A 271,715-nucleotide genomic window follows, 5' to 3' on the forward strand; every position below is an offset into this window, starting at 1 on the left:
TGTTTTTGTGCAAATGCATATACAATAGAATAACACAATCAAGGATTAAACAGCATGTAAATGAAATGTTACAGAGTGAAATGTCAACCCAGGAAGTGGTTTAGGAATTCTGTACTTGATCATCACTCTAAACTCTGCTTTTTGTTCAAAAAAGAACAAATATTTTTAATTATATTTTTAATTAAACAAAATGGGGGGGTGGTGAGTTAGCTATTAAACTGAACCTTTTGTCAAAACAATCATAAACCATATGCAAAGTGTGAAATAAGCCATAACAATGCCTCATTTATCACAATTTAGACTGTAATTGACGTAACAACAACAACAAACAGCCCAAAACAATCCCAGCATATGTTCAGTTCAGTCTTAGTCAGACGGCGTGTCCACAGGTCATGTGTGCTCCGGCCTGAAACTACTGCACTTGTAGGACTGCAGAACCTTATCAGCGCTGGCTGTCTCGTTGCCCGGGGTGACAGGTGGGCCCTGGTTCTGGGTCAGAAGCCCATTAGCAAATGAAAGCTGTTGTAAGCAGTGCAGACACTCTTCGCTGCTCTGATTTGTGTGTTTGCATTAGGGTTAACTGACATCAAAGCACATTTGTGTGAATGCAGTAAAACTGCAAGGGTAGTGAAATCAAACAAGTTCTTAATACAAAGTTTTTATTTGTAATCTTTCATCAAAGTAATTTATTACAAATATTTACAATTTTATCTTTATTTTCATCCACTATTTAATTTAGATATTTTGGGATATTTGGCTTTTCATAACGTAGTTTTAGACTGTTTAGAAGTGTTTATTTTATTTTACTTTTTATTAAAAAAAGTTAGTTCCATTCCTGGATTCTGATTGGTCAGCAGCTGTGTTTCATTTATTATATAGCACGTCCATGACCGCTTCACTCATTTATTTGATTTTACTGCTAAAACATGGCAGAAATGTATTTATTTCAGCATGCATTTATTTTTTTATGCTATGTATAAAAAGAGAGATCCAAATTTCCCTCTTTAAAACCATTTCACTATAATAGGTCAATAAAACAACAGTTTAAATACTTGGAAATGCATGCAAATCAGAGCATGTTTAATTAAATTCATAATTTACATATACAAACATAACTTTTCAAACAATTTTATCAACTGTGAAAGCATGGTGATGTCTATAAATTTACCCCATTCACCTGGGATGTCATGCTTTGAGCAATTTTCCTCCACAAGAAGCGTAAAGCAACCTAATCGCGCTTCACTGTAAACTGAAACGTAGAATGCTACGATAAAGACGTGATCGCAGATAAATATCGACAGCACTTGAAACTAGTGCAAAAATAACTCTAGCATGATGACTCTCTCCATCACACAACGTTTGTGTTGTTAAGGAGCGGTGTGAGGGTAAAAGGAGCCGTGTGTGAGTATCGACGGGTGAGTGCTGGTGACCCCTGTCTAAATCACCGGGTTAAGCAGGCGGAGGGGAAATGGGCCCGTCCAGTCATTTAATGTAATTATAGACATAAAACCAAACACACACACACACACTACAGCCACAGGCACATCGCATGGTTTTTCCCACTCTATCTTGGTATATCTTATACCTCATTGGCTTGCTTTTATCATGGCGTGTCATAGTTTGTCATACTGTGCTCGTGCTGGTCTAAACCGGTAGTGTTTCCTGCATGTCCTTATATTCCCTTGAGGTTTGATTAAGTACGTCTCGTTATCTGCTGCATCTACTACACCAGCACAAAGCCAATCTTGTGTGAGCTAAACTGTAGTATGATATGCAGCTATATGGGCTGATAAAATAAACAGATTGACTTGCTTGTGTGATAACTGGTCTCTTGGTATAATACTCAAATAAGGCTGGGAATAAACTTGGATCTGTGCTAAAAAAAGTGGGAAACCGATTCACGCCAGATCATGCGTGTTTGGAAACAGGAAATTGCACCCCATCATCTCCTTTCTTTTTTCCACTACAGTCTTATTGTAAGTGCTTTATCTGCAAACACAAAAGAAAAACACGAGTACAGACTGTGTGGGAACTTTTAAATCCGCCGCTGTCTTTGTAAGCACAGATTGCTCCTGATTTAGTGGCCATCTTCAACCCATCCCTCTCGGTCTCTTTTTCTGTTTGTCTCCCTTTCTCTGTGTCTCTTTTTCTGCTTGTTTGTCTTTTCCTCCCCAGCGTTTGACCTTCGCCATCCTCTCCATCCGTTCCGGCCTTGACCTTTTCTCCCCCACAAAGCTCCTGCATCCCCCCTCCATGGCGTCAGACTCCACTGACCTGCAGTTAATGTACGGCACTTAAAAAGTTCATTAACTTTAGACACCCTCATCACTCTTATTTCCCCTCTCTTTCTCTCACGTTCTATCTATCTTACTTGAGGTCATCTCTATGGAAACTCTACGGTGAATCTGCAAACATGCCATATTTCACCTTAAAAATCAAAGCAAAAAGCAAAGAATGTATGAAAATCTTGCATATGTTCTTGCATTATGACTTTTTTTTCTTTTTCTTAAGCGGTTCATAAGAATAATAAAGAGCCAATGTTCTAGGGATATGCATGATAATTAATACCCAACTAGTTAATAGTGAGAATTGGTGCTTAAAGCAAAGTGTTTACATTTTTAGTCTAATATAATTATATTTTATAGGATGTGAAACAGGTTATTATGTTTTATGCATAATTTCTCATAGAAAATCTAGAGTCATCTGTATCTGTGTCAATGTGACACAATCCAATGCAAAAAAGAGAGAGAGTATTGGTCAGTAATTAGAGGGGAGATAGCGTATAAAATTGATTTATACTTCTTTTATGACTTCTTTTTACTTGAGAACAGAAATCCACCATCATCAGCAACTCTTTCTCTCTTGCCAAGTCATTTGTTTTCCTGTCCATTCCTCCCTTTCTTTTTCCTTTTTGTCATTCTTTTTTTGTCTTTCTGCCCTTCCTTTTTCCTTGGTTTCTCAAATATAGCTCAGACTGGTTTCTTTACTTGTTTGCGCAAGTTTTAAATATAAAGAGTCAAATAGGCAAAAAACGACAAAGGTACAAAACAACATACCGGACAAGACCAGTCATTGCAGATTGTATTTTAGGGTTCAAAATTAAATAATGGCGATAGAAAAAAAGAGAAGCAGTGCACAGCCTGTGTTTGTTCTCCTAAACAGACAGCAGAAATGTCACAGGTTCATTCACTAGACTGAGACTGCACTATAATTACCACTAACACTCGTTAATCAATCATTGAAGTGCTCAAGGGAAAACCACAGCAGTAAAGCTAAAATAAAAAGACACGTATAGACACTTGGCGCTTTCAAGTTCAACAATGTAACCAGTTTTGGATGCATATATCTTTCAGTCAACAGCAACACCACAACATTTAGTCAACTTTAACATTTAGTAGTTGCATTTATTAATACCCAATAAAACATAATATTGAACATGAATATTAGTTTTTTTATCTTTCATTGTACTTTGTGCATTAATCTCAGTAATGGACACTCAACCTGAGTCTGAAAGAAGCATGTAACATGATCAGCATAACAGGCACAAAGCAGGCCCAAAGATAAACATAAACGTGCAGAAACATGCAATAATAGTGAATAAAACACTGTAATTACTATTTTTATCAATTACCTTCAGTATTTATCAAATTCAATACATTTATTTTTCGCAGAGCTCATGGTAAGTAATGTTCGTTTATTATGGATTATGATGACATTTGACATTAGCCTGCATTGCAATGATTAACCAAAATAGCTCATTCTGTACATTGAACCATATTACCATATCCATACTGTATAGTTACAAAAACAAACTTCAACTCTTCTCCATCCAATTTAACATCCCATGCAGCGCTGGGGCGATAAAGAGTCAGTCAGAGGTGACCACCCATCCCAGCTACACGTCCGTCACAACCCAAACATTCATTTCCTCCATAGCAGGGGGCTTATGGGACACTTTCTCTCTGATCTTCTGAGATTCTGACCTCTCTTATTTCACGTCCTCTGTCCACTTTCACATCTCCATCTCTTTTTAAGACTAGCTGCTGAGTTTTAGGGAATATATTCACCCACAGAGCATATTAAGAGATTTGCATCCCAGCAACCGTGAAGAGCTGTAAATACTGAGCGGGTCACGACCTCCCTTTTCTTTCTTCCCTCTCCAAACATTTACTTTTCCAGTCTATATGTTTGTAAAGACCCTTTTTTTGTGCTGGTATTCCTTTTTCGTTTCTGCTTATTTTTTGTTGTCTAATCGTCAGTGCAATGCTCTGTCTGTGGTCCGTGTACACAGCGGCCAACGGATTTTCATTTTAAAATTAGAAAACCAAAATCAGGAATCGAGCGTTCACTTTATAATTACAGGTTTTTCTTACCAAAACCACAGAATACATTAGGAATAGCAATGCCAAAAGATTAATACAATTATTGTAAGACAAATTTGCACCCGCTTAAAAAAAGTGTGAAATTCGCCATCTTTGCCATTCTCTACCAAGTGAGAGCGGGAAATTGTGTAATTAGTAATAAGTTTTTAATTAATATTAAGTAGGTCTCTTAATTGATGTTCACTTGGACTTTTTTCCTAAGCAAGGGAAATAATAGGCTACTGTCAATTATATGATGGAACCAAAAGTATGGTTAAAAATGTATATTTTTAATTTTATAAATTTATAAATTGTATAAATTTTATAATAACAACAAAATGTCATGCCATCGCTTTGAAAGATGTGCTGCTTTAGCGTGTCTCAGTCACCTTGAGCATCTTTCTGGTGCACACACAGCAAATAAAAATGCAATGAGAGGCATGGGTAAAGTGATTCATGAATTATGATGGGAGATGGTGTTTATAGAGGTTCAGTCAAGACACTGATGTCTAAGCTATATGATTATCTTATTCATGGCTCCGCTCTGTGGCGATGTTGTGTGAAAGTCCTGGAAATGTATTTTACCACTATTCAACTAATTCAATCCCAATCGATAGATGATCATGTGACAGCAAGGATTGTTGTACAAATGGTAAAACAGCTGGACTGCAGCAAATCTGTCAGCACCGGCACTAAAATAATACAAAAATACCTCGACAAGAAAAAAAGTAGATATATGGTTTCCTTTCCTTTCCTTTCTTAAGCTAAATAAAACATACATGACAAATTACTAGGAAAGTCGATAAATATATAGTATAATCACACTTAAAGCAATTTCCAACTCAAATCAAAGCTGACTAATTAGTTGACTATCTAATTAAGGCCAGACTGTGTTGTATCAGCTCCTGGATCGCTGAGATCGCTGGAAAGGAGCCAATTTAGGTTGATTTGTGGTCATAATGAGTTTGGAATAATTACTTTAATCTGTTGTGACTGATGATTTTATGCTGGTAAATGAAAAAGGTCTCCCTTTACTCACACACTATTCATTAAACCACAACTCTGAAATATTATTGCTAAAAGAGTCAAATGAAAAACAACTGTAGCCAAACCATGCTTCACAAGTTCAGCAGAAGTTACGATAAGACCTCTGATAAAGGAACTCTAAATCAAGAAGTTGTCATGCAGAGATTCCCTCCATCTGCAGCGATGATGCAGATTTCACACTTACAACATTAGCTCTTCTCCTAAATGACGAAACACTGTGTCATCCCACTGACAAAGTACGTGCAGAATATCAGTCAAGCAAACATGTCTCATAGGAAAGCTAGTAGTACTGGGGTGAAGAGTTTTATCTAAAATTTTGGAAGTCTATTATGCAACCTGGAAATCAGATTAAAATATCTGCAGATACAGTATTGACACTTTTTTGGCTTTTTAAAGTATTTTCAAAGACAAAGCAAAAAAAAAAACTGTTTAGTGGTTCAGAGAGTGACGAGACTGCAAGTGATGAGCCAATATACACACATGTTAAAATCAGGTGCAGCTGCCAGGGATAATATACAAGATCGATATGAAATACACCTCAGACAGAGAAAGCAAGAGGCGCAGTTCAGTAGTTGGGAAAGAAATAGGGATGGAAGAAGGAAGGGAAGGAAAGTGGCTGTGCTTTCAGTCCCTCTCTGGGTTAATTACTATGCTGAAAGATAAATTACCCAGTAAGCTGCTTCCAGCTGTACTCCTTAACCTCTACAAGGCGTGTATTTGGGTGTTCTCTTTTCAAGCAAGAGTGTATACAACAATTCAATCAATGCCTTGTTCAAATCTCTTCTTGAGTTCAGAAAGACAACAGTTTTTACTGTATATACCAGCCTTAAGCCTGTCATGTATAACTTAACAGATACAGTATTCTCAGTCAGCTCAAAAACCAAATGTAGCATTATGAAAGTTTTCAATTAGGATGTCATTGTACAATTACTCTATTCATAGATATATGTCACTAATGATTAATATTGCACAACTGACAGAAAGTACCAATTGCTTAGGGGTCAGGACACACCAAATCCACTTTAAAGAACTAGTGACAAGAAAAAACTGTTCTTGAACACACTGCACAGACTACAGCCAAGTGTGTTCTTGTCAATGTTTAAAGATCATCTAAATCTAAAGGTATTAATAGTCTATATTTGTCATTCAAAGGAGAGACCAAAACAAGGATATATGAGATATACGCATACATATGAAACTTAAACAAATGCAGTGCTTGCTTACTATTCTGAACATCAGTTATGTTTATTAATAACTTCATTTTAAGAGGTCTATGTTTTTATTTATTAAAAAAAAATCGGTTTAGCAAATTCAGTTTAGCAAATAAAAAATGAACTGATGAAAGCAAACCAACCAAGGCACAAAGAGGAAATGCAAAGACACTTGTTGTCACTCTATACATTTATTTAATCATTTATAAATTCTTAGATAAAGAGCTGATAATGCCAGTGCCATTTGCAAATTAACACTGCTTGCTTTGTATATCCCCAGTTCCAGCTTTTCTGCTTGGCCTGTTTAAATGCTGAATACAGACTATTGCCACCTGCTGGTGTGGAAGTTATTTTTTCTCATGCAAGTGCTAGCTGGCCATCAGCTGTAGTCTGTCCAGTGTGGTCTAATCTTTTTTATTTGCCTTGATGCAGGCAATGCAGCAAAACACAATTAAGTGTCGATTTCGTGTGTCCATACCTTCAAGTGTTCATGACATCAAAATGTATTCAATGGGCCAAACACCAACAAGTGACAACTGAGTTCATAGTGCAGTCAGACATGTGCTTATGATTTTGTAGATTTTTTAACTAAGAAACCTGCTAGTGGTAAACAGTTGGCTCTTACATTGATGGTGCAATCAAATTGCAGTTGAACTGCATAAAAAAACAATAATGCTTTGAGAAACAAGACCTGTGTGGGCAGCGGAAGGTGGGTGGAAACAAACTTGGGTTTGGACCATGCAATTTAAAGTAGTATGAAAATAGTTTTAAATCTCTCGCAAGTGGACATTATTTTGGACATATTAGTCTGAAGTATTTTCTATTTCTTCAGCAGTAAAACTTTGAGGTCAGTGCGCCTAAAATGTTGTGTCCCTCTCCTACATATTTGGACCAAACCAAACAACAATTGGCACAAAGCAGGATGAGTTTCTAATAATGCAAACGTATAAATGTTTATATCAGTGACATCTATCTTTGTACTCAAAGCCGTCCGGTCTCTCTTCTCTCAAGATGTGACAAATGAGTAAAAGGACAGAGGACACATCAAAAAAAGCGGGAAAACCAATGTAAAAGCAGTTGCCTGGCTTAAAAGCTTTCATCTCTCTGGGTGTGGATCAAAGCGGACTGCTGCTTAAAGGAGGATTAGCGACCGACAATTTGCGTCTCTCTGATTGCGGACAGCATGTTGAGCGTGGTGGTCTGGAAACTACCCTACACTGCACCTTAAACCACCATTAAGTGTGATAAGAAGATTCTAGACGGACTTCTACGCTTGTCAGATGAATGAGTAAAAGCATAGGAGATGAAAAGGCCTTTGCTCAACCTGTGTGTGTGAGAGCTCGGATCGTTACACATGCAAAGCCCGTCTGGTCTAGCAATCCAATTGTGCACAAATGAGGTCGCCTGTTTGGATTTCAGTCTGTTTATGTTTGCAAGTTTGTTTAAACCTCTCTAAGGTCACTATTTGAGTGTGGAATTGTGTATTCGGCTGAGAGGTTTGGCGTATGTCTGTATTGTTGCTATTTCTGCTGTCTGACTAACACCAGTGGGCTCTGGCACCACTGCATTATTCTTTACTGCTGGCCCAACTGTCACGTTTGTGTAAATGACAGAAAAAGCGAGACAGAATGATGAGTTTTCTGTGTGTTATCCTGTTGGAAGAGCAGTATTACCTAAGTATGTTTGTGTGTATGTGCGTGTGTGTTTGTGTTGGGCCAGGTGGCTCTAGAGGGAGACAGCTGTTTCTATTTCAGACCTCAACCCTAAGGCCTATTATGGAAATAAGGGGACGAAAGAGAGCAAGAGACAAAGACACAGTGAAAGAGAGAATGAAAAAATAGCAGTAGCAAACAAAGCTGTCTCAAACATATGCCCAAACATTCACAGTAACACAAGTGAACTGAATAAGATAGACTCATCCTCAGCTGTAATGTCTGAGAACTGAAAATGTTAAATGGTAACTATCATTTTATTTCGGGAATAAGATTATCATGCTACCTTTTGAAATTATGTTTATTCTTTTCCATTTATTTACTGACCAATACAACTGGCAAGCCTTTTTTCTCCCATATGGTAGTTATATGTACTCTGCCAGTCATAAAAAGCATAAAAATTGGTGGGACAAACACTACTTGCTTGGTAAAACTTGCTAGCTAAGCATAACATTACCATTCTGGAAGACAAAGATTCTCAGCAAATGTGTTATACTTCGTAAAATGTCCTAATGCAGCAATTTGATACATTTTAGCATTATTTCAAATTAAATGTCTTATTTGTTAACTTGTAAAGTTCAACAACAATGCCACCCAAAAATGAGAATATAGATGTTTGCCTCTCTGTGCATTGAAACAGGAACCTGACAGCAGACTTTAAACTCGTGGTATGAATTGTGGTAAATCAGTCAGGAAAAACTCTTTCATCTATTCAGTATTTAATGACCTGTTTCCGGAAAAAAGGTACTTTTCTCATATTTTATTACCAGTAACCATCTAGTCGTCCCAATACATTAAGCTATGTCTTTCTCAGAGGATTTATTTTAGCAGCACCCTACCTCAACAGTAACAAGATGTGCGTAAAGACCTGAGGTCACAAAGGGAACACTGGACGGACAGAAACATCAGATAACATCTTTCTCTTGACATCATACCTAACTTGTGGCCAGAGTCACCTTCTGGAAACCTGAGGAGTCGGCAGGTAACACAGGCTCCATTCATATTAGCAGATCACCAAGACATGAACTCTGTGGCCTGTTTATCACCATAGAGTGCTTTGCTAGATGATAATGGGGGTGTTAGGCCTCTGCAGACGGAGAAATGAGCTGATAAGTGAGGTATAAGGGTCTCAGTGGAGCTGTAAACCAAGAATAAATCCTAAGATGCAGATAGATGCGTCATATTTCAGAGCTGCACCATGTAGAGAGTAAAATCCTACGACACTCTGAGAGGCGAGAGGTGAAAAGAAGCTGAACGGCCCAGAGGAAACACCTCCACACCTAACCAAACCCAGATGTGTGAGTCAAGCTAAAAAAAGCAATAGTGTAAGCTTTCCAGTTTTTGGATAAAAAAAAGTATAATGATTTATACAGATTTAACAACACCGATAATAACATACAAATATTTTGACATGGCAACTGAACATGTTGAGCATTCCTGTGCAGTTCCATGTTTAGCTGAATGCTTTTAATGCTAAATTGCTTTAGCGTTTATCTTAAGGGTTTTTTTGTTTGTTTGTTTCATCGGGTTACAGGTAAGATGATGATAGACTGAAGGGAAAATGGTCTCTGTCAACCCTCCTCCACATTATCATGTTCAGAATAAACTCTTTTTTTCTGCAGGGAGTAGCAAGCAACAAGGGAGAAAAGCAACAATGAATAGACTGGGTGACCTTACTTTTTACGCTTTGTAAGTCTCTCACAGACACTCCTTCCAAAATAAACCACCAGTCCCAAAGCGACGCAAGTCAAAAGCCGAGACAAGCTGATAAAATGGTCTGGTCCCATCCTGGCTTCATCAAAATAATGGAACGTTGTTCTTCTTCCTTCTGCTTTAAAACATGAAGCATGAAAGCATGAAACATTATCGTCAAGGAACCACTAATATTAATGTTGTCATTAGCAAGGCAGCTAAATATTGACAAATATATTTGTAAAAAAATAAGAAGTATTAGAGAAATGTTAAGGCTCAGTATAGTATAATTCATAAATTTGATGTATATATTTTGAATTTACTAGTATTAGGTTGAGCTGCATGTTTTTATTTACTGTGTTGTGAAATTTTAAGTAGGTAGTAGGTAGAGTCATCACTAGAACATTAGATACATAAAAGTCAGTTTTGAGATTTAAACGAACTCTGTTCTATTTTCCAATAGTTGCAGTACAGATGTAATGTAATTCAGAAACTCTGTTCAACAGTATTTCAGTCATGTAGGATTCCAATTGCCTTCCGTCTGTTTTGTGTTCAAGCAAGCCTGGGGGATCAAGTAAGAAATTTCTTAAAACAAACCATGACATTACATGTTGACATGCAGACATCTATCAGGACAAGCAGGCCCATGTTTATTATACACAAATATTGAATTTGATTAGATAATGAGTTTTTACATTTAGAATGGCTTAATGGGTATTGCATGGAACAGTGATATGGAAGAATATTCGTGAAAAACAGCCTTTCACTCTCTTAAGGCAATGCATCCCATACAGTCCATACGGAGGCTACATGCTGTAATTGGATGTAGGGGAGAAGGAAACTCCAAGGGCACTTGGGGAAGCCATCCCAGGAGAGGCTGTTATTCACAATGATGGAAGAGAATAAGATATTACTCGGAGTGACTTCTTTTCACGTGACCACCATAGTGCTCTGATGGAAAGGGTAATTGAATTTCCAGCCTGAGTTTTTTTAAGCTTCTTAGCAATATCTGGAGCAGTTCCACTGCGTTCCACTGCCAGGATACTAGGATTACAGGCCTTCACAGAGCCTCTAGCCAGACATTCCTAAAGGGAAGACCTGAGAGAACAGAGGCCTCGTTCTCCAGACCCAGCGGTGCACACAATCCAACAAAAAACCAAGTCCACTTCCTAAACAAGACATTACAAGCATGTTGAAACTTACTGTACGAAATGAACTAGACTAGGGGTCACTCCAGACATGGAAAGGCTCAGCTTTTTTCTTATGCACAGGGTAAGCTGAGAATGGCAACACAGTCCATGGATAAAATGTCCCCTAGTGGGTTCAGAACATTCGGCTTCTAATGATATACAATGGAGACAGGGTCATAACCTTGAAAGTTGAGAAATCACAGAAGAATATGGTCACTGTTAAAAAAACTTCTGGTTAATTAAAGCAAATATACAGTACTGAAAAAAATACTTTGTGATAAAGACCCAGCTGGGTTGACAGTGAATGGCAAGTCATTTGAAACCATTCTGGCCCAGTTCCCAGTAATTTTTAGGTCTGCAACTTAAAGCCAAGCGGGCTTCTTTTATATCAGAGGTTGTGGTATCACAAAGCTTCAACTTGTCTTCTCAAATTAATGCTTAAATGCTTCTCTTCAGTGCTAAATCAAAGATACACCAATGGGGATTGACAGAGGTTTACTCTGGCTATGTCTCATTAGGAGACATTATGCTTCAATTACGATGGCAAGAAAAGCCATATAGTCTTGAAAACAGGTGGTTGCAACTTAGACTGCCAAAAGTTAAACCTGCAAAACCGAGAAACTGTATCCAATGCAAGTGTAAAAGTAATCCATATCTGGGGTTCAGACGTGCTGAGGTTATTTAGTGATAACATGATTGCATGGCCACTGATAACCTCATCCATATCTGGACATGCTTTCCACTTTCTTTAGAGACATCTAGTATCTTTATCAATATTTAAAAATGAAAACTGTATTTTAGGGTCACCACAATAAAGATAAGTATGGTTTAGCCCACATATAAACTTAATAAAGACTTCAACTCCTCAAAAGATTCATCTGTATTACGGCCAAATATCTATGTTCCTCTAAGATAACTTATGGACTTAGAGCAGTCTCTGGACTGTGTCTGGTGGCTTCCAACAAGCACCTAAGTGGTTTTATATTGGACATATTAAAAATGTTAAAAGTTCCAAAAGAACTCTCAAACAGCAGTTCCCAAAGACATCTCCAGGGATGGCCATAACTGTGGTAACAAACCCTAAAGCACACATGACTTGTCCTAGTTCACACACTCCCTATTATTGGCATCTAAAGCCTTCTCTAACTGCATAGAGTGCATAGCCTTAGGTAATGTAGATATTACTTCAGGTGGTGGAAAAAAAGGAGGAATCTTTAGCAATAGTGCAGGTTAAGTTGACTCAGTGTGGCTTTCTGAGGAAGAGATGTTTGTCCAGTATCATAGAGACAAAGACAGGTCTCTTCATGATTTGTTGGTGTTGTAGAGAGGTCTGTTTTATATTAGCCACCTCTCATGAGGCTTCTGGTTATTCAGCGCACTTACCCCTAATCAGATCCATACTCACCCCGGTAGGGGAGCCAGTTAACATATGAGCCCTATATAGTAATCAACAGCCTGTCAGGCTTATGGGAGGAAAGGAGACTTCATGTGAACGGAGGAAGTCCCTCCTGGACTTTTGGACAGCTGTGGAAACTGATGGTTTGTCTTTTATGGGTTACTGAGAACACTGAATCAAACTGTCTCTCACAGTAGCAATATAGTTCTGTACGACCAACAAACTGTAATAGGCTACAGTTAGTAGCAAGCAGCCTTGTACTCAGCTTCATTCTTTTTTTGTATATAACCTTAAACCACATCTATTACATTACATAATCCAGAAAAGAAATTCAGCTTTCTTTCATAATATAATCTGAAATCTCTAGATAGGTCTAGACCATATGCAGTGTTAACGATGAACATTAAATAAGAGTTTATATTGATTTAGAGCAAACTGGTTCCTATAAAGATAGATCTAGCACCATGCCTTGCGATTCCCGAAAAATTCCCGTCTCTTTTTGTGTGCTAAGCTCTTCCTGTCAGGCTAACATGCCATGGAAAAAAACACAGATCAGAAACAGATGCAACAATAAGAGGCATCCCTTCTAAACACAATTTCATCTTGGTGTTGTGTCAAGCATCCGCTCTTCCATCTGCTCTTTTGGTTGTGGGTTGTGTATTGGGGTGTGTTTTAGTGCTTGTTATGGAAAGATAAATCTTAAGGTCAGTGTTTTCATTTGGTCCACTGGCAAAGTCAAAACAACTGCTCACGTATAGATGCATGATGAAACTTAGACTTAAGTTCTTTCAGACCCATCAAAATGTTCCTATCTACTGTGGGATTCGCTCCCATGTTGCTCAAGCAGATGTTAGTGCATAAGTTTTAGGTCATGCTCATCACTTTGATGTGCAATGTTCTCCTACGCCACCCACCAAATACATTGATGTTTGGAGAAAATAGACAGAAAGGCATGTGAATGAGAATCTGCACACGATTACAAATACAACTTATTTATTCATTAACTTCAAGTTAAATGGGTCATATGATGCCATTTAAAATGTTCCTTTCTCTTTGGAGTGTTACAAGCTGTTAGTGCATAGATAAGATCCTTGAAGTTGCTAAGATTAAAGTTTCAAAACCAGAGATATTCTTTATAAAAGTTATGACTTGTCCACACGACCCTAAAATGGCTTGTTTGAACATGCTCCAACTTTTCTACATCACAGAGTGGGGTTTTTTGAAACATCAACAAAATGTTTATGCAAAGAAAGAAGGTGACGTTATTATTCTCGCTGTAGTGTTGCTGCGGGTGCCATGTGCTGGATGCACTGTGTGTGTCATTGTAAAAGTGAAACTACTGCTTTTGACTCACAACCTTTATGTAATAAGTAATATTAAGTCATGATATTAAGTAAGTATGCCTCTACTGGATGCAACAAATGCCTCGTTTGTAATGTGCTTTATTGTTTTGGTGTCACAGCGCGGGACGTGGCATCATGTTATGGTAAGGGTGTAACATTTCCAACACATGCTTGCGGTATTCAGCCAATCACAGTGCACTGAATAGCTGGGGCTGAAAGGAGAAACAAACAAAAATGTACAGTATGTGAGATATATATATATATATATATATATATATATATATATATATATATATATATATATATATATATGTGTGTGTGTGTGTGTTTTTTGCACCATTACACCAAATAGACAAAATAATGTTTTTTTTAGCAACATCATATGACCCCTTTAATTCTAAACAATTGCAGGTGCTCTAACCACAAATCAGTATCAATATGGCTAGAATCCTTTTCAGGACAGTGGAGTCTAGTCCAACGCTATTATGCCAGTTGGCTACATCACAAACTAATTAATTAGGTATGTACCCCCTCAAAACATCTGCCCTCTCACTAACCACTGGCAAGGAGTCTCAACTTCTGCTATCCATCACCTTAATTCATGAGGAAACTCCAGGAGGTTTAATTAATAACAATATTGACATATTTTCTACAAGAATTTCGGTAAAGGTCTGGCTTTTCTGCTCAAGTGAGAATCAAAATTCTCTTAAAAACAAATGCTTGCCATTGATCTTTGTCCAAAACAAACAGAATTACATTATTACTTCCAGCTGACTTGACAATAAGTGCAGAATAGCATAAAATAAAGGATAGTCCTTCTCCAGGGAGTGATGCAAGACCAGGAGTGTTAGTTTCCACTTGCCAAAGCGAAAAAGAAAACATAATGGAGATTCTTCAAGCAGCATGATACCAACCCGCTTGGCAGCATCCAGGTCTTTTTGAAAATGTTCTGCTTCAGCTGGACTTTGCTTGGATGGATAGAAATCCTTAGGAGGCAGTACGCAAGAAGGGAAAAATAAAACACTTGCGCCTTTTCCTCAAAAGCAGCTAAACAAACCCCACAGTCCGAACACAGTAGGGTTCACTTCAGTGTCAGTGTTCCCTCGGTGCTTCAAACTAAATATTAGCAAAAACATCTTCAAACAAAGCAAAAAATGAGAAGGTTTAAAACATGAGGTTAACTCTGAAAATACACAATATGTGGTGAGTACCTTCCCACAGAATCCACAGAAGCCTGGCAAAAATCTAAAGTTACATAGATGATGCATGAACAAAAATCCCATTCTGATCCAAAGGAGAGGTAAAAAAAGAAGAATTGCACAATGACCGAAAGAAAAACACTGAACAGGTGGCATACTAAAACTCTGGCCCAGGGAACCTCGAAAGCTACTCTTCAATCTACCATTCTATCAGATATAAACAAAGGAACATGTTCTTGTTGGACAATTATCTTTGGTCTGCTGCAGTTAGTCTTAATAGCTACATTATGCTGTATGTAACGCAATATCAGGATCGATATTTAGGGCAGTTTGCCCATAACTGAACATTCTTGACAAATGAAGATATCAGCCATATCAGGATGCGTCCAATTGAAATTTATCATACGATGCTCATAAGAAACCCGAGAATTCACTCACTGTTATTCCAAAGTGCATGTTCTTGGCCTAGGTTTATGACCTTTGTTGCCTATTTCCTTGTTTTTCGCTTTTTCGTAAGAGTACGTCTTCTAATTAGGCATATACTTCAGACTAAAGAAGCTCTTGACTACCTGCTTTTCCTCTCTACACTTACAGGGAGGCTGGAGGAGACCATCTCAAGTCTTTGGCAGTGAATGACCCCCAACTGAGAGGTGAACAGAGCACGGGGTTTTTCACAGAATTCCACCTTAGACACACACAATGCGCTGGAAGTATGTGAATGGAGTGTCCTTCAAACTGTAGACTGTTTCTAGACATTTTTTTTTTCATTGTGTTGACTCAAGAATGATAAATTGGGGGCTAATGAAGGTCATTTTGATAACAAAAACAATGATGCATTAATAAAGTATTGCATTTCGTCTTTTAACCTGTCAACAGGAACATTTCTTATCTAGGCACATACTTTCCAGACTAGCATCACTAACTCCCCTAGCGCTGAAGACATTCATGGTTACTTGAACGTTTTACTGGTCTAGTTCGTCTATGAGGTCAATTAGAATAAAGCCATTTTGAATTCATTCAAAAATATTATACAGTGGCAGATCCCTATTTATTTATATTCAGTTTTTTGCTCTAATGTCTCCTATCTGGCTCATCTCCCAGTCCACGTGGATCTGCAGACTTTTAAAAGATGATCTCAATGCAATGTATCGCGCAAGCTTTATCTCTAACAATTATACTACCACCTATTGGACAATTTAAGCACAGCAGTAACAGGTAAACAGACTCAAGGTTTCCACAGCAAGTCAGTTAAGTAATGCAGGCTATAAACTTGAAAATTATTTAGACACATAAGCCATAGTCTAATTCTGTAAAAATGTCTGGCATCATTTGTTTGCAGATATTTTGTCATCTAATGCAATATGTGTAGAGTTGCTGCTTAAATGTACTCAGGGCTTATATATTACTGACAGCTTCCCAGCCTCAGTGGGTGAATCATAATGAGCAAATGGTCATGTAAATAATTAAACGGGAGAACAAGACTGATAGTGATAGTGAGCGGAAGACAGTGATGTCATCTTATGGCAGGTGGTCATTTCCTCTGAAAGGCACATTTGTCATGAGGGGGGTGTCACGTGGATCGCAGCTCAAACAAACACCTACTGTATTTATATTTCAAAGCCTGAGTTTAGTAGATTTTTTGCAAAAGAGAGAAAGTAAATGAGACGTGACAATACGCTACACCTCCTTTTTCAGCGTCAGGTTTTAATTATGATGAAATATGGCTGACTTATTTTAGAGAGAACTGGCGTGTGTTACAGAACCAGCGTGGTCATGTGGGACAAGCTTCACTTTATTTTCTTTTGTAAAATCGTCTTTATGTTTACAACATTACATTACATACATTGTGGTTAATGTGAGTACAACTGCAAAAACGTGTTATGTGTGTATATTAAATACTACATGTGAACTCTTTCCTTCTTCAGAATAAGCTTAAGCTATCTCATTTGATTATGAGAGCCTGTAAAGAGCCATGAGAGCCCATGGTATCCACCTGAGAGGAAGCAAGAAAAGGTCTTACTACAATGAGAAAAAAACTAGTCACAGGGGGACACAAGTCACAAAATCGTATTAATTTTTAAAAGTTATTCAGCAACAATCGCATTTCTGTTTTATCGACCGACCACCCAGAGGTCACTTACCATCTGGTGCATATTGCACACAAAAATGGCAAGCTCTTTCTTTAATGATCAAGCTCTGGTCTGACTAGCTGTCTGCTGCTGTTTCAAAGAGTCGGCGTGCAAATGCTTTATTGGTCTGCTGGGAAAACAAAAAGTTCTTTTTGCAAAATACCAAGCTACTACAAAGAGCACTTCTGTGGAAGAACTACCTAGATGCTGGATTTGGCAGTTTGACATGAGTTATCTGGAATAAATTCAGCATTGTTTGAGCTTAGTCTTAGTCCGAGTAAATGGGATATATTCCTGTGCATAACTGAGCGACTGATTAATTGGCAACTTACTTTTGGATAGCCAAAAATTTGGATTACTGTCTGCACATACTTACATTTAGTCATTTAGCAGACGCTATTATCCAAAGCAGCTTACAAATGAGGACAATATAAGTAATCATAACCAAGTGCTATGACAAGTCTCACTTAGACTGAAGCAGTACACTTATTTTCTTCCATATTTAATATTCATTTCTTGTGCTGGCATTGTCTTGGCGAGAGCCATTTTCATTATTTGAAAATGCAACCCATTTTATTGTTCAGTGCTCTATTTATGAGATATCAATGTCAGATAAACCCACCCCTATGTAAAAACCAAAACTGCAGTTGGTCATTTTATATGCCTCCTCTTGTCTTCAGTGGGTGGTTCTAAACCAGAAAACACTGCAAATGGACAAGGCACAATCAGATAACTGAAAAAACACAAAGGTGAGGTCATAAACTGTACACTAGAAAATAAAACAAACATTGTGACTAAACAAAGTGGAAAATACAAAAAAAAGCTTCCTCTCTTAGAGTCTATCGGTCATTGTGTTGACTGGGATGCGTCTTGCATGACATTAGCGCTAATGGGGACGAAGTGTACGCATATATTTCGCCTGAACCAGAGAATGGTGGAGAGAGAGATAGCCTGAGAGGAAGTGAGAGAATGAAAAGGGCACATGAGGATAGAAGCTGGCGGATGTGAAGAGTCTGGGCCTGAAGAGAAAGAACGGGGACATGGAGAGGCCTGAATCTCCTGAGGCTTTTCCAAAAGCGCATTGATTCTTTGAGTAGAGCCTCTGCCACTCTGCACGTACACCCAGAAACTCTCCAGCCGCCTGGCTTCAGTGTGGGAGCAGAGAAGAAAGGGAACGAGGAAAAGAGAGAGAGCTAGAAGGAAAGCAAGGCCAGGGAGGGAGGGTGTGAGGAAGGGAGGCAGAGAAAGGATGAAAGAGAGACATTTGTTGCAGTGCGGATGGGTGAAATTTCACGTCGCTGGCAGTGTGATATATCCCAGATTTCTGATCGGACAGGGGCCGTGAATACACATTGTGGATATTATGAATGCCATCATTCATGTATCACTCCATCTGGATTCAGACAAGCAGGGAAGTGTCTGAAGAGGCTTTTTTCTGATGAATGAGGTCTGTGATGAGTTTGTGTAGTAATGCTGAATGTAAAAAGGGATCGTTTACATGTTCATATAAGCATGCTAGTGTAGTCAAAGTATGCTCACTTAGGTCTGGTTACAGACTAATACAAGAAAAATGGAACTAATGATAGTCTGTTTTCAAATTTCGCACTTGACTCGGTCTACAGCAGATTTACAGTGAAATTATTCAGGCAGCAAAGCTTCTCTGTGCTGATTGAATTAGAGAGGCTTTTCAACTCAGGAACAATTGTGCAATCTGCGCTGAGTTTTACTAGCTTGCATTCAAACAATCCACAAACAGTGAGACCAATCTGATATTTAGTCTTTCAGGCAGTGTTACTGTCTGCATCAGCACTCCTATACTGGCAGTGACCTCTACATGGCTCTTCCTGAAGTCATGACCCCCTACGTGTTTCAGTAGCGCTAATCTCCTGCATGCACACAAAACTTCACACCGTGACACTGAATCAACATGGAGCCATTGTCCTCCATCTTTGTCTGTGGGGATGTCTTTTCATCTTCTGAAAGCGATCTGATTTACTCTACACTCAGCTTAGCTGCTTTTTAAGGAGCCCCACGTTGCATTTGAATACCAAAGCCCATGAGAAGGTGTCCAGACACTTTAAATTCCATTTGTGCATAGCACTTTTGTCAAGGAATGTGACCACTGAGGTGTTGATGGCCGAAGAAATGAGTTTGGAGAAACAAAGCATGCTTTGTGTGGCACGACAAACACATGCACACACACGAAATACAAGAAACCCATCACTTTCTGAATCCAAAAATAGGCTACATTTTAGACTTCTGCCTGCATGCACTTGAATTCTGGGTCAAGCCCAAGATTAGCAGATGTGCCGATATGGATTACATTACTGTTACAGACACAATAATATCCTCAGGACTCGAGTGCCAAAAGTATTATTAAACAACAAACAAATGGTTCCTCTCACTGAGGTTCATGGAAAGTGTTTCCCACCATTTCCCTCAAATTCAGCTCCCAATATATGATGTCATATGTGAAGCTGAAACTCTCTGCCTGAGGTCTTTTTTTTAAGACACTGTGCCCTCTTTCAGGGATAAACTACATAACTTATATCTGTAAATCAAGAGGGACAGACACAATAACAATCAGAGGCCTTCAACTACGCCATAAGAACTCTCTGATCGACTGGTTTTGTGTGAAAGTACAAGAGGAGCCTGTTATTCAACACACCAATAATTTTCACAAAGCTGCCAGAAATTCTAAGGACCCACCAGATCCAAGGGGCGCCAGTGTAAAGGCCAATAACTATCCGTGTGAATTTATGTGCTTGTTCACTAAAGAAACGACCTTGTTAACATCTATTTCCATCAGTACCACTGAGATATTTGCCAAGGACCATGAATAAGGTGGTCGGGCATTCTCGTTTCCCTTAAAATTGAGGAGAGATGAATGGGAAGGCTTTTTATGTAACTTTACCAACTTTTAGAAAGGCCTTTCTTTGTGAGGGCACACAGAGTCAGCCATCTGCTAGCCTTTTTTGTCAACTACCATCGGCAATACATGTAACATGCACAGGCACAAATACATAATGATAGGCTTTTTGTGTTTATCTAATCTGCATGTTTTCTGAAAGTCTGTTTACACGAGGAACATAGAAAGCCAGCAAATAATCCACTATTGCAAAAAAAGAAAGAAAAGTAAAACACCTGCATCTCAAACAATGTAAGAGAAAGTCAGGACAGTGTGGCGATATACTATGTGATTTTTTTTTTCTGAACTTGGCAAAGGCAGCTGGCAATTTTCACAGCTTGTATACATTGTTCTTTTACTACCTAATGTCTAAAAAATGTCTCGTATCAACACAAATTATACATTTATTTACTATGTCATTTTCCATCAAGACAGTGTAGATAAATTCAGGGTTATTTCCCACTCTTAAGTGCACATATCAATGAATTTTACACACTGTGAAAATCTGGAAACATCTGGAAGAAAAGCATTTCCAGACCACAAGTCATCATAAATTTAGAGTCAAGTCTTGGCTCATAACTAAAACTGTAACCTGAGTCCTACCTTTCTGCTCCGGCAGATTCAAGTGAATGTGATTTATGAAAAGGATTCTTATTAAAAAACAATTCAATAAACGTTCAGTGACACAATTGTTTCCAGTATATCAATCCAACTTTTTTTTTTACTTCACAGCAATGAAAGCTATACCGCAGATCAATTTCAAAGTGTCTCGAGCAAGTTTTCTATAAAATAAAGTGAATTTACATCTTTCATTTAGATGCTGATATGTATATTAAACTCTAGTTATACAGTTTCATTTATATGGCAAGTTGGTAACAGTGACATGAGAGAGTTTTAAGATCAGGGACTGATGCAAACAAATCCCTGCATCAACGAAGTGAACATTGTGAAGTCTCTATAAATCACAGTACAATGGAAGATGCCTCGTACATTTAGATAAAGCGACTGCATTCTTCCTCTTCTGTTGTTCGTTTCTTTGAATTAACTTGCTTCTTGTGAAGCTAGTGAAGATAGCAGATAAGACTTGAAACTAAGGCAAATATCTCTACTGCAGTCACGATAAGCATGACGTCATAAACTGTTGTAAAATTCAAAAAACAGGCTGCACAAGGTTAGTTCAAAGGGTTTAGATCTAATTTTCATCTTCGGAAAAAAAAATTAAGCCTTGCATTGCAAGAGTGCTGTTATGTTCCACTTATTCATATGCACACCTGTTGATTAACACAATAGTTGCAAAATATATATTACGCATCTCTACTAACATATGTAGACTTTTGCATAGTCATAGACTTATAGTCATAGTCATAGACTTTTTAATGACATGTTAGATGCACTTTCTCAACTAAAGCGAGGGGGGGCACAAAGAGTTTATGTAGGCTATATTAATTCATGGCACATTATATAAAATTAAAAAGCAGTTTTTGTTATTACTTTCAGTAACTATTGAGCTCGTATGCAGTCTCTTTATTGCTAATATGTCGATCACACCTACAAAACTCACCTTTTTATCTGACTAACCCGTCATTGACATCAGCTCGGGTCTAGATTGTTCTTCCAGAAATTTCACAGAATGGCCTACATAAATAAATAAATGTATCTCAAGAAACAGTAATTATTTACAAATGTTTGGAGCTAATTTAACCATTACCTCGGGAATGAGTAACTGACTGTAGCTTTCACCTGGGGACAAATAGCCTATAATTGAAGTGTGCTTACATTAACACTCTACCTGTAAATTGAGATATAGAGTAAGTGAAAAACAAAAGCGAGCAGAGTTTAAGGTCAACATTAATCTTTGTCAACCATAAGGAGTGTAACTGAAATATTTACTCGTTCGAATAGACCGCCAAAATAACAGGGGTCCTCGCGCGTCTCTCGGTAGGAGGCGGAAACACGTCATCAACCAGGAAGTGAGTGTCATACGGGGAGGAATCATGGCGGTGCGCTGCGTCCTGCGGTCCGTAAGGACAGCTCTGAGCGATCTCAGCAGCAAGGGTTTATTTCAGAGGACACCGGGTTTCTCGCAGCCCTCCTTTCTTGGGATCGCGCCTTGTCGCGGACTTAGACGAGGTGAGTTTACTGCAGTCTGTTTTCAGGACATTTGTACAGCTCACTGCTGCGTGTCCTCTTCATGTCATAGCTGTTATTGAGCACTTAAATGATATTGCTTTACAGACTGAGTACATATTGAACATCTGGGACGTAACAGAGCGTTTAATTCGCTTACTCTTGTTACAGTATAATTATGCTTTTAAGCTCGGAGCAATATTAATTGAGTGCAGTGCGTACTGTTAGCGAAGAGTTTGGCTGAGGGTTATTTTCATGTAATAATGCATCATTTATTGTTATTGTGGTAACGTGTAACAAGGGCACCGTAAAATAAAGTGTTATCGTTACTTTTGTGTTTTCAAAATGTTCAAAAGTGTTATGAAAGATTACTGATTTGTGTTTTCAAAATGTTCATGCAAGTGCATGTTGCATTGCAATACAACGACTAATAGTAATGAAAGATATATATAACGTATTTTTTTTTTTCAATTTAACATTTTTACATTTTACCATATTCACAATATTTTATTATTTTGTTCACTTCTCTGCATTAGAGTGTGTTAAATCATTGAGCATGCTGTGTGTTTTACAGTGGTGGAGAAGAAAGATGGCAAAACAACCGTTGTAAGTAACACCTTCTCTTTCGCATGTAGATTTAAAAAGGAATTAGTCATATAATCAAACAATATTTCATGTTCTGCAAGGATAATTCATCCTGGAGCATCCAGTATTGAACAATAACTCACCAGTATTGTTTGTCTCATCTCTTCTTTGCAATTTGCCAGCAATTGCTTAAGCTTGATACTGTTTACAATACCATAATAATGCTGCTTTTTCCACATTTTTATCAGATAGAGGGTGTTATAGAGCCTATGGCTGAGCAACCACAGCCTCCCAACCCCACAGCTTCCTGTCCCATCTACAGATGGAACCTACAAAACAAGTACAACTACACCGTGAGTGCTCACACGTATTAACTGTGCTACATTCATTTTAATTTCATTATCTTTAAGTCTTCTCGCTCTCTTTTTTGATACAGGACGTGCTGTTACTCAGTCAGTTCATTCGCTTAGACGGCGGGATGCTTCCTCGGCGCATTACAGGCCTCTGTGCTCAGGAACATACCAAGATAGCAATTTGTGTACAGATGGCCCATCGTGCTGGTGAGCTGCAGCTTTATGGTGTTTGTTGTATGAAGATCAGTGTTGCTCAGCTTCAGTTAAATCAATGTAATATCTACAACTTCTTTAAACCGCTTTCTGTCAATTCTCTCTGATTACTTTTCCTTATAATTCTATATACATACATTCTGAATGCAACATTATATGCATCAACTACTCTTCAGCCCATCAGTTAAGCTCATTTAACCAGTTCCTCCTCCTTTCTTTCCAGGTCTCCTACCAGATCATAAACCCCCTTTACCCGAAGGCCGTGTACCAAAGCCTAAATCCAACCCACCTCTCAACCGGTACGGTCACATATTTGATACATCATATTTTCATTTTATTATTATTATTATTTTATTTATATACCTCTTACGGTGTTACAGGTATCTGACGCGTTACTCTGTGACATCTGTGAAGCCCATCTACAGGACTGGGCTAAAGTGGTGCAAGAAGAGAATGAGTGTAGGACATCCTGCCCTGAGAAACAACGTCAGATACAGTCCCAAACCACTGTACATAAAGCACTGATGGACAATCAAAACAGTGACTTTCATGGGACTGAGAGGATTGATGACAAAGGATTTGCACCTTTTTAATGGTTTTCGCTTCCTCTGGCACAAAGAAACCAAGAGAGAACCAGTGTGCATGAAACATCAAGACGCTTCAAAAATGTCACATCTAGAGCTGTGTGTTCAATCCTCCTTCCACCATGTGATTTAGACGAACGTTAAATTACGTTATCGCAAATGCAGATTTGCAAATAAAACGTTTAACTCACTTGCAGACGTTTCTATGCGTGCACGTGTCTGAATCAAAGAAAATCCCAGTTGCCTTAAAGGTTAAAACACTGATGCAACTTCAACTTTCCAAACACACTGACATGTTTATGTTTTCCTGAAATTAAATAACAGAAAGAAAATTATAGTGCAAGTAAATCACAGAGTTGATTGGACATTAACTTTGAGTAAGATTAAAGCATTTGCTGTCTTTTAAAGTCCTTTTGGCTGCTATAACATGAAGGGCAGGTCAAGGTTCATAAGTCCGTCTCCCATGTAGATGTGCCCATGCTGCGGGGTCTGGGGAACATGGAAGAAGGTGAGACCCAGCCAGAGCAAACTGCGTAAAACACACACAGTGCCGCCCCGCTCAAGCTGGAGGCACCATGACCCTGCATGAAGAACACACATAGTAAGCAAAAATGACAAGAAAAAGACTAGTATTATCCTACTGTGCGAGATCAAAGAGAAAGAGTGGGCAAAAAGCATTTTGTATAAACTGAACCTGAATTTTCAACCATTACGCATAACAACCGCTGACAGAATCCAGACTCTGATGGTGTGACAGACGCAGAGTAAAATCTGGAGAAGAAAGTCGTGTGACAGAGACTTGGCTCTGTTACGGGTGACTATTATCACAGCGGTGTATAAAGAAGAGGCGTTCTGGGGTCTTTCTGACTGGGTGGGCCCTGTATCCAGCTGCCGGTCTTGGCTTGGGCCCAGTACCACAAAGCTCAATGCTAGTGAAGTCTGTTTGAATTGCAGCACTGAAAATTAACTGCTAACGATGTTTAACCTAAAACACTCATTGTGATTTTATTATGAGTTCAAATATTTATAGGCAGCGGTTCTATAGAGCGCTCACTAATTAGAAAAGTTTTTGAGGATAATATGCACTAATTAGATTTTCTCGTCTGATATTTGGCTTGAAAGTCATGCAGTTATACAACATTTTATGCCTTTCCAAGTTCTTGGGAAATCTCCCTACTTTATCCTTGTCCAGGCCACATTCAAGGAAACCTGAGTGAAGCCGAACGGGGGGTGGCGTTTAATATCACTGCCCATTCCCAGTATCCTCTACACACTATTTGAGGAGTCCAGATGAACCTGTTCACCTCTGGCAATCCTTGAGAGGGGATTGGGTTTTTTTCCACCTGATTGGTCAAGGGGAAAAGGAAGAAACTGTAACGCAGGGTGGGTGAATGCCCTCTGTCTGAGACCTGCTCTACTTTTTCAGGCAAAACAAATCAACTTAGCCTAGTGTTGCCTGAGGTGAGGGGCCATCCCTTAGAGAGAGAAATAAGGACAGATCACCTCTTTTAATGAAACAGCTGAGATGTTTCTACCACACTTAAAGTCTGGGCATGTGTCCAGTAAGTTGACTGTGCCTTCAGACTCTACTGAGAAACAACAAAGAGGCATTTGCCTTTTAAGTCAGTGTCTGATAGCAATATTCCCAGTGAGGAAATGCTATAATTTACATAGTCTTTGATGAGTGATCATTGACTTTGCCTTGATCGTTCCCCTTTCAAGGTTACATTCGACAAGAAGGTCACTATTCATTCTGCAATAAATGCTCGTATGCCAGAGACACAAACCACATTTTCAGTAAATGTCGAGGCTTAAAATTATGCTCTATTGCTTCTCTTGGTATGTTAAACAAGTCAGATTCCATCTGGTTAAGATTCGGGATCAGCAGAACCAGATATTCCTTAAGGAACTCGATGTAAACAATCAGTAGTGGTCTGTAGCCTGTAGGCAAGCGATGGGTAATGCTTCATGAAGCGTGCTTGATGAATACCTTTCAGCAAGCTTATGTCTGACTTGAATTTGTGGGGAACGACAACAGACAAATAGTTTTCTGAATAACTGTTTTGTTAGTTCACTCCCAGCTGACAAACATGGCAGAAAGACACACCAGAATATACGAGTGGGAGATTTATCGCTGATGAAGAAACGCGTCTTCCCAGAAAGAAAAGAGAACAATGGGATCATAGTTTGCAAAACAACACCCCAGATGTCTCCTTGGCTTTCGCTCGGCCTTAGGCAGCTGCCAAATCATATCTGTCATTAACCCAGGGAAATCCAGCTACAGGGATCATGGGATGCCTCGCAGAAGGATTTTTACACTCTCCTCATATTTCCCACCACTATTAAGACTTCCTAAATGCAATTTGCATGTCAGCATCAGTTTTTGGAAAGTATAGCGGTGTTAACAGGTGTTGTTCACCTTTGAATTGTAATCTAAAGCAAAAAAGGGCTCAGACTTCATTGCAAACGTTTCATTACAGGACTAGAGGGCGGGATCTGGAGACTCCCATAATACCTCCACAAACAGTATTGTGACTGGAAATAAAACCGCATCAAGAATAAATCATCATGGAGAAGGTAATGACAGATCATTCCTTTTAATTACCTTTGGGAACATCCTCGCTCAAAGGATCTAGAAAGTCAATAGCAGGGTTCAGGTGAGACATTTCCAAGATGGACTTCTTTTTCAGGTTAACCGGTTCATGGAAGTGCAGATAGCTGTGCAGTTTCGCAGCCTCAACAGGATCTAGACCTGCAATCACGTGTAGGGTGAGCATAAGTCTTCTTTTTCCCAGACATGTCCTAACCAGGGTTCCAAATTGCCTAAAATGTTCAGTTTTTGGTTTTGTTTTCCTAATGTCCTATTGTACATAAACAATGTGGAGCGGTGTGCAAAATGTTGAAATCTACAGACAACGGTCAAAGCACTGCAATTGTATGAGGACTGTGGAGAGCAAGCCAGTTGAGAAACAAAGACAAAACCTGGACATTTTTGCCAATTTAGAAATAGAGGACGTATGGTCAGCCTAATCGAGTATGCAAAATTTAAACAGATCTGACAATTCGGATAAAGGACAACATAAAAAGATAAAGATTGATTACAAGAAAGCGTCTTCAGAGAACTGAAATGAATTACATTTTTCTAGGAAATGCAAACATGCAGACTTCAGTTTTATACTCACACAGCTGCACTTGATTGCTGGGGGAAAACATATACAAACACTTGTATATTTGCTGCTGAGAGTTTGACTGTAAGCATACTGTACCTCCAAAGCTTCGGTTTGCCTGCACTTTGCCGCAGGGGCTCTTGGTAAATGCACCACGTGGCACTACAGACGCATCTTTACTGATGTTTGACACAGTTGTTGCCAATCTACTCGCCTCATTCACTTTCACCTGCAGAAACGGAGGCACGTTAACCGCTCTATAAACACACGACAAGCCTCCTGCCATTCATCATGTCCACCCCGTTATAAACCACGAGTAAACAGAAAACCGAATAAATAATAACAGTTGTTTTACATCCAAACATTACCACGGCCACACAAACACAACATTCGTTTTTGTGTGTGTTCCCAATTTTCCTTGAAATGTTTAGACTCTTTGATTGCTAAAAAATAAAGTTTGGTCAGCAAAGCAAGATCTGCATTTTATCATGATTATTAAGTGCAGATATACCAGATTAACCAAGGAACATGGCTTTTGTTCGTTTTCCTGTTTCCAGAATGCCGCATGCTCATTTTAGCCCCATCTGTGTCCCGTAACCCAGATGCCCCTCGCCTCACCGTGACCTCTTCCTCTGCGGCGTCGTCCCCCTCTCCCTTAATGCGCATCTCTGTGTGCTCGTACTCATGGGACGGGTCGCCTGTGAATCTCCCCTGTGCTGCTAGTGCCACATCTGCAATCATGGACTCGGTGGCTGGGGGGAGCAGGTGCCAATCCATGCAGTTCAAGCTGTTGAATGATGATGCTAAATGATTAATCCTTCTCTAACAAGATTAAACAGTTTTTCCAAATGATACTGACACAATGGGTGCGGTACAGTAAAATACATTTATGTGCCTACTAATAAACTATTTTCAATTACACCATTTTTGGGACTTTCACTTCGGCGACCAAATACATTTCCAACAGAAAAGAGTAATTAAACCAATATCGCAAAACCAATGCCTTATTTGACTAATTTAGCCTCGCGGTGAGTATACAAGCGCTTGTCTGAACAACAGACGTGATTTGCTACCTGTACAAAGTCTTTCTGTTCTTCATTTCGTCCTCTTCAACTCCTTGCGCAATAAAGTAGTCGCATTTTAGCCCCAAAATCTTTCCCCAAAACAAAACCCGGCTGAATTTGTAGTTTCTCTTGAGAATGACGAGCGAGGTCTGAAGAGCGGCTCTCTGCTCGCTGCTCAGAGTCAAACCATTAGCCGCGGCTAAATCCAGCGAGTAATGCAAAGACTCAAAGTCCATTGTCCGACACCGTTTACAAACACGTTTTTATTTATAAAAGAATACTTCGTTTGTATCTATTGCGCTTATTACAGAACTGACGCTAGCGAGCTAATCAGTCTCACTCTTCGGCTACTCTACAGTTGCTAAGGTAAACAAAAACCCAAGCAGTCTGTTGTTATAGCAACACACTCTCTCTCTCTCTCTCACACACACACACACACACACACACACACCGCACTACAGCTGAATATAAATGTAATGTATTGTTCATATATATATATATATATATATATATATAATGCATATACGTCTGTGTGTGTGTGTTTATACAAACACGCATAGTTTTGGGGGGGATTTTTGGGTCATGATGATAATAAGAGATTTCATTTAGTGTAACTGTCTGCACAGATGACAGTTGCTCACAGGAGGTTCCTCATCTACTGCGAGAGACAAACAAGAAGCATGCGACACAGCTGGCAGGATGTATGTTCAGTCTGACCTCGTGCCCCCTGCGTGACACCAGCAGCTTCGCACGCTGTATGTGTGAACCAGCGCTGTTAACAGCATCCGCGGCGGCCCACAGCAGAAGTCAGCTGCCCGTTGAGAGCACATTAGTGTGTGAAGACAGAGATGTGCCGCAGTTTGTTTAAGATGATGATGATGATGATGACAAGCAGAAGTAGAGAGGAAAGTGCAGGCATTAGGAAACACATATTTCACCCCAAAAAGAAAAAAAAAACTATCTATAATTTTTGCACTGTGATTTAATTATTTGGACAGTTTTTAATATATGCTGAATACAAATATACATAATAAATAAAATATAACTGTTGTATCTAGACAGGATTATACACAATAATGGATTCTAGTGTGTGTGTGTAATGGATAATGTATAATGTATTAGACAAACACACACACAATAAGTCCTTTACTCAATCTGACACGGCTGGTTCGTCCGGCCCTCAACTGAGCCTGGTTTCTCCCAAGTTTTTTTTTTCCTCCATTCTGTTCACGGATGGGGTTTTGGTTTGTTTGCACCTAGCTGTGTTTTTTCACTTTTTAATGGTTTCATGAAATCAAATTAATAACATTGTGTCATGCATGGTGGTTTCTATTTTGGTTTATGCTAATAAATAAAGATTCTTTGTTGGCACTGATGGTTCACTGAACTGCCTTCTTTAACATCCTCGAAACCTTTCCATTGCACAAAAGGTTCTTTATAGATTTGAAATGTTCTTCATACTAAGAAACAAGGTCTTGGGTTTTGAAAACCCTCCGTGTAACCTTTATTTTTAAGAGCGTATGTCTGCTCTGCAGCATAAGCTTTTTCCTGCATGGTCAGACGTTAACAAGCAACATCCGTTACAGGTGTCAAGTGCTCAGCACTCCAGCGCTCTTGAAGCAGGTCCCTGTGCGAGCGCTAGCAGGCTCATGTGTCTGCATTGCTGTGATTAGGGACGGTACTTCAGTGCTGTCAAGGAACGGTTAGCCACAAAGACCCCGTTGAGTTAGCGGCACACAGGATCAACACGCACACAGACGGACGCTCTTATTCACAGGAGATTAGTGGCCACAACATCACACCCGCCTCTGGCTATAACTCACAAAGACTCTGAAAGAGCACCACCAGAGGGGCAAGACTCCAGACAGGAAGGGGAGGATGAGGAGGAGAGGAAGAGGGCGGGAAGGAAGTGAAGATGTCTGTATTTCACATCCTTGGACAGATTTGTCTCATGCTTGTCTCAGCTGCTGGAGCTCAACATGACTTATTGAGAAAACACATAAGGTCTTATAGGCGCACTAACTTTAATGTTCAATGTGTAAGTTTTCACTACTTGACCCAGCTTTGACATATACAGTGATAGGTGTAATGCATTATTAATTAATAATGAGCATTACATTTTTCCATTAAAAAAATAGGAATGAATATAATATAAAGTAGTAGTATGTATTTATAATGTTAACATTTTTGTTTAGTTTTTGTAATTTTATTAAATGTATTTTTGTCATTAAAACATTTTTTTCACCTAGATTTAATTTATAATTTTTTTTTATTTTAGTACTTAAAGTAATTTTGTTTATGCATTTTAAATTGAAGTAAAAAAATGTATTTGCAATTTTATTTTATTTATAATACGCACATAGACATCTTTTATAAATAAAATGTGTACATAATTTTAGACTAGTTTTCATAAGTACACTTTTTGATCCCTGCAGATTTTTTCCACAGATTTTTACAGTTTTTTGATAAGAAACTACTAACTAAGTTAAAGGTAATGTCTAAAATGTTTTACATTTTTTACAATGGAAAAATGATAGTTCTGTCAAAAATTCAAATTCTGTTATCGTTTATTCTCCTTCATATTACTTCAGTATGAATTTTTTCCATCTGTGGGACAAAACTAGATGAAATCAAATTAGGTTGCCAAGAAAAAAGCACTTGCATGAATTACATGTGCATCGCATGTCTTCTGATAATATACGATACCACCACTGACATATTTCAATATAAGTCACCACAAATATTCAAGCTCAAATAGAAATGTTTAAACATGCTCCTCGAATTTTGCTCACTCAGTTTCTTCCACACGAGAAAGAAAGACGCACGAAGGACATGAGTCTGAGCAAACGACGACAGAATTTCCCCTTAAGCTAAAGAGAGTTGTAGTTTCAGAAGCAGATTTCCTGCTCCGTTAGATTCTGCTGACGATCAGATAACAGAGCAGAAGGGAATTCTCCCTCTAATTCTTCAGTTTCTTTACTCATTTCTCTCTGTCTCAAGTTCGTCCCTGTGTAAACTCCGCAAACCTTAAGAGACGTCTGGCAAGGAAACAAAACTTTGCTATTAGTTTCCCCCTAAAAGTTGTGTCTGGGTGAAGTGGAATAAGTTTACCCCCAGGGCTTGGCAAGGGTCTATTACTCTCAGTACCTTACAGACCACCGGCGTTGCCATGGGAATAATCCCCGCAGACAAAAGGGAGGGATCAGCAGGGGAAATCAATGCCGTTGGGCTTTGTGGTTGGCTGGCACAGAGATCAGTCATACGTACTTGGGGTCACCGGGTCAGAGGCATCAATCACAGCTTCAGAACAGAGCGCGGAGCTTTTGAAAAGAGGAGAGAAAAAGGGAGGAGAGGAGGAAACATCTTCCATTCTGGTAATGGAGGGAAGAATTATCTTTGGAGCATTTCGAGGCACCATATACAAGTACAACAATAATTGGTTCCTGTAGTTTGAAAGACCAGACGCAGCTGGAGATGAGCCATTCAGAGTGTGTGTGTGTGTGTGTGTGTGTGTGTGTGTGTGTGTGTGAGAGAGAGCGTTCAATCGTGGGATGAGAGTTACATGACAAAATTAACATCTTGTCCAGTGCACGTAACTGATAAATTGCACTCTTTAAAGTGCTCCTATTATGGACTTTTGGAAGTGAATGAAAACATCCTGTAAAGTTTTAAATCTGAAAGCGCAAAAGTATAAAGTTATTGACTCTGAATCACTGAAACGAGTCCCAAGCCGTTTCATGTTGGCCTGAAAATGAAACATCAGCGTACCGCCCGCCCACTTGTTGGTCTTTTTGAATTGGTCTGAATGAAAATGCAAACTCATTCTTTGCCACTAGGTGCTTCTGGAGAATTGAAAGCTCACACTGAATGTATTTAAATGAAAACAAATCATTGGGAGTCGTAGAACAAACAAGGTAAAAATAAATGCGCATTATAAGACAACGAAAGTCTTTTTAGACCTTGCATGCATGTCACCTTCTTGTTTGGGATTCCCAAAACCAAAATACTAACCTTTCATTATGCATGATATAAACAAAGAATCTGTTTCTCTGGTGAACTTGCTCACCTCTGTAGTGAACGGGTGCCATCAGAATGAGAGCCCAAGCAGCTGATAACAACATCACAATAATGCACAAGTAGTCCACAACACTCCGGTTTAGGAATTAATATATCTTACTTCACAAGTAAAAATTGTTGTACTAGAGTGGTGTGGATTACTTGTAGATTATTAAGATGTTTTTATCAGCTGTTTCAACTCTCATTTTGACGGCACCCATTCACTGCAGAGGATCCATTGAGGAGCAAGTGATGTAATGCTAAATTGCTCCAAATCTGTTCCAATGAAAAACAGCAAACTCATGTACATCTTGGATGGCCTGAGGTTAAGCAGATTTTAAGGTATCCTTTAAGGTATCATTCATGCCTGCAGCACAAACAGCAAGGAGAGACGTTTATATTTTTGTGTAAGGAATTTGTTGAAATCCATATGCAAACAGCATAATAAATAGTGATGGATGGAACTGTTGTCTAAAGCAAAACCATATGCGTGGTTAGCAAAACTATTAAAAGAAACTGTTTCTTTACAATCCTAATTGTTGTTTTTACATCCTATCGCCCAGCCGCTGTTTCTAGAGGTTGTACCTCCAGAAGGTTTTTCTGGATTTGCTACAGCTGCCAACATTTGACGCACATTATAGCCAGAATGCTTCATTAGTTTGGGAGTTTTGCCACCCTGAGGCTCCCTGCAAACACCATTCAGTGAAACCTGATCTAGGGCTTGATTTCAGCCCCCTTAAAAGAAATACCAAAAAGCTTTATTTGACTCGTATGCATCTTTTGTCTCTCAAGTTGCATGTGGGCGTTTGTGTCATTAGGGCCCTAAAGCCTTCCGAGGGTTTATTGTGGTGTCAAAAACTGTAAATGCTGGTATTTCTGGCTCTCACAGAATGAAATGAAACTGTAAAAATACATGCAATCTTCATTTATATGACTGTGCATATGGTTTACACCAAACATGTGACCCCTTACACTGCATTGCGCATAAAGTACAAGATCCATCCTATTAAAAATACACACATACCCAAGAAAAATCTTTGCGAAGCTTAAAAGTTACAAAGTTTAAAAGTTTTGTGCAATAAAATATTTGGCAACCGAAACATGAACCTCCTGGAACCAATAAAAAGTACAAAAAAATACTATAGTATTACCATGTTTTTTTATTCCCCATGGTACCTGTTATATATATAACATTTCATAATGTGAATAAAGCTTGACACGCTCTCACTCTCTCTCTCTCATTGGATCAGTTTCTGTTCTTATGCCGTTTTGAACGCTGATCCTGGTGTTTAGAGCCGGTCACTCAAGTTTGTGGCCTTCTTATGGTGTTACAGTAAGACGATTTGGCTCTATCCCGCCTAATGAGCTGAAGACCGCAGTCAGGAGAAATGTGTCAAATGTGTGTGTGTTTGGAGGACGTTCATTCATCCATTTCCAGGAAACTCTGAGGCTTAAGAATATGAGACTCAACGCTCGGAGGTTGAGCCCTTTAAATTCAGTTTCTGCTCCACTCATATAATGAACATACAGAACAAAAACAAACGCAGGCGTTATCTGCAGTATCTTCCCCCTGCATTACAGCTAAAGGAATCAATAAGATTCTTGCGTTTGTTAAAGCTCTTACATGAATTCTTTAGTAAATCCTTGCTTCTTATCTGCTCTGCGAAGTTTGTTTCAACAAAGTAGTTTCTAGTTAATAGTGTTATTAGAATTGCTCCACGTAAACACTCTTTTCTTGGTGCTGTGATCAGGATATAGAAGTTGAGCAGACATGATAAGCAAGTTATTTTATCATGCTAATCAAAAAAAATGCCTTATTGTAAATACAATCTTTGCGTACTTTTCATAAAAATTGTTTTCTCTAACAATTGACATCATGACAAAACATTTAGTTTAGCTTGTATTGAAAGCGAAACATCTCTCTGCTTCAGTCTGAACTGCTCTAAGAAGAACCAGATCGAGCAGAAAGCAACAGTGCCACCTAGTGACGAGTCATTCTCACATGCAAACACTGAGCTATCTGTCAGCATCGATATATTAGCATTTGTATAAAACCTTGCTTTAAAAAAGAAAATGAGAAACAATACAGAAGCTCACTTTCTCACTCTCACACACATACGATTGCGGTTACAAAAAGTGTGTTGTTTCCAACAAGGCACGAACGTGTCAGTTCAAGTGTTTCGATGCACTCGTGCTGTATTCGTATTCCTTGGCAAGCGCTCATTGGTAAAGCTGATTTTGTAGAAATGTTTGGACAGCGATTAAATGGCAATTTAGAAAAGCTTTTAAAGTCTTCGGCGAGTAGAACTGATTCCAAAAAGCTACTTTAGGTTGATCTCCGAAAAGATCCTGTTTTTAAAAGTAAATCCCCTCCATTTCCACACTGACCTCCAACGCAGTAAGAAGCAGTTGTGATCGCTTGATATGGTAACTGATTATTGTTGTTAGATATCCGAGTCTGGACAGTCTTCCTCAGTGCTGAGGAAGGGCGGACTCGTGTCTGTGGTGCCGTATGAATGGTGAACGCTGCACTCATCAGATTCAGATGATGCATCTGGGTTCAAAACTTTGGGAAGATAAACCTAAAAAGGAGAGAGAGAGGGATTTTAGTCATTTTGAAATCAATTAGAACAAAAAGATGTAATATAAAAGTGTAAAACTTGCCGATGCAGATGAGCTCTGTGAACCTCTATCTGCGTCTTCTTCCTCCTCCTTAACCTGAATCATAGACGCAATTACATTTATACAATAACTGACACTTTTATCCGAAGTTACTTAAAATATAGCCAACAATATTTATAGTATATACAATGACAGGTTTATCAGAAAGTGAAGAGAATACAAAGAAAAAAAGTGTATTTCTTTCATTTACGTTAAAGCAGCTTACATTGTAGTTGTGCGGACTGAGGTATTTGAAATGTCCGAAGCAGGTGTAACTTAAACAGATAAAGATGGTCACACACAGAACCACTAAAGTGAACATTGACGTAGCCGCGCTGAAGCCTGCGGAGATTCAAAATCAACATAAATGCACTATATGACATTACACATATGAATACAACTGTATAAGAAACGCTGATTTAATTAGCCGGTTAGTGGACATTACCTGTTCTGAGCACAGAGAAGAAATAAAGCCAAATCAGGCATATGATTGGTGCAGCCAGAGCTTGATTGACAGCTCCCAGGTGAACCTGCCGATCAAGGCGGGCGGGCAGGTAAGCAAAATACAGGTTGTGCTTGTCCACCAGGTGTTTCAGCAGCAGGTACAGCAATCCTGTACGCATGGCCTGTGTTAATGAGATGTTACATACACTAATACTGTGTGTGTAAGGCTTTGACGAAAGAAATCAGACCGAAGGGAACGATGACAGGGCAGGTGATGCTGTACGCCATGATGACCGTGAACACACACAGAGTCCATCCGTACATCGCTCCGTACTCGAACTCATACGCCTGATTCTACAGAGTGTCGAGAGGTGGATCAGTAACACATTTCTGTTAACTCTATTCCAAATCAATCGATTCAAGGGATATTTTGACTTGCTTTCAATAGAAAGCATGATACAGGGTAACACTTTATTTTGATTATATACATATCAAAAGCCGCAGACAGACCTGTTTAACATATTTCCTCTCAGCAGCTGAATGCGCGAGTGCCAGACGCACGATGTAGAGCAGCAACCCTGGCAACCGCAGCAGCTCCATGCCCGAGCCCACCAGAGCCGCCGCAATCACGTAATTTACAAAGAACGCCCCCTGATCAGGTAAAAACACACACCTGAGAGAAGAGAAAACGGAAAGTCATCTATATATTTAGGTGCAGGCTGAACAAACCGATTTGATTTGAGCAAATAAAACAAGAATAAATACGCAAGATACCCACTCGAACTTCAGCTTCCCGTCAGACTGCTTATCAAACACCCAGCGGAAAAACACGGCTAGACTGAGAGGAAAGAGAACACATCTGTATTTGTCTACAGGCTCGCTTTGAGAACATTTGAAATCCACTGCTCTTTAAGCAAAAATACATTCATTTATGGTTTTAAAATTAAAAATCGGTTTCCTAGGGCAATATGGGGATTTTGTTGTTGTTGTTGATAAATTATAAAAATAAACATACATGCAAATAAATAAATAATAAGCTCCATGTTTGTGATTGTTTGTAGGGTTAAGGCTGAACATTTTTGCCAAAAATCTATATAATAATAATAATAATTATAATTATAATTATTATTATAACAACAACAAGAAGAAGATATTGAAACAAAACAATAAATACTACTTTTGTAATGTTTTGTGATATACAAAAATATATAAATTAATTATAATAATTAACAAAAAAATACTATAACAATAAAAAAAGAAAATCCAAACATTAAAACTAAAATAATAAATACTACTACTGTAATATTTAATAGTGTAAACAAATTGTACCTATTAATCATAATAATAACATAAAAATACAAAATACTACTATTGTAATATTTCACTGTCAGGTTAAAAAAAATTGCATCTAATGACAATAACAACATTCATTATCATCATCATCATCATCAACAGCTGGTACCTGGTGAGGCCCAGTGAGGGCAAAATCAAAACCATGAAGATCAGGAAGATGTAGAGCTTGTACATCATGCTCATATTTTCGCTGGACCTTTACATACACAGACAGATGAGCATCATTAAGCAAGCAAGTTGTGCGTGAGTGTGTGTGTATTTGAGCTTTACGGGTTACCTGGTCCAGTGGGCCTCTCCGAGTGTAGAGTAATAGACTATGGTGGGCAACAGGGCCGAGAAGGTCCACAGCAGAATAGTGGGGAAGAACTGGCTGATAACGGCGCTCTGCAAACACAACACACTCTCTTCACACCACTGCGCTTCATTTGTTCACATCATTACACGGTCGGTCACATACGTTCAGATAGTGAATGGGCTTGGTGACATTAAACTTGTCCATGGTGGTGATGATGATGGAGGGCGTTGTGAGGAAGAAGAGAAGGACAAAGAGTGCTACATTAAGCACCACAAAGCGTAGCCACCATCGCCACCCGCGTATTGACAAATTCTCCCTTAAAGAGAAGAGAAGAAGGTGAAAGGGTTAATATTGTGAGGTGAACTGTTATAATCTTCTCTATAAACTAAACAAGGTTGTAATATAATACGATTTTCTTCCAAAAAGGAATAACACTACATACCAGTAGATATTATACGGGTGAGGAGCGTAATTCACTTTCCATTTGTTCACCCTCAGTTCTGCGCTCTTAGAGGAAGGTTGAGGCTCCCGGCCACACCCACACCTGATTACCCGGCCCATTTCTTCTCCGGCCACACCCCTAACCCCGCCTCCACATTGCAGTGCATTGAAATCTTTCAGAATACTATGAGAGAAAAAAAAAAAACAGTGGGCAGGTTCCAAAAGTAAAACCTCCGTTAATTTTCTCCATAAGTAAACACACTTTTTTAGAAGTAACATATAAACCTAAAGACATATCGCAATAGATTTCACCTTAAATTCTATTCCAAAATGTGGCTTTTAAGGCAGAATAATTTAGCATTATTTTTATACATTCTGAGAGTGAATCACTTACTAAGTGGCCATATACTCATTTTGCAGAGAGACAAATGCCATTCCCAGAGGACGCAGTTCTTCCCTCTCCTTCAGTTTGTCTTCTTCCTCACGCAAAGCAGCTTCCTGTGAGCTGTAGAACTCTATAGCATCAACCTATAAATAAACACATACTTTACTTAGATGCCCAATGCTTGAAAAGTCAAATGGTGGTAATCCTCACCTCTTCACAGCCCTTACAGTGGCAGCAGCACAGGTGGCTGCACGAGCGCGGGTTGATGACCTCACGGTGTCCCTGCCGCTGCAGTATCTTATTGTAATGTTGCAGGTTTTTTTCGGCATGTTTTCTGTTACCAAAAATGACAATAAAAAGTATGACATCTTTTTTTTTTTTTTTTTTTATTGTTTCAAAAATGGTTAAAAATGTTTAAAATTCTACTTGAAATAATTTTAAAAAATTTACTGAAATAAAATACTTAAACTTATTTTATTTCAGCTAGTTTAGTTTAACCTGAAGTACTGTCCTAAAATAGCTAACTTGAAATCTTTTTTTTTTTTTAAGTATAATAAAAAGTATATTAATTTAAAGCATTAATAAAAACATACATAGTATATGTATAATAATACTGGATGATATTGGTCTGTGACAGCATGTTTATAAGATCTATGATCTAAGATCTATCTAAGATCTTTCTTACCTGTTTCTGTTGAGGGCAATCAGTTTGGCAACATCATAACACAAGTTAACATCAGTCACTTGACAGGTAGGGTACGCCTCCCTGAAGGCAAATATATGGTCAAGACACATTAAAAGTAAAATATGTCATTTCTGTAATAGACATATAATCATTTGTTTCTGAATACATGTCCTAAAAATAAAAGTGAACAGAATGAAGTCTTGGAAAATCACTTTCACTTACATGAAGTGAGTTTTTATACACTCTTTACTGGCTGCAGTGGGTACAGGCCTCACAAACAGGGTATTTCTAGCCTATGGAAAAATAAACCAGGGTCAGACTATGTGTATGTGTGTGTGTGTGCATGTGTGAGACAGTGTGAGAAAAAGAGAGAAAGAAGCGGCTTACTATCTCTCTCTTGGTTCCCTTCATTTTAGAGGTATGCCGTCTCAGCAGGGCCACGGTAATCATGAGATACAGAACTGCAAATACTGTGTGCAGCCAAAGCAGCATATCACTGCAAAGACATCATGTAAAATACAGCTTAAACACACGCTGATACACACAGATATACGAGATAGATACATACTGTACATACCCCTGCTTAAGATTCCCTATGGTAGTTCTCCCAAAACTGTAGGGATCATTGCCTGGAAAAGAGAAATGAGTCAGACTTTTTCCCCATCAGCAGAGACTGAAGTCTAAGTAAAGAAACTTCACAATATTTCATATGGTGACATCATGCAAGATTATAAACCACTACCGCCCTTCCTAAAACTAGGCATCACAGGCCTAAGCACATTTTAGCTATATAAAAAACAGTGGAAACAGTGTCCAAAATCAAATATAAATAAATATAAAAAAAGAAAAAGTATGTTATTGCATTATATTATTCTAACTACTAATATATATATATATATATATATATATATATATATATATATATATATATATATATATATATATATATAAACTAATTACCCCATCTTAAATAAAGAAAGATCTCCAAAACTATTTCAAATCATCAAGAAAATCTGACAACAGTATCACAAATTAAATAGTGCTTAAAAATATTTTGTGAAATGAATGTCTTCATATCAAAGTCATAAACAAAGATTTCATACATTAATTATGTTATACTTAATAACATTATATTATTACAAATTATATATGTAATACATTTTCAAAAAATATGTATTATTATTATTATTACAATATTATTGGAATTTAATGTAAAGCTTTTGTGGTTTAATAAACATTTATTCTTGTGATGCAAAGCTGAATTTTCATCAGCCATTACTACAGCCTTCAGTGTCACATGATCACATGATTTCAAACGTCTCTGCACACTTTTATTCTTTCATTTTCCCATGTCAGTGTCTCTGGTATTAGTCAAGAGATATTAAACAGAGAAGCAGCTCACTAGTTTATAACTGAGCTACTGTATGAAGGATTCTTGAGACCCCATTGAATTTTAAAGTGTGTGTGTGTGTGTGTGTGTGTGTGTGTGTGTGTGTGTGTGTGTGTGTTAAATACCCAGCAGGTTGCCAGATAGATTGACTGGTAGGATGATGGTGACAGAAAGCACAGAGATGATCAAGAGCAGGATGACCAGGTGTTTCTGAAACGACAGATAATGTACTGCATCCACCCCACATTTCTCCTGGACTGAAGTCTCACTGTACACACACACACATACACACACACACACACCAGTTTCACATCTTAGTTTATAATAGGACTTTCCCATGCAAACTTCCCTATTTGAGCTTTGAAAAAAGTAGCAATATCAAGAGATAAATGCTGTCCAGTAGTGAACATGTAAAATAAATAAGCGCTTACTCCATATTGACGATGAAGTTGATCCAGGAGCAGCAACCCTACAGGAAATGAGGAAGATGTCGATGATGTCATGAATGATGTAATAATGAGGATGACGAGGAGGTCGAAACTCACCTTTTCATATTCGGGCTCTTCGCCGGACATGGATGATGTCATTCTACTGTAACGCCGTTTAGTAGCATGTCTGAACCTGCAGCAGCCAAAAACATCTCACCATCCTCACCGTGCAAAATCAGTTTTCTTCACTCAAAGCATGATACAAAAAAGATTATAAAATGATATATTTAAATTAAAATTATTATATTATTGAAAAAAACAATAAAATACGTAATAAAATCCAATATAATATAATATATGTTAGAATATAAACTAAATATAAAAAGAAATATAAATATATAATTGTGTTTTTGCTAGTTTAACACTGCACTATTTCTGCAATGTTTGACAATTTAAAATAACTTCTAACACTGTATGCATTCATAGTGACTACGACGGCTTTCATCTCACACACCTTTCAGTCTCTGCGACAAGAGCGAGTCTCCCATGATCCCACAGTCTCCTTCTGATCAGAGTGAAGACCATTAGCAGTATCTGCAGGAGGACACACAGCACCATCTATTTACATCTGTACCAACCAATCAGAGCACACGGCTCAAGCAGTTCAAGCCAATCGGATGCCGAACTTACCACGAAGAGTGAGAAGTCGATGAGCAGAACGATGGGCACTCCTCCAAAGTTCACCCCCTTGAGGACGGTGCTCTGAGTAGCACTGAAACAGCTCGTGTTGTCCCTATCTACAGTTCTGTTACTCACCGACACAGAAAAGTGCTCCCACCACGAGGAGGCCATCTGGAAGACAAACAGGTACAAATTACACAATTTTACTTTTGCTGCGGCTGAAAACATTTGTTTCGGTGACACGTATGTCATCAGCATTCCCCAGATTACTATCGTTTGTTCATCTTTATTTATCCATTTAATATTTAGTCGATTAAGCATTGTTTTTTCCATTACAGACTTGCAAGAGAAGAACATGATCCTGAACGTGCATACGCACACATTAGATTCACGGAAAATACAATCTAATAAATAAAATAAATAACTAATATTAAAATAGAACAAAATAATAAAAACAAATTAAATAACAACATGTATTACAATTAAAATATAATAACAAATAAAATAATATAAAAATCAATTGAGCAAATACAGCTATTATTAAAATTATAAATTATAAATTATAAAAAGATAAAAGATGAAACATCAATATCAATATAATGATTATATCAATCTACCTGAAAATTAAAAGCATAACATTTAAGGTATTTTTTTCTTATAGAAACGTCGAAGAAAACTTTATTGTGCGATATACGTCACAGGTTGGTATTGAAAATGTGTTTAAGATTAGCTGGTGTTAGCCATGTTTGACTCGAAGCATGAATCTCCAGCGTTGTGTCACACGCGCTTCAACTTTAGAGGAAGTCCTTCATAACTTTATTGCAAACAAAACTAAATTACACAACAGTATACCTGTAGATCACATGAATATATTGCATCAGCACGGAAAAAAAGTTTGGGGGATTTACGAACACGATAGTGCCTTAAATGCTTTATTACTAAAGGTCCTCGATGGAGGATTATTGGTGACTGAATTGATGTTAGATGTTTGAGCATTATGCATGCATTACACATAAACCATGGTACATTAGATGCTATAAGAATTTGTTGTTAAAGTAAAAATTAAAATTTAGCCACTAGCTCACTAAATCATCCATTATCCCACTCTGGGGTCTCCTATAGATCCTCTATTACTTTCAGATGATGGTTTTTTTTGGTCAGGTGACATTTTTCTTACTTCGTCTTTTGACGAGTTTCAAAATATACATCAATATATACATCATAAGTTTTAACAGGCTACGTTTATCAGCAAATGACACACGCATCACGAAAATGTGCTTCTTTCTCAGTTAAACGAACACCGATTTAAGAACTAAAAAACAAGCTAAAATTAAGTACAGATGTGAACTCCCACAGTATGTCAGATGAAAAACATCAAGGCACTCATCAGTGAGCAAGCCTTAGTTTGCGATGTGTCTGAGCAGTGTGAAATCACACACATTTGCAAAACATCTTTTCCTAAGAAAGGTCTCAGCAATCGCAAGGATGGTCTCATGATGCATGATAACAATAAAAAAATTCTACTTCACATTCACGATATTGTGCTCACTGCTAACATGATAGTCACCTGCCCGTGCTGTCATATAAGTAACATTCTGTATGACTGAACTTCTTCTTTATAATGTGGAAACTTATTGTTGCCCAACCGACCGCTGACCAGAACCGCCACAACGGTCAGCGGCTGAGAATAAATCCGAAAACAGCTAGCTTGACTAGCGACTAAACTAAATGTCGTTAGACCCATGACTGTATGTAAACAGAGCTTATCAAGAACACACCACTAAACAAATACAACTAAACAAACACTAATCGGACACATTCATCGACATAATGACGCTACTGTGTAACGGCTGGACACACTCACCCCGTCCGGTTCAACTTCCGTTATGAACCGAGGCATGCAGCGGCGCTTTCTCGAGGCTTAAAAACAAAACAAAACCATAGCTCGGTGGATTTTTTTCTCTCTCTCCTTTGGATCGTGCAGAGCCGGTCGAGCTGTCAGCTGAGAGTAAACTAAACTTTGCACTGACTCACATCCGCACATGCGCAGAGACACCGATCTCCGCCCAACCTGACAGTTGCATACAAACGCGCGAAATGACTTGGGAAATGCAGGAAAATAATAAGAATGAAATATTTTAAATCAAGTCTAATTAAGAAAGAAAGAAAAAAATCGAACATAAGTCACTATTAAAAAGTATGTCACGTGATCCTTTAAAAGAACAGGCTAATCATTTCTCGAAGTAAACTAGGCTAGGCCTAAATAAAAACGATTTTAATGTGATTATATTATATATATATATATATATATATATATATATATATATATATATATATATATATATATATATATATATATATATATATATTAGGCTATTGAGTATTTTATGCATTTGTATGTTTTATACTTGTATTTGATATGCATCAAAGTACGCCTTTCTTTGAAGCCTAATAATTTCTGAAGATCACGTTCTAAGCCTTGTAAAATTTAGCCTATCTATTTACTTGTAAAGAAAAAAAAACGTTATTAAAATATGTTCTACAGAAAAGCACTAGGCCTATTTCAGACAAATCTACAATTTCACATCTCATGCCTATCTGTGTAATTATTATATATAGTTTTTTAATTCACTAGCAATTACAGTGCATAAAGGTGGTATGTATTTTACGCAAAACAACACGCAATAAACGATGTACAATGCAAGCTAAATGTATTTTTTTTAAAAATCCAACCACGTTATTAGATTGCTTTCATGTGTCGTAAATGTCCAAACAGCGTCTGATTTAATTGGTGCATCCTCACATTTGGCTTAAATAGATTACCCCGGCGCCGGAGGGAGGGGGTGCGAGATGAAGAGAGTCTCTGAGACTTTACAGTGAATCCCGTGTGATTGACAGGGCGGCTATATCCGCGCAATATCATCCCGCTCACGTTCTCATTGGCCTCTCCGTGGCCCTCCGCGGCTCCATCTGACGCGCGAATTAACCCCCGCCGCGGCTGGAGAAGGGCGACAGGTTCCCTAATCAGCGGCTGATTGCGGCGCGGCGCTCGGGGAGAGAGCCGCGGTGATTGGGGGTATGGAGGCTTTGATTGTTTTCAGTCAGCCTGACAGCTGAGGAACACTGCCTTTAATCAGCGTAGTCAAGATACTGGCATGAGTGGCAAATGAACAGTCGAGCGCGCGCGGCCTCGTTTAGATGGAGCTACTGTAAACACGACAAATAGAGCGTGGAGCATTAATCTTACTTCTGTCTGTGCTGTGTGCATGCGTTACAATTACAGCTCAGGCTGGGGATTATTCTATAGAAACTTAAGCATTGGCTAGTAACTTGTTTTTCTTTCTTATTTATTCATTTATTTTATCTTTGTGTGTGTGTGTGTGTGTGTGTGTGTGTGTGTGTGTGTGTGTGACTGCTTGAACACAAAGTATGATTTTTGCCTAAATAACAAAGAACAATAAAAAAATTCTAAACCAAATAACATGCATATTTTTGTAAAAACCTTTAATAATTAAATAAAAATATAAATAAATATATATATATATATATATATATATATATATATATATATATATATATATATACTTTATACTTTAATATATATATATATTACTTTATTGTATCATTCATTATTAAAACATATTTTATATGTTTTTATTATAGATTCACATTTTTTGACACAGTGCTAAATAATATCAATACAGTTACATTCTCTTATAATAAGAATGTTAAACACATTAATGGAAAGCATTTCTTTTCAACTGAATAACCTGTATTTCACTGACAAGATAATTTAGCATAATGGAAAACAAATTAAAAAAAACGAGATGATAAAACTGAAAGCTTCATGCAAAACTGATAAGTGTGGGATTAAAATCATGTTTATTGCTTTATTGCAATTTTGCTTCTCTTGAACTCTGGACGGTTGTTCTTAATTCATATGATTTTGGGATTTCATGATTATTCATATGATTGCTGAATCATGATTTTGGGAATTTACAGTATGTTTTTGCTCCACTGGTGAACTCCCGAATGTCTCTTTTGAAAAGCTCTCTGGTGTTGAGCTCACTTTAAAATAAGATTATAGATCTGATAATACAGATCAGCATGCTAACGTTGGTGCACTGTTCTGCATTATAACACTCGGGAAAGCTTCTGTGCCAGGATTGGGAATCCAAAGAGCCAGAAGGCCAATGAGCACGAATATCACAAAACACCAGAATAATGATACCATATTTATCTTTCCAGTCTTTCCATGACTTACTTAACTGTTACTCTTAATGATTGAGTTAATAAAATGGTTTGAGTCTACTCTAAAATGAAACTTCTGTCATCATTTACTCACCCTCATGTCACTTTCGGTTCCCATTGACGTTCTTCTCTCTTTTGAGAAAAGAATCTAAATCCAGGCAGACAACCTGCAGAGCATCGCAAAATCGCATGACTCTACAACAAAATAAAAATGTTTTAAAAAATAAAAATGTAAAAATAAACCAGCAAAATAAATATTTCTTTTAAACAAAAACAAATGTCCATATTAAACAACATATTTATAAAATGTATCGGCCCTAAAGGGATAATTCACCCAAAAACACTCTTTGAAATATCATCTTTTGTTTTCCGCAGAAGAAAGCATGTTATTCAGGTTTGGAACAGCATGAGGGTGAATAAATAACGAGAGACGTGAACTACAATAAATAAATAAATAAATAAATATAATAAATAACGTGAACTACATCTTTAATAAGATTTCACACTTTCTTTCATCACAGCGCTTCATTCTCATGTGCGTCAGACGGCACATTTCTGTATGTCATTCAGGAAAAACATGCTGTTATTCTTGATCACGCAGCGTGCCACAGTCATCAGTGTCACATTCTTATACTTTACACTTCACGAACGTTGATCATAGCTGGTATCTACAGCTCTTCAGACCTGCTCGGTGAATAAATCTCATTATCCGTACTAAACGTGGTTCTTGCCAAAGCATCATTTAGCTGCAGAAGATGACAGTATACTTCAAATGTTGAATTTTTTTTATTTGGTTTAACACAGCAAATGACTTGCTTATCTCAGAGCACGGGACACCGAAGCCTCCGCGGCAGGTTTTTCGAGAACACATGGTCCAGTTATGGGACCTCAAAATATTGCCTGAACCTGGTGGTCATCTTCCGGCACGGTCCTTTTGAATGTCAGAAAAAGTGTTTTATCAGCAGTTGAACCGTAACAAGTACAAGAATAACATACTACCGAACAACGTTGGTATAAAGTTTTAAATCTGAAAGTGCACCCTGTACAAAGTTATTGAGAAAGAGTCAGCTCTGAATCACTGAAACAAGTTTAAAACGATTGCCAAGCCGTTTCAAGCCGATGTCAAAATGAAACATTAGCATATTGCCTGTCCACTTGTTGGTGTTTTAGTTTTGGTCTGAATAAAAATGCCAACTAGGTGCTGCTTTTGGAGCATTACAAGCTCATAAACACTGTTGAAAATAACACTGACCAATCACCCAAAGGGTTAGAAATGATTTCATTGATATTATTGATATTAAAAGTTCATTGTTTAGATGATCTTGAAACTCTGAACTAGAAAGAGTCCTCCAACCTAACTGTTCAGTTCCAGCGAGCCTCTCGAACCCCACACTTCACAAGATAACAAAAACCTCAACCAAATCCTACTGTTACGCATCTTTGCATGTTGTCAGTGTGACTCAGACTTTTCTACTTTTCTGTTCACCTTCTTCCACAGTCCTCACCTCTCTCTCTCTCTCTCTCTCTCTCTGAGCTAGAAGATGTTACTAAAACAGTCTGATTGTGCTTCCTCCTCTGGTGCTCTAAAAACAGAAGTCTTGTCTCCTTCCTGCTCACACCTCTAGACTTTAAAAGAGATCAAGAGGCAAGCGTACCTGACGCAAGAAACACCACAAAAAAACTCCCAGTAGAAAAACAGATTTTAAAACTAATTTCTGCATAATCTAATAATTATGCATAGGTTTTGCATGCGATAATATACAGTATAAGTTGTCTACCTGTAGAGCTGCTTACTCATTATGCTGTAGTGTTACATTTTTGAAAAAACTAAATTGATTTGATGAATAAAATAACATTTTTTTAAAAACTCTGACTCTGTGACCTCAAACGGTGATCTTATCAATTGTCTGTCGGCGTTGAGCTGCTGAGTCACTCCAACCAAAGACACAAAGTCACAAAACCAGGATCAGAACAAACACTGCCTGTCTTCAAAACCTGCTATTTGCATTTTATTTAAGCAGCCTACTTAGTTTTATTCCAAACGCATATTTAATAATAGAACAGGTCGGTCAGGATTGCTAAATGGAAGGAAGAAGGTCAGATCTGAACGTTTTCTATTTAACTATTTATAAAAGGAAATATTTTACATAACTATAAAGGCACACCAGTGCTGCACAAAAGTTAGTGCAATGATCTGAGTGCACAGCGTTTAGGATGAACGCAAACGATTTAATCAGGAAAGTCAAGGTCAATGTATATGTTATAAATCGTTTTGTATAAAAGCGTCTGCCAGTAGCATAAATAGTAAAGGTTTTTATTGCATAATGCAACCTTATTAAGGTCAATTGGGATACTTCAAAATAGGGGAAAAGTATATTATAACTTTAAAAAAACTTTACTGGGATAGCAATGGTTTAAAGTAATAAGGAAATCCCAACGAATTGATTTCTATGGTTTAGGAGTCTTTGTTTGTTGTGGCGGAAATGACGCAGTTACTATCCCTCACCACTAGAGAGCGCTGCACTTCTATTTTTCAGCCCACATCACATAAAAGTACCAAGCGCTCGTTGTTTACAATATCTCGATAGATAATACCGCTGGAAGTCTTCACATGTCATGTATATGTGGTATTTTTGCTATTTAACTCTTATAATCATCACCCAGAATATTCAGGTTAGCATTTTCTGAGCTGGTTTGAGCCGGTTTAAGCTGTTCCATAGCTGGTAATGAGCTGGTTTAATCTGGTCGTGTGCTGGTACTAAGCTGGTCATAAGCTAGTTGCTTAAGACCAGCATACGACCAGCTAAGAACCAGCTCATAACCAGCAGCCATGCTTCAAAACACACCAAACCAGCATACGCTGTTTTATTTTTGATCGGGGTAGGCCTGCCAACCACAGATACCGTATTAATGATCGCAACAAAAATCTATGCATTCAGTTTATTACTTCCATTATGTTAGAAATTACCAGTTATAGAAGCCATCTTATTTCTTCAAATACGTGTATTTCAGACGGTGTTTTTAATGTTTATAACGCGTGACATTTTGACAGTTGCTCCGTCAGAAACCTCCCCTCCCCTTGTGAATAACCTTGCCAGATTACCATACAATTATCATATCATTACCATCTCATTATCACGCTGGAGCCAATGCAATTGCGCTTTAAATTCTTTACGTTTGTTATTTCATTCTGCACTATTCGATTTTCTAGCGCGCGTGAAACGTAACTGGGCTGTTTAGTGTATTTATATTATAAAAAGCATCGATTTGCAACGGAGGTCCGGCCTGCTTAGTGCCGCTGGTTACCGAGTGGAGTAGTTTAATCATATCGAGGTCTGTGTGTCGTGTAAGGGCCATCCAAGTGTATTAAACACCTGCAGGTGGTCTGATATCTCTCCAGCAGTATAATTACTTCTCGGCGTCCACAGAAATCACCCGAAATCCCACTGTGCCTGACCTAATCTGCAACTCTTTCCTCAGAGGTCCGGATAAAGTGCATCTACCTGTCTCTATTCAGCAAACATGAGCGTCAACCGTCCGTATCTTTCTCTCAAAGTGACCCGGGCTTCATCTCATATACATTAGATCATCCAAAGGGGTTCATTTTTCTCCATGCCTCTCTGTTCTCCATTACAATATTAAAGAGAGTCTTACTTAAGCTTCTACTCAAGGGTGGCCGTGAACTGAAATTTTCCCCAAAGTGCTCCAATCCATCACGAGGACAAGACTGGGCAGAGCGTCCATGCATCATTTTGGAGAAGACGAGGGAGGGCTGTGGGTGTAACGGAGAGAGCGAGGCAGCGCCGGTGGGCTTTTCTTGCCAGTAGGGGGGTAGCCGAGCTGTGAGCTTTAGAATATCATAATCTAAAGGCTGGTTTTAATTTGTCATAATAAATGAGAAAGCTCTCTCCCCTGCAGAGACCAGAGGCTTTCTTTGGCTCGTCCACATGCTGAGCGCGTTTGGGCCACAAATGCAAAACAATAGTATACATATGTGTTTATTGTATCAATATGATTATTGCAAACATCACTGATGCTATTGCTATATTAGCTGTTAGGGTTTTGAACAAGTTTAAAATATCAAAGATGCAGAGGAGAGGCATGCTATCACTCTTCTAGGCAATATGAGTTTTAAAAATATGAAAAAGTGACTCTATAAATTGATGTCATGGCAGAATACCACAGAGACTCCTTGTGAAAAAGAAGTGGACTTGCTGGCCGTACACTTGTAGCGTACTTCAAATCTTAAAAGTGCTTGCGGATAATAACAGTAATAAAATGTGGCCACTTACGTGATTAATTATTTTTTCTGTGTTTCTTTTAAAATGCAAAAATGTTAATAAAGTCAAATTAGTTTTACTTTAAAGTCAAGTTGAAATCACGTTTTAATAATGTTTTGTAATGTAGTACAATTATGTGCTGACTAAATACTAAAGCTACACTATTAATTACACAGTTATATCTTATTTTTAGAATTGTAGAATTTCAAGAACACTTTCATATGTAATTTTGACATTTCTTACAAAACCCTCCTAAGTTAAACTAATTGCATTAATACAAATTCATACTAATATATATACACACACACACACACACACACACATATTTTAAACATACAGTGTGTGTGTGCATATACATATATTATATACATATATATGTGTTCATATATGTATATAAAAAAAATGTATTCATTGCTGATAATACGCAATTACATTTCTAAGACCATCACCATGCCCTAAGTGTAGCTACTTAAGCTACCCAAATTATAAACCGCTAGCATTCACCCTGAACCCTTTTGCATCACTGTATTTTGTACAGGCTTACATTTTCCTTTCGTCGTTTAGGAAATAAGAGACATGAGACGTCACCGCTGTGAATTAAGACTTTAACGGCAGTGTGATTGACAGGTGTCATATAACAGTCAGCGGGCCTCGGCAATTTCTCGCTCTCTGTTTGCAAAACATTAGCGTTAGCGTAAGGGAGAGAAAGACGTGCGAGATCAGGTCGCCGCGGTACAGATGTTTTAATTGCGTTTGTGTCAGTGTGAAACACGATTAGCGTTTCTGCTCATTAACGAGCTGATGGGCCCCTCGTTCCGACACCTCGCTAATGCGCTAACACACTAACACCTCACACATCACATTCGGATGCAAAGACTGAAACAGAATCTAATCAACAAGGACAGCAACACATACACTTAACCGCTCCGCAGCAATTAGATGATCATTTGCTCAAGTCTTTGTTTCCGTGTGTATGCGCGAGTGTAATTACATAATGGACGGTTGAATACGGCTGAATTTGGTACGGAGAAGTTCTCCGGCCCCTGCTGAGGTGAGGCCGACAGAATGATGCCTTGTGTTTTTGGGTTACAGCCATGTTTGAACGCGATGCTGTTGGTGCGCTGAACGTGACCTCGTGAATGTTCAGCCTGTTTATTTCCAGCTGTTCAGATGCGGACGATGGCAGCTGTTGTGTTTCCAACTGATCGGTTATTCAGCAAGACGCCAAGTACAGGTGTCAACGGTGAATGCTCACGGAACGTTCCGCCAAGGTTCTCTGACAGTTACAAATCAGCATTCTAATGGCATTAATAGAACGTTCATCTGAAATGATACGGCCTTCCTAAAACGCTACATTTGTAAAAAATGCTAAAAAGAAACATCGCCTTAACATTTTCAAATGTTACTATTCAAATGTTCTGCGAACCCTTAGGAGTAATGTTTTTGTAATTTAATGGGAGAATTAAAAAAACATTCCTAGAACATGTTTTTGTTAGCTGCGGCGTAAAGCAAGGACACTAAAGGCCGTACGGCTCACACCAGCTGGCCTCTAACATTAACGGATTTGATCGTTTTTTCGCTATTATCATTTTTTAAATATTACAATAATGCGAATTTGATTGCTTTCGAATCCGCTTTCTTCTGACAAGCCATTTCTTGGGAACAATATTCACTGTAGTCAAAATGTTTTATGCTTTTGGTGAAATGTGGCTGATGTTTAGAGCAGAGAGCATTCAGGGAATTATGGTTCTCAAACAGTGTCCCAAACGGTCCCCCATCTGCCAACGCTTGCTTTAGTTCAAGCTGAAGCGTTTTGATAAAGCCACTGTAAATTTACAGCACTATCATTTTATAAGAAATGCATTACTATTTAAAATTCTAAACATTTAATTGAAATACAACATATTATATTTTAATAAATACGTTCAAACGAAATGTATTTACAAAATAAGGACACCATATCAAATTTTTAAATGTATTTAATTAGATTTATATTGTTTAATGGATTTTAAAGCATATTTAAAGTCACAATAGAGCGCACTGAGGCTGTAGTTTTAGTATCACCCTGGTTTTTAATAGAATTTTTCCATTCGTTTTTGGATATAGAGCATAAGCTCTTCTTATTCATGAACAACAAATATATGCTTCTTAAATGTTTTTTTTGCATTATCAGATTTTAACAAATTGTATACATTTTGAAGCCTTCATAAAAGGCTAAATGTAGGCTCTAAACAAACTACACCATGGTTATATTGACTTCAACATCATTAAACTTCAAAAAGCTAGGCCTACTTTATTAATATTAAAAAAAAGTAACCGCCTTTTTCTATAAAAGCTATTAAAAACACAAGTGGTTATACTGATGTATTTTATGTCATAGAATAAAACATAAAAATATTTAGAGCTTGTGTTAACCCGCAGACATTTTTTCAGGCATTTAGAAAAAATAGAAAAAAACAAACAGAAAGATGGAACCAGAAGTCCAAAAGAAGCTATCTACAAAAATATGTAATTTCTATAACATTCTATAGGAGAGAAAACAATACTTACCAAAATGGATCCCAGTAGATTACCAAATAAATAAATAATTTTAATAAAGAAAAAAAAATTGTGAGCCTCTAAACGAAAGTCATTTTAATGGCCGTGTTGGGTGGAAGTGTTTTAAAGCTGTTGCAACGCTTTAAAGTGTGTGCTATACGTCCCAAAACGTATACATGACAAATAGTATATGTAAATAGTTTTAAATGCACCGTGCCCATCATATTATTATATCACACCCTGATATATTCTGCTGAATATCATGAATGGCATTTTGCTGAATCTGGCTTTTGTTTGGCTCGCTATCGCATCGCTTGCACCAGATTACTCACTTTCTGTGTGTCAAGCACGGCAAGAAATAACACAAAGGAGCTCACAATAAGTAGATTTGCTTTGGTCTCCGGTCGCAGTATGTGTGTGCGGAGGCTGCGGCGGTGTGATACGGGTTGAACACACGCTCTGAAGTGGACAGATATGAAGAATGACATTTAAAACGCTGCACTGTTTGTCAGTTTCTCAGACCCTCGCACTGACTCAACGCACCTTAGCGCGGCTGTCAATCATCCGCGCGTCAAACCTGCGAGGACGAGGAAGGTATGTTTATACTGGCAGGCGAGACTAAACAAAAACCAAAAGACGCAAACAAGAAACGGAGGGGAGATGAAGGGGGCGAGAGGCATAAAACGGGGAGAAAGTGTATCATAGAGACGCTGAGGAATCAAGAGAAACCTTAGCAGCCCTTTCCTCCTCCTCCTCTCCCTCTCTGGCTGTCTGTCTCTCACCTGCGTATCAGTCGTCTGCGCCGTGTTTGATTGACAGCTTGGCAGAGATCAGTGTCTAGCTGATGTGAGGGTGGCAGACCTGGAAACGCAGTGAGAGGGTTTATCAGCTGCACAGAGAGAAAGAGAGAGAGAGAGAGAGGGGGGGGGGAGGTAGAGAGGGGTGCACAGAGAAAAGAGTGTGAAAGAGCTACAGGGAAGGAGAAAACGATGAAGGGAGGAGAGAGAGAGAGAGAGAGAGAGAGAGAGAGAGAGAGAGAGAGAGAGGAGGGGGAGAGGGCTCTTTTACTGCCGGTCTAGAATGTGACCGGATTCTTAAACAGCTTTACAGAGAGTAAGAAACAGCAGCCAGCAATTCATCAAACACATACCTGCACACACACACGGGTGAATGTAATGAAACCACAATCACGAGGTAAAAAATAAGATATTATACTACGTTTGTGTTGATTAACTAACTAACTTGTTAACTAACTACTTTTTGATTTCTTATCTGTTTATTGCACTGTGATATCATATTACTGACAATTAAGCATAGTATGCCTTCACATTCTCATTAAAGTAATGAGGATTTTTATTTGTTAGTCCCATTATTCTCAACCGCGACTGTCATTAGATTTTCATAAATTTAATGTAATAATAGTCATTGAAGTTTTTAAAAAATTATGAATGCAAAAAAAAAACAAAAAACAATAGTTATGAATATAAATGCAGTACAACAAATGCTGCCGTGTTTATTTTTTTGCTTTACATGAATTTGGAAGAACACAGAAGCTGGCAGGAAAATCTACTTAATTATCATGAAAAATAAAAAAACTCAAAAGGACAGACCTAATTATTTTCACTTTTTTTTTATAATGTTTGGAGAAAAATTATTTTGAAAAAGTATATATCGTTTCAATACATACTGCCGTGATGTACACATACACACGCAAACAAATGCACATAGTGCTGTCAAATTATTAATTGCTGATTAATCGCATAACATGAGAATAGGCTTTATATCCTAAAAATAAATTTTGAATTAATGCCCATCTAATCATTACTTATAGATGAACATACAGTGCTTCCCTTGAGAACAGCCACACACCTGTTTAACACCTTTGACAGCGGAGGGTCCTTCCCTGACAATCCCTGCGAGTCTGTTTTATGAACAATAAAAGCTTTAAACAGCAACACTATGTCTTTGCTTTAAATGGCGATGTCTTTCCTTTAAACGGCTGCTTTATAGCGTGAGTCGTAAAGGCTGTATAATTCAGCAGCATTTTACTGATGCTGCTCCTGGCACTCTGCCTGCCAGTCAACAAATGACGCTTGTGCCGCGGAGGGCGGAAGAGAGAGAGAGAGAGAGAGAGAGAGAGAGAGAGAGAGAGAGACCCAGATGCCCTGCTGCACTGAATCACTAGCTGTGCTTAAACTCTGTGCAGTGAGACAAATTCCATTACAGAGACACACAAACCTCGAGTCGGGCCTGACATACTGCCAGAATTTTGATAAGATTAGATCTCAGATAAAATTAGTGAAGAATCATTTCTGTGCTCTGAAACCACGTGATGTCGTGAATATTTCATGGGATTCTAATCATTTGATTATGAATATTCAATATTATATCAGCACATAAATAGATTATGTTTGTTTTTAAATGTAACGCGTCTTAAACAAGCTTTAGAGGCTGTCGATTTTACAGAATGTGATTTCAACTTGTCCATAAATTGAACAAAGATCAGTTTCAAAAGTGTGATCGTCACTTCCCATCTTGTCCACGCAGATCTTTTCGGCTCTTAAAATCATGAAAGGAAAGTAAACATGTTAACTTATGCAAACTTTACATAACACATAACTAGAAGTTTCTCTGCCTAGAAAGGTCTGACAACCTCGCAGCTTGGATATATTTTAACATTTATACATTTATTACAAGCAAAGCAAAGCAGATTTCTAAAAAATATATTTCAAAGTAAAGCAGCTTATATTGCATTATATATATATATATATATATATATATATATATATATATATATATATATATATATATATATATATATATATATGTATGATATATAGTAGAGAATATATATATATACATATATATATATATATATATATATATATACATATATAGTATATATATATATATATATATATATATATATATATATATATATATATATATATATATATATATATATATATATATATATTCTCTACTATTAGAGCTATCAGAACACCTGTAAAAAAATCCCAAAAATCCCAAAAATTATAAATCGAGTTTATCGAAGTATAAAAAAATCTTTCAGTCTTTGAAAATTTATTTAATGTTTAATGCAAATTGTTATTAACCATTTCTTTGTAATCTTCCTTTCTTGTGAAGATTTCACGGTTTACGTTTTTGTCAGTTGCAATTTGTCCCTTTTTACCTCAAAGCACCCTGTAAGTGCAAGCGGTAATTAGAAACTGAAGGTTAAAAAAAAGAGAAAAAATTCCGATGGTTATTCATCTGCATTTACAGATGCTGCCAATTTAGTTTGTTTTTAGAGAGACTGGGAACCAATTAATTTAGGTGCTAAAATGGGTAAATAAGGTACAAATGTGCACATTTCGAAAGGGTACCACTTCAGTGACTCCTTATGTAGCTTGAAAGTGAGATGTTTATATGTCAGTAAAGCCTGGACAACACCTCACATGTATATTATCGTACACAATTACAGAAAGCACCCTCTTCAAGCCTCTTTCCCTTTTATTTTCCCCACACTCTGTCTCTCTTTCTGCTTCTCCCTTCATCTATCCGCCATTCCTTCCATCAATCGCTCGTCTGTCACGCTGCAGGAGCACCCAATCTATCACGGGTTAGAGTTCGGGGGCACTGCGACTCTGAGCATTGGAGCGTTTCCTCCATCACACTCTCTCCCTCTCCTTTTCTCCTCCTCACTCCCTAACAGGCAGGAGGAGAGAGGAGAGTGGGAGGCTGATGGAAATTTTCGGCGAGTATTTAACATATAGTGTTCCTGAAGAACAGCCAGGGTTGTTTTGCGAGCTTTACGATGAAAAAAGGTGCTCGCTGTCTTCCCAGGGGCAGCGGCAGACATTAAAACTCAAGCCAAGTCATTACCCGGCAGGCGTGGAGAGTAGGGCATGGGGGGATTTACTTTGGGCAAGTGGTCTTCAATAAGTCCCGCTCTTGAGATCTGAGGTTTTATGTGGGGTGGCGGTGGTGGGGGGGGGGTCTATTCCTGGGGTATTTGTGATGTGTGTGTTTGTGTGTCGCTGAAATGAATGAGATATTGAGTCGCTCACCTCTCCTCTGCCCTCTGATTCCAAATTGAATTTGAGGGATCTTGTGGGTGGAACAGCCTCCTACCTCTCAAAGCCACATCAATTACTATTGCAATTGATTTCGAATCACATCGCATGCAGTCAGGCGACATCTATTATTCAGAAACATATACAATCCCGTGTACTCGTGTCTGTGACCTCACAGGAAATTCATATACTGAGCGTGTACAGTATTTGAGATTGCTCCTGCGGCGGTTTTGACTGGCAATCAATCAGGTTTTCTGGATACATCGAGCGCAAACAGGTGAGAGCAGGCCAAAGGCCAGCAGAGGGTCAGGACCCAGGACGGTGACCTCTGATAAAAAGCACAACCTCTGATTTACACCACGCCCCAGACAGGCATAACGGTGACCTTAGCCATGACCGTAACCATGACAATCAGGCCACTGTTGCTGTGGGAGGATAATGAGAGAGACGCTGGATTGTGCATCAGTGCACTATGTACACACACACACACACACACACACACACACCTGATGTGCAGAGTTATGGGTGAATAGTTCTGCCCTGATCGACCCTTTTCACTCTCTCTCATTACAGAGTGGATCATCGTCTACAGCTCTGGTACTGAAAACGTGAACCGCAACTGGCATTATAGTTTCAAAAAAGATCAGGAACAGAATTAGAAAAAACATCAAATCAGAGTGTTGATCAGAATCTGAATCTGAAGCCGGGTCAGAATCAAAACAGGACTTCATATGAACACCAAGTGTAATCGCGCTTAGGATCGGGATTGAAATCAGTTTTAGAAACTGGATCTAATTTAAAATACAGTTTTAGAATCAGATTTAAAATACTACTTAAAATCGGATTCTGAATATGAAGCACACAGTAAGAGTCAAAATTAGAATTAGGAAAAAAAAATGGATCCAAATTTGAGTCAAAATTTAAATAACACTCAAAATCTGAATCTGAAGTATAATAAAAGCCAGTATCACATTAGAACCAGAAAGACAATCACAATAGGAAATAAGAGCCAGGATCAGAACCACAATCAAAATCGATGTCAGAAAGAATAATATGAATCAAAATATGACTTAAATCAGGATTAGAATCAGGTACAAAATAAAAAAAAAATCGAGATTTTTATTTTAAATGAGAATTAGAAACAGAAAAAAATAAGACGTAGAACTATCTGAATATTAATTAGCCTACATCAAAGCCAGGAACGGAAAATAAACTCAGGATAAAAATCTAAAAATGAAAATCACTTAAAAATCACAATAATAAATCAAAATCAAATTTTGAATCAAATTAGATCTCAAATTTAAAATATGAATACAAATCATAATCAAACTTAAGGACAAGGGTTATTAAAATCAGTATCAGAATGTAGATCAGAATCAAAATACTATTTACATCTGAATATGAATCAAATAGTCAAAATCAAGATTACAATCAGGAACAAAGACAGAATCTGGTACAGAATAAGAATCTGAATCTAAATGTAACAATAAAAATCAGAACAGAATCAAAATGAGATTTATTATAGTTATGAGTCATAATCAAAGGATCAGGATTGGAATCAGGTACAGAACAAAAACTGTCTAAATCAGGATTAAAATCTGTAGCGGACTTCAGGACCCAAAATAATCTCGACAAAATCTAATCAAAACAAAATAAAAATGACATTAATCAGGACGCACATAGAGAACTAAATGTAAAGAAGGTGGTGAAAAACCCCTGCATCGACCAGTCCATCCCTAAATTCATCTCTGCTAAGATAATAAAACAAGAGAGCTAATCTGGAGCAAACTCAGCAGTTTTAAACACGATTTACAACAGATCAAAGAGCTTTTCTTGTGTGTAAATGAACCTCGGTACAGAGCGTTCTCTTCTGAGTAATGAAAATACACAGACTCAGCAAAGGAGAAATACACATTTTTTTCAATTCACTTTCTATACCCCCTCAAGATCCTGCCTTTAACTAAAGTGTCTTGCTTCTCTCTCTCTCTCTCTCTCTCTCTCTCTCTCTCTCCCTCGCTCTTTCTCCAGGGTAATAAGTCGGCTCTCTCATTCTGTCACACGCTGTGCTACATTGATCAGGCCTGCAGGTCAAGTTCAATAGGAGCAGTGAGTGCCTCTTTTTTTCCCCTTCCTGAGATCAACACGCACACATACACGTTCTGAAATGCACATAATTACACACAAAAATACACACGCACGCACTCACATTCCTCATTCACACATACAAAGTGTTGCGTGTCCCTCTAAGGAGGTCAGACTCCTGGAACGACTGTTCCAGCCTGTAAACAGCGGCTGGGCTCCCACTTCATTAACATTCAAGCACACAAACAAACAGTCAGAAACAAGAGCAGAACGTTCCAGAAAAACAGTGTGTGATGTTTGCGGGTTGACGGTGACAGGAGATTTCGCTCACACACACACAAACGCACGCACGCATCTTCAGTGAAGTCTCAAGCGTCACGTTTCTGTTTTCGTTCGTTCGCGTTTTAGAAGGACATCGACCTCCGTGGTTGCTAATTTATCCCAAAGAGGGTAGTAGATAGTTCGTTTAATAACATTTACGTTAAAGCACAATTGGGGCTGCACCGCTGCAGTGTTTTATGGGGTGCATTTTATAAATAAAAAGAGTTAGCATTTATTGCTAACGCTGAGGGTCGTTATGAGACGCGCTGACCTCCAAAGACACGCAAATGAATTTATGAAGTATTCTCACCGCCATCGTAGACACACACATTAGCACACACACAATCTCATGAAACAGCCCTCGGTCCGTTTGCACTGGACCATGGCAAACAGAGCACATCTGTTAATATACACAAAGTAATTACACTTTCATTTAACACACACACACACACACACCACTTTTCATTAAACACACTCTGACTGTTTTGAGCAGAAGAAACATCTCATTAGCCACTGCTGGGAAATGCTAGCACGTGTGTGTGTGTGTGTGTGTGTTTGTGTGTGTTCATGAATTGCTTTGTATAGTCAAATGGCACTAGCATGTGTCATGGCACTTTGTTCCCCTTCTGTTAAAGCTATTTTGTCAATTTATCTTTATTTCTTTCCGATTGATGAAGACAAACTGTCGTCGCAGAGGCATTTTTCACTTCTGCTGTCCTCCCCTTAAAAATTACCATAAACGTTATAGCTCTGCCAAAATACTGCAAAGATATTGTTACTAAAAATCAGTCGTCACTGTCATCAAATTTTGTAGAAGAACAGTGTTTTAAGAAGTTGAATGTATTTTAATGTAAGAGTTCAGGAGCAGAATCAGAGACAAAGTTACAATCAGAATATGAGTCATAAACAAACGATCAGGATTAACATCAGAAACAGAATCTGAATCAAAATCAAAGTCAGAATTAGAATTAGAATCAGAATGTGTGTCATTTAAACTATGAGGATTACAGTCACCAACAAAATATAAATCAAAAATCAGAATCATGATTTGAGCCATAACCAAAGAAAGATATTCATGACAAAAAAAAATTGAGTTCAGATGATCTGTAATGGTTTTTAAGATGTCAGGATCAGAATCTTAAGCAAAATCACAGCACAAAATTTGAATCATAAATCAGAATATAACTCATCATAATCAAAGAATCATGGTCAAAATCATGGTCAAAATTAGAATATGAATCATAATCAAACGATGAGAATGTGAATCTGAATCTGATTCGAAATTAGAATCACAACAAGTCATGGATGTTTATGACAAATAAAAATATTGAGTTCCATAGTCATTGTTTTAAGTGGTCAGGATCAGAATCTGGATCGAAATCAGTCGAAGTTAGAATCATAATATCAGTCACAATGGAAGTATCACGATCAGATTCTGAATCAAAATTAGAATCAAAACAAGAAGTCGTAAGCAACACATTACCAAAGGTATTTTGAAGAGTTCCCATATGAATCTGTTGTAGATGATCTAGCATAACTTGTTATTTTAATAAAAACTATATCGTGGTCAGTGGCAAAGATGACAAATTGCATCATTTTGAAGTTCCTTGATTGTCTCTGCACATGTTATGAGCTGGAAAAGGCAGCAGGTCTCTTCAAACACGACTGTACACACAGAAGAGCAGCTGAACGCTCACTTTAAACATTGACTTTAAGACACAATTCTACAAAGATTAGCAAACGGGTTTAATACGACTCCGTATCCTTTGTCAGGACAGGGACTGTGTCGAGTAATATTCAATCTATCAACTGCCACAAAGTGTATGCAGCCCACAGGAAATGACTAGTACCTTTTAGCATGGAATATTTGGGGGATCTTTTCTGATGAATGTGGATATGTTTACTTAAATCTAATAAAAACAGACTACAACTTCCTAAAATGAGGCCTTTTTAGCATGACACTGGACAGTAAGGGGAGCTTTGGGAGAGGATGAAGGTCTAAACGGTTGCCATGGTGCCACAGGGTCGTGGGGGTCACAGCTGCAAGAGGCAGCTTTAGGAGATCGCTAACAATTGGGGGTCCGCTAATCACACACACGCACGCACACACGTACACACACACACACACACTCACAGAGGCAGCTTTAAATGGAGCACCAGCGCCAGTGCAGAGCGCTTCACTCTTAGCAGGAATTCTGTGAGCAGCCACTCAGCCTTTCTCTGTTTCACCCCTTCATTCTGCAAATCTCTCACCTCTCACCCTCTGTTGGGCCAGCAAACCACTTCACAATCCCACCCTCCCACTCGCACACACACAAACACTGCAAGATGTCCTTGGTCCTTTATGGCGGAGGACAGATGGTGTCCTGCCTTAAACCACTCAATTCTTTTTTCCCTTCTTTCTCTATTTTTTATCTGTTCGGGAAGGGGGAGACAGGCTCTTGGGAAAGTGACCTAAACGTGATGAAGGCTTTAGTGAGGCTTGAGAGGAGAAAGAGAGAAAATGTGCATTAAAGAAGCTGAATTTGATGTTTGTCTCAAACTTTTTTAAGCATGCATTTAATCATATACTCGCAGATGTACATTTAACCCCTACTTACCCACACACACAACAAAGTCCAAAACAAATGGGTATCATTTCTTACTAATGTGTAGTTGGACCATTTAGTGCTCACTAAAAGCTAAACACACACACACACATATCTTCCTTTCCATCTCCGCTGTGTGACCGGAGTTTCACTGTTAACCTGTGCTTGATGCATGGATTCAGCTCTTCTTCAGCTGTTAGTGTGGCCATCAGTGTTCAACTGGAGAGATTAACAGTCATTTTAACCCCTAGTTCAGACAGCTGTATTGATCTGGACTGATATACTTCTGTATAAATCCCCAGTGAGACAAACCGGGCTTGAAATCTGGGTTTAATCTGAGGTTAGTCCATCTCTATCGATCCACGAGGGCTTTCGAGAATCTCCTGTTCTAGAAGAGTGTTCTGCGGTTCACGAGGGTATTAATGTTCTTGAATCATGGGAATGTTCTGATGCTGGAGTTCACATATAAAAGAGAGCTAACTAATGGGTCTTGAACAAAATTGTATTCATCTAGACCACTGCAATGTTCTAATTTTGCAAACACTAGTAGATTTGTAATGTTCTAGAATGCTGCAGAATGTTATAGGTATCTAATAGTCTAGAACTTTGGTATGTTTTAATGCTGGTATTTATACAATTATGCTGAATTTAATTTGAACAGAATTATGCTGTCGTACATCACTGGAATATTCAGAATGCTACAGAATTTTATATATCAAACGATCTAGAATGCTAAAGATGTTTTGATGCTAATATTTACACATTTTACTAAATGTTATGTGAATGGAATATTGTTCTAAATAGCTAGAATTTTAAGATGCGGAGGACACATTAGGAGAGTTCCAATGTTCTAGACATGTATTAAATGGTCTACTCTAGAACACTAAGGTATTTTGATGCTGATATTCATGTTTTTACTTGATTGTTGGATATATATCTTTAAAATGTTCTGTTTCTGAGATTTTGATGGATAATCACACGTTTTACTAAAACATAATTTTACTGTGCTAAAATTATATTCTACACATTCTAATGTTCTAGAATGCTATAGAACATTATAGATAATTAAATGTTCTAGAACGCTGAAGGTGTTTGATGCTGATATTCCCACAGAATTTCTTTTAAACAAAATTTTGTTGTTTAAGTCTACTGATATTAGATTATATAATCTAATGTTCTAATATTAATCATTTACAAACCTTATCAATCTAGAAAACTGGTGGTGTTTGACGCTAATATTCAGAAGAGAATTTTACTGTTCTAGATCACTGGAATGTTCTATAAGCTATAAAATGTAGAAGAATTTTCAGATGTTCTAAAACATTTTTATGCTGAGATGCATATATTGCAAATACAAAAATGATTCTATACATTTTACAAGTACATTATATTAATAATTATATAGTGATTAAAATACACTACAGTCCCTAACTGAGACAAAAGATGGAGCTAGATGTGATTGTATTATCTGTTTCAGAAGCACCAATTTCTGATATATAGAGTCGGCACGGGTGACAATGAATATTATGAAAAATCAGACCATTAAATTGAGCTGCGGACCAATCAGAAGCAGCATATCCTCAAGTTTAACGCGCGAGCTACAATCATGAGGTTGTTGTGACACTGAGGTTTAGGCATACATAACAAAAAGGTCATGTGCTTTCATTTGGGAGAAAATTTAAAGCCACAGCGACCCTGAAAACATGACATATTTATACTCTCACATCCTCGGAGAGAAGATCAGGATGCAAAACGAGCAAAACACCCATGTGGATTTTTAATGGTCTGTTGCAACGACGGTAAAATCCAATCAGCCATTAAACCACCAAACTCTTGCATCTGAGTCCAGCAGAAAGAGAGACTTAAGTTTTATTTCCGTCAAGTCATAAAAGTTCAGGGAACAGGGGAATCAATCAGCGCTTATCAGGCTGCGAGTTAGCTGCCTTCCAAAGATCTTGGAAAATCAACTAAATATCTTAATGACTTTGGATTTGCACATTACAGTTTTATCATAACTGCCTAAGCTTCTCAGACAAAGATTTACACCCATTATCTAAATAATACCCCTAATTAGTGTGTTCATTATATCCTCCCACACAAAGCCAGAGACACAGACACCTCTGGATTACCTACTTAATCTGATGATGCAATGTCATTTTCCCACTCACTCCAACCAGCGCCAAATGTTTGTCACAATCAGGCGGAAAATACATAATCCTCACAAATGCTCTAAATTAGAGGAACATCGTAGCAGACATGGAGCTGAAATCTGAATGCTCAGACCATAGAAGGGATAGAAGCACGCAGGAGCTCAAATCATAACCCCATTAAAATCCAAAACCCTTGTGAAAAATACATGTAATTCTGCATTTGTTGTAATAACGTATGTACCCGCCGGGCTTCCAAAGTATTCATATTTAAACAACTACCCAGTAAAAATGAGAGAGCTATTGGGTGTAATACTATTATCACTATTATTAATATCATTTTAAACATTAATATATGCATTGAGCATACAGTATACAGAACTTATTTTAGCTGCGATGTTTGATTTAAAATTATAGCTGACCGTTGGGTTTTCAAAGAAGTGGTTTTAAAATGTATTTGTTGCAAGCGCAAGAATTGCTTTTTTTTTTAAACAGCACTCTTCAGATTCACTTTCACGCCATGTTTTGGAAACAGGTGGTTTCTGAAGGGTTTGATCTAATGACATGCGATGAGCTGGCGTTTCTGCTGCATGTATGTGTGAGAGAGAGTGTGTTTGGGGTGCTATTGACCCCAGTTTTGCTGTGCGCAGTGGGGGCCTTAATACAGAGAACTGAACTGCCCCTCTTTTATAAGGAGCATAATAGCCATTCGCTCACAGCTGACCAACACTATCAAAGGGAGAGGAGGCATGTGGGATTACAGATTTAACGAGCCCTTTGTGCAGACTAATTACATGTGAATGAGGGTCTGTAGAAGCTCATCCACCCCTTATATCTACCACAGGTGAACCCAAAACAAACCCCACACACGCATTAAAACTGACAGAAAACACAACAGTGTAAAATGAGATGTATACGTACTGTATTACGTGAATTGCAGTTGATTTGTTTTCAGTGCATTTTATTCAAAACTCGAGCAATGAAAATTGCTAAAAAGGTTTTTCGGTAGTACACAGAGAAGAATGTTTTACAAAATAAGGTACTATTTCGTTTTTTCTACTTCAAGCATGTAATCCAGTGTGATGCTGTCTATTTCTTTGTGACTACATGTACTATATAAAAATTGAACGCCAAACTAAAACTAAATAATTTTGTTCAAATATTGCCAATGTACTTTTGCATGTTTTATAAATTTGTATACATTGTATTGTTTTGTATATTTTGAAAATCTTAGTTTTTCCACTATATTCTACTTTTCTATTCACTTCATACTAAATAGTCTATTAACATTATTGAACTAGTTTATATATTATTATTGCACTACAATTTAAATGCTCTACCTCTGTTATACATCACACACAACCCCGTATGCTCTACAGACATTTGAAGCATATTAAAATATTTCTAATAATCATATATTTTCATATATATATATATATATATATATATATATATATATATATATATATATATATATATATATATATATATATATATATATATATATATATATTTATTTATTTTATTTATTTATTTTTTTTTTTCATAAAATCTGTGGACTTATTAAATGTTATTGCTTAGTGTTACCAGACTGTTCTGTTCCTGCTGTGAAGAAAGAAAAGTATAAAAAGAAAAATCCCCATGATGATCATGTTTTGAATTGGAACATTTAGTTACTCAACAGTCCTATCTAATTAAGGCACGAGAAATTAAATAACTCCAGCACAGGGTCGATATAATTACTGCTAATTTATTGCTCAGATTATTCACCATTAATTCTTATTCTCTCAAACACAGATTGGAGGAACTAAACCAGAGAGATAACTGTTTAATAATAATAAACGCTAGGCCTTTTCGTCCCTTTAACGGGTCTAGCATCGTTTATGCATTATTAGGATGTGTAATTGAACAGCCCATAGTTTGCATATTACTTTATTAAGCTAATGTGTTTTCTGCTTGGCCATGCACGACTGTGTTAAAGCTTCTGAATCTTAAAATTACAACTCAATTAACACGGCCGCTCCTCGCATTTCGCCAAAACTCATGAGCATTCGGCAATCTGCACTCACAATAAGTACCATGGGACGATCATGCTTTTTAGACATGCTTCCTTGTATTTTATGCAACACAGAGATGCATTATAAACAAGTGCAACAAAATGTGTGGAGAGCAGTGCATGTTTACAAAAGGCCGTGGCTGGGGTGGAGGTAGAGCCTGCCATTCACCTCTCTCTGGCCCTGCGGCCCTGCGATGCCCTGCGAGCGCTTTTCAGGCTTTGAAATGGGCTTTATGTGCACGAGGAGAGAGAGAGAAAAGGCTCGAGCAGCTGTGACGTGGGCGGCGTTGTTTCATTCACCTCTCGCCATGGCAACGGACAGGGGCCCAAGAAATATGCCCCCTCCTCGAGCCATGAGAGACACAGAGAGGCTCTGAAATCACATCAGAAAACAGAGTGCTGTTTCAACCATATAATAATATAAACAAACACAATTATTATAATGTCATCTGAGTCTAAAAGAATTGCTCAGATACCCATTTAATTGTCATATACCCCGAAAGGATGGCTAAGAGTATGTTTCATGAAAGTGTATTATTGTGAATTTTTGTTTTCTGCCTTTATTTTTTTAAAGTTAAAAAAGAGTGTCAAAAACAGCTGTGAGCTCACTGCACGTTTTCAAACATTTCGAATTTACCTTAAATGAAGAAAATTTTAATTTTAATGAAGTAAATGAAATTAACAACTGAGTAGAAATGACAAGCTATTGTAAACAGATAGAAGTTGAAAGGATGGAATGATGTGATTTTTAAAGTGCAGTTCTGAATTTATAATTCTTTTTTTTTTAATGAAATATATTATACACCCATTAATTAAAAACATTCTTATACTACATATAAGAAATAATTACAAGAACTATATATATATATTTATTTGCACATTACACACACACACACACACACATACACATATATACATATATATATATATATATATATATATATATATATATATATATATATATATATATATATATATATATATATATATATATATATATATATATATATGTGTGTGTAGTAGAGAGTGTGTGTGTATTTGAAATATAATATACTACAAACACGGTTATTAAAATATATTTATATTTTCATGTGCTAGATTTTACGGATAATATTCAAAACAATTGTATTCCTCTGAACAATAACCAATAATAAGAATTAAATTAATTATTCAATTCCATTTAAATGACTATTATATAAGTAAAGCCAAGCAAAACAGCATATCACTACATAACTGTGAAGCATTTAAACTTAAAGAAAAAGTTAACGAAAGCCAGGCTGGATACCTTTGGAGCCCATTGCGCCCTGTCACTGCTGATCCCTCTGTGCTTGTTTTCAGTGGAGCGCAATGGGATGGGGCTTCGGTGTCGACTCTACTGTGACCAATGAACGCGCCGCTGCCGCATCTGTCAAGCGCTTCCGACCAATCGACAGCGGCGCGAGGCGGATCTCAGGTGCGCGCCTCTGCGTCCTCGCGGCTCTGGCGCGCTGGGGAGCCGCCTGTGGCACAGAGTAGCTGTGGAAACTATGGCGACCGCGGCGTCCAACCACTACAGCATCCTCACGTCCAGCTCGGAGCCCGGCAGCATGCAGCAGACGCCGCCGCCGCCGCAGGCCTACAGAGACGCGCACAGCCTTCTGCAGAGCGAGTACACCACCCTGCAGAGCAGCGGCAGCACGCTTGGCCATGCGCACCAGTGGCTGACGGCGGCGCTGTCTCACGGGGGAGAGGGGTCGCCGTGGCCCGCCAGCCCGCTGAGCGAGCAGGACATTAAGCCGGTGGAGGAGCTGCAACATTCGCCGAGGCAAGCGCATCTGGTGCAGCAGAGCCAGCCGCATCACGAGGCGAGCGCTTGGCGCGCTACCACCATGCCGAGCATGAGCACCTCCAACGGGCAGAGCCTGATCTACTCTCAGTCCGGGTACGGCGAGCCGGGGATGCACCACGAGGAGCACCACAGCCCTCATCTGAGCGAACACGGCCATCCGCAGAGCCTGCACTCGGACGAGGATACGCCGACCTCAGACGACCTGGAGCAGTTCGCCAAGCAGTTCAAGCAGCGCCGGATCAAGCTGGGTTTTACGCAGGCGGACGTGGGGCTCGCGCTGGGCACCCTCTACGGCAACGTCTTCTCCCAGACCACCATCTGCAGGTTCGAGGCGCTCCAGCTGAGCTTCAAGAACATGTGCAAACTCAAGCCCCTGCTGAACAAATGGCTGGAGGAGGCGGATTCCACCTCGGGAAGCCCGACCAGCCTGGATAAGATCGCGGCGCAGGGGAGGAAGAGGAAAAAGCGGACCTCCATCGAGGTGAGTGTCAAAGGGGCCCTGGAGAGCCATTTCCTCAAGTGTCCCAAACCCGGGGCGTCGGAGATCAACTCGCTGGCGGACAGCCTGCAGCTGGAGAAGGAGGTCGTGCGGGTTTGGTTTTGCAACCGGCGGCAGAAGGAGAAGCGAATGACGCCCCAGAACGGACCGATGGCCGGGAACGAGGATGTGTACGGGGACGCCTCGCCTCACCACGGCGCGCAGACACCTGTTCCGTGAGAAAGGGGCGGCCTGAAACATAATCGACTGTCTCTTTGTCCCGGTCACAAGCCCGCTCGGGGCGGACCGACGGTGATGAAGTGTCTCTGTGTGTGGCACCTCCGAGGGCGCGGAGAGAGCGCGCGTGGTTGCGCGAACAATATACGGGCGCGGGCGCCAGAAAACACGCTCTAAGGCGTTACGCGCCGCGGCTGAACCTAAAGAGGGAACGTAAATATTATTTTATTTAAGAGATTTCTTTTCTTAAGTCCGGGGATCTGTGAAAGCATCATATCACTTCCAACCGAAAGCTGTGAAAAAAAAGGCGACAGGGGCGCGCCATCTTCCCCTCATGACCACAAAAGGTTTCTTACTGATTTAAATTAATCCGGTGCAGTCTACTGTGCATTCTCTTCCATGTATTAATGGAAAATGCTTCGTTATCATCATTATTATTATTATTATTATTATTATTATTATTATTATTATTAGTGTTTGCGTCACGATCACAAAAGGTTTTAATGCTGATTAAATTATGTGTATGCATTTATTTTGCCTTTATATATTAATAACAATAAATAACCTAATAACAATAGTAATCAAAATCATAATAATAAACCGTATATCTATTTAAATAAAAAGATAAAAAATCCTAATATGAAAAAATAACAACAAAAACAATCACATGTATTATTATTTTATCGTTATTATTAACATCGTGCACATCGAAAAGTATCACTGTTGAATTCAAACGTGATCAATTCTTTAAAAGTCTAATTTCGGTCACAACAAAGGCTGCCAAGTGCTGCTGTGTGTGTCTTTCACAGGCAAAGCAGCCCGATTTCATGCAGATCACGGATTCACGCTGCTGCTGCAAAACAGAGGCCTGAGGAAACAGTACAACAGAGTGCTGTGGATCATATCGAAATTTCTATTCACAAAATAAAATTGACGGATGCCAGCTCTTTATAATTAACCACCCCGTTTGGGTTTTCTTAACATTTTGAGTGAATTTCTATAAGCGTGCACCAAAAGCGTTTGTGCTTCGAGACGGTGGTTTGTTTATTAAGATCCTTCCTCCTCTCGGTTTAAAACGTGTTTATGGGGTTATTTAGCGTTTTCTAATTTAGGAAATTTAAAAGAAAACAAAACCGACTCGTATAATTCATGCTATTTTATATTTAAGATAACAACCAAGCTTTTTTTAATTTCAGTAATTAATGACGAGATGCAAAACCGACACTGATGACAATATAATAATAATTATTATTATTATTAAAAGGCAAATTGCTCTTGTTTGTAATTATTACAGCAACACCGTTCGATGATGATGATGATAATAATAATAATAGACTGATAGAGGCCAGTTATTCTTGCCCATATTATAGTAACATTGTGTGATTTTGTGCGTCAACTAAATGTATAAGCCTCAACATGTTTGTATCTGTTTGCTCTTTTGTGTTTTTTGTTTCTCCCAAATTTGTCTCTTTTTTTCTTTAACGGGAAATATTACACCAGCTGTGTTACGCTGATTTGATGGCCTGCATCGAAAAACAAGGACATTGTGCGTCGATTTTTCAGTTGACTTTTCTATGGCTCTGTGAATACTTGTATATTTGTGCACTTAACCTGGCACTGCCAAAGCACAAGCTGTCAGTGTGCCCTATTGAGACCAGTAACGTCTTTGGTTTTGACAGAAAAATTGCACAGTTTTTAAACGCCTTTTGTCATTAAATGAATACGTTTTTTATATAAAGAAGTGCCTCTCATCAATGCGCGCGCCCCGCGCGTGAAGATCCTAAAGAGAAATGGATTGACGATTTCACACGTTATTCGAGCGTCGAGGCTGTTCAATATAATGTAGCCTCGGGATGAGATGATGCTGTAGATCCGTCGCAATGCCTTCGCTAAGATTTCTGTGTGACCGTGGAGGCAAATATTTGTCAATTCTCCGCTCCTGAAAACGGATTTGACCGAACGAGATCGGAGACGTGCGTGAATGTTTTGGGTTATTCTGCATCCAATAGGAAAATAAATTTAAAATACACCCATGGAAACTAAATAATAAAACATATTGTAATAATAGCTTTTTTAAAATGACTAATAGAGACAAATTCTAGCGTACTGCATTATAATGCAGGCCCTTTTACGGACGGCTTTTTTTATAAATAGACTATCATCGGCCATTTCTTTTTAATCAGTTTATCCTATTGCTCCATCAATGCACACGTTCGGGATGCCAGACGTCCGTTTTATTTACTGTGTGTTTATAATAATTAGTGAATCATGGGACCTTGGAAATTTTCACTGCCTTGAAAAACTGCGTAAAAAAAAACGTAAAGCCGCATTGTGTGTGTGTGTGTGTGTGTGTGTGTGTGTGTGAGAGAGAGAGAGAGAGTCGAGCAGCCAGGCTATATGCTGTGAGCGCCATCTATTGACTATAATGTGTTGGAGACAAGCAATTCTTAGTGAAATTGAGATATTACCGTTGTCTGTCTGTTTGCATGCATGTTCTGTTTAGTCAAATATCACAGCCATAAAGTCATGCAATATGAGCTCGGGGTGTATTTTATAAGTACAGCCTATCGTTTGTAGTCACTCATCTTGTTTAGTCTGGTGTCAGTGCAGGTGGTAGGCTATCTGAATAGATTTGTGTAGGTTATTTGGTAAGTAAAAAGTCCTATTAAGTCATTGCATATTGGTTGCGGATCATATTAATTTTGACTCCTGTAGCGTGAGTGTCAGTTGCGTTTGAGAAAAACGTGCTCATCGTTGGAAAGTTATTGTTTTGAAGCAGGTGGCGCATAAAAATATGGATTGCTTAGAATTGAATAACAACTTTAAATCTGGATTAATTTAAAAAAAATAAATAAATAAAACGTTGCGTGCTCTAAATCTTACGTTGAATTTCTAACAGTCTGGGACAGCAAAGTGTTCACCTTTTACTTTCCCAAAGCGGAAGCTCGTTATGTTGAATGTGTAAGACTTCCGTTTCATTAGCCGCTATCAAGTAAAATAATAGCAGAGTGCTGTAAAGTTTGCGTTGCGTCAGCGTGTTTGTGATAATGATGATAGTAAATAATAATTACAAATAGCAGTATCCCATTTTAAGCAGGATAACACGGATTGTTTTGGTAAGGGTGAAATAGCTGGACCCTGATAACACCGGAAGCCATGCACATTCACAAACCTCCGCTTCCGCTTTTACGTGAGAAAAAAAATGGATATTGAATATTAAATTAAGACATTAATAGCTACTTTAGATTATCTGAATTAATAATTACAATTCTACTAATTACATAACAAGCGCAATAAATTATTATATAGGAATAATTTAGCAATTTTTCTCAAAGCAAACATTTGTGACAGACTACTAAATCGGGCTATCTATTAGTAAAGAATATTAAGAGTTAAAGAAAGAACCCAGAAACCACACAACCAGAAACGGTTCATTTAATACAGCTATATTTCATGAAATATTTTGAATATCTTCAACACATTCTCCAGACGATTTTGTTTCCTTTATGTTACAGGGATCATTAGTTCAGGAACACAATCCCTCCCTCCCCAATATTATGTGTAGCCCATAATAAATCCATAAATCCAACAGGGTCATGATAAACACATAACACAGACTCTGTAATATGGCTCTAAAATCAGCACACACTTGAGAAAACAAAGAGATTTTGAACTTCTACCATTGCCCTTTCAACGTTATTCCATCTTTGGGTTGCCATATTTCCATCACTTTCGGCATATGAGTGGGGCTGTATGTCTTATGAGGAAAATAACTACAAGATTGTCATGTATGGATGATAAAACTAGCTAGAAACTAAAGCTCAACAAGGAACCATTAAAAATTCATTTGAAATAGTGTGTAACACTTGTGGGTTTTTGAAGACAAGCCTTGAGTTCTGGCCTGGTGAGCATCATCTGAAATTCATTCAATATAATCAAACAAACATACGGCTCTCAGAGTAACTAAAACGCAACTACAGATATCATGAAAAAATATAAAAGTCATTAAAAGTGAATCTTTTGCAATACTTTCAAAATATAAATTAAATCACAAGCCATAAATTAAAAAAAAGGTCAAGTGGTCCAGGAATAACACATAGTACTTACAGGAAAAAAAAAATATTTTTAAAAATATATAAATAATTGTCTTTTTTTTAATCAGGCACATCTTAAACCAAGAACAGAACAAACAAGCAAAAAAACATCTCAAGAAAGAATATGATGGTTTTACTCAGACTGGCTGCCAAGTTTACGACTTTGCACTTTAAAAGAATAGTTTACCCAAAAATGAGCGTTTGCATAAAATGTACACATCCTCAGTCCACCCAAGATGTAGATGAGTGCATTTCTTCATCAAAACAGATTTTGCAACAAATTTAGCATTACACCATTTGCTCCTCTAAAGTGAATGGGTGCCGTCGGAGTCCAAATAGGTGTTAATTCATAATTAACCATAATTCACACCACTCCAGTCCATCAATTAACATCTCATAAAGTGAAAAGCTGCATGTTTGTAAGAAACATATGAGTCCTCTATCCATAATATTGTCTTCTCACAAGATGTTAACTGATGGACTGGAGTGGTGTGGATTATTTTGATGTTTTTAATCAGCTGTTTGGTCTCTCATTATGATACAGGCAAATTTTCATTTTTGGGTGGACCATTCCTTTAAGTCTTTGGCACGTATAATTAATTACTGGCATGCAAACTTTTTTCTAGTAAAGCACCAGTTAATTAACCTGATGTCTATGTAAAACCGTTTTTCCTACACATTTCGTAATAGCGCTGCATTTGAACAAACATCAGATAAGTACATTTGCATTAGAAGGGCTTGAAAATGGCGAGACACTTGCCATTCTTTCTAATAAGTGCCCTATATAGAAGGCGTCTTATTCAGGATTATGTTCAAAATATTAAAAGGGCATTTGTGGAAACAGGAAGGAAGTTTGTACGGCACAGCAAGATACACAATATATCTCACTACAGAACAGAAAAAAAAACATAAGTTTCCTTTCCTGCATGTATCATTCGTTGTGCATTGGCCCCTGGGAGATCATTCCTGCGAGTGTGTTCATGTGTGACGATGACTCAGTGACTCAGTCGTGCAGCAGATGGCACACACACACACACACACACACACACACACATCAGCTGTCTGACTCCATCTGTACTGTGCTATGCGTCTCCTTCCGTAATGGTTGCATTTGAGAAACACTGCTGCATTAGCAGGGTAGTCTGTTCTATTCTGGTCCAGTGTTTTCTGTCATGATGCAGCCAACGGGAGGCGCTCTTGCTCAATCACAGATCCCTATCTGAAGTGTTTGCTGTTCGACAAACACAAGTGATGTTTTTAGCTACGAATTCAGCACATATAACATCTGCACACACGCGCGTCTCGCTTTGTATAGATTTAAATAGTGCTGCTGCACTCGACCGATTCAGCTGCATCTGGTTACTTGTTTTGAAACACAAACAAATAAATTACTATATTTGTTATTTTCTATTTATATATTCTCTGTATTTGCTCCTATATGAATAATTCACCCAAAATCAAAAAATAATCTGTCAGTATTAAAATATGCAGGGAGAAGTGATGAGACATGAGTTTATGTGTTTAGATTATGAACATGATCAATTAAAAAAAGTAAAAGGCCTTTTAGTATAAGAATAAATAATAATTATTTTTTTACCTTTAATGATGTGAGTATCAAATATAATACATCTAGCTAGAGTGACATCTGAAAATTGCATGCCTTTTATATAAATATTGTGTATATATATATATATATATATATATATATATATATATATATATATATATATATATATATATATATATATATACACTATATTTCATATAGTGCATAAGTTATGTATTTTTTTTTTATTTTGATAGCCATTATGTTCTACAAAATAAAGTAAGTCATATAGACTAGGAATGATATAAGGAAGATTAAATTACAGAAGTTTCATTTTTGGGTGAATTATTCATTAATGCATTGCATAATTGGCCATAAAAAATTTAAATGGCAAGATCATCAATTTGGGAATTCCGCTATGCTAAAATGAAGACTAACATTTTCACAATAACTATACATCAGCTTTCTTGCTCTGCGTGTTCCAGTCTTAGCTTTGTAGATTTGACCAAATAAAACGGGACGTGAAGTTCAGATGGAGAATGAGATGATCTAAACCTGTCAACTATCTACACATTTCAGTCATAACCCAAAATCTTTCTTTCTGTCTGTCTACCCGTATAATAACAAACCCTAAGTAAAGTATGTAAGAAGTGCTGTTCAGCTACAAACAAACACTCGGTGAATGGGGGAGTGGTCACAGGTGGTGATGTCATTTTGCTGATGATGTCACACCGCAGGAGGAGTGATTCAGCTGAAGCGTCATTCACTCCTTTCCATTCTCACTCTTTTTTATAGTTTTCTTCCCGGATTTTCTATGGCCTGGCATTCCCCCGTTTAATAAAATCCTCGTTTAATTAATTAAAATGTGTCAGAATACCTTTCCCGTCAGCTTTATTCGCATCCCTCGCTCAAACTCTGGGAAACCCGCTGCCACGTCACCACATCTTTATCTGACCAGCCCTTCTCCTGCTAAAGGGCTTGTGGGAGAACAAAGGGGGCGGGGCCCGTGCAGATGCATCATCAAGGGGGTGTGGTTTTCACTTCAACTGCTCCATTTCTGAGCATTCTGTGTCCATGTCCGAGTCGAACAGGGAGCGTCCGGTGACGTCGCTGTCCGGTGACGGCGTGTCGTGGTGCGACAGAGTGCTTTCTTGCTCCTGGAAGCTGCCGCTGCGTGAGTGCAGACCCAGATCCGGAAGCTGGGAAGGAGAATCCGGCTCCTCGCTCAGTCCGTCGTAGTACAGGTCGTCGACGTCCACAAACCACTCTGGCCAGAATTTTCGTCGGATTCGCTCACAGTACATGGCCAGGTTGATGAACTCACCTGCACCGATGAAGCAGCTTCAGTCAGTTAGTGCTCTTATAATCTTCATATCACAGTATTCTCATACATTCATACGCTCACCTTTGATTAACTGCTCCGGACGCGTTCCTGGGAGAGTCCACATGGCCTGAGCGAGATGACCGAATACAGCAGCGTCTACTGTGGACAGCTTCGGACCCATTAGATACTTTTTATTGCCTGTGGGAGAAATTATATTAATAAATTGAATTACGCAAGAGGATATAAAACATATTTTTATGGTTTTAAATGTGCTTTTTGGTTTGTTGCCATGATGTTCTCGCCTCTAAATATCGATCAGGTACCTATGGAAGCTCTTGTCTACCACAGATTTAAAAATGATGACATGATTGTGATATTCCATCTGACGATTATGATTGTTATTCATATAATTGCATATTTTATATGGCTTTTTTCTCAGAATTGCAAGTTTATACCTTGTCATTTAGATTTGTTTTCTCAGAATCTGACTTTACATCTCACAGTTCTGACTTCTTGAATTTACATCTCAATTTTTTCTACCATGGAATTAAACTCAGATTTGAGAGATGCATCAAGACACATTTATTTGAATAGTAATATTATATTATTAAAGCTTGTTGTCTGACAAATGAATCAAAATGAATGAATAAATTGTGTAAAATTGCATGAAATTAACTTTATGCTTAGAGTAAGAAAAAAAAAGATTTTGCCTCAGAATTAAGTTTATTTTCTAAGTCATGTGAAGTGTATCTTGATATGTCTTGCAGAATAGGAAAAATACTAAGAAAATGATATTTTAGTATGAAAGGAGGATTTATGTTTACTGGACACTAGAGGGCAGTAGAGATCCATTGCTGCATTATTTTGTAACCCGTTTCAAAAGCTCTGAACTTTTAGGATGACCTGTACTATACATGAAAAACAGTAATCCTGTCAGTGAAGCTCACAGACTGCTCCTCAGACGTTCAAACATACCGAGGAACGTGGCAAGGGTGCGCATGTCTTTCTCCATCAGAGAATAGACCTCGTCTTTGGAGAAGCGCCCGATGCCGTGGCCGTACATCTCTCTCTTCACGATGCTGCCGGTCACCTGACTCAAGATCCACCTGAGCAGGTCACTCAGCGGCCCGTTAGTGGCTAACATCTTCTGCGTCTCCTCCACGTTGTCCACCCACTGACAGTATGCTATCGTCCTGCAGCAAAACACACTGCATTTAGATCATCAAGTCATTTTAGTCTCTCGGTAGGTCATGTTCAGATTGGAATCCGTTTATGAAAGCTATCCAATCTCCGTCTTTTAAAGTGCCCTTGGAACAATTAATTTTTAAAGTCGTTTCATGTCGACATCAAAACGAAACATTAACATATTGTCTGCCCGTTTGATGATCTTTTTCGCCTTGGTCTGAATAAAAAAAATACATCTCACCAGTAGAAGTGTTCCTCCACCATTTTGGTGATGGCTCGTGAGATGGCTTTCTCCTGAGGACTCAGGCTGGAGTTGAGGTTCATGCCGAGTTTCTCCTCCAGGAAGTCGATGATGAACTCTGTCCCACAAACCTGCTCTTTATTATACGCGATCCACGGCATCTTCCCTTGAGGAGACAACTTCCCATCGAAATAGTTCTGAGGAGAAAATAGTTAGTTTGCTTAAAAACCTCCATCTTTTTTTCACAGCATATCTTCATCATCGTATATTCATATATTGTATATTTATGCACCTGGTAGGGCAGGTCCGCCATCCTCAGGTACGTTTCTATCTTCAGGCAGAAGGGGGACAGGCTAGGGACTCCAGTTTTGGGCCGGGCGAACTGATGCAGAATGATGGCGTCTTCGGAGTCCAACTCCTGTTCCTTCCTGCAGGGGGTCAAATATGGAAGTGTATTAGAAATCAATGGAGATCAAACAGTTTACGAATACACTGAAACATCCTAAAAAGATCAAATGTGTTTTAAAATGCACCAAAAACAAACAAGTTACAGCAGCATCTGTGAAAAGCTTTGGGCCAATTAGATACTAATGGCAGAAAACATTATTGCTTTGGGAGAAATTGTATTATCAAATTGAATTATGCAGAAAAAATAGATTTTGATGGTGCTTTAATATTCTGTTCTCTGGAGGTTACCACCTTAAGTGTGTGGGTTCTTCTTCTTTTTTCCTTTTAATTGTTTTTAAACCAACTTCATCATATTTAAAATTTGAGAAGGATGGCCATATACAGCATCATCTACTGTACAAGGCCTTGGGCCCATCAAAAAATGTTTATTGCCTGTTATATATTTTTATTATTTAATGTTATTAATTATAAAAAATATTGTTATGCGTTTTAATGGTTGGCAGCTATAAAATTATGGTCTCCAGATTTTGCTCAGGTACTTCCTTTTGTGTCTACAGGATTATTTTATTTTTTCTATATTTTATTTTATTTTATCAAATTTAAGTTCTATTCTATGATTCTATGATTTAATAGATTAAATCATCTATTTTGTGTTTCATAATGCACCAAAAATGCAGACAAGATGGACAAATACAGCACAAACAAATACACTTTTTATTGCAGATGGGAATGTAATTATATTATTTAATTTATAATTTTGTCATTTGTCGATAAAGCTCACAAACTGTGCCTCAGACTTTGAAAACAAACCAAGAAATATGCGCGCGTCTTTTTCTATCAGAGAGTAAACCTTACTCTGCCTATGGGAAAAATTATACTGTTACATTTCTATATATAACAGAATTAGTATTTTAGGTTTAATTTTTATGTTGTTTATACATCTTCTGCATTATTATTTTCTCAAAATTCGTCAGAAATATTACAGAGTATCTTTTAGGTCAACTTGAGAGTTCAGTCTTTAATGTTCTCTATGAGCAGGACCCAGTCGCTGTCCACTTCGCTGGTGCTGAAATTCATTAAAAGCATCATAATCATTCGCTTTCTCTGTAGTTGCATACTTATGATTACGTGCCCGATCTTAAGTCAATTAATAATATGTAATCTTATTTGTGTAATGCGCGTCTGAATCAATAGCTCACGTGAATGATTGTCGAATAACAGCAAGTCCATCAGCCTTTACCAGGGCCTCGTGTAACCTGAGATGTTTTGCTGAGGACTAACAGCGCTGCCATTTCTGCAAAGGTCAGAGACGAAGCGAAAAGCACAGAACTAAACCCAACTGGCTCTGATCACTATATTGACGGGTCACTATTTACACCGCTTCACGAGGAGCCGATAAAGGTCACTCCGTCACATCACAATAACACAAGCAGACATTATCCTCAAGGCCTACACACAGAGAACGCTCCGGCAACCGTGCCCTTGACACAGCACACAGCACACATCAACACGTCAACATGCAGGCTTTAGATGAGCTAATAAATAGCATCCTGCTCAAAATCCATTCAGTTAGCAGGTATTCATTTATTATTCATTATCATGAATGGACTCCATTGCATTGTGCTGACAGGATTTTCCAGGATATTAATTTAGTATATAATGATGATTAAATGTTATTTATAATATAATATAGACGTACATATTACATTAAATTACAACACATTACATTAAATCTATATAAAAGCACAAGCACTCCATATATATATATATATAGTAACGTTAATAATATTAGTATACTTGTGCTTTTATATACATTTAATCATCTATATTATTCTTATTCAATGTTTGTATTAAAGTAGCACTTATATGTATATTTTATTTATCTAAGCTCTGCATAAATGGCAATTATTATTATTAGCACTACTGCCACCTATTAATATTTCTACCTATGCTGTGTTTATATATTTAAAAATATATAATTTTAGTACTTATAATTATAGCACTTTTAATAAAAAAACATATCTATATTAGTTCTTATATATATTTACACACACAATTATAATACTTACATATTATAATTGTACTCATACTCAATGTGTCATACTTACGATAATAATAATAATTATAATAATAATAATTATTATTATTATTACTATTATTTACTACTACTACTAGTAGTAGGCATTGCTTATATATGCAATTTTATTATAAAAACGCTGCATAGATGGCAACAATAACAGAACAGCATAGATAGCAATACTAGATACCTAATGACAAGCAGCTCGTGTAGTAAATAGGCAGCGGCGGCGAGCAGCGCGCCCCCGGTGATGTAGAGGGTTTTTCTCCACCAGGAGTCAAATCCTAACGCAGACATGATCCCTCCGTACTCCTGCAGCGGGTAGGCGATGATGTACCCATACAGCGAGAGATGCTCCTCGGAGCCGCTCAGGCCGAGCGAGAAGCTCTTGTTCTGGCCCAGCTCAAGCGCGCAGGAGCGGCTCCAGGCGAAGCCGACGCGCCAGTACATCTCTCTCCTCTATCCGCCCTTCGGCCCGCTGTGGCTCCGGCAGAGGAGGCTTCATCAGTGCCGCGGGGTGGAGGTGGAGGTCAGAGGGTCCGAGGACGCATGTCGCCTCCTGACACGCGCTGGAGTCGGCATCAATCCGCAGCAGCTCGCGCCGCTCGCGCCGCTGTTTACCGCACAGCTGAGCGCTGCACTTCACCAGGGGCGGGGCAGCTGATGCTGCGGGGAGGGCGGGGCGAGCGCGCTGATTCTCCACTCTCATTGGTCAGATCCACTGCTGTCATAACGGTTTAGGTGTGTTCGACTTGAAGCGGCGCTGCATCCACCGATCGATGTATGACATCAAAGTACCGCGAGAGCGTATATACGTATATACGAGCTCTCGCGACACTTTGATGTCACACAACTTTTGATAACAATATCATAATATGAAATGATGTCTCAATAATTTCTAAAAGCCTGATTCTTTTGCTGCAAAAATAACGGAAAAGGTTTGCAAAAAAGGGTTACTATGTAGTTTCTACATATTAATATCATTGATATTTTATTGTCGTTTTCAATTTAAAAATCTTTTATATTTTTCATTTTAATTTTCATGTCAGTGTTATTAAATTTCTTAAAAGTTTTCATATAGATTTTTTATTTATTTTATAAATGATTGTATTTGTTATTTTAGTTTTAGTATTTAAATAGAAGCGCCTTATAAATTTTTTTTAATGATTTTAACAAGCAAAAGACTTTTTTTTCAACAGCAGCTTTATTCAATAAGGCTTCTGAGCTCCATTATAGACAAACAAATAAAGGACACTGCAAGTCCTCTCACTCCAACTCTCACACCATCAAATATATTTACAGGCAAATAATACATACTGTAAAACAGAGAGGGGCCACATTTATGCAAGTTCACTCAAAGATGAGGCAACACTCCTGAAGTACAGCTAAACAAAAAGGAGACACGATGCAAAAAACAAAAATGCCATTCAAAACACAGCAAAATCTTGTAAGTTCTTTCCACAATTAATTTCGTGTTCCTCAAACTAATGACGTCAGTGGAAAATGCTGATGATGGAAAGTGAGGGACTTGATAACCAGGATGCAGAGCTCCATTATTCAAAATTATTTCCAAAATCTCTCAAGATATTGACTTGTTCTCCATTAAATGTTATGGACGCTTTAATGTGCTGCAGATTACAAAGACATCAGTTCAACGTAAAACAGAATGAAAGCAAAAAAACAGCATTTGGGTTATGGCAAGTACACATATACCATAATCAGTAAATTTATAAGAGAAAAACGATAAAAACAAAGTCAAGGGCTATATATGGAAAGCATATTTACAACACCGTTTGAGTCATCAACTCAACTATCTGTGTCACTTGTGCATTCTAACTCACATCCACACGCACGTCAAATATCCACTCAGGATTTGATTACACAGTACGAGGGTTCAAAAGATCGCCGTCACATAGCCCTGTGGCCAATCAGTTTACAGACAGCCACTTTGTAGAGAGGACTGATCCGTTTCCCTGAGGAATACAAACTGTGATATGGTCAACGAGAGGCACGCATACAAATACATTTGCAATTAAACAAACATAAGCTCTCTCTTCGTCGCTCTCAGACAGGAAAAAAAAAAATCAAGTTTTCTTAGTTCCCAAAGAGCGTCCGCTGAAAGAATGCTTCATGGGACTTTTCAAGGACGTCAGGACCATCGACTAACAAGATTTGGGAAAACAGCACCCCTCTTAATCAAGCAGATACCCAATGAAGGGGCGTTTGTGTGTGTGTCCATAACATTCAAGACTACAGCCTTACGCTTGGCAGATATCCTATTGGTGAGCAGTTCTGACACGAGCTGCTCTGATTGGTGGGAGGAAGGAAGGAAGAAAGGAAGGAAGGAAGGAAGGAAGGAAGGAAGAAAGGAAGGAAGTGGCAACATTCTATCTGCTCTGATTGCTGGAAACGCCCAGAGGAAAGGAGAGAGGATGTGTGCCAGAAATCGGTTTCCCCACGGTCATAAAACGATGTGCTTGTGTAAAGCAGCGTTCAGGTGTGCCAGAATGTGCTGTGTTTGTCTCTCCGAATCACTCCGCCTCGGGTCCTCCAGCTGGGGCCGCTCTAGGACTGACTGTACGAGCTGTTTTGACTCCCGTTTGAGCTCTGGTCAGTCTCACTGTCTCACGAAAAGCAAAGAAAAATACATTTTTTTGATGAAAAACTTGAACATTAATTTAAACCATTTTTTTCTTAATTTTTTTAATTACTTAAAAAAACCTTTAAAATAAATAAATAGTAATAATAAAAGGTCCTTTTTCAACTTTTCTAAATTAAAAAAAATAAATTCAAACATAGCTAAAACTTAAATTTAAAATGAAGCATTTTGCCTTGCCTTTTAAAGCTATATGGACAGTAAGAAATACTGAAATGAATAAAAATAATAGTACATAACATTTTTAAAATGTAAACTAAAATTGACCGTATAAACATTAAAGCTAATTCAAAATATTAATAAGGATTATAAAAGGTTATAAATAATACTAAAACATAGTTCACCACATTAGCTGTTAAAAAACTCTTTAATTCTGCATTGATTTGGACTGAAGGAGCTCATTTAAATAAAGAGTAATAAAAGTAGCCTCTTTTAATTGTTTCTCTTTGCAGTGGTGAAAGAATTAAGCACCCCGGGATATTTCCGTATGAATAAATGTTGTGTGGTTTTGATTACTGAGGTCTGCAGTCTGTCGTACCTGTTTGGAGGGGGTTTGGGTTTGGGCACCTTGTTGAGCACAGTGGCCATTTCCTTCCTATCATCAAAGTTCTTCCACTGGTCATAGAGTTTCAGAATCACCCTGATGATCTCCAGGATCTGTGCCAGCAAAGTCACAATGTTAATGTACACGGCACATATTCATTTATTTTACAGCTGAATGTGTCTTACCTTGTCCATGTCCACAGAGAGCTCAGCGAACCACTGCCTGGCATCTTTCTGCTGCACCACACAGGCCACGTGCAGGCAGGCTGGAGGAGGAAGGAAACTCAATCTGTAACTCTGGTATACAGCTATGCGGATCCAAAACCTTAAATGATCTGATTGTTTGCGATCATAGGACCTGCTGGATTAAGTGTAGGAAGTTTGTGCTTACCCAGTGCAATCATGAATGGTGGATAAAGCAGACACAGGTCTGTCCTGTAGGTGTCGTTCACTATCCTCCTGAACAAATTCACAAGACATTCATGTTCAATCACTTATTTTGCAACACGGAAGCAAGCTATTTTCTGTAAATGCGCAAGACGTCTGATTCATTATCTGCTATAGGTAAATAACTAGAAGGAAAAAAAACATTTTATTTTACGATTGTTGATATGTGTTATGCAATTGTCAGTTTCTGTAGTTTTTGTTTGTGTTTTATTGCATTTTAGTAACTTTAAGTTAACCTGAATTAAAAATAAAAACTAACTGAAATTATCAAATAATTTATTTCAGTTTAATTCTACAACTATTTATTTTACTATATCAACTACAATAATTTGTGCTACAAACCAATGCGTTTATATTTAAAATAGTAAATTTAAATAATATGATAAGAAATACCAGTTTGCAATATCAAGAAATATAGACTGTTTTGTAAAATAACTGAATGCCAGGAGTTTTGTTAACTACAATTCAAACTATTAAAACATTTTTGCAAATTAAAATGAGGCTAAAATAAAATATAATTATTAGATGAAAAACGTAGCTAAATGAAAATTAGATACATTGCCTTGGCAACTAATTAAAATAAGTTTAAGCAATAAAATGACTTACTATATAAAACTGGAAACCAAAAATAAAACAATAAAATGACAAAAAAATAAAATGACAGCAGTATCTAATTAATACTAAAATAACACTGCTGGAGGCCCACAACACTGGATGCCTCACACATTCATGTTACAAATGGCCACGCCTGCTCTTGCGTTAAAAACTGAAGAGCTTTTGGAAGATGCATAGATTAAAACGCAAATATAGGCAAACCTGTCCACATTAAAACCTTTTGTTTACCGCCTACTAACTGACAGCTCTAACCGACAAAATGAACAGTGGATGTGCATTTTTTAATGCCGTCTGAAGCCATACGCTCCTCACCAAGCCAGCGGCAGCAGCATGTCCTCTTGACCCATGTCCTGCACATACTGCAGTAACGGTCTGTATGGGTGGTACACGATCAGACAGCAGTCCTGGAGCAAAACCAAAGCAAACATCCATAAACAGAGGCTGAAAGCACACGTCTAAACATCATAAAGAAGAACAACCTATACCTACCATGAGCTCCAGTAAATAGAACTCGCACTCCAAGATCTGGACAAAGAGAGAGAAGCATGAGTTCACTGCGAAATCGTCACACTAATGTGCTAACTAACACGTTATGTGCACTAATTATCATCTTTCCCATTGCATCCATAAATGTTGCACTATGTTTCCCTTGGCGTGGTGTACCAAGCAAATAACGCTGTTTGTAATCAAAGCGCACTTATCACCACCCTGAGACATGAGAGGCCAAAACCAACAGTCATTTATCACCATAATGAGACTTTCCAACGAAGATGTCGTGGGTGTGAGGAATCTTGCTCCTGAAACTTTGTGATACTTAAGACGTGACAGAAGGCTGCATTGTCACCTCCCACACACACACACACACACACAGACACACACAGACACACACACACACACACACACACACACACACACACACACACACACACACACACACACACACACACACAGACACGCGCGCGCACACACACAGACACCATCTCGCCCAGCATTTCCATCATATGAATCAGACAGTTACAAGAACTTATTATCTAGATCTCTAGTGACGCTGTCAGATTTCCAAAACCCTGATATGGAGCCAAAGTCATTCTTTGCGCAGAAACTCTTCTCAGTGAGAGACCAACAACTTGGACTGCAGTATCAAGGCCATCTGGTACAACTAACACTCGCCTACATGCCAGATCAGTGTCTCATAAGTTTTCTGCTGTAGTAAAGCGCAGATGTTTGACTCACATGATTCATTCTGAAGGGAAACTCCTTTGGAAAGGCATAAGAGAACCTTGTTTTCACTGTTGCAAAAAGAAAAAGATATATTTATTCCATTTTAGTATGGAAGAGTATGTAGAGTGAGTAAGAGAATGTAATATGTCAAAATATACTTTAAATGTAAATAAACATTATGTATGTATGTATGTATAAATATGTGTGTGTGTGTGTGTGTGTGTGTGTGTGTGTGTATGTATCATAACCACATACTATTCAAAAATGCATTACTGCAGTAATATCTGAAATGATTTGTTTGCAAAATATAAATCACTTACACACAGATGTTGCTGCTGAAATAAGGCGCGTGTTCGAAACAACACCAAATTCCTGTGAAGGACAGAATTTCATTTCAGTAAAATGTAAGTTTATGCATCTTTTAGCAGACATTGCCATATTAAGACTGTTTACCTCTACTTTAGAGGCTAGAAACACACACGTGGGGGCCATTAGCACAGGGTCTATGCTCTTCAGAGAGTATCTGGAAATAAGCCAAGAGCTTTCTTTTACTTTCATGCAAGTGTACTTGAAAAGGGCCCTCAATCTAGAAGACAAGTATACATTTTTACAGAGGAAATGAAGACCGTAAACGAGGCAAGGGCCCGCTCACCTGGCATAGAAACGTTTAAAGTAGACAGTTGCCGTGGCGATGACCTGCTGCCTGAGTTTCAAGTGTTCCCCCAAGGCTTGAATCACTGCCACAAGACGACAAATTAAACTATTTCAAGTGTTTAAAGAATAGGTTTATTACTTAAGACTTTGGATTAACATATCATTAAAAAAATCCATCGTAAAAAACAAAGCAGGTGAATTACACCTAAATATTTGCATTAATGTAGTAATTCAAAATAAGGGTGTATTTATATGCAAAAATTATTTATCTCCAAACCATTGGCAAAAAATATCTGTAGCTTCCAATATTCCTCCTCTGTGAGGAACTTGAGATCTTTCTGTCTCTCCTTCATCAGATCCTGTTTGTCCAGAACCCACTGCAGACTGATGATAACAAATATCAGATACTTCAAATTCAGAAATCATAAAAGAATAACATACAAAACAACACAGTAGCATTATAATGTATATTTAATATCCTTCATATCCAAACTTCATACAAGCATCAGAACATCACGACATTATACTAATTGGAAATCTTAAAATCGTTCAAAAGATGGAAATTAACTGCCGTGAATAACACTTTTATGCTCATAATTCGTAAATTCACTTTCTCTGTGGTTTCTTCAGTACAGAGTCACTAGCCAGCCGGCTAAAGCTAATGATCCAAATATTTACACTGTTCCGAAAATAAAAGACATTTATTCTGGTATCTAGTCTTTATCACGGCATCAACCGATATTTGGTAAATCGTTCGCTTTAATCAGGCAAATTCGTTAATTTTAAGGTTTTCATTTCTCGTACAGCTTCGCAGCAACAGCAAAATCTCTAGAAACTGCTTTAATGTTCCCGTTTTTTGCCGTCAAATACGTCTCTACTTACTAATGTGAGCTCTGCCAGAAATTCCCTGCCATCTTGGGGGGATTGAGGTAGAAAATATGCCTTAATGTGATGTTTTAAGTGTATTAAAAATAAAACGGTACTCTGATCTAATCAGACGAGGAGCGCGACACAAAAAACACTCCGTAGAATTACAACGTGCACATGAAAACGGTCCGGGAGGAAACACATTACGCCTCAGTTCCGGATCGAGTCCTGTATTATAAAAATAAGCGTATGTCTGATAGTAAAAGGCATAATATAATATAATATAATATAATATAATATAATATAATATAATATAATATAATATAATATAATATAATATAATATAATATAAAGAACTAATTTGATATAATTATTATATATATTTTAATTTTATCTTGTTTTTGTTGTTGTGGTTATTATTATATAAAACTATATATCTCATAATATTAAATACATCATTATATAAAATAAATGTAGATAATGTAAACCACGTTGATATGAAAATGTAACATCAACTTTAAAATTCTAATATAAATAACTCATATACATAATTATTGTACTATTAATAGAACTGAACAGAATAATTTAAGTAATAATTTCATTTGAATTTAAATAATAATTGAAATAATAAATCGAATATAATTTTATATTACATAACAAATAATTACATTACATATATATATGTGTGTGTGTGTGTGTGTGTGCATGTATATATATATATATATATATATATATATATATATATATATATATATATATATATATATATATATATATAATAACATAGCTCTTTTTAATGTAATTATTTGTTATGTAATATAAAATTATATTCGATTTATTATTTTAATATTATTATTATTATTAAACTATTTAAATGTAATTAATAATATCTCATAAGATGCCATGCAGACCATGTAATATTTATAGTTCTATTTATCCGTCTGTTTGCTTGTTTGTTTCCTGAATGTATACCAGCATACTCTTCTTTGATGACACGGTACAGGCTACTTTCAGTCTCCAAGTTTTCGGACAGTTTTAGTGCAGAGAATTTCATTAATGAGGCTTGCCATGCTCATCGGGAAAGCTATTTTTACCGCGGTGCATCTCTTCGCGGTGTCCCGTCAGACAGCTGACTCTGTGTCAGACGGAGGTTTGACATTCCTCCTCCGGACAGGACAGCAGGTATAAAGCCCCGTCACCAGGGAACGGGACACAACGCTCCTGCAGAGGAACCAGCAGCTTCACCATGAGTCACAGCCCAGAGAGGATGTCTTCTTACCGCCGTCACTTCGAGGGTGGCCTGACCTCGTCCTCCACGCTTCAGGTGCGGGTCTCCAGCCCTTCGCCCACCCGAGGAGCCGCCCGCCACCGCTCCGCCAGCTACTCCCGCAGGGCGCTCTCCGGGTCCCGCAAATCACGCATGACCAGGTACGACTCAGAATAAAGCAGCCCGTCATATAATGCACACATAGTAGGTGCATTTTATTTCAGCTGGGCCTATAACACTGGGCATTAAAAATGGGCATTGTGGGCATTTCACTCTCAAAAAGAGTGCTGTGTTGACTATTTTAACACATTTTCTGTCATGAAAGGCACAAAGTTGACACAGAATGTGTAAATGTAACATAGTGTGTAGAAACAAAGTAGGATTAACTAGGTGTGTGTGCTGGACACGGGTCCTTAACTAAACACAGGCTGGGGTGTAAAAAAAAAAAAAAAAAAAAAAAGTGTAACTTAAATTAACTAAAAATGAAAATAAAAGGCAGAAATAAAATAAAATATAATGCTTAAGCATATCAATGATGGTAAAACAACCAAAACAACAATATACTTTACACTAATAATAATATAATATAATATTGTATATTTAAACTAAAATAATATAATAATATAATATTATATCATAAACTACAATTCTAAGCATTCATTACTATAAATAACACACAAAAATAATGTTGCTGCCTGGGTAGCAATTCTCAGTTTTCTTTACTTAATAAAATAACTAAAACTAAATAAACTAACGCTAAAAATTAATTTGTGATTATTTTTAAAAGTACAAAAAATGGCAAAAACACTTTTTTTTTTTAAATGACACACAAGTAAAATTATAAAAATGTTCTAATTCAAAATATTATCAACAAATAGTGTATCTGTTATACTATAATAACACTATATTAGGCTATATTATAATTATATTATGTAATAATAATGTAATAATATTTTTTTATTCCATTATTGTAATATTTAATCATTTCTTTTGCGAAATAGCTTGTATTTCGTATTGCTTTCTAACATCAGTATGAAAAGAAACATTACATTTTACAATAATAAGTGTTGTAAATGTGTCCCTCTGCAGCAGTGTGAGTATGGGAGCGCTGTGTCTGGGCATGGGTTTGGGGGTAGCTGGAGGCGCGGTGGATCTGGACGCTGCGGCCGCTGAGAACCAGGCTTTCCTCAGCACACGCACCGGCGAGAGAAAGGAGATGGTCGCCCTCAACGACCGCCTGGCTGTATACATCGAGAAGGTAAGACACTTCTGAGGCACGCTTCTCCATGTTCTCCTTTGAGGGCCAGCCTGTGAGTGTAAGTGCGCTTGTTTCTAGGTGCGCTCTCTGGAGCAGAGCAACAAGCTGCTGGAGGCAGAAATCGATGGCATCAAGAGCCACCACGTGAAGCCGTCCGGTCTGCGTCTGCTCTATGAGGAGCAGCTGAGGGAGCTGAGGAGGATTGCTGACCAGATGAAAGTCCAGCGGGTGAGGGACGACCGCAGGGGACTTACTCGCTTAAACATTTAGGTCACAACTTGATCATTACTTGCTCGTTTGCTTTTGTAGGATCTGGCGGTAGCAGCAAAGGACGCCATGGCAGGTCAGCTGGAAATGCTGAAGGTGAAATACGAGGAGGCCGTGGAGGCCAGGAAAAAGGCAGAGCTTGAAATTGAAGCCTTCAGACCGGTAAAGTCCAACTTAATACAGAAAGTGTAATGTCACTTGGTTTTACACAAGGATTGACGCTCAAACTCTCTTTGTCTACCAGGATGTGGATGCGGCCACATCCGGCCGCATTGCCTTGGAAAAACGACTGGAAAACCTGGAAGTGGAGCTTGAGTTCCTGCAGAGGATTCACAAAAAGGTGCATTTAAATAAATATATGATATCTAATATAATATAAGGAAAAAATATGATAAATCATGGCAACGTACATGTATGTTTGTATCAAAAATAAACTACTTTATTTTATATAAGATACGTTATATAAGTAAGTTTAATATAATTAATTTTTCTTAAAAACCTAGGGCAGCAAACTTTCTTTTTGCCAGTTGTACAATTTTGTTGTTTAATATTATAAAAGAAAATAGAGAATATTGTTGAATTGCTATGTGATATGTGATTTTATTGTCTATCAATCACTATGTATTTCTCTGCATTAATATGGTAAACAACGAAAAAGTTGTGATTTATCTACATTTTCTGTATGTCAGGAAATCGAGGAGCTGATGGCTCAGATTTACGGATCTGTGGCTAAAGTAGATGTGGCCTTCGCTTTGCCTGATCTGGCATCCGCTCTCAAACAGATCCAGGCTCAATATGACAGTATCGCCGCCCAAAACCTGCAGGTAATCAAGACGGGACACAAGGGACACAAATAAACCTCAATCTCCTTTAAACCTAACTGTTTTGCTCACATGTTTTTCCTGTCCGGTGTTCACTAGGAGATGGACGCTTGGTATAAAGCGAAGTTTCAAGATCTTAACAAAGCAACATCACGGCACGTGGAAACAGCGAGGAGCCTCAGAGAAGAAATCACAGCTTACAAGAGAGAGGTGTGGGAACATTTTTCTGTCCTGTCCTGCATATAACAAAAGTGTAACACAACTGCACTATCTTATTAACTTAATGCTTATGCATTTGCAGATTCAGAATAAACAGAGAGAACTGGATGCTCTTAAAAACAGGAATGAAGCACTGCTGCTCCAGATGAAGGAAGCACTGGAACGATACAAAAAAGAGGAGGAGGAGCTACAGGTAAAGCCACGCCCCCTTCACTCTCACATGCCACAGTAGCCAAAATCACATACACAGTATGTACTTCTTTTGAGAAGTAATCGACAACTGTTAAAAACATTATATCTAGTACAAATGTAATCTGGACCCACTGACATATTTTAGTAGCTATGAATGCTGTAACTTCAGGAATGCTACTCTTTTTGATTTTGAACGCAGCCAATCAAATTGATCAACTATAGACTATCTAGAACAGAATATTATTGAGACCAAGATTGGGTTCTTTTTTGTGAAATCATTTGATTGAGTTGATTTAAAAATTTCACTAAATCGCGTGTCATAGATCCGTATCGAGGCTGCAAAGGATGAACTGAAGTCTATTAAAGGGAAGATTGCACTTCTGCTGAAAGACTATCAGGAACTGCTCAACGTGAAGATGTCTCTGGAGATTGAAATCACCACATACAGGTACTGCAGGGCTGCCAGCGACCACATCTCCTCGAATAGGCAACCTATAATAAGCAATAATAATAAGATGTAAACTCTTTAAAAGATTTACAATAATTTCAATAAATTCCAAGATAAAATCCTCTAAGAAAAAATCAGAATGAGCTTTGCATGTAAACTCTTTAAAAAGAGTTTACATTTCACAATTCTAACTTTTGATTTTATATATTACAATTCATTTTTCACCATGGAATTAATAATGAAAAAGTCAATTACAATTTCAATCTCAGAATTGTCTTATCTCAATTCTGACTTTTTTTGTGAGTTTATATCTCACGATCCTGTTTTATTACTTTCTCCCCTCAGAATGTACATCTTTCAATTCTATTTTTTAACCATAAAAGAAATACATATTTTTTACATCACAATTCCAACTTCGCTCTGGCAAATGCAAGTTGAAATGGGCTTCCATAGTACGGCAATTAAAACACATAGTTCAAAAATCTTATCAACTATACCCACGTCTGACCCTGTTTGATTTGCAGGAAGCTGATAGAGGGAGAAGACAGTCGCTTGTCAGACATGGTGAGCGGTCTGTCTCTCATGAGCGTGAGCGCAGGAGCCGTCAACAATGTTTTCGGGGCGGCAGCAGCCCACAGAGCAGCGCTGAGCTCCGCCGTCTCTGAGAAGATGATCTCCAGCAGCACAACAGTCGATCACAACCATCACGAGTCTGTGGAGGAGTTCACTCACGAGCAGGCCGTAGAGATGACGGAGAGGAAGACCGTCCTCATTAGGTACAAGTACACCACTCCAAAACAATACATCTAAAAGTCATGGGTGTGAACGTTTCTTAACGTTGTTGTAGAAGCTAATCCATCTCTCTTTGTTTGCAGAACAGTTAGGACAGATGAGGAAACGTTTCAAAGTGACACACAAGAACGCACCATCACTATCTCTGGTGCCGCAGATGAGAACGATTGAATTAAACCCTTGAATTAGTCATGATCTCAATCCAAACTTCCATATCAAAGTCTATTCATTTAGAGTTCTTGTTGCTCAGATTTTACATTCCATTTTCAAAACCTGTGACGAACCAAAGTCTCCCAACCTTTGCTACCTTCTGTGTGCTTTGACTAAACTTCTGTAACTGGGTGTATTAAGCGTTTAACCACTTGTCAACTGATTCAACTCAAATAAAGTTTGATTGCATAGCAGTTTTAATGTCGTTTTCCTGTCTCTTAAGTACATATGGCATGCTCAGAGAAGCAATGCTTTCATAAAGCATGACACTTTGTAACAAAAACATTGGTATTAAATCACATAATGCTACATTTAATCCAGTATGAACATGAGTTCTAATTTAATTTTAGATTGTTGATTGCACATACGCTGATATTCAAATATTTGGAGTAATTTGTTTTTTTTTATTATTATTAATCCCTTAACTCAGCAAGGATGCATTTAAAGTGATTCAATGTTACCGAAAGACTACATTGTTACAAAAGATTACAAAAGTGCAGTTTTTAACTTTCTTTTCCTCAGAGTCCTGGAGAAGGAATTTGTTTTCACAAACCTATTAATCAGCACAACTGTTTTCAGCATTGATAATAAGGAAAGTTTCTTAAGCATATATTGATTTCCGAAAGATCATGTGACACTGACGACTGGAGAAATTATCCTGAAATATGACATAACAGGAATAAATTACATATTAAAATAAAACAATATTTAAATTGTATACTTCAAAATATTTCTGTTTGCACTGTATTTTTATCAAATAAATGCAGCCTCGGTGACAATAAGAGACTTCTTTCAAAAACATTCAAATACCTTAACCCAAACTATTGAACGATATTATCTTCTATAATCAAAATGGTAGATAAAATTAAAAAAGCAAAACTTGTTTTTTCTGTAATGAAATTATTGTAAACAAAGGTTCACACAGGTCACAGTTTAACAATCACAAACTTTCATTTATAAAGATTGTTGGTCACTCATACAGTACAAAGACTAAACTTTTAACATTCGTCATCTCCCAAAACATTTGTTTGTGCAACAAGTGCTAGTTTACTGTACATTTACAGTATTCATACATTTCACCAGACGGACTCAGACACGCCGCTTGCATGCATGTTTGATCAGCGTAAAGGTTTTGGCTCGTCTCCGACTCCTCCGGCGAGACGATACACAGCCAGACTGACCTCATGAGCCAGACTATCAGCACTTTCCTGCACATAAACACAGAAAATACACATTTACAATTGGATATATCGAGTCGTATAATGAGCATAATGACCATGTGTACCTGTGTGTCAGCCTCAGCATAGACTCTGACCACATCTTCAGTTCCAGAAGGTCTAACGAAGGACCGAGCGTTTTTGTATTTCTTAACAAGTGAGTCGATGGCGTCCTGCAGACCCTCTGGAGTCACGGCTTTCCTTTCTGCGTCTGTCGTATCTATAACGCGCCGGTCTGACACCTGCGGAGTCCAACAGTTAAATAGACACACAAACTCATACGCCTCGTAGACACACACAAGCACACACCTTGACTTTAAGTTGGCGGTTGGGCAGGTCTGTGTAAATTTCGTCCCAGTCCTGCACTGACATCCCTCGGATGGCCAACACCGCTTCAATCACAAGCATATCAGAGATTGCGTCTCCCACTGTCTGCAGAAGAGAGGAAGGGAGTTAAATACCAAAAAAATACTTTAATGTAATATTATTAATGCCTTATTCTATACAACCTTATTCTGCATCCCTAATCCTACCCAATACCTAAACAACTAACGTACTTAGCAGCAAATAAAAAATTTATTGAGGGAAATTTGTAGTTAATAGTTAACAAACGTTACCTATTCTAAAGTGTTATCATAGTTTGATTACCATAGAATGTGCATACACATAACTATGGTTTTGCGTGCATGGATGGTCATGTGATATTCGTTTTAGGCTCGCGTAGTGTAAAGATGGTTTCGAAAACGCAGATTGCTTTCATTCTAAAACGCCGTTTTAAAACTAAAACGCACAAGTGTAAACGGGGCCTGAGTTTGTCTGTACCTGGTTGATCAGATTGATGGTGCTCTCTAGGAGTTTCACCGCTTGTTTTCTCTCATCGTTTGTGTTTGAGTGTTTCACCAGCTCCTGGATCTGTTTCTGTGCCGCCTTGCTAAACAAAACCTGCAACATATCAGCAACAACGCTGGTTAGAGTGCACCAACAAACTGAAAAATACTGATATTCGCTGAACCCATTGGAACTAACTTGCACAGTGAAAAGACGTTTTACCATCAGAGGAACTAAATCAAACATGAAGGTGATGTGAAACTGGGTGGTTTCACGTGACTATAAGTTTAAAAGCATTTCAACTTTATTCAAATAAGGAACTGCACAGTTTGCATTGTCATGGAAAACTGAAATATAGTTTAACATAAGCCTAATCCTTAGATTACGTGCAGGGTCAAAATAATTAATGAAAAATTAATTATTTTAAAACTGAAAATTTTAATTGTGGAATATAAAATGTTAAATTCTGTCAAATGATTATTTGCGATTAATCGTGTCCAAAATGAAGTTTCTGTTTAAATAATATACATATGTGTACTGTATACATTTTTGATAAATACACATACAGTATTTAGAAAATATTTACATTTACATTATATATAAATGAACAATATATTTACATTATATAGAATATATTTAATATATAAACATGCCATTTTATTAAATATATACATGCATGTGTTTGTATTTATATATACTTAATTATAGACAGTATAAACACATATATAAACAAAACTTTTATTTTGGATGCGATTAATCGCGAATGATCATTTGACAGCATTAGTAAAATTCTCATTTATGTAGAATAATTAAAATCAATTAATATGTAAAATTTTGAAACAAAGTTTTAAATTCTAAATGTGAGAGTTAAAATTTAAAAAGTTACATTTAAACCATAAAAGGACACAGCATTGAATTTACAAATCAAAACCTCTCAACCAACTTATACTTTTTATATTGTCTATTTATATTGTATATTTTTGCATACTTTTTTTCTGCCTTATTTATAAAATTCAAGTATTTTGCAGTGAACTCACAGTTCCATGTCCATTCGCCTCAAAATAAACTCCAATATCATATTCCTGTGCTGCATGATGTAGGTGCTTTACTCCTGTTTTTGTACAGCATACAGTGACCTGTGGAGAAGTCAAAGCTCACCTTAATGTCTCACAATTACGATTATTGCATAAATAGGAGCAGACATTAGTACAATGAGGTATTTTGCAGACCATCACCTTCATGACGTCCTCCAGGTAGCGAGTTGAGCTCCCATTAGCATACGCCGTCTGAACAACAGCAATCTGCAGGTTCAACCCTGCCTGAACACACACACAGACAAAATTTATATCTGAATTCAAATTTGCATGTGATAAGTTTCATTTTAGACCGGGTTCAGGCGTGTAGAACCTGTGTGAGCAGCTCTTTGAGGTACGTGCTGATGAGAGTAGCGATCTTGTCTCCGTCCAGCAGATGAAAGCAGCCTTTAGAGTCGGTGTAATAGTAAACAATGCGATCTGCATCACCGTCAAACGAGCAGCAGCGCTCACATTCTCCCATATTCATACCTGAGGAGAAAAAAGTATGAGATGTCTCAGATAATTCTATCTGAATGACATTCCACTGTTTAAATGTTTGGAATTTTTATTTATTTAAAAGAAGTCCGATATTCTTACCATGGCTATTTATTTGATAACAAAACAGGAAAAAACTAAAATAACGCTACATACTATTAGAATTTAAAATAACAGTTTTCTAAAATTAAATTAAATTAATTCCTGTGATCATTAATACTGTCTTCAGTGTCTCATGATCCATCAGAAATCATCTGAATATGCTGATTTGCTGCTCTTGAAACATTTCTTATCATTTATATATTGCTTAATTATCAATTTATTCATCACACATAGAGTTTGTGGAAAATGTGATACACTGCCAAATCTGGCATAGGTAAGATTAACTAAATTAACATATATATATATTAACTAAATTAGGCAGCGAAGCATTTAACTTATAAAAGTGTAAGTGAAGATATTTAGAATGTTACAAATGTATAATTCAAATAAATGCTGTTCTTTGAACATTCCGTTTCTTAAAATACCCGTGAAAACATTTTCAACATTGATAATATAGACACAAATCAGCATATCAGAATGATTTTTGAAGTATTATGTAACACTGTAGAATGGTGCAATGATGCTGAAAATGTAGCTTTGCATCACAGGAATAAATCACACCTTAAAAGACACAGAAAACGGTCATTTTAAACTCTAATAATATTGCACAATATTAGTTTTTATGTTTATTACTTATTTATACACTCATTACACACTTTCGACCAGTAGTGCTTCTATCATTATATCATAAAAGAATACAAACACAAAAATGATATGCTGGTTTTCTCACGACACGTTCACACAAACCTTGAGGTGCTTTCTGCTGGACTTTGACGTAATCCGCTCCGCACATGTGGTTGAGTTTGCCGCTACTGCCGTCATTCGAAAGCACCACCTGCAGTTCGGAGCGAAGAAACGGCTCCATTTCTCTCATCTTCAGTGCACCGATGCCATTGGCTCCATCCACCAGAAGCCTCTTCTGATCATCAGTGCGGTTTGAAGCCTTTGGAATACAAATAGGGAAGCAATTAATGCTTGAAAAATCTTCGTCATTAACGTTCACTGTCTTTATGTGTCGCTTACGTTCTGTGTAAGCTGAAGGAAAGCCTGTGAGAGTTTTTGGTAGTAGCCCTCAACAGTAGGACTGCCGTAGCAGCCGTGCGTGTTACAGCAGCACACCATATAATGTAGCTGGGGAGTGGTGACCAGACCATAGTCTTAAAGAGAAACACACACCCATCAGTCTGTATAATCAACAGAGCAATTCATCAACCTTTGCACTGCAAGGACAAGCTGTATACAAAAAATATAATGCAAATGCAAGACAACTTTAAAGGAACTTTTAAGCAAAATAATCAAGGTCAATATATTCAAGCTTTGTAATCAATAACCACACCATGAGTTTTGCCACCCAAACTGGAAACGCCATCCAGTACAGCCTGAGAGAGACTAGCACTGCTCGGTCTGAAAAAAACAAACACAGAGAAAATACAACACTACACTTAAGTTATGTATTTCAAACACTACATTGAACCGGTTCACACGCTACAGATGAGTGCAACAAAGAATGTAGAGCGAAGAAAGACTACTCTGGACTGATCATCAAGTTATTTATCAACTTATGTGCCTTACAATTTGGTGGCTGTTGCTAATATATATATATTTATTATATTAGTATATTATTTAGTATTTTTTCCCTCTCTCTTTTGTTTGTATGCACATCATAAATCAGTCAGAGAAGACAGAGAAGAGTTGATAATAAAAAAAAATAGAAAAGTTGAAAAAAATATTGCTCTCAAAGCTCCACAGATAATTTATAATTTGCCTTTTGCTTTACTTTTTTATTATTACATTTTAATAAAAGTGAATTATTATTGTTATTATTATTTCACATATGAATTTAATTTAATAATTAATTCAGATGCTCTCAGTAAGTGCAAGAACAAATATAAAGTACAGATATATATCTAAAGTGAACGTTTTGTAACTTTTAGTTATATATGAAAGTTGTCGTCATTGTTTTTTTTTTACATTAAATATAAAACAAATTGTGGTGATGATGATAACAATCAGCTACACTTTTCAATCACATTTTCCTCTGGCTGTTTTCTGACTCGATCTACTGGCTTGGCCACTATGAAGTCTACAGGTTTGGTAACTTCTCTCTTTATGTACTTAAGCTTTTTTTAACATTTGTTAACTTGCCCGCTGTGCAAACAGAAGCCAGGCTACCTGGTGTCTTTGCCGACGTATACGCTTGCGGGCTCGCTCATGTCGATGTCCTCTTTCCCAATAACGTCCTTTAGCTCTTTGAGAAGAAAGTCCTGCTCGGCATTAGCGAGTTGTGTGGCGTATCCCTCCCAAACCGCCGTCACCATCTCCCCCATGGGGTCAATCAGCTTCACCCCATTGTCTTCCTGAAAGTGAAAAGGATAGCATTGCAGGAAAGTGAAAAACACAGCACTATTTTGTTGTTATCAGAGTAACGGTGGACACAGATGGGCGCGTTTCTTACTTCTGGGTTATGAGAGGCAGTCACCATGACTCCTATGGTGGATTTAGTTTTTTTGGACCTCAAAGTTGCCAGCAGGCCCATGCGGAACATGATGTGATCCAGATGTTTGGCATGAGTGCGAAACCCAGCTGTGCCATACTGCAGTGTAAGGCCCTCCGGCTTCGGATGTAGCTTGGACTTTTGAGATACTTCCGCAAACTCAGCCATCTCTAAAAAACACATAAACAACTTGATTCATTTATTTTGATTCAGTTATATTGTTTACAACAGGATCTTCCACTATGGTTCACATTAAACCAATGCATGTAGAAATTACAAGCATGCTCTTTATGTACATGCATTGCAGAGTTTGAACAACAGACATGAAAAATGTAAAAAAAAAAAAAAAAAAAAAAAAAGCAGTCTGTGGTTTGTGATGCACATATACACAGAACATAAAATTGCAATAACCAAAACACTAATATATTAATAAATCAATCCCAAGATAAAGAACAATTAGCAATTTGCCTGTTCCAATCATTCAGATATAATCAGATAATCATTTAAATCAATTATTACGATTACTACAATAGTAAGTGCAAATAATAACTTCATTCAGGCTGAAATGAATGAATGAAATACATAATCACACAACTGCACACATTATCCGGACTTGCAAACGAAAACAAGACATATGCAAACTAATTACAGCTGTTTTTTGCTACTTTCCATGAAATCGTTTTAATATGAACACAGCTGATGAAGTTTATACTCACTCTGCTGTTTTTGCGACTGAAGGGCGACACTTCCTACTTCCCGGATTACGTGGCTTCGATGACGCACGTCGCCACGCCCTTTCCTGACGTACTCGGGAACCTGATGCTTATTTCAATGAAACCAGTTTAGCTTCACCCACGGATCAAAGTCTAATGATAAAGGCTTGCAGTGTGTGCTGAGAACTTTCATTGTTATTCCTAAAATATTAAATGTAAAAATAACAAAAAATAGGCTATTATTTTTTCTTGATAAATTTCTAATCTAAGATATATTTTTTGTTAATTATATAAATACCAATTCCGTTGCATCATATTTTAATTTTAATCATTCACTAACTTAATGTTTTTAATGCAAAGGACATTTTCTCTGACTTGCAGTGATAATGCTAAAGTTTATTTATTTTTATTTTTTTCATTATCAGCTGTGTAAACATGTTCGTAAAACATGTTGCTGCAGATGTTGCACTCTGTTACCATTTCTCTACTGAGGAATGGCTTGTCAGGGTTATGACAGATTTTTTTAACCAACTTTGCGCTTTTCATGGCACATAGTATACAACAGAAAATGAAAAACACAATAGAGACCCTTCACGGTTCGAAAGAGACTTTAACACACATGTCTGATGTCTGACATAATGAAGTAGACAGCCAAACACAGAACAAGAAGAGAGAGATAGATGGTGGCCACTGGCCAATAACAGTTTACTGCTAAGCTCCGTCTCAGTGAGGACTGACCCTCACACACACAAGCTAACACTCTGTAGCATGTGCTGAAAGAGCTTTCAGTAATCAGAGTGGCAGACTTAACAAAAACGCTCTTGGATCCTTATGTAACCTTTGTTTTTATGTTGCTGCTGAAGAAAAGTGAACTTTGCAGCTGCTTCAACAAGAAGAGGAGGTCCTCATGGTAGATTCCTGTGCCCCACTGTGCACACTCACACAATGGCACATGGCTTTCCCCGTCTAAAAGGCTTTAATTGCTGGTGTTGATGAATCTGGAGAAGACTGCTGGCTTTGTTCTTGGTCCGAGGTCTGAGCTGGATGGTAACTCTCCTGGGTTACTGTGCATGAAAAGAGCTGCAAAACAAGCTGCATAAAGGGAAAAGTGTACTGGTCTCATCATTTAATACTTCTAACTGGTGAGTAAAAAAACCTGATTGATGGTTTTCATATTTTCTTAGGTGAAGATTTGCATTTGTGTTTAGAATATTTACTATGTTTACCAAATGTGATTCTGTGTAACGTGGGAAATCTGTGAAAAACCATGAAAAAACTTTAACGCCCATGCAAACATTCTGTTTCACAATTAACCCAGCTAACAATAATATGTTGTAAGAATCCTTGGTTAATGTTCCCATTAAGTTACCATTAACATTAAGAGGAGTTTAACTTTCTGTTCAACAAGACGTTTGTTCAAAACTTTGAGTATTCCTTCCCAGAACATTAGTCAAAGTTCTGAGAATGTTCAGTGCTAGCTGGGAAAGATTCTTTATAGTGGGTAATGTTCTTTGGATTTTTCAAATGTTCTTCACTCTGAGAAGAAATACTCATTTTGTTTCGTTCACTCAAAGGTTATTTTTACCCCTTTTTGAAACCTTTCGTTTATATATTTGAACATCGCTCTGCTTTCCAAGTGTTTTTTGCTGTTTGTTCACTTGATTTCTTTGTAAAGATCTAAAGCTGCAACTGAGAGATGATGGTCACTAAAAGAGAGTCGGCCCCTGACAAAGCATCAGATGAAGATACGGAAAAGACAGTGAAAGACGATGCAGTTCATCTCAGGAGGAGGATAGGCCTGCTGCCGTCTGTTTGCTTCATCATCGGCACTGTGGTGGGCAGCGGTATCTTCATCGCCCCCAAAGGCGTGTTGATGAATTCGGGCAGCGTGGGATTGTCCCTGCTGGTCTGGACTCTGTGTGGCGTCCTCTCCACTTTTGGTGAGGAACATCTTCGGTTCTGGTCAAAGGTTTGGAATATTGTTTAATGCTTTCGAATGAAGTCTCTTATGCCCAAGGCTGCATTTACGTGAGCAGAGAAAAATGCTGTAAAAACAGTAATAGTGTGAATTAATAATCATTTAAAAGAAATTGTGTATGTTTTATTATACGTCTAGAATGAAATTTTTTCTTTTGTTCGAAAGTTGAATTTTCAGCATCTTTACTCAGTGTCTCATGATCCTTTAGAAATCATTCTGATCTTTTTACTTTAACATCTGTGTTGAAAATAATAACATTTTACACTACTATCCAAATGTTTGAAATAAACAAGATTTACAATAAAAAAATACTTTTGTAAAGTAAGCGCACATTACATTCAAAAGTACATTTATATTACAAGTACATTCAATTATATTACAAGTACATTATGTACAATAAAAGTACATTCATTATTTCTATTTTGAATAAATGCTGTTCTATTTATTAATCATATAATCCTGAGAAAATGATCTCTCAGGCTTGTGCCTTGTTTAGATTTTTTTGATTTCATGCTTATTCATTTAGTTTAGGCTTTAACATGACTTAGTTACTTTCTTTAGATACTGATTACGGTTACCTGTACATTATTAATCACGCAAAAATTTCAATCCTCGCATCATTTATTCACCTTCAAGTTGTTCAAAACCCAGTTTCTGTCTTATTCTAGAAAAAAAACGATATATTAAAGAATAAACAGCTGACAGTAGCCGTTCCATTATATAATATATAGAAGTCAATGGTTACCGTCAGCTATTTTGGACAATTGCTTGTGTTCAAAACAAAACTTTCAATCCAAGTTGAATCCATTTTTTGAAATATAGCATGTTCTCTGCAGGTGCTTTATGCTATGCTGAACTGGGCACGAGTTTTAGAAAATCAGGCGGTCATTACACTTACCTGTTGGAGACCCTGGGGCCCCTGCCTGCCTTCCTGAGACTGTGGACGGAGCTCATTTTCATCAGGTGTGTGTGCGTGCAGTGTCTGTGTTTTGCTGTGTTTACAGAGTCCAATCATAATGTCATTTCAGGCCTGCAGTGGCCACATACGTGTCTTTAGCTTTTGGCCAGTATGTAGTGGAGCCATTATTCATGCCTTGCGCCGCTCCGACGGCCCTGGTCAAACTCGTCAGCATGCTGGGAGTCAGTGAGTGACCTTACTTCATTGATTACTTCAGTAAACATTTAAATCTGTCAAAACAAATCTGTAAAACTATAAACTGTTGTGCCTAGCGTTTGTGGTGGCAGTGAACTGCTGGAGTGTGTCAATGGCAGCTCGTACACAGGTCTTGCTGACCTTCATCAAGATGTTTGCTCTGATTCTGATCATCATCCCAGGCATCATGGCTCTGGCTAATGGTAAGGGTCACATACTGATTTATCTGCTGCAATACAGTACTCTGGAATGTTTTCAAATGAAATATGTGACCCTGGAGCTCTTGAGTCACCAAGGTATATTTGTAGCAAGAGCCAAAAATACATTGCATGGGTCAAAATGATTGATTTTGATTTAATGGCAAAAATCATAAGGATATTAAGTAAAGATCATGCATTGCATTACTAAGACAGGAAATCAATTTTATTTCTGTTTCAGGAAAAACCGAAAACTTCCAGAATGCCTTTGTCTCAGATTCTGTGGCTCTGACCAAACTGCCTCTGGCCTTTTATTCAGGTCTTTATGCATATGGTGGATGGTGGGTATTAGCAGCAGTGTCAAACGTATACAAATCTAAAGGAAGTTATTTCCAAAATAATGTAAATGTGTTTATTTCTGCTTACAGGTTTTATTTAAATTTTATAACTGAAGAGGTAATTAATCCAAACAGGTATTCAGAAGTTCCTGCATTGTTAATTGTTATCTTGACAGCATGTTTTAATGTGTGTTTTTTTTCACTTGTCATTATTATATAAAAGCTCTTAGATCAATTTCTCATATTCCTATTAGAACCATCCCATTGGCCATCGTTTTCTCTATGGTGACTGTAACTGTGTTTTATGTGCTGGTCAATGTGGCTTACTACACCATGATGAGCGCCAATGAGTTACTGATGTCAGATGCAGTGGCAGTGGTTAGTAGCGATAGATAGTTATTACACGCTTTCGTTTGGAGAGTAAATGTCAAGACTGTGCTTTCCTTATTGTACTGCAGACATTTGCAAGTCGGGCTCTGCAGAGTGTAGCACCAGCAATACCAGTTTTAGTCTCTCTTTCCTGCCTTGGAGCACTTAATGGAGGATTTTTTGGTTCACCTAGGTAAGCATCTCAGAAACGGAAAAGTATGCTTTATCTTTGTAGTATTCTTTGACTTTGACCAGTTAAAAGTTAAAAGAATAGTACACCAGAAATTAACATTTGCTAAAAATTTACTCACTCAGGCCATCCAAGATGTAAATGAGTTTGTTTCTTTCTCAGAACAGATTATGAGGAATTTAAAATTACATCACTTGCTCTACAGAGGATCTACTCAAGTGAATGGTTGCTGTCAGAATGAGAGTCTAAACATCTGATAAAAACATCACAATAATCCACAAGTAATCTACAATCAATTAACAATTGGTTAGATGAAAAACTGTGTGTTTGTATGAATCGAATTAATCATTAACACGCTTTTAATTATAAAAGAATCTTGTCAGCGTCAGCAGAGAAATATACACACAACAAGCCTATTTACAAGTCAAAACAGTTTTAAACAAACGTGAGGATGGATTTTGATGTGAAATTACAACTGAGGAGCTTTTCACTGGAAGAAGCATTATGAATTGTAGACTCAAAAGCAACGATTCAATGTTAAAACACCTTAATAATCGATTTTTGCATCACAAGAGCTGTGTGGATTACTTTTGGTTTTCTTTATCAGCTGTTTGTTCTCTCATTCTGACGGCACCCATTCACTGCAGAGGGTCTACAGTTGGCCAAGTGATAGAATGCTATAATTTTCTCCAAATTTGCTCCAATGAAGAAACAAACTCATCTAGCCAAAATCTTAAATGGCCTGAGGGTGTTGTTTTAGCTCATTTAAATTTCAGGGTCTACTATTCCTTTAAGATTTCACAACTCTCTTTCTGCAGGATGTTGTTTGTGGGCGCCAGAGAGGGTCACTTACCCAGTATCTTCTCCATGATCCATATCCGCAGACAAACCCCGCTGCCAGCTGTGATGTGTTTGGTACAATCACATCTATTCATCCTTTTCTCCCAGTTCCTTTTCCTGCTAGCTTACGTTTCTCCTGGTGTTTGCAGTATCCTCTGGTGATCATCATGATGGCGAGAGGAGAGATCTTTCAACTGATCAATTTTGCATCCTTTTCCCGTTGGCTCTTTATCGCATTGGCCACTTTGGGAATGATCATCCACCGCTACAGATTTCCAAATCATCCCAGACCATTCAAGGTCCATTTAAATGGCCCACTACTTACTTATTAATAGGAATTTATCACTGTACTGATTAAACATTTTGTTGGCTGTGTTCAGGTCCCTCTTGCAGTTGCGGTGATCTTTACCATAGTATGTTTCTTCATCGTGGGCCTGTCCCTGTATTCGGACCCCTGGAATACGGGAGGCAGCTGTGCGCTCACATTATCAGGAGTACCAGTGTATTACCTGACTGTCAAGAAGTCATACATACCCAAACGCTGGAAAAAAGCCTTCAGTAAGTAATGCTAAGCATGTTTTTGCATTGCCTTTATAAAAATTAACCATAGTTTTACTACAAGTAGTAATTAAACCATGCTAACCACAAAATAACCATGCTTTTACTAACTAAACTTTAACCATGATAGTTGTAGTACAACTTTGGTGAGATAAATGATATGCCAAAAAAAGGTTTCTACAAAAATGGTTTTATTTTCGTAAGAGTAAAAGCTAAATATTTGTTGCTAGTTTGATTGACGGCATCTTGAATTGAACACTGATTAAATGATGATGTGAGGGATCTTTACAATGGCACACAATGTATGAAGTTACAAAAACACTTTTAGAAGTGTTTTTGGGAAGACATTTTATTGGGCTGAGAAAAAAGTATTGTATTCCTCAAAGCCCCGTTTTCATACCAATAAAAAAAAATGGTGCTACTCAAAGCCCACTAATTGACCTCTGCTCCCTCTTGTGCAGATTATTTAAGTCTACATCTGCAGATATTCCTGGAAGTGGCTCAGCAGGAAGTTAAGACCTACTGATGGAGCTTCACCAAACTACAGACCTGAGTGTTGCAAAGGGCATTGAAGTTTGTTTTAATGGCATACGCAGAGCAACATCCTTGCACCCTATCCATTAGTTCAGGCATCACTCGTATTTTCATCTAGTTTTTATTCAAATCTAATACAGGACTATGTCCTGGTAAAGTCATTCTTTAAAAGGGATAGTTCATTAAAAAAATTATATTCTGTTATAATTTACTGGCTTCGGTTAATCTCCAAAACATAACCAGTCCTAAAATGAATTCATATTAATCAAGTAATCACAATGTGTTTGTATAAAGTATCCCTTTATTCTCAAAAAGTACATTAAGAAGAGAAACCAAATTGTATTCTTTGTTGAAAATGAAAATGGATGTTTCTGGTTAAAGCCTGTTACATGAGTAAAATGCAGAGCTGATTACTTTCATATTTCAATAGTCTTCAAAAATTATACAAAAGATATCCTATTGTCTGAATGGCCAGTTTTTTTGACTCACCAAAATGTTTGTTGTTGAGAAACATTAAAGTTGATTATTACATAACTTTGTATTCTTACAGAAACCAAATATCAAGTCACTTGACAGCTTTTTAAATGTCTGTGCATCAATGTAATACAATAAGTAAATGCTACTTAATTTGTGTAACTAATGCTTGCGTAACGTTTTAGCACCAAAAATCTGTCAACCGTTCAGTTTTTGTACATTTTTTTGATATCTTGCTGTTTTTACATTGGAAGAATGCAATACAATGTATCAAATGAACAAAGCTACATATTGATGGTAGTCTTCTAAGCATATATGAACTCTGTGCATGCTCACTAATCATTCTACATATGAAAATGAACATTAAAAGCTTTGTAATACACCACAAATCTCTTGAAAGTCTCATCCTGGTCATGCCCAACCAACATTCAGCACACAATCTTAAATCGATTTTAATTGCAAAAACAAATGAATGCAGAAAAGCAGCAGAGATGAGTCACTATTCTGACATGCTTGTAACCATAAAAACACATTATGGATGTTATAAACAGCTCCACACACTCCAGATAAATGACTGGCAAATTCTAGTACAGGACAACACTTACACATCCATCTGCAATCAATAAACAACTAAGGGATAGTTCACCCAAAGATGAACTCTGTCATTGTTTATTCACAACCTGTGGGTTTCTTCCTTCGGTTTAGAAAAGAAAAAAACTGAGAATGTTGGTATCCAAAAAAATACTACTATAGTTACTGTCAACTGTTTGGTCACTAACATTCTTTAAAAATGTGTTGTATTCAACAGAAGAATGAGTTAATCTTTGGGTGAACTTTCCCTTTAATTTGTATGTTAATTTTTTCTGCCCCAAATTTCTGTAAAAAAAAAAAAAAAAAAAAAAAAAAAAACCTCTATTTTTACCATCCATCTCTGGCTAATCCAAGGTGTTCAAAATCATTCCAAAACAAAGAAACACTATAAAATTGAGTAGTGTAATTTAATTAATCTGCTAAATCTGTATGTTCACTTATAATACACGCTCTTTCTCTCTCACACACGCATTCATATTTATATATTACAACTTGTGCAAATTTATCTTATCTAAGTACATTCGTCACTAACAGTTTTGCTCGCAAATAAAGGCCTACACATCAAAAACACAAACATGTACAGTAAAAGGCAGTGAAATAGCAACAGAAATTAAGAAAATAATTAAGAGATCAATAGCAAGTAAATGAGAATCAAAGGCAGTGAAGAAAGTTGAGAGCAGCTTGGAAAAAGAAACTGGAGTCACTTGAGCTCCGGGATAAACTGGGACCAGCTGATGTTTGCCATGCTGAGATCATCATCGTCCAGGTTAGGGAAGCTAATATCCACTAGGATTTTACTAAGGCTGTCGTTCATGGTATCCAGGACGAGGCCTTCGGTGAGGGAGCGGTTGGCGGTGCCCACTTGCAGTAGCTCTCTGGAGCAGGTCGGAGTGGAGCGTCTCGGAGAGGGTCTGGAGCAGGTGAGCAGCTCTCGAGGGGAGCTGAAGAGCGGCAGCTCTTTGAAAGGCGTGCTATTGAAGCTGAAAGGCGTGTGTTCGTGCCGCTGCGGGGTCAGCTGTGGCCCGCTGGGAGTACGGATGGGGCTGAAGTCCAGCACGCCTCCCTTTCCGACGGGGGTGATCCTCCATGGCTCCAGGACTGCGGGAAGCTTACTGGGGGTGGATGAGGAAGGGTGGCCGCTCTTGATGGGCGTTTTAAAAGTGTATTCTCTGTTTGGGCTGTCGAGGTCAGGTTTACAGGTGGGCTGGGCCTCCGGATCGTGAGTGTCTTGGAAGGTGGAGACGTCGGAGACCACCCCCGAGTCGAAGAGAGTGCTGTCGGGGTAGAGCAGGACGGGTTCCTCGGTGGCTGGCAGGACTAGACGCTGTTTGCGGCGGGAGCTGCTGTTTTCTCGCTGTCTGGTTTTGGAGGGCAGAGCTTCAGGAGTCACAGACATGCTCACAGGCTCCTCCTTTATGTCCTGAGAGGTGGACGCACACAGCATCACAGAGCTCGCATCACTCTGTGAGACCTTTCACAACACAAACAAGCGTTAAACCACCAGAACTTGCTCTAGTTTATTTCTTCACACTTTTTTCAGGTTATGAATTCCCTGCTGAAATAAAACACTAACTGGTTTGTTGGCTGCACAAGTGGTCTACCAGGCTCAAACCAGCTAAAGATCAAAGTTCCAGCTTTTTGGCTGACCTGACTTACCTCGAGTCAGAAGTCGGCCAAAAAGCCAGAACTCTGTGCTCTCATGGGAAAAAAACAGAAGTCAGTTATTTGTATTGTAATTTAAAAACTAGAAATATTTTCGTTACAAAAGAAACATCAATGTGCTAACCTCCCAAAGACGTATAGGATAGTTTCACGACAGATATATCCAATACGAGCATTACCAAGCTTGGAAGAGCCAGGATACATTTTTAATAATAATATATTGTTATAAGCGTAGTATTAAAAGTAATCACAAAATAGATTTTATTTAAACATATTTACTAAATTTTGATATAAACAGGCTATTTATTAGGGGCAATCTAAACCATTGTTGACTGCTCTAAAATAGCTTACAATCAACTTACAATTATATCTAGACCAGCTCTAAATGATTATTAAATTCAGATTTTAGCTAGATTTTCAGTATTATTTCCCCACATGAAATAAATGAATGAATAACAAGCAACTGGGTTACTATGGGGAAAAAATATTATTATTAAATAATTATATCTAATGAAACATTTAAATAATTATTAAATAAATAAATCTTCCATAGCAAAGCATTGACAAATAATGCTGGAAATATATTACATTAATCAGAATCAGAAAAAAATTATTTAATTACAACATAGTTAAAACTTATTTTTCTTTTGATGAAATATGACCTGGGTAAGTTTTTAAGATTTATTCATATAAAAATGTAGTGTTTACCTTAGGGGCAATGCGGACCCTCTTGCTCATCCCACTGGAGCTGGGAGGAGTGGAGAGAGTCGCAGGACTGGTGGAGGGCAGGAAGAGCGACTGACCCAGAGGAAGCTGGATGGGAACCAGGTACGAATCAGTCCGAGGAAGAAGCGGCTTCATCTTCCTCTCTGAGAACGAGCAGAGATATAACGACTGTTAGGAAACAACATCATGCACTCATCATCATGAGACATTCGACCCTATCATCCAGCAAGCACTCACCTGTGCTGGCCGTGGCAGGTATGGCTTTCTTCAGCTCCGGTGGACCTCTCTTCTGTTGCTATAAAGAAAAAAGAAAAAAAGTCTGTTTACTTTCACAAAAAAGTGTGGCATTCAAACTAACTGCAGTCTCAACACTGTCTGCCTTTTTGATGACCCTCAGACGATCAAAAGAACAAAATAAGTGATGATCTGGAGCTGAACGCTCTTCCTCCTGTCTGACTCTCCCTGAAATAAAATAAGTGCTTCCTGGAGAAGTAGAGAGGCTGGTCCCTGTCTTACATCTTGTTGATCTGCCCTGAGAGGATGAATAAGGAAGAATCTTACTTGATTGAAACCAAGTTGTGGGATCTGAGAGCAAGTGGGGGTCACTGGGTCAACCAAAGGCTGTGGGATGAGCCAGGAAATGAGAGATGACTACATTTGAAACATAAAATCAACTATGAACATAGTAGTACAGTAAGTGATACATACCTTGTAGACTTGGTCCAATGTAAGACAGCGGTTTGCTTCTGGTCGAATCGTCCAATAGGAGATCTTGCCATCGGCAGATGTCTCCCGAACAAACATGTCATGCAGTGAGAGATTATGACGGATGGAATTCTAATAAAAAAAAAAAATAAACAAAATCAAACTTAGAAATCTTATAAGAGATGTTTGTGTTATCTGAAACTATACTGGTTTTATACACCACCTTCCATCCGGGTTTGGCAACATTTCTGAAATACGGAAAATGGTCCTCGATCCAGTTATAAATTTCCTTCAGGGTCATGTGTCGGTTCTTCTTACTGTTGATAGCAAACTGGATCATAGCCATGTAAGAATACGGGGGTCTCTCTGACAGAGGGTCCTTCTCCTTTTCTGGAGCTTTGGGCTGTTTAAAAGAAAGCAGACAAAAAAATGTTTAAGAATGAAATATAAAAGAGAAAAATAAAATGGCAGAGGCTTGGTTGTACTAATGTGTTGTGTTCTCAACAGGATGTCAATATGTGAGTGTGATATTAAAAAAATTTCCCCGGAGGATCCAGTTATGACGTTTTAATAAAATTGTGGGGTCAAGTTTTTAAAAATGAAATGTATGCACATCGTTGTTTACAATAAGATTTATAATTTAGCATGTTAATACAAAGGGCCAAAGGTCAAATTAAATGAAGGGCAGCGGTCCAAAAAACAAATGTTGTATTATATTCAACAATACACTAAAATATATTATATATTTCTACATTTCCATATATTTTATTACCACAAAACCAGTCATAAAGGCCAATTGTTTTAAAATGAAGTTTATACATGAAAAAACAAAAAAAGGCTAAATCATAAATTAGAAATAGAGACATACATGTTTTTCCCCTATTTGTCTGCCCTCTTGTGATATTGCATGGCAGGCCACATCCAAGGTCATTACAGGCTAACTTTAAGGCATCTCTGATGTATAATGTGCATTTAAAAAAAATGGAGGGTGAATTTAATTTCAGGACGACTTTAAAGAGGTTTACCTGATGACAGTCACTCGGATTGTCTTTGCTGGTGCCTTTTTGGTTCGACTCCGATCTGAGCCCATCAGAGCTCATTTTTCCCAGCCACTGGATGTTGGTCAGACTGTCATCAAGCGGGAAGCACTCCGTCTCCGTTTTCACTGACACCACAGCAAAGAACATTTCAGAAAACAGAACGTTTTCAGAACATCAACAAGCTCAGTCTCAGTCACATCCCCTCACCTTTCTCAAGATCACGCTTGGGCTCGGTAGAAAGACACCCGAGGGTTTTGCTCTCCTCCAAAGTGCTGCTGCCACTGAGCAGGATGAACTTGTTTCGTCCCTGAGGGCCGCACTCCTTCCCTTTGGCCGTCAGGGCACTGATGACACTCTGCAGATCAGCTTCTTTCGGGATCACCACCACCTGAGTGTCCGGTATGGTGGGGTGGTCCATCATGCGGATGCCATCGGGGAAGCAGCGGGCGGTGGACGGGGTCGGGGTGGTCTTGCAGCGGGGCCCATCGGCCTCATCACACCCTGCATCAGATTCATTCTTCTGAAATGGCAGCTTTCTCCTCTTCAGGATGATGGGTCTCCTTGGGCTCTCTCTCATTGTTTGCTCACAGCAAGAAGGCCTGGCTGATGACTGTCTGTAGAAAACAACTGAATAGGTCATATTTACATCTAACTGAAGCTTTATGTCCTAAATACAGTACACACAGGAACTATTCAACTAACGTCAGACGATTCGCGAGATCATTCATAATAACAATAAATAACATGCAATATTGAATCAAAAGCAGATTAAGTGCAAAGAAATAAATGCGTGCACGTAAAATATACATTAAATACGTAAAAATATATCATATATATATGTGCAGATGTTGGCCAATTATACCGATAAGAAGGTCTGTTGACAAACGACTTTTTTGTGTAACGCCTTTTGAATGACGATTTTAGTTCTAGAAAATAAAATACCGTTACAAATTGATTACTTTCAATCTGACCTGCTGTTATTATCATTGTTATTATTTTTGTTTGACAGATCGCTCAGAAGCAAAACATTTCGCGAAAGGCAGGTTTGTACGATATTTGCGTAAAAAAATGATTAAAGGTGTTTTTATTTTATTACAGTGATCAAACGCGTTCATCGTCGTTTTAAACCACATTATAGCTTGTTGTCGCCTTAAAATTTAATAGAATTTAAAACACTACATTTTATAAACGATCTTCCTTTATTATCTGACATGCGGCCTAGCGTTTCGTCTTTCCAACTAACCCACTGTACAGGTTTAATTTATTGAAAAAAAATACAGCACACATCAAGTAATTCGAAACGGATCAAACCTTCATATCATGTCAGCCGTGCAGACGGTGGTTTATTGGAGTTAATCTGGCAGCGCTGAGTGATAAAATGTACTTTGATGGGAGTGAATGAAAAACTCGAGTCCCTGGACTCTTGTGCGCATTTGGTGAGATTTTGAATTTTGGCGCAGAGCGGTGCAGCGCTATCACGTGATCACGCCTAGCCCAATGGCGGATAAGCATGGGCGGAGCCATCGAGTTGAGACTGTTGCTGTTTTCTAAGGTGCAGTAAGTTGCTTTCCTTTAGGGGGCGATCGGCGGCTCTGAAATACGTGTTCTTCAATTTCTCACAGCGGAAACCTTCTTAATTTATTTATTAGAAAACCGTGCAACAGTTCCTGAAATTTATGCAAGATTTAAAATATATTCTATTTCTGTAAATACATAGTTTATGTAACTGGTCTGTTGAGAAACGCGCTGAGAAAAGTAACACCGTTTGTATGATTGAAATTTTACACCCGAATAGTAACACTGATGAAAAATAATATTATTGGAACTTTTAAAACACGATAAATAATTTTTAAAAAAATCATTAAAATTTCAACTCATCCTACCTGACCAATCAAAACAACATCCAGGCCACCAAGCCCCGCCTATTGTGGTATCCCATTGCTAGGCTAACCAACATTCAATCGGTTTGTATTTCTCTGGGAGGGACGAGGAGTGTGTGTGAATGGGGGATCTTTCCCACAAACCTCAGTCAGACGGTTTATTAGTCTCTTTGTCAAATTTACATGGTCCAAAGAAAAAGTACAATGCGACTGAGAAGAAATAAAGAGCTATACGTGAGTATTAGCTAATGTTTTCATTGCATTCCATGTATTTCAACACTCGAACCATCTCCAGAGCTGATTGTACAGCTACCATAACAAACATACAATAAAATGCCAATGAGATGAGATCTTCTACTATTGCTGTTTTATTTTATTTGTGTCGATACTGAGTATCAGTCTTAACGAATTGAAAGTTTACGCCTGCATGACACTGACAGATCGTGTTTTCCTCCTTGCAGCATATCATGTCTTCTAATGCCCCGTAATTCACGTAAGAAGAGACTGCTGAACCCAAACAAATCTCAGTTGTTGTTTGTCGAGGTGCCCATCAATGGACCAAAGCATGAATATGGACCACAACTACGGAGTGCCATTCATCCCAAGTCATTTATGTCAGAGAAACAACAGCGAAGTGGTACCTCTTGGGTATGTTTTTGCTTCGTAACCTTTCCTTTCATTTTATGAGCGAATAACCGAAACCGAAGCATCTTCTCTGTTTGTAGGTGTCTTCGCAGTTTAATTCACTCGAAACCACAACGGTTAGTCGTGGAGGTCGAGGGAGGAGAAATAACCAGATGGCTACGAGGATCTCAAACAAGGCACCAATTTTGGGTTTCCCTCAGACCAGAAGAGCAAAAGGCAGCAAATATACGACTCTGTCTTTTCAGGCAACCACAGCAGGTTCGCAACACCAGAGTGAAAACTTTAGTTATTCACGGACAAAGAATGATCGGCTCGTTTCTTCGGACAGTCATAGCAAGGAGCTTCGAGAGACTTCAAGAAGAACTCGCCTTCCTCGAAAAGGAGTAGAGAAGAGGACGGCTACATGTGTTATATCCACCTCCAGGCATTCAGAAGTTTCAAAGAATGTGCAAATCCACAAAAATGGAACGACTAAGGATCCAGTTCACATACTGAACACAAGCTCTGTTACCGAACACCTTAATGTAGAGATGCCTGAAATGCCACATTGCTCCTGCCCATCTCCATCCAATGTTCAGCATCTCCTCTTCCCCCCAAACCAAGCAAAAACTCCTCCGCGAACTGAGAACTCGAGCATCCTGGTGATGGACACACCTGAGAAGGACTATGGGCTGAAGGTAACGTGGAGACGGAGGAAAGGACTGATGAAATTGTTGATTGACAGAGGTCAGCTTCTTCCAGCAGATGCCGGAGTTGCCAATGATTGTACTTAAAAACCATAAATTAACAGATACAGCAATAATTTGGTTTGTTTTGTAGTTTACTGCACAATATCGATTTTGCTAAGATTTGGAAAATTGCACAATTGAAATAATTATATATGAATATTTCAAGAGAGAAGAATTAAAGATTTTCTGATGTCCCCAGCCTTATTTAATGGAAGCAGCTTTGTACTCTGTTGGACATCAATTAATTATGTACTTAAATGTTAAATACACACCTCAAATAATGCCTTTATTCACAAGATTTGTATCTGTGTATTTATTTACATTTTTTTAACCAAAGGGAGTTTGTGCACTTTTGTTTATGCAGGAGAAGTCTAATATGTTTTTGATTTTATATTATAGTACTTATAGAAAGTCTAAAATGTTTAAAATATAAGATATAAAACAGATGTGAAACATCAGATGAAATAATAACCCAGAAATTAGATAATTTGCACGTAAAATAGATTTCGTTTCTTCTCAATTACCATAGTTTTTATATAAAAACTGAAATTATTATTATTTGTTTTTACATTTCTCCGGACTTTTATTTTGTCGTGTATTTTCTTCGTCGTCCATTGCGGAAGTGGCGAAGTGAAGTTGGTTTGTTTACAGTGGTTATGTACATCGATATGTTCCACGTGTAGTGTCTTAAATCAGTTAATGACTGAGAGTTCACATTGTGTTGTTCTCAGTCATCCCAGTCTTTCGATATTAAGCCCGTAATGCACTAAACGCTTAGTAGCAGTCCGGTATGAGGAACAGTTCGTCGGTGTCTCTGACGGGCGCTCGTGGCTCGGTTCGGCTCAGCAGCCCACCCGCATGTCCGGGAACCGCTCCGGTGGACGCTGCCCTTGAATATTTAATGGTAAAGAAAGACTTCCAGCGTGCTCTGGATACCTGCGAGAAAGGGCTTGAGAGCTTGGGCTCTTTTGCAGAGCTGGAGGACAGTAGGTGAGTTTTCATACGTTTCATGATATGATGAAATTATATTTTGCATTCACTGTTATTCCAAACATTATACTAAATCTGTCCTTACAGCTTCAAGCATGCAGAACTGAAAGCAGCATTGACTATAGTGGGGATCCAGGCATTGGCGGAGCTCAATCAGTGGCGTGGAGTTCTGTCATGGGTTTTGCAGCAGTATGGAGAAACAAAGAAAATTCCTGCCAAGATTATCCAAATGTGGTCAGAAGAATCGGCATTAATCTCACACATTACATCAACCCTAAAAAGGGCAGAACCATAAAGAGACGTCAGAATATAAATTTACTGAAAACCGAACACTTGTTTATCAAATCCTGAATGCTTTGGACAAGCTTGGTTTCTTTTTAATAAAGACACAAACCAGATTATTGCTGAAGTTAAAACATTAAAAAAGTATAACAACAGTAAAGATAATGCATTATTTTTAGGTTTTATACAAAGTAGATATTTTATTAAATTTGTTGCTCTCAGAAATTGCTCTAAAGTCAAAATGAAATGTATAACCGAGTTAAGGTCTAAATTTGAAGCTGATATTGTGGCTTGATGCAGTTTTCTATCTCTTCTATTACAAAACCTGTTCCCAAATATAAAACCTTGCCTGCCAGACCTTTCCAACGATAAGCGTTTTGTCAAATTGCAAAAAGTACTGATTTTCTGAAACCCAAGCCACAAATTCAGTCTATATAAAACATTTAGAAATTGATGACAAAAAATTATATTTAAACATAATAAGGTAATGGTGAACAGCAGCTTTTTTAACAGGTAGATTTCTCACTACAGTTTTAAGTGCTGTTTTTGAGCTAAACAAAGAATGGAGAAAGCAGTCGTCCCATCTAAATGTCCACCACAAACACCCTTTCAAATTGAAAACAAGAAAAAAGACCTAAACTTTCACTGCTTGGTTGTGTCCCCCAGGATACGTTTCCCCTTTTAGCGTTATACCACTTAGATGTTGTTGAACCCATTACATCACTCCTAATGCTATGTAAACTGTGTCTCGCAGCATTCTGCTCTATGTGAAAGTGGATGAGCGGGCCGTGATGAAGGATGCGGTCTGTGATTGGCTGCACTGCTCTAGTAACGTGAGCCAGTCGGGGTTCAGCTCTGTAGCTGAGCTTTATTTCCTTCATGTCCTGGTGCCGTTGGGTCTGGTGGCCGAAGCTCTGGAGATGCTGGAGACCGATGTGGGTCTGGTGGCCTTCAACGATGAACAGAGACAAGCAGCTCGTGGTTTGATAGACATTCAGAATGAGAAAAATACCACATCAGCCACTTCCAATCTTGAATCTGTAGCTGCGACGGCAACAGCTACTGCTCCAAAACAAGGTGACTTTCTTTTATTATTGTCCTTAAGCTCAAAAATTGCAACGTAATTGATTCTTCAAGCAATATAAATGATTAGGAGGTCATATTGTAGAATAGATAGTGAAGGTAATTTGTGATTTACAGATAAACTGACTCAGCGGCTGACTTCCATAATGAGGTTGTTATACCGAGGTCTTTCAGTAGCCAGTGTGAGAATCAGATTCATCTCTCTGCGCAGAGTTTTTCTGGCTTTAATATTGCTGTACCTTCTTCTCATCCGTATAGACCCGGGTAAGAGATCTGCTAGCCATTTTTAAGCAATGCATTGTCAATAATTACTTTAATTAATGATTATTGTTTCTTCTTGCTGTTTCTCCACTCTCAGCTCTGCCCTCAGCTTTCCCATGGCTGCTCCGCCTGCATGGACTCCTTCAGCAGACCTGGAACACCATGTTTGGACCTTATTACAGAACCAACACACGGAGTTAGAGCTTTAATTGAGTTATCCTGGAAATAACTGTGAAACAACGTTGCCGTCCCTAATTTGCAATGCTTATTAAATCTTGTGTTTGCCATTGATGCATTTACTTACATTATAGATAAATAAACTACTGAATTATATCAAACTACTGATAGTCTATTTAAAATAGATGGTATCGTGGAAAGAAGTATTTCATGCAGATCAAATGTAATTTTATTATAATAAATGTGTAAATATGTTTTTGAATGTATGTGGATCATGTGTCAATTATATAAACAACTATTTCACATTCAGTAGTCATGGGTAAGAAGACTAGTATTAAATTTGATTATGTACTTTGAAAATGCACTTTTATTAAGACTATACAGTTAAAAACAAGAGGTTTTTTGCCGGGATATTATTAACTAAAATTTAAAACCAATTAAAAATATGATTTAAAATGAATGTTAACTAAAACAGAAACCTAGTCGCCATGGCAACATTAATATTTTTTAAATTATGTTTTTAAAAACAACCTCAACAAAATTACTGAAACCTTAACTAAAATTAAAAATAATATTACAAACATTAAATAACAGTAAAAAAAAAAAAAAAAAAAAAGTTATCAGAATAGCATATGTGGACTGATATTTCTATCGATTTTAAAAAATAGTAAAAATGATTGAATCATGTTTGCTGATCATAATAACAATACTATCACTAGTGTTATTATTACTATTTTTTAATAAGTTGTTTTAAAAAAATGTTAGCTAGTCATTTATTCTGAACCGGGTGTTAGTTTCGCATCTGTGATAGAAAGTGACGCGTGAAATGAAAGTGAAAGTAAAAACAGCTGTTTCTGTTGATTTCTTTTCGAAACTGTTATGTTTCGAGTAAAACGGGAGCTTAAGTGTCTTGAAGAGGATCGATATTTCGTCAGCTTAGTTTGATTTTCTATAACCAATACGCAGATTAATGGTAGGTTTCCATAGATGCAACACTGAGAAACGTTTGCCGTCGTGTATGTCTCTGGATGGGGAGGTATTGCAGTAAAATGGCTTATCGATTTTACAGCGGCTCTGGATCACTGGGTTATGGTAGGTCATCAGAGACTTGCATCCATCATATCACTTTTTTATTACAAAAAATGCTACTGTGACTACTGTCATTTCAGTCTTTTGAACCATTTTTGAAGTTTATTCAAAAAATGCTGGAACTAATAATGATCTAATGTTTCAGAAGTAAGGGGCCTTTTAAACTACAATCTGTCCTGCTGTACCAATGCTTTGCTTCAGTCGTTTTCTGCGACCACTGAACTCCTGGACATACTGAACAAGTAAAGCTCTATCATCTTGTGAATAAGCTGCACACTTGCTACTAGCCATGCTTAATTTTGCATCCGATATATCTCTTTGTCAAAACAGATTTGAAAAAATTTTTCCTTACATGCTTACGAGCCAGTGGATCCTCTACAGTGAATGGGTGCCGTCACAATGTGAGACCATACAGCTGATAAAAACAATACAATAATCCACATGATTTCAGGCTATGGAAAAGTCCTCCTGTTGTTCTCCAAAATTTACATATTTGTTTAGAACTGTGTCTCTTTTTTTTATCTGTGCATATTTCACACCTGATTCTAATGAGATTTTTTACTTGAGAAAGCAGTATTATAGACACAGTTTTCATGCAAGATCACCTAAAGAAGTCCTGTGGATTCTTATGATGCTTTTTTCAATCAGCTGTCTGGACTCTCTTTCTGACGGCACCCATTCACTGCAGAGCTAGTGAGCAAATGATGAACCTCTGAATTACTCCTAATCTGTTCTGATGAAGAAAAAACTCATCTAAACCTTGAACAGTCTAAAGGTGTGAGTGAGTAAATTTTCCAAAAATAATTTTTGGGTGAACTCTTCCTCTAAAGATGGCATCCATCAGATGAGACTGATGAGAGGAACGTCCTGCTGCAGTTGAAGAACGCCCTGGAAGCCATGAGGGACAAATCACATCCTGCTCCACACAAAGACTTCCTCAAATGCCTCTACTATCAAGCCGTCCGACGTATGCGTCATATCACCCTAAAATCTTATACTTTTGGAAATAATGTCACTCAGTGGTGTCATTCTGTCATTCTGCTGTAGCAAGCACTCAACAAGATGCAGATGAAATATTCCACATCATCCTCAATCTCAGTCAGAAGCAGATGCCTGATGCTGCTGTGGTGGGTTTTCATAAAGAATAGACACACAGATTTTGTTCAGTATGTACTGTCAGTGTATAAAGGAAAATTATGAGTTAAACTATGTGTGTGTCTCTTTCAGGCTCAGGAAATTCGCAGTCTCTTTGAGATTCAGGTAGAAAACCAGGTGGTGTGTTCAGAGTGCACATACATTCACAGAGCACCCAGCTCTCTTTTCAGCCTTCCTTTGGCAATCTTCGAAAGAGACACTCTGGTAAACAATTTAAAGTGAAAGTTAAAGAAGAAGTCACCGTTTACTCATCAAGTATTTTTTTTCTTGAATCTACGTACGTTTTTAGTCATTGTGCATTGTAATGTAGAGTATGTTGTGCTAATCATGCTTTATTATTTTTCCTTGTGTTCTTTAGGAAAGCTGCATCAAATCTTTTTTCATGCTGCAAGAGCTGCCCGACAGCGAGAAGGCTTACTGTGACCGGTGTGCTGAAAAGCGGCCGTCAACTCATGTGTGTGCTTTATTTATGATCTAAAAGTATAATCATACGTTTTGATGATTTGTTTTTATGTGGTGATGTAGCAAATCCAAGTAAGATTCATGCTGATTTCAGCAAATAGCGCAGTGCGTTGTAAGTTAATCTTTGTTTGTTTGTTTTTTTCATTGTGTAGGAAGTGAGACTTGTCTCTTTGCCTCCGATTCTGTGTGTACAGTTGAAAAGATTCAGAAACGATAAAGGTTTCATCAGGAAACTCTCCAGCAAAGTCACCTTTCCTGAAATGTTCAGTACTGAGATTTTTGCTGCAGGACAATCAGAAAATGTATGTTTAGCATATAGTTAGGAAAGAACTCTGGTAATACTGACATATATGCTTGATTTATTATATGCTTGTTTTAGGCTGATTACGTCAAGACTAATGAGTATTACAGTCTCTATGCCGTAATAGTGCATGAAGGACACATGTTTGGACACTACACTGCTTTCATCAGATCGAATCAGGAGGAGATGTGGTATTATGCTGACGACTGCCGCGTGCGGCCAGTAAGAGAATCTGAAATTGACTGAAAGAGTATCTGAAATAGACTGTGTAGAAGTGTAACCGGCTCTGATATGTAATCATTTTCTTTATCTCAGTCCACATGGGCAGATGTGCAGGACACATATGGAGGGTCCCATCAGTATGGGTATGTTATACATTAATAATTGCAAACTTAGCTTCTCACAGGTACTTCAAAGGAAAGCAAAACTCAAATGCATGACTTTTAAATAATTACTTCTTTGCATTTCTTTCAAGACATCTTCCAGGCTTTAATTATAATATTGCATGTCGTTTTTAGAAGCACAGCCTACTTGCTTCTGTACAGGAAGAAGAGCAGGAATTTGTCTGCGTAATTCTTGGGAACGCGGCAGCACTTGATCGACACTATATGACATAATACAGAGAATATTCCAAGAACAGGACTAAAATGTAGTTATATTTTTGGGATAAGTATATGAAGAAATCATATTTTTAAGAAGGTTAATCAGTAAATTTTGGGGTTTATGTAGGACAGTATTTTGGATAGGATTTTGTTATTTTGTCAGAATGTTTTCTGTAATCTATGGATATTATTAAATAAAAAATACTAGTTTTGAAATAATCAGAATCAACTTTATTGCCAGGTATGTTTACACATACGAGGAATTTGTTTTAGTAACAGAAGCTCTACAGTGCAACAGGATAACAAGAAAAGACAAATAATAAAAAGAATTCTACACAAATATACAAAATATAAAAAGTACAAAATAGCACAAATACAATATATACTATAAACATTCAAGTGTAAGCAGGAATTATGTTTGTGCAGTGTTATGTGCAAATCTGTATGTTAAATAAATAAGTGTTGTTGTTCAAAGGTTCAAATGTTGTTGTTTTCTTTACTCTCATGTTCTAACTGTACAGCTGTAATGTAAAAATACAGTGCAAATTTTCTCGAGTTAAAAAACAACGTCTAAGGTTTACAGCAGTGGTTCCCAACCAGTGTGCTGCGGCACTAAGGGGTGCCGTGAGATCTTTTGAGAGTGCCGCCAAAATTTCGGGGAAAAAATTCCAAGGGTGCCTCAAACAAGAAAAGGTTGGGAACCACTGGTGTAAACAGTATTCTCATATCATCTAGGACTAGGTATAAGGTGTTGTTGCATGCAAACTCTCGAAATGAAACAAATAAATAAATAATAATAAAAAAGCTACGGAGATTTTAAATATCTATTTCCTTATAAGGGGAACTTTTGAAAGGCTTTCCAAGGGTGCCTCAAACAAGAAAAGGTTGGGAACCACTGGTTTACAGGCTTACATAGTTGACTGTTTAAAAAGGCACAGCGAGACTTATATTCTGAAATACGTAAAGACGCAACCTGGCTTTTATTTTGAGAGGCCATCTCGCTTTATGACCTTTATTTTGGAAAGCGTCCATCCCATGTCGTTTCCTCCGCACGTCCTGATAAACGCCTCTGTTATGGTCTTGTAGGTGAGCAAACATTACCATAAAACATGTTTCTTACAAGATAATACCCAGCGAAGATGATTTTATCCATTCTTTTAGCACCTTACTAATCTAAAGTATGACAATACAATATGAGGAGAGTTTGAGGACAATTTCAGTCCACTTTTTAGTAGTATTTGTGTGTTGCATGCTATTAAACATTAGGCAATAAATTGTTTTTTTTTCTGTTTATTTTTTAGGTTTATTCTCTGCATCAGGATAAAAAAGAGAGACATTAAAATGAGTAATCCACTGAGAGGTGAAGTTATAAGATTGTACAAAAATGTAAGCAGCATTTTCTACATACATTTCTAGATCTGTTATTTTCATATGAAATGTTGCCCATTGGTACCTTATGTCACCCTTTACTGTACATAAAATTGCATGGCAGCCAAGTAAATAAACAGAAGAATAAAAATAAACAGAAGAAATGTAAGGTTTTAATAATGACTATGTATGGCTCGGGTAATGCATTTTTTTTCTACAGCTTCTGTATCTTGGGCGGGAATATCCAAAAGGCACTACATACTTTAGGGAACGTCTGAAAGCAGCTTTCATGAAAAACAAAGATGTTACAGATCCCGAGAAGATCCAAAAGCTGGTTGACCGTGGAGAGTTTGTGATCAAAGAACTCGAGGCGCTTTACTTCCTCAGGAAATACAGAGCAATGAAGAAACGCTACTATGAACCAGAGCATTAATCAATGTTTCCATCACATGTGCCAGACTGTACAGTATACACGCCAGTGTTTAAATCATTTTCTGTACATTTCTGAATGTTTGTGTCTGATGTGTTGCACTATAACAGATTTGGACTTAAACATTTATTTTTATTACTTCTAAGTCCTTGTTAGATTTCCAATATACAGTTATTTGTAATGACAAGTACATATGTATGTATATATAAAAACATTTTAGTTTTATTTGAAGTGATGTTCTAAGCAGGTATTTGTGTAGACAGCTCCACATCACAGAAAGCAAAGTTGGTTTTTCCAAAGGATTTGTCCAGCTCCTGCACCAGGTCAAACGTTCCTGCACTACCGGATACCTTTTAGTGTATTTTAAAATAATTGAAAAAAGTGATGGGAATAGCGTGAGTATATTTGTACATGTATATTTGTATATATGCCTGCATTAAAGATTATACTCACCTGTGCTTTGAGTGCATTGTAGGCTTTGTAAAGGGTGAGGTCTTCTTTTGATAGCGTGAGCCCAGACTGCACTTTCATCTGCCTGCCCCCTTTAAGAGAAACTTAAAAAACATCAGTTACTTTGAACAAAGACAGCAGGGTGCTTCAAGTATCGGAATGTCTTAATACCTGAAAGTATGCTGACAATGAGACCCACGGTGATGACCGTCACGGTCCCCAATGGGCCAAAGTACAGGTATGAGAGCGAGTACCAGTTATCAGCCAGGAAAGGCCTGTTAAAAAACGGATCCTGTTATTTACCAGACAATAGATTTCTGTTCAAATGATTTGTGCAAACCTACCTTTCTGGATTTTCTTCTGTGTTTGCAGTCCAGTTAGTGCTGCCTGAGAAGTTACAGCCATGTGTCACTAGAGCCAATGGTCTGCTGTTCTCTGGTCCTGGAGGGTATATCTGTGCCCCGATGCACACCCACAGTGACAGCGCCAAACCAGATATCAACCCTGCCAAACCTCCCTGAAACAGACACTTTTAAAGCAATAGTTGACCCAAAATGGCAGGACATTCAAGATGCAGATGGGTTCTTTCTTCATCAGAACAGATTTGGATGTAATTTAGTATTACATCACTTGCTCACTAATGGATCTTCTTCAGTTAATGGGTGCCGTCAGAATGAGAGTCCAAACAGCTGCTGAAAACATCACAATAATCCACACCACTCCAGTCCACTTTTCCCTGGATGAATGATTTTTATGGTCAGAAGCTATGGTTTCAAAAGTTAAAACTCCTTAATGTTAAATTTGTTTCTTACAAACATGCAGGTTTTCACTTCACAAGATGTTAGTGATTGGAATCATGTGGATAATTGTGATGTTTTTTATCAGCTGTTTGTACTCTCATTCTGACGGCTAATGCTAAATTTCTCCAAATCTGCTTTGAAGATGAAACAAACTCATCTGCATTTAAATTTAGGTAAATTTTCATTGCATATTAAAATATGTCCATGCAAACCTTTGCATTAGCGCAAGGAAACAGGATGCCAAGAGAAAAAAGGCCCAGGAGAGGGCCACCAACGACTCCTGCAATGCTAATAGCAGCCTGTTGAGGAACAAACAGAAAAGTTTGGATTAGTCATCCAAAAGTTTCACATAATTTTTCAGTAACCCACCTGTAGCATCCCTCCCATTAAAGATGCAACACCAGCCATCCCGATGCACACGGCGCCATAAAACAAACCTGTGATTGGGGAATATCACCTAGTTTAGCTGGTGGAATCATTGATCATGCATTAATGGGCTCTAATTGAAGATATTCACTCACTCATGCCCTTGGAAGCCCAGGACAGCTGTTTCTCTGACAGACTGAGGAATGGCCGTATCAGATCTGCAATAGTTACCGCAGCCAAAGCGTTTACACTGGAGGAGACTGTGCTGTAGACGGTAAACATCATACAATACATGCTCAGAAATGTCAGTTTGATAAATTTGTCTTCAACTCACTCACATAAAGTGCACATAAAAGGCTTCCTAAAGAACTTTTTTTTATTACTGTGAAGAACATTTAAAAATGTGTAAGGTTCCTTCATTATTGAATCACAGATGTCAATGAAGAAGCATTATTTATAAGATCTTCTTAACTACTTTAGTTAACAAATAAGACTATAATGTAAAGTGTTTCCTGATTTTCCATTTAATTTTGATTTTGTCAACACTATATTGGAACATTATAATAGATTATAGCACAATTATATATTAATGCTAATTTATAGTTCTTTTTTGATTTATGATTTATGATCAAGTTCAAGTGAGTTTGGATGAAAAGACAATATGGGTAAGTAAATGATGAATGCACTTTGGGTGAACTAGTTGTCTAAACAGAGAACAAACCTTAATGTGCCACTATATGCTGCTGCCACAAAGAGTCCAGGCACACCAGGATATTCACTCAAGATGTCCAACACCAGGTATGGCATAAGCTTATTGCATACAATAGAGAAACATTATGTAGCATATACCAAATTGATCAATAATGTCATTGAAATGTCATCGGGAGTTTTACCATGCACATGCACGGTTATTTTTATTGCATTTGAGATGCATTGTTGTGGTTTGTACCTGATCCAGAGCAGATACCTTTCTTGCTGTCCATGGATCACAGTTCTTATAAAAGGAGTATAGACACAATCCACAAAATACTGAGCATATCGATATTGCCGAGAGACATACTAAGTTAATATATAAAGCCCTGGATGGAGATAAAAACATAAAAAAATGGTTTAGATGTTTAAGTCTAAACTTCAAGTGTGAATTAGTGTTTTATGATCTGTGCAGTGCTCACATTTTGGCATGGAACATGGACTTGCATGATATGTATCTTTGCACCTGAGCTTGATTAATACCATAGACACTGGTCCAGAGGAACGTCCCTCCCACTGTGATGCTCCAGAAAGTGTGTCTCCTCAGAGGGTTCGGGTCGAAGCTGAGAGGGTCGAATACAGCATGAGAAAGGCAAACGTTTTAAAATCGATAGTCCAAGTAAAAATGCTAATTCTGTCATTTACTCACCCTCATGGTGTTCCAAACGTCTATGAGCTAAACACAAGGGAAGATATATTAAAAATGCTGCTAACCAAACAGTTTCAGTTACCATTTACTACTATTATATATTTTGACCATTAAATGGAAGTTTCCTGTATAGTTTCCAACATTCTTCTCTTGTGTCACGTTGAATAAAGAAACTCAAACAGGTATGAAATAACATGAGGGTGAGTAGATGATGACAGAATTTTCACTTTTCTCTGGACTATCCCTCTAATTATATTCATTCCTGTACCTGTCAGTAATGTCATAACTCACTCCCATAGGTTGAGCCGCCCTCCCTGGGCAGAGTCACTGATGATAGTGGAGATCCCACCCTGCAGCAGCACTGACTGGACGATGACTGCCAAGAGCCCGGCCAACATTATGCCCACTTGGAATACATCTGTCCACACCACTGCCTTCAGACCACCCTGCCAGGGTAAAGATGCAGTTCTTTATGATGCACATTTTAACAAATATACATTACATATAAACAAAATGACACTTGTAACAAATATGGCTACACTCTTAAAAATAAGGGTTCTTTATTGCTTCAGTGGTTCTTTGAAGAACCTGAACATCCATGGAACCTTTCAAATGTTGTTGTTATATTCAAAAAAGTTTCAAAAATGTTCTTCAAAATAGAATGGCATTACTGCAAAAAGACCTTTTTGGAATCTTTTGTAATTTTGTATCATTTCAATATAGAAGGGATTCTAAAACTTTTTTTGTGTATTTTCACTCAACTGAAAAAAAAAAGAAAAAATAATTCAACATATTAATAAAAACTGTTTAATATTTTAGTATCTCAATAAAACTAAAAGAATACTACTCTCCTAACTTACTAAAGTACAGTAGAGAGTGCAAACCACTCCGGTCGACATGACAGCACCCCAGAGATCTACACCTGTGACTGAGAAGTGAAAAGAAGGGAGAGAGTTCACTTGACCGCACGCATACTTGTTACACCATACACTTCACATATAAAGCTGTTTCACTCACACCCTTAAAAATAGAGGTTCTTGGGATTGATGGTTCCATAAAGAACCTTTAATATCCATGGAATCTTCCAATTCCAATTTTCCATGGAAAAAAGGTTATTAAAATGTTATAAATAAATGTTTTTTTTAAGTTCTTTGGGAAATGATTCCTTAATGGCATTACTGTAAAATTATCCTTTTGGAACTTTTATTTTTAAAAGAGAAGGAAGCAAAATAAAAACTGCTTCAAGAAAAAAAGATGAAAAAAGCAACAACTGCAACAACTGCAGAAGTAAAAAAAAAAAAAAATCCTACCTTGGTTTAAAGCCAAAGCTGGAGCATAAATAACCAGACCCGTGTATAACACCTGAGAAGAGATGAAAAATATTACAATGAATTCACTTTGTGATTTAATAAGACATGCAAACACTCACTGTCTGTATGATAAACAGAACTGTCCCAAGTAGTCGAATCACTTTATTGTAACGCATCTCCAGATACTGCAAACAAAGGAAAAACGTTGCATAAGTTACAGAATTAATGCAGAAACATTTTAATATCATTAATATGTTCTACCTTAATAAACTAAATTAAATAAATTAAATATTTTATGTATTATTTCATCTCACCTCATAGGTGCTGGTTATTCCCAGTCTGTAGAAGATCGGCAGGAAAATCTCAGAGCTCACAGCCACCATCAGAACATAAGCAAAGCAGATGAGGATGAAGACGGCACCGTACTGATACACCTCCACCGGGGTCCCCAGGACAGTGATGGCTGACATGAAGCTGGCTGTCAGGGACAGAGCCACCGGCACCGCCGTCATGCTCCGTCCACCCACCAGAAAGTCTGAGGAGCTGCTCTGACCACGTCCGATGAAGGCATAGTAAACCCCGATCCCTGCTGAGATCACCAGCATGAAGGTGAAGACCACATAGTCCCACGCACTAAAGGACGACGCACTTGACATCTCGGTGCACGTCTGAACTACTTTAACAGGCTCTTTTGATTTTACAATGCAGGCTTTGAGGCTCTGCTTGCACAATATTATCAGTGACCATGAGGAATTTACTCACTGGAAGCTGATTGTTAGGTCAGAGTTTCAGTCATGACAGAGAAAGTCTCTGCCAAAGTTAGTGACTGTGATTGTTCCTGGAGCTGCATGCTTGTCATCATCCCGCCCCCTATCACATTCATCCTCCTTATTTATACTGCACTGCTTCCCCCACAGTTATCAGATAATGTGTTTATTCTTGTATGTGAGATACATATAGATAATTCACTCCCCTAATGTTATTAACCTCCCAATATTACTAACCTTTTGTGTGTCTATTCATATTTTGTTTATCTGTTTATATTTATATTATTTATCTGGGTTAAATTAATACAGTACAGTTTTAGCTGTATTAGAAAAAAAGTGGGATATTTGGAGATAATATTTAGTATAAAATAGATTAATAATAATAAGTTAGTAGATGTTAAGAAAATAACATACTATGAAATGTAAATACATATTGCGTACATTCATAGTTTTGTATTTCAGTTTTCCAGCTACCTCTTAGATTTATATAAATGTGTTAAATTATATTTTCCTATTTCTATACTCTAATGAACAAGCCATTAAAAAATCTATAAAACACATTAATAGTGTGAATAACAAATTTAATTAAAAATAAAAAAAGAATTAAAAAGAGAATATTTTGTAAATTGTAACTGTAAATTGTAACTACTTTTTATTATATATTTTTATATTTCTATATTATTTAATTACATATAATACAATTGATACGCTGAAATATTTAGAAAACCCTTGCAACGGACCAAAAATAAACAAATAACCAAATAAACAAACAAATAAACTAAAAAGACTACTATCTGTGAAGCTAAACTTTTAGTGTCGCTCAAAATAAAATATAATCTTTCCAAACGCGTTTTTCCGAATAAAGACTCTTATATTGAAAACAGTGAAAACTATCCACTTTACCCATAATGCGTCATTCAAGATGGTGGCCTCCTGATACGGCATGTGTATCAACAATTTCACAGCCGTTGATAACGTATCTTACCTTTAAAATCACGGGATATACACAACTTTTGTATTTGGTAGTCTGATAATACATCAAAATGAAGCTCAAAGTCAAGCCCCAGTCTCATAAATCAGAAAACACTTACCGCGTAAGTTAAAAGAACAACGCATGCTGGAAATTGCTACTCATGCTCTTTTGATTCTGACAAACATTAACATGTTTTATTTCATATACATATCGAAACGAATTAAGCTTTGCGTAATCTATAATTGTATTTTTTTTATGTTCGCGTGTATAAACTTGAATAAACTCATATTTTAAATTACTGTTTATATCTCAAATATGTCTTGTGATGCATCATCCTTTGCCTTTATTTTCCAGTTTATCACGTTTTCTGAGAGGCTCGCAAAAGTAAACATTGATGTCATTCATCGCATTGACAGGTCTGGAAGTTATTCAGAGGTATGAGTTTTAAATATATAATATATATTCTATATTTATTTATATTATATATCTGATAGCTTAGCTATTTATTTTAGCAATGCTGTATTATTATAAATGTGTATGTGGTGAACTCTTCTTATTTTCTCAGGAGGTAGAAACTTATTTTTTTGAAGCCCTGTTAAAATGGAAAGACCTGAATTTGACAGAACACTTCAGTAAGTAGCATGTTTTCGCTGTTTAAAATGGCAACATATGCTGTATATTATGAGGATATTTTGCATATTGTGAATGTATTTTTGTGTTTTGTGTTCTATATTGTCCACCCTTGTCAACTGAAATAATATTTTAAAAAATTAAATAACTAAAAATAAATAAACAGTTATATAGATGTTCATATTTATATAAATATACCAAAACAACAACAATTACTTCTGCAATTATAAAACCAAATATATAAAAATTAGAAAAAATCTTTAAAAGATTCATAAAAACTCTTAATAGTTTCTGAGTGCAACTAAAATAATGGGATACTCTGTTGTATGTTAATTTGTTCTACAGAGATTTTTTTTCAAGAGGTGTCAAGCAAGAGTCAGTCATTCAACATGCTGGTGTTTCACCAAAATGCTATCGTGGAGAGTCTGAAGAGTCACCTGTCAGTGAAGAACAGCATGGCTGTCCAGCCTCTTCTAGAGTGAGTTCCTCTTAGTCTTTTTTTGTAATAAACAGGCAGATGATGTTATGTTAACCCTCACTTTTAATTTCAGTCTTGTAGTTCAGCTGGCTCGTGATCTCCAGATGGACTTTTACCCTCACTTCTGCAACTTCTTCACCATCATCATGTCTATACTGGAAACACAAGACACTGAGGTCTTGGAATGGGCCTTCACATGTCTGTCATACCTGTACAAATACCTGTGGAGGATCATGGTGAAGGATATGGACAAGATATACAGGTGAGAAGTACCAGATAATAGAAGTAGAATTATATTTTAGGTTAGATTCTTTTCTGTTAGACCTTTGAACCTCAAAATGATATGGAAGCTTATTTCTTCCATAGATTTAATAAAGTCTTTTTCTCTTAGCGAGTTTGGAAGTTTATATTTCAGACAGTTGTTAACTAGTAATTGGGAGATCTTACAATTATGACTCTTTTTCCTGGGTTTATATTTTGCAGTTTCTTCATCTTGCAATTCAGATTTTTTTGTTCCAGAAATTGTTTCAAAATGTTTTAAATACATTTTTTAAACATGTAATTGTGATATCTTTTTTCAATTGTAAGTTTAAATCCCACAATTCAGAACATTGAGATTTATAGCTTATAATTCAGATTTTTTTTCTCACAATTCTAAGTTTAAGTTTGTCTTCTAATTCTTCATCTCTTATTTCTAAGTTCATCTCATAATTATGCCTTTTCTCCTAATAATCAGAATAGTCAGATAAAGTCACAAATTGGAAATAAACTTCCATAAATGCATGTTTACATGCTCAGTCAAACTTAGTAGAATTATAATAATGTAATCACTCTCTTGCTTTTCTAAACCAGTCTTTACAGTAAACTTCTGGCGCACAAAAAGGAACACATCCGCAACTTTGCTGCTGAGAGCTTCTCTTTTTTGATGAGAAAGGTGAGTCTTTAACATCTCAGATTATTTTTATCTTGACTTCTGTGTTGTGTCAACACTTCTCTCTCATGTCTTGCAGGTGTCCGATTATGATGCTCTCTTCACACTTATTTTCTCCAAACTGAAAGAGAGCCCTCAGAAAGCCAGAGGAGCAGGTCAGCTGATCTTTGAGATGTGTCGAGGAGTCTGTAACATGTTCCACTCCTGTGCCACTAAGGTCAGATCACATCACTGAAAACCAAACACATCACACACTTAAGCGTTTCAGTGATTAACATGACTGTTGTTATCAGGCTCTTCCAGTGGCATTGCAGAAACTTGGCCCAGCAGCCGGTCAGGACCTTGATCTACCCTGGGATTTGGTAAAAGAAGCTCTGGACCACATGGCTCAGTCTTCAGCCAACTATGTTGACAAAGAGCACCTGCTGGTCCTGTGGGACTGTTTACAAGTAAGAAAACGTTTTTCCTATCTTAAAATGAACCGTGTAACAGTGACTTACTATCATTCACTAATCATTATTAATGTGTTAAAATATATGCTATAGTAACAGTTATAATGATACTTAATATAATTTAATCTAATCTAAATCTTGACCAGTTACTACATTTTAGTTAAATAAGTACTTGTAATTGGATTTTCAGTCATTTTTTTATAAATAAAATTATTTTTATTGATAAATAGATTTTAATTATATTAAAACATTCTGTATTATTTTTATTTATTCATTCATTTATTCATTTACAGGTCTCTCTGAAAGAAGTTCTTGGAAAGTTAGAGACCAGCAATGATGATAAAGCAAGTGAGCACCTTGAGAGGATTCTGTACATCTACCACACACTTGTAGAGCATCACAAAGGAGAAAAGATCACAAAACCACAGTCTGTTTGTGAGGTGTGTATGTGTGTGCGTTTCAGTAGCACTCAAAGGGTGTTCTTATTGAGTTCTCTTGCATCTCTTATATTTTTCTCCCCTTTTTTTTGTAATGTTTAGACACTTCTTCAGCTAGTTCAGGCACCAGGACTGTCCTACTCCTGCCAAAGGCTGGTTTTACAAGTAGTCTCTGCTCTATTGATGGGGGAGAATCTGTCATTATCTGCCAGCAGCATCCATGAACTGGTGAAAAAGGTTAGTTTATTGCACACCTGTACGTACATTTCTTTTACCATCTGATTTCCTGTTGACCTTGTTTCCTCTCTGGTCCTTCGCTCAGGTCTTCAACAGCAGCATGGACAGAGACCTCATGTTATCATTTGCCAAAGAGATGTTTGACATGAAACAGTTCGAGCAGGTCAGTATGAGCCCTCTTCAGCAGGATTATGGTATTCCGGATCAGCGTCCAACTCTTTAAATGCTCCTGTTTGTTTTTCTAGTTGCTCTTACCCAGTTTGCTGCATTATCTGGAGCATCTCTTCTGCATGGAGGACTCAGTAAACCGACAGTTGGCTCTGGAGCTGCTGATTGGTCTGATTCTGTCCAAAGCTCCGCCCCCCACTGACGGCTTCATGGCTTTTGAGAAGTATCCATTGATCTTCAGTGGACAGACTCTCAGGTAAGAGCTGGGCTTTTGATTGGAAAAACTAATCAATAAAACTAATTACTTCATAGATTAATACTCACAAATTTCAAATTCTATCTTAGGTCAACTGGACCTGAAAGAGAACAGGTAGTCTCTGTTCCCGAGAAGATTCTATCTCTCATAGACATCCCTGCTGATCAGCCACTCTCTGATCTTTCCCATCCCTGGGCTGCCCTGGTGCTGCTCCCACATGTCAGGTAAAGACTTAAATATCCACAATCCTTTGGGTGTTAAAGGGGATGGTTTACCCTGAAATACTGTCCTCATTTACTCACCCTCATGTTGTTCCAAACAGTTGCTGGTAGCCATTCACTTCCATAGTATGACAAAAATACTATGGAATTCAATGTCTACAGGCAGCTGTTTTCAAAATATGTGTTAAACAGATTAAAGAAACTTTTATACAGGTTTAGAACAACTGTAGGCAGATTAAATAATTACATATAATTAATAAAAACGTTCATTTTTGGGTGAACTCTTTAAATAGTGTACTGCATAAATTAAAACTAATCTTCTTTTGCGTCCTCAGCCAATCAGTATTTCATATAATCAAATTTTTATGATACTCTATTATGCAGATGTAGTTGTATTTATAATAACTTTCACATTAAGTAATAACAATAATTTGTATTGTGCTTTATGCGATATTGATTGTTTCAAAGCAGCTTCACAGTAATAAAATAATAACAGTATTAAAGTTCTTCGAATATAAAGTAAATAGAATTTAGAATTCATTTTGTCATTATTAAGCTCAGTTTAATTTTAGTGTAGAGTATATTATTAATGAAACAAACAAAGATAATAGTACCATTTGGTACCAATTGGTTTAGCGTTGATTCATTTTAGTTCAGTGAATGTGCAAAGTTATGGATCTCTATGGATATCTTTTAGTCTTTCTGTATAGTTTGGTACTTATTGGCAATATGCAATGTTTTGCAGACCATTAGAAGCATCAAGTGCTATACCGGCCATCACTGCACTACTGAACAGATTACTGCAAGAGGTGTGCAGTGAAACTCTGGGGAGAGGTCAGTCAAGTGTGTGTGTGTGATTCATAGCTTCAATCACATAGTTACAAGCTTTAATGCTCAGTCTTTGTGAGATGTAGTTTGTTCCTAATATGTCCTTCTGTCCCCTCAGGAGGGCTGTTTGTAGCACGACAGGCACTAAGCACCCTGCTCAGCTTCAAGGAGACAGCAGCGGTACAGTCTCTCCTGCCTGGAGAGTTGGTCAGAAGCATCATAGAGTATGCGCTTCAATAATTACACCTGAACATTCTAGAATGGATTTTGCTTGTTAAATTAGTAACTTAAAAAATACCATTTTGCTTGTGTTCATTATAGGAAGTTCCCAACTGATCTTTCAGCGCTGCTGTTAGGAGATCTGTACTACACCAGACTGGCACTCAACGGCTGCTCGGCTCAGCTGTCTAATGATTCTCTCCTGGAATTGTACCAGATACTACATTCCAATTTTTCTTCCAACATTTCCAAGGTAACTTTTAACCCAGTGAGGGTTGGTGCTGTTAATAGAGTTCCCACGGTCCTGGAAAACCTATAAATATGATTTCAGGCCTGGAAAATGTATAGAAATTGATTAAATATTAAAGGTTTTGGACATTTCTATGTTATGTTATTAATATGTTATTTGTGATATGCTGAAAACAGTCACAAGGGTCCGTTTTCTTAAAATTGTGATCATCATCTAAAGTTTTCAAGTGATGTACGGGTCGTTAGGATTGGAAAATAATTGACAGAGATAGAACTTAAATCTGGGATCTGATGGTGCAACAAAATCAAAATACTGTGAAAATTTACAATAGAAAATGTGCAGCATATCTTAATGTAAGATGATCTTTACTTAATATCCTAATTATTTTTGGCAAAAAATAAAAATCATTCATTTTGACCCAAAAAATTTATTTTTGGCTATTGCTATAAAGATACCTCAGCAAACCTTCTTTGCGTAGAACATATGTGGACCCTGATATTATAAGTTCAATTTCTTCATACCCTCCACAGATTCGTTTGCTGACCCTCAGAATTATGTCAAACTTTGAGGCTGATCTTCCGAAGCCAGCCGAGGTAACATTTATGAGATTTTGCAATGGCTATGAAAAACACATGCACCTATTTATTAACTGATGTCTTGTTTAGGGAGAGGAGAGCTCAAATGTGCAGACGGTGTTCGCCGTGTGTCTGCAGGCAGAGCAGGTCCCTGCTACAGTGCAGGACTACAGGGAGAAGCTGCTACATCTTCGTAAACTCCGTCATGACCTAGTGCAGCCCTGTTTACCCAAGGGACCTTTCCATGAGGTAGCTAATGTCTTTTACTCCATATGAAATATTGAATTATTTTTGAAAAGCGTTGTTAAGGTTGTTTTTACGTTTTACAGGTTCCTCTTCGTTACCTTATTGCAATGTTGTTTGTCAATTTTCGACCCCTCTGGGATGCGGTTATTGACCTGTTGGTGTAAGTATGCTAACTGCCATTGCTTATCTTGTTTTTGATTTTCTGCCTTTAAATCCTCATATACAATATTTTCTGTTTCTCTGTTATTTCTGCCTTGGTTTAATACTCTCTCATTGCTCAGGACCCATGCTAATGAAATGGACAACAAGTCTTTCTGGAAGGTCTATTATGAAAATCTGGAGATGGTTGCTGATCTAGCTGGTGGGTTTTTATTGAGTTGTTGACCTTCCTTCTAGTCTTCACTTTAAAGATGCTAGAATATTTACTTTTAGAGAAAGAGCTTCAGGCAGATGAAGATGATGATGAAGAGGGAGGCAGTGAACAGCATCAAGCTACGAAGCAGCTTCGAGGTCCAGGAACCAGTGTGATTGAAAGCGGGGATGTGGGAGTTTTGTTTCTAGAACAGCTGGACCATGTGCTGAATTCTGTTGAGCGGACAGACTTCACAAACTTCCGCAGCCTGCTTTGGAGAATAATGTCCCAGTTTCCCAACAGAGTGGAGCCACGCAGCAGAGAGCTAACTCCGTTACTGCTACGCTTCATTAGGTGTGAAAGAGCTTTTTGTCATCAGCCTGTTTGTCTTTTTTAGAAAGTCCTCCTCAACAGCCTTTTCTCTGCCTTCAGTAATGAGTTCTACCCAGCTGACCTGCAGGTGGCTCCCACACAGAACCTCATAAAGAACTCCACAACAGAGCAGGAAAATGGCGAAGAGGTAGATGCTGACATGGAAGAAAATGAAGAAGAGGAAGAAGATTCCAAACAAACCAAGAAAAAGATCCCTAGAAAAGCAGCAGCCAAGTGAGAGAGAGTCTTATCTTCTATTAGTTGTCTTTGTGTTCTAGTTACGTACTTGCAGAGTACTGGATTTGCATGCCTAATGTACCAATACAGTTAGCATTCATTTGTTTCTAGTCAACATGTGTACTTATTTTGTTACAGGCAGCTCATTGCACACTTGAAGGTCTTTTCCAAATTCACCAACCCAAAGGCTTTATATATGGAGGCAAAATTGAGTGAACTGTACAACAAAGTATGATTTTCCATCTTTATGTGAAAGATCATTTTTCGCATTAATGTCCGCCTGAGACTATTTTTTTCTGTAACCCACAGCTTCTGTGCCATAAAGACCAACAAATCCAGAAAATAGCACTGGAATGTTTGATGACATACAAAGACCCAAGCGTTCTGCCTTACAAGTAAGTCTTCCAATACACTGTCCCTTCTCGTCTTGCTTTCCACATTTTTTTTCTGTAATTGTTGTTTTTATAAAGTAACTAGGTCATTTTATGAATAGGATGCTTTATGTCCAGAACAGAGACTGGTGGTATCTTCCAACAGATGTCTTTGGTTACCTTATTAACTTCCTCTGCTGAGATACCGGAATGTACCAATTGCCCCATGAAGTCTTTTAGTCTATTATGATATTCATTTCAAATCTCTGGATTACTTTGAGCCACTTATTTAATTTGATGCCGGGGAAAAAATAACTAGAGGCAACCCTCGCTGATCTAATTTTAAGCCTGTTATGCTTTTTTCTTACTTCAAACTTGCTGTAGGAATGCTTTAAACGTGTTTTAAAAATGTAGTAGTTATGTGGGCATATTATTTGTTATGTATATTTGGGAGTTCCCCAGTCCATATTAATTGTCAATGCATCACTGTTTACAGAGAGAATCTGGAGAGACTTCTGGATGACAAGCATTTTAAGGATGAGATTGTCCATTTCATTATCTCAGAGCAAGGAGCTATGGTACTTCCGTCGCACAGACCTCAGCTCATTCCCATCCTTATGAGGTGCGTGTTTAGATGCACATTGCACATTAATGATATCATTGCTCTGTCATCCACTGTTGTATGTTATATGTTATATATTCTTTCAGGATACTGTATGGGCGGATGTGCCCTAGGGTTGGGAATAAGTTCCAGGGTAAGGCGAACACAGCTTCACGGTCCTCCATAGTGCTGCGCTTCCTGGCAGGCTGTCAACCAGAGGAGTTGGGCATGTTTATAGATCTTCTGCTGGAGCCTGTTTGTCATCATGCTGAAGGTACTGACTTGAAGCTTTTTAAAATTATTACATCCTAACATACACTTTAAATACACTTATTTGCAAATTGATTAGATATTGGAGATAATATATTATTTGGTTCTTTTAGAAACCTTATTTAATAAAAAGGTCCATCTTCACAATATTTATAAATGATCTTAATGAGACAAGCTAAACCAACACAATCTTTTTCTTTTTCAAAATAGAACAGATTGATAAAAAAGATGTATCAACTTGCCACATAAAATGCATAATTTGTTTGCAGGAGCGTGTCTGGCTGCAGTAGAACGAGCTGTAGCTGAGACGGACCTGTCTGCTGTTCTCCCTTTGGGACGCCAGCACAGCCTGCTCAACACCATAGAAATGATCATCCATAAAATGGGCCATCTCATCCACATCTACTTGCCCAAAGTTCTGCAGATCCTGCTGTGCATGATGGCCTCAGTGTCATTTATACTGGATCACAGAGAACAGGTCAGCTAAATGCAGAAAACCATCTTCATTAGTAGTTTAATGCAAGTCGAAATTCTGCACTTAATTGTTTAAATAATGAAATGTTCCTTAAGGTTCTTTTTTATTTTTGCTCACTTCTTGATGATCCTCTAGCTCAAACCTGGTTGCATCAACCCTCTAAAGAACTTACGCCGTCTGGGGATTCTGCGCATACAAGACTTCTTTGATGACTTTGAATCTTACAACTTCACTGCAGATGAGCTGGATGCAGTGTTTCAAGCCGTGGTGTGGCCTAAGGTGTGTGCTTAAGACAGAAATCTAACTGGAGAACTTCAGTAAACTTTGTATTCCATCTAAGTTAAAAAACAAAACAAAACTATGGCTCACTGTAATTTAAGGACACGCTTTTTCAGAAGAGGTTTGAAAACTTGTGTGAGATTCCATTTTTATCCACAATTTTTGACAGCAGCTATGAGATTTTGAATATTTAAATGAGGACTGATGTCAGTAACCCATCTGATCCTGTTGTGTTTTGTTCTTTAGGTGTGTCTTTTGTCTACTGAAAGCACATATTCACCAACTACCCTTTTGAAAATCATTCGTGTATGGAGCCAAAATCCTAGGTGAGTCATTAACCACAGTGTTGTGGACACGGAGCAATAGTATCCCAAAAGGAATAATTTCTTGTTTTGTAACCTGAATAATGTGAGTTGTCGTGAAAGTGAAGTCATTCTGCTATTTATACAGTTTATTTTTGTAAAGCTATTTTGAAACAGTCTATATATTAAAAAGCTCTGACATATCTGACTCGACTTTTGACACAATTTATGTTGCCAGTGTGGTCATATTTTATTGTTGATACAAAATATTGTAGCATTCTGATTATAAAATAAATGTTGTCTGTTCTATCTGTCAGATATTTTCCTTTGCTGGCTAAGCAGAGACCGGACCACCCTGAGTGTGACGTCCTGCTCAATGTATTTGCTCTGTTGTCATCCAAAAATGTGTCTGCCATCACAACGACAGTGGTGGTGGATATAGCCGAATGCTTGCTAACCACTCCAGACTATGAACCCAAGGAGAACGAATCAGAGCTGATTGTGAACGACTGTATGGTGCCCAAACCCGATCAGAGCCAAGATGTGTCAGGTAGCTGTCAGGGGTTTTGATGATTATTAGGACCCACTGTTATTTGTACATTTGACGTCTTTGTTTCTCTTCTCTGGGTAGATTCTTTGACTATCGGCTGTCGCCTGCTGCTTCCCCACATCCCAGCACTCCTTAAGTACCTCAGCGGAGTCGTATGTGACTCTGAACGCCTAAAAAAGAAAAAATTCAGAGCTCAAGTCAGCAAAGAGCTCAACATCCTCTCAAAGTATGTCCATATAAATCTATTTATACACAGCGACACCTTAAAGGGCTATACACCCCCATACCTATAATCCATTCTTTTTTCATGACAATTGTGAATTCAACATCATAATAATAATGACACAGGAACTTGTTGAAATCACTTATCATAGCTCAATCATATAATATAATAAGTTATTATAGTTTTGATTATTGGTGTGAACGGGTCTTAACTGGTAGTTCAGTAGTTCTCAACTGTTTTTTGAAAAGATCTGCAGCCCAATTTTACCCACCAAGTTGAGAATTAGTGCTGTATCATTTCCTGTGAAGTACAATATACAAACAAATGATTGATTTAATGGTTTTAATTCTGTTCCAGGATCAGTAGATTCGTCACTGAAAAAGAACATAGTTCAACACTGATTGGTTTGCTTCTGCCTTACCTTCACAAACCCAAAACTGCTGAGGTACATTCATCATGCCTGAAAATAATAAATACTACCAGTCAAATGTTTGGTTTTTATTTTTTATTTTAATTAATTTCTTTAATGTATATGTGATATTTTACAATATAATTTTTAATCAAGTAAATGCAGTCTCAGTAAGCAAAATGAAGAATCTGAAGTGTGTGTTAATATATTACTCTATTATATCTGTTGAATCATTTTATTCTGTGGATATTTTTTTTTTTCAGGAAACAGAGCTGGATATCCTGGGTACGGTGAAAAACCTGCTAAGACAGTGTAAAGAGCCTAGTATGTTCCTCAAGCCTCTCAGCAAGCTTTTCTCCGTCATCCAAAACAGACTCTCCCGCAAAGCTCTGTGTGAAGCATTTCAGGTTGGTTTCTGCATGTCTATCCACTTTAACACCTTTTTAAAATACTTCCTGCCTGAACACATCGCTCTTTGCAGACTCTGTCAGACATGGACGGTGAAATGAAGTACATCACAGACGTTGTGATTGAGGTAATGGTCCATTAAAGCAATCGGAAACAGATGTAATATTAATTCTTCCAATCATGTTTGTGTTTGACCGGCTCTTGTTTCTTCCCCAGCTCAATATGTTTGATAGCCGCCATCTGGACGTGATTCACTTTGACGTACGTCTCATGGCATTCCAGAAGGTCACCAAGCACATTAAAGAGATGAGTCTTCTGGATATGAGATACCTGACTGCTATCATTCACAACTGTTTCCATTCTATAGAGGTGACCTTTCTTGTGATGCTACTGTTGCTCTCTAAATTAATTTTTTCTGTTGTCTCTTTGTTTCTTGACCTGCTTTAAAGTTTTGAATGCTTTTGTTTTTGAGACAGATCGGTGACATGTCTCTGGCAGACAGCGGCACCATGTGTTTATCAGCTATAATAACACAGCTTTCTGAAGTTGGATGCCCAGAAGCAGAGTACAAGGAGATTGTGCAATACATGATACTGGATGCAATAAGAAAGGGTTTGAAGAGCAAGACTGAGGTGAAAATCAGTGATATTTTAGCTTACAGTAATCTAATGCTGTGTGATCCTTTCACATGTATTTCACACATTTATTGCCTTTCCTTTTTTTCCACAGAGTATACGAAATGATTACACTACGGTTCTGGCCTGCCTGGTGAAGACCTTCCCAAACCGACCAGAGTTTTGTGATCTGGTGCAACTGACGGACTATAATGATGTCGAGTCTGATTTCTTTGAGCATATGAAGCACATACAGGTAAAAACAGATTCACAGAGATATGCATAAACAAACACATGTTTACAAATACAAATGTTTTTTTATGAAAAATGTTTTTTTGTGCTAATCTATGAGTAGCATTTAAAGGTAATGTCAGGAAACTACCTAAAACTCATCAAAAAGAGATTAAAAGATTTATTTCTAAATTTTAATGGAAAAAATCTTTATATTTTATGTATTGATAAATATAAATAAAATACCTGCAAAAAAGATATTTTGAATTACTAATACAAAAAAAAAAACAGTGCTCTTAATTGACCACAATTTGACAATGCCGCCTCTCAAAACACAGGAAATGGAGAAGTCTGTTTGTTTTCCAGGTTTACAGGAGGGGTCGAGCGCTCAGAAAGTTCGCCAGGCAGCTGACTGAGGGCACAATTGTGATGTCATCACGCTCCATGCAGAATTACATCATGCCCTACGCCATGATCATTCTGGTTGACGAAAAACTGCTGAAGGTTGTTCTTGAGTCAGGCTATATTTTTAACTATTGTAGATATTTTCAGTATGTTTTCAGTGTGTTTTAAACAAATAAATTCTCTGTGTTCCCAGTATGAACCCATGACAACAGCCGCCATAGAAGTTATTGGTGCCGTGTGCAAACGCTTGACCTGGTCCAAGTACTTATTCTACCTCAAACACTTTGTCCATGTTTTACAAACTGGATTAACTGAGCAGAAAATGGCTGTCAGGTACACTTCCTGTGCATTTGTGCTGTTTCTTTTATGTTGTTTCCTTGAGATGACATTGACATTTTCTTGATCATTTCATTGGCATAGCTTGTTGCTGACCGTTCTTGATGCGTTCCACTTTGACCATGAGACCCTCAGTAAAGAAATCGGGGCAGCTAAGAAAAAGAAGAAGAAAGATGGTAAGAGTTGCATAACATTAAACCTTCTATTAACCCACATTAACTTAACATGACCAGTGTGATTTATTATCTTTAGAGCCCAGTGTTTTGGTGGAAGAAGCTGAAGACGAGGCACTGGAAACCATGGAGATAGATGAGAGTGATGCTGAGGATGCCATGGAAACCGATGAACCTGGAGCAGCTGTTTCCACGGCCACAGACGCTGAGGCGCAAGGCCCTGCCAAACCCAAAGAAAAGAAAGACAGTCAGATGAAGAAAGTGCTTCCTGTCGTTAGTAGTGGCCTTCCACACAGCCAACAGGAACTAGAGGCACTCATTTCCAGCATTCATCACACGGTCACTCAGACCGTCCTGCCCAAGCTTCACAAGTGCCTCACAGCAAAGGTCTGAGCTCATACATCATACTTGATAAGTTTAGTTTAAAATAGAGCCAGACTGAAAGCTCTTAGTGGACTGTATTGGTGCCTGAAGTCTAAAGCATGTAACAATAGAAGACTCAACAGTTGATTTCATTAGGGTTTGGTGTTGGCTTATTCTGCAATAAATCAATAGCAAATAAAATAATAAAACGTGAGTAAAACTGGGTATAAAACATTTAAATGGATTAAGCATGTTTATCTTAGCCCATTGGCAGATGTTTTTCTTTCAATCATAAACTCTAGGTACTTGCATGGGGAAAAAAGACAAAAATAAGAAAAAGTGTCACTTTTTACGACATATTGACATATTGTGTTCCCTTTCATTTATTGCTTCATATTTCTAAATTTTCCTTCATAAAAACTTTTGGAAATCATGTTGTAAACCAACAAGTGCTTGCTTATGGAAAGAGATGTTTAGCATTAACTAATAGTACACCAATGTTCATTCCTGCAGGTTAAAAGAGATGACGAGCACAAGACGGTAAAGTCTAAGGAGGTGAAAGATGAAGAAGTTGTCCGAGTGCCTATTGCATTTGCCATGGTTCAGCTCATGAAGTCTCTGCCAAAGGAGGTCATGGAAGCCAACTTGCCGGGGTATATTTGCTTGTTTTTTTAATACCAGTATTTGTTTGAGAAAAATTAATGATCAGTTGTACTGTAAATATTCCATCTGTAGTTGTGAGCGTTTATCAGTGCAAGAATTGGGTAAAATGGTACAACTTTTTCAGTTGATGCTACCTCTGATCATTGATGTTTATATGTACAGTATCTTACTGAAAGTGTGCGTTCACCTGAGGAGCCGTTTCCAGGAGATCCGTGATGTTGCTCGAAACACTTTGGTGAAGATCATAGAGACACTTGGGCATCAGTATCTTCATTATCTGCTCAGTGAGATGCAGGCGGTTTTAGTGAAGGGGTATCAGGTAAATATATATATATATATATATAGTCTTTATAAGCAGGCGAGTGTATCATGCAAGAAAAGAGGATTTCCTAAATGAAAGTATCACTAATAAATATGGTTGAATAGTAAAAATGTAAAATTCTTTTGCAAAACACAATAGTAGTGAAATCTTTGCATATGTGATGTTGGTTTCATACAGTGTGGAAATAAATTTAAATAAATATATACCAATTTGTATACATTGTGCATCAGAAAAGAATAAAGACTTAAATTTAAAGTAAAATTAATATATTCTTCCTCTGATACTTTAAATGTGCTTGAGTATGCATATTTGAATCATTATTTTCTAAAAGGTTTTTGAAAATATTTTTTTAAATAAAATTTTTGACTTTTCTAAATGTATTTATATTTAATCGTAAACATCTTTAGTTTTATTTTATTTTTACATACCATAAAGGCTAGCATGGCATTTAAATAAATATATATATATTTAATTAGGTTCTATTGAGATGACATGATTTTGCAGGATCTATATTGTAATAAATTAAATTATTTCTTACATTTTTTTAAAATGCCAGACATAATTAATATTAATGTAATTTAAATGTAAAGGCTATACTGCAAAACAAAAAGTATATGCTTCACACTTCATGTGCAAAACTTATTAAAATTAATTTGAATTTGGAAATTAATGCTGCACCTAGAAGATTTATGTCTTTGTTTATGTGCATGTCTTTTTGAATAGCTTGAAAGACTTTGGACTTTTTAAAACAAGCATCATGTCTTTTACTCGTGTCTATTTTGTCCCTTCAGGTCCATGTTTTGACTTTCACCGTGTACCATTTGCTCTCTATCTTAAAACCATCCTTGACCGGAGGAGATCTCGACCCATGCATGGACATGCTCATCACGGTAAACAGCACTTACGTTTTCAATAGCGACCAGAAACAATCACACCCTTTCATCCGCTTACTCTCCACACCCTTTGCAGATCTTCAACAACGAGTTATTTGGAGCTGTAGCTGAGGAGAAGGACATCAAAGGAATTGCTTCCAAAGTGATGGAAGCCCGTCACAGCAAGAGCTCCGAATCGTACGAGCTCCTCGGCCAGTTCTGCGGTCAGGAGCGCATCATTCACCTCATCCTGCCACTTAAAGAGGTGAAAAACCAAAGCGCTGCATCAGTAGGAGGCTCACCATTTCTCAACAGACTAATCTGATCTTCTTCTTTCTAGATACTCGAGAACTCAGCCAGCCTGAAGGTGTCGAGACGAGTTCATGCTGTGCTCGGGAGGATTGTGGCGGGACTTTTGCTCAATCAGAGCATGAGCCCTCAGTCTATCTTACTGCTCAGCCACGGACTCATCAGTGAGAGCCTGCCACTTATTACCACCAAAAACAAGTACGTCACACAATAAGGGATGCATTAGAATTGCTGTAAACGGATCTAACTTGAATGTCACATCCCATATTCCCCCAGAGAGAAGCAGCGTCCGCCTCCAGACCCTCGCCTGCCTCTGCCGAGCTGTTTACTGCTGCCAGCCACTCCTAAGAGAGGAGGAGCGAAAGCCGCCATCAGCAGCAGAACAAACATGCACATCCTGGTGGAAACAGGTCTCAGTGTAAGTAAATGATGCATTGGTTTTTGATTGACAGCTGGGAGAATAAATGAGCTTCAATCTCAAGCAGAAATTATTCAGATCTAGTGCTGTCAAATGATCATCTAAAATAAGTTTTTGTTTACATAATATATGTGTGTACTGTTTATTATGTATATATAAGTTCACACACTCACACACACCCCCGTGTGTGTTTTAAGTTTTAAGCTAATCCCAGACTAAAATGCATGTCTGAGCTGTCACTTTTCTGTATGAAGATGCACACCTGTAATGTTCCTAGTCCTGTCTTAAACTAAGCCAAGTTTGTGTAACTGGGACATTGAGTATATATTTGGAAAATATTATATGTATTTTCATATATTTACTTATATTTACGATATGATTTATATTATTTAAAAAATCAATTTAATATACGAACATAACATTTTTATATAAGTAATAAATATACACAGTACAGATACATCAGAGTTTAGGCAATTGTCCCTCAGTCTGAAGTAAATAGTTTGCTAAATGTGAATTTTGACTCTTCATGAGTTTTGGGTCTGACAAATGTAGAAATATCTGTGAAGATATATTTTATGTTCTTTTTATATGAACAAAAATACAATACAAACAGTAATATCTTGCAATATCCTTTTATAGTGTTTAAAAAGATATTTGATCAATTTAATGCATCCTTGCTCGATAAAAGTATTCTTTTCTTTTTAAATTTTTCTTACAGACTTAATTTTTCACAAATGTCTCTTCCACAGTTGCTTCACTGTAGTCTGAAGAGTTCGAAGATTAACTCATCTAATCCATCAGTAAAGGAGATGCTGGATCCTTTCGTATCTCTCCTCCTGGACTGTCTTAACTCCATGCATGTGAAGGTCTGTCCTGCCTGGTTTTAATTTATATGTTTGATTTTACATGATTGCAGCAGTTTCTTCACATACATGTATTGCATGCACATCAGGTGATCAGCGAGGCCTTGCAGGCGTTCATCTGGATCCTGAAGTTTCCTCTGCCGGCGGTGGGGCAGAATTACGACCAGCTGACCAAGCAGCTCTTTGTCCTGCTGAAGGACTATGCTAAAGCCGGAGTCGGCCGTGGAGAAAACTTCCACCTGGTTCAGAACTGCTTTAAGGTGCGAGAGACTCTCAGCACTATCTCGTTCTCTTTTTGAAACGTAAATATGAATAAGCCACGTTCTGTTTTATAGGCCATTTCCGTTTTGGTGAAGAGCGTGACAAAACCTATAACAGAAACACAGCTGCAAGTGCTTCTGGGATATGCTGAGGAGGACATTTATGATAACTCACGGCAAGCCACAGCATTCGGCCTCCTGAGGGTAAGACTGACTTGAACATCTGAGTTTGTCAGATTCAAATGCTTTACAGTAAATGCACATTTTACTAGTTGTGTCCATGGTAATTATTGTTAATTAAAACCAAAATCATCAAAATGTCTTATTTCAAATTAAATAAACATTAGTTGAACTAAATTCCAAAAACTATTTTATAAGCTAATTGCCAGTCTGGAACAAAAGAAACATGCATATTTCTAGAAAAAAAAAATTATGTGAGTCAGACTGATGAGTCATTAGTGAATCAGTGTAAATCAAAAAATCCTCCTTCAGTAATCATGCAAGCATGAGAGAAGTAAATGGGTTTGTTTTGTCTTGCAGGCGATTCTCTCCAGGAAACTGGTGGTGCCGGAGATGGAGGATGTTATGAAAAAAGTGGCCAAGTTTGCCATCAATGGGTCAAACGAACAGGTCCGAATGCGCTGCAGACAGGTCAGTCAGGAAACTGCAGTCTTCATCATCATCCAGGTTTTTGATTGTCAGGACTGTCATCAGACTAATATCCGTCCTCTGCTGTGACTACAGATCTATCTGAAGTACCTGATGGACTATCCACTGGGCAAGAAACTGAGGAAACATTTTGACTTCATAGTGGCTCAGCTTACGTAAGTGTGGAACAGCTGTTTACAGGAGCACATGAAATGTTGTTGCTCATGTCAGGAAAATTTAAATAAAGTTCCTCATTCTCTTTCCAGTTATGAATATGACACTGGGAGACAGTCTGCCCTGGAGTTCATGGCTTTCATTTTCCAGAATTTTCCTCAGGTACTGTAACAAATTTCCACTGCACGGTATGGTACACTTGCTAGATTTAAATCAGCACAGCCAGTGAAGGAAAGAGCGCAACTGTTTAGAACGAGCGCACCTTTTTTTAACAACCAAAAATGTTTCATAGTCTGTTAGGAAGTACAGACGTTCCTCTCGTTGATAGCCGTGGAGTGGATTGAGTGAGAGATTGATGGAGAGACATGGCAGTAGAGTAGACTATAATGGCTTGTGGATAACCCCAATATATATATATATATATATATATATATATATATATATATATATATATATATAATATCACACACATGTAAATATTTCTTAAATAAGTGTAATGTACTTCTAACAAAAAATATATTTTGGCTGTGATTTAATTGAAATTAATTGATTTGATAGCCCTAATTTAAATGTATTTTATTTCAATAAAGTAATTATTTTTTTAATAAATAAAGATTTAACATGTATTGTGCAGAGAAATTTATTTTGAGGGAAAGAAATTTTATCAAAAATCTGCATTCAATATGGAAAAAATCCTTACACCATTTAACTTTTCCTCAATTGTCTTGTTTAATTTAGTCTTGGAAATGCTTAAAAATTCTGCACATTATCCTATACTTAATTGTGTTTTTCATTCACAGGCTCTATTGCATCAGCACTGCGGTTTATTTTTTGTGCCTTTGTCGCTGGCTGTGTTGAACGATGATTCTGCGACCTGTAAGAAAATGGCATCTCTGGCCATCAAGTCTCTGCTGAGTAAGCTGGATCTGCAGCATCAAAATTCCATGTTTGACCTGGTTAACACCTGGCTTACGGGCGAGAAGGTGCGTAGGAAAACTAAAAGCTGAAAAAGTCTGCTGAAATGTGATCGGTCTTAACGGTTTGCTGTTTGTGCTTTTCTAGGCTGCTCTGAGGCGACTGGGAGCTCAGGTTTGTGGGCTGTTTGTGGAAGTTGAAGGGGAAAAGTTCAACCGGAGACTGGACGCCCTGATACCTCTCATAGAGAAAGAGATCAATTTTTCCAACTTTGAGGACGTGAGTGCAGAGTTTCATAGTATGTGACTTATTTTGCATGTTAGAGTCTCTGTGTTAATAATGGCTATGATGTGATTAATCAGATCGAGGAAGAGGAGGATGAGAAGGCTGCAGACAGACTGCTCTTCTGTTACCTCACGCTCGTCATCAAACTCATCAAAGAATGCAGGTTTTTGGAGCTCCACAAACCCACGGACCTGCTCAGCAGCATCTGGAGTATGAACACATACAGATAAATCAAGTCAGTCTTAATAAACCTGCACTTATGAACCTGAGACACTTCATGTTCTCTCTTTCCAGGTCATGTTGATTCTCATCTGCGTTACCCTCATTGCTGGGTCTGGCTGACAGCCTCTCAGATCTTTGGTTTGCTGTTTGCGGCTCATAAACCTGAGGAGCTCTTAGCCTTATGCAGCTCTCAGGAGAACACAAGTAAAACCACACAGCCTGTGGCCACCGCTTTTCTCATAGAAAACCTGTCTCAGAAGGCAAGAATCCCGAGAACCTGCAAATACAACGTTCGTTTCGGGATTAATGAATTCATTAATGAATGTTTTGTTTCTAAACTGTTAGGTGAGAGAGCTGGTCCTGTCCTTCTGTTACCAACTGCAGTCCAAGTTCTTGGATATTTCTGCTGGAGAGCAGGTGGGAATAATAAACATAAAAAAGTGTGTTTGGTGTATAATAATTTAGGTATGTGTAATTATTTTATTTTGTGATAATTATTACAAAATCATGTTAGTTATATTTTAAAGCTTTATTTTGTCTTATTTAGTTTTCTAGGCTTTCCATGTGGCTTTTAATATTTAATAATGTAAATCATATACATGTAAATTATTTAATCATACATTATTCAGTTATATTTTTGTCACCACAAACATTACATGAAAAGAAAAAAAACCTTTTTTTAATTAGTAACATTTAATATAACACAATAATCATGATTTTATTTTTGTTAGTGATGCACAGTATATTTCAGTATACCTTTATAAACTATTGTAATCATTATTTTACTTTTTATTTTCTAGAATTTCTGTTACAAAAATGTCAAAAAAAATTTTTATGTAAACAATTTGTAAAAAACGTGTTCTTTATTGCAATATTTTATTTTTCACTGTACTAGCTAATATTATGTGAGATCTTGTCACTGAAAACATGGGATTTGTTCCTTTTTGTTCTGATCAGGTGGTGAAAAACTTACTTTACGTGGCCAAAGTGATCTACCTGATCTCACCAGAGTCTGATACCATAAATCCAGCTGAAGAACAGGAGAGTGAAGAGAAAGAAACGACAAATAACATGGAGGACAACGGAGGGGAGGACGAAGATGATGATGATAAAAAGCAGGAGCTTGAGGAGCAACAGAATGAAAACAAGCCTCCGTCTCTTCTCTGGGTGATGAAAAAGCTGTCATTACTGGCCAAAAGAGAAGCAGCAGATACACCGAAAGTGCCTTTGAAGGTGGGCATTAAATTAGTTGTTCTGTTTATGCTTAATTTCTCTGAAGGATATAGATGGATCGCTAGTAGGAACATCCTAATTTGAGCATCTCCTGCTCAGGGTGGGAGTTCAGCAGTGGTTGGCAAAAGTAAACAAGTTTTTTTTGTTACCGTTTTCTTTTTTTAGAGAACTTGTGTTTTTAAGTTTTTGGGAGCCATAGCTGTGGATCTCGGAAAAGATCAACTTGGACCATATCTGACTACTATCATCGCTCCTCTCTACAGAGAGCTGGACAGCACATATGCAGACCAAGGTCAGTTCAAATAAGTATAAAAATATATAGATGTTACTGATGCACAGTTTCTCTGTCTAATTTAATATTTAATTTTTAACCATATGAAGTTGCCTGTATCATATGTAATACGCATACCTCCAAATGATCAAAACTTGAAAAACCTGCTGTGCACAATACACTACAGGCTTTCGGTCATTTGATTGATAGTTTATACTTGTCTATTGTTACCATCTCAGTGTGGCTGCAACTGACATTTGATTCATCCTCACTGACCTTTTTGTCTGGTTTCAGACCCCACACTAAAGAATCTGGCTCAGGAGTTGATTGAGTTGTTGAAGAAGCTGGTCGGTCTGGAGCGGTTCTCTCTGGCTTTCGCTGCAGTGCAGAAAGAAGCCGCTCAGAGACGAGCTTCACGCAGGAAAGCCAAAGCCATGCAGGTAAAGCATGTTTTTAAATTGACACGCTCAAGTTATATGCAGAATTTTTTTTTTAAACCATGCTTTGTTTTTTTTTGTCCCTTGACAGGCTGTTGTAAATCCTGACATTGCTGCCAAAAAGAAGGTAAAGAAGCAGTTCAAGAAAAACGAGTCCAAAAAGCGGAAAATCACATTTGTGCGTACGGGACATAAAGCAAAGAAACATAAAGGCACATCACTGAGAGATTTGGCTATAATCAGCTGATTCATTTGTTTGTTTTTTGCTAAATAATTCCTCACCAAATGTGTACTTGACAGTTTGGAGGGTCTGTATCAGTATATGGATTTTTGCAATTTGTGCAATGTTTTTAAATAAAAAAAAAAAAAGCAAAAACAGTCCAGCCGTTGTTTGATGTTATGCATGATGCAATACGTGTGGACTGCATATTTATTTCACAGCCATAACGCAGGAGTGCGTGCCCCTGTACACGTGCAAATATAAATATGCCATTACAAATCCGAAGCATACAAATGACAGTCAGTTAGTCTTAAATATCTACCCACATAATATCAAACTGAGCTGCAGCGATTATTCCGAATCGGGCTAAATTTAAAAAGCAAACACCTCTGAAATTACAAATGTAGTGGATGCAGATTACCAAAAACACAAGCATCAGTAGAGACAAGAAGCAAAAAGGGGGAGTTCATTCGTGGAGAGTCCATTCAACGCTGCTCAACGTTTCTGTACTAAATGGTAAAAGAGGACGGTCTTCACACAATAGGAAGAACGCAGTCATTGGTCCAAAGGACGCCCAATAAGAAGTCTCTGAAGTTCCTATTTACAAGACATTTCTGCACTTTTGCATTTACTGCCGGCTCTTCAGTGACTCGACCAACCTGTAACGCAGAAGAACAGAGGAGGTATTTGTTAATGCAATGCAAAGAACGTGTATTTAAACCCTCCAAAAGTCAAGCTCTTACCATTCCATTGCTTCATCCAGGCCTGTGCCTTTAGTAGCAGATGTCTTGAAGATCTGCCACTTCCTGTCCTTGAGCGCAGGTAAACCGAGAGCATTAGCCACTTCGGTAGGCGTCATGGCCTGTTCCATGTCCTGCTTGTTTGCAAACACCACCAGAATGGCTTTCTTCAGCTCCTCCTCCTGAAAAACAAGACGGATGACTTTATTCTTTGAAATACAGGTACTTTATTGGTTCCGCGCACAGCCCTTAATTCCACACAAGGTACTTAAAACACAGCAAAACAATAGAAAGTTACGCAATAGAAACCACATCTGACCAACCTCCAACATGGCCACCAGCTCAGATTTGGAGATGCCCATCCGGTCACGATCACTGCTGTCCACCACATAAATCACTGCGTCTGTGTTGGAGTAATAACACCGCCAGTACGGCCTGTGGAGGATGCGGTTTAGATCATTAGCCTTTTTTTCTTTATTAATAGAATAGAAAGCAAAATGAAAACGTCTTGCCTGATGCTCGTCTGTCCACCGAGGTCCCACACTTGAAACTTTAAGTTCTTGTAAGTCACGGTTTCCACGTTAAAACCAATTGCTGTGTTTGAAAAAAAAAAATAGCAAATTAGCTCACACCACATCTCATGTACACAGTTGTGTCATAAATCATCGTAAACACGTACTGGGAATGGTGGTGACCACTTCTCCTACTTGAAGTCTGTACAATATGGTGGTTTTTCCAGCTCCATCCAAACCTAAAATGAGGATTCTCATCTCTCTGGTGCCAAACAGGCCCGAGAAGAGGCTGGAAAAGAACCCCCCTGTAAATGATATAAAATTATTGAGTAGATCAAGACAGAACATTATGAACTTGTGCCATTTTAGATCAGTACGATCTCTCAGCATCGCGCTTATAGGAGTTACACCCAAACATAGTCGAATAAAACACTACAATCATCAAAAAACGAGTCAAAAACTGTTTTAAATTATGATTTTCATATTAACATGATTTGTTAATGCTATGCTAACAAACAAACAAACAAACAAACCAGCGTCACCAGGCTAACCAATGCGTGATGAGCGACCTTCCCTTTGTGAGCACACAGAAAAGCGGTCGTATTGATTACATTTTAAAACGAACCGTCCCTTATTCCAAGCGAAATATACTTTATTTCACGCAGACCTACCCATTCTTGATGAAATACTTTAGTAGCGCTGTCTTCCTGATTGCAGATCCGTGGAAACACTTCCGCTCTCGAGCTGCTGAATGACGTGTCACACATACACGTGAACGAGCCGTTTACTTGTCGATCCACCGCGCGCACATTCGACACTCTTCAAAGCGAATCTGCTGCTCTCTTTAAAACCTCATATCATATGTCTATATTTTTACTTTTATTATTATTATTATTATTATTATTATTATTATTATTATTATTATTATTATTAATATCAGAAATATACACAAACATTCGAAAGATAACATGTGTGGGGTTACAATAAAAATGTAAATATAATTAATGATAATATAAAATGATAAAAAATAAAAATACCATAGAACATATCACGTATACATTTTCTATAAAATGTTACTTATCTTGTAGTACATTTAAAATACTTGTAAAATAATTTTAAATGTATAAATAAATAGACAAATTTAAACGGGTTTTAAAACGTAGAATAATAAAATAATAAATTCAAATTCAATTCAATTCAAATTCAAATTTTTATTTGTCACATACACATACATACATGGTACGACATGCAGTGAAATGTTCTTTAGAACCGTCCAGCATCAAAATAGAAAACTAAATTTAAATGTATATATAAATATAAAATATAAAAAATATGTATAAAAAGAAGAAAAAATAAAATAAATAAAATAAAATAAAAATAAGGTATAGAATATAAATATAAGTATAAGATATAAAGTGTATAAAGATATAAGATATAGATAAAAAGTATGCTGCATTAATAAATCTGAACACATTTTGCATATTTTAAATCCTTTTTATAAATGCATTTGGCCAACGTTTTTCTCTCTCTTTAGAAATTACTTTCTTTATCTTTTTGCCTGTCCTGGTGCTCAATGCTTATAAAATAGTAGCCTACATAAAGGTGTACGTGTAAAAACGATCTCGATCTATCTTGCATTACATAAAATCATTCAATTAGTCAGTTTATTTCACTAATACATATATTGTTAGATCTATGCTTTGTTGTGTTTTTTTGGAGAGGAACTGACCTTACTGCATGAATTACAAAACAAAAAAGATATATATATATATATATATATATATATATATATATATATATATATATATATATATATATATATATATATATATATATATATATATATATATATATATATAATATTTTTTAAGTAATGTATTTTGTTTGGTAGAATTTTTTTATATAACAAATATAGTTTGCAATATATAATTTTTTTATTGTAATTTATTATTTTTATCATCATTGGTTTTATTTCTACATGTAATATAATTTATTATATTTCTCTAATAAATTATTGATAATCCTGTGAGGCAAAAAAATTACATATTTCAACGTTTGCAAACGGGAAAAAATGGCAAAAAGTATGCTTCTTAAGAATGTTTCTGTCTTCTTATTAAAATAAATATTGATTAAACAGTTTATGTATGGACTGAATATCCATATAGACAGACTTTAAAAGTGTTCGAGGTCAGTCGACATCTTTCTCTTGTCCAAGTTACATAACTAGTTAAAATACTTTTATGCTGTTTCCCAGGAACAATGGAATACAGATCTAACATCTTCTGATATGTAATATGTGAAAACAAGCAGTTTATTTAGCGCTTTAGGACGAGTACCCTTTGATGAGATTCATTTATAGTTCATTATGTATAGGCAGTTTTTAGAGCTGTGATTATTATTTGATTTTGATAAATAGTTTTCAGTCCTTGAGGGTGTTAGAAATGTGATAAACACACTGTCAGTTTATGCCAGTGCTTGCACCTTATGTAACGAACAAATTAAAATCTGTCAGAGCGAGACCATGCTGAATAAATGCATTTATTAGCAAACATTTATGGAACTTGCACCCAGACTTTTACATATGAAAAGCAAATGATCATCCACTGACGGCGCTCAGTGTACTCACTGAAGTACATTAGACTGTATTTGCAGCGTTGTAATTCACAAAAACACCACAAGAGGGCGCACTAATTCAGACTTTAATAGAGCCACACAATTAACATAAAAATGTTAAAAAAAACTATAACTCCTGTTAAATACACATTATTATAATAAACTATTTCATAAGATCCCACAGCTCACAAAATCACCACAGGAGGTCGTAACATGTTTAAGTTCACTAGATTTGATATCCATTTAATGTCATTAAAAATGACCACAGAATGGAGCAATACATTTAAGTTCAGTTGACTCGATTTGGAGAAGTGTAATTCACAAAAACACCACAAGAGAGCTAATTCAGACTTTATGTGTAATTCACAAAAACACCACAGGAGGGCGCATCTCAATTATTAAAATTTGATTTGGAGCGTTGTAATTCACAAAAAACACCACAGGAGGGCGCAGTAATTCAGACTTTAGTAGAACCACACAATGAACATAAAAATACTAAAAAACTATAACTCCTGTTAAATACATATTACTGTATAAACTATTTCATAAGCTCCCACAGCTCAAACAGACAGCTAATGAAATTTTATTCATTTACAAAAATCACCACAAGAGGTTGTAACACGTTTAAGTTCACTAGATTTGATATCTATTTAATGTCATTAAAAATGACCACAGAATGGCGCAATACATTTAAGTTCAGTTGACTCGATTTGGAGTGTAATTCACAAAAAAACACAGGAGGGCTAATTCAGACTTTATTTTAAATTTCAAAAGAACCACAGGAGGGCACATCTCATTAATTAGATTTAATTTGGAGCGTTGTAATTCACAAAAACACCACAAGAAAACTAATTCAGACTTCATTTTTGTAATTCACAAAAACACCACAAGAGGGCGTAATTCAGACTTTAATAGAACCACAAAATGAACATAAAAATACTAAAAAACTTTAACTCCTGTTAAATACATATTACTATATAAACTATTTCGTAAGCTCCCACAGCTCAAACAGACAGCTAATTAAATTTGATTAATTTACAAAAATCACCACAAGAGGTCGTAACATGGTTAAGTTCACGAGACTTGATATCCAGTAGTATTATTAAAAATGACCACAGAATGGCGCAATACATTTAAGTTCAGTTGACTCGATTTGGAGAAGTGTCATTCACAAAAACACCACAGGAGGGCAGTAATTCAGACTTTAATAGAACCACACAATGAACATAAAAATACTAAAAACTTTAACTCTGTTAAATACATATTACTAATAAACTATTTCATAAGCTCCACAGCTCAAACAGACATAATGAAATTTTATTAAAAATCAACTATAACACGTTTGTTCACTAGATTTGATATCATTTAATGTCATTAAAAATGACCACAGAACAATACATTTAAGTTGAAGATTTGGAGAAGTGTAATACCCAAAAACACCACAAGAGGGCTAATTCAGACTTTATTTGTAATTCACAAAAACAGACAGGAGGGCTAATTCAGACTTTAATTTAAATTAAAAAGAACCACAGGAGGGCACATCCCATTAATTTAGATTTAAGTTCAGTTGTAATTCACAAAAACACAAGAGTGTTTGTGTTTGTTCAGACTTTATTTGTAATTCACAAAAACACCACAAGAGGGCTAATTCTGACTTTATTTGTAATTCACAAAAACTAATTCAGACTTTAATAGGGCCACACAATTAACATAAAAATTCTATAACTGTTTACACATTTATAATAAACTATTTTAAGATCACAGCTCAAAAATCACCACAGGAGGGCGCATTTAAGTTCACTAGATTTGATATCCATTTAATGTCATTAAAAATGACCACAGAATGGAGCAATACATTTAAGTTCAGTTGACTCGATTTGGAGTGTAATTCACAAAAAAAACACAGGAGGGCTAATTCAGACTTTATTTTAAATTTCAAAAGAACCACAGGAGGGCGCATCCCATTCATTAGATTTGATTTGAGAGCAGACTTTGTAATTCAAAAAAAAGCACAGGAGGGCGCATCACAAGAGGGCTAATTCTGACTTTATTTGTAATTCACAAAAACACCACAGTAGGGCGCACTAATTCAGACTTTAATAGAGCCACACAATTAACATAAAAATACTAAAAAACTATAACTCCTGTTAAATACATATTACTGTATAAACTATTTCATAAGCTCCCACAGCTCACAAAATCCCCACAGGAGGTCGTAACACGTTTAAGTTCACTTAACTTGATATCCAGTAGTATTATTAAAAATGACCACAGAATAGCGCAATACATTTAAGTTCAGTTGACTCGATTTGGAGAAGTGTAATTCACGGAAATCACCACAGGAAGGCACAACGTATTTAAATACGTTTAAATTCAGTAGATGCAATTTGTAGTGGCGTAATTCATAAAAATATCCGCAGGAGGGTGCAACACATTTCAGTTTATTTGATTCCCTTTCGTAAAAATAAAAAGTGATATCATTTAAAAAAATAATAACAGAAGTTAATTATACTCGATTTAAAGAGGTGATGAAGTTTTGATGTTTTAATATCGCGAAAAGTCCATTTGCCTTTAGTCTATTATTATTAGTGTATAGTCTATTATATCTTAGTCCTGATTCATATGTAAATTTGCTAATGCATTTAAATAATAAAAATATATATTAAATTAATAAAAAAAATCTCGCGGATAAGTTGGAAACATCCGGGTCCGTTAAAAAAAAGGCATGCAGTTGTCCATCCGCACCACTAGGCGGCGCAAAGCGAATCCACGATGTTTTTAATGCCATGAAAGTACAGATTCTGCCGGTGACAACTACGTACGTCTCTTAACGGACACCTGCTGCTCCTCCAAACACTTTTTCACTTTCACGACCATTCCCATCTGCTAGAAAGGTAAACGTGCTTTCGCATTTCTAATTGAGGAACTATAGCGTTTGTGCTGCTAGTCGATTGCAAATGGTGTTCGGAGGAGGACTTTTAATTGGATAGCATTTGTGTGGCGCTATATTACGATTTCTGATCTGTATATTTACATTGTATATGTGTTTGTTAAAGCGTACTTATAGTATACAAATGGCTTAAAAGCTAGTAGACACGGTCTGAATATCATAACACTTGATTTCAGTCTAATAATTGCCAATAGACAGTGTTGTATGAATGGCGTATGGATATGAATTTTTAATTTTAGATGAAGTTCTAGTGTTCTTCCGCCGATTTATGTCGTTCCTACTTTACCTTTGATTTGTATACCATGAGTTTCAGATTGTTGCAATGGCAGTATCGCATGAAATAAGGTCTATGCAAACTCAACATGACATAAAATACATCAGTGAATACCTTGTGATTTAAAAAAAAAAAACATTAGATTAGTTTTTTTTTGCTCAAGCATACCTGGTTCTTCTAGTCGTTTGTTGCCAATCAAAGTTTGGTAGAGGTGATGTTTGTAATCCAGTAACTCTTTAGAAAGTGAGTGTGATACAGGTGTTTTAACAAAAAAAGTTCCTTTTAAAGAAATGTTCGTCCTAATACACATAGGTAATGTTTATTTTTTTCTTTATTTTCATGCAGAATAAAGGATGTTTGAAGAAGAGTTCTGGTAAATGTGGAAAAAATCTGGTCATGGACAGGTAATTAAATGCTTACATTTTGTAATAGTTTTAATGTTTTTATATATATATATATATATATATATATATATATATATATATATATATATATATATATATATATATACACACACACACACACACACACACACACATAAATTGCTTTGTCTGATATATGAATAATTTAAATGTAGTCTTAATTTTACATAGGAACTAATTTTAATACATTAATGTTTAAATGTATTTAATATTTTTAAGTAGTTTGATAATTTAAAAATAATTTAATATTACTAAATAGTTTTATAATTAAGATTATTTATACATGGACACGAAATGTGTAAATTAAAATCTGGCAAAAATAATTTTAATAATCTGTTTATAAATATAATTTTATTAATTGTACCTAGACACAAAATGTTTTTTTTTATTGGGTTAAGTTTTTGTTAGAGCAAAAAACATGCACTAACTTTGTAGTTTTGTACTTTAAACTATATAGAAATATTTTATGTGTGAATTCATTTTTTAACATTTTCAGAAATCTTGATATTTATATTTCAAGATATTTATTAATCTTGATAATTTCCCTTACTTTACCTTTAATTGTCCTTTTTTTTTTTTTGGAATGTATGTAAATGGGCTTATTTCTTATAGTAACTGAATACCACTCAAAGTGTGAGCTGGAGTGGCTGAGTGGGCAGAGATCATGCCACAAGACCATAGCCTGGTGTAGCAGATGTGGGTTCAAATCCAACCTCTGCTGCTGATTATATTTAGGCCCTATTTTTTTTGTGGCATTTAGCCCAAAAAAAAAAAAAAAAAAACCTTTTCTCTCTCAGCTCCTCCTTCCTCTTTTAGCCCACCTCCTTTTCTCTCTCAGCTCCTCCTTCCTCTTTTAGCCCACCTCCTTTTCTCTCTCAGCTCCTCCTTCCAGCCCACCTCCTCCTTCTCTCTCAGCTCCTCCTCCAGCCCACCTCCTTTTCTCTCTGTTGGTCCTCCTCCATCTTTCAGTCCGCCTCTGCCAGGTTCCTCAGGTCCTGTTGGTCCTCCTCCATCTTTCAGTCCGCTTCCGCCGGGTTCCTCAGGTCCTGTTGGTCCTCCTCCATCTTTCAGTCCGCCTCTGCCGGGTTCCTCAGGTCCTGTTGGTCCTCCTCCATCTTTCAGTCCGCCTCTGCCGGGTTCCTCAGGTCCTGTTGGTCCTTCTCCGCCGGGTTCCTCAGGTCCTGTTGGTCCTCCTCCATCTTTCAGTCCACCTCTGCCGGGTTCCTCAGGTCCTGTTGGTCCTCCTCCATCTTTCAGTCCGCCTCTGCTGGGTTCCTCAAGTTCTCCACTCCTTCATCTTGCAGCCAGCCTCTCTCCATTCTTTCTTCAACCCACTTCTCAGGCTCTTCTTTCCAAGAAAGCTCAGTAGTCCGTGTTTGTTTTGCATCTCCAACCATCTTTGCCAGTTTGCCTCTGGCTATCTGTTTAATCACCATCATTGCCCAGTTTTTAGTTTCATTCTTTGCTGTGGGATTTGAACCCTCAACTCTGCCGTAACCTTGTCTGCAACCAACGTGTGTTTAGCCATTAGCGCCATCTTGGCTTTCACACCAGCTCTTGACATTTGGGCTGTTTTGTTGGATATAGCATCCACAGTTTACCATAAGCAATAATGGGATTCGAACCCAGGTCTCCATGATTAAAAACAACAGCGCTTTTATGCTCTGAGCTACAGAGCCTGGGGAGTGTTTCTGGATTCAGTTGGAGTTTTATTGATAAACAGCTTAAAATAAGCAACAACAAGGCTCGAACTCTGAACCTTGTGTTTAAAACACAACATTTTATCATCTGCGCCACTGTGTTTGCAGTGTTGCATTGTTTTCTAGCAGAGAGTATATGAACAACTTGATGTAAGCAGCAGTTTGATTTGAACCAAAACTTTATAAATAATTAGCATTCCAGAATCAGTGGTGTTTTTTTAAACAGTTAATTAGTCTGACATTAACTTTCCCATGCTTAATAAAAGTTGAAAAGCAGGTGAAAAATCAGTGGAATTGAACCATGACTTTCATGAACTAAGATGCAAATCATTTACCACAACGCCACAGTGATAATGAAGGCAGGCTGGGAATTCTAAGATGTGAGCACAGGACTTTGTGTTTAAAATGCAGAACTTTGTCTCTTGTGCCTTTGAGTTTGTGGAGAAAAGTGTTTCGGTTTTGCATTTTATTTATTATTTTTTTTTTATTCTTTTTAGGATACAGCATAAATTATAAGAATTGATGTCTGCAAAAGTGAGAGTAGAACCCCAGCCCTCCTGAACGGAAGCGCATTGCCTTAGCACCTGAGCCACTGAAAAGTTAACAAAAACTTGCTTAACCCATGACCTGGCTGTACCAAAACCCAAATAACTAACCACTGTGCCATACACAATATGAATTAAGTGATCTCTGTTTGTCACAAAGATTTACGAAGCGAGACTCTAGTAGCGTCTCATTTCGGAAGGCTCCGCTCCGGTGGTTGCATTGGGCTTTAACACTGCCTCATTCTCATGTTTTTGTAAATTACATTGCTATAAATCTTATTACTGTAAACGTGTTATGCCATGCTGTGGTGATTATTGTGTCTTATATCAGTCTACTCAACTTAAATGAGTCGTGCCCTCCGGTGGAGGTTTTTGGGAATTGTGCCTGTAGTTGTGCCCTCCGGTGGAGATATTTGTGAATTACACTGTCTTATATCAAGTCTATTCAACTTAAATGGTTGTGCCCTCCAATGGTGAACTTTGTGAAATACACCGCTGCAAATCAAGTCTAATGAAGGTAAAGAACTTACACCCTCCTGTGGTGATTTTTGTGATTGACACTGTCTTATATTGAGCCTACTTAACTTAAATGGGTTGTGCCCTCCGGTGGAGATTACTTATGAATGACACTGCCTTATATTGAGTATAATAAACTTAAATGTTTATTTATAAAAATAAACTTATATTAAAGTTTATATTGATCAGTATACATTTCTCAAAGAAAACAGTACATTGAATGCTTTTTGTTTGTTTAACCAGCTTCACCTTCTATACTTAAGATTATATTGGCTTTGCACTTTTTTCCTTCGCACTGCTTATGTACTACATTTTGCATGTGAGGGAATAGTGATTAAAAACAGTTTTTGGAAAATGACGGATATGTATTTGAAAAAGAATCACTGAGACACTTTGTAGGGGATTTGACTCTTTTAATGTTGCAGGGATCAAATTAATGACACAATACTTGTGTGTCTAAGACAAAAATGCAGGAATAAAACAGGACATCGCTAAAATATGTCACTTTATGTCTCTACATGTGCAGTCAAACAGAACAAAGGTTTTATAATGACTATAAATGCAAATGTGAAAGAGACAAAGTCCTCTGGATCTCTGTGGCCCTCGAGTCGCTGCACGTTTACCTCAACCTGCCACCAACTTTGCCCTTGCCACGACCTTTGGCACTGAAAATGAGAAAAATAATAATCAAACATGCAAATAAAAACAAAAAACATTGAGATAGTTATTGATGCTTTTATCAGTCCATTAATCCAGTAAATTAGAGCATGACATTATGCTATTGAAATTATTTTATTTCTAATTTGCAAATGAGCAAATTACACAGAGTATTTATCTGAGCATACCATAATTAATATTCATCAGCCAGTCCATGAATATTAATTAAAACAACAACCATAAACCAAAGATGATTCCTGTCCTTACACATTTTAATACAAGTGAAGTGGAAACTGAATAATAAAAAAAAACGTTATCAGAATATCAGTTCACAAGATTAGAAGAGTCACATTACAAACACATGCAAGAAATAAAAGTGTCACTGCAGTCCATGTTTCAGTCTTGTTTTGGCCTAATGTGTTTCTTACCCTCTTGTTCAGCCTACAGATTCCGTCTCCAGATGCAAAATATTCATTTTTGAACTTACCGTTTTACAGCAGTCTCTCTCATCTATGTCCGATCAATATGTTAAAGGAATAATTCACCCAAAAATGAAAAATGAAAATGTAATGAACTATCAAGATATAGATGAGTTTGTTTCTTCATGAGAACAGATTTGCAGTAACTTAGCGTTATATCATTGGACTGAATGGGTGCCGTCATAATGAGAATCCGAACATCTTCTAAAAATCACAGTAATCCACATGACTCCAGTCCATCAATTACCGTCTTAAGAAGTGAAAAGATGCATGTTTGTAAGAAACAAACTCATCTGCATCTTGGACTTTTGGGTGAACATTTCTAAGTTTATCTGCATATTTGAATGTTTCTGTCAGTTTATGTGGACAAATTCATGTACTGTATGTAATTGTTGGCGATGACAATAAAGTACTGAAGGAGCTACTTGAACTGGTCCTATTAGGATTGAGATTAAAAATCCTAAACGTTTCCCCGTTTGACGCTGGGATTGAGCTGGACCGCATGCTCCAAACTCATTCCGGTCAAGATTGTGCAGTTTCAGCTGGCCTGGGATCTTAAGGAGCAGGGTCCGTTGAGCAGATCAAACCAAAACGGCTTTGTCTTGGTCTGCTCAACAGCAACACTTCCTCTCACCCAGACTTTGTTAAAACCAGGGGAAAGTGACCAGTGTGGCTCAGGGTACTTACCTCTGGTGATCTCTGACTCTAGCCAGTAGCTGAGTGATCTGTAAGGGACACATACGGAAGTCTTGCTAAGCACAAAAGGCGATATAAATATGACCAGCTGATAGGGAAACCTGTGGATTCGCAGACGTCCTCTGCCTGATTACAGCCTCCCTTCGACCGACCGAGAGCCCAGACCCGGCACAAATCTGACCCACAACTGTTACTGACAGCAGGCTACACAGCAAGTGAGGTGGTCGCCCTCACAGCCGGTTACTTACAACTTTTGTTGTTCATTGATTCGGGTCTGGAGAACATTCATCTGGAAGCAAGTCACAGTTTTAGACAGGCAGGCCATGGATGCCTTTTTCACAGCACCCAAGTGGGAACTACGTTGCCGGCTAAGTCTTTTAGATTGAAGATGATTTAAAACTTATTTTAATTTCGTAATGAGAAAATACCGGTGCATTCGAGACCTCCAGGATAGTTCATATTTACGAGTTGTCGTGTGCATCAGCAGCATATTCAGATAGCTTTGGTCAGAGCAAGAGGGCAATGTATCTTTTCTACATAAAATTCAGCAAAATTCTAAATATACAGTGTAAGTATCTAATGTCTTTTTAATGTTTTTTTAGATTTTTATCCAATTTAGGAAGGTGCTGTAATTGGAATTGTTATATATTTTAGCGTAACATGTAATACTGATATTTTGTACATAATAATTATTATTATGATAAAGTAATTATAATCAACATAATTATTATTCAAATCAATCTTTTACTTTTAACAAATTTACCATTAAAGCAGATGCTCCATTCATTGCATCTGATGTTTTCTCAAATGAAACTCTGAAACCAATTACAATCTCATCCCTAAAAACATTTTGATAGTGTGACACAAAATCTAAATCTCTTTTTTAATAGTCTACGTTCTGCAGATCTAAGCTTTAAATATGTCAGTACTAATATTGAAAATCTTGAAATTAGTGTAATAGGGCACAAAAAGAAATTGTTATTTGCCACAAAATTGTATTTTAAAATTGTATATAAAAAATTCACATTGACAGTGATTCAATTCTGTAATTTTGCTATGCTTTTTATGTTAGTACTTACGTCATATTTCTGTCTCTTCAGCTTCTCGCCGAGATCAAACTTCTCAGCCTCCAGCTGCATCATCCATTGCCAGAGCTCATTGGCCTTCTCCCTGCGAGAACCAATCAGAAGCTCGTCAGTGGCCTGCTGATCTGACTGTGATGAGATCACGTTCGGGGCGGAGACTTACTTCAGTTTATCTTCAGACAGGTGATCGATGTTGAGTGGCTTCCTCCTGTCCGCCAGAATCTTCTTCTTCTTCTCTCTCTCCGTCTGTTTCTTCGCCCCCTTGCGGCCCTCGCCCTGCAAGATGAGATCGATGGTGTTTAAATGACTTTAACTCTGGTAGCTTTGTGTTACACAGTGCATGATGATATTTTAATTGTGCACATTTCTAGTTTGCCAGAAATCTCTTAATTTAAACCTTCTGCTGGATTCCTCCGTACTGGTGTGTCATGTTAGTAAGCGCTTTCTTCTTCTTAGCATCTTCATCTTGTTTCTTTCTCTGTTCCTCTTGCTCTCTTCTCTCCTTTTCGTCCTGATGAGGGACGATGGAAAGAGTTTTACTACATTTCTATTCAGTGTTATGGACAACCTGGTCTCATAAAAATGTGTACCTCTCCGCACTTTTTGTGCAGGACCGTTTTTTTGTGCCTTGCTGCAAAGAGAAAAGCCCACTAAGTGGTGCTAAAAAAACACAGGTTCAATATGTGGCACATTTTTGTGACATTGCTTCAGGTATGTATTGCCGTGGTTCAGAATTTAAATATCTCTGGACTGCTGCTAAAAGCTAATGCACTATCATGTTGGAAGTATGACCTATACCAAACCCAAACCTAAACCTACCAGATAGTGTTAACAAATGCAAAACTGATATAAAAATGCCTTTGTTGATGTAGCCGTGCCATTTCCTTTTTCACAGATTTGAACCAGAGCTCCTCGTCCCTCAAGTACATCTCTGTACTTTGTGAGCTACTGAACAAACACATGGATATGAAGCTGGATATGTGTGATGCTAACGTTCAAAAGCATCAGTTTTCAAATATCCCAGGGTATTAATATTTTTTGAAGTCATAATATGATATTCTTTAAGTAAAGGTGTCAGAGTTTTACTGCCCCTAGTGTTCATTTCTTTTGGAAACTGCATTGATATGTACTTGTTGGTACGTATTTCATGTCTACGTTTATGCCATGAGACCAGGTAGGTTATGGAGGTAAACGGCTGCTTCCTATTGGCTGATGGTAGTGTCACTCACAGCCAGACGGGCTTGTCTCTCCCTCTCCTTTTCCGCACGGATTCTCTGCTGCTCGGCTCTCTCAGCGCGCCGCTTGTCCTGCACAGATACAACACTGTCAGTCACGAGGTATTCAGCACTTAAAGCTGTCTAACCCTGTTCTGGATTAGATCGTTCTTCCAGGACTTACGATTCTGTTGACCAGAGCAATAAGCTCCTCTTCATCCTTCTTCCTCTGGATGAAATGAGCCTCGATCAGAGACTGAAGCTCAGATAAATCCTTCTCCTGACGCTTTCTGTGGATGTCCTGTCACACGCACATGAAAGTTATGTTTACACTGACATACCACTTTATAGAATGTATAATCTTGCATGTTAATTTTCAGGCAAACTGGCCCTTTAAGTGTTTTTATTTATACTACATTGGTTTCAAAATAGAAGGTAACAATTAAAATTTCAGACATAATACTTGCAGAATTAAAATTCACACTATATTGTAAAGTGACAAATGTAATGTCGTAGATAGCATACCATTGAAAATATTTATCAATAATAATATGCAGGGTTGCACAATTCAGTGTAGCCCAAGCAAGATGCTAGTATTTCATTCCAAACACTTACAGGAAGTGATGTAATTAAAATCCAAACTTACATCAAAGTCCACCTTCTCTCCTTCGGGAATCTTTGGAGCAGTGATATTAGGCATGAATCTGCAAAATAATTGTTACTCGTGAATAATGATGCTGTGCTGTATTCACATCTAGAGATTAATATAAGAAAGATATCACATACTTTGGCTTTGGTTTTGTCTCATCTGGTGATTAACATACAAATATGCAAAAACATCATCACTATTAATATGATGCACAAAGTATGTTACCAGAAGTCCCAGAGAATCAATCAAATGTGAGTGATTTATGGAGCAGTTACCTGCGACCTCCTCCTCCACTGGAGCTTCTGTCAGATGAAGACAGATGAACAGACTCAATTTCACTTTCAGACTATTTGCATAAACACTTTTTAAGTGTTTCAAGGAAAAACGAACAATATTTGGGAATATGTATTGAATATCCAGAACTAAAGAAAAAAATCAGTTTTTAAAACAATTGCTCGGCTGAATGTGACCCAATGTTCTGACAGCAACAATCAGCACGCATGCGATTGAAATGAACCTGTATATTACAACGTAGCATACAAACCCTTTCTGTCCTCCAGCCTTCACAATGACACATCATGCAGTTGCAGTTGTGGTAAACATTCATTTTAGGTCATCATATTTTGAATTCATTAACAAGAAAATAAGCCATCCATCAATTTTAGCCTTTCTTGTTACTGAACAGATCATATACTAAACAGCCTATCGATCCATATTACAAAATCAGCTGCCAAAAATTAGAACCTAAATATTTTTTTCTTAATCTATAATGGATATAAATGTATATAAACCTGATGAGCTTTACCTTGTGGTTCAGGTTCTGGCTCCTCTGTTCAGATACGAGATAGTTATAAGAGATAAAAAAAAATGGAGATTGACAGACATTTTGTGTATATATATATATATATATACACGTATGTATAAATAGCCATAAGATCAATATGAACTGAAATAATTACCTTCTACTTCCACAGGCTCTATTATAAAAACAGCACATCAGTTAGTTTACAAAAACTGTAACTTGAAACTGTTTCAAAAATATACTATAATATAAAACCTGCCAATCAGTTTTTGGATAAAATAGTTGGAAAGTGAATCTTAGCTGTCTTGGTTCAAGTACTGAAATTGAGGAAATTTATATGAAAACCATTGAAAAATGGTTTAAAGATATTGAACCCATGATAAAATAATATATATATATATTTTAAATCATTAAACATCTAAATAGCTGAATAACAAATCAAATGAGGGAATGATTACCTTCCTCCTCAGGGGCTGGTTCTAATATGAAAATATAACATGAATTACTGAACACCTTGTATTGGTGATTGGTGAAAAAGGCACAGAAAATCATGACAAAATAAAGGTCAGACTGATGCTTTACCTTCCTCTGACGGAGGCGGCACTATTGAAAAGAAAGGATTAATATAGATACTGTTAATGGGTTTAATGCAATGCATTTTTAATGTCGTGCAAGTTTTTATATATACATTTTTTTTCAAATGATTAGAAAAAGGTGAATTTACTCAAAATACTGCAATGAAGTTGCTGTATATGAAAGCTTGGTTCTGCCACAGAATAAAAATGTTAAAATTCCTTGCAATTATGAGTTTATATCATGCAATTCTGTCTTTTTCCCTGTTATTTAAAAAAATAGTAGAATTGTGACTCATAATTTGAGATGATATATTTTCCAATTTTGACTTTTGATTTTTCAGAATTACAAGAAACTAAGTCCAAATTTTGAAAAATAGAAATAAATAAACAGATTCACAATTACCTTTTTAATTTTTTTACTCTGTGGTGGAAATATCCTTTCATACCATGGTAAACAATTAAAAAGTGAGTGAATAATGAAATAATGGGTGCATAAATTACTGAATACAGTTGTTGCTAAGTATATGTTGTGAAAAAATTACCTTCCACTTCAGGAGGGAAAAAATAGAAGAAATGAAAGAAAGAAGGAAGAATTTCATAAACGAGGATAAGTAAATAAATGAATTAACTGTGAAAATAAACCAAAATATCTGCATGCATGTATTTGAAAGACTTTAGTCTATGAAGGAAAAAGAAACAGATTTTTCTAATAGTTTTAGGTCATATGTGGTACCAAAATCTACTCATATTTTGGAGTTAATCTTAAATATCGTGCATGAAAAGCAACACAACACAAAGCAAAAATGGTTTTACCTTCCTCTTCGGTTTCCTCCACTACAGTGTGAACATAACAACCATTAGTAGCAAATACGTTCAGAAGCATAAGAGGAATATTTGCATGATCAAGATGCTGAATCAAGCCAACAGATCGTCTTTAACCTTTGTCAGAACATTGAGATCCACCCAACAGCTTGTAAATGACATTTTGAAAAAGTTCATATTCAGAATGTAATGCCATTTGTGTGATCACATGGATGATAAATGAATTTAATGTGATTTTCACGTAATACTTGCACACAGATATTAGACAGAATGTGGCACTGACATCTGAGACAAGAGAAAACAGACATGGGCAGGACATACTTGATATTATAATGTCACTCTACACAAACTGATATTAGTAACTCAACTCTGCTGGCATCAAGCTGAGGATGAAAGCTATTCTAAAGTGAAATGATCACAGTCTAAAATAGCACAGCAGCATGCAGAACTTCCTCTGGACCAGCCTCCCTTTCCATGAGGACATATTAGTGATTAGTGCATGAATAAGGCTAATGTTGATGCATCTCACACTGACTTACCTTCCCTATTACATGGTGAAGAGAAAAAAAGAAAAGAAAAAACAGTTGACTTTGAGTTGAGTATTAAAATGGTAATACATTTTTTGTAACCTTACAAGAAAACTGGACAAGTCAATAGTTTAAAAACATTCCAATAAAGTGTTGCCACAACGTTTTTATAACACATTTGTTCTCTAGAAATGGGGAGGCTAAAATGTAATGATATGCACAATTTAGGAATGTATTTTAAAGCACTAATACTTTATGTACCATTTAGAGGTAAATAAGGTACAAAGATGTACCTTTTTAGATTTGTACTTTAGGGCATGTCCAGCTTTCTGAGAGCGTAGATATAAACAACGTAGGTTGTGTATGGAATTTCCTCAAATTCTACATACTACTTTCACTATTTTGGCTGTATACAACGTGCTTGGAGTATTAGCATGGAATTTTGTATTCCACAATATAATGATAACTTTTATTTTTCTACTCCGCCTATTACTATTACATGACCGGACTACTAACTATTAAACTTAATTTTATGCACATTTCATGCAAAATTATTTCTAATCACCAATCACACAGGGAACAATGTCAAACTATAGGCTAATGCTGTTTCAATTATTTTAGCAACACTCAAAAATAAAGGTTCCAAAAATGAGGTTTTGCAGTCATGTCACAAAAGAACCATTTTCCCAAATTACTTTTCAGAAAACGTGAATAATCTAAAGACCATTTTGTTGAATGAAAAGGTTTTATGGAGCTGCTTTTTGAATACAGATATGGTTTAATTTTCCACTGAGCCTGATAACAGAGCTGGCGATACAATGCGTCAGTCGTTACCATAGAAACACAAGTGTTTACATACACTATGAGACATCAGTAGAGTAATTACGGGCTTCTGAGCTCAAGTGGAAATATAATTGGAAACGGTTCTTAAAATTCTTGACTGAGAGTGGAAAAGATTCCATTAAAGAACATTTGTTTTCAAGTTTAAACAGTCTATACTTTGCAGTGTTTAACAAATTAAAAAGTGACATGTTCGTACGTACTGAACTTCCTCCTCCATGACTTCTTCTGTATCAGCCATGACTAGTTGATTCCTGATAAAGTAAATGAGTTTCAATTATTATAAAAGGACCTTACATGCACGTCTAACAAGTTAATTCGATTTCAATTTATTTCAGCGTGTACTAAACAGCAGAACAAGTCCTCTTTAAACTTCTGCCAGTGACCCTGATCCCAGAGAAAAATAACCTCGTGTTCAACATTGTTGGACCATAACAAGGATTCATATTAACAACCTTGTTTAACAAGCTTTGAAAACGCAGCATCGCTGTCCTGAAGACTATCCACCAGGAAATAAATCACACTATAAAACATGTGATTAATGAGTGCGGGAGGCTATTTTTGCTCCTAATAAAGTACGGTTTGGAACAGGTGCTTCACACTTTTCCAGACAATGAACTTGGCTGATCTCATCCAGGCCTGCCGTTCATTCTCTGTGTAAATCAAGAATGCGCGTGTCCTTGGCATCTATTTTTGAAGCACATTGTTTGTGCAGGACATTGTTCCACAGCTTATAATGATGCTAAAGATCCATCTAGATTCATTTAATACAACTCATTAGAACTATAAAGCTGTCTCAAATAGTACACAGAAAAAGAAAAGAAAAACAACCTCAAAATTTCACAAAGACTTACAAAAAAATGCCAGTTCAATATTAAATTAAACACAAAATTCTGAAGGAGAAAAACTGAAATAGTATTTCTTGTAATATATACTGCGGATAATCATAGTTTTATTTACATTGTATAGTCCTAAATCACAATTTAAAAAAGTGAATGACATTCTATTGGACAAGTACTTTTCAAGAAAAACAATGAAAAAAAAGTTTTTATGATGTCTAATAGTCTTGTTTGACAAAAAGTGGAACGTGCTCTGTTAACATTTTTCAAATAAAACAAAGATGATTGAAGTTCACTTTACAAGAAAATACTATTTTAACTTTTCTACTTCAAAATTCCATGTTTAACTTAATGTTACTTTAATGTAACTAAAATTGACCAGTAATAAACACGTTTTATTCATTTGTTTAGTGTATTCATAATGAATAACACCTGTAAGGACAACTGGCCTACAAAAAATAGTTTCAAAGAAAATCCTACACCATTTTTATTCTATACCTTTTAGACTGAAGGTCCAAAGGTCAGCAGGTCATCCAGTTGAAACATGTTTTATCATCTTATATTCACTCAATATTTGCAGCTTAGTAGCTGTTAGTGTCTTCAGCCTATCTTATGTGATGCCACTCAAACTAATGGCTCTTCACAAAGAGATCATCTTGGATAAAGGTTGGTTTGAATCGAGTCCTTGTGATAATGAGAGCAGGCAGCAGCAGCCAGAGGTCTCTGACCAAATCCACCAAGTCTTTGCAGAAGATTAACCGTCTCGCTTCAGTGTTACGTGCGTTTTACATTAATAAGTGAGGGCCGGTCGTGCTCCATTCAAAAGACTGGAAAATCACAGGCTGACGGTGGCAGGAATGTTGCCATTGATAGTCTGTATTAAGATGCATTAAGGCAAAAACCCAAAGCATGCAAAGCACCAGTCCCTCTGGCGAACAAGATGAGGATTGCATTGATGATTGCACAGATTACGCCATGCAAAGGAATGAAGGTGATCCTCAGGACCGTTTCACACATTATGGGAAACTTCCCACAATTGATTTAATCCGGTAGGTATGCAATTGTTGATTTTAGTTATGAAGAAACTGATCCAATAACAAAACCTGAAGCCTCTTACCTGAGATCTCACCAGAATGAGAGATGTGGTCTTATCTAGTGGGTCCAGGGAGCAGACAGTTTCAAACTAACCCAAAGCTCACCTAATACAGACCTGCCAGGTCATGTGACCTCGCTGCTTCGCTCTGATTTGCTGCCAGAGCTGAACCTATTGTTAGAGGGAGCGGAGCATGCCAGTTATGGGATATATGTCTGCTGGAGTACTGAGAAGCACACAATCACAGGTGTTTTTCATTGGTCTCTTTATTGTGGTCACTGAGACAATGATACAAGTTGAAACATTTGCTCTGTATGGAACTATTGGCTACAAAAACGGTCATATTTGTAACAAGGTAATTGCAATTAAAGGTGGTGCGACTTGCATAGTGTTACTCTGAAACAATACATAAGTGTTGAAACAAATAGTAAAAAAAACTTGATTGTCAAAAAATACAAGCAGAATACAGGAACTTTGCACATTTAGAGACATTAGCGATAAGCTACGGCGGCAGAACTGGATATTCTTTGTCTGACAAAAGACGTCAGAAATGATACGCGTTTACATGACGGCTAGCACTACTGTAAGGCGATGACATCCATGTTACCATTTAGTATGAATGATCGCAACAGAAAGTAGAAAATATAACACTTGAACAATAAACATGAATTGATTTTGTTCTTCTAAATGGATGTTTCTGGATTAATCAAAGCCTTGCATTATATGCAAAAATTGCGAAATGTACTCATCAAATATGACATTTAAAGTGCCCCTATTATGGATTTTTTGAAAATGAGCTTTCATGCAGTGTGTAACACAGCTCAAAGCGAATGAAAACATCCTGCAAAATCTGAAAGTGCACTATGTATAAAGTTATTGACTCTGAAAGAGCTGACTTTGATTCATTGAAATGTGTCGCTTTTAAAACGAGTCCCAAGCCGTTTCACGTTGACATCAAAATTTGGATGTCACTTGATCTTTTCACATTGGAAATGCAAATTCATTGTTTGCCACTATGTGCTGCTTTTGGAGCGTTAAAAGCTCACACTGCTTTAATAATAATAGGGGCACTTAAATCAAAAAGTGCATGTTCCCTTTCTTTCGAGTTTAAGTTTTTTAACCAATACCGATTATTCCACTATTAACACTTACAAAAAGATGGTCACAAACAACGGTGTTTCCAAGAGTAAAAAAGCCAATGATAATGTAATGATGCCATCAGTGTGACTATAATGGACTTCTTCTGAATTAAAATTTGCTTTGATATAAAATAATATTGAGAGCAAAAGCAAAGACCATTTTGTATCAAGCAGTAAAATATATAGTTAATTACAAAAACTTACACTATGTGCTAACATATATTATTAAGACAATTTTTATTAAAAAAAAGTGTCGTTACGACAAAAAGTACAAAATACAGCTACACTACGGTGCTCATATTCGGTCTGGAACTGGCGAACAGGCATGAAATGCAAGGTGAAGCTTTGCTTTAGTTATAAATTAACAGGTGAGAAGGGTAACTAACATGTTTAAAATGAGTGATTTGACAGATTCGGAATGCAACTCCTCGTCCTCCTTTTCAAGGAATCTCATAATGTTTGAAGTTGGCTGCTGTTATTTAATTGTTATATATAAACTAAACAAATGACTTGCTTGTTTTCACAGCCTTGATTTCAGTTTAACAGAAGTTACATGCAAAGGCATTGCGTTTATGTTATGATGGTGTAAGACGGTGACCTGTGAATACAGTGATAAAATATATATATTTTTTAATTTTTCTCTCTTTTATACTGTGTCTACTCACATAGATCTTCCTGGCAGTATAAAATGCTTGTATTTTTTTTTGGTATTAATAAAAGATTAAAAAAAGGAATGTTGTGCATTCTCTTGGTCCCTGCCTCTGGCGTCTTTGAAGGGTTAATGGCCCATTCCTGTTAAAAGAAAAAAAGAGAAGTTAAAAATGAATATAAACACTGAAGTAGTGTAATAGTGAGACTGAAGATTGGAGCAATGATGCTGAAAATTCTGATTTGATCACAGGAAAAAATTTAATGTTAACATATCAAAATAAATGCATTTGTTTAATAGTTTAGTTTTAAATGCATTCTTCATGAAGCCAAGAACAATTTGTGGTGTCAAATGATTATTCGCGATTAATCGCATAGAAAATAAAAGTTTTAGTGTACATTTGTTTGTTTACATGTGTTTGTGTACTATGTGTATTTATTATGTTTATATAAACATGCATGTATATATTTTATTTATATGTTAAATATATTTATATATAAAAAATAACTGAATGAATATAAATGCATATTTGCAAATATATGCTGTATGTTTATATATATACACACACACACACACACATACATAATACATATGTAAACAGAAATGTTTATTTTGGATGCAGTTAATCGCTGTGTGCATTTGTGATCTACACCCTTTTATTTTTCATGCTCCAGAGCTAAAAACGGCTCAAAGAATCTTTTAAATGTGCGGCGTCAGACCGTTTTTAAGTGGCTGGAAGGATTCGAGTTTTCATGACATCTCCATACGGCATGCGGCCTCGCTAATCTTCTACCGCCCCATGCAGTAATGTGACAAACATGCAGCTTTAGCCCTGCTGGCACAGACAGACGCCCAGAATCCATGGTCTGATACTGAGACGAGCAGAGTGGAGAGGCCACGTCAGGCCAGGCTACAGCAACGACCTGTCGCCCATTACCCAAAAACCTCTTGGCACGCCCGAAGGCCACCGCATTCTCATCTAGAGGAACAAATGGCCGCTATTCAAAATAGAAAACAATGCCAAAGAGGCATGTTAAAACACTGCAGCCGGTGATCGACGTGCCTGCAGCGATGATTTATCATTGGCAGGGACTCCTGGCAATTGAGTGGATTGTGGGTGTTGTGCAATATGGCGGTAACTGCCCTTCACAGCAGGACTTCATTTTGACCTTAGTGACCCCTCAGGGTCGCAGACAGATTTATAAGCTATAATGCAAACACACATGGACAATGAAACTTACAAAGTGTCCTAACCAAGCAAGCTTTGGGCTTTTTTTTTCTGTCTGAATCCTAAAAGGTCAGTTCGAATCTCTGACCATATATAGTTGGGTATAGTTTTATATCGATAAACGGAAGCTACAACATTAACAGTTTTTCTGTAATTATATTTCAAGGTAATTTAATAAAGAATACGTATATAAATGCACTTTTTTGTATGAAAATTTATTATGCTCATTTTATGATGTTATTGCTCTGCAGGTTTTATAAGAGTAAATGTAAGACTTCTTAAGATGATTCAAGAATTAAATGAATGGAATTCAATATGTCAGTTTGATTTCTAAATGTAAAATTCTTGTGTTAGCAATGCCTAAAATATAGTTAATAATTTTCATCCTTCTTTTCCAATGTGAATGATACAGATTTTGAAATCAAAATGTACTTGACAAGCTAGTTTTTCATAACTACTAGACAGGTGCTTATTCCTGTTTTAAGCATTAACTCAATACTATTTACTTCTCAGAAAACAAGATGTCACATGTTCAATTTGCATCCAAATGTCTAAAATCTTAATTTTAATCAATACATTTTAACTGCCTATATTGCAGCGTGCTTTTAAGTACATTTTATCTTGTCGTCACTTACCATTGGTGACGGATTTGGTCTCTCCTCTGCTTGTGACCTGCGTGAGGTTCAAATCAATAAGAGGAAGAGAAACAGAGAGAGAAAGAATAAGATGAACAAAAATACAATATAATGTGCTAATCAGTGTTGTAGCCCATCCGTCTGCGATTCCACTTACGCCTTCACATTTTATTTGACTTTTATTTTACATACTAATTTTGTGCCTGTGTGCTCCAAAAAGTCATCAGTGAAAGCGCTTGTGGCTGACATGCTGCGTGTACAATGACAGGAACATGCTTAGCATGGTTTCATACGGCATTCACATACAAGTGAAACCCTCATTCCTTCCACTCCTAAGCAAACAGCACTGCTGGTTTTGGTAACATCAGTGCGGTTATGACCACAGATTTCCCTTCATTAGGCTCTTTACGTCACCATTTACCAGTCGTTTAAGCGCTCGGGGCCAAGACTGCAGTCTGTGGCTCACCGCGGCCTTGGCCTGATCTTGACGCCTCGCTGACAGTCCAGCAGTGAATTCTATTGTGCCCGATCCAAAGATAGAGCCGCCCGCTCCGAATGACTACCAGTATTATCTGTTTGATCTGTGGATATAAAAATACGAAGGCCAGGGCTCGTGGGAATGCCTTTACAGGTTCAGATGATGGGATTGACTCGAATTGGATTCTGTTCGTGACCCGTGAGTGTCTGTCTGTGTGTGTGTGTGTACACAACTGCCATGTTTGGACAACTGGATCCCATGCTGGTGTTAAAATAGATCTTCTCACAATAGGCAGTTCTTTGTTAAGGGGTGATGGGTGTTAAACCCTTGTGTGACGGGAAAAAGGCCGAATGGAAGAGAGAGGGAAGGTGAAATTGATCCTTTGCTAAGCTCTACCCTGCTGGTCATTCCAACAAGCTTTTGCACATTTTAATGAGCGTCTAAAGAATTCCGTTGCGTCTGGATAGTTTTAAAATTTAATTTTATGTTAAATTAAAATTATGTATTTTTTTAAATACGTTTCATGTATATTTTTTATACATTTATTTTTACATATTTAAATATTTTTTCAAAAAATATTTGCCAAGTCACTTATAATCGTAATTTCCTTTAAAAAAAATTCTAAATAAATCTTGACTTACATTAGTTCAAATGTATGTCCATGTTAAAGGTATTATCGGGTGCCCACAAGTTTAAATGATTCTTTGGAGTCTTAATGAAAAGTCTATAACACCTCCTTTACCTTGTCAAAATCAGCAGGTTTTTTTTTTTTTATACATGCATTCAAGTACATGTTGCTTTAAAAGCTAATAAGCTCTGCCTTATGACTAGCACACTGTAAAGTTCAGCCACAAAACTTACCAACTAGCACTTTTTATTAGGAAAGGCGATCTGAAATTTTGCGATTGCGATTTATTTAAACCCTTTAACTTGCTTCATCTGTAGATAAAGCTGGATATGAATGATTTGTGTGAACATAGAAGCATTTACATAGATCAGGAATCGGTGCATTTTTAAAAAAATTAAAGTAATGTTAATCCCCTGGGTCTTCAGCGGCTCAGATGCCAGGAATAAATTATGACTGTTATGTTCATTATTACATCCAACAACAAAGCGCCTCAATCGCTTAATCTAAGACATCTTGTCTTTCCCTGCACTGCAGGACTGATGACTGCTCACTCAGGGCGGAGCTAAGGTAAAACGGCCATGTCAATCAACTATTGTGGGAGGGACCTGTGCAGGACTATATTATTTTGACAAGAACCTCAGAAAAGCCTGATTTAAGAAAGGGGATTTTAAAGTAGGAATTAAAGAAAAAAAAACACTGGGTGGATTTTTACCATTATTTATCACATTTATGTCCAAACTTGTTAACAAAAGTTAGTTTTGCATCCGATGACCCCTTTAAGGTCACTTTCACACTGACCTCATAACTCAGTAACAAGCATTTTGGTAGGAAAGGATGACAAATACGAAAAAACACCCTCAAAAACGCAATGACTCTGCTATTAACCTAATAAACTTTACTAATAAGCTGACAGTACCATTGTGAGGGGCTGTTTAACCCTTTAACTCACATTAACTCACTAAGTGAGCAGTGGAAGCTGAGGTGGGCAGAGCTTAACGGAAAGTCAGTGAGTGCTACAGGAGTTACACCTGGTGATTTCAAAGCACTTTCTTCCTGCAAACAGACCACCTGCTCTTGTGGCAGTGAGTGAAAGTGCGAGAGAAGCTCTGTGAAGAAACTGTAAAAAAAAAAAGCCAGTTCCTAAGCCATCCTGTGATAAATGCATGAAGTGTGGCTCATCAAACACTGTGCATTCCTGTGCAATAGAGTAACATTTACCTCCTCAAGGTGGTCAGATCTGTAGTCAATTAGCAAGGGGACGGCTTAAAACACAAAACACACAGGCAACGTTATGGCAATGTTATTGTCCCCGATTATACTGCAGATATCATGCTAGAGTAGGTGTTATGACTGTAACTGTCTCCAAAGGCCTAATGGCATGCCTGAAGGGCTGTGAAAAAACCCACAGCCTGTTGTTTGGACAAATAAGTGCTTTATTAATTCATTCTCCAGGGGCATATGAAAAATGTTATGTGTATAAATAACTAAGAGAGATAGATAGAGAGAGAGTCAGGCTGATTGGGAAAAAAATATGTTTTGTTACCTTGGTAGCAGAGGATCCTTTGTTTTCCCATAGATTGCGCTTGCTGGTCACGTCGCCTGGTTTTAGGTCCTGCAGGAAGGGAAGGGGTGTAATATCAGTCGTGAGATGGCCTTGAACTACTCAACTCATGTAAACACACACACAAACACACACACACACACACATTAGTCTGAGAGAAATGACATAAGAGATGCCAGTGTGTTTACGGCAGAGGGGCATGCTTGGAGGGGAGAGGAGTTTGCATACCTGATCTTCAGCAGAGAGAGAGAGAGCAGAAGAGAGAGCAGAGGAAAGAAACCCAGGGGAAGAAGCAAAGGGAAATCTAACAGAGGAAGAGAAAGAGAGAATGACAGAAAAACCGTGAAGGTACAGGTGAGACAAGACAATGCACCTCGTCTAATATGACATCTACAATCTAGTAATTATGAAGCTATGGGTTTCATTTTTAAGTATTTAGAGCAGTTATCACAGCGCTCTCAAAATATAAAATATGTATAATAATCTTTTGTAAAGTTTATTTATTCATCCATCTGATAAATTAAATACAAATGTAAATTCTAATAATTTCATGTAACAAAAAAAGTTAAATATAACAAAAAAATAATTAAAAAAATTAAAGTGGGAATGAAATGCATGTCATTATTAAATAGTTATAGTAAGTAAATGTAAGAATAGTGTGACCAATGTGCACCCGGGGGTTTTGCAATTGAGCAACAGGTCAAAGGTCAGTCGCATTATGTTAACGCTATGGGCGAGTGTAAATGAGGCGTAAACTCCCTGTGTAACCTTATCCTGTTTTCTAAAAAGCAAAACTGTAACAATACTGCCCCCGGATGAGAAATGAAAAAACTGCCCAGAAATGAACACAGTAAAAAAACCAAAAAAAACAAACAAATGCAAAACAGCTGTGGTTTTAATTGTGACTACTTATTATGACTCAATTTAGATGTTCATGACAATTACTTGCTTCATTTAACTAAGACTATGCAGTCTGTAATTAAACTGGCATATTTTTTAGATCATAATAGACTGCTGATTTAAGAAATAAAACGTTGGATTATTATTGTGATTTTATAGTTATGTGACTGTGTGCACCTTTTGATTTTAGCTTCTCATATCAATTTTCAAACTGCTGCACTTGACTTTAAAGTTAACACATATCTGTGCATTTAAATATATTTATAGCTTATTTTTCATATTACATCCATATTTGAACAATGAAGCCAGGGTTTTAAAATAAACAGCCAATCAGCGATGAAGGATAGCATGCCGGAGCAGACAGGATGTAAAAGAAAGCCTGAATACACCCACTCCTTTAATGACTTCTATGTGATTACATGACAGAAATATTGAAATGCATATATAAACATCTGAAATTACTCGGCAAATGCTCCCATGAATCTCTTTCTAATGTTTTTTAACATCTGTTTTAGTTCAGTGCCCTGAATTTGTTCCCTTCGGGTTGAATCAGTACCACTAAGTGGCGCCAGATAACAAGATCTCATCACGTCCTGCTATGATGCCCACAGAGATCAGAGGTGTGATGGACAGAGGCTTACCGCGGGTCTTCCTCCTGCCATTTTGCCCATCTCTGGAGTTTTGTTCAACCAATCGTTGATGCGCCCAGCCACGCCCACCTTTATCCCAGCTGCATCCTGTACAGGGCGGAACAAAACACTCCCTTTAAGGTTAAAGTTCAGAATGTGACGTTGGACAGGAAATGGGTCTAGAGGAAAGTGGGGTCCCTGCCCCACCCACCTATGTGTCTAATGAACATCCCAAACCTTGTTGGTGGACGCTGGGCTCCCACCAGAGCTGAAGACATTCCCCTTCTCCCACATGCTCTTAATGTTGCGAATACCGTCCGTCACCATGGGAAGATCTATGGCAGCTGATCTGGGAGATCTGACCTCTCTGTTGCCCTGAATGGAGGGAAAGGCAGAGATTACGCTGTGCTGTCTTCTGGTGTCCTGTGTTTAATTTAGATTTATCTTTCGCTTGTGTTCAGTTAGAGAGAGGATGATGTAGGACTCACCTGCACGGCGCTGGTGTACTGCTCTAATCGGTTATCAATCTTGGACACCACAGGAGAGTGAGACGCCTTCACAGAACTGAGACAGATACACACACACACACACACACACACACACACACACACACGCTGGTATTTATAAGCTATTTATAATCCCTTTCACAATGAAAGATTATATACTGCAAATTAAAACAAATCAATAGTTCATGTGATAAATAGTGCATGGATGAATAGATGAGGAATGACACAGACAGACAGGTGTACAGACAGACCAACAAATAGGAAGATAGATGGATAGATAGGAATATAGATTCCTATAGATACAGACAGATGGATAGACAAGACAGGCGGATAGACAGGCGGATAGATAGATAGATAGACAGATAGATAGATAGACAGACAGACAGACAGACAGATAGGTAATACTGATAGACAGACGAACAGAAATACAGATGGATATACAGACAGATTTTTTTATTTAAACTAATATTTTTGCACATTATTATTTTTTTTTATAAAATTATGGATAGAGCCATATGGTGATGCATGGATAGACAGATTACCTCCTATTTTTGCTAAAATATCTTTAATATTACTAAATAATAGTAATTATATGGGATGTAAAGCGTCTGCATTGTTCTTTCAGAGGTAGAGCTGCTGTACAAAATAGGTTATGTGCCAACAACAAAATTCCTGTAGATTTTACACAATGTAAACAGTTGCTTTCTGACATCACTGAACGTATCTTTGTTTTTATAAAGCAAGATGACGAGTCAACATAATTGTCTTGTGGTTATCAACAACGTTCGACATCACATACAAGTGATGTCGAAAGAGCTTAACTTGTTTTGAAAGCAGAACACTCTTTATCCAACCCAAAAGTATTCTGAATGCTTCACATTATTAATTGATGTAATTAATCTTATTGTTTGGCCCCTTATGGAAACATTTGTGTATAGAAGTTGAATAACATGTTTTCATGAAAGGTCTGCGAGGAGTTAAAGTAGAAGTGATCACCTCTTCTGTGCTGATCTGTTGAGAAATTCTGCCCTCTCACCGATCTGGGAAGAGAAATCAAACAATGGATAGATTTAAGAAAGGTCACTGCTTTGGTCATGACGAACACACATGTAACACACACACACACACACACACACACACACACACACACACACGCACACAGATGCGACTGTCTTTTGGACTTGGCTATTCTGAGAGGCAAGAGACTAGCCTGTTCTTTCAGTATGAAACTGTCACGGGGCCAGGAAAAGCAGGGCCCTTTTCAGCCCTCTCTCTCTCTCTCTCTGTGGGAACCGTGGCCTGTGTTTATGATATATGACAACAGGGCTAAGAGGGGGGAAAGTGTTCCTGTGAAGCAACAACAAAAACCACGCAGACAACACACATACACAGCCCAAAAGCATCTTCCCCCCTCAACCGAATGTGGGAGTTCCTAAAATACTCCTCAGCAGGAAATTCCCCATTCTCAGGCGCGTTTGAAACGGCTCCGTTAGAATGCGGTTACAGTAATCCTATTAGTCTAATGGTCTTCCTGCGTCCCCCCAGAGTTCACGTCTTGACGAGCGCAGCTTTACAAAATCTCAGAGAAACACGACCGCGCCATTTTGTATTTTTTGTATAAAAGATGGATTCCAAAGGGAAGAAAGGAAACGAACAGTCCTCGAAAAACCACAGACAACAGGAAACCCGTATTCAAACATGCGAGAACCAGGAAAAAGAATTTGGAAATGAGATGCACGGCACCAAAAAGCACCACAATTACAATATAATGATGTGTTATAATCCATGACCTATGTTATGGCTGATATTACAGCAGTTTAATATTAAACTAATCTGTCAAATCCACAAAACAGGAGTTTAAATCACACAGCATGCAGTACATACATTGTACATGATGACAAAGCAGATCTGTGAACGTATCGTCTGTGCATGATGAATAGGAAGAAAGGGCTTTCTTTCAGCACAGATATTACAAAATTGAAGCAGAAAAATGAAAGTAATTTACAAAACTTAATCATGGTAAGTAGTACATTTACCACCAAAATACCACACAACTAAATAAAAGGGATCTGTCAGAGATATGGCCTAGTGGTTAGTGCAGTTTTATACATTAATAATAGAAAGTAATCATTATACAGCATACATATTTACATATTATTATTTTAACATCATATTACTAAACAATAAATCTAGTAACTGTGTTACTTTGGGGGAAATGGTAACAAAGGGGGTTATTCTCTTTAACTAGCACAAGCTTCAGTGCACAGCAGCTACATTAACGCACAATCATCAAGTTGTTGTCCTGCTGATTATGTTTACAAGATATGGCAGATAATTGCTTTTTCATGGGGACAGTGTGTTCTTATAAATCAGCTGATGCTTTGCAGCCAGTTGATTGACAGCTGTGGAGAGAGAGAGAGAGAGAGAGCGAGAGAGAGCTGACCTTCAGGGAGGATCCTCTGGGACTGACACACTTAAAGGGCTTCCTGGCTTCTCCGTCCACCGAATCCTCCACTTTCTGCCTCTTCTCAGCCGCCTCTGCTCTTCTCTTCTCGATCTCCTCCTTCATCCTCCTCTTTTCCTCCTGAAGAATAAAATAAACGCACATTCATCAGCTCAAACAGAGAGAGGGCACACACAAAAACACCACCAGCAGACTCGGGATCCCAGAAAATGTCCTTTTTGCAACAAACAGGGAACAGGGATGATAACGAGACAAATGAACAACAGAATCAAGACAGTCTCGTAACGTGAACTGGCAGCTGTCCGCATTCCACAGCAGCTGGGAAATCATAAAGAAGCCTTTTTTATTTACACCACGGTTTTTGGCACGGCTCGCTAGCATCAGCACGGGGCCCTCTAATCTCTAATTAGTCCTTTTTCATTTACTGCCTCTGTTCATTAGGAACAAGGAACATATTTGCATGACAATGCTAGGAGCGGGACGGCTGTGTTTCGCACCCGCCGGGGTCTGAAGCTCATGTGCAGTCATGTGGAACTCACACCGGGCACGATCACACTAATGTTAATGTAAATGATGTGGAATTCGTTTGAATTACGACGGGGTTCAATACTGATACTGTGAGCTCAAGAGTTTCATAGATAACTGACACCACAGCCACTGGTTGGCTAATATCAAATTACTGCTAAAGCTAAGATAACAATATGATACTCTAAGCATAAAAGCACACAGTACTCACTAAAACTGGGTAATAGCCACTTATTTGTATTAAACTAAACTATGGTAATGAGTAAAATGTATAGTACAAAAACTTACCAACCCCAAAGATTGTTTAAATATTTCCTAAAGTATATTATGCTCACCAAGTCCTCATTCACTGAATCAAATACAACCAACAGCATTACTGTGAAATATTACTTAACGTAATTTATTCCTGTGATGCAAAACTGAATTTTGCACGAATCATGTGATATTATGATGATTTAATGTTAAAATAACCTTTATTATTATTAGCATTGTAGAAAACAGTTGCGCTGCTTATTACTTTAGCATTTATTTTGAGTTGTGTGTCTTTTCTGTCACATTAGATCAGTTTAATCAATCCTGACTAAATAAAAGCATTAATTATATTTATTCTAGTAAGTGTAGTGCATATTTCTCATAATAGAATTTGTCACCAAACTGACACTGCACTAAGGGATTCCCTTTTCTGTGAAGGATTCAAAAGATGCTGCCTTCAAATTTGTTACATAAAAAAAACCTCCAGAAATACAGAAATGTGTCAAACAATTGGAAATAATTTTGAATTTTGAGATTGCAGATTTAGAAGAAAGATACAGTTTGAATCTTTGAATCCAATATTAAATTAAAAACCTACACCAGAAACAATAACTGTGGTAACTATTGCTACAATATGTATATATAAATACAATCTTTATTTAAACAAACCATATATATATATATATATATATATATATATATATATATATATATATATAGAGAGAGAGAGAGAGAGAGAGAGAGAGAGAGAGAGAGATTTTAACTATATTTATTAATAAATTATATTTACTGTTTTTAAGTTTTAAACTCTTAAAAGGACATCCATAAAACATCCAAGTACAGTTACTATTCAAAAGGCAGTGTTTACAGAAGTAACCTAATTTTGCTGATAGCACCCTCATCAAGATTTTCACTCACAGAAGTGCAAATTGAAGCAAATTCCACAGCGCCTGTGAAACTGCTACCTGTCCAGGACATGACTCATCAGGGTTAAGCGAACACACCTCCTCTCTGGCTTTCCTCTCGGCCTCCTCCTGCTTCCTCCGCCGCTCCTCCTCTTCCAGCACCTTCCTCCTCTCCTCCCTCTTCCTCTTCAGCTCCTCCAGCTCCACCTCGGCCTCCTGCTGTTTCTGCCTCATCCTCTCGAACTCCTCGCTCTCCATCTCATCTCTTCTCCTCTTCAGTTCCTCCAGCTTTCTCTCGGCTTCCAAGCGAGCATCCTCGCTGTCTGCCTCGTCTGCCTCCGGCGCCTCAGGAGAGCGCAAGCTGCCTCGGCTGTCACACAAACAAACAAGCAGCGCACCGTTGGTTACTTGCACTGGTTAAATGGCCTGTCAACGTGTCCATGTTCTTTATGTGTAAAGAAAACCCAACCTTTTCACACACAGACTTAGTGAATCAGCACAGGCCTGTCTAAGGTAACACAGTGTCCAGTTACAGCTGAGAACAGCCCTCAGGACAGGGCAGATCAGGTGACTAGAGTCAAATACTCCAGCACGCACAGCGAACAGAGCAAAACACATATAAATAACCCACTTTATCTTAGCAAGGTCAAAACAGACAAACAAGACAAGTGGTTAATGTCAACAGTGTTTTTCAACAGTGTGTTCATGTGCTTTTAACAATATCTGGCCATTAGATTATATATTGTAGATTTTTAATTGTTATCATGTTTTTGCTGTGTTAGTTTGCAGTTATATTTTAACCTAGTAAAAAAAGATTTTTGTTATTTTTTAAAAAACGGTGTTGCCTGTTATTGCAAATAAATCTTTATATAATTATATATAATAAATAAACATCTTATATATAAATATGACATTTTTCTATAATGTACTGTGCGTGCATGTGTGTGTATTTATATAGAAATATGCACATGTACATATACTATGTAAACAAAAACCTTTGTTTTGGAAATGATTCATTGCAATTAATCACTAATTAAGCACTAATATATATAAATGTGATTACTGGTTATTGGTGCAAGGGAAATGCTTAAATGCATATTGGGTTTTGCGAGCACAGTATATTTCTTTAAAGAAAAAAATGACAACATGGAATATATATCACACAAAGAAATGGATTACATAATGTAACAATCTGCAAAAAACTGATGCTAATGTGAAGAAAAAGTGTAGAATTGTGAAGAAAATTGATTATGATTTATGTGTTCAGTCTGCTACAACAAAAATAAATAATAAAATAATAAGATGAAATAAAACACCTTTTTCATGCTGTGATTTACAGATCACAGGCTGCCAAATGTGGAATTCTGGGAACTCTAAATTGTTTGGAAAAAGAAAGCCTGGACCATCCTAACACAATCATTAATTGTTTACATGAGCACTGACCTGAAAGTTCTCTCAGCTTTCTTGTGTTTGGGAGTGCTGTCCTCGCACACTCCTCCATTGGGCTGTTTATTCTTCCTCATCACATCTTCATCTTCCATCTGCACACACAATCAGAGCTGAGTGATGTGTGTATGTGACAGAGAAACGTGTGTGTGATAGAGAAAGATGGTGCGCTGGAATAGTTTTTGAAGAACAAAATGTGGGTGCTGTTGGTTCACTCACTTCCCATCAACTCCCAGAAGACATGCAGCAAGCAGTGAACACACGGTGTGCAACCGCTGACCATTAATAACACTGATCAGGTATTACACCTGCGATGTTTTATTGTGAAACGCACTCTGGTGCAAACAATACACACTGTGCTCAAACTAGTGCCTGGAGTGATTGAGGATTTTGGGGAGGAAAATTCAAAACTGTTAAGACCCCATGAAATGGCTTGATAAATACAGTTATCTTTGGCGTATGTCCAACTGAAACAGGAACTGAAGAGTTTGCAGTTTTATATTAAATAGGCAATCATTTTTCATTCAAGATTATGATTTGGTGTTTGCTACTGGAGGGAGGCTGTATTAGGTAATATTTTTATTGGCCAAAAACATTCATGCCTGTGAGAACAAAATCAAATGATCAATATTATCTGTAAATAGAAAGGCTGCATTCCATTCAACTTGGAAAGTTCTAAAATACCCACTGCAAAAAAAAGGCACTGGTCTTTTATCTTGGAAACTATGGCGGAAATCTTTGAACCTGACCTTTATGATGTCATGAGAACATGGTGGGCACTCAGATAAACTCACCCAGTCAATGACAAAAAAAAAATATTTTAAGATAAATGATCACCTGCTCCAAATGCTAGTGTTTTATGGATTCATGTAATCAAAAATTCCAAAAAAGAACTCTTATTTTTTTTAAGAGTGCTACATTAGAAGGCTAAATGACTGAATGCCAAAAAACTCAATTTTTGATTTCATGGGGTCTTTGCAGATGATAATTTCTGTTCATTTCTTGCCCAAAATCTAAACCATCCATCCTTATGCAGTCCTTCAAACGCAACTCAGCTCTTACCAAACACTCGTCATTTTCTGAAACCTCATATTTCTCAAAGTTTTCTGCCTCTCTCATCTCATCCACTCCATTCTCTGTCAATCCCTCTATCTCACTCTTTTCCACCTCCGAAACAACTGCGGAATCATCTACGTCTTCATTTACAAGCACCTCATGTACTTCAGAAGAAGGCACAGCATCTTGCTCATTATCGTCCTATGAACGGAACTGCAGTCACATGCTTTGTTGTGTTAAATGAGAGAGAAAAAAAAAACGCTGTTTTAAAATGAATCATTATCATACCTCCTCAGGTATTTTAGATATTTCTTCAACGGATTCCTACAGATGGATAAAGTTGAAATGCTATAAACAAAAGCATGTTCTTGAAGTCTAACAAGCCATAAAAATGAAAGCGATACACACCTGTTCTCTGAAATAAGACCTCCGGGGCTTTTCCTCCACCAGCACCTCCTCTCTGGTGACGACCTCCTCCTCCTCCTCCTCCGCCTGTTTGACCTCCTCCTTGCTGTTGTGCTCCTCCTCTGGCTCGTAGCTCCGGCCTCTGGTGCTCTCCGGCTCCTCCTGTCTGTCCAGCGCCTCCTTCATCCTCCTCTGCCTGCGCTCCTCTCTCTTGGCCAAGCGCTCCAGCAGGGCCTGCTCCTCATCGTCCCCCTCGCCTGTCCCGCTGGAAGTCACCACTGAGGTGGATACGCTCTCTGTCACTGTCACGCTATAAAGAAGCATAAGAAAACAAAAAATTACGAATTGTACTGTTGCGTATATAAAGAGATGGTGGCTAATATAATGCCTATATATATATATATATATATATATATATATATATATATATATATATATTATATAAACACCATTTGAAACAAATATTTAAATATTTAAATTTAAATATGTTAAACAATTAACATATAATAATGTGTGTGTACTGTTTAACATTTTTATGCATATATAAATGAAATGCATGCATGTATATATCTAAGAAAAATATATTATGTCTATATGTTAAACATATTTATATATAATAAAAGAATATTGATATATAAATGTATAAACGTGTAAATATTTCTAAATATATACATACAAATATACAGTAGGCATACATATATAAAGTAAACTAAAAACTTGTATTTTGGATGCGATTAATTATTTGACAGCACTAGTAAATATATTTAAATAATGTAAATATATATAATTCTTAAATGGCTGAAACTGATGGCTGATGCTAATAATCTCAAAATATTGGACTATATTTTGATGAAAATGTTCTATATATTTATTTAGACCACTTTTTGTCTTATTTATTATGTTTAGTCGGCTTTAATTAAAACGGCACATATTAGTCACTGACATTGTCAACATTTTTATTTGATGAAAATGTGCAAAATGACAAAATCATCTGTTGTACTGTAGCAGGCCACACTATTATTTATAATTTGAAATAATGTATAAATATTTGTGTAACATACACATACATACTGTGTTTTTGATCAAATGAATGCAGCCATAGGGAGCATAAGAACACTTATTTTAGAAACAGTAGCTATAACATTGACACCAGGGCCAAATAATCAACTAATATTTTTGTCATTACACAGCATTACAACTCTAAAGAACTTAAATTCCTCTTTGATCCAAAGTATCATAAAACACCCTATCAGAAATCCTGAGCATGTAAAACAATAGTGAGGAATTATGAATTAAGTCAAGTCACTTTCATTTATAAAGCGCTTTTAACAAAACAGATTGTGTCAAAGCACTTAACGGCATCAAACGGGAGAATAGAGTGTCAGTAATAAAAGACGACAAGATTAAACGCTCAGTTACTTTACAGTTAAAGGCATTTCATTATTCATTTCAGAAACATCATTGTCCAGCTCAGTACAGTTTCTGTACTATCGGTGCAATCAAATCGACCATAATCGCTGGAAACGAAGTGACCCCAAATTAAAGAGGATCTTCACTCCCTTCTCCTTTCTAGATCTGCGTGAGCAGCGTGGACTGTAGGTTAATGTAGTCTGACCGCACGGCTTGGCAAACGTTTACCATTCGTCAGCACTACAGACAATACACAGAGCTATGTCTGCTCGCGCATCCAGAACAACTCTGCTCTTGTCTGACCGTCTTCTGTGTCCATTCACTGCACAAAGCCTCAGTGTCTGAACATGTCACGGCTTCCGCGGCGCTGACCTGTTACAGGAAGTTATTTATCAGTGCCGCCCACTAAAGCGGCAGAGAAACCGTCAGCTAGCCTACACGTTAAAGCTCCACAGTATTGCTCCAGATGTTTTACCTGTGGCTGTTGTTGAGCTCGGGGGTCTCGGGTTGGTACGCCACATCCTCGCTGTCCTTGCTGCGCATTCTCTCCTGCCGCGCTCTTCGTCTGCGCTCACGAGCCGCCTCTTCCTCATCCTCCTCATTCCGGCGATATGCCATCCTATGCAGAAATAGTTAGATGTTATGCTGGGAAGACACGGTAAGTGTTAGGCCTCGTGTCACCTTGGCACTCACAGTCAGTCGCATCTGCTGCTGTTGTTGCTGTTGAGGATGAACTTTTACTGGCTGTCAGCTGTGTGTGTGTGTGTGTGTGTGTGTTTCAGCTCTGGCAGCTGATGAGAGGATCCTGACAGCAGTGTGGCGTTCGGCCCACACCACAGCCAGGGGACTTTCGTGTAACCTAAATAAAGTTTTCACATCTCACTGACAAGCTTTCTTCACTTCCCTCTCGTGTCTCCTGCTGATGTCTTTTCTCAATTTTTTATACTACAGCTTGTTGTTTGGTAAGAATTTTAAATGCCTTTAAAATAAGTCAAAATGCTTAACCAAGGCTGCATTTATTTGATCACAAATACAGTAAAAAACATAATAATGTGAAATATGACCATTTCAGTTACCTTGTTTTCTGTATTTATATAATTTATTCCTGCGATGCTATTACACAGTCTCTCAGCGTCACGTGATCTTTCAGAAATTATTCTAATATGTTATAGAATATTTGTCAATCATTATTCATTCATTTTGTTATTCATTTTACTGCTGTGCTGCTTAATGCCTTAATAAAAAATTCCTATGGCATAATTTATTTAAATATATTTATTTCATACTAAGCGTACTTTAAATCCATACACATATTTATCTACTTGAAGTCTGTATAGCAAAATGCATCTATTAGTATTTTGTCTAAAATGTGTTTTAACTGTCAAACTTAATTGCAAATAATCGGGTCCAAATTAAAAAAAAAATGATTACAGAATATATGTGTGTGTACCGTGTATATTTATTATGTATATACCAATAAATACACACATATACAGCTATATATTTTGAAAATATTTATTTATTATTGTATTTTCTGGCATATTGTATATGCATGTGTTTGTATTTTTATATACATAATATATATACACACAGTACACACTTAAATATTATATACTTTTTTTCTTATTTCAGATTAATCATTAGTTTTATTATCACTAATAATATTAATATTGTATGATATCTGTAATATGAGTCTTTAAATGCAAGATGTTTAATGTGTACCTGAAGTCTTTATTGAAGAAAAATATTATTATCTTTAAGCAAATCATATTATCCTTCTTCCCTTTTGATTTTGGAGTCCTTCCTCAGTGTGTGCTGTGATCAGGAATGTGTTCAGAACTGAATGCGGTGCTCTGCTAACGCCCATGGAAAACCTTTGGGAGAGTGAAATCATATAGAGAGCTGGATTCCTGCTGATTCTGTTGTTCTTTCTTTCTATCTTCCTTATTCTTGTCCTCTTTCCCTTTGTCCTTGTGTTAACAAACCAATCAGCCAAACTCAAGCACATTCACACCGACGTATAAACCATATCAAAATGTTCACTTTGTTCCTGTGAATTCAACTTAGAGCAGCTTCTCATGATCATTTTCCAAAAAGCAATTCAATGCCATCATATGAAATAAATTATAACAGTTGGGTACTTTCTGACAAGAGAAAATCCAAGGTTTTCTGGACGAACTAAGAATCTGAGTCTTTTCGGATCAGGTTTTAGATCAAGGTTGCGGTATGCTTTTACAGCTCATCAAACCTTTTTTTTTTAGCAGTGATCTAAAAATTAATAAAATTCAGAGGGAGCACTGAAAACAGCAGAGAATGCCTTCAAATCCGCTTTAACATTCCAGCCCATCGAGTCCGGACTCTCTCTGATCTGATTTCCCCCCGGGGAACACCGCCTATCTTGCACAGACTGCATAAAGCTTCCCTGTTCCATAACCACAAAAATAAATCAGAAAAAAAACATGCTGCAATAACATTCGGTAGGGCCTCCGCAGTGTTTTTTAGAGTCTGTGGTACCTGTAGCGATATGGGATGTAAACCAAAACATCAGGCGAACATGTTTTCCATATGAACCACATCTCTCAGGCATGTAGCATTAATTATTTTATAGCGCGTGCGGTGAGAGCTACACAGAGTGCGACATGTTTTATTGGATTCATAAAGTCTATAAAGGAAGCAGTGTGGGGAATGAAACTGATATGCAGTTAATTTGCTCTCACAACATGCAGAGCACAATCAGGCAACGGATGTATCCAGCTGACGAGTATTTTCTTGTGGTCCAAACATCTCAGAAATGTCAGTGCAAACATCGCGCACAGGGCAAAGGCTCTGGAGAGCAATCACAGACACTCCACAAGGGTTGGGAGAGAGAAATATATGGACCCTGCCAAATAACTGTTCTATTCCCACGCTCGGCCTTCTCTCTTCCTCCACCTACTGACCCCACACTCGTCTCCAACGCCACGGATCTGTCCATTCCTTATTTGACCACAGCAGAGGATCACCTGTTCTCATGCCTGCCCTGTAACCTCGTAGCTTTCTGTAACAGCATCCCTTGAACACATGTATACCCTCAAGCGGGCCTTTCCTCTACCAGCCGGAGAGAGTGTGTTTGGAACGGGCCATTCGTTGAGGATGGGTGTTATTTCCTGAGCTCTTCCTGGCCTCTCATGGGAACAGCACAGATGTGTGGCGCCAAGATGGCCACCGCTCCACAGAGAAAACTGCACAGAAGTACTCTAAAATGTAATATTTATTCATGCGACGCAAAGCTACTTTTTCCAGCATCATTACTCCAGTCTTTAGTGTCACATGATCCTTCAGAAATCATTCTAATATATCTAATTTGCGGCTCAAGAAACATTTCTTATTATAAATGTTGAAAACAGCTATTTAATGTTTTGTGGAAGCCACAATGTATGTTGGTCTGGATTATTTAAAGTTAAAAAGTTAAAAAACATTTATTTAAAATAGAACACTTTTGCAACATTATACATGTCTTTACTGTCACTTTTGATTAATTTAATAATTCATTTATTTAATCTTACTGATACCAAAATACCAAGGTATATATATTAGTTCATGTTCTAGACAGCATTTTTATGAAACAAGTCATAATTTACATAAAAAAAAAAAAAAAAAAAAAAATTCTGGATGGAAACATCCAGATGTGCATAAAATATAAAAAACCTAAATAATATAGCCAAATTTTAAATTTAGCCTTCTTTTAGGGTGAACAGAAACATCTGTACACTAAATGAGTAGTACAATGATTTAGAAAAACAATATTTATTAATATCTATTAAACAAGATCTATTAATTATTTTCTTACAGCATTGCTTTAGGTGAATACATTTTTTGACGTTATCTTTTTGCCAAATGACACTAGTCATGTAACTTTGCCTCAAGTTAACTGACTAAATAATCTCAGATGATTGGCTAGATCAGCCAGATCTCACGCTCGATCCCAGACATAGAGCATCTGCCAGCGATCACTGGGATTTCCATTTCTACCAAATGGTCTACGCAATTTCTCCAAAAGTGACGAATTCAAACTTTCAAACAATGCAGCTGGAAATGCTAATTGCTCACAAATTGCTTAAAAAATGTAATATTCCGACATAAATTTAATTGTCAGAACGGATGGAAACATGAATTTATTTTGCAGCTGATGCTAAAATAGAATCCGTAGACTGAACAGGAATGGCAATCATTAGTCAGCATGGTGAAGCCAGCCGTCAAAACAATCCTGTGTGTGTATGCAGAGTATCAGTGACCCGACTGGAGCTGGAACACATCAACCTGTCTCGGGAAAGGCCACTGCAGTCACACAGAAGTGTGCGTGTGTATGTGTGTACATAGTACTTTAAAAACAGCACGAACCCTCTGACCCTTCAACAGTGCCAGTCATCTCAGAAGCGGCTCTGACCAGCTATTCACTAAATACAAAGCAGACCTGATCTATGATCTAGTCGTTATAGTCTCAAAGAGCCAGATGTTTGACTATCAGCAAAGTCTCATTCACTTTGCGGCTGTGAGCCGCCCACTTCAACAGGAAGGGCTCATTTGACCTTCATGTAAAATGAATAACCGCATTTCATTCTTTATGGATGATGTTTTAGGCTGATGGGTGATACCACAATACACAAGCATTTAGCAAAAAAAGGCTCTAAATTCAAACAGTGGGACAGTAGTCTTTGTAAAACAGACAACAAAGAAATCAGCAGAAATTTGGGGTGTGAAGAATTATGAATTTGAATTTGTTGTGAATTTATGTCCATTCAAAAGTAATAAGTATCAGTTGTTTCGTAGCTATAACAAAGCAGAACACAGAGTTTATCTTGCTACTAAACGATCAAACATTCCACAGCAAACCTTGCCTAAAATGGTCAAATGGCTCACAAATGTGCCAATCCTTTGATGTTTAACATTCAAGCTACAAAAGCATTTATAAGGTGATTACTTGTTTTCACCTTAGGGGTCAATATCTGGAACAAAATGGAATGAAGCTTACTGGGTTAAAAAGGTTGTAAATTTTAGTTTAAAATACATTCATGATTTTGCAAACTTTTCAAAATATAGTGACTATTTGGTCCTCTGAAATGCTCTTTTTTAAACATGTTTCCAAACAGCATGTTTTATCTATGGGAATGATATGGAAGGCCATTTAATATAAATCCAGAATTGTTGGATATAAGTTTGGGTAAAACTATATATTACAATTGTACCCAATGAGTTGCTTATTAGCATGCATATTACTAGAATATTAGCCATTTATTAGTATTAGTTTATTAATTAAGCACATATCAATGCTTTATTCTAAATGACCTTATTCTACATCCCTACTCAATATCTAAACTTAACAACTACCTAACTATTAAAAAGCAGCAAATTAAGATTTTTTTTTGAGGGAAAAGTCGTAGTTAATAGGAATTGTGAGATATTTTGTGCATTTATACAATGCTGTGGTCAGTAGTAAAGTTGTTTGAAATTATATATGCACTCTTAAAGATAAAGGTTCTTTATTTGGCATCAGTGGTTTCATGAAGAACCTTAAACATCCACGGAACCTTTCAAACGCGGAAAAGATTCTTTATAGTCAAGAAAGGTTCTTGAGATTTTTAAAATGTTCTTTAAATGATTCTTTTCGGAACTGTTCACTGAAAGGCTCTTTTGGGATCCAAAAAACATTCTTCTACAACATCACTGCAAAAACACTCTTTTGAAACCTTTATTCTTAGGAGTGCAAAGTAAAGGAGCAGCACATTTTGACACATACAGACAAAAGTCAGAGCACACAGCCTCCCTCTCCTGTCATTTTTAGCAGTTGAAACGTTGGCAAGTCTTCCAGATGAAAAGGACTGGCGCACATCAAGCCATCATCGCCTGATGGAAGTGCAGCTGTACTCGGATGCCAAGCTGCTCCTGCGTGTATGAAAGTTATCGGTTGTTATTTCGTGTCAGCGCCTAGCCAACATCTGCCCTCCCGCTGTCCCGCGACTTGCACAGAGGACCGTATAGAAACGGAGCGCTTCGCAAATCTCTGCCAGTAAACAGAGCTAATACAGAGCTATTTGGCAAAGTGACACCGCTTATCATATGCACGCCGAAAACTGACTTTTGTGTCCGCCATGCAATGTGATGACAGCCAAAATGAACGCGGCCAACAAGACAACACATGGCTTTGACTAGTTCAATTACGGCCGAAAAGTAAATATTTATTGTTACAGCATCTTCGCATAATTCCAGCAATTTAATAGAGCGATTTAATCTTTTATCACTAACGCGAGCAGGCGAAGAAGAGCGGGCCAAATTGAAACGACTCCACAAGAACATAAACACAAGATCGCATTGTGTCGCAAAGCATTGGTAGCTTTCTGCCAAATGTGATACTTGGCATAGAAAACACAATTCCAGCCTTTCAGAGGTTTATAACATATAGCCAAAAAAAGCATTCGTTTTATGCTATGCTGTAAAATATAATGACCCCTAATCTGTTCGTCATCGGCTTCGAGCTTCCGCCCTATGATTAGGTGAAAAATATCCCATATATCTTAAATCATGAAAAAGAAAGCATTCATGGTAACATGCTTGGAGGAAACAGGAAGGTCGCTGCAGACGGGAAGCTGACACTCAAAACGAACTGTACACCATGTAACTCTGGTCTAACATCCTAGCCAATGATAATAGAAATAACTGTTGCTGAAAGACAATGATTTAGAGCTGATTCATGCCATCCTACGCTCTGCCGGAATGATAATAAGCTCGATTTGCATGTTCATTAGCCACTACCCATAATTCTTTTTGACAGAGGCATAAATGTCCAAGAAACAGCTGTTGTCTGTGTTTGCAGAAATACACAGTGCTCTGAGGTAATCTAGCGCTGCAGCAAAATGTCTATTTGGGTCAGCGCCTCCAGTGTTTATGGGAGTGTCGCTTTGCCTTAAATGGTCAAGCGGCTCGCGAATGTGCCAATCTGCTGATGTTTAACATTTGTTACGTTAACACCAGTTTTCTGCTTTAATGGCAGACTCCATCATTACAGAAAAAGTTAAACGAGCTGGAAGTGCAAGCCTAAGAGCACATAAGCATTAAAACAGTAATTTCTTTGTTTTCACCTCTGGCTCAGGCAAATTTTTCTTCTTACTTCCTCTGCACGAGAAACATTCATTATCTCTTTAGATGGGCAGGAAGCTAATTGGACAAAAAATAGGAGCTAAGAATGCTGGAAATGCATCACATTTATGAATCTTAAATTATTGTAAATGTGTTAAAATTGGCATTGCCCAACACTGGCTATAAACTGAAAACCTTTGCTTCCACCACTGTTTTTATATTGCATTCAGATGTCATTACATTTAAACCTAATCTGATCCCATGATACCAACACTTACATCAAACTGAACAACTGCAAAAGATGCAAAGGCTTCCAATACTCCTCCCATCCAATACTCTCAAAACAATGAGTATAACTTTTATTGTCTTTTACATAGCTTTTTTTCTACTGGTCAAAAAAAGTGAAAAAATTCATTCTCCTTTCACAACTGCCTTCTTTAATAATATCTGAAGTCCAAAAAAAAAAAAAAAAAAAAAAAAAAAAAGTAGAAATGTTGCACGATTGCACACTGACAATTTGCAAGCTGTCAACAATGAATCTAAAGATCTCACCCCATTAACAGCCCTGGGTTTACGGTGCAAAATGGCCAAGTTACCTCTCGGCTTCCAGACGCATCTCCTCCCGCTTCTGTCTCCTGAGCTCCCTGCGCCGCTCGAAATCATCATCCATGCTTCAATTCTGAGAGCGTGACCCTGGAAAACAGCAGAACATGTGTGTGCTTTAGTCTCACGCATGAACCTTACGGAAAGTCACAGAATCCCTCCGATACTGAATATGGTCTGGATTCCACAGCTGCTGCTGCTGCGACTATTTGGTTAACCTTTACACAAAAATCACGCATTCCCATATGCAAGACATTTACAGTCGATCTTTTCTCAGCCCGACATCAAACAGATCACAAGTTTGTTTTCATAATACCACTTAAAATGGAAATTGTGGGGGAGCGAGGGAGAAGAATGAAGGGAAAAAAAGAGAGAGAATGGGTGAGGAAAGGATGTTAGCACAGGATGTCCACTCAGTCAAGCAGAAAGACTCTGACTAAATATACTGCGGGGTACATTGCGGAGGAACCGAGCCCACCCAGGAGATACAGAGCTGTTGTCATTAATCTCAGCTCTGTGACGCTTCATATGGGCCGTTTCCAGACTGGCCTACCTTCACTTCAGTGATGATAACCTCTGGAATGTTTTAGCTTTCAAAACATAGCAGAAATTCGCTCTCTCGTCTCGATAGCGCTCCAACACAAAGAGAATTTCAGGCTCTTTCTTTCTCTCGCTGCAGCTGGAGCTACCAGAAAGGGCCAAAGCCGGCCTCTTCCTTTCCCATTTTTTCACCCTCCCTACTTTCCTCCGTTTTTCTCCCTCCCATTATGGTGCAAACTCTCAATCACGGCCGACGGGTCTGCCTCCTCCCTCTCTCCCCCTTTTCCTTTCTCTCTCTCTGCTGTTCTGACACTGTCCTCTCTCTCTCTCCCTTCCCGACTCCCAATTATTGCCCATTCCATTCCTTTCCTCTTTTTTTGGCTTGCTCCCTCGCTCTCTTTTGTGATCATGGAGCTGTTGCTTGTTACTTAGAATTTGCTTGCAGAAAGCGTGTTCAGAAATGCAAACGTCTGCATGCTTGCTTAAAAGTATAGGCTTTAAAAAAATGTGGTTAGCTACACTACAAGTGACTAACAAATGGTATCTAGCTGCATTAAAGCTAAGGGGCAAGTATTACAGTAAATAAATACACTCTCGGGCTCCAAAACGAGGTTTTTCACAGAAGAACCAATTTCAATTCTACAAAGAGTCTTTTCGTGAACAGTTCTAAAAAGATCACTTTTATCTTTTAGTATTAATGTGAAGAACCTTTTAAAAATATGAATTAACTTTTGTGCATTGAAAAAGGTTTAATGGGTGTTAAAGAAACGAAAAAGTTCAGCAACTGAATACATACTTTTTGTGGTCCATGGGTCACAAATGAGTTATTCTCAACACTGTGACAACCAAACTAACCAAACCAAACTTCTTCCTCACACAAGTTATCAATCTGAGGATTATCTCAAAGGTTATCTCCTTTACGATGATTTTTTTGTCCTTTTTGACAGCATTTGTCCCAATTTCTCCCAGTTGCATGCAGTGCCAATTTGAACACATTTACAGTAATTTACAATAATGTAAGATTCAGAAATGTGATGTATATCCAAAATTCTTAACTCCTAACTTTTGTCCAATTAGCTTCCTACCCATCTAAAGAGATAAATGATTTATAGGAATTCGAAAAGAATTACAAAACTAAGACACATAAAAAGATACATTTTAGATCATTTTCATGAATTAAAAATATAATTTACATGAATGAAACAACTGAAACTCTACAACACAATGACATTGCCTCTACTTACTTGGTTGCACTATGTGACAACCAACTATTTAACATTTTTCTTGTGGGGAAGAAGTGGCTTATGGTTGGGAAAACCAACACACAGCTTAGCTACTGTCCTGCTACTGCACAAGTCAGCAACGCCACTTTCTTGGTTCCCTAACACCGCTTGACACACAAAACACACACACACAAAGTGTGCAAGAACGGAGAGAGAAAGAGCGTCTCAGACACAAGAGAACAGGAAACACTTCTCCTCCTAAACCCCTCCTCCATATTCACATAACTCTGAGAGACAGAGAGAAACGGACAAAACAAAAACAGCAGCGGGAGAGGGGAAGCAAGGAATGTGAGCGAGAAACAGCGAGCGCGAGATCGAGCCGATCTTCCCTATCAAGCAGAACCGCTGCGCCCGCATTCACAAACCACAGGAATGCAGTCTATCTTTAGCTGGATCTTCTGTTTGCAGGAGCATGGCTGCTCTTCATATCTGAGCCCTTGAGCAAACAGCACTGACTCAGCTCAATAAAACTGTCACAACTGTGCACGATCAACTCAAATTGAATCAGCGCTGACCTCACATGCTAAATTTCCGATTGGAATTCAGGTTGTGTTTGTGTTTTGGTGTGTGTGTGCGTGTGTGATGGGGTAGCTGACAATAAGGCCTTGTCTTTTGAGGAAGAATGTAGAAATGGATTTGTCTCTTCCTCTCGTGGACCACCCGTGTGCCTAGATTCACGTCACTGCACTTTTTCCCTCTCCGATGTTAACGGCGAGCCGGGAGACGCCTCCTGTCTACAGAGCACGCGCTGTAATGGCACTAATAACACATTTACCTGCTAAATTACTATGTTCCTCGTAAGTACGGTGCTTAACCCTTCATCAAAGCTCATCACTGCAATGACCCATGGGAATGCAGTCTTAGAGCCTCCGTCTGTGATGTTCTCTAGGTCGCGAATGTACACACGGACGCCTGTGCCAAACCACACGAACGCTTCAGAGCTGGCTCACTTTAAACTCTGTAGGGAAAAGGGAGCAGCTGATGAAGAAAACTAAAAATGATGACAGATGGAAAAATGGCCTGACTGTAGTTTACGTGGGATTTTGCTCGATTGGTGCTTGAAATTTAAGAAGACGTCCTGAAACCCATGCATGTAACCCATTTTACTTCTGTTTTTCTGAATAAAATGATATATTCAATGAGAAAAAAAAGGATTTATTGCACAATTATTCTTTGGACTGATGTCTTATTGATTGGAGTGGGAAAGGAGTTTTATTTAAATAAAATAAAATGTAAGCTGATCATACCAAATGTTGTACAAAAAATTATCTATAATTTTTATAATGTAAAATAATATATAAAATCTATAATTTTTATAAAAAATAAAATGGCTTGATTTTGTCAGCCAAAATAAGTAGATAAATAAAAAATTATATATATATATATATATATATATATATATATATATATATATATATATATATATATATATATATACAAACCGGATTCCAAAAAAGTTGGGACACTATACAAATCGTGAATAAAAACTGAATGCAATGATGTGTAGGTGCCAACTTCTAATATTTTATTCAGAATAGAACATAACTCACGGAACAAAAGTTTAAACTGAGAAAATGTACCATTTTAAGGGAAAAATATGTTGATTCAGAATTTCATGGTGTCAACAAATCCCAAAAAAGTTGGGACAAGGACATTTTCACCACTGTGTGGCATCTCCCCTTCTTTTTACAACACTCAACAGACGTCTGGGGACAGAGGAGACCAGTTTCTCAAGTTTAGAAATAGGAATGCTCTCCCATTCTTGTCTAATACAGGCCTCTAACTGTTCAATCGTCTTGGGCCTTCTTTGTCGCACCTTCCTCTTTATGATGCGCCAAATGTTCTCTATAGGTGACAGATCTGGACTGCAGACTGGCCATTTCAGTACCCGGATCCTTCTCCTACGCAGCCATGATGCTGTGATTGATGCAGAATGTGGTCTGGCATTATCTTGTTGAAAAATGCAGGGTCTTCCCTGAAAAAGATGACGTCTGGATGGGAGCATATGTTGTTCTAGAACCTGAATATATTTTTCTGCATTGATGGTGCCTTTCCAGACATGCAAGCTGCCCATGCCACACGCACTCATGCAACCCCATACCATCAGAGATGCAGGCTTCTGAACCGAGCGTTGATAACAACTTGGGTTGTCCTTGTCCTCTTTGGTCCGGATGACATGGCGTCCCAGATTTCAAAAAGAACTTCGAATCGTGACTGCGTCTGACCACAGAACAGTCTTCCATTTCGCCACACTCCATTTTAAATGATCCCTGGCCCAGTGTAAACGCCTGAGCTTGTGGATCTTGCTTAGAAATGGCTTCTTCTTTGCACTGTAGAGTTTCAGCTGGCAACGGCGGATGGCACGGTGGATTGTGTTCACTGACAATGGTTTCTGGAAGTATTCCTGAGCCCATTCTGTGATTTCCTTTACAGTAGCATTCCTGTTTGTGGTGCAGTGTCGTTTAAGGGCCCGGAGATCACGGGCATCCAGTATGGTTTCTACGGCCTTGACCCTTTCTCACAGAGATTGTTCCAGATTCTCTGAATCTTTGGATGATGTTATGCACAGTTGATGATGATAGATGCAAAGTCTTTGCAATTTTTCGCTGGGTAACACCTTTCTGATATTGCTCCACTATCTTTCTGCGCAACATTGTGGGAATTGGTGATCCTCTACCCATCTTGGCTTCTGAGAGACACTGCCACTCTGAGAAGCTCTTTTTATACCCAATCATGTTGCCAATTGACCTAATTAGTGTTAATTGGTCTTCCAGCTCCTCGTTATGCTTGAATTTACTTTTTCCAGCCTCTTATTGCTACTTGTCCCAACTTTTTTGGGATTTGTTGACACCATGAAATTCTGAATCAATATATTTTTCCCTTAAAATGGTACATTTTCTCAGTTTAAACTTTTGTTTCGTGATTTATGTTCTATTCTGAATAAAATATTAGAAGTTGGCACCTACACATCATTGCATTCAGTTTTTATTCACGATTTGTATAGTGTCCCAACTTTTTTGGAATCCGGTTTGTATATATATAAAATGTTAATGTGTGCTGATGATATATAATACAATACTAAACAAAAAATGAAAATGTATGAGCTAATCACCCAAAATGTGTAACTATTTTTGTTAAAGCACGTGCTTTAGGTCTCATGTCAGCAAAAAAATGTCAGCAAATAAAATAAAATAACATAAAAGACATATAAATACAAATATTTTAAAAAGTATAATAATTTGTACTGATAAAACATTTGTATTATAAATATTATTAGTTACAGAGTGCACCACGCTAAACAAAATTTTTCAAAAATAAAATAAATGGAATAATGTGTGCTGATGAATCATTAATGTTTCACATAACACAGCAGTTTTCACAGCCTGAAACATAACCCGCCTCTGACCGCAGGCAATTCCTCGTACCCGCTTTGCAATAAAAAATAATTACAAACTCATTAACGTCAACACACTTAACCTGAACAATCTACCATTAGTGAGATGCTCGTAGTTCTCCGAGATAAATGTTGAGGTAAAGAACGTTCTTTATAACCAGAGCCAAAGCTGATGTGATCCACAACCCTGCTGCCAAAAGGATTAAATAACTAAATGTTTGGATCTACCACCCACCGTCTTTTGGACCCCAGCCACTCTGGACAACTTGAGAGAGACTAAATTTACTGCTCAAGAAGAGAGCCGAGCGTTGCCAACATAAACCATCACCCTTATTTGCATGTCTGTCAATATAGGTCCATTAACATAGACTGGCTTCGCTATCAGAGTTTATGCTAACACACTCTCCACGGTCGCAGTGGGAGTCTGGCGTAGGAGGACGATTCAGACCGTCTTCTCTGGCCAAGATTTTAACAAATGGAGGAGCTGTGCAGACATGTTGCATTAAAAAGCGTTTTACTGTAATGTGGTGTATATTTCACCATGAAACAACGTGGTATTAAGTACTAGATAAAATGTCCTTTTCCCTACAGGAAGAAGTCAAGTAAATCTACGTGTAACCATCAAAATGTCATGAAGTGTACTTCTACTGACTGCACTATTAGTTCACAATAGGAAGATGTTTGTGCTGTGAAGCCAAAGTAAACAAACAAATGGGCCAATTCCAAATTCATTTCAACATCAACATGGCTTTCATAACCCATTCTGTAATGTAATGTGTTTCCAAGTGAAATGTGTGAGAAAATGCAATTTTTGGACTCTGATGTTAAGAAAAACCGTAAGGTGAATTATGACTCGATATTTGCAATGCATTAACATTTCTAATTAAACATAAGGCAGGATACGTCACTGGAAATGTTCTCAGGTTTGATTAAAAGTAGGAAAAGTTTTTGAGGTCGTGCTACTGCTGCCAGGTGCAGAAAGGTATCCCAGAAATCTGCAGTGTCAGCGGCCTAACAGAGCCTCACACACACACACACACACACACCTCACTCACCTGCCACCTCATTAAAGACAATGAAGGTATGGCAGATATGCACAGCGGCCTTTCCATCTGGATTCACTGACAGCTGCTCTACACTGTAAAAATTATTCAGTAAAATTTACTGTAAAAAATGGCAGCTGTGATTGCCAGAAGGTGCAATGTCATTCACACAAGCACTAAACACCATCATGATGACGCTCATAAAATTAAAACATATAATAAACAATAAACATTTAACAACATTAGATGTCACATACAACCCTAATAAACATAACTAATAAGAAAACAACTAACTGTTATTTTGAAGAAAAAACATCAGATTTACATCAGATTTGGAGAATTCTTCAATGAATGAAATGAAAACCCAAACCTGTAGTTCTGTACAAATTATTGTTTTGAAAAACAAGGCAAAGATACTAAGGAAGATGCAACATCACTTAAATAGACAGGAACAAGAAAAACTAAGTTAAGAAAGACCAGAGTACAGAGAATCTAAATGCCTTTATGTCCTCCGTATTCACTCAAAAAAACCAAAACGGGAGAAATAAAGGGATTGAAGAGGGTGAGCTGGGAAAGCAGGTCTCGAAGCCGAGCCAGAAGAATGAAATCCACACTGCACCTCGGTCTGTCTGTCTGCATCGGCGATGACAAACCTACAGACCCACTGCTGAATTATGGGAGCGTGCGTTCGGCGGGATGCGCAGGAAATTGAGAGCACCAATAAAAGTGACTGGAGGCCAGCCGGAGTCGTCCCATAAAGCCAGCTGATTGATTGGGCGGCACACGAGCGCAGATCTCAGGACAGTGTCAGGACAGTAATGGCAGGAGTCCAGCACCAGGTCTGCTTCATGTACAATATTACAACACTATGTGACGGGCCAACAATCCCCATTAACACACTTGTGTTTATGTGCTGAAGGTCAGACGACATGCTGTGCTTCAGAGATTTTAGAGGGGAAAAAAAAGATGGTCTGGTGCAGTTTCAAAATTTTGGTTTTCACGTCATCAGTAGCAAATCAGAATTTTTTACAATTAACTGATGATAAAGAATCCTTATATAAATAATGGTATATTTATTTCTAAATCAAATCAAGTTTGGACAATGAGTACAAATTATGGGGGATTTAAGAGGTATGGCCTCCCTAATTAAAGCAAGACAAAAGAAGTCAGGTTAAATTTTTATATATACATTTTGACAGCATTTTCAAACAACAGTTAACCTCAAAACTTAGATTACAAGTTAGTAACACAAAATGTCTCTTAAATACTTACTTACAAATGTTAAGTCTTAATTAGAGGCACATTTCAGTACATTTTTGTGTACTGAAATGTGATTTTTTTCGAAAAATTGGGTTGAGCAAAACCAACCTCAAAATGCTGTACACACTGCAAAAAGGTTTTTTAAAAAGGTAAGTGTCTGCAAACTAGTTATTTTAGCTACATTAAAATAAAACATGTTGAAAGTTAGTCAGCTTAACTAGTTTAAATGTAGCTAAAATAATACATTACAACCACATACTTTACAAAAACATCAATGAATATTTTTTTTTAGTGCACTGAAATTAAGATTAAGTGAAAAATCAACAACAAGCACATACATTCTTTAAAAGCGTTCTGAAATGTAACCTTTGTCATAAACAAGGGCTCTTGTCCTCCAATATCAACAATATCAATAGTAATCTTATTGAAAAATGAGCTGTATTATGCACAAATGCTGGTTTGATTTCTTCGGTGATGTTCAGCTTACTGAAGGCCGTTTCCACGTAACCAAAAGCTTGGTTTGGACTCTCCAATGCATCAGCACATTTATGACTCTAGGGCCTTAAAGAAGAAACAGAAGGAATGAGAGAGTAAGTAAGAGAGACAGAGAGAGAAAAAGAGCAGGATATGCTGCTATAAATCCAGTAGAGATTTTGGCAGGAAGAGCAGCAACTGCTTTTCATGGCTGTCACCGGGAGAAGAGGATACACGAGAAAAGTAGGTTGGTACTCTACCTACCTAACCTTGGCTTGAACACTGAAATTACTGCTCACGATGAATCTCTCAGAATATTTCTACACTGGCATCGATAATACAAAAGCTTTGGCTTTGCATAATGCTGCAAGCATGCATGTTCACTGCACTCCAACATCGGCGACATCGTGGGTTCGATTGCCAGGGAATGCATGAGCTTTATTAAAAAAAAGTCTATTTATCTTAAATGATAAAGTAAATTTCTTTTAATAAAGCATCTGGTAAAATATTGTACAGGCAGGATAAATGTACAGACACCCTTTTTAGGGTGATCCAAGACACCTTGGTTTAGTGTCTGGAACCTGATCACCACATAAGGTTTTCTTTTGCGATAATGACTCGCTGACTGTACATTATCTCTTAGGTTTTAAAAAAGGGAAGGAGGGGATCAAAAATTCAAGCATGGGCAAAAATAGGCCTCAGTCATTGAATTTCCACTTGAGGTTGGAAAAGGAGATTCTTGCATTCCCAGACAATGGATCGCATTCCCCGACACGTCTGCATGTCCTGTGAATCACTCTAGGCCCGCTGGCCTACAGTTACCTGCGCAAACGACAAATACATCTTAAACCACTCAATTACCCACGATGCCACGCAATTACAGGCTATGGGATACAGAGTAAATGTCAATAGCTGTAATAAGTAAACCACCTACTCTACACCTATGATACACTACGAAATACACTACCTAAAAATTCAGCAATGAAATCCCAGGTATTAATTACAAAATACATTCAAGTAGAAAACCATTATTTTAAATAATAAAAAAAAAAATTAAATAAAATTTTTTGCTGTACTTTGGATCAAATAAATGCAGACTTGGTGAGCAGAAGAGACTTCTTTAAAAAAACATTACAAATCTTAAGGGTATAATATGAATATATATGGCATTTCCTCTTTTAAAATGACCCTGTACTGTATACATACATATACACAATTAAATTATTAACTTAAAAAATTAGATTTGCATATATAAAAGAATTTAGTTTGCCAAATCATTCACCTTAAATGTTCACTTTCTCTTTCTAGCACAAAGAACCAAATACGAGAAACGCAAGCACATGGGTGCAGGATGTCGGAAAAAATGTTTTTGTTTCCGCTTTTGAATGGGCAATTTTCATAGGCATTAACTCATTAAACCCAGGGCCATTTATTTCCGCACAACAGCAGCTGTGCTTCTGGAAATGCATTTCAGGTGCAGAGATGCTTTCATGTGATGCATTTTAAAATGCTGATTTTAAATGGTCCTCTCATGCGCGTCCAAAGATCGCACCACTATCGGCATGCAAGCTCCTCAGAAAAGAAAAAAAGGGGGAAAAGGCCAAATTGAGATGCTTGTACGGCATCAAACGTCTGCTGCCTATTGGCTTGGCTCCACATGACCAAATATGGTAGGAAAAAAGCTCTCTTTCCCGTAAGCAACATGCACAAAAAAAGAAAAACCCAAGGGTTTCACATGCTGTGAAGACAGATAGAGCCTAGTACTCAAACTCGCTGACCACAGAGAGAGAGTGAAGGGACTTCTATCTGCTCTCCCAATGATAACGCTACGTGACGTCCGAGTAGCATCACACAACAAAACATACCTAGCATGCTAGCTGTCCCAAACCACATCCAATCCCACTTCTACACATCCTCGGCTTGCTGAGTGAAAAAACTGAAAAAACCTTTCCCTCCCAGCATTTTTGTCCAAGATTGAGCGGTTTTAGCTTTGAGCTACGTCTCCTCTTACATAACGGCGAGAGACCAGAGTGGAAAAAAAGGTTCTTGTCCAAATATCCAGCCACGGAGATGGCCTATCTCAGTATATCAGTGAGCTTTTGAAGAGTGCTTCACGCTCTACGCAGCTGTGTGATGCAGAAGAAATGAAGCCAAGCGCATTTAGCATCCTTATAATGACACGTGACGTTTTTCACGACCTGTTCAGATCGCCAGAGCGTGCGAGAAGACGTCTGCCAGCACTAAGTGTTTAATCCGTCATTCGTTCGGGTTGGGATCTGATGAGCTCAGTGTGATGTCATGCGAGATACAGTGCTATAAAAGCGATCGTGTACATTTGCTACATTGTATGTTGACAACTGACAAACTTTTCCAAGGAAAATGATCTCATCCTCACTTCTTTCTAAACCTTTTTTAAAAAATTTCTGAAGAAATTGGCTGCTCTTTTTCATGCAAGTGAATGAAAACTGGATCTGTCAAGATAAAAAAAAAAAAAAAGTAATAAAAGCAGTTCTCACAACTTGTGCATTGCATTGCAAATCTATCATATGATAAATTTTGTTTCATGAACAAGCTCAAATTTAATTAGTTATTTATTGATAATTTTGCCCTCTACAGAAGTGATTAGAAAGGATGCAAGTGTCTAAAAAAATTAAAAAATAATATTAAAAAATAATAGTAATATTAAAAGTAGTACAATTTTAATTGTAAATTTTTTATATTTCAGATGTCAACAGAAAGTGAATCATAATAAATGTTATTATATTTATGATATGATTAAAAGTTCTTGATAAATGGGTAAAACCTAGTGGTTTGAAGGATAATGGGTGTGTGTGTGTGTATATAATATAAAAATAATTTAAACTATCTATATAATTTTATAACAATAAATAAAATATTTCTACAGTACACATTCTAGTATATGAAATCAAAATGTAAGAATGTATGAAACTTTTATTGTTTTGATGCTTGAAAAACCGCATCTTTAAGCCCAATGCATTCATTTCTTTTTAAGAGCTACAGATGAGAGAAACCTGTTCTGGTCCATTCATCACATTAAGCTATTACATGGCTTCAGAAGACTTCGAAGGTAACACACAAGTCCTTCAGACTACTTTTGTGGTTTTAAATGTGCTTTTTTTGACAGATCTGATTAACTTTCATTTCCAGAGAGCAGCACATAATTACATTTTTGGGTGTAATTATCCTTTAAAGCTTGTTTCTGTATATAGGCCTTCTACCAAACACCCATCTGAGGTATTAAAAACACCAGGCTTTGCTAAATATCAATTACATACTACATTTGACCTAACATGAGGGCCTCATTTAGGACGAGGCTGCATTTAGCTGCCTGCTTTTCCTCTTGCAATTAACATAACCCAGCACTCTCCATGTATATATTACAGCTGGAACATTAAATGGAACATAAAAATGTATTTCTCATAAAGCTAAGAAGTTCCTGATGTGTCTTGTGAAGTGTGTCTATGGAACCCTGAACACAAGAACGGCAACAAGACTGAAAGAAAAAATATGGGTAAAACCACCAGTGTGATTTAAGGCTCTGTTCAACATCAATATGCAAGAAATATTTTCCCGTTGTGCCCTACATGGTAGCAATGCAAGCCAAAAGCATGAAGCGTTCACTCAGTGCGTGTGTGCAATATGTTCCCTTGTCCTCCATCCTCAGAAACCAGCTTCTGTCATGTTATTTGTTTATGCCTCGTAAGTCTCTGAACTGTGCAAAAACATTCACTCCCCGAGGAGTTATCGGCACGGATAGTGACATTTTTCCATTCCATCAGTATTAATCTTCCTCAGTGTGGCTGTTTTATAGTCCAGAACTCAGACAATGGAATGTGCTTTTTTTTTTCAGCGCGCAAGATTTTAAGAGTATTAATTGACAAGAAATTTCTGAAAAATGCAGGGCGTTGCATTCCTCAGGAGAGATAGCAGAAATAAGATTATAATAACTCGGGCTGGATGACCTCATTGGCAGGCATTACTCAAGGATGCATCATTCGGGAGTTGGAGAGAAGGAACCGTATTTTGTGAGCAAACACGCAGAACACAAGCTCTGACGTTTTAACAAATGGTCACCAAGAGTGTATGTCAATGTACGTCAAGATCCGGGGAGGAGTAATTACTAAAAGCTATCTGACAGAGAGAACATACTTGACTCACTGCCATGAGAGTATTATACACACACACACACACACACACACACACACACACACACACACACACACACACAGATATATACACAAATATATGAAGAGTTTATCTGCAAAAACAAATTACTTTTTTTTTTTTTTTCAATAATAATTTTTATTGCGTTTTATTTAAATTTAATAAAAAAAAAACACAACAACAATAATAATTGAAATTCACAATAAAAAAAGTTGCTAAGAAATGTTAAACAGTTAATCTTCATATATACTAATATTTCATTAATAATAATAAAAATAATAATACTACAATATATTCATTGCCAAGATTTTATATATATTTATAGCAATAATAATAATAATAATAATAATAAATATATATATATATATATATATATATATATATATATATATATATATATATATATATATATATATATATAATATTTATTATTACACACACAAACATTACATTTTACAATAATAGTATTAACAATGATATGTACTAGTATGTATGTATGAGCGTGTGTGTACATACACATTATTAAAGGAAGGTGATATATAATGATATATAACATATAAGCATAAAAATATGCATGTTCATGGCAGAATCCGTTATACTTTGGGACTCCTTAGATGACACATTCCTGAGTGCAGAACCCTTTCCCGTGCCCCTCTCCTCTCTCTTCCAGCTACGCTACCAGATCTCCCCTCTTCTGTGCATATTTCTGCTGGCTGTTATTATTAGCATGGCTCCAGGCCAGCGTTGTCAGGGGCCGAGTGCTGTGTGGCCCCCACCGACAGCAGCTCGACCTGTAAAGCTGCAGGTATATAACACACACAGCGAGTGTCACTCGCACTGGCCACGTCGCCGTGTATAAGACATAGTCTGGCAAATTCACCATGGCTATGTTTAGTGCCACAGGACTGTGCAGCTCGTTCAGGAAAACCTCAAAAAAATTTTTTTTTGCTGCGGCTGCAACTGCCAGTTCCAAGAAAAATCTCTCTTTCTCGAGCAAGCAGGCAGTCACTTATATTTACCCGGCTTTGGACGATTTTGCGAGCTTTATGATAAATTCCTCTATTTTAGTCGAGTGAAATACTACCGCAGTTAAGCCTAGAAATGTTTGAGTGCGAGCGCTCCGTCATGCGGCTCAACTCGACGTACCCTTCCACTCCGCAAAGCCTTTTAAGGAAAGAAAAAGTGCATAAATCATTACCTCAGAGTTCAACATAAAGGACTCCTGCTGCATAATCTTTACATTTACAAGAAAAACACAAATCTCAGGCAAGCATGAAATTGTAAATAATTGAATATTGGAGCTATGGGGTGGTTTCAGGTTCGCGGGTTGAGGGTAGCTAATGGCCAAACTGGAAATGAGATTAATCCACAAACCCAAGAGCCACTCCAAACGACGCTGACCCTCGCTTTTACACACCTGTGCCACACACAAGCACCCATTCAGGGTGCTGACACTGCTTGTGTTGACACAGATCCTGAGTGACTCGCTTACTGCGTTTCAGAAGCGCCCGACTCAATTCCCGATCATTAAGTCTAACCTGAACTAATGGAGGGCCGTTATTATCCGCGGTGGTCTCGCAGACGCCTGTCACAGACTTGAGTGGCGCTACAGCCACACACACACAGACAGAGCAGACAGATTACAACAAGTGGCCATTGTTCTCGTTACTGAGGCCGTGTTCATTAAAGCAGACCTTAATGAGGTCTGCAGGCCTTCCACAGACACACACACACAAGACCTCCGTCACATTCATCAAAACCTCTCAAGTATTTCATCACTCAAAGAGACACGCACAACTGCTTTTACCCATTTTTAAAGACCTGTTTGAATGCTGTGTGCGTCAGTGATTAACAATAACGAGTCTGTAATTACGGCCGACTCCCTATCAATTTGCATCCCCCATTTTTTTTTTTGCATCAGGCCAAGAAGAAATAAACAAAGGGCCTGTTTGCTGCTGCTATTGTTTTGCCCTCAGCGTCAGCGAATGCTAATTTCCCGCAATTTGGTTGTTGACCCTGTTCCAAAACATGGCTGTTTTGTAGACTGTCTATACTTGAATTTAAGGCAGCATAATAACTGAAACTGAACCTCATGAGCGATTAATTGTATTTTATATTAGTATCATGCGAAACTACAGCAAACAAGATTTGTTTTTTTTGTTCATTTTTGACATTAAATGAAATGTTTCAACATGCCATCTTGGATGATTTTTTTATAACATAGCCTACAAGTTTTCTTTTTAAAGCAATGACAAAAAGAACCATTTTTGATTCACCAAATAATATTTAACATCCATGGATCAATATTAAATTTCACAAAAGGTTCTTTATAGTGGAAAAAATGTTTACACCAGTCAATAATTTTGCTATAATAACCCCTAGATATGCAAATTTCAGTTGATTAAATTTGCGCTAATAAAGTCTTACTACCGTACTGGAAAGAAAAAAGTAGCACATTGATCTGCTAGTCACTGATACTCTTTGATGAAGAGATCTTGTCAAATGCTTCTGCAAAAAATGCATTTTAAAAGATGAATGTATGGTCGAACGTATCTGTGAATGTTTCTAAATGCTCACTATAAGAAGCCCCTGCCGAATAGAAGTAACTACAACTTTTTTCTCACAATTCCGAGATATAAACTTGCAATTCCAAGATAAGGACAATATCTAGCAATTCTGACTTTAGAACATGTAATTGCAAGTTATTCAGGATTTTGATATATAAACTCACAATTCAAAGAATCGATCAACTCTCTAATTCCTCTCAGAATTGGGATGCCGATTATACAACGGTACTATATGATGTGTTTTTTAGTTCTGAAGTGAATCCACCTGTAAAGTTGAGTTGATGAGTTGTGGGAAAACTATAAAGAAACCAGAAATAGTCATTAACCTAGTACCTTTGTCATACTCATTTCAACATACTACTATACGGAACACACTAATTTAATCTCCAAATACTATGTTTGCTGAAATGCGACACAGCAGATTTGTTCACAAAGCTAATCACAATGCATATTGCCTTCTTTATGAAGAATATGTGCAGTGCTGCCTTTGAATTTGGTCAAAATGTTGTATCTTAACATTACAAACCTTTTTGAACAGCTTTTGATGCCTTAAGATCTGAGCAGGCAGTTCACTAGGTCTTGGAACAGAGCTACTACTCAACCAATGCAAATGTATATTTTTATGATTACCCATTCTGGACATATTTTCGGACTACTGAGACATGTATCAAATCAATTCCCTGCCTTTTCTGCTCACTTGGAATCACTAGCCCTGCAAAGTACAGCAGGCAAGCGTCTCCACTAGTTTGGACTCCAACTGAAAAGTAATAAAATTCGCTTTAAAAAAGCCAGACCTGAGATGTTTATTAATAGCATGAAGAGCGATTGTAATGGCGAATCATTAATAACACATTTCTTATGAGGTAAGAGTCTCTCCGATGCCAGTTTGTCTCTGTACAGAGCGTTGCTGATTAAAAACTCTCACCATGAGAGCGCGTTTCTGCGTCTGACTCGCTGCCAGCTGACTGCCGATGAAGAAATTAACTCATTCCACAGTCCTTCTCAACTTACAAATACACACCGAGCTGCAATACCGCAAAGTGACGTACAGTTCCGCTTATGTAAGGCAGTCAGGATGCATTTCATTTAACGCGAGCAGGTAAATATACATTTGAAAAAGGATTCGTGAGTGACAGCCATGCCGGCGGCTTTGATCTCAGGCTTTAATCAGCTTTAATTGGCTCTCGCAGAAAAACGCAATGACATGCGAAGTGGAAAGAAAAAGGAGGCGAGTGTGCGACTCTGCCTCGCATTCCTGAGGATCCCTCTAAGGCGAGTGTGCTAGTACGTAAATATGCTTCTGATTAGACGGAAAGAGTTCACTCCATAAAGGCTCTCTTAAACAATTACCGCTGCTACCATTACCAGACGCACACTTAAAGACTGAGGTCTATTAAGGAATTAACAGACAAAGAAATAAGCGTCTGAGGTATTCAGGGGATTTTGCTCTGGGTTATTTATTTTTTTTATGATTTCAACATCATCAGTCAGCTTTTGTCTTTGGCAGTCCGCGTAGGTCATCTGTTACTCAATACCGCTCAAATTCATCATGCTAGCAGTAACATCACCTCTCAAGATTGGCTTTTTATTTGACCCAGCTTGGCTCGTGATAAGGATGCATGTACGATCTGACCATGTAAGGCTGAAAGAGCACAAGGCGAGAACCGGCAAAGAAAAGCGCGCTTGCTTTCTTAGGTCAGGAGGTCAGGTTTGACTAGCAGCTAGCTAAAGCGCTCCTTACCTCAGCAGAATCGGCATTCGTCAAATCAAAGCTCGCTGGCTCTCCCTCAACACCTTTATGGGATCGCTGGCTCACAACACGGGCCTCAGCTAAGCACCTACATCAACATGACCTCATGCTAGAGTCAACGTCAATTTTCATGCGTTCTTTCGCTTCTGCATCATGACCGACCCTAAATATGTCCCCTAATTCTTCATTTCCCTCTCACGGAGTGATTTCTGATGGAATGTGCTGGACATCTCTTGATTAGTTTTGTTTGTTTAGTGGTCGGCCGAGGCAGAGGACGGGGAAAATGGGCTCGCCGAGACATTTCCTGCCCATGTTTTTGCAGATGAGAATCAGCTCGCTGCAGAAAATAAAAACTTGTATTGACTACACGTTACTATTATGGTCATTTCGAAAGCTTGACATGACATGGTTTTTGAAGGATGGCATATTCATTCAGGGAAGTAAGAATGATAAGAAAAGTGCAGGGTCACTCTGAATCAGTTATGAATATTGAATATTTGATTAAATGATTGTCACTTACCACTTGCATGTTCATTTAGACTAATGAACATTCCTCTAGCTCAAAGAAATGCCAAGGTCATGGATTCGATTCCCGTGGGAAAGCAATGTAATGCAATGTAAATGGCTTTGGATAGAATAATAAGCCAAATGAAGATGCTACCAGTTAGCAGGCTCTTTTCCTTAAATGTAAAGTTTATCTAAAAATGACAATTCAGTCATCATATAATTCACCCTCATTTCACCTGCAAGAATGTCTTTCTACTGAATTTTGAAAAATGTCTTCATAGAAAGTCAGTTTGGACACCACTGTCTTTTCACATATTTTGCATACACATACACAAATGAAAGTAAATTATAGAGGTTTGGGACAACTTGAACATAAGCAAGAATGCCAAAATTTTCTGTGTGAACTAGATGGCCAGGATACATTTCTTTTCTTTGCATTTCAGCCAAAATTGTAAACGTTCCCTTATTCTAAATCTAGCCACATGTAGACAGTTTATCAATACTGCAGCTTCATAGTTGTCATCTTTTTTCCCTACTGAAGCATTATTATTTAAGTCCAATTATGACCATGCATATGAATGAAGAAGCAAAAACATCCATTAGCCTTCATCACCCCTGAAAAATCCTGACAAACCAGCAGTCTGAGAGCAAGCCTAGTGCACTTAAGATCTCCTCAGAATCCAAGGCCAGGCACCATTAGACTTTTCCACTGAAACCTGCCGGCTCAATAAAGGACAACAAACAGACCACAAAGTCAAATTACAGCAAAAAAAAACCTGGAATCCTGCTGCAGAAGAACTTAATGTAAAAGGCGGGAGGAATTTCAGATTTATATATTACTAACAAAACATCTGGGGCACTTATTGCATATTTGCAGGGACCTAAATAAACACAAGCTAAAGTTTCAGACGGCTCTGACTTCACAATCGAGGAATGCCCCCGTTTCGCCTGCGTTTCCCGATCGTCACCGTCGGTTTGCAGCTCAGCGGTTCTGAGAACGCTCAGAAACGCTGCAGCGTTACACAACTGCGGTTCCTGGATCCAGTGCTTTAAAATTACAGGCTATCGGATTCAAAGCGGCAGAGGAATAGCTGAACATATGAAGGGGGAAGGGCTACAGAGCTGCATCTCCTCCTGGGGTTTCTGCAGAATGAACAGAAAAAGTTCATTTGACACCTCACAAGGGTCATCTAAAAGAATCATTATTTCAGCTTTGCTTTACACAATGACTTTGACGATGCTTTGTATTTCCAAAGTGTAAGCAATAAAAATAGACAGACAATGCATGACGCATGTGCATAAATCTTCTCGTGGATAACCAAAAGTGATTTCAGTACAGTGATGGGAGTTTCATATCTAGAAAAATGTTTTGCACATTTAATGAGAACCTCTATAATGCAAACTTGCAAATTAAATTGTCAGCTCAACTATATAATTACATGTTTTGATGCATTTGAGCGATCCAAATAGAGTTTTGGCCAATGTTCTGCTTTTGATAAAACAAGGCCATGAATGTAGACTAAACCAGATAAGAAGCAGAAGGACATCAATCTAGGACTGTCCGAATGCCCAAATAGGGCCGGGCTGTATGAGACTGTAAACCGTGTGACAGCAGAAGCATGTCTGCCGATTCTGATAAACGTTTTTTACCTGTAGTCTGACACCAAACAGAAAACTATAATCTTCTCTGCATGTTGTTTCACAGACGGGTGCCTCCACTGCACAGCTCCATTGATTATAGTGTGAGTGATTTAGATTTGACGTGACATGCCACTCACATCCGGTAACAACACGTAACTGTAGGTTATTTACATGTGGCAAGCGGCCTCACATCTAGCCATATTAATAAGAATTCATCCAGTCTTATTTACACTAGATTACTGTTTTACTGTTTTAGTCTTATGTATATTATATATATATATATATATATATATATATATATATATATATATATATATATATATTTAAAATATTAAGCTGCTGTTTTAAAGTTTCATGGATGCATTTTTTATAGCCAAAAATACATTAAAAAATTGCAATAGAATCAAATATTATTGACAAATACTGTCATGTGATCCTTCAAAAATCATTCTGATTCACTAAATATTATACGTTATTATTAGAGTTGGAACTTTGTGCCACTTAATTTTATTTAAGTGGGGGTTTATTTATATTTTCCCATGAAAATAAATGTGGCAAATCATGCCAAAGTGTTTCAAACACTTGCCATAAACACACTGCAATAATCTACTACCAAAAAAGGCCTCCATAATTCAAGAAGAAAAGACGGTATCTTTTGACATTATATACGCCTAAAGACAGCTGCTTAATGTATCTAAGTGACAGACTATCTTAAACATTAGGCTAGCAGTCAAAACGGTGTCTAAACAAATGGTCCTTATTGCATCTCAAATGTTTTATTGTGCCTTAAAATGCCACATTTCATTTGCACCTCACGTCTGTCGTCTTTTCCCCACTGAGAAGCAAGCAGTCCTTGGGTTTCTAAACGCAGGAAAACACTACCGTCTTTCTCCTTGGATTACGGTGTCATCCTTTTGGCAGCATATAGTGTTTATGACAAGGGAAGAATTTCAGTTCTCTCGGGTCACTGTGACTTTATTCATCATGATTTACACGAGTGGCTCTGGACGGGTCTGTTGTAAGATGGACCCTCAAGACCCCTACAGGCAGCCTGTTCCCATAACCCAACAAAGAGGGAGCCAAAACAGAGAAAAAGTGCAAAATGGGGGAAAACACTGCTGTTTTGCATTCCAGAGACTATTCCAATCATCTGTCACCAAGTTCAGTCTGCTCCTTTTAAGGCGAGGGCATTCCCCACATATTTTCCAAACACCACACTGTTATCAGATCCCGTTTCATGGCCAATTACTGGCCCGCAGTATTGTGAGGACCACGCTTCACTGTCCGGGCTGCTATTCTGACAGACCATCACTCCATCATTCTGCGTTCACATCTTCCCTCAAGCTCGAACTCGTACATCTAAAGGTCAGAGCAATAAAACGAGGTCCAGAATCACAATCTGACAGATTCTGCACTAAGCTGCATGCACATTATAAGCTGAATCAGCCGAATACACAGCTGCCCTACAGTAGGCGCGGAAGCCTGGCCTGTGCGGTTGTGTTAATAAACGGGGCCATAAAATTAATTTAATAGTTTGCAATAAGTACAGAGCTTGCATTCTTTGTCGGTCGGGATTTACGGGTTCGCTGCCAAAACGCAAACAGCAACAATCGAGATGCTTCATAAATGCATCGCTTTAGTTAAACAAGCACTCAATGGTTCCCAGAAGAGAAATTTCCCAAAGCATCCAGTTTAAACCCCCCACCCCCTCAGCTCCGTCCCAAATCCCACAACAGACATGAATTAAACAATACAAGAATGTTCATGGCCGGTGATTCCACGCCACAAATATTTTGAGAAGAGAGTGTGGAGATGCGGGCAGCCAGAGAAAACTCTAAATCCGTTTTGGACGATACCAAGGAGACTCTTAATGGGTTACAGCATCTCTAAATCTGGGAGAGTAGCTCCCTATTTATGAAGACTACAGGATGCTTAAGGAGAGATTACTTACACAGAATACCCCAAAAAGATGCAAAAAAGCTGAAGATCCCTAAAAGAGTTCAACGCAATAAAAGGGTACACTTAAAAAAAAATCCAATCAGGTCTACGGAGTATCAAAATGCATTTTTAGACAGTTCTGCCAGCTGTCAATCAACTCGGGCCCTTTTCTAGAGATTTCAGCATGTGTATAGGAAAGAAATCCAGGCTGTAAATGTAAATAAGGTAAAGAAGTATGCAAAATGGTGGATGTGGAAAGAAGAGGGAGAAGAAATAGGATTAAGAGACTTAAATAAACATTCAGTTTCACTCTCAAACATTCAAATAACAATCAACATGCATCAATACAAAAGTAACTTATATTTGCATGCACCCCATAGCTGAATTTCATATTCAGGGCTACAACTTTCTAAAAGTTTCTAAAATAATCTATAATATTCAACATACTATAAAACGCATGCAATATAAGCCACGCTTTTCAACAAAAGACTTCACAGAGACTAACGCCAAACGGTTAATGTTTTACCAAGCTAGGAGGAAGAGTGTATAGAAAGAGCGTCAAGTTAGTAAACTCGCAGCCGAACATCTGGCGGTGAAGGTAAAGCTCACCTGCGCGTTGAGGCGAACGAAGCGTGCGTCCTTTAGATGTGCGAAGAAACCTGCAAAGAGAAAATGACTTGAGCTGTTCCTTCACTCCCAAAATCTCCAGCGTTCAGTAACAGGACTCTGAGTTTGGGAAGCTCCGCCCTTTAGAAGCCGTTCACTCCATCCGACCTCCGCCTTCTTCACCCGCCGAGTACAGTTGCAGTTCCAGACTCGTCTAAAGCATCGGTAACACGATTAATAACCCCAATTTCAAGGGGAAAAAAGAATATCACTGCATTATAATATCCTTATGAAATCATTGTTTAATTCATATAGTTAAATCCTAAAATATCTAATACAATTTTATTACTTCCATACGTGCATATCCCGTTTTATTATGTGACCGCAGCACAGAAAGGAAAACATATATTTGACAGCAAACATCATGCTCACGTGGTCCAGCAGAAATTTATTTTGCTCTAAAATTACCCCGGTTACTGTGTATTATCCTGCTTATTAAACGGACACTAAATCAATAAAAGAGCCTACGTGGATATGGAATGTATTATACATAATATATAGCCTATCGTTTCGATGTTAAATTATTAACCTATAGCGCTTCCGCGAATAAAAATAGTCCATGAGAGTGAACAACAATAGGAAAGCTCCAAAAATACGATTAAGGTAATTATATATTATATATATATACTGAGGTGCATTCGAGGATGTTTTGACCAAAAATGTGTATGTAAGTGTATTGTGTGAGAATCAGACCACAGTGTTAGACTTGAGGTGTGTGTGTGTGTGTGTTGGCAATATTATAAATGGCTGAAAATTGCATTCTTGAACTCTGGCAAATAAATCAAGCAAACGCCATCGAAGGAAAACGAGGATTTATTTGTTCTACACATATGAGTCTGCTGAAACAGAAGTGCTCAAGTGCTTCACCTCAAAGTGCGAGCAAAATATCTCTTAGTATTTTCCCACGAATTGGAAACCGAGAGCAGTCAAATGTCGATTACTTTGCCTGTAATTTGGTTACACAGGAGAAGTTGCCAGACATTTTTGGTCTTTTGATCTGAGGGCTTTGCCTGCACTATATTTGCCTGAAGATCTCAGATGTTTACTTTTATAATGTGCTTTGGTTTATATCATCGGGGAAAGACCTCAGATGACCTCAGATATTAATACGAGTTCCTGAAAATATTAGCCGCTTGCCTTAACTTGCTCTAAGAAAGGGAATATCTGAAGATTGTCTCTCTCTATGGGAGTATATGAACTTGATTTAACCAGGACATCTGAAGCATCGAGAGTTTAACATCACAGAGAATTGTAGGTGAACCCCAGGGTGCTAATATCTGCTCTGCTTTATATCTCTCAGGATGTGATTTCACATGACTGCTCATCTCCAAAGGCCCCATGATTGTGGATACTAAAGATTTAAACTGCAATAACTTACAGAGTGAGGCGTTTTTACATTTTCTGCTATAAATAATGAACTGTACAAGCTATGACCTGTTGATTTTAATATACATAAGATGAAGTGTGCAGCATCTCGGTTATCAACTCGGTGAACCGAGGACGTTACAGAACAATCTGGTAATTCTCCTTGATCTCTGAACTTCTCTCACATTGATCCTAAACCTTCCTGGCATTAAAAAGACTGCGGCAGGATACAATGAACCTTTGGAAGTCGTTTTCCAGGGAGGAAGAACAATGTGCATCTAACATTGCCAAAGAGACGGCATCTGCATCCAATCTAAACCAAATCCATCTGCTAATCATAAAAATGAGAAACCTGCATTAATAGGATAGTAAAAAGATACTGCATGCTTTAAGATTATGCACAAAGATTTCAAAATAACTTTGATCCACTTGAGAAACATTTAGATGGTGTTTTTTTTCTTCTTTTTTTATGTGTTTGTACAACTAGAAAACTTGCTGCATGTGGGTACTTGCCATGCAACTTATCTATAAACATCCAAAAATTTAAAGTGCAAAACTTCACTCACTTTAACTAATTATTTATTCATTCTTTTTAATTATTTGAAAATTTAATTTGTAAAAAAGAAAACAAATAGATGATTAAGCAATCAGTGTTTTAACTTCAAAATTCACGCAATTCAGTGTTAATTGCCATTTCTTGATAATTATTTGTGAAATTTACAAGCAGGTTTGGAGCAAAAAGTAAAAAGTTCAATGTGAAAATGTTCCATTTCAGCCTGTCAATTAATGTGAGATCATAAGATTTGCTATAAAATAAATAATTATATTACAAATGTTTATTTCAGTTCTATGTGAAGTAGTTCTTCGTGTTAACTCCTCATATCCACATAAACAAATACAAGCATCCTAAGGCTCAAACCCACAGGTCTAGTTCAGCTGAATGCTCTGATTTACTTTTCTCTGCTGATTTAAAGAGTCTGTTATGACCTAAAGCTTTTTCTGCGCCCAAGTGGATGTGCTGACTCAAGTCTCGATGACTGATGGCAGATCTGTGCTGGTCTGCCATCTGCGTGGTAATAGAGGATACAGTGCCACCCCAAATCCTTCCCTTCACCTCCCTGTACTTCCTTCTTTAAACATCTGTCCGTGCACAAAATGTTTTATTCCAGGATAAAAACTGTACCACTTGACTATCTTGAAAGGCTCCATTTGAGGCCTGCAGATAAGTTTGTGTGACTTTGTCCCCCCCTGGTGTTGATTTCATGCCTGTTCAGTCGATGTAGTATAAATGCAGAGCGCCATCTGCAGGTCAACACTTAAAACCGCTTTAAACTGTATTTGATGCAGTTCCCGTGGCATTGACACTACTGCATGTTTTAATCAAATATTTGATCTTTTAATGAAGGACTTCGCCGTCCTAATTTACTCAATAAACTTTTATTAAAAAATTTAACTATTTTCTGTTTGTAAACTTCAAACAGGCAATAAAATAATCAAGCTCTTCACCCCAGGGTAAACAGAAGCTTTATTGGTTTCAATCAACACTGAATACGAAGCAAATATTTACACAGTTGATATGATAAGATGTGAATATGAGGTTGTTCTATTATCTAATCCCTCTCTATGGACAGCACGCCACTCGCACATTTTAATCGCAGCAAATCACAATTTAATATCGCGTGCAAGCCACAGCTGGCTGACAAAATAAATGAATAATTTACCATAAAATAATGTTCAAGGTGATTCAAATTCAAACAAACAACATGAGCATTGTATCAAGATGCCCCTTTATCATTTCAAAATATATATTCAAATAGGAAACAGTTTTAAATTGCCTTATATCATAACATGGCTGTTTTTTTTACTGTATTTTTTTGATCAAATAAATGCAGCTATAGTGAGCATAGAGACTTCTTTTCAAAACAATTATAAAAACTGCACCAACCCCAAAGTTTTGAATACGTCTTTAGGAATAGTTCACCCAAAAATAAAAAAATTGTGCTAAAAATGTGCTCGCCCTCAGGCTATCTAAGATGTAGAGGATTTAGTTTCTTTACTGGAAGAGATTTGGAGAGATTCAGCATTCCATCGCTCAGAAATGGATGCTCTGCCGTCAGAAGGAGTCCAAACAGCTGTTACAAAACACACCACAATAATCCACAACACCACCCCAGTCAATTACTTAACAGCTAGCAAAGTAAAAAGCTGTGTTCTTAACTTCAAACTGTTGCTTCTGGCTAAAATATGTTGCTTTCTCCAATGAAAACGTAATCTCAACTGAATTAGGAGGAAAGCATGCACAGAACAAGCACCGTTTACAAGTGCAACCACTCCAGATCGGTTCTGAACAAATATTTGGGTGGATTTTGATATGAGAGGAGAACAGAAGATGGACTTTTTCCACTGGTGGAAGCATTATTGTTACGTTGGTTAAAAAAAGTTAAAAGGCCTTGATGGATTTGTTTCTTACAAACACATAGCTTTCACTTCACAAGATGTTAATTGCTGGACTGGAGTGGTGTGGATTGTTTTTATCAGCTGTTTAGACTCTGACGGCACCCATTCACTGCAGAGCATCCATTAGTGAGCGAGTTATGTGATGCTACTCCGAATCAGTTCTGCTAAAGAGACAAACTACATCTCTGATGGCCTGAGGGGGAGTCGATTTTCTAAATATTTTGGCTGAACTCTTCCTTTAATGTTGCATGGAAGCCATAGCCAGCTGACAAGAATAAATGAATAATTTACCATAAAATGTTGAAGGTGATTAAAATTCAAACAAACATGAGCTTTGTATCCACGCCGCCACTTTTATCATCGGCAAGCTCTTTTCTACTGTCCGGCATCGAAAAGCTTCTTCCTGCCCTCCATGCCTGACATCGCCTCCACGTTTTTCCTCCAGTCTGTGACCTCTTCCTTCTGATGGAGAGAAAATGCTTCAGTGAGACAGAAAGACAGAGATGAGAGCAACTCAAATGGTTGCACGGCCGCGGCGGACCGTGGCAGCACGCATCAGACAGACAGACGGGGCGGTTTAAATGCCAACATTTCATCACCGCCGGCCCTTTAAAGAAATCACTTGATTTCTAAAATAAGCCGTCTCTTCAGACGCAGCACATCTGAGCGAATGAGCTGAAAGCACGGCCTGTACTAGCAGCCAGACGGGCTCCTGGTGTCTCGAGTACACTTGTTATAACGTGAGCTGGAGTGTTACCTTTTCTTCTTCTTTTTTAACTGTTTTGAGGTTGGCTTTGAAGTCAGCTTTCATGACTCTGGTGTCTGTGAGCGCTCCCAGCATGGCATCCGCCGACTTCTTCACCCTTCTCAAGTTCGGCCGCTTCATTTTTCCCTTCAGTTCATAGATCTTTTGGGTTAATGAGAGAATCTGGTAATGAACAAATATATCAGGCTTTAGTTAATAAATCTTTGAAGTGGCTGTATCATGAAAAGATTTCATATTTTCAAAGGAATATATATGGGTCTGGAATAAGATTTATATATATATTTTTTAAGAATTAAATACTTTTATTTAGCAAGGACACGTTTAATCTACCAAAAGTCATAGTAAAGATAAACACCCCCACCCCCTTCTAACCCCATGGTATATCATTTTGTTCATACCTCATTTTTCATTTACATACCTCTGCATCATTTCTGGTGACCTTTATATTGAGGTCATAGCGCGCTTCATCCACAATGTCAATCTTGTGGTGCAAATCTCTACAAAGCTCCTGCAAAGACCAATGATGATACATCAACTCAAATCACTAATGCAAACACCATGAACACGAGTGCTTATGATATGTTGAGAGATGTTTTGGGATGCAGCCATCTGGCCTCAGTAACAGCTCTGGATGTAAATATCTGCCACAGTAAAGTGTTGCACCTGCAGTTCTTGGACCGAGAGGCCTGAGAGATTGAGGGGCGGCGCTCTCTCCCTCAGGGTGTTTTCTCTCTCCACTTCTTTCTGCTCTTTTTCTTTCACCAGCAAGCTTTCTGCCTTTTTCAGCAGTTTGCTCTAAGGATCAGTCGAACAAAAGGTGAGAGAGGTGTCACGTAAGTACAAAATACACTGTTCTTCGCTTGTGTCCACTGACAGAGCTAAACATTTGTACATGATTTCAGTGATACCTTCGGACTGGATTTACTAATGCAAATTATTAATGCAAATCAGCTGAAGGCACAAAAACACACATCAAACCAGTTCTGAGTACAATTTTTAAGTCACAGCTGTCCTTCCAAGTAATAGATAAAGGATACACACACACTCTATCCATCTCTCCACCCATATATCATGAATTTTTTTTTATTTAGTTTTCATCGTGTTTATTTTATTTCATTATTGTTTTCAATATCTCCATATAAAGTTTTTTTTTATTTTGGCTTAATCAGTACACCAAGCTAAAGGAAAATAAGAAATATTTCAGTTCAGTTTTTAAGCTAACAGTAGTAACAACAGTATTTACAAAAAAGTTCATTTGCAAAAACAGATAACATGCGTTTTAATTGTGCATTCTAATTAATCTCTATGAAACTGCAGTGAAGTTCATTTGATTAGGTTAAAAAATACAACTTACTAACACAATAAAACCATGATAATATAATAAAAACAAAGTCTGTAAATAGCAAAAGTGTTACATGTGGTTTCATAATACTATAAATACACATTTCTGCTTTTAAATTTTTCAAAAATGGGCCCCATCCACATTCAGTGTAATAATAAATGTAAAATACATTTTTGCTCTAAGATTACTATTAAACTTCACAAATAATAACAGCAGGTGAGCTTACTGAAATAAGTTTAATCATTTTGAAGTAAAGATTTTTTTTTATTTAAACATTCTTTAAAAATCCACAAATGCTGTTAACTGAGCTTTAGGACAGACCCACCCACACACACACACACACACACACACACACACACACACACGCACCCACACACCCCCACACACACACATGCGTTGGACTATAAATTTCTGCTTAGTTTTGACCCACCTTCAGCTGAAGTCTGCGTGTTGCTGAGTATTTGGATTTGGCCTTTTTCTGCAACAAGAGTGAGAGTTAAGCTGAGCTCATAATAGTCTGTGGTTCTGTTAAGACAGCGCTGTGCGTGGGTTTAATCGACACGGGCCGCGGTGCATGCATTAACTGCCTGACCTGATTACTGTTAGAATCTCCAAATTGAGGGCTCAGTAGCTCGGTGTAGTTTTAAGCAGGGCAGAGCAAACGTACAGTTCAGATTAGTTTTTAACATGCTGTTCGGCGTCCTTACAGAATTACTGAGCAACTAAAAACCATTTAGAGCTGGATTAGGCTCATCCATTCAAGCGTTCACTGGACTTTAATATATAGAGAGGCCACCGCGTGCACGGCTACTTTTAACTCTTGCTAATCAGCATAGAAACTATATAAAGGGAAACAATTAGAATGAGACAAAACTTTGAGACATACAGTAAGTGTGGTGAGAATTTACTTACCGGTCTGTAAAGACGTCATTGCATGTAAAAAACAAACAAACAAAACATTATATATGTTGCCAGCGCTATATTATGTAGTAGCTATGGTGTTCTACAATGTTCAGCAGCTATATAGTATCATTTTCAAAGAACCAGCTTCATAATTCATTGTCTGTGTATTATTATAAAACTTTTATTTTTAGAAATTACACAATTAACAAATACCTTAGTAGTAGATGAATAAATAAAGTTGTAATATTTCAGAAACGTGTATTAATGAAATTATTTAAGTGGAAAAACTTTATTTATGGGAAAAGAAAATAAACCGCATAGTTATTTAGCAAAATCAAACCTTGGAATTTCCATTCAAATATTTTTTTTTTTTTTATTTGAATTTTAGTTACATTTGTAGTATTTTTGCTGTGATAATTCTTTTAAAAAAATTTTATTTAAGTTTCAGTGGTTATTTTAGCGCATCCTGTTAAACTAAACTAAAATGAGAAATGTTGCATTGAGTTACAAGTAACAATTCTTGTGGTTTCATTTCTTCAGCTTTCCTTTTGGATTTAGTTAACTCGAATAACCCTGACTCACAGTTTGTAAATAAGCCGTTTTGGATAAGTATGACATTGACAGGGTCAATAGTCTAATAAAGATAACACTCACCCTTCAGACATGACTGCAATACACTATGTGACCTGAAAGAGAGCCAAAATAATTGTGGTCACTATTCAGCACTTCATCATTCATATCTACACACGTCAGGCATCACTAGTCAAATGCCAAACAACTGTCACGGATTAAGAGTGACGCCACAGTCAAGGGTTGCTCCTAAAAAAGCGAGTTTAAATGCATTAAAGAAACCCGACGTCCTTTGACATCAAAAGCTACAGATCCACTAATGCAATTCCAGTATGCAGACGGTTCACGGCACTGCACCGGACATCGGGTCTGGCTTTAATACCGGTCATCGCCGAGACTCAAACACGGAGGAACCGTGACCTTTAGTCTGCCAATATAACAAACCACCTCTCTGTGTGCATCCACCGTTTTTCTCAGCGTCTTCAAAGATACATTCATTACGGCTCGCGGTTCAAAGAGATCGGGGTCTCGACATTTCGGCCCCGTGGAGAAAACAGTGACCTTGGCGGTCTCACTGAACGCTGTGAGCAAGGGTTAATGGGGTTCCTCTGGGAAAATGGTGCTGAGGGATGCATTTAGGGGCAGAAAGCATGTGGATAGGCAGTCTAGACTGTGTTTTAGTATGAATTCATCCCTGTGATGAGAGATACTGATGCCACGAAGTCTGAGAACTGTTATGTAGTGAGGATAAATCTGGTGCAACAGGCATGGAATGAATCAGATGCAAGATAACGATAAAGGATACAGCGAATCTGTATTTTATCTATCTGAGGAGAATATCGGTTGTAAATAAACACAACAGCCTGGCTTTGGTCCTGCTAATGTTAACGACCTTGATATAACTGCCATGGCTTTGGCAAGAAACAGGCGAGCCATTGACCTGACATTCATGTTTGACATTCTTTAGGACTTATGTGTGACAATACACAGGAGTGTACAGTACTTTAGGGAAAAAGTCATATTTGTACCGCTTAGAATTTTATTTAAAACTAAAAATGGAAATTTTATAGTTCGCTTAAATTTTTTAGACTTAAATTTTACTACCTTCACTGAAAATATCTTTCAAATAAAAGAAATTAAACAAAAGGAAAAAAAATAAATAAATAAATTGCGTAATGTACATGTATATATATATATATATATATATATACATATATATAAACACACTATATAATAATATTTTATTTACACATTTCTGACAGCGTATTTTGCATAAAAAATCTGAACAGAAAACATTTTCATAAAAATACGTGCAATTACATTTTGCCTAACAATAAAAAAGTAAATACGCTTGTTTATGATGGTGCAAAGCCAGATCACCTGGTCATCTCTGACAGACAGGTGGGACAATACTCTGGCAGCATCTCTCACAATATACAGTTACAACCGAGTCCATCCTGAATGTCATTCCAGTCATACCCTCTCATTCACCTCACAATATCCCACACTATTAGTCTGCAGATCCTAGAGTTATTAATCATACCGACAACACTTTCAAAAAGAAACAAAACTCAAGCAAACGAAGTGAACAACCCTTCCATTTGCTCAAATCAAAAGACTCTTCAACCGCTCTCTGCTCTCTCTCTACCTTCTAAGACCTCTGAAGTGGACCTTTGATTTCCATGGCAGACATGGTTAGACATGATAAAAAAAAAAAAAAAAAGCATCAATACAGGGCTCTTACCTTTGAAGAGCAGACCAGGAGCGTGAAAAGAGGAGTGAAGGTACAGAGAAAGATGGTGTAGTGTGATTTTTTTAATGATTGATCCATGCCTCACCTCTCACATGTGAATGGCCAACCAAAATAACTCAGAAGTGCAGCGCCTCCCATGAATGCCAGCTTTTGGCACACCATTCTTCTAGAACCGGACAAAACACAACAGCACAGCACAGAAAATCCTACAGACAAATTCCCACACATTAGAATTCATATATTCAGGTGATTAAGATTCCCACGGCCACCCCAAAGACAACAAAGGCTCCGGGTGTCCTACGGTCAGATATAAATGCACATAATTGTTTAATTGAGCATTTTATGGTCTCATGCTACGCTCGGAGGCCTGAATTTCAAACGAGAGTCCTAGTATTCAGTCGAGCGCGGCATTAATTACAGGTGAATATCACCTCGAGACTGCTGGGAAGAATGTGAAAATGGATCATAGCATTTAAGTCATAAAAGCAGGGAGAAAGAGGCACATTTATCTCCATATCGAGGCCAAGGGGGCAAGTTTTGGTCTAAAAGCCTGAGATCGATAAACGCATGACCCCGTAATGCATCGAGAAAGGTTTTATGGTTCAGCGAAGGACTACGTGGTAAACCTGGTTTGGCTTTTGCGTACATAAAGAGGGGACGGCGGAAGGACATACACCTTCGGTGGAATCTGGAGTATGAGAGCGGCAGCTGTCGACAAGCACTGAGAGATGAACACAAGCGTCCCATGACGCATCGCTCATGCGCTTTTGTCTGCGCTGCGGTGTAGTGATTACATGTGCGCCGCAGCACGTGCCTCCGATGCCGTTTATTTTTAGAAGGACTCAGCGCTATCACGATGATAACACGACCCCAGCCCTTAAACTCTTCAGGATAATACCGTGTAATGACCTAAGCTGCTAACTGAAAGATCGAGGGTTCAAAGAATGCAACAATCACACTTCATAATCCAGAAAACGATAACGAGGCGAGACAACATTTTCAAAGCATTAATTGGACGTTCAAGATTGGATTGGCTTGATGTAAGGCCTTGTTTACACCTGGTTTTAACTCTTTAACTTTTTAGGTTGCCAGGTACTGTCAGTATTTTTTGTTGATTTTCACTATATTTTCATTTCTCCAAGAATTTTTTGTTCTATCAATATCTGAACATGCAATACGTGAGTCTCTGTGTGACCGTGAACCACAAAACCAGTCATAAGTGTTGAAACTGAGATTTATACAACATCTGAAAGATGATAAAAATAAACTTTCCATTGATGTATGGTTTGTAAGGATCAGAAAATATTTAGCCGAGATAAAACTACTTGACAATCTGAGATCTGAGGGTGCAAAAAAATTCTAAATACTGAGAAAATCACCTTTAAAGTTGTCCAAATAAAGTTTTTAGCGATGCATATTAATAATAAAAAAAATAATAAAATTGTAATATATTTACATTAGGAAATTTACAAAATATCTTAATAAAAAATGAACTTTAATAAATATCCTAATGATTTTTGTCAATAAAGAAAATTTTTATTTTGGCCCATAATATTCTAGTAATATGCATGCTGATAAAATAAAGTGTTACCCAAAACTTTTCATTGCATCAGTGTTTCATTAAAAAACAGCATTTTAAATAAAAAGTGTCTGTTCAAAAGCATTCAACCAGATGAGAGTCAACAATGTGAAAACAAGTCAGTAAACTGTGTTTGCAACTAGTTGAAGACAAAACATTTTAGATCTGGTTTACACCTGTTTATAAAGTCATTCACTCATGATCAGATTGACAAAAACACATTTCAAAAGCAGCTTTGCTATACAGGTAGTTCTGGCTGTAGCAGCAGCAGCTGGGCGGTTGTTAAAGTGCTCTGGACGGTTGCTACGGTCTTCTGGGTGTTTGTTATGACATTTCTGGGCGGTATTCTGAGTTCCTGCTAGAAATGCACACATTTATAGTCATTTGCTCACTGATTCTACTGTTTCATATTGGATGATCTTCTAAACCTCCGAGGAAAACTGTATGACTCAGAGGCTGCCTGTATGATTAACATATTTTTTGAGTTAAGATTTGCAAAAATTAGCTTGGTTGCCAAACAGATACTGTAGGATTCTGTTATGATATTTCTGTAATACAGCCCTTAAACACCTATACTGATTTCTCATATATGTTTCACATACGTTTCACTCATATACGTTTTTTTTCTTCTTCTTTTTTTCAAATAAATGTATGATTTATGCTATTAATGCTTAAATAAATTAATCAAAAGTGACAGCAAATACATTAACAAAATGTCATAAATCCTATCTATTTTAAATAAATGCTGCTCTTTAACTATATCGGACTGAATAAAAAACATTATGGTTTGAAAATATTTCCATTTCTGAAGGATCATGTGACACCAACGGCTGGAGTAATGATGCTGAAAACACAACTTTTCATCAAGCAATCAAGTGCATTTTAAAATATATTAAAAGAGAAAACAGTTGCAATAATATTTCACACTATCGCTGTTGTACTGCTTTGTTCTATCAAATAAATGCAGCTTTGGTGAGCGTCTGATACTTCTGTCATGAATATGCAAACATCATTAAGATCTCATCTTGAACTTTAGAGAAGACAAATGCGAAACAACTGTAACTTTCCTGAAGAAAACAAAAGCACTGGACTTGAACGAAAGTACATTTGCACTCCATCTCGCTGCTGTCAAAAAGAAACAATTAGAAGATCTCATTTGCGATGTTCCTTTCCTAGGAGAATATACAAAACCCAAGACCTGTTTACATTCATTTATCAGCTCTTATATGCGTGTTCCTGGATGAACACAAAAGCCATCGTGTTTTTCATTCACAAAACAACAGAAAAACCTCAGCAGCGAACAGATCTGCAGCAGAAACAATATTGTGCTCCAAGAAATGTCATTACGGTGCATTAAAGTGATTTCTTACTCATGGTTTGGGTAATAATGTCAATACAAGCCCACTCTGGGATTGCCCCCTCATTATGATAATTTTGCACGCAGCTTCTTAACCAACAGCATAATAACCCATCCAAACTATCATTAATGCATGAAATAATTCCCTTTTAAGTGACTCCAAAATAAGGGCCCTTTCGCTGCCAAGTATATTTCACGAGTAATGTTCAGCTTGAACGTCCTGGAATTGTTATGGCCCTTTTTTACCCCAACAACACATTATCAGACATGAACCTAAAATAATCAGCTGCTCATTCCGGCTACTGCTAATTTGCCTGCTTAATGATGAAAATTAACACCCACGACACACACACACACACTAGGTTCTGAGTCATGTGGTTCCCGTTTTAATTACATTGGATTTGCATAACGATTTCCCATTAAACGATTCCCCAGCGACTCTGCGCAGATCGCGAAAATTGCTCTCAGATGCCCACCCCATTAGTAACGAGGCTGACGTCACTCCCCGTCCATCACCGCCGGCATACACTTGCCCAAAACAGGCCTATCCCGAGTGACAGAGTGGCTCATGGGTAATGAAGTCGCTAATCGCTTGTAAGCGAGCGGGTTAGACGTGGATGGGACGGGAGGGTTTTCATGCTCCAAAATGTCAGCATGCAGGAGGTCTTGATAAATCCACTTCTAACGCGCGTGCCATTACAAATCACTTGCAAAATCCTGAACAGGCTGTAAATCATAGCGGGTGAAACACCCGAACAGCAGCAGCGAGTCTATAGACTCGCATATTAAACACCCGAGGTTGGTCTTCAGCCAAGGAAATGCCACCCAGCAGTATCTGGACAGTATAAAAAGATTCTCTTTTTCAAAGTTGCAGGTAAAACAAAGACTGCTGAAGTGTGTTTGCTGCTACTTAGCATGTTCTATACAGTACAGTTAACTAAAATAACTGAAAGCATCAAAATACCTAAAAACCTAAAATATATCTATAAAAAAATGGTTTTTGCTATTTTCCAAGGCAATGTTTCTGTGAAAAACTAGACACATAAAAAAATTATATTAGTATATTAATGATACTAAAGCAATGCTGGTACTGAAATAAAAAAACATTTTAAACTAATTTAATTTAAACAAATTATTTAAAACAACATTTCTCATTTTATAGTAATAGTATATAATATAGGGATAGGAATATAAGTAATAAAAGTAGTGAAAAGTAGTGTAAAAGGAACAACTATATATATATATACATATACATATATATATATATATATATATATATATATATATATATATATATATATATATATATATATATATATATATATATACATATATATATATATATATATATATATATATATATATATATATATATATATATATATATATATATATATATATATATAAAGTAGTGAAAAGTAGTGTAAAAAGGAACAACTATATATATATACATATACATATATATATATATATATATATATATATATATATATATATATATATATATAAATATATATATATATATATATATATATATATATATATATATATATGTATATATATATATATATATATATATATATATATATATTCAAAGGATACAACTTTTACTTTCCAGTATGTAGCTAAAACGTACTGGTTCTGACTGCAGCCACACAACCTTTCAGATACTAGAATGTATTTCTTTGTAGTATGTACTAGTATGGAGCCCTATTTAGTTGGCACTACAAATGTCTTGCATTCTTTCTGCAAATACATATTGCTCCTGTAATGTCAGTGATCTCCCAGCATGCAGGAGGTCTCGATGAATCCACAAATTACAAACCACATGCAAAATTTAGCGGGTGAAACAGCCGAACAGCAGCAGGGATGCGAGGAGACGTCCATCCAGTGAAAATGCCACCCGGTGGTATCGCTTAGCTCAGAAGCGCCGCTGAAGAACGGGTTACGGTTAGCGAGATCCATCGCATTTCGCTCGAGTGATCAGAGAAAGCTGCGAATGGCGTCGCTGCTCTCTGCGGGATGTGAGCGAGCGGTTAGCCTTCGGGATACTCGCTCAGTTTCTGTCTTTACCCCGGCTCTCAGGGGGGAGTCGACTGTTTAACACGGATGAGAGCACCCGTTCCCGGGGCAGAGAGAACATGTTTTTCTTGATAGGAGACAGAAGCGAGAACTTGTTGCTGTGTTTTGACATGCTTTTTTTTCTTTTTCTTTTCGGTAACTCATATTCAGGGTGTTTATCTGAACTGAGGCTTTTTCAAACAATCTCCCGGCCTATCATGAGGAGCATCCGGGGTTGTGTTTTCCCTCCTGTGGAATCAGGAACAGCGTTTATCTGACCTCAAACAGCCCCAGTGTGACAGGACCAAACAAACATCAAACGCACACATATATACACACACTGGGCCCGACTATCAAATATTTAGCCGGAGCTGCACTTGATCATTATGCTAAAGGGATGTGAGCTATTGAGAGAAACATCTGCCCTCGATCCACTGCCGCTGTGGAGAATAGCTCTGAGAAAAATGTGGACCAGATGAAAGAAAATTCACTTTTCCCTTATGATACCTGCAAATACACATGGCATTTTATTATCAGTGGGAGTATTAAACCTCAAGCACTGAAGGCTGACTGACAATAAAGTGACTTGATTTCCAAAATGAAAATTTTGACAGTGGTAAAGGTAGTGCTGCGATGAGGCGATAGATCCACAATAATGTTAGTACGCATTCAAAATGATACTATTCTGCTTCACGTTTCATGGCAATAGTTGCTTTGCAGAAAGCATAATCTCAAAATGACACTAAAATTCGAAATGATTAGCCTAATTATGGCAAGTACAGATCTATTTATGAAAAGTTTTTATATTACTATAAACAAAAATCTCTTTTAAGTTTAGCTGCTGCTAAATATATATAAATATTTTATATATGCTAAATATATATATAATAAAATTGGCTTAAATTATATTAAACGGATTTTAAAAAATTAAATTAGAAAACTAATTAGATTAAGAAAGAACTAAAAATAGTTACTATGATTTACTGATCACATAATTTTTACAGTATATTTTATGAAAATAAAAATATTAGATACAACGTTAGACAATGTTAAAATATTTATTTAGTTCTATGTAATATTTATTATGTAATATTTTTGTTTTTGTAATGTCAGTTTTTATAATTAATGTAATTCTGGTTTGATCTGTGTGCTATGTGCAATATTTATTAATATTTACACGGCAAATATTGGTGAATTGCATTCAAATTAGCTAGGGTAATTTTGCTAACATAAAAATTATGAATTATAATATTTCTTTATTATTATTATTTAACAATTTAATGATACTAACATAAAAATAATGATTGTTATTATTAGTAGTATTTAACAAAACCATACAAAAGCATTTTATATATATAATTCATTAATAGATAAATGTGATTTTAATGATATTTTGAACACTGAATAGGAAATGACTCTGAATGTATCATTTGGCCACTCTGATTAGTGAATGACCACACTGTGCAAAAAATAGCACGAAGTGAAGAAAATAAACAAATAAACCAAAAAGCACGAATGATCACCAAAAACAATATAGTCTCACGGTTTAACTTTCAGAGCATACAGCCATGTTACAGATCACAAACCATTCAGTCCAAGTGCTTTAAATTACATAACATTCTACAGGAGTGAAAGTGAATCATCCCTCTTGTGTTCATATTGAGCTTTCCAAACGGTAACCTCTATCTCATAATCCACCACTAGGGGTCAGAGTTTGGTATATTTGCACAACAACATCTATAATAAAACCTGGATAAATCTACAGCATACCATTTCCATTCATCTCAAACTCATCCCAAGCCTTCTTCCAGCTATCCTGAACTGTGGCGTCTACTACAGTATAGCGAAATTACGGTTTATAAGTTTACAGTAAAAGTGTAGTTGTGGCATCTACTGCAGCTCATCAGCTGAACGCTTAAAAATAACAGTTGCAATGAAAATATCATCTGTATGCAACCAGGATTTCAGTTTAGCAACTGTACAGTGACATAAAACACAGCTGTATGCCTCAAGAATAGTAATTTAGAAAAGTATATATTGTAAACTGGGGGGATCTGAACTGAAAGCATTCATTTACAAAGCAAACAGCTGAAAGCACTGTGAGAATTAATTGTGTGCAGGTTGTTACATCAGTTCATTTGAGATTTTTTGAGCCACTGAACCTTGTTGCATGTGGTCTAGTAACTTGGATTTCCATGGAAACTGAAGACAGCATCACCCTGTTGTGTCTGATTGCTGTCTATAGCAGGAGCTGAGGGCAGAATGACTCCTGTTCCCTGCACTGCAAACCATTTAGGAGCTTTCAGGAGAAACTGCACATATATTCACGTTTAGTTGAATATCCATGCACTGAATACACCATTTTGAATACGCACACTAGCATTTGTGCTTGCTTCCCAGTAGTAGGCATTGCAGCTGGAAAAATAAAATGAAATCTATAATAGTATCTCTATAATACTTAACTAATACAAAAACAATTAAGCATCTGCATCACACTGCATTACGCAAGTTAAAAATTTCAAATGTACACTATTGCGTGTTTTTAAAGTTGATCTTGCAAATAACTAATACTTTTTAGCATGCATTTCCACATTCCAAATGCGTTAAAATCATTCAGCACCGAGTCTGCTCTTTTAAAAGTTTCCAAAAGTATATATTAATAATCACAGACGCTGGTGATACCATGGCATTAGTGCTGTTAGATTTGAGTTCAGCTTTTGATTTCTCGAGGATTCTGTATGTATATATTAAATGCTCGATTGGTATCTGAGGTACAGTTTTAAATATTTTCTGTCAAAAAGAAGTTTTTTTCCTGTCAGTTTAGGTGTCCATTTAAAATCAGTGGCTCACCTTGCGTGTGGTGTGCCCCAGGGATTGATTTTAGTACCATTATTATTTTCATTATACATGCTACCTCAGGGATCAATTATGAGTAAATTTGGGGCGTTGTAACACTTTTATTATCAGATGATCCAGCTGCCTGTCTCCTCATGGATAGCTGCAAATGAGATCATATCACACCAGTTTTATGTCCCTAGCATTTGCTGCCAGTCCAATATCAGTTGACTACAAAATGATGTTATTTGTTTACAAAGCTCTCAATAGCTTCTATATATCTGTCTTAATTGTTGCTTACAATCCTTCTAGGTCACTTACTATAAATGCCAAAATGGTCATCTTTTTTGCCTGCAACACAGGAGAGATCGAGGCTTTGCAGCATCTGGCCCTAAGCTGTGGAACAGCCTGACATTTCCTGTCAGAACTTGTACGTTAGCCGAATTCAAATCCATGTTAAAACGCATCTTTTTTTTTCTTTTGCTTTTAAACCTGTATAGTGTGTTTACTTGCTTTTATTTTTCTCTCTAAAGTTTTTTATGGCAATTTGTTTAATGAATTATTTCACCAAATACACATTATATCTTAGCGTTAGTGTACCACTAACAAGTATGTAAATAAGCAGTACTGTATAATTTAAGAATGTACAACAATCACCATGTATTGCCGTTTAGTTTGTGCTACAAATACACTCTTTTTTTTTATTATAAAAGTAGTGTACTTTGCATGTATGTATGTAGCTAGAATGTACTATTCCCAAATATTTATCAAATATGAATTACTTCTATGCATTAACGGGTGTACTACTACCTAGTATGTACAGTATATAATTAGTTCTGTATATTCTGTTATCAATGCACAACAATTAGCATGTACTGCTATTTAGCTTGTACCACAAATAGTATGTACTGCTTTTTTTGTTTCCAAAGGATACAATTGTATGCTACTTTCTACTCTGTATGTATACTACAAACAGTGTACACTACTACTATTTAGTATGTATTTATATGAACTGCTATTTTGTATACAAATAGCTTGAATTACTTTTGCAAATGCACATTACACTACTAATCTATATAACCTATATATATATATAATCTAAATAATTCTACTTTCAAGAATGCACAACAATTAGTATGCTATTTAGTTTGCACTACAATCATTATGCACTACTATTTAGAATGTACTTACACTACTGTTTACTGCTAATTAATTTGCACTAAAAAATAGCATGCACTACTTTTTTGGTTTTCAAAGAATATTTTGCATTACCTTTTGATTGAACCTGTCCTTGTGTGCAATGGCAATCGAAAGGACATCCAGGAAGGATTCATGTCATGACTGCATTCTACCCAGGGTGACTCTAGGTGCTGAATGACCTCAGCGTTGACCCTTAGACCAGAGGAGTGAGCTAGGCTGTCGGATCGGCTTGACTCCAGCACCCCTTATGGCCATGCGGGTCCAGTCGGGTGCTGTGTTCCGTCATTGGGACTGATAGAGCATGAGACGGCCAGGAAACGCTCCACTGAGCCGCAGATACCTCAGACGGACAAGGTCACCAGAGGGCAGCCGCTTGACAGACGAACCGTCACCATACCTACAGTCTTCAGAGTCGACATCAGTAATACTTCTCACATCAGGAGGCCTGAAATGGAGAATTAATCACCTGTTTAGGCACCACGATGGAATAATTGCAGCTGGATTTGGATTTCAGTTCATATTTTGTTATTACTTAGAGTTAACGAAAAAGGGAACATCTTGAAAAGGTTTTGTATTTCTTAAAATAATGGAATGCTTTAAGAGAATACATTATACAAACAATCTGAAAGCACATTTGGGAAATTCATCTATCGTTGAGAAAGGGTTAAACTGGCACCAATTAGCTTATGACCGTGAATAAATTACTTTCTGCATTGATCTTGCTGATTAGAAAGCCTCTCATCATAAACCAGACAGCATTCCGACATCAGATGGCCCTTAGTTATCAAACCATAAACCCTTAACAGAATCCACGCACTAAAAATACATCAATAATTGTGTAAAATAAAAACGGATGCCGCCTTCACAGTCACAATGTTGTGCTTACAGAGCATAGTGGAACCCCTTGTTGTTGTGTGGTTTCTCCTTGCTTTTTTTCTGCAAGCCCTGGTGATGTCCTAATAGAGGGGTAGGAAGCAGATGTCAGTCATGGAGAGGGGCCTGATAATTAGCAGGGGCCTCCACTGGCATGCCTGCTCGGGCGGCGTTCTCCTGGGCTTCAGGTGGGCTGTGAATCTCCTCATTTGTCTGCTTCAACCTGTCAGAGGAGAAACTCCAAACACTGTTTTATTACAGCCAAGAAAGTTCCATGTTCACAAAACTCATGGGACAAATTCTGACTCTTCCCATTATACAAAACAGAATCCTCCTTAAAAGCAGGATTCTAGAACTAGAATTAGTACTTTTGTTTACACATTACAATACAGTTCAATTTGTAAGCATTAGCTAACGCATTAGGTATCATCAACAAACAATGAGCAATTCTTTTAATAATAGAGACATTTAAAATATATACAGCAAAATCTGTTCAAATAGACATTTTCAGACAGTTTGTAGGCAGTAAAAACTAAATGCAGTAATTGGCCTTACCTAAAATGTAAACAATACTATACAAATAAAATGTGGTAACATATTTAATTGATTTATTATAAACAGCCTACTACTGAAACAGCTCACCATGTACATTAACTCATTTGTCATATGCAAAAGGCTTATTTCACTTTGTATTTTTGTCTTGTTTCTATGTTATTATGATGCATTTACTAGATAAAGAAAATAAAATTTTGTCTGTTGCTTTTAGGGGAAAAAAGGCTTAACTTAGTTTTGTTTCTAGTCAAAAGTTCTTAAATTAAGATGCATTAACTAGATGATTTAAAATGACATAAGATATTCCAAGAGGAGAAAACAAATGTAAATGAAGTGCATTTTGCTAAAAACAATGATCTGCACTTACCCGCACTGGCAGATGATTTTATACTTTTTATACTTTGATAAATTTTTATATGCAATGCTGAAAGTTTGCATTCTTTTAATTCACCATATTTGAACTTAAAATGCAATGAAATTGGAATGAGCTGGCATGTATGGATTAGACAGAAGGTGGTATTTGTATAACAGAAACAGGTTGTGGTTTATTTTTGTAGATTACTGTAATGTAATCCGTTGCAATCAGTGTTGTCAGTTTTGCTTTACTGATTCCATTTTGTGGCACCAACGAATATATCACAGGAAACCCTGTTGGAGTTTTTCAGTACTGCACTCTGTCTTAACTGAACATAACATCATTTGGCATTTTTTGATATAATTGAACTGTCTCAACTCATCTAGTTCTTGTTTTAGGCTGTAAAGCTCATAAAGTTCAAACATTCTCTGATCAGAAAAGCTGTGTTCCACCGGCTTGCTCAAAGCCAATTTTATTTCTGCCAATATATTGTCCGTACAGCTGTGCAGTGCCGTTTCTGCATTTGCGGGCTCCCTCTGGCATCGATACGTCTTATAGAGCATTTTCTTTTATCACCCAGCACTTATTTCACCATGGAGTAATACACCTCGGGGGACAAGTGTGACGTAGTGACACTTACGAGCAATTCCAATAAAGTCAGGGCCCTGAACCGGGACAGTTTTTCACCCATAATGACTGCCTTGGCTCCACAGCCGGGACCACAGTGCCAAAGGAAATGTGTCTTAGAAGAAGACGACTTAACTTTTTTATCACGCCAATGTATATCTTTAGCTGTCACCTTTATCTTCTGCTCCTTGTCTTTCTCTAAAAGAGCTACGCTTAAGGTGGGTGAGCAACACGAATCTGGAGCAGCGACACAATGTGCCGCTTCTCTGTCTGTTCTTCATTAAACTAAGTGCAATGTTGTGTTAACCTCCATATTACCTCCTTTTTTAGGACTGAAAACTCTTTTTGCTCCCAACAGCTAACAATAGTACTTAAACTGTTTGAGAAAAAACAATAGAGAAGGATGGCGCTTCAAGCAGCAGGCATCTTGGGACTTGGCTCTTCTTTGACACAATGCAATTGAATTTCAGATCGGCATCAAAGCCATTTGAATGAGCTTCGTTCTCTCTGAACACTTTGAGGAGACAGCTTCATGAGGCATTGTAATAAACTGTGTGCACTGCAGCAGAACTCTATATGAGATATGAGGCGGTGATGAATTTGACTGCTATCTATTCTGGTCCTCTAGACACCTCCGAGTGAATGGGACATGATTTACCAAAGGATAAATACGACTCTTTTTTTAACTGTGTTCTTTTGGTTTGTCCTTTTTGCAGTGATAATTGTGCCTTATGATGGACTGTACTGTGGGAAACACTGATGCAATCGGTTGTACAAAAAGAATGTCCTTGGGGTTATTTCCATATTAAAAGCTCATTCAGATGATACTTCACATCTTTACATCACAAGATAAGCATGTTCAATGAACTGATATAATATTAATACCCTTTATAAAATGTACTGTACAACAAAAAGATTTACAAGGACAGATATCACACATTTATACGTCTATTTACTAACCCTCACGGTGTCCCAGAATGCCGACATTTTTTTCTGAAGCGACTTGCAATTTGACAAAGAGCCAGTAACATTCATAACGCACGATGCCAGGTTTAATAAGCAACTAGATTCGCTGAATTGCATGCAACTGTTTTACGGTTAGTTCGAAATGCAAAGTATTTCACAGCACAGCATTCTGAACATGGCAACAGTCAGATATAGTTTTAATGAAGCTGGGATATTCAGGGATTAATCTGTAATAAGAAGGATTGGATATTGATCCCCTAAAACCGCATGATCCGGCAGACATCGAAAAAGAGGCCATAGGAAAGCTGAACATGTTTTGATGAGCAAGGATGTTTTTAACCTTTAATCTCTGCATTTTAGTTGCCCGTGTTTTAACAGCCGGGAACAAACACAGGTGGTTCATTACCCGTCTGAACATCAGGATTAACATTTATGTCATTATTCTAACTAAACATCTCCTGTAGCTGCCATTTCAGGATCGCAAGGGACCAGTACATCATGTGAATCTCTCTCTCTGACCGACTCATGAATAATGAGTAATTATGAGACGCTGATCCACCAGTAGAGCTCTGCTGTGATGTGATTATAGATAAAGGGGGTGACCTTCGCGTCCCTGCTCTCTTCTGCCCTCCGTTCAACCTTAATCAACACAGATCAGTTCAATTTACTCTGCCTGCCATCTCTCGGAGCTACGTAGGCTGGGACAGCAGACAGGCTGAAGGCGATTCTGACACCCACAGCTAGTTTCCAGTTTTGTACCGCAGTATAAACGGTGCAAGCGATATCCGTAGCGCTTTCAGGGCTATATCATTTCAAAGCACACTGATGGTTTTGTTGAAAACGCTTCAAGCGATCATCTCAGGCAAATTCACTTAGTCAAATCTCTTTAAGGTGTCCACCCCGTAGGATAGAAAAATCGCAAATGAGATCTTTTATAATATCTGTATTGTTACGCCTAGACAATGACATTAAATGGAAAGCATCTGGAGACTAGTGTATCATGCTTCTTTGATTTTTTTTCCTGAGGAAGAAAGCCCGGGCAAACTCAAGTACGTCTCCTGTGAAGTTTCAGGAGACATCTCAACAATGTCCTAAACTATTCTCAGATCTGCCAAGATGCCAAGATCGGAGATTTCAGTGTGAAACTTTTCTTGCTAAACTAAATTTGTCTGTCTGTTAGGACAAAATCATAGCCAATCAGAAAATGTTTGATGTTTAATAATAAACCCCTATGTGGTGTGAGATTTTGGACCAATGAGACAGCAGGGCTGCTCAGCACAACACTTCATAAATAGAAACCAAGCGTTTGAAATGTCCTGTCACCTGTCGTCATATTATATCAACAATTTTATTTAGAATTCTTTCTGTTTTAATTAAAATAATAAAATGACAAAACATAACAACTATCCTGAAAACATTAACAAAAGACAACTCAAATTATGAGAAAAATATTACAAAATAAAATGTAATTCAAACAATTACCAAATATTGTAGTAGTATATCAATGATAATAAACATGAAAAGTACTTCAATAAAACCAGTATTACTTTTAAATAAAACTATTACAATTGCTTTCTGTAAAAAATTAATAACATACTTTTGCCATTGCGAACTAAAATTAATTTAGTAAGAAAAAGTTTATGTACTAAAATTGCTAAAACTGAATTAGAAACAAAGCTATAGAGAATAAAATAAATACTTTAATAGTATATACATACCAGTAAAATAAACACAGGATTAAAAAAAAGAGAAATGATGCTTCCTCAGCTATGAAAAAGCAATCTCAGTATGCATATCTATTATTATATGTAATGGCTGGACTACAAAGTAGGTGATAAAAGACAGTATTGTTTGCACTATTTGCAGTGTTGGTGAAAGTAACTTTTAAAAATAATGCATTACAATTTTGCGATACTCCCTAAAAAATTAACTAAATGCGTTACGTTACTTTTGAGTTACTTTTTAAATATTGTTTGTTTTTAATATAAGATGTTCTATTTATAGCAAATGTAACGGGTCTTTCACACCAAAAAGTGTAACGAATAAAACAGGCTGAAGGAAAAGTTAATTCATGTCTGTGCAGTAGAATACAGAAGAAGGTGTAATACTCTTCAGCAATTAAAAAAAACTCATTTTTGCTTATTAGTATGGTTAAACTGAATCATCAAAGGTCAGCAGCAAAGACATTGGTAAATATAACGGGATCAGATACATTTGTATTAACATTTAATTATTGCAGGTTTGAGTCATTTTTTGCATTTCACTGCTTTAATTAATTTTGATGAATGCTAAACCTTCTGTTTTCTCTCAACCTGTCAGTCAAAAAATAGGAAAACGACTAGCTCAGTAAACAAGTATTTTCTTGCGTTACCTAACTAGTCGAAAAAAGTAATCTGATTACCCCCAACACTGGCTATTTGTAATGAGCGCCTTTGTTTTTCCTCCTTCTATGTTCTCCTGTAAGCAAACAGATCAGAGCAATGATACGTGAGGCATATGAAGCACTGAAGTCTGAAGAGCGCGAGCCCCTCCTCCGTCATGTGTCTGCACACGTCTGTTTGTGTGTGTTTGTGCGTGATGCCTTCCTCTGTCACAGATAAAGTCACGCCATACGTCTGCTGCCACAGCTGCTGATAAGATACTCACAAACACCTCGCCTTCCTGAAGCTGTCAGAAGCCTATGATCTGATATTGCTTTCTTCTCACAATAAAAGCAAAATCTAGCTCATCTGAATTCATGGAAGAGGAGAGGCAACAGAAACAGGGGACACAGAGCTAGAACACACGCTTTATTGCATCGCTGCTACATTTCCACGCACACCTTTTAAAAAGGTCACATGACATGTACCTGGCACTGATAGCCAGCTGGCCTTTTGAAAATGCTTATTACTTAAATCAGATTTGATATAAGCGCTCTAGTCGTCTTAACGCCTCGCCTCGAGGCACAGACTCTTTTCTGCTTACGATCCGCGACCAATTAGTTGTGTGGCAGGAAAGCTAATTAAAATAAGCTAAGCGTAATGAATCACCTGCGCTGACAGCCGAATGCCACCGCTGACGAATGCTGCCGATTGACGCTATCGGCTTTAGCGTGAATCATTGTTACCTTTATCCGCGGACGTTAATGGTGGGATTTAGAGAGTGTGCTCTGAGGCCTCCTGGACGGGCTTAGCGTCTAAAGCTACTCTTTTCAGCTGAGAGACGTCAGCCGATGCTTTCAAAGCACTGGGCTCCAATACTCGCCTCGTTTTGCTGGCTGACGCTAGTCTTTAGAGACAGGAAAAATGCATCAGTGGCAACCCAGGATATTTGATTCGTATTCTAGACTGATTCAAGAGGTTTATGGCCAGCTTCCCTTTAGTTTAACAATTTAATAGATATGTAAAAGCACTATGACAAATATCAGTTACATCTCTGTTTTGCTTGGCAACTTCTTTTCTGCGACGTTGCTTGAGCTTTTGAGAATGGGTACCAAATTTCTATCTTTTAGATCAGTGTTGGGCCCTGTGTCTCATACTCAACTATCATAATCTTGCATCCATGCATCTTTCCATCTATCCCTACATTTCACCTCAGTAAATTAATTTATTTTATTTGGATCTCGAAAAAGTAGTACGTTGCAAGAATTTCGAAAGGGTTTAAAAAAAAACTGCGCTAAATGCTAATAATAAGTTGCACCTAGACAAACTGTATACTTGCGCATGGATAAGATATAATAAACAGACTCACAAGCTTTTACAGTGGAGGAGGCTCTTCATTTCTTTTTTGCATTTCTGCTGCAAATCCATCCGTAACAAGGCAGAAGCCTGTCGAGTTGAAACATGTCTTCATGAGATGAATTCATCCTATAAACCTGGAAAACAAACCCACGAGTTAAAAGAAACAAGACAGGATCACAGTCACAGATAGATATGGTTTGTGTCGACCACAATGTGTTTCTTCAACAAATTACTATCTGCCAGAGGCATGAAACTATTGAAATTCAATTCTGGACAATAAACAGTGTAGGTACAGGTAACTACAATCCACAGATGAAAGTAAACAGTTAAATCTTTACAGCTGGGAACCAGGGTTTAAACAGATGCTTTTTGCATTTTCCTCAATTAAACATTGAATTTGACTCCTGTGAACCTAACATAACTGACTAAAGCAAGAAAAGCACAGAAAAAGCCAAATCTTGCTGTAATACACATTTTGGATGCTCTTTAGGTAGTACTCCAGTTCTAATGGCTTGACCTCAGCTTCTATATGCAGGCTGCATCTTCACTGTGCACCAAGAGTCCTGTTGATGATACATCACGTTCCCCAGAGCGCAATAATTATCATGACTCCGTTAGAGCGGGTGACATATCACCAAAGCACAAGATCACATTCATCTAAATGCCTGTCACAACAGGAAATCATTGGTCATTCCTGAAAGGAGGCTGGACAAATGCCATAATATCACGGGGAACTCGAGGGAATTACCTTGCCGAGAGACATCCCGCATAAAGACAGATCAGTCATGTGTGCGCCGCGATTATCATGTTAACATGCTTAGAGACGACTTGAGTATAGCAGCAGAAATGTGATAAAAGCAAAGCTCCGATTTCTAAATTTGCCAGATTCCCATGATGCTTTCTTTTCGTGTCTATCTACAGATGCCAGTGCTTTTTTCACTTATGTAACAGCTGGTGCTGTAGGATAAAGATATGATTAATTCTGTTGAGACTTTCTCTAGATATAGAGATAGAATAAGAGATCTCTGTAGAGATAGTAGTATGAGTTTTGTTAACCCAATAAACTTGAATAGACAGTATGATGATGGATGTCCAATGACAGATTTATTTCATTCATAATCTTCCATCCCGGGAGAAATCAATCAAGAGTCGTTTGATTTATATGATGGTGTATTTATGCACAGAATCGTATCCTCTTACTGTACAAAGTTGTAAAGCCCTTCAGAGCGGGCAAAGTCACTCGGTGACCTTCTTTTCGCACACTTTTCATTTTTAATGCAGAATTTAATCAATCCTCTCTCGCTCTCATCTGCACAAAGGAAATTGCCATCACTAATGAATGGGAACAAAAAATGACTAAGTTAGTTTTTAAGCCAAAGTAAACACTGTTTAATTTCTCAGTTAGATTAAGCGGAAGCGTGGAGCTGCATTCCAATGGAAGAGTGACTGACGGTTAATATGTGAGCTTAAAATTCAATGCATAGTAGTAATATTCCCTGGTTTTCATATCAGATTTCAGAATAAGAATTTCTAGACTGGCATCGTATGTGCACAAGATTTGTGTGTGTGTGTGTGTGTGTTTGTAAAAGAACCCTTTAGACACAATGGACCTAAATTCACCTTATTTCATATTTTTATTATTATTATCCATGCTTATAGTAATTGAAGGGCTACATGAAATATTTATGCTGCAGACAATTCATTTAAAGTAATTCGTCACACTGCAAGTGTAATTAAGTAAAAGGGTGATTAAAAAAGTGTTGTCTGAAAACTGAACACAAGACTAGAAAAAGTGATATTTTAGCACCAAAAATACACACAGAAGCAAAATAAATTGAAGCACTATTGTGTGTTTGTATAGAATATGTCATATTGCACAATTAAGTAGTGACGATAATGTAACACCTAAAATATAAACATTGCGTTTATTAATGTAAAATTTTGCAGTGTTCAATATTAAAATAATATATGATTCAAATATTATTTTAATCCCTTAAATAAATCCGGGCTGTTAAATCAATGAATTGTGATTAATTGTGAACATAAAAAGTATGCGTTACATAATACACTGTACGCTGTGTCATACAAACAAAAAATAGAAATGAATATACACAGTACACACATATATTATGTAACTTTGATTTGTATGTGTAGCTTATGTAACACTTTTATTTTGAATGTGATTAATCGTGATAAGTTAAACATTTTAGAAACATTTATTTTTTTAAAATTCAGGTTTAGGTGAAAATAAAAAAAAAAATAAATGCATAAATGTAAATAAAGAAATATATATGGAAAAACAAACAAACATACAAACAAACTATATGTATGTATATATTTTAAATAATGTCCATGTTAACTACCCACTAATATTATACCACAGTAGGAGATTTAATAGTGATATATGATCCTCTGTCCTACATGAACATTTCTGGTGATCTGCCAGAATTATTGTTTTATCTCCCTATAATTTCTACTACGGCAACAACAACAAAAAGTGATTTTTCTCACCCATGTCATAATCAGTACAATCATCCTCGCGCTAATTAAAATCCACTCAAGCTTCAGCAGTGACAGAGAGTCCAAACATCTCTGGCGCTCGTTTGACTAGCGGCGCTGACAGTTGGCAGCCTAGTGAGCGCTAAGACAAACTCTCCTTTCTCCATTCACACTAATCAGTTAATTAACACAGAATACAGATGTTGAAACTCACAGAGGGTGTTGAGGAGGCGAGGAAGGCTCTGTCCGTCTGCGAGAGCGTTTAGTGTGTTTCTCACGGCTGTCAGATCGCATGCTTGGTTCTGCTGCACCTCCTGACCCTTCGATGCGCTTGATTTCAGATGAGGCTCAGGAAACCAGCACAAGCAGAGCCGAAGGATCCTGCGTTTCTGGGATCAGACAGTCAGTCTGTAAACACAGTTTGGTTTCGTGTAAGTTTACCGTATAGCCAGAGTTATAATACGGCACGCATCTTCTCATGAGCTCGCGGTCATTGCTGAGGGTTTCGAATGTTTTTGCTAATTAAAACAGAGAGGGATGCTTCAGATGTCCTTAATGCTAATCCGATTCACTGAACCTCTGCCAGTGTTACAGCATCTGTCACTCAGTGGTAACCTAAAGCATCATGGGTATCAGCGACGTCCCTCCAGCTGAGCTCGGAGAGGGTAAGGACAGTTTGTTCTGCCTGTCGTTTGCAGTCGCTGAGCTGAAGAGAAAAAAAAATATTAAGGGTTGAACCTATATAAGGAACGTTGAAGAGTTCAATGCAAACTGACAATTATGTAAATACATATACACAATAATATAAAATGTGAACATTATGATCATATTAGATGAATGAATGAATGAATGAATGAATTAACAGTAATATTTAACTAACTTAATGAACAACTAATCACAGATTAAATATATGGCTACACACACACACCCACACACATATATATTTAATATATAAACATATTTTTCTTAAATATATACATGCACATGTTTGTTTTTAAATATACATAATAAATATACACAGCTCACACACACATTATGTAAATAAAAATTTTGGATGTGATTAATCACAATAGTTAAGACAGCACTATTATATTATATTATATTATATTATATTATATAAAACACAATGCAACAAGTGCTGTCAACAGAGCTCAACTTGAATTGAAAAAGTTTGAAAAAGTCATGTTTACCAAGTTACTCTGTATATTTCTGTGGGTTAATAAAACATATTTACCGCCCATGAACTTGCACCAAACCCCTGCCCCCCATAACTCCGCCATAGTGTGGAAAAAAGTAATTATAGATAGAGACAATCTATGAACAAAAGGTCAACACAGGATTATGGGTACAATCGTCCCTCATATGGGAGCAAAATGCCCCTTCAAAGGTGAAATGGACATTTCTAAAGTTAAAGTCTAGGCGGACAGGAATAGTCTCTGGCCAAAATACACCTACAGATATAAGCGTGAAAGAGGACAGAGCTGTTTACTCAAACATCCGCTAAGCTAATTTACGCATTCGTCCTCCTCTACGCTTTGTTAGATAAGCCGCTTTGATGAAAGAATGGTCAAAGAAAAAGAAAATCACATTAACTTAGTTTCCTGCACCTCATCTTTAGAAAATATGTGCGGATTATGAAATACTGTCATGAGTAATTTCATTTCGGCTCTAACTTGCGCTGTACTCTTTATAAAGTAATTTAGAGGATATTGACTGTAATGTAAGCATTGTGCTGTGTATATCTCCAGCCTGAAAGCGAACAGCAGAATCAGAGAGCCTGGGTCTGTTCTATAAAGAATCTGAATATTCTCAAGCTCCCACAGCAGATGTGAAGCGCAGACACAGTTTCAAAAAATGAGATGGAAAGAAAAAAAAAACTTGAAAAGCTCATTTCAACTGAAATATAGAACAAAATGAACATACTGCTGTGAAGCCACATCTGCCCATCTGTCTCGCTGGAGTCTATCGGTCCATCACTGATCTTGTGCTAAATAAAACCCTGGTTTCAGATCCATGAGTGTTACGGCAGTTCTGAGGACACAGAATGCAAGAGATAAAACAAACAAAAACCATCATAAAATTCAACATGAGAGTACTTTGTATGATTTGTCGTTCTCACGTGTAAACTAGGCGTGCCGTGATAAAATATCAAGCGGCCACTTTCATGTTAATTTCATGTCCAAATCATACTGAGTGTCAGCAAGGGTCATACAGATGTTTGGTTTCATGCTAAGCACTGTTTACATAGTATTCGATTAGAGGTAAATTGAATTAAGTGAAATGTGAAATTTTTTTTTAAAAAGTTGACAAAGCCAACATAATGAAATCCTGTTTAAGATTAAATAAACACGACAGCTATGTGCTAAAACGTGCTAGCAACTTAATTAATACTAGCAACATGTTAACATGCTAGAAACATGTTAGCAATGGCTCAGAAACATGCTAATTCATGCTAGCAATATGTTAAACATTGCTGTGTTAAACCATGATAATTTACACTTTGAAACATCAAAAACATGCCAGAAACAGGTTAGACATGCTAACACTAATTCACGCTAGCAATATGCTAAAATAAGCTAGAGGCATGAAAAGTTATGTTAACAATGTAAAATCTTTAAACATGAAGCTTTTCAAAGTTTAAACTGTTTATTTCAAACTTTACTTTTGCCAACATCAAGTTTGTCATCAAACTACTCATATAGTTTCAAATGTTATATAAATATTTCTGAAAATGTAGACTTGTATTATGGAACCATAGATACCAATATGTAGCGTAATCTTATTATGGAAACATAATATCCCAAAATCTCACCTTGCCTGTAGTGTCTTGCCTTAAAGCAACTGTGAGTAACACGTTGACACCATGGTATATGAATATGGTTATCATTAGTACCGTATTAAAATACATTACTGTTCCAAGCTACAGTCACTGTTTACATTTCCTGACACTCATAATGTGATCCAATCAGACTCAAGGTATTACTAGGCGACGGTCCAATGATAAACACTACCATACTGTATTCTCATTTTCTTGGAAAGCCAAATAAAAGGGAGCCTTCAAAGTCACCCGTTTCCTCGCAGCAGCTTCACATCCGTGATGATTCACATTGTTGGTTGTAATTACTGCTGTGACATTTCCTATTAATTAGGTTACCGGTGAGTCCTCGCTCAGATTCCCTGTAGCAAAGGTCAACCTCAGCAAAAGTCAAAGGGCCGTTGTGTTGCACTTTGCAACCGGATGACTGGGAGGGTAATCGCTTTGACTGTCAATAGTTCCCGTGCAACTTCATCACTAATGTGGTCCATATTACTGTACAAACAGTCACTTAAAGGGTTCATGAACTGCCTTTTTAAAAATTATTTTATACTGTTCTCTGAGGTCCCCTTTAAATGTTATCAAGATTTGTACATGGAAACAGCAAAGCAATACAGAAGTAATAGGCTATTTTCTGTCACGTTTTTAACCCCCCCTCATCAGAATGCCCTTCTGAAGGCCTGGAGGATTGTAGAAAATGCTCACTGCTATGATTGGCTAATAGTTCCTTCATAGATAAATACCACTGTCATTTAGGTAAAAAACGCATAAATACTCAGTACATAGCAAAGCTCAGGACAAAGCTATAGGGATCAGTGATTAAAAACAGTTCCTCATACTTGTGTGGTGTGACATTACTGTCCAATACAATATAGTTGACACAGCATTGTCTTTTAGTGTTAATCTTTCTGAAAATCCTGCATTGAGTTGTGCCTTGTTTGTAAATGAATCCATGGTAAAACGAAGTGAACAAATGGAGCATGTTCTTACTGACACGTTCTGAACCATTATTAAAAAGAAAGTTTATCCATTCTTTCCTAATGTTGGAATAAGAAGGAAGGCAATGCAAAGATTGCATCTAGTAGTAATTCTAGTATTATTTTTTTTTTCTGTGTAGACCTGAGTTTGCTGCTTTGGTTTACACTACATGTATGATTTGATAGGTGGGACTAAATAGGCAGCGATGTATAATCAGGGGCGGAGCTAAACGTGCAGCAATGTAGAATCGATGGACGGCGCTAACAGGCAGCAATGTAGAATTAATGGGCAGGTCTAAATAGGCAGTAATGTATAATCCATGGGAGGAGCTAAACGGGCAGCAATGTAGAATTGGTGGGCAGAGCTAAATAGGTAGCGGTTAACAATCAATGGGTGGGGCTAAACAGGCAGTGATGTAGAATAGGTGGGCGGGGCTAAACAGGCAGTGATGTAGAAGCAAGGTGGGGTTTGGCCCCACTATTACACCACAGAGTAGAATATTTCGCAACTGTTGCTTTGGAGAACTGCCTTCAATATAAGCTGATTTTATTATACTACTGACAAGGTTTTAAATATTTTTATAGTCCAATGACTATTTCAAAAGATCAAGGAAATTTTAGTTTCTCAGTTCTACGAAAGGTCCAGCTCATAGTGAGGTAAAATTACAGCATACACAAATATATAAATAACGTCACACAAACAGCAGGTGTAACGTCTTACACACATGAGCAACCTCGAGACACGGCTTTCATTAGCGCCATCCTGCTGCGGTCTAATCAAGAAATGGTATGTGAAGACGTCTCCATTGAACAGCATTTGTGTTGCAAGTGATTAATGCATTTATACTTGAAGGCACAGAGTTTGTCTTTGTGATGGGAATCGAACAGACTGCGATGATCAACGCCGCTCCATCTGGCCATTAGTTATTCTTACCACAGCGCTCTGATTCAGTCACACTAACGGGAGTTAAACTTGGAGCGTGAATATCAGATAGCGGCGAGCTGTCTCTGGCCTTGTTTTGCTGTCTGAATATCCCTCATTTGCTCTCATTGTGAACAGAGTTACATGTCTGTGAGTAACAAAAGCCGGTTGCTATGGAGAGCCTCCTCAAGGGAGCCACGCTGCAGTACAGGCAAGACCTTTAGCAGGTGAAATTACAGTGGACTGTCGGCTGCCACCCGCTGAAAGCTTCCTCATTCAAATAACACGGATAATACGCTCTTCTCGGTAACACCGACCGTGAAATTATCGGTCTGACTAGAGTAAGTGTAATTTGACAATGTAGAAAATCGGTCAAGAACAGGTCCAGATGTCAGCACAGCAATGTGGGCAGCACCTCCACTTGAAACAATTGAAACAATGCAGTTGAAACAATGCTTTGAGCAACCCGAGTTCCCAAAGCTATTCCACCCATTTCTTCTTTCTATGCGTATAAAGGCAGAAAGGCCCAAATGTACATTGAAAAATAAGAACACGTCTAGGTCATATTTCAAAAAAGATTTAAAAATCTTGTAGAAAAAAATTACAATGTGCTTAAGGTGGGTACTTAATTGTCATAAAAAAGGATAATTTAAGATGAAAATAATGAAAAGAACATTAATTAAATTTTTTTGTATTTATAAATAGCTAATTATTTATCAATATAAAAATGTAATTTTATATAACTATTTACAAAGTGTTTATGCAAAAATGTCAAGTAAATTAAGAAAATTATTTAAATCGGAAAGTATTTATAAATAGCAAAGTGTTTATGATAGCAAAAGGGAATGTATACGGAATCACAAAAATGTAAAATGAAGAAAGAGAACAAACAAACTAACAAATAAGAAAGAAAGATGCATTACGGTAATAATGATTTTGAATAAAAATGGGAAAAAGCAAGTAAAGGGAATTACAAATAATTTAAAAATTTATTAAATATATAATTGGACAAAACTGGATAAAGCAAACACTAACTTTAAGCTTTTTTGCTTTTGAATGGAGGTTTTAGGCACTTTTCAGTTGGTCACCTTTGAAGATCACCTAGACCAAGCAAACAAATTTAGACTGGTTTCAATTATTTTTAAATTGAGACATTTTACGGTACAGCTCCTGTGGTTGGATATGACCAGAAATTGGTTTGTGGTGCCAGGTGCTTGTACCATTTTGCAGGATTGCTCAGTGTTGAAGGGTGAATCTGGTGATTTTACTCAACATTTTGTTTACTTACACAATTAACTAATCAGGACAGCAGCTGTGGGAAGCGACCTCAAGGTGTTGCCTAGCAACTTGTGCGCTGTGGTCTGGCTTCATGCTTGATGTGTGCGACTTACTGCAGCAGTAAAACTGTCTCACCAACATCTCTGATTTGTGCCTCTCCAGGCCTTACGAGTGTTTGCGGTTCATAACAGCACACGCAGCAAACAGTTCGACAGCACACTCTTAAATCCAATAGCTCACTGCACACACACAGGCGCACACACCTCAGCACTGTCACAATTTTCTGGATTCAGCTCTGACCTTTGCTTTAATAATAAGAAACAAAAAGACAAAGATGATGTCCTCATATCCCGGCGAATGATTTCAGTAAGCAGCACATAATTCTGTGTTATGGAGCATAAAAAATAAAGAGCTATCATTGCATTCCCCGCAAGCCATAATCACATTTACTGAGCTTCGCTCGCAGTTGGACTTGCTTACAATGCTATATGTTTAAATTAATGAGCGACTGCAGAATCAAATGATCTGTAGATAGATGAGACCTCAGCGCTTGGCTAAATGGCTCGTAATAAATAACCCAATCCGGCAGGTTAACTTAGAATTAAACTATTTTATTGCATTTGGACATTATGGCTGCTTCTGTCAATAGAAAACTCTTAATTGATGCACTGTTGACCTTAACGCTTCTATTGAGACATTGCCCAAGTCCACTAAGGTCACTCCATGTAATCTAATCTCTTTTCTGAGAACATTTGTGGTTGCCGTTTCATTGCAGAATGGGAACGAAAGCCCCTTGAGCGATTCAGAAACTTGAGGTGATTCATATTGAAGTTTGCACTAAGTAAGAGCAAGAGAAGAAGAATAATTTGGGGCTTGTTCACGTGGTTCGAACCCTCTGTTTCCTGTCTACAAGCTTCTCTCCGATGGGCGTCCCTGCTGCGACCGGCACAGTGCGCGGACTGACAAATGGGAGTCGTTCGAGAAATTCCTTCTGGCTTTATCCCCAGTAAGCCTTGGCTGTTTTATTTGGAGATTACAGCGCTTGTTGATGCGATACTCTGTTCCGACATCAAAGTTTGACTGATCTTGCAGGCAGTGTTGAAATCATCCTGTTAAAAAACTTTCAAAAGCTCCTGAAACACTAGAGTATTGCTCCGGCTGTAAGGTCCCAGGCGGTTTTGCGCCTTCTCTTCTTCCGAGGCTTTCCCATGTGATCAAAGATCTCGTCTTTGATGAGAACAATTACGAGCGGACGGAGGGATTCACAAACAACAGCAAAATGATGAGTGAGAGGAGTCTGATTCACATTCTCACGAGGCAGTGAAGTTGTATTGAATCATGAATGCTGTAGATCCTCCTTCAATGCCAACCAACAGAAGTAGAAATGCAACGCCAACAGCACCTCCCGTCACCAGTGAATTCATCGGGACAAGAAGTCCAAAACTGTCAAAACAGAATGAAATTAAATCTCCTGAATATCTCAGCTCCTAAGACAGCAAATCAAGACTTTGGCTACACTCTTAAAAATAATGGTTCCGAGAGGGTGTTTTAGGGGCTTTCGTGCTGGAGGAAACTTTACATAGTTCTACAACTATTGGTGGAAGTTCCTAACTTTTTGTACAATTGGAAGGTTGAAATTTTGAATGTTAAAATTTTATGGAACAATTCATTTCAACAAAGAACCTCAATAGAGTATGCCTCCTGCTTCTTAAATGGGATTACAAGAAGTTTTGCAATCTCTGCTTCTTCTAGAGTTCCAAAAGAGATCTCAGTAGTTTCAGACTGTGCTTAAGTCTACAATAAAAACACTCCTAAAAAAATCTCCTAAAAACATTCTCATCCAGCTCTTCAAATAACAAATTATCTGAGCTATACACTATTTTGTAGCTATTTATTCTTGTTTCATGTGGAATTTGGGAGAAATGTCTTTTTATTTTGGTCCAACAAGTCATATTTGTCAGCAAATTTTGATACACTTTTTAGAACTACTGGTGACACTTTACTATAGGGACCAATTCTCACTATTAACTATTTGGTAAGTAGCATGCCTATTTTTCCATATTGGTTATTTATCAGTACTTATCAGCACATATTCTGTATGACCATAATCCTACCAAGTACCTAAACTTAACACTTACCTTAACTATTAATTAACTCAACTATTACTTAATTATTAATAAGCAGAAAATTAGTTTATTGAGGGAAAGTTTTACAGTAGTAATGGCTTGTTGCTAACGAGCAATTAAAATAAATGTGACTAAACTATCCAACTGAACGAAACATAAATAGGAATCATATAACAACTGCTACATTATGAAAGAACAAGCTTTGATCAATTAAATTCACTTCAAAATTTACTGACTGTCATATGATGTTAATTGCGTCTTTAACCCAACATCACAGTATCAAGTGTTCCTTTGCAGCTGAATTACAACACAGAGAAGATTACATGCTTGTTGATCCTCTTCATTACCGCTAATCCCAACAAACGCTGATACAATCACCTTGCCGCGATCACTGCAAAAATCAAAGCTGCCTTATCTTTCTGTGGCCTTAAGCAAAGGATCAAGGGTCTGTTTAAGAAAAAATCTAAAAATGGTCGAATAAAACAATGATTTGACGGCATACTGACGGTTACCAATGCACATCTGAGTATGTGATGAGTCCTGTTACAGTCGGTCTGCTTCAGATTTGACATGTGTCATACTCTCCTCTTGTGTCCATAGCAACTAAGCACATCGTAGGATTGACTGCGGAGCTGACAGCTGATTGGTGATAGCGCTCTGATGTTGCGTTGACTCCTCTCATGATTTGAACCTGAGAATTGATTATCATCAGTGAAGTGGAAAAAAACATCAGCTGTCAGGTTTCAGCGTAGTGAAAAATTATGATTTCACATGTTACTCCTCTTTACAGGTTCGTTTGAGGTCAAGGAATGTGTTTCTGGAATGCCAAAACATTTTAAGACACCTTTTTGAAAGTTGCATTAAATGCTAATGTAATTAGAAATGTTTACTAAAGCTTAAACTTTGAGTTAATTATCTTGATGCTCAACTCCAAACCATCTAAAACCCACCAAGAACACCTATGGAAAGTTGCTAAAAAACATTAGTGACCACAAACAAATTCCCTGCCAACATTAACACTGTGGCAGAGAGATTTGTGCAGGCAAGCGCCACTTATATTTTGGCTAGAAAATGCAAAAGTCTAGTTAATTATACAGACATTCAAACGAGAGGCCAAATGCCAGCCCTTTCCTCTGAGATATGACCTGTGTCTGCAGCAGACCACTATTTTTACATCATTTTCAATTATCATCTAAAACAGGCCAGAGCCCCTGAGGAAAGGAGCCCGATTTCCATGCCAAGTCCTTTTTATGGAGACACACTGCAGTTTTACATTTCCTCCCCTTTTTCAGTGACTGATGCAAGGAAACAGCATAGAATTCATAAATGTGAAAGTTAATCACAGTTATATTTAGTAATATTTAGCTCCAGTATCACTATTACTGTTATTATTGTGGAGAGTTTTGCAAAGCATTTCTAAAGCTCAAGCAGCATAGCGTGACTGTATCAATGCCACGGTTGTGGGTTTGATTCCCAGGGAATGCACAATCAAATTTATACAGTCATTGAATAATGGCATATTAAATGCACAAATGTAAAAGGTTATGCAAAGACTAAAAACCTAACACTAACTATCAACTTTTTAGTGTGTAACTGAAACTACTGGACTTAAAATATGGTTTGCAGACAATTGGAGCAAACTCTTGATTAGTACAACTAGCATGGAACTAGCACTACCAAATCACCACCCAGAACTACCTACACTATGATCATAGAAGAGTTTTTGCAGCATTGTTATAGAACCACAATTTTGTACTAAAGAACCTTTCAATTAAAATCTGTCACAAATCTATCACTTCAATCAATTATATATTAATAATCTACTTTATTAAAAAGTAGAGGTTCTGTATTGGAATTATTGGAATGGTTCTGTTAAAACCTGTTCACTAAAAGGTTCTTTGGGGAACTAAAAAATAATCTTCTATGTCATTGCTGCAAAAAACACATTTTTGATAACATTTTTAAGACTGTAAAGAACCACGTTGAAGCGCATTTGTTGAGTGGAAAGATTCCATGGTGGTTCTGCAAGAAATATTAAAAATTTTGAAGACTGCTTTTTTCATGCACTATAACAAATGGGGAACAAAGCTTTCAAAATTCATAAAAGCGGTCCATACGACTCATGAAAGTAATGTCCAATGATTCTTTCATTTCAGTCAGATCTTTTCAGTGAGTTTGCGGAACGGAAAGATTCCATGCATGTTAAAGTGTTTCCATGGAACCAATACAGAACCTTGAACAACTATTTATAGTATTTAAAGACTTTAAAGACAATTACCTATCAAACATGCCAGCAAAAATCACACAGCAATTTTCCAGGCAGGAGCAATATAATAATCTAGCACTCACATACATTACGTTTGATTTGTTTGCTGTATATCTAACAGAAATGAAGGGTGAAAGTGAAAGGGACAGGCACTCAGATTCCGTCTGCTAAGTGTTTTTGAATGTGTAATTGCATAAAGGCATGATAAAGTGCCATTGTCCAGGATAATTACTTTAGAGATGTGCTCTTGTTATGCACTAAATGCTGCAAAGTTTAGTGTGACACTGCCTTAATGATTTGAGACTCAGGGGGTTCATCAAAGTGGCTTGGGCTCCCGGAATGACTGACAGATAAATTAATGTTGTCAAGTCTAGGAGATGAATGATACAATCCCCTTTGAGCCATCGCTGCAGGGCTGAAGGATGAGACAGCCCTCTTCTCTGAGGTTCTGGCCTTTCATCCCGTCAACTCGACATCCGTGGAACTCACTCAAAGTCGGAAACAATGCTTAAAAACAAACACGGGGAAAAAGGACTTAAGAGGTTTTAGAAGGTTTTGCGGAAGGACCTCTGAAGTGGAGCCACAGCTATTAAGACGCGACAGACTTACTTTTGAACAAATTCTATCGATACATAAAAAAAGAGATTACGCTAGTAGGCTCGGCTAGGTCTATGTACCTTTATTAAAATTCTGCGGCTTTCTCAGATGGAATACTAAGCAGTTACACATGGGAAATCAGATTGTGAGAAGTTCCTTTAAAGAGAATAGCTGTGAAGATAATCCCAGTAGCTTCGAACACGGCTGGAAGAGTTCATCAGCTACGCGCTACATGCTAGTTGTGCTAATCAAAGTGCTTGCTGCAACCTTCTCTGAGTACATGGTGCTTGTCGTTGATTTTTAATTCTATTTGCACTTCCTTTCTTTAAAACTCATCATAAGGAGCTTTGCATGTGTGATTCCATCTTAAAGAAACAGTTATCTAAAAATAAATGATTAATGCGCTTCCAATTCTAAATTCTGAAGTACAATAAAATAGCTTCACAAAAGGATGCATCATAAAAATGCAATGTCAGATTTATGAATGAATCATTATTTTCATCAAGTTCACTAAAACAATTCTGAATGATTCTTCATCTGTAAATTTATTATGCAACTGTATTCTTATATAAAATACATAAGAATACAGTTGCATAATCAATTTACAATGTACAATCTAGTTGGAGAAGAAGATGCTTTGAATGGTGTTAATAGTTGCATTATTAGCTCTAGTAGCATTACTGGTGTTAGTTTTGAACAAGAGTTATCTGTTTGTTTTGGAAATATAAAAAAGTACAGCTTTAAACTGCTCAATTCTACTGAGCTTAAGTTGTGATTTGCATGTGTGCATAAAAACCTTTTTAATTCCTCCAAGTTGAGTTTGTATTCTCCAGCACTAGGTGGATAAGCAACAGTGCATTACTAATGCAATCCAGTAAAAACACTTTATCAGATGAAATACACATTTTTCCTGACACACCGCGCACAATTTCCTCATGCCTGCTGCTTCCCTTCAACAACAAACCTTCTAATCCAGCAAAAAAAAAAAGAAGAGGGCTCCATTTTAGACTTAGCACAAACTCTACGGCCAGTCCCTGGATGCTCTATTCGTCCCAGATGGCTGGAGACTTCCCTGGCGCTCCCCGTGAGCCATGTGTTATCTTTTTCTAATTGCTAGTTTATGTTTTAACACTTGAGCTGGTCACAGCTCATTCCAAATGGCTTCGCCTCTAACGACTTTACACCCCGCGATGACGACTGAGTTACACTGCGTCGTAAATCACTGTAATTAAACGTACTCGTCACCGTGGATGAGATGGAGATGGAGGTTTAGGAGATGGAGAAATGGCCATCATTTGTTGGAGGTTGGTTTCTGATTTACAGCGTGTCAAATGTAATATTGCGTGTTGATGATGCCATGTCGAATGCAATTGAGTGTCCATTACTTCACTATAAACATAATAAAGAGGGTAACACAAGAAAATGGCTCTTGACATGGAAACATAACAATCATTCACGGTTAAATGGCCTCGTACAGTCATGTTCTCCATGTGTATTAAATTACAGAATATTTATCTGTCTGTATATAGTGAGATTTCATCAGGATTAGTGTTTGGGGGCTCTCAAAAGCCGTTCAGCTCTTTGCAGCTGTGCTGAAGCCCAAAATTGGTCCCATTGGCTCTTGGCAGGCTGGAGAGAGGCTGGAGAGAGCTTGTGGCTAAATCCCTCCCTGGGCGACCGCTGTGCCCTCAGCCTGACCCAGGACGTCATGGTCATAATACCCCTCATATGTCTACCTCAAAGGGAAATCATTCCTTCTAGTCCCAAAAGAGTGTCTAGTAAATTCGCACTTGCTTCCTTCATCCAAACCAGAGTTAATTTCCATCTGCTTTTCCTGATCTGCCTTGTTTCACATTGTATCATTGTAAGGTTCCAAAGGGGGGATTTGGCAACCTAGTCATAGGAGAATCCTTTAATAGCTTTTAAAAGACACAATTTTTTTGAGTAAAGAAACATGGCTTTTTATATTACTTATTTTCCATCCTGTGGTTTAGTCTATTGCATGTTTTAATACCAATTTTTTACAACAATGTTATCATATATAATCTTAACTGCATTTTTGACTTGAGCATGCAATGTTTACTGCATATACAACCTCTTGAATGACAGCTCAAGTAAGTGATAAATTATTACCACAAAAATTACACGTGAGAAGAGTCTCACAGCTGCTGCAAGTGCACATGCTGAAAACGTGAATTAACTAGTTACTTTAGCCAAAATAAAATGAACACAGCGACGCCAGGGGCGATTTAATCAAAGCAAAACGAATGACAACTTATTTCTCGCATTGCGCAAACACTAGCATTTGTCCTGCCCACCCACAACATTAAACCTCACATCAATGAAGCAAGCCAAAACAGAACGGACAGCTGAGATGAAAGTGACGTAAGATGAAATCGAGTTAAGTGGCCTTTGCAGTTGCACAAGTTTCTGGATCTCATTAGCTCCTCCTAGTCAGCGAGTGTAAAAGTTAGCTTGAGTCTTATAAAGTTAAGCTGCTTTATTGGCGTTTCCCATTGGCTGCTGGGGATTAATGGCCGATTCCTGCTGTGGAATACCGACCCGTGTTTCACTTCCTCTCAGCAATGTCACTTCTATTGAGGGTAAAGTGAGGACGACTGCGCTAATAAGATTTTATCTGAGCTTCACTCCTAAACTGCTAGATCACATCTAACAGTCTTCACTGAGGCAGGAGTACATACACCTATATATAAAATACAAAGGGAGAGAGGAAGCGAAAGATCAAGAAACGAGCGCCATAAACAGAGAATTAAGCTTTGAGATGTCCTTCCAGTGTCCTCAGCGTTATGGCTGATGGTGCCTCTGAAAGAGCGTGCTTGTAAAAAGTGAGGTAACATTTATAGTACGCATGTCAAATTATAATTTTAATTATAATTTGACACACTTAACATTTGATATAATTTGAGTGCAATTATTATGTTGGTGTGTTTAATGGAAAGTGACATGTTAGTTACTTTCTCATTATTTCACTCATCTTGAGTATTTTTATTCAAGAATTTTATTATTTATATATTTATTTTGGTGTTGACAAGCATTTGTTCTCCAACAAATTATTACCTCTAAAGATGTGTAGACAGCTTGATTCAGTAGAATGGAAGTGATCTTGTGTTGTACCGTTGCAGTGTAAACATGTTGTCTAGTAAATTTAATGTGAATTAATTATTGAATCATTTGAAAACTAACGTAAAATGACAAATAAATGTATTGCCTATGGTATAGCTATATTACATGAATATAATAATTAGAATAACATTTTATTATATCATTGTTTATTTTATAATATTTTATATTATATAATATCATATCATAAAAAAGTTATGCAATGTAATGTTTATGGTGTTTTTATATTACATCAATATATTTAATAATAATAATAATAACTATACTAATACTACAATTATTACTAAATAATTAGGAATTATAAAACTATATTACTTCATATTTGTAGTGGTAATACTAATAATACGAATAGAAATAATTTTATAATAATAATATTTTTTTATTATATAATTAGTACTCATTCCTTGAACATTCACTCCAAACCTTACTTCCAAAACATATTCAAAATATGTTTAATAATGAGATTTTTTTTTTTTCAGCATCAGTAAACGGAAATTCTGAACGCATTTCTCAACTAGGAACTCTCAACTACAGTGAGACTAAGGCCGTGTAGTGAAGCCAGACCGCGCGTGACCTGCTGAAGCATCATTATCATCCTCCTAATTATGCTTTGGCCAGCCGAATTATTATCCCTCACATCTCCAGATGGCATCATGCTCTCGGTCCACAGAGCAAAAGAGCTTGACCGAGGGCACACCGTATTCCTTTACTTCAGCTCAACACCACAGTCTACAGTACTCTGTGCAAACCTTCAAAGACGATTACATTTCTCTGTGAATCCCGATCTAACATCACTCACAGTCTTGTCAGGCGGTTGATACGATGACAAAAGCTAGCGCTGTCTTTTAATTGTCACCATCTGTGTTTTTGGGCTTCATTAGAATGCAGTTCGATCCGACCGTGATACGCCGCATCCGGCTTCTCTCGCAGGAAAATCCACAAGCCTTCCACTTTTGGCTTGCTTACAGGGTTGTGGATATCATATTGAATTAAATTCCTTAATTAACATCCTTCGGGGGCGAACAATTAAACATTATTTCAGAATCGACCTCAGTTGACTTAGCAGGAAAAACACAACGCCAAGAGCTCAAACGTAGCCTGCTGTGTTGTACCCATATATTTCAGCACGCTAGGACTCAAGCAGCGATGGGGTTGCGGTTTTGGCTGGTTGTGGAGGTTTGTCTGGTGTGACACGCTGCTCTATTATCCCAGAATAGAACACTTGAAGATAATTATCGCTGTGTGAGCACAGTGGGCCCTAAGGGGGCCGGTTCCTCTACTTTAGATGTGTGAGTAATGTAGAGGAAGGCTACGGTTAATCTCTAAAGAACTGACACTCCGATACAGAGCAGCGGTATTTTGTGATGCCCAGCACAGCCGATCTGGGCCACAGATGAACAGAGCACTGAAATCAGAGTAAATATTTGTTTACTCGCACTTACTGTAACTAATTAAGCAAGCCACAAGACAAAGCAGGTTATGAAAACAAAGAAACAAGCAGAGCATTAACATTACTGGAGCTAAACAACTGAAAAACAATTCAATTTTAGAGAGCTAATTAGAGAGTGACCAGTTAAAAATAAATTTCATGTGTTACTATATATATATATATATATATATATATATATATATATATATATATATATATTACTGTTATATAACAGTAATATAAAACATTAAATGGATTTGTAACTGGGCTATATATAATGACACACAATATACAGTGTATATTGTAATGTATATATATATATATATATATATATATATATATATATATATATATATATATATATACTGTATATATATATATATATATATATATATAAAACTACAATTAAACTAAAACAAACTAAAATAATGACATGAAAACTAAAAGACAAACTTAATATAAGTAATATAAGATTTTCTTTTTCTTTCTTTATCTTTGAACTGTTAAAAAAAAAAGTTGTCAATAAAACAAAGGTTTTATAGGAGTATGTTTACAAATATGCTTTTTTGTACAGTATATAGTATCCATAATTCCTGTGTAATTTTTCTACTTTGGTTTCTAAGTTGGTTATTCTTTGTAATTGTTTGTTAAATTTACTAGCAATTTCTTTGTAAAAAAAATGTTTCTAAATCAAATGTCCTACATAATATTAGATGTGGACTTCAGGAGGAAAACAAATGATCTGAAAAGTGTAATGAAAGTGTAAATGAAAAGTGAAATGTGTAATTTTTTTCTATGGGTAGCTGACAAAAAAAATGTGTTCTTAGGTATGACACAGCAAAAATGTAGAAAAAAACTTAATTTACACGTTAAAATATTTTCTCAGATGCCAGTTTGATTCCTCTAAATATATTATCCCAACCAGCCCAGCCAATTCAAGTTTAAGGCGGGAAAATCTGAACACAGGTGGCACTACTGATAAGAATTTACACACTTCCAGGCTTCAAAACAACATATTCAAGTTTGTCCAAAAACACTCTTTAAAATATAGGTTTGAGATTTGCATTGGTGTTGGTGATAAAAAAACCTTTCCACGGCAAAAAGGAAAAAAGATAATTCTTTAGATTAGTAAAATGTTCAGTTTTTTTTTTTATTAAGATCACTGTTCACTGAAAAGGTCTTTGAGGAACCAACAAAGGTGAGACAGAAGGAGTGTGTGTGTGACTTGTCTCTGCACCTCACATACACCTCTGACTGGTAAACACTTTCAAAAGCTCTTTGTCCGACGAAGGCCTTGCTAACTGTCCACCTCGAATCTATTAAAGCGTGGGGGATGATATGCTTTTAAGCCTCATTACTCCAAGGGTGAAGAGCGTTCACGGAGTAGTGCCGTGCTGACCCTCAACTCCACTTCCATTAGCATAATTGCATTTCAAACGATCGGGATGTCCAAGAGACGAAACTATCAAAATGGTCCGGCGCGTTCGGCTCACCTTCATGAGCAACACAGAAACAGTAGTAGTCACCCGAAATAACAGAGACTCCCAGGAGTGATGTGGCAGGCTTCCTGCACTTGTGATACTCCTCGTCTGCTAGTTTTCTCTCCATCCATCTGTCCATCCGTGTTCCCTGTCCAAACTGTCTCTCCGGTGGAGTGTTCTCTCCCACCAACTGTCCAATTATCTCCCAGCCTCCCTCCGTGATGCCCGCCCGCCGACCAGTCGCAGTTTTGTCCGTAGAGCACCGTCTCACTTTTTTTTTTTCCTCCACAGATGCCTCCATCTTTCTATGAGTGATTGTGATAAATGGATCCAGAGGCGTGTCTGTGGGTAGGGCGGCTTTTTCCCCAGAGCTCTCAGCCATCAATCAGGCTTGTCTCCCGAGTCCAGGTGTCCATAAACATGCGCATAAAATAGGATTTTTTCAGCAGGTGGTTGACTGTCCTTGGGAAAAGAAGAAAGTCATATTGGAATACAGTATATTAGAAACACGTCCCTTATGCCTCTAAGTGTTTACAGTTATCTGACAGTAGCTTAAAGACCGGCCCAGTCCGTCATTTGTCTTGAAATTGCTTTGAAGGCAAACAGGAAGCCATTTACAATATGGCCATTACGCACAAGCCTCATTTTGTACAGAAATGCAAGTGGGATTCGCTGGAAACGGAAAGGAGCACGTCATAAATAAAAGCCCAACGACGCTGTTGCAGTACAGTTGTGCACTGTTGACTCTGACATTTCGGTATCTCTGATCAAAACCAAATCCGTAAACTTTACGGCTTTGTTCCAGGGAAAGGGCAGCTGGTTTTGAAGCTGCTCATAAACAACATATGCTGCGAACAATCCCGGACACCCTAGAGGCAAATCTAACCTTGAGGCTCTGGAGCAGATGTTGGAATAGAAAATGCTGGAGAAAACCTGATCATAGGCGCTTTGGAAACATGAAGCATGGCATCTAAACAGCAAACAGTGTTTCAGTGGTAAGAGTACAGAGACAGGTCTGTATGATGTGAACTGTTAATAAACCTTTCCAGAGGGATTTTTAATCATTGTGACCCGCAGATGTGATGTTTAAAGGGATAGTTCACCCCCAAAATAAAACGAATATCGTTAAATATGCCGTTCCTAATCCATAAAGGAGACCTTTGTCTATTTTCAATGAAATGTTCTCTGACAAGCACAGACTTTGCACACAAATAGGAAAGGTTAGGCATTTTTCCCTCAATAATTTGAAACAGAAATCTTTTATAACAATTTCAATTTCTTTATCATCCCTTTGGTCGGTTTCATGCAGAATTAACACAATAACATTTTTTGCTAAAACACTGACGGAAAAAAAATAAATAAATTTACGCACATGAAGCATGACATCTGCTATCAAACATGTTTCTCTGGTGGTAAAAGTGAAGTGTGCAGGTCTATATGTTGTGAATTTTTAATAAAGCTTTCCAGAGGGTTTTGTCTTATTGTTAGATGTTAAAATTTCATGTCACGTTATTACAGCTTTCAGCTGAAAACAATGCATTTTTAATGCCAATTTTTGTACTGAGAAGGAGGCATTCGGGTGTAAACATACTCTTCTGCAGAAAGTAGAAATTATGATATATAAGGTAATGTAAAATATATGAGCCTTCAGTTTCATATACTGGTCACTTGAAGCGCTGAAAGAAAAGCTGATAGAAGGTGAGCGGCAACGGTAAGTCTGTAGTTTGGTTGGTGTGTGCAATATTAAACTTAAATAGACTCCTTGAGTATATTCACTGTGAAGGTGAAACCTCCCCTCAATGTCAGAGACGTGATAGATGGATAATGACAGAGCCAATGCAAAAAACCCATTCAAAACAACAGCACAGCTGACTATTACAGAATGGCACAGGGCCAAGTCTCAATACCCACAATTCCATTCAGACTCCATCTTTATAGTCAGTATTTATACTATGAGTGAAAAGGAACAAAGTTCGCTACCTGCGTGTTCCGCATGTTGTTCCCCCCATTTACACCATTCATCTTTGATTTATTGTCACTTTTAAAATATAAATACAAATTTATATGCTCACCATGGCTGCATTTGCTTGTTGAAAAATAATTACAATTTCAAATAACTATTTTGTTTTTTTGAATCCATTTTAAAATTATTCCTGTGATGCAGAACTGAATTCTCTATCATCTATCTATCTATCTATCTATCTATCTATCTATCTATCTATCTATCTATCTATATATATATATATATATATATATATATATATATATATATATATATATATATATATATATATATATATATATACTTAATTTCACATCTTGTCTCTGTAATTTTATAGTGCAATGCATGTTCCCTTGGTATATCATTTAATGCTACTGAAGGAAGCATTAATACTCAACATACACTGCCAAAAATGTTTCAGATTAGCTTTGATTTGTGATGGACTTGTTATGCTGTATTTTCACGTTTGATGTGTATAGAAAAAATTGCTGGCGGCTGCAATCTTGGAACATAGTAAAAGCGTTCCCAGAATGTCATTGTGTCCCATTCAGAGCTAACACTCTAAATGGCACTGTCGTCTTTGGTCATTTGTGTAATTAGGTTGCTTTCTCATTCAGAAAGCCCGGAGAAGGAAAACGTGATTCCACCAGCATCAAAAATCTCTAAGTACTCAGAACGCAAATGCAATCTTGAAAAAGAGCGTATTTATATTTCTCTGTAGAGCTTTTGTTCATCTCAGCAGGTGTTTAGAAGATCTCAGTTTAGAAAGGTAGGAGAACATCAAAAGATGTTCAGCGCACCACTATAGAGCCCCTAACTGGTTTTACTTTACATATCAAACTTGTTCAATTTCAAGCCTCTGTATCTGCCGTGTACCGCCTTGTCGTGATCAAGAAGCGCTCGTGTGAGTAAACAGTGTTGCACTAACCGGGCTGCTAAGGCGCAGGGATGTTTGCTTCTCCTCAGACATGGTCATTTATCCATGGCGTGATAGATGCGAGTCCGCTCTGAACCCGATTTGCCGCGTTGCAGAATCCACCCATGTAGCTGAGGAATAACGTCCTCCATCTCGCGCTGTCTGAACGCCAGACTGTTTGGCCTGCGGGCGATGTATTAAATGGTATATTGATAATTGAAATCTTTTCGGCTGACTCCGTTTTGCTGACGGAGCTCTTCGGAAGCAGATGGCCTCCATTACTCAAGGGTGTAGGTTGCTGAGCGGGGACACGGATCCAGCCTGTTCCTCAACTCTGATACTCACTCAAACATAGACGCTGAGAGGAAAGAGGAACAAACAAATAAAATGGCCAGTCACGTGAAAAAGAACAGATAAGCTTTCGTACAGCCGTACATCATTTTAGCTGGAGCTTGAGAGCCACCAAGTAAAAATTTCCCAATATGTCCAGTTGACACTGAAGTGAAGTTTGCGATTGATTTCATACTAGAACTTATGTTGGACATCCAAGTTTTCAAGAGTTCGGCTTATTTGGGTGCTTGAAACTCAACTGAATCCACTTCTTTGTAAACTAACACTACTGATCATGTAAAATACAAAATGTTAGATTTAAAAACTTTAAATGTAATAAAATGTAAATACTAAATAAATAAAACAGAAATAAAGGTGAAGGAAAGCTAAATTATAAAAGTTAAATTTTTGTAAAAATTTGTCAAAATTGTTAAAACAAACATATTTAAAATACTACAAAATTATATGTATTCATAGATTTATTGAATAATTACTAATGAATGAATGAAATTACACTTCTAATCTACTGTGAAATATTAAGAAATAATGTACATATTTTAATAAATATTATATATTTTTTAAACAATAATAAAATAGCATTATTCACATACTTAACCTTTAAAATATACATTTATTAGGGAAATGTGACCTGTAAAATGAGTAGGAATGAGTCATTATTTTTTTCCACATTCTCCATTAAAATACCTTCAAAATTATATATGACTTGTTGGAATCTGACAAAATTGACTGAACTACAGCTGTATAGCAATAGGTTCAGCTGATCTGATTTTGCGAAAAATCGAGTTAAAGACATTTCTAAAATGTTTAAAGATCCAACAATCAAATATTAAATTTAGGTTTTGCTATATAAACGTTAACAATGGTAAATTGCAAAACCCTGCCACTATCACTCATTATGACAAACAATGTCAATCAGCTTCGGACCTAAAAGTACAAGACGAAAACAGACCAGCAGTAAAATCTGAGTTCAGATTCCCCTCTAACTCTACTTCACCCAAAATAAACTATTTCAAAAGCATCGTACATTAACATAACTGTCCTCTGATTTACAGCGTCTCTCCTTTAGCACTGCACCCGATGCAGTTAAAACTGTGATAAAGATGCCGCTTCTGAAGGACAAACATCAACAACCTATTTACCTACCCGAATGTCCCCAAAGCATCTGTCACAAACAATCCCAGCAGCCATTTCACCTCTGCCCTGAATCACAATGCTGGGTGAAAAGATCAGGAAAAAAGAGGACAGGCGTGACTATCATAGGCCTCGAATCTGGAAATGAACACAAGCCTGCAGCAACGTCTGGCCCGAATTACCTCCTCCAAACCAATTGTTTGAAGCACTGGTGTGATGAGCAGCAATAAAAGGATTCTTCTGGTTATAATGAGCATCTACACGCCGTCACGAGACACTCACTCAAAGGCAGGAAATGAAGTCACATCACACAGCTTATCATTACAGCTCGATACAGTACACTATAATTGGTCAGCTTTTCCTCTTGTACCTCAGTGACACCCACTTTAAATCCTCTTCTCCAGGAAGACGTAAACACGCCGTATTTGGCACTTCATAATTGTAGTGCACACCAGGGTGAAGGAAACTTAATTTCCAAGCTTGAACGGAGATCAACGCTAATGCCCCACCCCGATAACGGCCGACTGCGATTAACATCTCTCAAGAGCACAGCCACTTTGAAAGGGTAAAGCGAGGCAAGTAGCAAGCGCTTATTGAAAATGCTATGCTAGGTATGATGGATTCAGAGTGGGCGACCAGTTAAATTTCACGCCATGGTAATTATCTGTTGATGGAGAGGCTGGAACCCATGTCAAGTAACTTTGCAAGTGTGCATAATGATCAGCGCATCTCAAGGAACTTAAAGGGACAGCAATGAAAATTGTCATCATTTACTTTTTTACATTTACATCATTTATTTTGGTGGTGAGCACAAAGGAGGTATTTTTGAAGAATGCTTCATAGCATATATGTATATATTTTTAATTAATTAATTAATTAATTAATTTTTCTGTTGTCAGGCATTATAATTAATATGAAAAACTATGAAAGACTACATGTTAACCAGCTGTCTCTTTCAAGCTGCTGCTGCTCTGAATCAAACGACTGATTTATAACCAAGGTGTTGCATCACAAAACCACCATATGCATAAAATTAAAACAATGGCTGTGCTGTAATTTGGCTGTATTTACATGCAAAATGTCACTTAGGTTAGAAAAGTGCTGTAGTTGGCAACGCTGCATTATTTTCTCTGTGGAACACAAAATAATTATTTTTTTATTACTTTTTTTTGTCCGTGCAAAAAATATCACTGGGGTTTAGTGTTGTTTTGGTCTCCACTGACTTTCATTATATGGGCTAAAATACCCTTCAAAATGTCTTTTATGTTCCACAGAATAAACTCAAAGGCAGGTTTGGAATGACATGAGTGAACGATGACATGAGTTAAATTTTTTATGATTAACTATTCCTTTACTCACAAAACACATGTGAATAGCAATACACATACATTTGCATTTCTTGTCACCAAGGGCGTGAGGATGATCTGAAAAATGGGCGGAAACACTGTAGGCTTAGTCATGAATATCAATAAGGGGCATGACATTCAACACAACAGCTGCTTCCTGGTTTATGAAATTGTATTTTTACATGCTTGGCCACAATTTCAAAAAAGTGTTTTAACAGTTTATTTTCATTGCTCTTTTACCAAGCAAAATATCCTGGTTATTTACCGAAATGTAGCATTCCACAATATTTTGGACAGTAGGTGGCAATGCATTTCGTGAAGAGACACTACTTGTATGTGCATGACCTCACCGTTTTCACAAATTAGTATTTTTGTATTTAAATTAGTTTGCATTAGTTTGCATTTTCAGACTCCCAAAGTGCTGTTGTGTAAATATGTTTTCATGCAAAGAACCCATATTTCTACCAAAATCGTAGAAACGTCTTAGCCTTTAGAAGTCTGAAAAACAGTCCCGTTTCCTACAGTCATTTAAAACAAAGTTTTCAGTTCGTAATTCACGCTGCAGTTATCATTTGCAGGATCACATCACTTTAACTTCTGAAAGCGTGAGTAAACATTGGTATAGCAATGTTATTAGCCCATTTATTTTAGCAAGGAGGCACAATTCCAATTCCCGTCATCTACCCTTGAGATATCATGGCTCCCGGTTGTTTATGAGCTCACCCAATCTCCTGCAAAGTGGCAATGTGAGAGATTCGTGCAGATGGCAATGAACTGTGTGCTTTGCCTCGATGAGAAGAGAGAAGGATGCAATCTCTGGAATGATGGCTGACTACGGCGCTGCCCAATATGCTTCACTTCGGTTAAATTTACAGCCTCTGTGTCTTCCACGTTCCTCTCTGCTCAGTTCTTCCCCTCCCTCCCACTTCCCTGCTCTGAGACGTCCTTGGGAGCGAGCATACTTTCGTATTTCTCCAGAGATGTTTTTAAATATACCGCTGTCATTGTTGGTCTGCCAATAATACCATTTTTACCTGTTCATCTATCACCGGTGACATTGAAAGTGGAGGATCTGCATTTTGTTGTAAAAGCCGACAGGTCTGCAGACGCCGAGCATGTCAAGAGTTATCAAGATGAATCAAAGGCTTTTCGAGTCTAAGTGGTCTACTGGGGAGTCAAATGGGACGCCTGTGCTAGGACAGGACCCCAGGAAACTTACATTTGGCTACAAGCAAAACATAAAAAAGACACAAACAGGAGACAAAGTGTTAGCATTAGGGCTGGGAATCACCAACAATCAGTAGTGGTTGCATGACAGTATCATAAATGGATTGCAATTGCAACTGCAGTGAATGTGCAAAGAAGTGTTGAGAAGAATAACTATATGTGATTTTACTGGAGAAGAAAAAAATATATATATATATATATATGATATATATATATATATATATATATATATATATATATATATATATATATAAATGCAATATTTTGAGAAAAATAATCATAATATATGATCATAATAACTATAGTATTTTATAAGAATTATTATTATTATTATTATATTATAATTATATAATTATTATATTATAATTATAATTATTATATTATACATTTAAATAAATTAAAAAAATTTTTATTCAATTTAACTTAAATATTAAATAAGCATTTGCTAATCTTTGCAAAGGATGCAAAAAGATTTAACTATAAAATATAGTAATAACTGATGTACTGGTGCAATACAGTACGAAAAAGAATCATGATACATGAATATACTGGCGAAAAAAAATAACAATCAAATAAAATAACATTTAAAAAATTAAATTTAAATTATGTTGGCATTTGCACTTTTACATTTTAAATAGTTATTTTTAAACTGTATTATGTGCTGATATGATGTACCTGTAATATTATTTATAAACATTTTCTTAATGTTTTAAAGGAACAATGTGTTTCTGGCCAGGACTGAACATCCAGATGTGCATGTCCTCTCCAATCCTTTCGGGGAATAAAAAATCGGCACCCCGCTAACCTCCCAGCATCACCTAAATTTGTGTACATTTTAGAGGGCCAACGTTAACAACATTTGCCGTCATAGTTTCACGGCAAAAGGCACAAAAGAGGCAATTACTTGCATTGTGAAAATGACTTGCGCCGTTTAATCACAGAGTGTTAGCAGGCCTCATTTATCAAAACAGGAGACACGTTCCAGTGTGCTGTGCCAGTGCAGATATGTGTGTCACTGAAGCACTGCAGTAACCGTCAGTCCCCCGGGACGACATCTCATGGGAGGGCACATGTACGGAGCAGCACACTTTCTCTGCCCGATGAGCAATGTCGACCTTTCGCAAAATGCACAATAAGACTTCTAAATGCCATTTAAAGGCAGTTGAACCCAGAATGAATGGCCGGAAATCGTTCCCACCGCCACATTTTGTCCTTTAACACTTAACAATGTTTTGCAAGGAGATTAGGAGAGTGGCCCCTGGAGGAGCCCGTTAGAATGAATCACGGACAAGAGAAGCCTTTTCAGAGAGACCCGCTTTCAAAGCCATCACATCTATGTTTCATAAACCTGTGTTACATGACAGCACCGCTGCGTTTTTCCTCCTCGATTGTTTGCCGCAGTCAATGGAGAACGCCTACGAGCGCTTCTGATGAAAGCTGCGCGCCGAACTGAGAAACTCAAGGCTAAACACACATTTTAGTTCAAAAGGACATGCCGTTCAATTAGGATCTTGGCAGAATACCCGAGAAAACCATTTCGTTTTTTTCACTTGAGGTTATCGTAGCATGGTTTTTTCATTGCTAATGCACACCATATGATTATATAGGCTTCTGTAGTTTGACAATTATTGTATTAAGCCTGAATTGAAGTGAATGAGCGTTGCTATTTCAGTATTATACACAAATCTGTATTTAATAAGGTCTCTTGAGAAGTGATGTTTGTAAAAAACAAATCCATCAATAAGGTGTTTTACATTTAAAAAGCTTTTTTTAGTCCATAATCCATAGTAATGCTTCCTCTAGAGATCAAAGTCCATCTCCTGTTGTCCTCTTGCATCAAAATCCATTAATATATTCGTTTACAGCTGCTTTGGAGTTTGGTTTTTGCTTGTTAACAGTGTTTGACCTGCGCATATTTCTCTCCTAATTCAGGTAGAAGAGACAACTTTTTCACTAGAGACAGCTACTCTCTCGAAAATAAAGGTACAAAAGCTGTCACTGGGTGACACCTTTTCAAAAGGTACATGTTTGTATCTAAAGGGTCCATTTGGCACCTTAAAGATACATATTTGAACCTAATAGGTATCCAACCTATATTTGAAAAGGTAGCACCTCAGTGACAGCTTTTGTACCTTTATTTCCGAGAGTGTATATTAAGGATAGAGGACTGGATGTTTTTAGCAATTTGATAACCTTTTTAGTAGCTTAGACATGTCTACCAATAACTTTCTATATTCTCAAATTATGGCTCGGGTTGTTCTTGTACTGTATGTTTATATGTTTTTGCCTGCTTTGCAAGGATACAAACTGTCAAACATTTGAAGTATAATCCATATTCATAGCATAAACCGTGTGGCAAGTGTTACATGTTCAAATTTAAAAGTCAATGTGAGTTCAAAACAATTTTATATACTAACCAGTATTTTAAAACTGTTAAATACATTTGAATGTAAAACAAATATCATCCTATTAATGCTTAGATTTTGCCGTGGCTTCAGTGCATTAATAGCTTACATTTTGAAAACATCCTTTATCAGGCATAGTATTCAGTCACTTAACATTCTTGTCATAATTTTGTGATTAATTACAGTAAATGCAGATTTTGTAAGCGTTTTTATGATGCACTGACTGTATTTACTCTTGTACCCAGCAAAGTGAAATCATGTTTTAATCAGAAGTAACACATTATGTTTTAATTACCTGAGCAATGTAAATCTCGACAAACACCACAGCTTGCCTTGTTCAGAGAAAAAAGACAACTGTCACTTCCGTCACAGTCTGAATAATGCATTGAGTGTGGAGTATATGGACGCTCTTATTCCTTATTCCAGTGATGTGATCTCTCTTTCTCGCGCACATCACTCAAAGTCAATCAATCATAAAAAGTGGTACTACAGCACATGAAGAAGAATATTAAAACATCACTGCATTCTACTGTCACTAAATGCAGGATGGGATGAAACGGGACTTCTCAACTGGTTTTGCTTCAAGGAATAGTTCAAGCTTTTTTTCAGGTCAACAGACCAACAGGTCCTTTGTAATGAATGGGTGCCGTCGGAATGAAAGTACAACAGCTGATGAAAACATCACAATGATAAACAAATAATCCACACCAATCCAGTCCAGTCCAGCAATTAACATCAGTGCTTTCACACAATCTGTATTGTTAAAAGCGCTGTATAAATAATGTTCTGTGAAAAAGTCCATAATATATAATAACAACACTTTCTCCAGTGGAAAAGTTGTCTCTCACATTAATATTCACCCACATATTTGTGTAGCATGGGTTTGGACTGTTGGTAGTTGATCTGTGCATGTTTCTCTCCTGATTTGAACCAGCGTTTTCACCGGAGAAAGCAATATATTGGATAGAGGAGCAATAGTTTGAAGTTAAAAAAGCATTATTGATGGGTTTGTTTCTTACAAAGGCACAGTTTTTGCACTTCACAAGATGTTAATTGCTGGACTGGAGTGGTGTGGGTTACTTGTGGATTATTGTGATGTTTTTACCAGCTGTTTGGACTCCCCTTCTGACGGCACCCATTCACTACAAAGGATCCAAATCTTTATTTCTAAAGCATTCCTATGTAAAAACAAATGTTGTGTTATTAATCATATCAAACTAAAAAATGTAATTCTAACACTCCGTTTGGCTTCCTCAATGACATCATTTCCTGTTCTCCAACTCCATAGGCAAGCAGTTACCATGGCCACGAGAGACAAAAATTCTTTTTGTTTCTTCGCTGTGAGTCAGAGGTGAGCGTCTGAGGTATACAGTTGTAATGGAAAAGCATCTTTGCAGCTGATTGGGATCAGCCTGAGCTCCCAAGAACAGTACGATACTGATATCCTGAGCCCACATCATTTCTAAAAGCCCCTCTGAGCTTACCAGACGAAATTAAGTTAGTTAGGCTACAGATTAAAACAATGCAATAACATCTGACTGCGATAACAGCTGCCTCCTGCCACAAAGTTGGTCACTTTTTCTAGATGTTCGCTTCTCACGAAAATGAGCCGCACACAAACATGACATGCAATGGACTGCAAACAATGAATAAAACATGGAGTAAGAAAAGCTTTAAGTAACCGAAGATGGAAGGGAAGTAATTTTCTCCGATTAGCATGATGGAAACCACACACTGTCAGATTAATGCGGCAGCAAAAACAGTAATGTTATTACTTGGCAGCGAGCGCCGTGCCACAAATCTCAATCAAATACACACCCAAAGCCGCGGATCTCTAACACTGTGCATCGATATGCTTTCATAGTCCGGCGGATAAATAAACTAGCACAAACGAGAAGAAACAGCATTAGCATGGCACTGAATTATGGCTTTCAATTCATTGAGGTGACAGAACAAGATTGATTGACGCACCGTTAGATCGGACTCGTGCATTGTTTTCATTTTCCATTACACATGTAGCATACTCTGCTTTCCCAGGTTCAATAATTCGTTGAAAGACAGGAACGCTGCGCAGCTCACAGTTTAGTCGCACGGGACAAAATTGAAATAGTTCGGATACTTTACCATTGAAATGTGCCTAAAGATAGTCAACTGAAGCTGACGCATGAGTCATTTCACCTGGAGTGTGAGAGCAGACGGTCCCAAGCCGCGTCGCTCGCTGATTAGCTGCCCGCTGTTGAAAACGTATGTCTTGTGATCAGTCCTCTCCCTCCTCGCACTTTGATTTTTCTTATCTTCTGCTGTGTTCAAAAAAAGACACTGCACTGTTCTGAGGAGTAGAGAAGAGCAATGCTGTGACAATATTATACCACAACAACATCAAAAACACATACAAAGCCATAACTCAAACACATGACAAGTACACTTACACCAAACCAAATACAATTTCAGATATTATGAGCTTTTATGATGAAACTTAATGCAATATTTTATATAAACCCCCAGGTTTTTATGCTCTTTTAAACATGCCAAAAAGGTTTGAACAAATTATTGTCTGATATCTGCATTTAAATACAAGTCTGGCAACTAATTAGCATTACCATAATTCAAAAATAGACGTATTATAACTATTTTAATGAATAATAAAATAGCTCATTTAAAACATTATAATTTGATCATAGTTCATCAATTAGATTCATTCATGCATAATCAGTAATAAGTACATAAATATCTAAATACAAAATGTACTTAGCAAATCATATAAAATATGTATAAAATTCATTATATAATGTAAAAATTATATATGTAAAAATAAATCGCAAATGATACGTAATTATAAATATTATAATTATTTCAAGTAAAAATAATCTATTAATAATTATATGTATAAATGTTAAATATTTGACCAAACAAATGTAAGTAATGTAAAACATATTTAAAAATCAATCAATCTATCTATCTATATCTATCAAATGCACTTTCATGCTTTATACTCAAAAACGCAGACAACAAACACAACCTCTCTATTCAGCTATGCCTCTGATCTTTTACCC

The 271,715-nt window shown here is 37.4% G+C and overlaps 20 protein-coding genes and 3 long non-coding RNA genes across 36 annotated transcripts; 11 read left to right on the top strand and 12 right to left on the bottom strand.

Annotated features, from left to right (window-relative positions):
- The first annotated feature begins 22,149 nt into the window (after positions 1-22,149).
- On the top strand, positions 22,150-24,246 carry mrps18a (mitochondrial ribosomal protein S18A). The gene is made up of 6 exons (XM_043236175.1): positions 22,150-22,318; positions 22,890-22,921; positions 23,149-23,253; positions 23,337-23,460; positions 23,690-23,765; positions 23,847-24,246. Exons 1-6 carry the CDS (start codon positions 22,183-22,185, stop codon positions 23,989-23,991), a joined length of 618 nt encoding a protein of 205 aa, XP_043092110.1. The 5' UTR covers positions 22,150-22,182; the 3' UTR covers positions 23,992-24,246.
- Positions 24,247-24,391: 145 nt separating this feature from the next.
- Positions 24,392-28,652, bottom strand: rsph9 (radial spoke head component 9). Its single transcript, XM_043236174.1, has 5 exons — positions 28,291-28,652; positions 27,836-28,004; positions 27,317-27,446; positions 26,656-26,802; positions 24,392-24,631 (listed from the first exon to the last, which is right to left on the bottom strand). Exons 1-5 carry the CDS (start codon positions 28,515-28,517, stop codon positions 24,471-24,473), a joined length of 834 nt encoding a protein of 277 aa, XP_043092109.1. The 5' UTR covers positions 28,518-28,652; the 3' UTR covers positions 24,392-24,470.
- Positions 25,885-27,875, top strand: LOC122342405. The gene is made up of 3 exons (XR_006250555.1): positions 25,885-26,627; positions 26,741-26,819; positions 27,775-27,875. It is a non-coding gene; the product is annotated as an uncharacterized LOC122342405 (long non-coding RNA).
- Positions 28,653-33,482: 4,830 nt separating the features above from the next.
- Positions 33,483-43,139, bottom strand: tmem63a (transmembrane protein 63A). Its single transcript, XM_043237695.1, has 23 exons — positions 42,965-43,139; positions 41,110-41,271; positions 40,934-41,013; positions 40,537-40,612; positions 40,423-40,460; positions 40,117-40,259; positions 39,179-39,230; positions 38,989-39,097; positions 38,824-38,894; positions 38,602-38,682; positions 38,127-38,250; positions 37,926-38,059; positions 37,533-37,715; positions 37,253-37,406; positions 37,073-37,179; positions 36,905-36,991; positions 36,221-36,280; positions 35,953-36,115; positions 35,691-35,796; positions 35,444-35,611; positions 35,225-35,340; positions 35,002-35,055; positions 33,483-34,919 (listed from the first exon to the last, which is right to left on the bottom strand). Exons 1-23 carry the CDS (start codon positions 42,998-43,000, stop codon positions 34,782-34,784), a joined length of 2,442 nt encoding a protein of 813 aa, XP_043093630.1. The 5' UTR covers positions 43,001-43,139; the 3' UTR covers positions 33,483-34,781.
- Positions 43,140-66,730: 23,591 nt separating this feature from the next.
- Positions 66,731-71,586, top strand: pou3f2a (POU class 3 homeobox 2a). The gene has a single exon (XM_043236186.1). The coding sequence runs from the start codon at positions 66,966-66,968 to the stop codon at positions 67,983-67,985; it is 1,020 nt and encodes a 339-aa protein (XP_043092121.1). The 5' UTR covers positions 66,731-66,965; the 3' UTR covers positions 67,986-71,586.
- A 931-nt stretch (positions 71,587-72,517) lies between these two features.
- Positions 72,518-79,505, bottom strand: faxca (failed axon connections homolog, metaxin like GST domain containing a). The gene is made up of 6 exons (XM_043236226.1): positions 79,048-79,505; positions 76,665-76,800; positions 76,373-76,569; positions 75,922-76,139; positions 75,028-75,144; positions 72,518-74,946 (listed from the first exon to the last, which is right to left on the bottom strand). Exons 1-6 carry the CDS (start codon positions 79,305-79,307, stop codon positions 74,660-74,662), a joined length of 1,215 nt encoding a protein of 404 aa, XP_043092161.1. The 5' UTR covers positions 79,308-79,505; the 3' UTR covers positions 72,518-74,659.
- Positions 79,506-80,042: 537 nt separating this feature from the next.
- ccnc (cyclin C) lies at positions 80,043-86,032 on the bottom strand. The gene is made up of 12 exons (XM_043237892.1): positions 85,876-86,032; positions 85,271-85,377; positions 84,992-85,076; positions 84,793-84,862; positions 84,660-84,711; positions 84,352-84,407; positions 83,608-83,643; positions 83,431-83,522; positions 82,448-82,515; positions 82,243-82,322; positions 82,052-82,170; positions 80,043-81,477 (listed from the first exon to the last, which is right to left on the bottom strand). Exons 1-12 carry the CDS (start codon positions 85,905-85,907, stop codon positions 81,423-81,425), a joined length of 852 nt encoding a protein of 283 aa, XP_043093827.1. The 5' UTR covers positions 85,908-86,032; the 3' UTR covers positions 80,043-81,422.
- Positions 86,033-86,850: 818 nt separating this feature from the next.
- ngs (notochord granular surface) lies at positions 86,851-91,524 on the top strand. Its single transcript, XM_043236898.1, has 10 exons — positions 86,851-87,288; positions 88,217-88,385; positions 88,464-88,613; positions 88,695-88,814; positions 88,897-88,992; positions 89,342-89,476; positions 89,573-89,683; positions 89,775-89,885; positions 90,208-90,332; positions 90,857-91,524. Exons 1-10 carry the CDS (start codon positions 87,107-87,109, stop codon positions 91,140-91,142), a joined length of 1,485 nt encoding a protein of 494 aa, XP_043092833.1. The 5' UTR covers positions 86,851-87,106; the 3' UTR covers positions 91,143-91,524.
- A 316-nt stretch (positions 91,525-91,840) lies between these two features.
- Positions 91,841-98,399, bottom strand: pgm3 (phosphoglucomutase 3). The gene is made up of 13 exons (XM_043236893.1): positions 98,263-98,399; positions 97,508-97,716; positions 97,225-97,409; positions 96,389-96,456; positions 96,076-96,209; positions 95,800-95,995; positions 94,787-94,944; positions 94,615-94,698; positions 94,417-94,515; positions 93,374-93,493; positions 92,861-92,983; positions 92,620-92,793; positions 91,841-92,542 (listed from the first exon to the last, which is right to left on the bottom strand). The coding sequence occupies exons 2-13, from the start codon at positions 97,712-97,714 to the stop codon at positions 92,453-92,455; spliced, it is 1,638 nt and encodes a 545-aa protein (XP_043092828.1). The 5' UTR covers positions 97,715-97,716; positions 98,263-98,399; the 3' UTR covers positions 91,841-92,452.
- Positions 98,400-99,262: 863 nt separating this feature from the next.
- Positions 99,263-105,279, top strand: si:ch73-352p4.8 (cystine/glutamate transporter). 4 transcript variants are annotated; one of them, XM_043236894.1, is made up of 12 exons: positions 99,263-99,401; positions 99,935-100,199; positions 101,074-101,200; positions 101,266-101,381; positions 101,468-101,593; positions 101,829-102,060; positions 102,180-102,303; positions 102,384-102,487; positions 103,303-103,399; positions 103,474-103,623; positions 103,705-103,882; positions 104,344-105,279. In XM_043236894.1, exons 2-12 carry the CDS (start codon positions 99,956-99,958, stop codon positions 104,406-104,408), a joined length of 1,563 nt encoding a protein of 520 aa, XP_043092829.1. In that variant the 5' UTR covers positions 99,263-99,401; positions 99,935-99,955; the 3' UTR covers positions 104,409-105,279. The 4 variants fall into 4 exon arrangements, with proteins under 4 accessions (XP_043092829.1, XP_043092831.1, XP_043092830.1 ...); XM_043236896.1 differs by lacking the exon at positions 99,263-99,401 and adding an exon at positions 99,681-99,760; XM_043236895.1 differs by lacking the exon at positions 99,263-99,401 and adding an exon at positions 99,694-99,833.
- Positions 105,096-111,047, bottom strand: foxm1 (forkhead box M1). Its single transcript, XM_043236892.1, has 9 exons — positions 110,926-111,047; positions 109,822-110,228; positions 109,600-109,739; positions 108,798-108,977; positions 108,578-108,706; positions 108,431-108,490; positions 108,107-108,164; positions 107,852-108,012; positions 105,096-106,952 (listed from the first exon to the last, which is right to left on the bottom strand). The coding sequence occupies exons 2-9, from the start codon at positions 110,189-110,191 to the stop codon at positions 106,182-106,184; spliced, it is 1,869 nt and encodes a 622-aa protein (XP_043092827.1). The 5' UTR covers positions 110,192-110,228; positions 110,926-111,047; the 3' UTR covers positions 105,096-106,181.
- Positions 111,048-111,556: 509 nt separating this feature from the next.
- rhno1 (RAD9-HUS1-RAD1 interacting nuclear orphan 1) lies at positions 111,557-113,163 on the top strand. Its single transcript, XM_043237921.1, has 3 exons — positions 111,557-111,728; positions 111,956-112,142; positions 112,220-113,163. Exons 2-3 carry the CDS (start codon positions 111,972-111,974, stop codon positions 112,910-112,912), a joined length of 864 nt encoding a protein of 287 aa, XP_043093856.1. The 5' UTR covers positions 111,557-111,728; positions 111,956-111,971; the 3' UTR covers positions 112,913-113,163.
- A 301-nt stretch (positions 113,164-113,464) lies between these two features.
- pex26 (peroxisomal biogenesis factor 26) lies at positions 113,465-115,926 on the top strand. The gene is made up of 5 exons (XM_043237920.1): positions 113,465-113,857; positions 113,945-114,091; positions 114,894-115,216; positions 115,340-115,486; positions 115,581-115,926. Exons 1-5 carry the CDS (start codon positions 113,658-113,660, stop codon positions 115,682-115,684), a joined length of 921 nt encoding a protein of 306 aa, XP_043093855.1. The 5' UTR covers positions 113,465-113,657; the 3' UTR covers positions 115,685-115,926.
- A 567-nt stretch (positions 115,927-116,493) lies between these two features.
- On the top strand, positions 116,494-119,577 carry usp18 (ubiquitin specific peptidase 18). 3 transcript variants are annotated; one of them, XM_043238038.1, is made up of 10 exons: positions 116,494-116,752; positions 116,895-116,991; positions 117,580-117,716; positions 117,797-117,876; positions 117,977-118,108; positions 118,263-118,358; positions 118,519-118,521; positions 118,746-118,889; positions 118,983-119,032; positions 119,186-119,577. In XM_043238038.1, the coding sequence occupies exons 1-10, from the start codon at positions 116,689-116,691 to the stop codon at positions 119,238-119,240; spliced, it is 858 nt and encodes a 285-aa protein (XP_043093973.1). In that variant the 5' UTR covers positions 116,494-116,688; the 3' UTR covers positions 119,241-119,577. The 3 variants fall into 3 exon arrangements, with proteins under 3 accessions (XP_043093973.1, XP_043093971.1, XP_043093972.1); XM_043238036.1 differs by having other exon boundaries at positions 116,497-116,752; positions 118,519-118,668; XM_043238037.1 differs by having other exon boundaries at positions 116,497-116,752; positions 116,898-116,991; positions 118,519-118,668.
- A 651-nt stretch (positions 119,578-120,228) lies between these two features.
- lyrm5a (LYR motif containing 5a) lies at positions 120,229-121,525 on the top strand. Its single transcript, XM_043236224.1, has 3 exons — positions 120,229-120,355; positions 120,571-120,655; positions 120,858-121,525. Exons 2-3 carry the CDS (start codon positions 120,611-120,613, stop codon positions 121,068-121,070), a joined length of 258 nt encoding a protein of 85 aa, XP_043092159.1. The 5' UTR covers positions 120,229-120,355; positions 120,571-120,610; the 3' UTR covers positions 121,071-121,525.
- slc5a8 (solute carrier family 5 member 8) lies at positions 121,431-126,064 on the bottom strand. Its single transcript, XM_043236223.1, has 14 exons — positions 125,707-126,064; positions 125,512-125,577; positions 125,393-125,444; positions 124,943-125,010; positions 124,374-124,528; positions 123,856-123,996; positions 123,633-123,762; positions 123,405-123,493; positions 122,839-122,948; positions 122,687-122,754; positions 122,530-122,616; positions 121,862-122,034; positions 121,689-121,792; positions 121,431-121,609 (listed from the first exon to the last, which is right to left on the bottom strand). Exons 1-14 carry the CDS (start codon positions 126,046-126,048, stop codon positions 121,431-121,433), a joined length of 1,764 nt encoding a protein of 587 aa, XP_043092158.1. The 5' UTR covers positions 126,049-126,064.
- A 1,013-nt stretch (positions 126,065-127,077) lies between these two features.
- On the top strand, positions 127,078-148,299 carry utp20 (UTP20 small subunit processome component). The gene is made up of 62 exons (XM_043237015.1): positions 127,078-127,253; positions 127,487-127,567; positions 127,698-127,764; positions 128,108-128,240; positions 128,314-128,502; positions 129,093-129,174; positions 129,251-129,388; positions 129,465-129,620; positions 129,917-130,063; positions 130,163-130,297; positions 130,383-130,460; positions 130,543-130,721; positions 130,811-130,945; positions 131,688-131,776; positions 131,889-131,994; positions 132,092-132,242; positions 132,770-132,832; positions 132,905-133,063; positions 133,144-133,220; positions 133,342-133,421; positions 133,493-133,766; positions 133,845-134,018; positions 134,160-134,250; positions 134,331-134,416; positions 134,889-135,014; positions 135,101-135,267; positions 135,533-135,741; positions 135,874-136,017; positions 136,264-136,343; positions 136,637-136,869; positions 136,951-137,095; positions 137,450-137,537; positions 137,765-137,908; positions 137,983-138,036; positions 138,126-138,278; positions 138,386-138,541; positions 138,639-138,779; positions 139,121-139,258; positions 139,353-139,492; positions 139,580-139,671; positions 139,748-140,055; positions 140,545-140,684; positions 140,857-141,013; positions 141,808-141,906; positions 141,986-142,153; positions 142,229-142,395; positions 142,474-142,615; positions 143,365-143,481; positions 143,568-143,738; positions 143,814-143,942; positions 144,279-144,389; positions 144,483-144,562; positions 144,653-144,722; positions 145,361-145,543; positions 145,623-145,754; positions 145,838-145,970; positions 146,055-146,242; positions 146,328-146,399; positions 146,940-147,215; positions 147,381-147,507; positions 147,781-147,926; positions 148,015-148,299. Exons 1-62 carry the CDS (start codon positions 127,203-127,205, stop codon positions 148,168-148,170), a joined length of 8,403 nt encoding a protein of 2,800 aa, XP_043092950.1. The 5' UTR covers positions 127,078-127,202; the 3' UTR covers positions 148,171-148,299.
- A 14-nt stretch (positions 148,300-148,313) lies between these two features.
- On the bottom strand, positions 148,314-150,198 carry arl1 (ADP-ribosylation factor-like 1). Its single transcript, XM_043237025.1, has 6 exons — positions 150,067-150,198; positions 149,563-149,700; positions 149,396-149,477; positions 149,207-149,318; positions 148,887-149,065; positions 148,314-148,802 (listed from the first exon to the last, which is right to left on the bottom strand). Exons 1-6 carry the CDS (start codon positions 150,068-150,070, stop codon positions 148,772-148,774), a joined length of 546 nt encoding a protein of 181 aa, XP_043092960.1. The 5' UTR covers positions 150,071-150,198; the 3' UTR covers positions 148,314-148,771.
- Positions 150,199-154,784: 4,586 nt separating this feature from the next.
- On the top strand, positions 154,785-159,038 carry LOC122342875. Its single transcript, XR_006250654.1, has 3 exons — positions 154,785-154,902; positions 155,578-155,636; positions 157,852-159,038. It is a non-coding gene; the product is annotated as an uncharacterized LOC122342875 (long non-coding RNA).
- Positions 158,812-168,850, bottom strand: tnnt2e (troponin T2e, cardiac). 5 transcript variants are annotated; one of them, XM_043237022.1, is made up of 19 exons: positions 168,718-168,850; positions 166,965-167,015; positions 165,934-165,938; positions 165,386-165,406; positions 165,115-165,120; positions 164,580-164,600; positions 164,456-164,476; positions 164,155-164,172; positions 164,001-164,024; positions 163,471-163,497; positions 163,333-163,354; positions 163,193-163,250; positions 162,731-162,847; positions 162,562-162,639; positions 161,730-161,843; positions 161,496-161,608; positions 161,327-161,417; positions 160,239-160,276; positions 158,812-159,080 (listed from the first exon to the last, which is right to left on the bottom strand). In XM_043237022.1, the coding sequence occupies exons 2-19, from the start codon at positions 167,000-167,002 to the stop codon at positions 159,035-159,037; spliced, it is 858 nt and encodes a 285-aa protein (XP_043092957.1). In that variant the 5' UTR covers positions 167,003-167,015; positions 168,718-168,850; the 3' UTR covers positions 158,812-159,034. The 5 variants fall into 5 exon arrangements, with proteins under 5 accessions (XP_043092957.1, XP_043092955.1, XP_043092956.1 ...); XM_043237020.1 differs by lacking the exon at positions 160,239-160,276 and adding an exon at positions 160,496-160,536; XM_043237021.1 differs by lacking the exons at positions 160,239-160,276; positions 168,718-168,850 and adding exons at positions 160,496-160,536; positions 168,099-168,449.
- A 91-nt stretch (positions 168,851-168,941) lies between these two features.
- Positions 168,942-214,568, bottom strand: cald1a (caldesmon 1a). 5 transcript variants are annotated; one of them, XR_006250653.1, is made up of 17 exons: positions 214,417-214,568; positions 193,219-193,315; positions 185,985-186,128; positions 184,103-184,409; positions 183,983-184,018; positions 183,701-183,895; positions 182,636-182,733; positions 181,292-181,562; positions 179,490-179,630; positions 178,043-178,086; positions 177,029-177,104; positions 176,778-176,915; positions 176,553-176,648; positions 174,994-175,062; positions 174,669-174,712; positions 172,345-172,381; positions 168,942-170,624 (listed from the first exon to the last, which is right to left on the bottom strand). XR_006250653.1 is itself a non-coding variant. In XM_043237016.1 (16 exons), the coding sequence occupies exons 2-16, from the start codon at positions 193,290-193,292 to the stop codon at positions 170,611-170,613; spliced, it is 1,740 nt and encodes a 579-aa protein (XP_043092951.1). In that variant the 5' UTR covers positions 193,293-193,315; positions 214,417-214,568; the 3' UTR covers positions 168,942-170,610. The 5 variants fall into 5 exon arrangements, 4 of the variants coding, with proteins under 4 accessions (XP_043092951.1, XP_043092952.1, XP_043092953.1 ...); XM_043237016.1 differs by lacking the exon at positions 174,669-174,712; XM_043237017.1 differs by lacking the exons at positions 174,669-174,712; positions 214,417-214,568 and adding an exon at positions 193,779-193,913.
- A 2,771-nt stretch (positions 214,569-217,339) lies between these two features.
- Positions 217,340-223,725, bottom strand: tnni4a (troponin I4a). Its single transcript, XM_043236029.1, has 8 exons — positions 223,621-223,725; positions 221,961-221,992; positions 221,316-221,319; positions 220,834-220,881; positions 219,725-219,856; positions 219,480-219,569; positions 219,053-219,223; positions 217,340-218,757 (listed from the first exon to the last, which is right to left on the bottom strand). The coding sequence occupies exons 2-8, from the start codon at positions 221,969-221,971 to the stop codon at positions 218,671-218,673; spliced, it is 543 nt and encodes a 180-aa protein (XP_043091964.1). The 5' UTR covers positions 221,972-221,992; positions 223,621-223,725; the 3' UTR covers positions 217,340-218,670.
- A 9,027-nt stretch (positions 223,726-232,752) lies between these two features.
- LOC122343450 lies at positions 232,753-244,314 on the bottom strand. Its single transcript, XR_006250781.1, has 5 exons — positions 244,176-244,314; positions 242,467-242,958; positions 239,764-239,887; positions 233,548-233,757; positions 232,753-233,106 (listed from the first exon to the last, which is right to left on the bottom strand). It is a non-coding gene; the product is annotated as an uncharacterized LOC122343450 (long non-coding RNA).
- Between the last annotated feature and the right edge of the window lie 27,401 nt (positions 244,315-271,715).

The sequence above is a fragment of the Puntigrus tetrazona genome, chromosome 4 (genome assembly GCF_018831695.1).
Source record: "Puntigrus tetrazona isolate hp1 chromosome 4, ASM1883169v1, whole genome shotgun sequence".
Classification (NCBI taxonomy): Eukaryota; Metazoa; Chordata; class Actinopteri; order Cypriniformes; family Cyprinidae; genus Puntigrus; species Puntigrus tetrazona.

What these genes read in the sequence shown, in the direction of transcription:
- mrps18a (XM_043236175.1), top strand. Translation starts at nt 22,183, where the DNA reads ATGGCGGTGCGCTGCGTCCTGCGGTCCGTAAGGACAGCTCTGAGCGAT. An exon ending in TTGTCGCGGACTTAGACGAG is followed by an intron (nt 22,319 to 22,889) that starts GTGAGTTTACTG and finishes TGTGTTTTACAG; the next exon opens with TGGTGGAGAAGAAAGATGGC. An exon ending in ACAGATGGCCCATCGTGCTG is followed by an intron (nt 23,461 to 23,689) that starts GTGAGCTGCAGC and finishes CTTTCTTTCCAG; the next exon opens with GTCTCCTACCAGATCATAAA.
- rsph9 (XM_043236174.1), bottom strand. Translation starts at nt 28,517, where the DNA reads ATGGACTTTGAGTCTTTGCATTACTCGCTGGATTTAGCCGCGGCTAAT. An exon ending in AACAGAAAGACTTTGTACAG is followed by an intron (nt 28,005 to 28,290) that starts GTAGCAAATCAC and finishes ATCATTCAACAG; the next exon opens with CTTGAACTGCATGGATTGGC. An exon ending in CCGCAGAGGAAGAGGTCACG is followed by an intron (nt 27,447 to 27,835) that starts GTGAGGCGAGGG and finishes CCGTTTCTGCAG; the next exon opens with GTGAAAGTGAATGAGGCGAG.
- tmem63a (XM_043237695.1), bottom strand. Translation starts at nt 43,000, where the DNA reads ATGCCTCGGTTCATAACGGAAGTTGAACCGGACGGG. An exon ending in CGGAAGTTGAACCGGACGGG is followed by an intron (nt 41,272 to 42,964) that starts GTGAGTGTGTCC and finishes TTTGTCTTCCAG; the next exon opens with ATGGCCTCCTCGTGGTGGGA. An exon ending in CCCTGTCATCGTTCCCTTCG is followed by an intron (nt 35,612 to 35,690) that starts GTCTGATTTCTT and finishes CCATGCGTACAG; the next exon opens with GATTGCTGTACCTGCTGCTG.
- pou3f2a (XM_043236186.1), top strand. Translation starts at nt 66,966, where the DNA reads ATGGCGACCGCGGCGTCCAACCACTACAGCATCCTCACGTCCAGCTCG.
- faxca (XM_043236226.1), bottom strand. Translation starts at nt 79,307, where the DNA reads ATGTACTGGCGCGTCGGCTTCGCCTGGAGCCGCTCCTGCGCGCTTGAG. An exon ending in GTGGAGGAACACTTCTACTG is followed by an intron (nt 76,140 to 76,372) that starts GTGAGATGTATT and finishes GTTTTGCTGCAG; the next exon opens with GACGATAGCATACTGTCAGT. An exon ending in CACCCTTGCCACGTTCCTCG is followed by an intron (nt 75,145 to 75,921) that starts GTATGTTTGAAC and finishes TTTCTCCCACAG; the next exon opens with GCAATAAAAAGTATCTAATG.
- ccnc (XM_043237892.1), bottom strand. Translation starts at nt 85,907, where the DNA reads ATGGCAGGGAATTTCTGGCAGAGCTCACATTA. An exon ending in TTCCCTTCAGAATGAATCAT is followed by an intron (nt 83,644 to 84,351) that starts GTGAGTCAAACA and finishes CTCTTTGTCCAG; the next exon opens with ATCTTGGAGTGCGAGTTCTA. An exon ending in TCTCTGTGGACATGGACAAG is followed by an intron (nt 82,171 to 82,242) that starts GTAAGACACATT and finishes TTGCTGGCACAG; the next exon opens with ATCCTGGAGATCATCAGGGT.
- ngs (XM_043236898.1), top strand. Translation starts at nt 87,107, where the DNA reads ATGAGTCACAGCCCAGAGAGGATGTCTTCTTACCGCCGTCACTTCGAG. An exon ending in CGCAAATCACGCATGACCAG is followed by an intron (nt 87,289 to 88,216) that starts GTACGACTCAGA and finishes GTCCCTCTGCAG; the next exon opens with CAGTGTGAGTATGGGAGCGC. An exon ending in TGCAGAGGATTCACAAAAAG is followed by an intron (nt 88,993 to 89,341) that starts GTGCATTTAAAT and finishes TCTGTATGTCAG; the next exon opens with GAAATCGAGGAGCTGATGGC.
- pgm3 (XM_043236893.1), bottom strand. Translation starts at nt 97,714, where the DNA reads ATGGCTGAGTTTGCGGAAGTATCTCAAAAGTCCAAGCTACATCCGAAG. An exon ending in CTGCCTCTCATAACCCAGAA is followed by an intron (nt 97,410 to 97,507) that starts GTAAGAAACGCG and finishes TTTCACTTTCAG; the next exon opens with GAAGACAATGGGGTGAAGCT. An exon ending in CCAGCAGAAAGCACCTCAAG is followed by an intron (nt 94,945 to 95,799) that starts GTTTGTGTGAAC and finishes TTTTCTCCTCAG; the next exon opens with GTATGAATATGGGAGAATGT.
- si:ch73-352p4.8 (XM_043236894.1), top strand. Translation starts at nt 99,956, where the DNA reads ATGATGGTCACTAAAAGAGAGTCGGCCCCTGACAAAGCATCAGATGAA. An exon ending in CATCATGGCTCTGGCTAATG is followed by an intron (nt 101,594 to 101,828) that starts GTAAGGGTCACA and finishes TTTCTGTTTCAG; the next exon opens with GAAAAACCGAAAACTTCCAG. An exon ending in GAGGTAATTAATCCAAACAG is followed by an intron (nt 102,061 to 102,179) that starts GTATTCAGAAGT and finishes TATTCCTATTAG; the next exon opens with AACCATCCCATTGGCCATCG.
- foxm1 (XM_043236892.1), bottom strand. Translation starts at nt 110,191, where the DNA reads ATGAGAGAGAGCCCAAGGAGACCCATCATCCTGAAGAGGAGAAAGCTG. An exon ending in CAAGCGTGATCTTGAGAAAG is followed by an intron (nt 109,740 to 109,821) that starts GTGAGGGGATGT and finishes CTGTGGTGTCAG; the next exon opens with TGAAAACGGAGACGGAGTGC. An exon ending in ATCCGAGTGACTGTCATCAG is followed by an intron (nt 108,978 to 109,599) that starts GTAAACCTCTTT and finishes TCTTTTAAACAG; the next exon opens with CCCAAAGCTCCAGAAAAGGA.
- rhno1 (XM_043237921.1), top strand. Translation starts at nt 111,972, where the DNA reads ATGCCCCGTAATTCACGTAAGAAGAGACTGCTGAACCCAAACAAATCT. An exon ending in AGCGAAGTGGTACCTCTTGG is followed by an intron (nt 112,143 to 112,219) that starts GTATGTTTTTGC and finishes CTCTGTTTGTAG; the next exon opens with GTGTCTTCGCAGTTTAATTC.
- pex26 (XM_043237920.1), top strand. Translation starts at nt 113,658, where the DNA reads ATGAGGAACAGTTCGTCGGTGTCTCTGACGGGCGCTCGTGGCTCGGTT. An exon ending in GCAGAGCTGGAGGACAGTAG is followed by an intron (nt 113,858 to 113,944) that starts GTGAGTTTTCAT and finishes CTGTCCTTACAG; the next exon opens with CTTCAAGCATGCAGAACTGA. An exon ending in TCTCATCCGTATAGACCCGG is followed by an intron (nt 115,487 to 115,580) that starts GTAAGAGATCTG and finishes CTCCACTCTCAG; the next exon opens with CTCTGCCCTCAGCTTTCCCA.
- usp18 (XM_043238036.1), top strand. Translation starts at nt 116,689, where the DNA reads ATGGGGAGGTATTGCAGTAAAATGGCTTATCGATTTTACAGCGGCTCT. An exon ending in TCTTCGAAAGAGACACTCTG is followed by an intron (nt 118,109 to 118,262) that starts GTAAACAATTTA and finishes TGTGTTCTTTAG; the next exon opens with GAAAGCTGCATCAAATCTTT. An exon ending in ACGACTGCCGCGTGCGGCCA is followed by an intron (nt 118,890 to 118,982) that starts GTAAGAGAATCT and finishes TCTTTATCTCAG; the next exon opens with TCCACATGGGCAGATGTGCA.
- lyrm5a (XM_043236224.1), top strand. Translation starts at nt 120,611, where the DNA reads ATGAGTAATCCACTGAGAGGTGAAGTTATAAGATTGTACAAAAAT. An exon ending in TTATAAGATTGTACAAAAAT is followed by an intron (nt 120,656 to 120,857) that starts GTAAGCAGCATT and finishes TTTTTTCTACAG; the next exon opens with CTTCTGTATCTTGGGCGGGA.
- slc5a8 (XM_043236223.1), bottom strand. Translation starts at nt 126,048, where the DNA reads ATGTCAAGTGCGTCGTCCTTTAGTGCGTGGGACTATGTGGTCTTCACC. An exon ending in AGCTTTGGCTTTAAACCAAG is followed by an intron (nt 125,011 to 125,392) that starts GTAGGATTTTTT and finishes TTCACTTCTCAG; the next exon opens with TCACAGGTGTAGATCTCTGG. An exon ending in ACAGAAGAAAATCCAGAAAG is followed by an intron (nt 121,793 to 121,861) that starts GTAGGTTTGCAC and finishes GTTTTTTAACAG; the next exon opens with GCCTTTCCTGGCTGATAACT.
- utp20 (XM_043237015.1), top strand. Translation starts at nt 127,203, where the DNA reads ATGAAGCTCAAAGTCAAGCCCCAGTCTCATAAATCAGAAAACACTTAC. An exon ending in CCTAGAAAAGCAGCAGCCAA is followed by an intron (nt 134,019 to 134,159) that starts GTGAGAGAGAGT and finishes ATTTTGTTACAG; the next exon opens with GCAGCTCATTGCACACTTGA. An exon ending in TTCATAGTGGCTCAGCTTAC is followed by an intron (nt 144,563 to 144,652) that starts GTAAGTGTGGAA and finishes TTCTCTTTCCAG; the next exon opens with TTATGAATATGACACTGGGA.
- arl1 (XM_043237025.1), bottom strand. An exon ending in GGTGGACAGACGAGCATCAG is followed by an intron (nt 149,319 to 149,395) that starts GCAAGACGTTTT and finishes CATCCTCCACAG; the next exon opens with GCCGTACTGGCGGTGTTATT. An exon ending in CTGGATGAAGCAATGGAATG is followed by an intron (nt 148,803 to 148,886) that starts GTAAGAGCTTGA and finishes TCTGCGTTACAG; the next exon opens with GTTGGTCGAGTCACTGAAGA.
- tnnt2e (XM_043237020.1), bottom strand. Translation starts at nt 167,002, where the DNA reads ATGGCTGATACAGAAGAAGTCATGGAGGAGGAAGTTCA. An exon ending in AGTGGAGGAGGAGGTCGCAG is followed by an intron (nt 163,355 to 163,470) that starts GTAACTGCTCCA and finishes GTTAATCACCAG; the next exon opens with ATGAGACAAAACCAAAGCCA. An exon ending in ATCAATGAACAACAAAAGTT is followed by an intron (nt 159,081 to 160,495) that starts GTAAGTAACCGG and finishes TCTCATTTTCAG; the next exon opens with TGCCAAAGGTCGTGGCAAGG.
- cald1a (XM_043237016.1), bottom strand. Translation starts at nt 193,292, where the DNA reads ATGGATGATGATTTCGAGCGGCGCAGGGAGCTCAGGAGACAGAAGCGG. An exon ending in AAAGCTGAGAGAACTTTCAG is followed by an intron (nt 181,563 to 182,635) that starts GTCAGTGCTCAT and finishes TTTGTGTGACAG; the next exon opens with CCGAGGCAGCTTGCGCTCTC. An exon ending in CCAGAGGATCCTCCCTGAAG is followed by an intron (nt 178,087 to 179,489) that starts GTCAGCTCTCTC and finishes TTCTCTTCCCAG; the next exon opens with ATCGGTGAGAGGGCAGAATT.
- tnni4a (XM_043236029.1), bottom strand. An exon ending in CACGCAGACTTCAGCTGAAG is followed by an intron (nt 219,857 to 220,833) that starts GTGGGTCAAAAC and finishes ACTGATCCTTAG; the next exon opens with AGCAAACTGCTGAAAAAGGC. An exon ending in TCTCGGTCCAAGAACTGCAG is followed by an intron (nt 219,570 to 219,724) that starts GTGCAACACTTT and finishes TGGTCTTTGCAG; the next exon opens with GAGCTTTGTAGAGATTTGCA.